Below are 288,358 nucleotides of genomic sequence, written 5' to 3'. Positions count from 1 at the left end.
GAACCTGTTGTTAAGATTTTGGCAGCTCACCACTGGCTATCGCCACTCGCTTGTGAACTGTGAGGGTTGCTCTCAACTTGGTATTCTTGCGCTTCAGGGCAGGGGAAAGCAAGTCACAAAGTTCCATGAAAGTGCCCTTATGCATGTGAAAGTTTCGCAGCCACTGGGATTCGTCCCAGACCTGCAACACTATGCGGTCCCACCAGTCTGTGCTTGTTTCCCGGGCCCAGAATCGGCATTCCACAGCATGAGCTTGCCCCATTGCCACCAGGATGTCCAAATTGTGGGGGACTGTACTTTGAGAGAAGTCTGTGTCCACGTCCTCATTACTGTTGTCACCGCACTGCCGTTGCCTCCTCATCTGCTTTTGCAGGTTCTGGTTCTGCACATACTGCAGGATAATGCATGTGGTATTTACAATGCTCATAACTGCCGTGATGATCTGAGTGGGCTCCATGCTTGCTGTGGTATGGCGTCTGCAGGACAGCAGAGTTGCAGCGGAAGCGGTGGCTAACGACTGATGCCATGAGAATAGATATTTATAGAGACTGATGAGAGGACCTGTGAAGTGGATTCATGAGAGCAGGAGAGCAGAATTGCAGTGGAAGTGGTGGATGACGACGGTTAGCACCGTGCACATTTCCCGAGGAAGAACACACATACCCAGGAGCCCATGACAGACAACATGGAGAAATTCGCTATTGAGACAATAGCAGCAGAGCAGAATTGCAGCGGAAGCAGTGGATAACTATGGTTAGCAGTCCTACTGCACCATCTGCTGAAAGCAGCGTGGCGTCCGCACAGAAAAAAGGCGCAAAACAATTGTCTACAATTGCTTTCATGGAAGGAGGTGATGACATGTACCCAAAATCACCCGCAACCGTATTTTTGCCCCATCAGGCACTGGGAGCTTAACCCAGAACTCCAATGGGCGGCAGAGACTGCAGGAACGGTGGGATAGCTACCCACAGTGCACCGCTCTGTAAGTCGATGCTAGCCACAGTAGTGAGGACTGACTCCGCCGACTTAATGTGCTTAGTGTGGACATACACAATCAACTGTATAAAATCAATTTCTAAAAATCGACTTCTATAATATCAATCTAATTTCGTAGTGTAGACATACCCTTAGGCTCCTAAATCTCACTGAATTTTCAATGGGACACAGGCCCCTAAGTCATTCTTTAAAATGGACTTGGCACTTTTGCAAATTTCACCTGTTTCTAAGTTTTCCAAAATGTGTCTTTTTCACTGATGCCAAAACAGGTGCGAGTCTAATACCATTGCTTATTCTGAATAAAATTACCAAAGACAATCAATCACTACTTCTAAAGTCGCTTGTTGTAGAATCAGTATCTTGGGCCTGATCCAAAGCACACTGCTGTCAATAGAAAGACACACTGGAATTGAGTGACCTTTGGATCAGACTTCACTGACTGCAAACTCCTTTATAGCTGGAATTTTGAATGCATGGGACCCTAAAAGGCAAAGATCTGTGTGTAACTTTTACAGCAGTATTCGTGCACACACACACAAAGTCTGGAAACAATGACTCTGAAACTCAGTATTAGGTTCAGCTGAAAAACTTCACCCAGCTCTTTCTTCCTTGTTCCAGAAAAGCCAATCTGAGTCAACACAAACATTTTGTGAATTTGTGTCGATCTTGGCTAATCGCTTCAGTTGAAATTTAAAAAAGGAAAGGAAAAGAAAAAAATCATTTCAACATCATCAAAACAAAATATTTCATTTTTTAGGCTAGATTCACGAGGGGATTTAGGTGCCATTCACTGAACCAAGGAAGTGGCAGTGGCCACTGCACTTTTTACCAAACAGTCCTGTGGTTAGGGCACTGGCACATTGAACAAAGCTCTCCCTCTCCCAGGAGAGGGCCCTAACCACCAGACTATAGGCTATTCTGGGGTATGTCTCTCTCAATCTCTCCTGTTGAAGCTGTTCCACTTTGTAGGATAATTACTGAGCCAGACAGAGGGAATGGGAATAACTTGCTAGCCTGGTGATTAGGGCATTAGCCCGCAAGGGAGGACACCTCAGTTCCAGTCCCTTTCCCATTAATATTTATTTACATGAAGTGGAACATCTTAAACAGGAGAGACTGACACTTGCCCTGGAATCACTTATTCACACAGCTCTATTCAAGTACTGCCAATTAGTGGTTAATTACCTCATCAGAAAAAAATATTAATTCATTATTCCTCCCTTTTAAAGAGAAGACTGCATTTTTAGCTTTCTGACTCACACGTACTGACTTGCGTCCCTTTGGCCAATAGACATAGCATGGTGTTTTCTTTTGGGTACTTACAGGTGTCATAAATATAAAGGGAAGGGTAAACACCTTTAAATCCCTCCTGGCCAGAGGAAAAACCCTTTCACCTGTAAAGAGTTAAGAAGCTAAGATAACCTCGCTGGCACCTGACCAAAATGACCAACGAGGAGACAAGATACTTTCAAAGCTGGGGGGGGAGGGGGGGACAAAGGGTTCTCTCTGTCTGTGTGATGCTTTTGCTGGGACCAGAGCAGGAATTCAGGTCAGAACTCCCGTAAAGAGTTAGTAAGCAATCTAGTTAGATATGTGTTAGATTCTGTTTTGTTTAAATGGCTGATAAAATAAGTTGTGCTGAAAGGAATATATATTCCTGTTTTTGGGTCTTTTTGTAACTTAAGGTTTTGCCTAGAGGGATTCTCTATGTTTTGAATCTGATTACCCTGTAAAGGTATTTACTATCCTGATTTTACAGAGGTGATTCTTTTACTTTTTCTTTAATTAAAATTCTTCTTTTAAAAACCTGATTGTTTTTCGTTGTTCTTAAGATCAAAGGGTTTGGGTCTGTGTTCACCTATGCAAATTGGTGAGGATTTTTATCAAGCCTTCCCCAGGAAAGGGGGTGTAGTGCTTGGGGGGATATTTTTTGGGGGGAGAAGTTTCCAAGTGGGCACTTCCCCTGTTCTTTGTGTAACACTTTGGTGGTGGCAGCTTTTAACATAAGCTGGTAAGAATAAGCTTAGGGGGTCTTTCATGCAGGTCCCCACATCTGTACCCTAGAGTTCAGAGTGGGGAAGAAACCTTGACACAGGTCCTAAAAAGCCAGATACTGTAAATGGCCTTCCCAGTTTCAACAATATATGCTATCTTTGCATCCGAAGGTATGGGGTTTCCATTCAGTGTCATGTTAAAGAATAGCATAAATTTAGAAACAGTAAGCCTGATTTTCTAACTATGTCACTATTTTTGCAAGCATAGTTTTGTACCTGCAATGAACTGCACCCACATTTCATTCATGCCTTCAGTGAGCAATTCATTACTCAACACTCTTAAGGGTGTAAATAATATCTTCAAAAATAAAAGCAGTTTTAATACCAGGCTTTTATTATTTTACTGTTAAAATAATGAACTATGACAGACTATTACAACAGCTATTACAGTTGAGTTCTCTGTATTGAAGAGATTGTATTTACAGAACTTGCTTTAAATATAGTTCAAATATTTCATTAACTATTTTGTTAACTATACACAGGTTCCACTGCATGTTTTAAACTATGGTGCTAACTGTGCATTCTCAATCCTATACTAAATGATTAAACCAAGTCTTTTCTCTCAATGAATTTTTTTCACGATTATTAGCTTCCTGATATCAGTCATGTTACGAATCAAAGAATATTTTTGGCATTAGGCAAACAGAAAGCCTACGAGACAGGGCTGTTAATAGTATTTTCATGGGCCCCTAAGCACAAATTCAAAGCGTTTTCCCCAAGCGTAGACAGCTTTGAAATTAATTTTCTCCAGCAAAATGGTTATTTTATATGGATGGATTCCTGCAACATCTGGGAAATCATATTTGTTGATTAACAATGTCATGATCTGTGTAACCAAAAGCGACCACAAGATATCCCAAGGGTTCAGAAAGCTGTTCCGTTTGGTTGGTCTGATAAACCCTACGTGTACACACACACACACACACACACACACACACACAAAGATAGTCATTTTGCAATTTAAAACTGCTCCTCCATTCTGTGATTTATTTTAATGCAAGGCCTGCTACAATGCAATTAATTTCACTGAGACGAAATACTGGCTTTAAGTCACTGGACTAGGCCTAAGAATACCTGGATTCAGTCCTGTCTCTTTCACTGTTTTTCTGTGAGACCTTGAGGAAGTCATTTCATCCCCTCTGTGCCTTGGTTTCTCATCTGTTAGATGGGGTAACGCCTGCTTCCCCCCACCTTTTGGCTGTCTAGTCTATTGAGATTGTCAGGACCTTGAAATAGGTTTTTACATTACTGACAAGGCATTGTATAATGGGGCCTTGATTATGGGTGGGGCCTCTGCTTCAGCAAGAGGGAATAGGATACTACACATTTTGGTTTTTTAAATCTGGGAATGCATCCTAATATGGACAGGGCACAGAGACAAGAAAGCACACACATACCAGGAGTCACAGATTTCATAGATACCAAGGCCAGAGGGACCACTGTGATCATCCTATAGAATACAGGCCACAGAAATTCCCTGGATTAATTCCTGTTCAAGCTAGAATCAGAACTTCACCTGATACAGTAAGCACAGCAAATCCATTAATGAAACCAATGAGCTGTATCTGTGGTGGCCACCATCTTAGCCAGCACATTGGGGAATGAACTAGAGACCTCCAGAGTTGAAAGCATATGCTACTACAGTTTGTGCTAGAGAGCCAGGCTCTATAGCAGAGGTGAGCAAACTACGGCCCGCAGGACCATCCTGCCCGGCCCTTGAGCTCCCCACCGGGGAGGCTAGCCCCCAGCCCCTCCCCCACAGCCTCAGCTCACCATGCCTCCAGCGCAGGAGGGGGCTGCACTGTGGGGGCATGGGAGAGCAGGGAGGGAGGATCACCTGCAGCCTCAAGGGAGCAGGCGGGTGGTGCAGGAGCATGGCGAGCGCGGATGGAGGACTCAGGAGGAGCAGCGGGCGGCCGCCCAGCCGCCCGGAGAGAAGCGGAGCTTTGAAGGGGAAACCGCCACTCCTCTCTGGCTGCGCAGCTGCCCCTGCTCCTTCTGACTCCTCTGCCCATGTTCACAGGGCCACATTCCAAAAGGGGCTTTAGAGGGGGGTTGAATAGGGGGTGAGGTCCTGGGGGGGCCTGTCAGGGGGTGGGGGTGTGGATAGGGGTCGGGGCAGTCAGGGGATAGGGAGCAGGGGGGGTTGGATAGGGGGTGGAGTTCCGGGAGGGGGCGGTCAGGGGACAAGGAGCAAGGGGGGTTGGATGGGTCAGGGGTTCCGAGAGGGGCAGTCAGGGGGCAGGAAGTGGGAGGGCGCAGAGGCCAGGCTGTTTGGGGAGGCACAGCCTTCCCTATCCGGTCCTCCATACAGTTTTGGAACCCCGATGTGGCCCTCAGGCTAAAAAGTTTGTCCACCCCTGCTCTATAGCTAGGAACTAGAACAGACTCTCATGATCAGGCAAAAAGGAGACCTGTAACACACACTGACTAGTGGGTTACATCGGCTGGTGGTCTGACCCTTGCTGTCTAGTCCAACAGTGGGCATTTGAGTTAACCGTGATTAGATTAACGTAACTAAGTCAAAAAAGCAGCAAAAGTTCTTGCGCTTTAGTGTGACCTAAAAAGCACTGAGAAAGCACTATACTTATTTGAAAAGGCCAATTTCTATTTTTACCATGTTTTACTTGGCATATAACTCCTATCAGTGTCAGCTGACCAGCTAATCCTTCTCTCTCGTTAGGTGAAAACTTTTTCACATGTCTAGCAGACAAGATGGGCTCCCTATTATGAGACACTGGATTATCTATTAATGCCTCCTACAGTTTTGAAAGATCTCAGGCCTGGTCTACACACACTAATTTTTACCAGTATATTCATTTCTTTTCAGGGCGTGATTGACCAAAATCGTTTTGCTGGTAGAGTACTTAAATGTGCTTGTCCCAGTATTGTTTATTCCCCTTGTTCTAAGGGACTAGCTATACTGGAACAACACATTGTACAGGCATAACTATCCTAACTGTGTGGAGGCAGGGAGGGATGGGTGTCATACCACTAAATACAGTGGCATTGTTAAAGTGGTACCACGTGTGTGTAGAAATACCCATAGTGAAAAGAGCATAGGTTTTCCCCTCTCTCACGAGGAAGTAACATGAATGAGCACTAGTGGACATGTCCATCTAAGGAAAGAATATATTAACATTGCCCAATGCCAGACATGACCACCACAGGTCAAACCCATATCTCAGTTTCCTGCTTAAACTCCCTCCTCTCCCCCATAAAATTAGTTTCTTCTTTGGGGGAAGGATCCTGGTTTGGGTGTGGTTTGGTTTTTAATATAACCTTCATGGATTCTGGACAGAGATGCTCACTTTAATTCTTGCACCACACCAGAGTACTTCAGCATCGCATTTAGTACTTTTCAGTCGTCCTTCCCCTGCCCCCGCGCCAACTTCAAGCTGCTACTTCTTTATGAGAGACACATTCTTCCCACCAATAAATGATCATCCATCTTAAACAAAACCTTAGGTACCAGGCTTTGAAAAGCTGCTGGGAGCATCACAGGAAATTTAGTATTATTTATTTCTATTTATGTGACAGGACTGCGCGCACTGTGCTAGGTGCTGTAAAAAACACACAGGAATGCAGGGAGCCAGCCATAACAGAACTCAAATGCAGAATTATCTGGGGCAAGTAGCCTCCTGTGAAGATCAGTTGTTAAGTGACTAACAACCACTAACCTGACCAGAACTGTAACCATGCTAGACATGGGATGTCCGTCAGACACAGCAGTATTCCATATATGATGCAGGCAGACCAGGTGCAGTCTCCTGCCGAAGCCCTGCGCCAATTCACTTGTGCATCAGTTCAGGTCATAATGATTGTTAGTGTATAAGAATGTATTTGATGTTTAAACTTCATGAAAACTAATGGTACGTCACTTGCATTGTCTTCAATTACCTGCATTCTGTTATAATGTAACAGCAAAGATTTACATTGTGTATACTTCTGTAAATAAATAACCCATCAAATGAGAAAGAAGCCTTTTGGAATGCAAATGAAGATCTAACAGAAAAGACCTAATTTCAAAGCAAGTGCTCATTGTGTGTGATGACTGGACGTTAAAGACTCAAAATGCATTCCTCACTCTGTCATCAAAAGGAAAAGCCCATGTGGGTAGTTACACTGTCGGCTTGTTTTCTGTGAGAAGCAGCTATAAGAATGGATTCAAAAAGGATCCTGCATCTGTGGGCTGTTTGGACTCTTACAGGAAGTGTACCAGATGCAAAGCAGAGATCCCCAGAGACAATTTGGGAACCCTGAAAAGACTTTGGGGAAACAGTTTGTTATATCACTGCCACTATTTGGAATTATGAACTCTAACTCACCTGTACATATATTTCACCTGCTTTGACCTCTCAATTACTCTCACATCCTTTTGTTAGCAAAATTACTCATGGGGGAATTCTGCACCACTGCACATGCATAGAAATTATGTCCCCTGCAGATGTCTTTGCTTCCCTGCAGAAAAATGGCTTTCTAAAGGGGAAGCAAAGGGAAGCCACAGGAGCGGTCAGGTGACTCTCCCAGCAATGTGTTTTGGATGGCCAGGGCAGCCAGCAGATAGGTAAATCACTCTGGGGTAGGAGGCGGGACTAAGGAAGACCTGGCTGGTGGATCCTACCCTGCTCCGGGCTCAGCTGGTCCTCCCAGCTGGGCTGGGGAGGACAGGACTTCCTCTTCCCCTGAACGGCATCTGGGGCCAGGTCAGTGCCACCCCCAGATTTCTACCCCAGCTGCAGAAAGCTCTGCAAACTCCCCCCTCCCGCTTCCTGCGCCCATTGCTCCTCAGCTGCAGAGGGAGGGATCTCTATTCAGAGAGCTACTCCCCCATCCACCAAACCCACATGCATCCAGACCCCCTCATACCTAGTTCACATTTCTCACTGATTAAGTGCAATCTAATTAACACACCTCCAGCTTGGGGGTGTGTGTGTGTGTTTGTGTTTTCTGACAGTCTGCCCTGAGGTAGGCACTCGCAGTCATGAACCATTCCAGACAGCGTGATACCAAAAGGAACACACACACACACACACACACACACACGAACGACAGAATTTCTAGATAATTCCTCATTCCAACTCATTTTACAACCATTGCATTCTTCGTACTTTTTGCAACTAATCTGGGGTTGGGCTGGGTCAGGGGAGCTCTAGACCCAGCCTCCTCCTACAATTAAATCAAGTAATTCTAGTCTACCCAAGATCTCAGCATCAGGCAACAACTCTTTCCTGAAATGAGCCCTTTATGCAGATTTCAGCTGCTTGGAGCCAGACGCATACAGACAAACTACATGCATAAGGGTCACCTTTCTGCTCTTTTCAAGCAGATTCACTGTCCCTTCCATCTAATTCCACCGCACAGCAGTAGAACATAGCTGATTGTGTCCAATTCTTGTTGGACAGCTCCAGGACAATTTATCTTGTTCACATGTCTGATCACGCAAGAGGATCTTCCCAACCTGCCTGAATCTTATTCTATCTGATGGGAATGAGCACCTTCATGTGTGTTTCTGATCCCACATGAGACAGCATGAGCACTATGACCAGAATAATGTGTGTCTGACTGACACAATAGGATTGTTTTGAATTTTTCATATTAATACCATGATTTTTTCTTCAGGATTTCAAACTACACTTAACAAACAGTATCCTTTTGTAGCAATTATGCCTTCCTATAGTTCAAGTCCCCTGTCTGTTGTTTTTAAAAGATATGCAACAGTACATTTGTATATCAAAGCAAAGTATGAGGTGATTATACTGTATGGATAAAAATCTAAGAAAAAATATTGTATCTGAATTATTCAAACAGCTAATTCAGTTATCCAAAGATAAACTGCCATGCCAGCAAGAAATGATGGTTATAGCATACAAAAATCTGTTAAATATTTTTCACTGATAAGACCTAATTTGGTGTTTAGAGCTCCTTGACAGTAATGGAACATCAGAACTAAATAGAATGGTAACAGAATAGAAGTGGTGAGTTCAGACATGGAGAGAGATATTAATAAGCAATTTCCTACCACTAATAAATAAATAAAGGCTTGACCCTTAATGGATACAAATAATCCTTACTCTCACAAGTAAGGACTGTGGGATTGGGCATTTTGAGTAAGATTCAGATTCCAGTTTTAAGTTGATTTTTGATAAAGGAATAGGTGGCAGATATTAGAATGCACGTACAAGAAAGCTATCAGTGTGTGACAAATGACAACATTAGGTATGAAAATTATGTCAAGTTTATTTAGGATTCAGTGTATTCAAACATATCAGATAAGGGATCTTAGCAGTTAAGAAGAGAAATACTAATTAATCATAATCATTTATAGGAAGAGGTTGGGCATCCACACTATCTCGAAAATAAAAATTCCTTTACCCTTTCGAGAGGTGCAAGCCCATTTAAACAAAAATATGCACATATAATTAGGGTAGAAATTTCAAGCAAACTTACATTGTCCTTGCACAAAGTACAGTGCTAATGATCTCTTTAAGAACACTGGCTTCATCAATAGCCTCCCTTTGTGCATTACACACCCTGTCTCAGAAGAAAGAATTGTTTGCATTAAATTGCTTTCTTTGTAAGCAGGCTTTATTCTTGAAAGCGCATGACAATGTGTCAGCTTGATGGCCTTCCCCAGGCTTGAGGTATCCCCTTTTAGTTTGGAGAGTTCTAACTATACTCCTAAAGTGTCTAAGATACGAAGAAACCAAAATGATTCCCATGTGTGGTGGTTGTTGTTTTAAATAATTATTGTTAGCTTAATTGAATAAAGGTGAATCCATACTATGGAATCTCTGAGAAGGGTTTCAATTACCAAAAACAAACCACCCCTCACCATACTACACCTACCATTGACAAATTTGTAGTTCTCCCATCACCATAGTTTCTAGGCTCCAAATCATTTCTTCATTCGTTTCTAGCTGATCAAGTAGAACATGATACATTTACACTCATGCACGCACATATACATACACGTGCACAATTTGTTTCTCTGTAAGCTACTGGTCTCCTTTCACTGAGGACTGGGAGTGGTAACACCCTTTTACTGACTAAATAAAAAGGAAAGTAAAATCATTAACAGACGTTAAAAATTTATTTGGCTACTTCTGAGAGGTGAAGTCAGATATTTTATTTTTAAAAATGATACTTTTGGCTTTTTCAGTCAATAAATTGATTTAATGAGGTAAGGACTGATAAGGGAGTTTTATATATTATAAACAACAACACATGGCCCTAGAGTGAATACTCTTGTGACTGATCACGTCAGCAGAGTGCCTTGAGTGGCTTATAGCATATTCAACCTGGAACCATCTATTGTATTATTCCACATGTTAACTAGATAACTATATAAGCTTTCCCACAGTGGGAAGTTAAGACTAACAAAACCAGTTATGTAAGTTACATAATCTCTGCAGTGAGAAATAAATGTAAAAGTGCAGCAATATTGTATGCCTTGCATTGGGGAAACCGCTACAAAGTTTGAAAGCTCCAATCCTCTAAATGTAGAGGATAGTTCTGATTTCACTCAGAAAGGAATCTGCACAAATAAAATAGTACCTACAAGTCACTCATTCTTTGCCTGCACCTGTCACTTCACAGTTATTACAGCACATGACTTCCAATGTGAAGTACTGACTTAAACATCAGAATGAAGGGACCCAATAATTAACACCAGATAGTGAAGATTCAGAGACTTTGAACTATACTGATAGGCACTACAGGAATTACCATTTCAGTAGCCCCAAACACACGTGTAATTTAAGTAGAGATTCAAAAACACAACTCCAGATCCCTAATGGAAATCTCAAAGATTAGCTTGCAAGCCCTTCCCAATTAACACAGACGCTATTTGCAGGTAAACCAGTTCCAAGAGCAACCTGGGTTCTAACTCCCAGTGGCTAAATCAGCACTTTGTTTTCACTTTTCAATAGCAAGTTTATGGAACTTGACTCTACTGATGTGTTCTACAGAGAAAAAGGAAACCGGTCCATAAAATTCCCAATGGCTAAAAAGCAAAACCAGAAAGGTTTGCTGGAATTAAGAGCAGATTGCAGGGTGAGTTCCACAGCAGGGAATTCTGTAGTTGATCAGCCCCGTCCTTACCAAGTATCACTTGATGGATTATTTCCAAGCAGTTCTCTGGGTAACTGGGCCTGCAGAAAAAGGAAAAGAGCTGCAGCTTGATAGCCCACTACAAGAACAACCGGAACGTCCATTTGTTAACCCTCTTCAGGGTGAAAAATGAGACAGTTCCCCTCCTTGTTACCACCTGTAATAGGAATCTGTAAAGGATTAGGCCTATTTTATAGTGACTTTCTCCTCTTGGACCAAGTTCTGTTCTGCCAGTTCTACTCACTCCTTAGGCTAATTCACCTGAGATACCTCAAGGAATCCAAAAGCCACTTTCAGCAAGGGTATTTCCTTTTAATTAAGCTTTAACAATATAATTAAAGCCTTACAGACTCTTTCCTCAAAGTCTATGTAAGCATAGTATTCCCTCCCGCAAATCTCTCTCTCTCTTCAACTTTAACTTCACTATCAAGATTTCCTGGCTCGTACCTGAGAATCTCAGCAAAGAGCTCCCAAACAATCTCTCCCTCTTATCTGTTTGGTTCTCTGGAGCAGTTCCTCTCAGCAGTAACTCCAGTAACAGTCCATCAGGTTGACTAACTCAGGTCCCTCAACTTCCCGGAAGGTGCTACAGCTTTTTTCTTCTGCTTCCTCATTTCCTGCTGCCCCCCACCACTTTTTTAAATAAATAAGTAAATAAAGAAACAAAGAACTAGATAATAAAGTTCCACCTCTTTTTTTTCAAATGCAGTGGGCAGGGCTACTCAGATAGGTAGGCCAGCTCAAGTCCTCTGACCCCAGAGATACAGTATCATTTGCTCTTTCACAGAATCATTACATTGTAGATGGTCAGAGTCCTCCATCTATACCCTGCCTGTAAACTTACTGTTATTTATGCAACTAACCACCCTTTATCCACCTACATTACAGTGAACTAAGCTATTCTCTGGGCTACTCCACCAATTCTCTCCCTTTACACATCCATTTTTTCATATTTTAGCACATTGTTTACTTTTATAATCTCTGCCAACTGTGCTGATGTTAAATATATTCTTAGGTAATGTTTGCACCCAGATAACAGTCTTTAAATCCAGTCATCTGTCAAGGGAAAAGTCAAACACTGGTACTGCTTTCACACCTGGTGCTTGAACAAATCCACTGTACTGTACTTTTACAATGCCACACTATGAGTAACAGTTATCGTTTGCTCGCACAGGAACAGTGATGGGAGAGATCTCACTGAAAAGTCCTCCATTCATCTTTGTCAAGAGACACCTCTGCACAGAGTTTAAGATGTGAAAATGGCTATAACCCACCATTCCTAGCTAAACTGAAAGCATTTCTCATCAGGCTGTGTCATAGTTCGTTTCCATCCCACCCTCAACAAATACTTGGAAGGAATTTACACCAGCATTTACTTACAGATCTACTGACACCATCTACCTGTCCCACCCCTCTTCACATATATTTTTATGGATATCTATTAGCTGTTCTCCCACAGTTTCTCTCACTAATTTCCCCACTCCATCAGTTCCAACTGCAAGTCCTCCATCTACTCCTACCAGCCCAATGATTCCCTCTGTTGACTCTCACCTACCATAGCAAGAAACTACAACAAGAGCAACCAGTTCAACAAGTCAGGATCAATAAGAGCCCTTTAAGCACTGCAAAAGGGCCAATCTAGCACTAATTGGTGTATCAAAAATAAATAAATAAAAATAAAGGCAGCATTACTAGGCTCCTCCTTTACTACTTTAATAACTTCTCAATATCCTCAGCATACTCCTGAAAAGTATCAACTCCTCACTCTCAGAGAGGAAAAAAAATAAGATGGTCACACGTACTTAATACTAAGTTGAAAAAGATAAGACCCCTGTTAATAAGGTAGAGCATTCAAAGAAACCAATATTTATTTAGATTGCAAATTCTCCTCAAAACTGATACTTTGCTACTTCAACACTGAACAGCAAAGATCAGTAGAATACTACAGCAGCCTGGATAGACTCTACTCAGCTGAAATAAGAATTTGGTTTAGTTTTGATTTCTTTTAAATAGACAAGTAAAATAAGATTAGCTTTTTTCATTTTGATCATCATGGCACAGCCTGACAAGAAATGTTCCGGGGCCAGGCAAATAGATCATGTCCTGGGATGGGTTGCAAGCACTTTGGTGGACAGGATTAGAATTCAAAACTATGTTGACAAATTGGAGAACTGGTTCTGAAATCAACAAGACAAAATTCAGTGAACACAAGTGAAAAGTACTAGACTTAAGAAAAAAAAAGCAAATGCACAAAGACAAAATGGAGAAGAACTGGACGGCAGCAGTGCTGCTGAAAAAGATCTGGGAACAATAATGAATCACAAATTGAATATGAGTCAACAGTGTGATGCAATTGTGAAAAAGGCTAATGTTCTAGTGTGTATTAACAGGAGTGTCATATGTAAAACACAGGATGCAACTGTCTCACTCTACCTAGCACCAGTGAGGCCCAAGCTGGAGTACTGCGTGCACTTCTAGGTGCCACATTTAATAAAGATGTTAACAAATTGGAAGAATCTAGAGGACAGCAACAAAAATGATAAGCTGTTTAGAAAACTTAAAATCTGGCCATGTTTAGTCTTGAGAAAAGATGACTATGGGGGGACCTGGTAACAGTCTTCAAATATGTTAAGAGTTATAAAGAGGATGATGTTTGTTTGTGCTCCATGTTCACTATAGGTAGGGCAAGTAGCAATCAGCTTAATCTGCAGCAAGGGAGATTTAAGTTGAGGCATTAGGAAAAAACATTATATAAAAATAACATTAAATATAACATTAAATTTTGTAATACTCTTCCAAGGGAGGTTGTGGAATCTCTGTCACTGAAGGTTTTTAAGAACAAATTAGACAAACACCTTTCAGGGATGATCTAGGTATACTTGGTCCTGCCTTAGCGCAGGAAGCTGGACTAGATGACCGCCTGAGCTCCCTTCCAGCCATAGATCTATGATTTTATGCATCATATCAAACAAGTAATCTGAAGACTCATCATTTCTCCATCTGATTTTGTGCCTATATGTTCCTTTGAAGTGTGCTTTCTTAGAAAAATTATTTATCAGAAAAGTTGGATGATTGGAGATTCTTTTGGTTGCTTGGTTGTTTCACACCCTTCCTCTCCCCCCCCCCCCCCACACACTTTCTTTCTTTCTTTAAAAGGAGCCTCCAATGAATTCTGAACAAGTCAGGCCACAGACCATACAGTACACATTAATCAGGAAAAGAACATTGCATAGTATACCATACACGTGGATTTTGGCATCTTGGTTCTAGCAAGGACGAGAAAAGCAAAGCCTAATTGTTGCTGCTCTTAACTCACACATCTTTCTGATACATGGACAGTAGTCCCACTAACATAGTCAGAGCCCTTTTCAAAAGAGTGTATACACTTATTTTCTAGTAGTAGCTACTTTCACTACATCTTTAAACTTACTGCTAATGCAGCTATTCAATGCCTACTTTCTATAAAGCCTCACTATAGCTACAGATAGTCTCAAAATCCTGCACTATTGAAATCAAAGGGAGTTTTGCCATTGACTTCAGTAACACCAGGATTTCACTTCAGACAGCTATACTCTTGACTTAGTTTCCACTTATTCCCTATGCATTCTCAGATGATTCCCAAGCAGAAGCAACATTAAGAAAGTTGTTTTTCTGACTACTTAAAATACCTTACCGTAGTGCTCAAAATATCACGCAGCTACTGGAATGCGTGCTTCGTTAGCTCCATCACCTCCATCCTGTTGTGGTAAGATCTCTCTCTTGGTGCTACAGTCTGCCATGGGAATGGCTTTACAGAATCCCTAAGACCTTTGGACATCCAAAATCATTGTAATGGGTTCCTCCCAGGGGTTACAGTGCAACACAAGCCATCCCTCACACCAAGTGGCAATGCTAGGTCTTGCTGTACTCCATTTATGCATTTATTTTGAACTACAGGTGCCGTTCTTTTTTAACTATTCTTTAGGCAGTGTTGTCATACAGACATACTGCTCATCTAAACTCAAAATTCCACAAGTTATTGCTCTAGATGCAGAGATCACTAGGTGAAATTCAGCCTATGTTAAGCACAAGATCAAATTTCAATGGTCAAAATAATTTTTTCTGGCCTTAAAAAAAAAAAAAAAAAAAAATCTGTAGACCTAATAAAACAGTCAAAATTCCTGACAAGTAGGCACATACTCCCAGCACTTAGGCACCCTACACCCCTTTCTGAAAGCAGTGGTACTTATGGAGGCCAGAAATACAAGTCAGGAAGGTCCAAATCGTTAACATTTTAAGGGCACACACCCGTTGTTTAAAGCAGTGGTTCTCAACCTATTTACCATTGTGGGCCACATATGCAGCTCTCTCTGTGTTGTGGGCCATGTCTACACAATATATATATACTACCTGTATGGCCTAGAGGATATCACATTGGGCCACAGCTGCGTGCTGATTGGGTCGCTGGTTCCACTTCCTAGTACCCAGATTTCCAGGTCTTTGCACTGAAAAGCCTGGACACCTAAAAAAGCAGCTGGAAACAAGGATGACACCATAAAACCAGGAAGCTCTCTGCAGATCACACTTTGGGAAGGGCTGATCTATACTGTCTTTTTAATATATACAAATGGGGCAAGGGGGTTGGGAAGGGAAATATGGGATGATTATACATAGAGTTTTTTGTTCCACAGAACCTCTGAATAATTTTGTCAAAATGCCGGTAGAACTCCTACCCGCATAAGGGACCAAATTAATCCATGATTTAACTCCTTCAAACCCAATGATGTCATATCAGGGATGAATTTGGCTCAACTTGTTGCATATTCTGGTGGTTCTAGCATAGCAAGAGAATGTTTAGATACAGAATTAAGCCTTCAGATAGCTGTCTGGCAGTTCCTGATTAACAGGGCAAAAAAACTATTTTAAACCACAAGCCCACACATTAGGGATAATAAAGAATTTGTTCCTGTCAGATGAGGAGATAAATGTGTCTTTTACAAGCTGAAAGACTAATTCCTGACTAGGAAAATTCTGACCTGATGCCCAAACTACATTTGGTATATTGTGTCTAAAAGCTTTCTATTGGTCAAAATGCAATGCACTGGAAACAGAGCTCTGATTATACAACCAAATAAAAGGGAAAGATGGACAGTTCTCTGAGCCTCAGGTCTGAACTGCCATTAACCCAATCAATCAAACAGAGCTGGGCACCTGGCCACCAACCGCTGCTCTCCAGCCACCCAGCTCTGAAGGCAGCACAGAAGTAAAGGAGGCAATACTGCAGCCACCCTAAGATAACCTTGTGCCCCCCTGCAACTCCCTTTTGGGTCAAGACCCCCAATTTGAGAAATGCTGTTCTCCCCCGTGAAATCTGTATAGTATAGGGTAAAAGCACATACACACACAAAAACAAACAGATTTCACGGTGAGAGATTAGATTTCATGGTCTGTGATGCATTTTTCATGACCATGAATTTGGTAGAGCCCTATGTATTAACTAGTACATAGTTTAGTGAACCCAAAGACATCTGTAGGTGGAAATCTGTCCAATCCATTCACAAAAAAATAAAATTGAGTGTTTTCTTCAAAGGAAAAGTTAAATTGTAAGGTGATGGTCCAAAGTGGGGGTAAGCTATTTGTTTGGTCTCTCATCTGGCAGACTAGCAGCGTTATTCTGGGAAGCAGAAGAGTGAGTGGAGCTGGAAAACTGACTCAAGGTGGGTGGCAGGGAGAGGAAGGGAGATGTAGGGGCTAGAGAAGCTGTGGGAAGACAACTAGGGCCCTTCAGCTTGACTTGAGGACCCATTCTCTTTTTGGGGATAAACTGACAGCCACAGAAGCCCAAGTAAAGTGAGACTTTCACGGTGGAGGGGGGAAGGAGGAGAAAATAAATAAATCAAGATTTTGGCAGAGCTCTGTTCAGAAAGATTTGACCAAAAAAGATAAGGAGCAAGAGGAGGAAATAATGACTTATAACAAAGTTCTATTCCGCTTCTAAAGCAAGTGTTTCTGGGTCTATATATTCCTCCCAAGCCACCGTTCCATTCAGAATGCAACATATTGTTTCATATTATTACTCAAAATGCCTCCCATGAGATCAGAGATTCTTTTGCCTGCTTGTTAATGTTCCAAAAGGGCTTGATTAACTGAAAATACAGCTCATGGTCTATTTCATTTTCACAATTAACTCTAAGACTTGTATTTTGGCCTGCTAGCAAGGATGTTACATACCACTAATCTGTGGATAACCACAGCAGATCCCCAGGTTTACAAAATATTTGTAACTGGCGGGTATATAACAAGTAATTATATATAATTAGGGCCCTACCAAATTCACGGCCATGAAAAAAAACATCACGGATCGTGAAATCTGATTTCTCCCCATGAAATCTGGTCTTTTGTATGCTTTTACCCTCTACTGTACAGATTTCATGGAGCCAGACCAAGGTTTCTCAAATTTGGGGTCCTTCCCCAAAAGGAAGTTGCAGGGGGGTTGCAACGTTATTTTAGGGGGTCGTGGTATTGCCACCTTTACTTCTGTGCTGCCTTCAGAAGTGGGCAGCCAGAAAGCGACGGCTGTTGGCCGCCACCCTTACTTCTGCGCTGCTGCCTTTGGAGCTGGATGGCTAGAGTGGCAGCGGCTGACCAAGGGCCCAGCTCTGCAGGCAGCAGCGCAGAAGTAAGGGTGCCAATACCATACCATGCCATCCTTACTTCTGCACAGCTTCTGGTGGTGGCTCTGCCTTCAGAGCTGGGATCCCGGCCAGCAGCTGCCCAGCTCTGAAGGTAGCAGAAGTAAGGGTAACAGTACCACAACCCTTCCTACAATAACCTGTGACCCCCCACAACTCCTTTTTGGGTCAGGACCCCCCTACAATTACAACACTGTGAAATTTCTGATTTAAATAGCTGAAATAATGACATTTATTATTTTTAAAATCCTATGACCATGAAATTTACCAAAATGGCCTGTGAATTTGGTAGGGCCCTCTATATAATGATATAATGTATTAAGGATGCCTCATTTAGGGAGTTTCTATTTTGAAACGGTATTGTATGTATCCATTTCAATCACTGTGTTACACACAGCTCTGTTCTAAATGCCATTTCTTCTCTTATAATGCTCAAACACACACTTTGGTGGAATTGTGGTTTTAGCTAAATAAACCGAACTAGATTGTGATTGTAGTTAATCAAAAATTATACAAATTGGCTATATTCATTTATTCAGTTCACATGAATTATTTACACAAACTGACATGCTTTCCAATGACCTTGAAACTAGACAGTTTTATACTTACTACCTTTAAATAATGATAAATATGTTTTAAAACTTTTTACATACTGTGGTCATGGGGGAAACAATGTCGAATTAACCTACATGACCTATAATTGCTTCACAAGTTTGCCAGCTTGTTACTCCCAAAGCTTCACATCCATAAACTCATTAAGGAGTCAACTTATTCCGATTTTCTTCAGGTATACCTCAAAGAATATAGTTTTATTATCTCTCAAAACTGGATTGTCAATTTCCCCATTAAGCTGATGCTGAACAAGAATTCGCATTCCAAATGTTCATATTCCTTTCCACTGTATAAAAGCACTTTTCCCTTTAATTTGTGTTAATATACAGTCACTTGTTGGAGCCCTTCCGCCCCTCTGACATGGCTTCTTTAGCAGTGGCCCCATACTGACTTACCACTTTCTAGATTTTATGGAAAGGTGAAGATACACCTACTTTAGAAGGCACTATGTTCAATCCCACAACTGTTAATTTGAAGTTATCTAATCAATGAGAGCATTCAAGGATGCTTTCTAGGTATTGATGACCTCAGTAAGGCCAAACTTGTGACTGCCTGATCCCACTCCTAAAAACTAGCAAAAGAACCTGCCAGAACTATGTCTGTCTAGAGAATTGAAGGACTGCTCCATTCTTTATGGTCTCACTTCAGTTTCAAAGACAAACCTAGACATGAGTTATTCTCTTGCTTCACCTTCCAGTACCATTGAACCCAGAAACAGACTGCACCTACAACCCAGGTGCGCTCTCTCTCTCTCTTCTCTCCCAATCTTTCAGATCATTCCCTCAAACCATGGATTTTCCAAACCTCACTAAACTCTGACTTCAGAGGAACCAAGTTAAACCATGGAAAAGGAGAGATCGCAAAGGCAACGACAGAGAAAGTCACCTTCATACCTTCCATAGGAAATAGGAGGCTCTAGTTGTGCCCTTCAACTCTACTTCTCTAGTTCCTTCAGGAGACTCAACAGCATTGACCACTGTAGAGCAATGGCTGAGGTAAGAAGCTCTTGGTTACTGACTTACAAGCCAGCCAGTTTAAAACATCACCGTTCTTTTAGAATAGCCCTTCTAAAGTAAGAGGTATGGAACCTTCCCTTGTCAATGACAGGCATTCTGAAGGTTTATATTCAAGTCTAGGAATGGTTGTATCACCTTCCAGCCATTCTAAAGTGGGTTTCAGAGGGGCTAAAAATAGACTTTTCTTTTTAATCCAGTACAAGGTGTTCATTCTTCACAACATTAAACACACATCTCAGGTTCTATAGGACACACTTCAAGAGGGTCAAATAAGTTTGTGATAAAATGGTCTTCATCTCCCCTGGAGCTTTTACAATGGCAATCCCTTAAGCCTTTTTATGAATTCAGCCTTTCACAAGGACATTCTGAAAGACTTTTGTGAACAGAAGGGATAGTCTTACAAATAATACAACTAAATGCTTCTGTAGTACAAGGGAAAGACAATGGAGCAAATAATCAATTTGTAAGCAACTAGAAGACAAGACAATAGGTAAGTCAGCATGGATTTGTCAAGAACAAAACATGTCAAACCAACCTAATATCTTTCATTGACAGGGTAACAAGCCTTGTAGACGGGGCAGGGGGAGGGGGTGAAGAGGGAAAGCAGTAGACATGATATATCTCAACTTTAGATATGGTCTCACATGACCTTCTTGTAAGCAAACTAGGAAAATATAGCCTACAGGACCCTATGATAAGGTGGGTGCACAACTGGCTGGAAAACCATATTTAGAGAGTAGTTCTCAATGGTTCACAATCAATCTGGAAAGATAGCTATTGGCATAGCTATTGGGATCCCACAGGGATCTGTCTGGGGTCCAGTTCTAGTCAATATTTTCAAAACTGATTTGGATAATGTCAGAGAGTACGTGTATAAAGTCTATGGATGATGCCAAGCCAGGAGGAGTTGCAGGGGCTTTGGAGGCCATGATTAGAATTCAAAATGATCTTGACAAACTGGAAAAATGCCCTGAGATAAATAGAATGAAAACTCCTTAAATGACAAACGCTAAGTACTACTTAGGAATGAATAATCAATTGCACAAATACAAAATGGAAAAGAACTGCCTATGAAGAAATACTTCAGAAAAAGATTTAGGAGCTAATTGATCACAGACTAAATATGAGTCAACAATGTAATACTGTTGCAAAAAAAAAAAAAAAAAAAAACACGCCATCACTTCCCCCCACATCATTCTGGGATGTATTGGCAAGACAGGAATTAATTCTTCCAATGTAAGCAAGACACAGGAATTAATTCTTCCACTCTACTCAGAGCTCATAAGGCCTCAACTGGACAATTGTGCCCAGTTCTGGGCATCACACTTTGGGGAAAATGTGGACAAATTGGAGAAAGTCTAGTGGAGACCAACAAAAACTAAATATGAAAGGTCTAGAAAACATGATATATGAGGAAAGATTGAAAAAAAACAGGTTTGTTTAGTTTGGAGAAGAAAAGACTGAGGAGGGACATAAGTCTTTTAGTATGTAAAAGGCCGTTATAAAGAGGAGGGTGATAAATGTATCTCCTTATCCATTGAGGACAGGACAAGAAATAATGGACTTACATTTCAGCAAAGGAGGTTTACGTTGGACATTAGGAAAAAATTTCTAACTGTAAGGGTAGTTAAAAACACTGGAACAAGTTACCTAGGGAAGTTATGAAATCTCCATCACTGGAAGTTTTTAAGAATAGGTTCTACAAACACCTGTCAAGGATGGTCTAGATACTACTTAGTCCTGCCTCAGTGCAGTGGACTGGACTAGATGACCTGTGAGGTCCCTTCCAGTCCTACATTTCTATGATTCCTATATATCCAAGTTACAAACAAACCCTAACATTCTTCTGGAAAGGGGTATTGTAATAGTGGATGACTGTTGGTATGTGCACTGTTCCCAGGATATTTACCAGAATTGTGAGGCCAATTGTTTGTTTCCAGGCATCTCAGACTAAAGATGCTAATTCATGTGAATGACACTTTCATTGTTCCACAGAAATATTTCACAGAGCAGGGACTTTAACCTGGGTTTTCCATATCCCAGGTACGCGCTTTAACCACAGACTTATTGGCTATTCTGAGGCAGGTGGATCTCTCTTGATTTTTTTGTGAAAAAATAATAAAGGTCTCCATTTTGTCCTATGCAGAACAGGAAACATTTTGAAATCTCATTTCCGTGGGATGGGGAAACAGTTTACTGCCCAGCCCTAGTCAAGAGTTCATGTTAGAGGAATTGAGCAAGGTGGTTACAGTCCGATAAGCCTTTGCATCCACTTCTCTTAGTTCAATCTTTCTGTATTATAGGAATAGACAGAGGTGTCTATTGCATACAGGAGGGAAAAACCCTCATATTTGCTTCTGATTTATGTATTTATCTTTTCAGTTTGCCTTCCCAAACCTCATATTGGTGCAGGGAGAACCTCAGTGTTATTAGACCCCACTCCTTTCTAAATTTTCACACTATACAAATCCCAGGCAGATGTCTGAAAAACAGGCTAGGGCTTATTTGATTACCAAAAAGCAGACAGGCTGTGGGACCACTAAAGGTACTTGTTACACTTAAACAAGATAGATGTGCATTGAATTTTGAAAGCTGTCAGCGGGTTATGGATTCCTCAGGGCATTACTATGTCAGACAACAGTGCTGTAGTGTCTTACCTTACAAAGCTAGGGGGAAGCAGTTCAGAGAGTGAATAACCAATCTGACAATGTAACTCTTCAAGTTATGCCAAAATAGGAAGTACAGTCTGTAGAACACAAAACCTTCCTGGGACAAAGCCTGCAGAAGCCAGTGCCTTGTCCAGATGCAATGGCCTGTGGAGAAAAGCCTCTGTAACACCAAGTTATTCTTCAAGTTGAGTCAGCTCCAGAGCTGGATATGCTTGCCAGCCTTCAGACTCACAACAGTGAAATTCTTCATGAGGTTTAAGTCTACAGCAGGAGGGAATATGCCTTGTTTCTGTTCCTCTCTCTTTCATTCCAACTATGTCAGAAGGTGTTGGCAAAAGCAATAAAGCACTGGCAAGGAAAGTGCCCCTTGACTCTACCCCATAGGCTTTTTCCCAGATCATTGTTTGAGTCAATCTTACAAAGACGACCATCAGAAATTGTAGTCTTGGAGAAACTGGATATAGTGACAAGTCAGATAAGAGTGAAGTAAAAACTCTGGAGTGAAGAATTTTCTGATCGTAACATGATTGTTAGGGATTCTTTGCAAAATGCAGAAGTTTGGGACACATTAAATCTTGATCTTGTAAAAATGCAAATCAACAGATCCTACAACAGTGAGATTTGGAATGGTCTTATCGGCAAAAATCTAAATCCAGAAAAATCATTCTTAGTAGTTAAATGTGTCATCCTAGAATAGTTGGCCAGCAAGGAGGCAGATTGCAAATATACTGCCATTAACACCTATGCTTCTACTTGCTTATTACAGTTCTTTTGATTACAGTGTAATCTAGAGGCTGCTGCCAAGATAGAGGTTTTCATTGGGCTGGGAACTACATAAATAGATTAAAAGACGGGAGAAAAGATACACTACTATCCTCATTTTACTGGGGTTAACAAGAAGAAAGAAGTTCTGAATGGGAGCCAAAGCTGCCTTCATGACTTAATTTCTGGGTCTGAAGGCTAAAGCAGGAATACATCCCACTTCTAGAAGGCCTTTGACTGTGCACGACTTCTGGGACTTCCAGAGACACAGCACAGGACTTGCAGCCCAACGGCAGGGGACTAAAGCGCAGCCACACTGAACCCACCCTTCCCACTCTGTACCCCACTCTCAACACATGCTATACCAGGACTTGCAGAGGGGTCCTTAGAGAACTGTCTTCTGCTGATGGAATTTTCCCCAACCAGATACAAGGATTTTAAGTTCCCTTCACATTGCTCTGGTCTTTTTACCTGCTGTAAAGGACAAGAATCTCAACCATTGTATCTACACTTCAGTGTATGAGGAACAAAGCATCTTTCCTCTCTACTCCTTAACATATGTTAGGAAAGGGATTAAGCATATGAAACTACCATATTAGTGACACCTTTTCTGTATTGGGGCTATTAAACTTTCTCCTTTCCTCCATTACTTTAAACTTGTTTTCGTGCATGCATCATTTTCTAAACAGTTTCTTCCGTAGGTGGGAGGAATTTGCACTTAGATCCCAAAGTAACTTTTCTCCCTAACCCATCATCTTAAAAGCAATAGGTAATAGCATTTTTCTACAACTTAGTTTCTCCCTCTCTCCAACAGAATTATCTGTTCTAAAACAAAAACAAAAAAAAAGATCTGTTTAAACACATCCCAACTAATTGAGGTCCTTCCCCAAAATTCTGCCATTCCCCACTATGGCACTACAAACAATTTCATGCCCTTTTCCACCCTCTGCATTGGATATAGATACATGCTAGTTATTGAAACTTGGTCCTTTGATATCCTCTCAACCTTCTACAGTTCTTGCTTCTTTACTAGAAAAAAAGACACAAGCTTTCCTTTGGTTGGAAAGCTAAGGATTTATCTGTTTCTGGCAGATTAGATAATGCAACTGTGTGGGAGTGGGGGGGAGGAGGAGAATTTTCTATCCCTCAGCTCTGGCTTGTCTAAATTTGATCCCTGACCATTTCTATTATGGGCAGCCACTACTGTGTATTCATATCTATTACTAAATCAAAATACTTCAGGTTTAGTATAGCAGCTTTACTAGTAGATATAGTTATAGACTTAGCATGACCAATGTTTCTGTGTTGATTACATTGTTTAGATTACATTACACTGGCACACCTCAGGCGATGTTGAATTTCTGCATCAAATAGTGCCAGTGTAGCTTTTTCTTGTTTATGGCACAGGGTTTTTGAAGATCACAACATTTGGACAGACACCAAGCTTCTTGTTTATCAAGCTGTTATTCTCCCAACACTGTTGTAGGGGTCCGAAACTTGGACAACCTATAGACACCACTTGAAAGTCCTTGAGAGGCACCATCAACGCTGCCTTTGTAAGATTCTGAAGATCAAATGGGAAGACAGGCACACCAATATTAGTAAAAAGAAAAGGAGTACTTGTGGCACCCTAGAGACTAAAATTTATTTGAGCACAAGCTTTCGTGAGCTACAGCTCACTTCACTGGATGCATTGAGCTGTAGCTCATGAAAGCTTGTGCTCAAACAAATTTGTTAGTCTCTAAGGTGCCACAAGTACTCCTTTTCTTTTTTGCAAATATAGACTAACACGGTTGCTACTCTGAAACCAATATTAGTGTTCTGGAAGAGGCAAAGACCATCAATATCGAGGCAAATGATCATCCATCAGCAATTCCACTGGACTGGTCATGTTGTCCCCAGATGCCAGACCATTGCCTCCCAAAACAGGTCCTGTTCTCTCAGCTGAAGGAAGGGTACTGTAACATGGGTGGACAATGGAAACGTTATAAGGACTTGCTGAGGAACAACCTAAAAAACTGTAATATTGACATTGACGCTTCAGAGACAATTGCCCAGGATCACTTATAATGGAGTGAAGTCCTATGCGATTGTCCCCTGCATTTTGAACTTACTCGACGACAAGCTGAAGACGACAAGAGGCGCAGAAGGAAGGATAGACTGGCTTCCAGTCATGGTCAACAGCCTCCTGCTGAGCCTGAAAACATCTGCCCTCATCGTAATAGAGCTTCTGGTTCAAGGATTGGCCTTATTAGCCACCTGAGGACCCATAACTTCCATGGAATATGATCATTCTCGGTAATGAGTGATCGCCCATCTTCATCATCAGATTACATTAACAAGTTTTTTCTCTTTGTTGGCATACTGAACATCCAGGGTAAGCACCTGCATAGGTTTGGTTGATGTTTTTATGTTATGTTAATTTTTTATTAGAGGAAATATTTATTTTGTTTAAACAATAAGCAATGCAATATTTGACAAAGAAAGCAGAATCAAACACCTACACAGAATTCTCTTTGAAACACTGGCAATGAGTCAAATAGTCCATCCTAAGAATACTTTTTTAACCATCATACTCCATCAGTGGCTGATTTCTAACTAACAGCGATACTTTTTGTGATGAAATATCCTCTCAAAACCTGGTGTAAATTCAAGAAGTGACTGAACTAGTCTATTATTTCTTCTAATAGAAAATACTTTAATGTGTATTTAGTGCAATACATCTTCTGAGTGCTTTACAAAGTCTATTACTTCCCACAATACCCTCTTACTTTAAGTAGGCACAATACCAGCATTTCACATATGGACAATCCAAAGAAGAAGTTTAAAATGATTTACTGAAGGCCACAAAGGGGGACAGTGAAAGCTGGCATGAAATTCAATTCCTGTGCTCAGATCATTAGTCCATTGTCCCACATATTTCTCCATTTCAATTCTTGGATTGCATTTAGAAGATGTATTACAAAAATAAATTTAATTTAATTACTATATTTTCTTTATGGAAAAATGGTCTTATTGTATTTACCTATTGTTATAATAACGCAGATCCTCAGCTGATGTAAATCTCACAAGGTTGGATCTATGCAAATTAAAAACAGCTGAAGATCTGCCCCCCATGAGACAGATGTTTGTAGACGGGGTAGATAGCCTTTAAAATGGAGTGATAACCTATCACCTACAATGTACTTTAGATGGACATCTCTTGATTGTGCTGAAATTGGAATCTACAAATCCATTTCCAGTCAATAAATATATCTATTATTTAACATAGTTGCAGTGAATAATAGAAGTTATAATCAATAGCTATACTGTCTAGTTAATCTTACACTTTGGGTACAGCTCACTGAGGTTCCAGTGAGTGAATGAGAATCCTTTAGAAATATATTCCCAAATATCCCTTGAATAGACTTCACGGTAGGGAGTACTGGATATCAAGTTTTCTTCCTAATTAAAACACATCACTACTTTCCTTATTGATCTAGACAATTACAGTTTAGTACAATTCTAGCATACAACATGCCTTTACAGTTATACTTGGAAACGTGTAAGTGGACTATTAGCCAATTGTGTTCCAATTTACCTATCATACCTGATTTAATATCATACCTGAATGGCTATGGACAGTCTCTCTCATTCATGAAACAATGTTTTTGTAAGGTGTCATTTAATATAATTATGAGGATGTTTAAGAATGTATAAAGAGAGGAAGATCTCCTTCAGATTTAATATAAGAGATGAAATGGCACATGTCAAATCATTACTGCTTGATCCAATAATTCAAAAATCTATTCAGTTATTTACCAGTCCTCTGTTTAAAAACAAACATAAAACACTCATACTCCTCTTTGTGGAAGGATTATAATAATTAGGGGTTGGCTAGATTAACCCCATTTCCTCAAACCCGTCCTACCGCAGAGGATGTAGCACTTATAACAATTTACAGAAATGTGTCGTCAGAACTGATGTGCATCATCTGATTGCAGCAAAACGTGCCAGAAGCAGCACAAACTGTTTATAGTTGTCTCCCACTTGAGTCCCAAGTGTACTGCTGCTGCTCGATGATCCTGCTACTATTTGCCAATTTACATTAACTTGAGCTAACTTTAGCCTTATTTAAATATAAACCACTTCGGGGAGATCATCATGTACAAAAGGATAAAAACTATTTAGATTTATTCTGAAACACAATTTAAATAAATGTGCATTGTTGGTAATCTGGAGGAATATAATTTGTAACCCTCAGTTTTGTCCACTCTACTTGAGGCATCTCAGTTTGAATCTCCTTTAAAAGTATGTTTGCTACACACACAGTAAAGAAAATCCTGTACTGCAAGTCTGCCCAAAATGTGTCTCATGCCAAGTGTGTCCTGAAGAATCCTAAAATCCAGCCCACAATCCACCTCATTCTGAGCAAATCTTTAATAAAGAATTGCAGCTAGCTGATTCTACATGATTCAACATATACTGCTTCCTTCCTAGCAATTTTCCACCCCATTAGCATACCAATTCATCACAGGATGTCTTGGTCAACAGATGATTATATATATTTGGATCCAAAAATCAGGCCTCCAGAGCTGACTCAGTAAGTGCAAATAAATACATCTTTGGGGCTTCTTGGATGACTTTAATAAAAATGTTCCCATCCACATGTGAGATTTTTAATTCCTGCCTATGACTGAACTATTTTAAGGTCATCATTTCATCCCATCAAGGGGGAGCGCCTGCTGCTTAGAGACAATATCTTACAATACTTTGCATTTCTCTAGTGCCTTCAGAGCTTCAAGTTCTTCGCAATATTAATTTCTACTCATAACAATGTTGGGCCACAGGACCTTGTATGCCAATGTAGGCCACAAGACCTACATTGATGACATCTTCATCATCTGGACCCATCGGAAGAAAACCCTGGAAGAATTCCACCATGATTTCAACAACTTCCACCCCACCATCAACCTCAGCCTGGACCAATCTACACGGGAGGTCCCCTTCCTAGACACCATGGTGCAAATAAGCAATGGTCACGTTAACACCACCATATACTGAAAACCCACCGACCGCTATGCTTACCTTCATGCCTCTAGCTTCCATCCCGGACACACCACACGAACCATTGTCTACAGCCAAGCGCTGAGGTAAAACCACATTTGCTCCAACCACTCAGACAGAGATCAACACCTACAAGCTCTTCACCAAGCATTCTCAAAACTATGACACCCACATGAGGAAATAAGGAAACAGATCAAAAGAGCCAGACGTGTACCCAGAAGCCTCCTCCTGCGAGACAAGCCCAAGAAAGAAACCAACAGAACTCCACTGGCCATCACATACAGTCCTCAGCTAAAACCTCTCCAACTCATCAGTGATCTACAACCCATCCTGGACAACGATCCCCCACTTTCACAGGCCCTGGGAGGCAGGCCGGTCCTCGCCCACAGACAACCCGCCAATCTAAAGCATATTCTGACCAGCAAAGACACACTGCACCATAGTCATCTAACTCAGGAACCAATCCATGCAACAAACCTCGATGCCAACTCTGCCCACATATCTACCCCAGCGACACCACCACAGGAGTTTAACCAGATCAGCCACACCATCACCGGTTCATTCACCTGCACATCCACCAATGTAATACATGCCATCATGTGTCAGCACTGCCCCTGCTATGTACGTCAGCCAAACTGGACAGTCCCTACGTAAAAGGATAAACGGACACAAATCAAATATTAGGAATGTCAATATACAAAAACCTGTAGGAAAACACTTCAGCCTCCCTGGACACACAATAGCAGATTTAAAGGTAGCCATCTTGCAGCAAAACACACCTCAGGACCAGACTTCAAAGAGAAACTGCTGAGCTTCAGTTCATTCGCAAATCTGACACCATCAGCTCAGGATTAAACAAAGACTGTGAATGGCTAGCCAACTACAAAAGCAGTTTCTCCTCCCTTGGTGTTCACACATCAACTGCTAGAGGAGGGCCTCATCCCCCCGATTGAGCTAACCTCATTATCCCTAGCCTGATTCTTGCTTGCATATTTATACCTGCCTCTGGAAATTTCCACTACATGCATCCAAACAAAGTGGGTATTCACCCATGAAAGCTTATGCTCAAATATGTCTGTTAGTCTATAAGGTGCCACAGGGCTCTTTGCCACTTTTACAGATCCAGACTAACACGTCTACTCCTCTGGTACTTGAAATACCTTGACAACCTGAGCCTAAGTGACTTGCTCAAAGATGCACACAGGAAGCCCAGAGCAAAATTACAGATAAAGTCCAAGTTTTATTACCCAGAGTCCTTTATCTCAACCACCAAGCCATGCGACAGAAGTTAACTACTACTAATGTGAAGACTGTTGGGGACAGTATTATTGTGCTGAATTCTAAAGCAAAACTTAAAACAGTGCTTAAACTCTTTGATGGCGTTGATGATCTTAGAGTGTTTAATTGTTGGCATTTTAGGATTCTACTAGTAAAACTTCCAGGGTGAAAGTTTCAAAAGTAGCCTCTAAAACAGCATCTGTGACTATACAAGTCTTACTTTTGTACCTGTATTTGAATGCCCAATCATCTGCTTGTTTCATGTGCAAGTTAATTTGCATGCACAGCTCAGTTAGTCAAAAGTTTATCCCTATAAATATTGTGCAAGCAAAAACTTAAAACATGAGACATTCCAGACACAATTTTAAAGGCCAAGATGAGGCACCTTCGACAATTTAGCCTCAGTATTATCATCATCATGTTCCCATTATGCCTCTGGAGTTTAGGGCAGTGACAAAGCTCCTCCACTCCTGTCTGTTTCTGGCAAGTCTTTCAGTGGTTCCCCCCCACCCCAAGTATTGTATTCATTGCTTTAAAAAAAACCAAACACACACTTTGCTCAAAGTTTTTAATTGACTAAAAATGACTCCAATTTAGTTAGCGAATAAGCATTTAAACAAGTTTTCACACACACTTTTATGGCAATACAAAAGTGCACAACTATGAATAGAATGAAGGTATCACATCACTCCTTTAATATTACCAAAATCTGCCTTTTCCTATCATCCCTGTCACTAATGCCCTTACCCATACAGTGAAACTCTTGCCTTTACGGCACTGATTTTGCCTAAGTCTTACCTGAGCTGCCTCCAGTTTATCTAAAATACTGCTGGTTCCTTCCTGCCATTCTTTTCACTGACCTCCTTACCTTTAGTGTATTAATGCAAGCTCCTGATCCCCTCTTCCAAGACCTATTCAAAGTCTTTCATTCATGTATATCTTTGTTCTCATATCCCTCATACCCTTCCCAGTCCTTTTAACATGGACCTCTTTCTCCCATTTTCAGCTTTTCTGTCATGCCAATCCCTTTGCCTCCAGCAGTTTCTCCTGTACTTCTCTGCCAAGTGTCCTCCCTTCAGCACACTCTTTAGCAATCTTTCCTACCTTTTTATCAAGTATTCTGACAGACTGTCTTTCTAGAACACTTCAGTGTAGGTTTTTCTTAACTCATTCAAGGACTATTCATGAAGGCAGGAAACATGTCTTCCTATTTATTTGAGCAAAGCTTTCGTGAGCTACAGAAGTGAGCTGTAGCTCACGAAAGCTTATGCTCAAATAAATTGGTTAGTCTCTAAGGTGCCACAAGTACTCTTTTTCTTTTTGCGAATACAGACTAACACGGCTGTTACTCTGAAACCTAAAACATGTCTTCCTATATATTTGTAAAGCACCACTGTACAAGCAATTCTTAATAATGAACAGGAGTAATGTAGGTTTCAGAGTAGCAGCTGTTAGTCTGTATCCGCAAAAAGAAAAAGGAGTACTTGTGGCACCTTAGAGACTAACAAATTTATGCAGTTCAGTAGTAAATAATATTTCCACAAACCTTTTTTAAATTTAGCCCCCACTGTATGACAGTATGGCTATCAAAATGACAGCATTACTTGGACCAGTGGTTTTGCTGGTTGTGGAAGATTTTACTTACTTTTTAACTATCATAGCTTTAGTCTACCTTTTAAAAAAGAAATGCTAAAATGCTAAGGATCGGTGCTAAATATAGAATAGAAATTAAATTAAAAATCAAGACACCACTTTAACACAGCCCGTAAAACATTACAACATAATTCCCTTGGTAGGTCATATACTCTCAGACTGCTATCCAACGTTACATATCATCTGTACTCCGCTATGGGCAAAGGATATCACAGCAACGTTTACCTGGCATTTCTTCATTTAACCTTAGTGAATGAATACTTTAACAAAGGTGTCTGTTTAACTGCTTTTTACTGTCCAACAGTTGTATCTTTCTGGAATTAATGGTAATTAAGCTGCAGCACATTGTCCACCACATGCACACATGGTTTTATGTAAAAACGAATAATACTGAGAGGCCGTAAAGAAATACATATAGTGCAAACAATATGCCACTATCTTTAATCAATATCCTGAATGCACTTAGTCTAAGCATATTCCTGCATATATTTCACCAATTTACCATGGTCCATGGCTTGTTTGTTTTTTACACATTCAAGCCTAAAGACAATTATTTCCTTTAAACATTTATTTCTAGGCAGAATTTCCTTTTTATTCTGAACTGCAGCTTTGGTTTCCTTTGTGAATTTGTTCAAAAGTACTGGGGGTGGAGAAGCTATAGCTGAGAACAATCCTCTTACATCATAAAATATGCATAAAGGGTCAAGATAGATTTGATATGATGCAATATGAGGTTATAAAATACCCCAGAAAGCAAAAACAAGTATCAACAGCTAAAACAACAAGATCTAATCGATCACCTTTTTTTAAGACCACACACTCCTCAATTTCTAAGATTTTACACTTTAACCAAATATTTTAATGGCCAAGTGCAGATCTGAATACAAATGCCTACAGTAAGGCAGTGGGAGGAGAAGGGAATTGACATTTGCCCAAGACTGCAAGTTTCATATCTTTGGCGATTAGGAAAGGAAGTTTCAGAAGATGGGAGGAAGTGGAGTAGGAAATTCAGCTCATCGCCAGACACCTACAGATGGGTGAACTGCAAAGACTTAAAAAGAACAGGAGTACTTGTGGCACCTTAGAAACTAACATATTTATTAGAGCATAAGCTTTTGTGGGCTACAGCCCACTTCACTGGATGCACAGAATGGAACATATAGTAAGAAGATATATACGTGTCTATATATGTATATACACAGAGATAAGTTGGAAGTTGCCATACAAACTGTGAGAGGCTAATTAGTTAAGATGAGCTATAATCAGCAGGAGAAAAAAACTTTTGTAGTGATAATCAAGATGGCCCATTTAGACAGTTGAAAACAAGATGTGAGGATACCTAACTTAGGGAAATAGATTCAATATGTGTAATGACCCAGCCACTCCCTATTCAAACCCAAGTTAATGGTATCTAGTTTGACCTAATAGCAATATCAACAGCTGGGAAGGATACCAGAGCTGCAGAGTGAGCTGGGAGCCTGGGAGAGTGTCACAGCTAGAGATCCCAGGAAAAACTAAATATAGATAACAATGATAGGAGGCAGTGGGGAACAGGGGTAGTGAGATGGCAGAGACTAGCTAAGAACAAGGGAGTATAGCTCACAGACAGCAGGTGCCCATATGGAAAGAGAAAGATAGCTGTGTACAAGGTTTCACATCGTTAGGGCTCTAGAGAAAAAGTTAGAGGGAACAGTCTTCTACTGCCATCTTAAAGGAGCAGAATCCCCCAAAAGGCTGCTTCAGGCAAATGCAAACAAGGTATCACAAATTTAGCCTTAGGGAGAGCAGACATGGATAAACTTCATGGGAGACCCATTCGAGAAAGTTTGAAGGGGTTGTGTGTTTAAGAGGGCAGCAGGTGCACAGACCTTAGGAAGACATTAAACTGCTGACTAGGGGGACTCCTGTTTGGGGCAGTTCTTAATACAAGTAAAGAGAAAATGTACACTAAAAGCTTGTGAATTGAGCCATTTGGCACCCTGGCCAAAGAAAGCTACATGGCACCATATCAGATGTGGAATTTCCATGGTGAAAGTTGGGAGATGCTCCTAACCCATTGGGCATGTCATAAATATAAAGGGAAGGGTAAACCCCTTTGAAATCCCTCCTGGCCAGGGGAAAGCTCCTCTCACCTGTAAAGGGTTAAGAAGCTAAAGGTAACCTCGCTGGCACCTGACCAAAATGACCAATGAGGAGACAAGATACTTTCAAAAGCTGGGAGGAGGGAGAGAAACAAAGGGTCTGTGTCTGTCAGTAGTCGTCTTGGCCAGGGACAGAACAGGAATGGAGTCTTAGAACTTTTAGTAAGTAATCTAGCTAGGTATGTGTTAGATTATGATTTCTTTAAATGGCTGAGAAAAGAATTGTGCTGAATAGAATAACTATTTCTGTCTGTGTATCTTTTTTGTAACTTAAGGTTTTGCCTAGAGGGGTTCTCTATGTTTTTGAATCTAATTACCCTGTAAGGTATCTACCATCCTGATTTTACAGGGGGGATTTCTTTATTTCTATTTACTTCTATTTTTTATTAAAAGTCTTCTTGTAAAACACTGAAAGCTTTTTCATTGTTCTCAGATCCAAGGGTCTGGGTCTGTAGTCACCTAGGCAAATTGGTGAGGCTTTTTACCAAACCTTGTCCAGGAAGTGGGGTGCAAGGTTTTGGGAAGTATTTTAGGGGGAAGGACGCGTCCAAACAGTTCTTCCCCAGTAACCAGTATTAGTTTGGTGGTGGTAGCGGCCAGTCCAAGGATAACGGGGGTAATATTTTGTACCTTGGGGAAGTTTTGACCTAAGCTGGTAAGGATAAGCTTAGGAGGTTTTTCATGCAGGTCCCCACATCTGTACCCTAGAGTTCAGAGTGGGGGAGGAACCGTGACATGGTGGCACAGTGGTGGGATTAACCTGAAATCATTTTGAGATCCAGTTGAGATTTTTTGAACTAGAAATACAGATTTTAAAAAGGAATTTTTAGGAAGTCCAGAAAGCAGCTTTGAAACTGAAAGCAGCTTGGTTTCTCTCTGCTTTGTGGCCAAGCAGAGACAAAAGGGGATTATCTTGTGAATTGCAGGTTTTCTTTGCCTGGAGGCAGGGTACTTAACTCCTGCAGGGAAATTCACAGTCTTCCAACCCAGAGGTTTTTTTTTTCTTTTCTTCCTAAAAGTAAATAGGGGGTGTGTGCTCTACCCATTTGCCTGGAGACAAAAGTGGCAGGGTTTTTTTTAGGATTTTGATTTTTTTGTTTGTTTGTTTTACAAGGAGCACAGGTTTGAAAAGAAATTTTTTTTTTCTTTGGGCTGGGGTAAGCAGGTTTCCAAGTAGTTGGAGGTTTTTTGCTTTAATTTGGGCCCAGAGCAGAGACAAGGGAATTGTCTTTTTCTGTAGGCTGACAATCACTATCAGAGAATAGGTATTCTATTCCAGCACAGCAAAATTTTACAGCCAAGTTTTGTTTGTTTATTTCTAAACCTCGGGTGTAAAGTTAGTTAAAAACAGAGAGGTTAGAATGGCCAAATCCTCGGCTCGACTACAGCTGGAATTAGCCAAATTTCAGGCTGAGGAAAAACAAAGGGAACATGAAAGACAGATAGAACTCATGCGGCTGGAGAAGGAGGTACAGGAGGCTGCCCACAAGAGGGAAATGGAGGCAAGGAAGCATGTGGAGGAGATGGAGAGGATAAAGGCCCAGCAGAATATACCAACAAACCCTGGCAATCCTTCTCCAGGTACCACTTCCCATCCCAGAAAGTTCCCCACCTACAAGGCAGGTGATGATACTGAGGCCTTCTTAGAAAACTTCGAAAGGGCCTGCCTTGGGTACAACATCTCTACTGACCAATACATGGTAGAGCTGAGGCCGCAGCTCAGTGGACCCTTAGCTGAAGTGGCAGCTGAAATGCCTAAAGAACATATGAACAAGTATGAACTGTTTAAATCCAAGGCGAGAGTCAGAATGGGGATAACACCCGAGCAGTCTCGTCGGAGGTTCCGAGCCCTAAGGTGGAAACCAGACATGTCATTTACCCGACATGCCTACCACATTGTGAAACATTGGGATGCCTGGATATCAGGAGCAAGTGTTGAATCTCCAGTAAATTTGCCCTTCCTAATGCAAATGGAACAATTCTTAGAGGGTGTTCCTGAGGAAATAGAAAGATACATCCTAGATGGGAAACCCAAAACTGTAATCGAGGCAGGAGAGATTGGAGCCAGATGGGTGGAGGTGGCAGAGAAGAAGAAAACTGGTCGCAGTTGGAGCGGAGACCAGAAGGGACCACCCCAGACCACACCCTATTACCGGGGGCCGCCCAAAGCCCCACCTACCTCCCAAAGAACCCTCCAGACCCCTTATCGTCCCACCACCCCGTTCTCCAGCAACCCACCTCGCCCCGGTGACCCGTCAGCTGGACGATGTTTTAAATGTAACGAGCTGGGGCATGTAAAGGCCAACTGCCCCAAGAACCCCAACAGATTACAGTTCATTGCACCGGAATCACACCAGAGGTCCACAGGCCCAGATACCTCCCAGATACCCTTGGAGCGGAGGGAAGCTGTGAGTGTGGGCGGGAAGAAGGTCACCGCATGGAGGGACACCGGAGCACAAGTGTCAGCTATCCATGCTTCCTTAGTGGACCCCAATTTAATCAACCCAGAGATCCAAGTGACGATTCAACCCTTCAAGTCCAACTCTTTCAATTTGCCTACAGCCAAGTTGCCTATCCAGTACAAGGGCTGGTCAGGAATGTGGACTTTTGCAGTCTATGATGATTATCCCATCCCCATGCTGTTGGGGGAAGACTTGGCCAATCATGTGAAGCAGGCCAAGAGGGTGGGAATGGTCACCCGCAGCCAGGCTAAACAAGCCGTGAGGCCTCGCTCTGTTCCGGAAACTTCTATCAGGACCCAGTCAGAGGTGATGGACCTGGACCCCAGGCCAATGTCTGCAACAGCAGTAGTGGATCCAGTCCCAGAGACCCAGACGGAACCAGTCCCAGAACCGGAACCAGCCGAACAACCAACACCAGACCCCGTGTCAGCACTGAACCCAGTACTTGCAACCTCAACACCAGAGGGCCCCACCGAACCTGAACTGGCAGCAGCCGATAACCCTACACAAGAGGCTCAGCTGGAGCCTGAATCCCAACATAGTGCACCAGCGGAGAGCGGTTCACAGTCAACAGAAACAGCTCCATCCCCTATATCGCTTCCAGAGGGACCAAGCCTAGGTCCACAATCCAATGAGGAACTGATGTCTCCAGCATCAAGGGAACAGTTCCAGACCGAATAGGAAGCAGATGAAAGCCTCCAGAGAGCTTGGACGGCGGCACGGAGCAACCCACCGCCTCTCAGCTCTTCTAATCGATCCAGGTTTGTTGTAGAAAGAGGACTTTTATACAAGGAAACTCTTTCGGGTGGACACCAGGAAGACTGGCATCCTCAGAGACAGTTGGTAGTTCCAACTAAATACCGGGCCAAGCTCTTGAGCTTAGCCCATGATCACCCTAGTGGCCATGCTGGGGTGAACAGGACCAAAGACCGTTTGGGGGGATCATTCCACTGGGAGGGAATGGGCAAGGATGTTTCTACCTATGTCCAGTCTTGTGAGGTGTGCCAAAGAGTAGGAAAACCCCAAGACCACGTCAAAGCCCCTCTCCAGCCACTCCCCATCATTGAAGTTCCATTTCAGCGAGTAGCTGTGGATATTCTGGGTCCTTTTCCGAAAAAGACACCCAGAGGAAAGCAGTACATACTGACTTTCATGGATTTTGCCACCCGATGGCCGGAAGCAGTAGCTCTAAGCAACACCAGGGCTAAAAGTGTGTGCCAGGCACTAGCAGACATTTTTGCCAGGGTAGGTTGGCCCTCCGACATCCTCACAGATGCAGGGACTAATTTCCTGGCAGGAACTATGAAAAACCTCTGGGAAGCTCATGGGGTAAATCACTTGGTTGCCACTCCTTACCACCATCAAACAAATGGCATGGTGGAGAAGTTTAATGGAACTTTGGGGGCCATGATACGTAAATTCGTAAATGAGCACTCCAATGATTGGGACCTAGTATTGCAGCAGTTGCTCTTTGCCTACAGAGCTGTACCACATCCCAGTTTAGGGTTTTCCCCATTTGAACTTGTATATGGCCGTGAGGTTAAGGGGCCATTGCAGTTGGTGAAGCAGCAATGGGAGGGATTTACACCTTCTCCAGGAACTAACATTCTGGACTTTGTAACCAACCTACAAAACACCCTCCGAACCTCTTTAGCCCTTGCTAGAGAAAACTTACAGGATGCTCAAAAAGAGCAAAAAGCCTGGTATGATAAACATGCCAGAGAGCGTTCCTTCAAAGTAGGAGACCAGGTCATGGTCTTAAAGGCGCTCCAGGCCCATAAAATGGAAGCATCGTGGGAAGGGCCATTCGTGGTCCAGGAGCGCCTGGGAGCTGTTAATTATCTCATAGCATTCCCCACCTCCAACCGAAAGCCTAAGGTGTATCATATTAATTCTCTAAAGCCCTTTTATTCCAGAGAATTAAAGGTTTGTCAGTTTACAGCCCAGGGAGGAGACGACGCTGAGTGGCCTGAAGGTGTCTATTACGAAGGGAAATGTGCTGGTGGTGTGGAAGAGGTGAACCTCTCCATGACCCTTGGGCGTATGCAGCGACAGCAGATCCAGGAGCTGTGCACTAGCTACGCGCCAACGTTCTCAGCCACCCCAGGACTGACTGAACGGGCATACCACTCCATTGACGCAGGTAATGCTCACCCAATTAGGGTCCACCCTTACCGGGTGTCTCCTCAAGCTAAAACTGCTATAGAACGGGAGATCCAGGATATGTTACAGATGGGTGTAATCCGCCCCTCTGAAAGTGCATGGGCATCTCCAGTGGTTCTAGTTCCCAAACCAGATGGGGAAATACGTTTTTGCGTGGACTACCGTAAGCTAAATGCTGTAACTCGCCCAGACAACTATCCAATGCCACGAACTGATGAACTATTAGAGAAACTGGGACGGGCCCAGTTCATCTCTACCTTGGACTTAACCAAGGGGTACTGGCAGGTACCGCTAGATGAATCTGCCAAGGAAAGGTCAGCCTTCATCACACATCTCGGGCTGTATGAATTTAATGTACTCCCTTTCGGGCTGCGAAATGCACCCGCCACTTTCCAAAGACTTGTAGATGGTCTCCTAGCGGGATTAGGAGAATATGCAGTCGCCTACCTTGACGATGTGGCCATATTTTCGGATTCCTGGGCAGACCACCTGGAACATCTACAAAAAGTCCTTGAGCGCATAAGGGAGGCAGGACTAACTGTTAAGGCTAAGAAGTGTCAAATAGGCCTAAACAGAGTGACTTACCTTGGACACCAGGTGGGTCAAGGAACTATCAACCCCCTATAGGCCAAAGTGGATGCTATCCAAAAGTGGCCTGTCCCAAAGTCAAAGAAACAGGTTCAATCCTTCTTAGGCTTGGCCGGTTATTACAGACGATTTGTACCGCACTACAGCCAAATCGCTGCCCCACTGACAGACCTAACCAAAAAGAAACAGCCAAATGCTGTTCAGTGGACCGGAAAGTGTCAGAAGGCCTTTAACAAGCTTAAAGCGACACTCATGTCTGACCCTGTACTAAGGGCCCCAGACTTTGACAAACCGTTCCTAGTAACCACAGATGCATCCGAGTGTGGTGTGGGAGCAGTTTTAATGCAGAAAGGACCTGATCAAGAATTCCACCCTGTAGTGTTTCTCAGCAAAAAACTGTCTGAGAGGGAAAGCAACTGGTCAGTCACTGAAAAAGAAGGTTATGCCATTGTCTACGCTCTGGAAAAGCTACGCCCATATGTTTGGGGACGGCGTTTCCACCTGCAAACCGACCATGCTGCACTAAAGTGGCTTCACACCGTCAAGGAAACTAACAAAAAACTTCTTCGGTGGAGTTTAGCTCTCCAAGATTTTGATTTCGACATCCAACACATCTCAGGAGCTTCTAACAAAGTGGCTGATGCACTCTCCCGTGAAAGTTTCCCAGAATCAACTGGTTAAAATCGTCCTTGAGATGTGGAAAATATTGTTAGTCTTTATGTACTTGGTAGTATATTTAGAGATGCATGTGTCTTAACTCTGTTTTTCCTAGAGCTCCAGGAAGAAATCCCAGCCAGTGTTTCACCCTAGCTGAGATTTGGGTGGCGTGTCATAAATATAAAGGGAAGGGTAAACCCCTTTGAAATCCCTCCTGGCCAGGGGAAAGCTCCTCTCACCTGTAAAGGGTTAAGAAGCTAAAGGTAACCTCGCTGGCACCTGACCAAAATGACCAATGAGGAGACAAGATACTTTCAAAAGCTGGGAGGAGGGAGAGAAACAAAGGGTCTGTGTCTGTCAGTAGTCGTCTTGGCCAGGGACAGAACAGGAATGGAGTCTTAGAACTTTTAGTAAGTAATCTAGCTAGGTATGTGTTAGATTATGATTTCTTTAAATGGCTGAGAAAAGAATTGTGCTGAATAGAATAACTATTTCTGTCTGTGTATCTTTTTTGTAACTTAAGGTTTTGCCTAGAGGGGTTCTCTATGTTTTTGAATCTAATTACCCTGTAAGGTATCTACCATCCTGATTTTACAGGGGGGATTTCTTTATTTCTATTTACTTCTATTTTTTATTAAAAGTCTTCTTGTAAAACACTGAATGCTTTTTCATTGTTCTCAGATCCAAGGGTTTGGGTCTGTGGTCACCTATGCAAATTGGTGAGGCTTTTTATCCAACATTTCCCAGGAAAGGGGGAGTGCAAGTGTTGGGAGGATTGTTCATTGTTCTTAAGATCCAAGGGTCTGGGTCTGTAGTCACCTAGGCAAATTGGTGAGGCTTTTTACCAAACCTTGTCCAGGAAGTGGGGTGCAAGGTTTTGGGAAGTATTTTGGGGGGAAGGACGCGTCCAAACAGCTCTTCCCCAGTAACCAGTATTAGTTTGGTGGTGGTAGCGGCCAGTCCAAGGATAACGGGGGTAATATTTTGTACCTTGGGGAAGTTTTGACCTAAGCTGGTAAGGATAAGCTTAGGAGGTTTTTCATGCAGGTCCCCACATCTGTACCCTAGAGTTCAGAGTGGGGGAGGAACCGTGACAGGGCATAATCTCAAAGAGAAGATGGGAGGCTATTCCCTACGCTATATTATAACGGAAGAACAAAGAGAGGTGCTGAGGAAAACAAGTGGAGGACACCCAGACAACAGACTCTGGGTTTAGCTACAGGCACGTAAAACCTAAGGACCAAAGACTTTATTGGTCTCTCGACCATGATCCAGCAAAGCACCCAGGGATGAGTGCAACTTCAAGAATGTCGTTCGTGCCAGTGTCATCCATTAAAGTTACGCACATGTTTAAGTGCTTTGCTGGATCAAAGCCCACCAATGGGATGGGCTTGAAGTATTTCAAGTACTAGACCTGATAATACTTGTGGGGCAAAGTTATCCTTGCACCTGCCCCTTTTGAACTGCCAGGTCTTAATCTGTGACTAACCTTTTCTACAACTATAAATGGAAGAAACACTTCTGCAGGTGTTTTAAAAAACATTTTAGATATTTCTAAAATTTATAATATGAGTGAAATTTGAGTCAAGAATTTATAGACATTTGAAAAAACATGTAATACACATATATAAATTTATTATGTCAGATTTTACATTAGTATGTACTTTATCAAATACATCAGATTTTTCATATATCCTATGTATTTTAAATATTTCAAAAGGGAAAAAAGCAACTGTGTAATATTAAAATACTATTTAAAGGTTGAAAATATCTTTAATATATTTTTTAAAATACATTTTTTCCATATGGGTAAGAGTTGTATTCAGAAAGTGAATGCACCTGGTCCTCTCTACTAACCAGAGGTTAAATAGGAGGGATTGTAGCTCCCCTACCCTGCTAAATACTAAGAAGCAACCCCCACTCCTTTTTCTTGCTTGACAGAGCAGGACTCCCTCTCCTTTCTGGAAGGTGAGGTAACTGCACACCAGGGAATAGAAACTAAGATGGGAACTGCTGGTGTCTGGTTCAAGAACTTTTTGGGGCTCCCAACCTTTCCCACCAGTAGATGGAGCTGCAACAGTGCCCGATGGGGGAAATTAGACAGATCACTTAGAGAAGAGGAGATGAATAGAGAATAACCAGGGAAAGAGTGAGAATGTCATGTGGCCTCAGACTCTACCTTCCAAGAAAGACTTTACTCAAAATCAGTGGATATCTCGTGTGTGTAAAGGGTGGCAGATCAGTATACAAGGAGAAGTATCTGGTGCACTACCATCACTTACAATACACAATATTCCTGTGAAGGAATCATTTAGCCTTTCCCATTACAGTTTGAGGTTTGTCCTGTGATTCAGTGCTGCATGATGGACTTTATTTTATTCTCAGTCAATGTGAGTAGGTTAGAGGGAAGGAAAGTGCTAATTTTTTTTAAGATGGGGTGACCAGAACTGCACACAGTAGTCAAGGTGTGGGAACACTATGATTTATTCAGTGGCAGGTCTTAATTAACCCTTGGGAGGTATGATAATCTTATCTGCATTTTAGAAATGAGTATATTCAGCACAAAATGGTTAAGAGCTCAGTCTTTCACACATATGAGTGCTATCACACATTTCTATGACTGCAGGATCCAACACACAGCAAATCAGTGGGAAACCCAGGAACAAAACACAGGAATTCCAACTCCCAACCTCGTCATCTTATTTTTAGAAACACATTCAGTATTCCACCATAAAACAGAAATTCCTGAAATGATTCTTCTGCAGATTTACTTGTATTGGTATTCAATTTCTAATTGTTTCAATGGGACAGAAAAAATAAACAAAACTCCTGAACAGCTCTCAGATAAAACATTAGCAAAACAATTAATTGTCTCACAGCGGGAACACATGCATCTCTTTCATGCTTATAAGTGCAATTTGTTCATTACATGATTTAATTACTATCTCAGGAAAACAAACAGTTCCTAATCAAATTGTTTGCAGAGGGTACAAGAACGTTTTTCCCCTTTACTCTCCTGGGAGACATTTTACCAAAAGCTAGTAGTCATCTAAGCTGCTTCATTGCACTTGTATCAATCACCTAGGTTAGATAGCGGCAAAGAGTCCTGTGGCACCTTATAGACTAAGACATATTGGAGCATAAGCTTTCGTGGGTGAATACCCACTTCGTCAGATGCATCGACGTTGCATCCGATGAAGTGGGTATTCACCCACGAAAGCTCATGCTCCAATACGTCTGTTAGGTGCCGCAGGACTCTTTGCCGCTTTTACAGATCCAGACTAACACGGCTACCCCTCTGAAGCAAGGTTAGATAATCAAACTGCAGCAACCTCCAACAGCAATTACATCATGAAATATTTTTTGGTCCTATGAAGGCTTGATTAACCACCCACTAAACCATTTTGCCAAGGATCTTGGCAAACAGTTTTACCTTGTACTACTATGTGTCCAGGTTAACTCTGTGATCTATCCATTATATATAGCTATGGTTTCTGATGCAAAGACAATAAGACATATTTGGATTAGTTACACATGATACAGAATCCTGACGAGGGTTTAAATAAACTTTTTTATACAGCTTTATATTTTACCTTTGTTCTATGTCCCCTCCTTACTTTCTATTATCTTTGGCTGCTAAGATTGTCTAACAAACCTAAGAAGATCTCAGCCTTTAGCTTTTACAAAAGTACCAACATCAAAATTAGATCTTGTTCCACACAATCAAAGAGAAATCAGCTGTGATTTAGGCATTGTGTGGCAATAGAAGTCACTCAGTATACCAAGTTCTGTATTGAAATAGGCTGCTTTCTTCTATTAGGCTGTGTCCACGCTGGGAAAAAGGTGTGTTTTTGAAAACATGTTAACTAATATGTTAATCTTATTATAGATGGGAGTTGACCCCCTACCAACTAAAATATTAGAATACAAATGGCCTTGTTAGGGTTTTGACATGTTTTTAAAACACATATCTGTTTTCCTTGTGTTCACCCTGGAGCTGAGCAAATAACTCATTTTTCAGTTTGCTGGCAGTTCCAACAAAATAAAAAACAAGGTTTCTGATCAAGGTAAATAGAAACTGAAAAGTTTTGCAATTTTCAGCACATTGAAGAAGTTTTTAAAAAATTGTTTCATTTCTCGGCATTTTTAACTTTTAGTTTAATAGAAGCAAAGGAAATTAAGGGCTAGATTCACAAAACCAATGATGATGATTGTGGTGGCTGCCCTCTGATCACACTCTCTGGTTGAAGAACTTGAACCCCTCACAGGTGAAGGTGAGTGCCCTGACCACCAGACGCTTGGTTATTCTGGGGCAGGTCTCTCAATTTCTTCTGCTGAAATTGATTAATCTTTGGAGCAGGAACTTGAACTTGGCACTCCCTCATCCCAGACAAATACCCTAGCCAATGGGCTATTGGGTATAAGGCCAGCACAACCACCAGCAGTTTTGTTAATGGAATCTAAGTTCTTTAGGGGATAAATGCCATCCAAAAAAGGCATCTGAAACTATGTGGCAAATTTACCTAAATATGCAAACAGTTTGTTGATCTAAAACTGCTTGTTTCAGCAAATAAACTTTTCATGCAAAATATTTTGCCCAGCTCTATTGGACACAGTTTTAGTGTAGTCTCAAATTCCACTGTGTCCAGAACAGAGCTGGGAGTAAGAGGAAATCTTTCTTACCCACCCTTGACTGCACATTTTCTTGCTTTCATGACTCTAATTCAAACCCTTCAAGTTATTTTAACAAACTCGTAGGTTTTCCTTTTTATGTTTTTGTCTAGATATAGGCCCAATGTCCCGGAAATGGTATGGCTTATAGATGGAATATACTTTGCAGTAGTAAAACTGCTTGAAAAGGGATGCAGTAAATATTCATGTTAACAGGGTTCCAGCATAGAGAAGTATTTAGAAGTCATTTGTGTAAACACATTTGCAGTGTTATTGTAGCCACGTTGCTCCCAGATATTAGCGAGACGGTAATATCTTTTTTTTGGACCAATTTTTTTCTGTGAAAGAGAGAAACTTTCAAGCTACACCAAGCTGTTTGTCAGGTCTAGGAAAGGTACTCAGAGTGTTTAACCATGAAAACATGTCAGTCCATAGTCTAGAAATCCAAGGGAAAGGCTGTGCCACACCCCACAGTGTTTTAAGGATTGTGTTAAAATATCAGATCTCATTCTGTCCAGTGAGCTATTTCATAGGAAAAAGTGCCAGTGCTAAAGGTGTGACAATACAGAATAGCTGTAGCTGCTCCATAATAAAAGTTGAAGGTTGTTTCTCGCTTTAATCCTGAGGTCCAGCTTCACCAAAAGAGAGAAATCCCACTGGAATATCATTCCCCGTATGTTATGCCAAGGTAGAATTTTTCCTGAAAGTTTGGGGGAAGTTCAAGAAAACAAATATGAAAGTGGTAGTGTTTAAAAGTTTTTGACACTTATCTTAAACTGAAACAAATTATGAGCTTAACCTTTGTATCCTCCCACTTCTTGCATGCAATACATTCTAGATCATCTACTCGAGTTCTACAAGGACCATTCAATCTCATGGACAAGTTATTTGATCTCACAAAGTACACTGGTCAGTTACCCTTTAGAGTTTCTGGTGGGAGGGATTTCACAAACTCCGGGATTTTGTAACACTATGATGGATCTGCTCCAGAGCACATTAAGATGTTCAAGCAGCACACAAGAGAATTCAAGAGAGACTCATCTTCACTGGAACTAGATAAAGTGTGGGGAACAAGCCACTTAGTCTAATCTTCTACAGAAAGCAAGCCACCATAGTAGTCTTGGAGAAAGCCAAATATGAAAGCATGGGAACAGGACACCCTCTTGAGGGGCGACTCAGTCACTGGAAAGAAAAAGTAAGATAGCTGCCAACTTTCTTCCTTTAAAAGCAAAGAGATGGTCAGTGGCTCACTAAACTTCACCATAAAGATGAGAGATTTATGAGGAGGGGCCACAAAAATTAAGTAAGCAAACATTAGTAAACCATCACCATTACAGGTATAGCCTCCAGGTAAGGGCCGAGGCTGCCCTAGCAGGCCACTGTAGAGAATCCTACATCGCTGTGGTCCCTGCTGTACAGGTTAGGAACATAAGAACCGCTATCTTGGATCAAACTGATGTTCCACTTAGTCCAGTATCCTGTCTCCGACAGCGGCCAGCACCAGATGTTTCAGGGGAAGGTGCAAGAAACCTCACAGTGAGAGCATGTGGGATAATCTGTCCCCCATGCAAGTCTCAATCTAATCCCTAATAGTTAAAGATTATTTTAAGACCTGGAACATGATGTTTTAGAGCCTTTCCAAAACTTTCGTTTTAACATTAACTATAACAACAACAACTCTGGACATTTTTGCTTACCATATAGGTGCCCAGTACCTCTTTAAATCTTGCTAAATTCTCTGCTTCAATGACATAATATAGACAGGAGTACCACAGTCCACAAGTATTGTAAGTAGTATTTTGTTTTATCAGTTATGGACAGAGGCCTTCACTCTCCATGGTCTTGTCTACCTTAGGAAAATCAGCACCCATTATCCACCCCACTGCCCTTCACAGATGGTAGCAATACTGGGGCTACAGCCTGGGCAGGGTGCAGTCATTTTTCTCATGTCACCTCATCCTAATCCTAAACACACACCTAATGCACATGCCTCAGAGAAGCTAGCAAAATGCCAACTACAAGCTCATCTAACTGAAGCTAACATTCTAGACTCAGCACAATTTGGATTCAGGCTAGGACACAGAAACAAAACTGCCCTTGTGGCACTCATAGATAAATGTCCTCCTATCAGTGGATGGAGGATGGACACCCTTTCATATCCTTCTGGACCTCTCTGCAGCTTACGAAACTACTGACCATGAGATTCTGCTTTCTCACGTGACATAGAGGTCCATGGTAATGTTCTAAAATGGTTTGAATCCTTCCTGGAGGGATGCACCAATAAGATGTAGTGGGAAATTGTGCCTTCACCACTAGACCCCTCATTAGTAGAGCTCAACAATGATAAATTCTCTCTCCAGTTTTGTTAAAAAAAATCATCTACATGCAATCATTAGGTGAACTGGTCAGACAACATGGACTCAAGTGCCCATAATATGCAGCTGTACCTACCCTTCACCACATGACCACACCACTATCACCAAGGTGGTCCAAGATGAGATCAGCTCATGGATGAAGAATGACTGACTGAAGGTGAACCTGAACAAGACAGAGGTGATGCTGGTGGGCACAGAAAAGTTGTTCAAAGAGTTTGCAGCCACAGTGCAGTCTTCATTGGACAAAAATACACACCCAGAATTGGTCAGATCAGTCCATATTCTAGAAATACTCTTAGATTCCTTGCTGATGCTGAGCTCTAACATAGCAGCATCAGCAAGTAACGCTTTCTATCCTCTCTTCTTGGCTAGGAAACACCCTCCCATCCTAGCAAATGAATACCGGCACCAGTTATTCATGCCTTCATCACATCTCAGCTAGATTACAGCAATGCAACAAACGTGGACATAAAGCCTTCAGCACTTCGGAAACCCCAACCAGTACAAAATGCCGCAGCGTTGTCTCCTCAGTGATACACGTCACAGTGAACATATCAAACCTGTCCTCCACTCTCTACATTGGCTTCCCGTAGAATCTTAAATCAAGTTCAAGGTCTCAGTTCTTATCTTTAAACCTAAATTAAAGTATATCTTTTTTGAGATGAGAAGACCACATCTGTATGCAGTATTCAAGATGTGGGAGTACCATGGATTTATATAAGGGCAATAAAATATTCTCAGTCTTATTCTCTATCCCTTTTTTAATGATTCCTAACATCCCGTTTGCTTTTTTGACTGCTGCTGCACACTGCACGGACATCTTCAGAGAACTATCCATGATGACTCCAAGACCTTTCGGTGCAAAAAAATAACCCCAACTATACATACAATATGATGGGAGCTAATTTAGCTACAACTAATCAGGAGAAAGATCTTGGAGTCATCATGGATAGTTCTCGGAAGACATCCAAGCAGTGTGCAGCAGCAGTCAAAAAAGCAAACGGGATGGTAGGAATCATTAAAAAAGGGATAGAGAATAAGACGGAGAATATCTTATTGCCCTTATATAAATCCATGGTACGCCCACATCTTGAATACTGCGTACAGATGTGGTCCCCTCATCTCAAAAAAGATATACTGGCATTAGATAAGGTTCAGAAAAGGGCAACTAAAATCATTAGGGGTTTGGAACGGGTCCCATATGAGGAGAGATTAAAGAGGCTAGGACTTTTCAGCTTGGAAAAGAGGAGACTAAGGGGGAATATGATAGAGGTATATAAAATCATGAGTGGCGTAGAGAAAGTGAATAAGGAAAAGTTATTTACTTGTTACCATAATATAAGAATGAGGGGCCACCAAACGAAATGAATGGGTAGCAGGTTTAAAACAAATAAAAGGAAGTTCTTCACTCAGCGCATAGTCAACCTGTGGAACTCCTTGTCTGAGGAGGCTGTGAAGGCTAGGACTATAACAGGGTTTAAAAGAGAACTGGATAAATTCATGGAGGTTAAGTCCATTAATGGCTATTAGCCAGGATGCGTAAGGAATGCTGTCCCTAGCCTCCGTTTGTCAGAGGGTGGGACGGATGGCAGGAGAGAGATCACTAGATCATTATCTGTTCGGTTCACTCCCTCTCGGGCACCTGGCATTGGCCACTGTCAGTAGACAGGATACTGGGCTAGATGGACCTTTCGTCTGACCCAGTATAGCCATTCTTATGTCCAACCACTCCATGGCCTGGACCCAGATTAGCTGAAAAAAGGTGTCTAAAACTTCAGGATGAAGACCATGGTTGACAACTATGCTCCTGTGGAACTCTCAGTAATAAGAGTTTGAAACTCATCTGTGCAGGAGACACAAACTTCTCCAGGTGTGATCCCTGACTGTGGAATGAACTCGCCCAAGAACAAAGGACCAGCACAAACCTCACTATCTTCTGCTTCAAATTAAAGGCACATTTCTTTGCTGTTGACTTCTCTAATACAAACAGAGCAATGGGTATGTTTATTTTTAAAAACAATACACACACACACACAACCTACACAAGACACTTCATTGTGCATACTTGTCTCTTTAGGGATAGGATGAGAGAATAGACAACATGTGACGGACGTTTTGTCAGGTTGCTTAGTACACTGGAAGGCACTCAGATACTAGTGATGAGCACATTATAAAAACCTACATAGAATAAAACAGAAGATATCTAATTTCAGATCTGAAAATTGATGCCCTTCATGACTGGCTCTCATTTTGCTGCCTGACATTGGTTATGCAAGGAGCAAGCTGAGATTTCTGCTTCTCTGCTCAACTCCGTTCACTTCATTACCACCTCTTCCTCCCAACACCCTGTCACCCCATTTGTCTGTTTCATCTACCTCACATCTCCTATCTTTGTTACTTGTCCATTCAACTCCTAGCAGGATGGCATCCTGACCCTCGACTTAGGCCCTAAGCACTTGTGTAATAAACAGACCTTAGATTTTCAAAGGGGCCTAAGGGCAGGTCTATACTTAAAACACTGCATCAGCGGAGCTGCATTGATGTAGCACTTTAATGAAGGCCCGCTAAGCTGATGGGCGAGAGCTTCTCCCGCTGACATAGCACTGTCTACACCAGCGCTTAGGCTGGTATGACTAGGTCACTCAGGGATATGGATTATTCAGACCCCTGAGCAACAGTTATGCTAAAGTAATTTTGCAGCGCAGACCAGGGCTAAGAAAACTAGGCAGCCAAATGATTTTCAACAGGAGTTGGGCACATAGTCCCTCCGACCCCTTTAAATATCCACTGAATTACTAATTAAACCCTTTCTACACTGTAGCCACCACCATTGCTAGCGGTGGAGGAGTTGCAACAATAGGGAGCTACAGATTCTAAGTTCACCAGCGGAGATTCAGCCCAGTTGGATCAACCCAGCACCTGCCACAAGTACTGATTTCACTTTAGAAAAAATAATTCCCACCTTGATATCTCTTCCTTGGCACAGAGAGAAATGTTCACAATTCAAAATGCCATGCTCTGTTTTACAAGCAGCACAAATTAGAAGCCAAAGCAAGAGGACATCCTAATATGGGATTCAACTAGGCAGAGGCCCTATGTCTCAGAAAGCAAAACATAATAATGACCTTTTTCCATAGTGCCAACATACACTACTGTCAAAAGGATGTGCATTGGCATGGTTCCAGCTTTGGTGTGGTTCCAGGGGAAACCTCACTAGAGGTGCTTTCCCCTGGAACACTGTAGCCTTTGTACCTTGAAACAAACTGAACAAGCGTGCATACACATACATACATACACACACGCACAGCATAGAGAGTGGGTATTGATGCTAAGAGCACCTGAGAACAAACACAGGATGGAGAGAGGGCATGAACAGTCTCATAATAAAAACGTAGATACAGCATCAGCACCTGGATAAAAAGAAAAAGTACTCTCCTGCATGCATGACACCTGTCAGGTGACACTTTCAAACCTATTGCTTTAAAACACACACACACACACTAACTGTATGTCATTTCTATTTGTACATAGCTCATCTCAGCACAGTGGTCTGCTATCATAAGGCATTCACTACCTCCTCAGTTCTCAGTCTATAAAATGGGGTAATAGCACTTCTCTGCTTCACAGGGGTGTTGCAAGGATAAATATATTAATGATTGTGAGGCTCATTCAGATACAATGATAATGGGGGGCATGTAAGCTCTAAGACAGAGAGATAAATTCCACCTTATTGCACTTGCAGTGTGGCTGCACTTTTTTCTGGCTGCAGCTCTGAATGTCAGGTTTCATGTTAATAGTTGTCACATTCCACTCTGAATGTATATATACATTCAGAGTGGAATGTGACAACTATTAACAGACATTTTAAGAAACCATTTAGTGAGAAAATTTTGGTTACAAATTTAAAAAACAGAAAAGCTAAGTGTATATAAAACTATGCAACACAAAAATGGTAAAATTAAGTTAAAACAAATATTTCACCATTTAATTATCTGAGCTGAACTACGGTATCAACCTCTGAATCTGTAGAAGTGTGCCAGTTTCATACAAAGGGCAGCATTCTCCAAGATGATAAGTTTTCAACACCTTGAAGTATTCCTCTCAAACTTCTTCATTGTAGGTACTCGGCCCCTCTCGGCACTTGGCCATATATGGGGCAGATGTAATCCATTTATGTAAATGGGTTGATAAGTATAAAGCTGCCTGGAACCTGAAGAGGATCTCAGAGAAACGGTATGAATCGAAGTCTGAAAAGCACTTTCCCTCAGAGCAAACACTGCCTTCAATTAATCATTCCAGCATGGTATAGAAACTCCGTAGATAATTTACTAGTTTACTTTAAGTAGCTTACCTCTTAGCAGCCATCTGCCACTAAACAGAATCGATAAATGCACTGTACAATTCACAGGTGAAGCATTGTCCTAACAATCAGGTGCCTCACAATAAGCCAAGCAATACCCAGTGCCATTACCTAGAAGCTAAAGGTTAGAAGTAAAGAGGCATTAGAGTGAGCATACCAAACATGGGACTTTTCTTCCAATATTTAGGACTGTGCAGACTTCATGCTCAATGCTGCAAACATGTAAGCCTGTGTTTAACTGTACTGATACGATTGGTTTCATCGACTTTGCTAGGATCGTTCAGGACTGATGTTACACTCACACACTTCATCATTTGCAAGATCAGAACCATAGTGATTTGGGGGCAAGGAGAAGGAAGGCGGGTTTAAGAGAAGTTAAGCCTGGAATTAAATTCCAGGCTTTTTAGTGGCCCCATCTTTTTCTTTGTGTGATGTCATAGATCACACCTGCTGCAGAGCACCCCTTCGTGTTCTCCACATGCAATGCATGCAGAAGGACCAGGGCCCTCCAGGCAGGCTCTCTGTAATGTCTGGCTCTTTAGGTGTTACAGAGTCTTTAAATGTCTTTCAGCTCATCTGCTCAACAGTATCCCAGGGGCCAATCTTTCAGTGACTGGGTTCTTTTTAGTTCTGACCCTTCTTTCATGGTCCAATTTCCTTCAGTCCAGACCTCCTTCCAAGGCCCAGTTTCAGTGCAGTTTTTCCCAGTGGGGGCTCACTGCCCAGAGATGTTCCTCTCCTCTACATCCTACCTTTCTCTTCCAAGCTTCCTCTCCTCACTCACTACCATGTCTCCTAACCCCTTTTAATTCCAGCACTTCCTCTTCTTGAGTGCTCTCTCTTCCTGAGCCACACCCACCCTTGGTGATGGTCAGTTACCTTAACCCTTTTAGATAATCCCCATGTCTTAATTACCAATCATTAATCCTTTATTAGCCCCATTCCAGGCTAACTTCTCCCCATCTCTGGGAGACAGAACAAGGCCCTGTAAAGGGGCCACACCCACCCCATGACAGAGACATTTTGCAAAATTTGGATTTCACATGGAAACATGCAAAAAAAAAAAAAGAAAAAGAAAAACCCCAACCTTTCCTAATGTCAGATGCTTCCAATTTCAAAAAAAAAAAAAAAAGAGAACGCTATCAAAAGTGTCACATGAGGAGGCTAACTTGCGCCACTCAAAGTTGTCATAGTTGCCACTCACATCCTTCTTGTTGAGCAAGGAGCCATGACATTTGAGGTATTTCATGAAACTGGACCCGTTTTCACAAAACTTAGAAGAAACATGAAAAAGCGTAGTCATTTTATAAACATGCTGTCCATTTTCCCACCAGTAATTCCCCAGAATGAATGTGTATTCATTTACACATGCAGGACTGTCTTCTGCTCTGTGTTCCACTCACCAACCAATCACAAAACATTAAAGCTATAAACACCAATTTTTTACAAATCTAAAAAAAGCATGTTGTCATCCATCCATCCAAAGAGTCTTCTGCCTAACTCCCCACCCCAGGATGTAAGGCCAGATATTTATATGGAAAAAAGGGAGGGGTACTTTTCACATTTATGTAGCATAACCCAGATGTTGGCCAGGCATTTCTTTGGAAGTTAATACAGCTTATAGCTAGACTGATTCCCCCACCTTTCTCTAAAAAATTAACGATGGAAATAAAAAGAAAATGTGTACAGCCATGGAGGGCCAATTTTCACTATTGGAGCCACACAGACGTAGTGAAATTCATTTAAATGAAGTCTGTCTTCTGTGTCAGCTCTCCACAGAAAGACACCTGTGCAATCTAAAGAAAGGATTCTGCAGGCCGTGTGTTTTAGACACAATGGAGACATTATAATCACATCAAAAGCCACAAACAGGAAATTCAGTTCATTCACATCACAAAATAAATGCAAAGCTAAGTGAAATAATTATTGGCACTTTGCATAAAGCCATTCTCCCACTATTAAATGCCTCATTAAAAGATCTCACATTTATGTGGTTAGTTTTAAAAGAGTATTTGTATGGAAATTCTGGAAACATTTTGTCAAATCAAAAGCAACGGTATCAAGCTAGATTCCATGACCCATATCTAAGACTGATGTAATGCAGTCATTATTTATAGTACGCAGCCACATAGGACTGAACAAGCTGAAGCATGGATGCAAGAACAGGATTTGTTTTCCAATATCCATCAGAGAAATTAGAGAGGAGAAAGGCCTATCACATCCAGTCTATCCCCCTGCCATTCTAGAATTCTTCCATACAGCCTAAATACTACTGCTTTATCCAGTGTATATTCTAATAGATTTAAAGCAATCGGTTTTCCACTACTTCCTTTAGAAGGGCTACTCCACAGCGTAATAGAGCTCAGTGTTTGAATCCAACCTATATCTATCTTTGTTGTCTTAATTCCAAATGACACAAAAAACTTTCTAGTTTTAGAGAACCTCATCATGAGTGCGATGATTTGGGGGATCGGTCTGTACAAATTATGAATCCTGGCTGATTCTATGAAATTACTACTATGAAAATTTCTGTATCATAAATGCACCTCTGTACATGTATCCACCATGAGTGGGCAGGGCTGTCTCACTTCTCTGCCAGATCAGAGACCATGGTGGTCATTAGAACTCAACAGCCATCTATTCAAGGTAAAGTACCTTGGAATGATGGGTCTGCTACAGCATGGGAAAAGACACTTTCTCTTCCTGTCTGAAAGGAAGAGGAGGGAAGTGGAGACCAGTTGAAAGTTACCAGAACAGGACAAAGGCAGGTGACCAAAGCAAAAGGTTATAAAAGGACCCACTGGACATTTGGGCAAGAGAAGGGGAGAGGACGGACTGGCCAAGGTTAGAGAAAGCAAGCTGACCTAGGAGAATGGCTCCATGTTTCAGAAGAGAAGTCATGTGGCTCCAGAGGAGGGATTGTGAATCTCACAGAAGGTCCTATCCTCAGCCTAAAAAATGCTCTGGTGTGGTGAGGAAACCGAAGCAAGGAAACGCAGGTAAGGTTTATTATTTTTTGTATAGATCTGTGAATTTCTCACGTGATAAGCAAAGTGCAGCGAAGTGTTGAACTTCTATGCAAACGTTCTGTACCTTGTGGCCCCTTGAAGAGGTAACTCAGAAGGCTCCACACTTTGGGTGGAGTTCAGGGAAAAGGTATGCTTCAGCCAGATGCCACTCAAGACAATCTGCTGCTGTAAGCAAAACTCCAGTGTGCTACCCCCATGGGTGAACCCAAATATAGTGGGCTAGGTTGTGTGGTACAGTGTCCAGAGCCCTACAGTTCACTAGGCAGGGGGGTCAGATACAATGTGTGGAGCTCTATACAGGGTGAGAAGGGAGCTCTGTGCAGGGGGCATGGCACTGGTGCTGTGGCTGTTGAAGTGAGTGTGTGCGCTGGTGATGGGGATAGCTCAGAGCAGGCAGTGCTGGTGGTGGCAAGAGAAGGCTGGGCCACAAGCATTCAAAAATAAATAAATACAGATTTTTTTTCAAGTTGTTTCTCCCAGCAATCTGCCACCCTAGGCATCTGCCTAGTTTGCCTACAGCTAGAGCAGACCCTGGCTTAACCTATGGGAGAGTCTGAGGGTCAAGCACTGGTTCCAGGGGATGGGCAGGGAACTACATGGTCTCTGTACCCCAAAAGTGCTTAGGGATCCCAAGATAGAGAAAGTTCCTGGGCTCTGTTCAGACTCCAGAAGCTTCAAACTCATGGGATCCAGCAATGGGTCCCCTTGGCAATCTGGTGAGCTGTCAGCAGGGGGAACCCAACCAGATCTGTGATGGTGTCTCAAATCCAAATATGAAGCTATTTTCCAAAGCAATTTAAGATCCCCAGAGCAGACCTTCCTGGTATATTTCCTAAAGATTCTATTTTGTCTCTTCCCCACCTCCATCCCCTTCAAAACATCTCCCTGAGTATACATGTAGGACAGTTATATTGACTGCACAATATCCCCCCCTCAAAGGGCACACAAAATACATAAACACAAAAGTCTGGGCTGACTTTAAAGAATGATTCTTTTGATAGGGTCAGATTTCACTTAAATAAGATATTCTTCACTGGCTGTTGTGAACTAATGTTGTATCATTGCTATGTGCTGTTAAAGGCATGTCATGTTTCACCCCAAAGGTGGCTGCATTTCAGATATGCAAAATGCTTCAAGAAACATGATGAAAGAAGCTATATATAAAGTGTAAGATAATAAATGAATATTTAAAATACCTGTATGTTTTATTTCCTTTTTTGAACATATAAGGCAAAGCTGCATGAATAATGTATATTTTATGCTATTTTGCTGAGGAGCTGCAGCCTTAAATTATGGACCTACTTTGGAAAGTCACTGAAAAATGGCATTCCACATTTATTAGGTCTCCATATTAATTTTCTACCTGCCAGAGCTACAGCCACTACCTCAATCTGATCCAACAACCAAGCTGAATTTGGTCTTCCTCAAGCATCAGCAATGGTAATAAATATCCCTCAGAACAAACTATGTCTTCAGTTGTACCTGTGCAGCCGCATTAGACTTCACAGGGCATGTAGAGATTGGCCATTTTAAAAAAGAGACTTTTTCGCCAGAGTAGAACTGCAGTTTAATACAAAGAATCTGTTTATATTCATGAGAGAGAATTTGGGTGGACGAGAAATTGGGTGGAACAGGGCAGCTGGCCCATCACATGAAACCGGGCTTAGCTCTCCTGTTCCACACTAGGTGCTCCCAGCTTGGTCAATTAAGAGGATGGAGCAGAATGTAGGCTATACAAGATTAGTTGGGAGTCACAGCAGACTGAGTCAATCAAGAGAAGGGCAGGAGAGGAGAGCTTCCTGAGACAGACAGTGATTCATGGGAGAAGACTGAAGGCAGGAGAGCAGAAAGAAGGGGTTGCTGGATGGCTCCAGGCCAGAGAGGGCAGAAGGAAGTGGGGAAGCAGTAGAGGGACTTACCCACTGATGACTCCATGCTGGAGAGCTGGACCCTGAGGAACAGTGATCGGGCCAGGGGAAGCAAGGGGTGCTCCCAGCAGATAGGCTGTGGGAGTTCCCAGTGGGAAGAGCAGGGTTGCACCTCAGAAGGAAGGGCTGGAGTGGATTTCCTGGCAGAGTGATGGAAGAGACTGGATAAGGAATCTAGTTGTGACAGAAGACACTGGGGGTATGGTGAGCACAAGGATTAGGTGCACTGGGGTAATATGGAGTATATTTTGGGACTGTTATGGATTCTTTGCACTATGTTTTGTTAATAAGCTGTGTAGATGGACTAGAAGTCAAACTTGAATGGAACTACTGGAGACCCAAGAAAGAAACTGAGGCAAGGGTCCACCTGCATGGCTGCCATGAGTGGGAGCCTGGGAAGAGGTCACAAGCTTACCCTGGGCAATAAGACTAACCAAACCTAGATTACCAAAATTGATGCGGTCACTTTTGACTCCTGAAGAGCATGGTCTTCACAATCAATGCTCCAGTTAACACTGAGGGAGATAAGGTATGTGCGGATTCAGAGTGCTCTATCTGCGTGACAATATTGTTAACCCAGCTACTGATAGAAATAGAGAAGAGCAACACCACATACTATACCCTTTGCTCTATGGCACTGACGTCTTGAAATAGGAATCCTGAAGATACTAGTGCAGAACCAAATCCGGTACACACATACAATCTGCTCCTATGCCAAGGAAATTAGACAAATATGATAATATCCTTGCAACAGCCACAATTCACTTGTCTGAAAAAAACTAGAGACCGAAGACCAGGTTATGATGTATGAAAAGTGTCTGAATTTAGTTTTTGCATACTTTCTCTGCTGTACAAAAATGTGATCCTTGTAATTCTGTATAAATCATGCACGGTCTATGGATCAGATGTGCGTGTTGACCATAAAAATTTGATATTAAATTTACACAAATATTTCCCGGACTGTATCTATATACGGTCTCTCTCTCTCTCTCTGTCAAATTTGGGTGGATTTTCACAGAAATGGCAAGAGGCACATCCCTGACACACAGTCACCATGTTGCCAAATTTCAAGGCCTTGCTCCAAAGCATGGGAGCTTCTCAAAGAAGAGTCATCCGAATTTTTTTAAGTGACAAGACAATTTATTTCTTCTTAACCTCATTCTCTGAAATAGTTCCATTGTTTTGGCTGAAACTTTCAAAAAAATCAGCCTGAGGCAGACACCCCTTATGGAAAACTTCAGCTCAGTTTAAGTTTAGCAAAATTATAAGCAACTAAAAACAGTCTCATAGTTGAAATCGTCAGGCAACCTTAACAGGAAGTGCTACTAGCACCACATACATTAATGGATGTTGCTGTAAAGAAAATATTCTCCCACATGGCTCACACCTTCATCACATAGTATAACAAGATCTGAAACTACTATGCAGTAAAGCTCAAAAAGAGAGGTCACCTATTAAAGAAGACAAACATCTAATTAGCTTGTTTCCAGGGCAAGAAGCATCTTTTTATGCATTTGTAAAACACCTTCGTAACAGAACCTTGATCCAGGCCGCAAGATACTATCATAATTCACATAATACACGTACATCAGATTAGGCAGATAGATACTAATGATTTCCGAGGCTATGCTGTTCTGTAATAAAGATTTTAAAAAAAATCAAAAGGGACATTTTGATATTTGACTAGATAATTTAAGTTTGCTATCCTCATAGGATTCTGTCTCCAAGTCATTTTTGGAGATAAAAATGGTCTTTACATCCTATATGTTTTAAGGCTGAAGTTGTTTGATCTTTCAACCCAACTAACTTCCTAATTGTAATGTGAACCTAGTCTTCAAAATGTATGGATCGCAAAAGCATCTCTATTGACAGTGAGTTACCCTACTGAAAATTGGACGTAGTTTTTAATTACGTCATTCTTCTGTGTAGTGGAATACAAATCAACGTGTCCTTGGAGTAGACTAGCATGAAGTAAATATAGCATGGAAAAGAAGGCAAAGCTAGATGTAATCTTCTGTGGCTTTCAATGGGTAATGTTACTACACTACAAACATGTTTAGCAAAAGGATGTCCTTCACTCCCAAGAATAGCTTCCTATGCCACTTGTTAATATTTTATTATAGTGCCTAGAGGCCCCAGTAGGGATCAGTGTATTGTGTACATTTAGCACCTAGCACAAAAGCGAGATGTAGTCCCTGCAAAGAGCTTACGATTTAAATGCACAACCCAGAGAGGGGAAACAGGAAGTATAATGACAACATCAAAGAGATTAAGCGGCTTTCCCAAAATCACATAGGAAGCCTGTAGCAGAGCCAGGAATTGAATCCAGATCTTGAGTCCAGCACCATCAGCGTAATACTTTGATGAAGTTAAAGAGTCAGTTTAGCTTCTTGCTCCCAAAAATCCAGGAGTCAGAAATCTGCTTTATTTTCTGTTATCTGACACTTCCAGCCTTCATAATTCCCGGGGGAATCTTATTAAACCCAAGAAACAGTTCAATTTTATTTTCATATCAATGTGGGGAGAGAGAGGGCTTTACATGTTAACTTTTACTAAAACATGATATTTTAATGCCATTTAAACACTTGGTTCATGGTCAAGATAGCATTTAATGCAGAAAAACCCAAATATTAATATGTACATTATTTATGCAATGCCAAGAAATTGTAAACTCTTCAAGGCAGGGGCCATCTTTTAATTGCGTGTGTGTTCTGTGCCTAGCACAATGGGGCTCTGATCCTCACCTGGGGACTCTTGCTAGCACTTTACCAAAAAAACAGCAACAGTGTGCTGGGGTGGCCCCAAGAAAAGTTTTTCACCAATGCAAACCATCTAAATGTAAAAATTGAAGGCAGCCATACAGTGAAGAGGCAATGCCAAATTCCACTACTTCAATTGTTACATTGAGTATCTAAATGAATTTCAATTTAGAGTTAAATATTCAACATAAGAGCCAAAGAAAACTTCACTGCATTTCTACTGCAGCTCTAACCCAGCCCCTCTGTGCCCTGTAGAACTACTCCATGGACTCTGAGACATGATTGGAATAATCTGAAAAAAAAATCCTTATACAAAAAGCAAGGGGTTACTTTGATCCCCTCAAAGAAAAGTTGTTTTGGAAGCAGAGGAAAGCTGAGACCCAGATAAACAGAGAGAGAGAGCAGGTGTGCAGAAGCAGGATAAGTAGGGATAGAACCCAGTATCACAAGGCAGATCTGATTGGTGTAGGGGCAGGGCTGAGGGGGGTGATAAGGGAGGGGTAGGCAGGAGTTCCACCAGGGAATCCAAGCTAATGTGGCTTTAATAACCTGTAGAATAAGGTGCAGGGCTTACTCGGTCTCTAAAAACAAGTCTCCTCCAGCATCAGTTTCCATATCATGGTGCAATCTGAAGACATTTACCGAAGCAGCCTAATATGTAAGCGCAGCAATACTATAATAGTAGTATTTTGCCCAAGGGTACTTTGGTAATGCACTTATGAGTAAGTCCAGAGAAGATCATACCTCTACATCTACACTTCCATTATTTTGTCTGTAACTACGATTTTCTTCACAGACCTCCCAGTGTTATTTCTCAAGCCTGGGAAATTAACTGATACCTTAAAAACACAATGATCAAAGATTCACACACACAGCTGAAAGTGACTTCAAAAACTGTTTGTCCCAAGAGCACTGAATGAGGATCCCCTAACTACACTCCCTGAAGTAAAATCTCTGCAACAGTGAATTCATGACTAAGCAAAGTAAATTACTTTGAAGAGCATGCAAGTGAGTGTAAATTATACTCATGAGAAACCCGTTGACACAGCCCACTTCAGCACACTGCTCTCAGAAAATGAAATACTCATTTGAAAACACAGACAGGATACGACCAAAGTTATTCTATTTCTTGGAAACATTTCTTCCCCATAAGAGGATAAAAACCTGCACTCCTGACATTCAGCAAAGCTTAATAGTATGCAACTTTTATTATAAAGACCCTCCCATCCTCCCTTCCTGAGAGTTATAAAACTAACCTCAATTTTAGTTTCAAAGACCTTTGCTAGGAAAGCATGACTGTAATACAGGACCATTTATAAAAGTGACTGCACAAAAATCAGCCATCGCTGATGTTCATGTTAGTGCGTCTGGCTATAGATCAGGAAGGGAGGGGATAAGACTGCAGAAGGTAGTGGTCTGTTTTGGACACACAAGTTTGTAAGAACTGACTATTATTTCTTCTCTGTAGTTTGATGAAGGCCCTTTTGAGAACTGGGGAACCAATAGTGGCACCATACCTAGAACTTAAGATATTTCGTACAGGGACCCTGTCTATCTAAGCTCTGTCCTATACAGGTTCTTGTATCACTTTCATCCAAGCAGTATCCACCACCTTTCAGTAGGTGCATTAAGCAACCTTACTACCATTGGCCACAGGTGGCTCATTAGCGCTCCCCATTGGGAGACCTGTGTTTACAATCTAGAGTTAGTTTTGATGGTGTTTCTTGAACAAGACATGCAACATATCAGCAAAATGTTACCTATACAAATACAAAACTAGTTAGCTGCATGCTCACCTTTTGTTAACCCAGAGTCCTTTCTGCGTGCCTGCCTCCCCACAACAACAGCTCCCCTCTTTTACAGGATGAGCCAAGACCTGATGACATCCCACCCGCCAGTGTGCAAGTTTCCAGCCCCACAGTGGCACTTCTAAAGAAAGCCTCTGTAGGTGCCCCCACTTACCCGCTGCTACAGGTGTTTCTAGCAACTGCCAGGAAGCGTGTCTACTCCCACACCCCAGGTGAGGCAGGGGCTTCTGCCCTGCATGGTACATTTGAAGAGGATGGGCCACTTGGCGTGTGGGCTGGAGGCAGGGTGTGAAAGGGGTGCTGCTACTGTTGTCCTGCCTCGGGAGGAGGGCACCTGCCCCAGATGGTGCCTGGAGGATAGCATAGGCCTCCCAGACCTTAGTCAAAGCTGAGGGGCATAGCCTGACCCGGATTTGCATGCAGAGGTTGTGACCCTGTCCCCAGGAGATGTGCGGGGCCCCCAGAAGTAAAGAGTCCCCGCTGGGGCCAGGTGTGAGGAGAGCGGGAACCCCCAAACCCGGCTGCTCCTCCCCCCATCCCAGCTGCTCCCGCGGCAGCTGCCAAGAGGTGCCGGCTGCCCAGCCCACAAACCTGCCCAGAAGGCAGCCGCTCGGGGCACACGCGGGACTCGCCGGCCGCGCCGGGGGGAGGAGGAGGAGGAGCCGCCCCCCGGCCGGCGCCAAGCGCGCGCGGTGCGCGGGGGCGGAGCGCCCGCGGGCGCCGGACTCGGCTCCAGCCACCCCCGCAGCCGGCAAGGGCCGCCCCGCGCCCGCCCCGGCGGGGAACCTGCTGCGGGCGGCGCGATGCCCGGGCCGCCCTGCGGGGAGAGGCGCGGAACAGCCGGGCGCTGCGGCGGCCGCCCCTCGGTAACGGGGGCGGCTGGAGAGAACCGTGCCCGGCCTCCCACGGGGGCTGCGGAGCGCAGCGCAGCGCAGCGCGCGAGAGGCTAGCCGAGAAAAGGGGAAGCAACTTCTCTTACCTGCGTAGCGGCGCACAGGAGCCACAAGGTGGCTGAGAGGATGGGGGTCATAGTAGCCCAGCTGCGCTGCCCCCCTGGCGCTGACATCCTCTCCCCGGGGCGGGGGTGGGGGGTGGAAAGCTGCCAGGAAACCCCCCCTCACCTCGGACCTCCTGCCTTAGTCCGTCCAGAGGCGACTGCAGCTGCTCCGGCTCACGCTTCCCTTCTGGTGGCGCAGCTCAAGCTCCAAGTGGCTCTCCCTTGGTGGCAAGGCACTCTGTCCATGGGGCATAGGCAGGTTTGTGTAAATGGGGGGGGGGGGTCGGGGGTGCTGCTTGTCCTGGCTCAGGAGGGCAGGATAACGTGTTGAAACGCTTCCCCCTGCTCCTCCCCTCCTCGTGTCAGGGCTGCTAGAAGGCGGAGAGTAACAGACACCGATCCGCCCGGAGCTGCTGCAGCGGTGTTAATTTCAGGATCCAAGCGCCTAAAACACATTGTTACTAAATTTATAAGTTTGCTGAGCGGGCGGCTGGCTGGGGAGGGACTGGCCCCACCTTGCCCGCCTTAAAGAGACACCGCTGCTTTCCCTGGAGGGCTGAGGTTTTCATCTCACCCACTGTCACTCTCCTCCACTTCAGCTCTGGAGGCTTCCCCCGCTCCCCATCTCTCTCTCCTACAGCTGAGCTATTCATCCTATTGCCTTTCAACTGAAAAAATCTGAGATTCCAACTGGATCCCACAGCATTCCTAACCAGACACCGTAACTAGGATTAACCCCAGATCCAGTAGGATTTCGGGTGGTAAGTAAGCAGATTCCAAATGAGGAAATTCACCAGTCCTGTGGTATTTGAAATGAGAAACTGCAACTGGAATTTCAAAAGGAAAATCGTGTGATATTGCTGTAAATAGTCTAATTAGGGGTTCCTGTTTAACACAAACAAATAATCCTTAGTTTGAGATGAATCCCCTAGACCAGTGTTCAACTGGTGTGGTTGGGTGGGAGGAAAAGCTAGGAGTTTAAAGTCATGCAGGGAATCATAGCCCAGGAAATTATTTTAAATTAGCTAATGCTTGGTGCAAAGCAAAGGCCAAATATTTCCTATTAAGTCTTTTTATGAATCCCAGAGAACGATGTCTTGTAAGGAACATTTAGCAGCATGCAAAGAGAGGTGGTGAATTCCCATGGGAGGCAGGGAAATCCCCTGGCTGCCCTGCCTGCAGTCTGGTAATGGAATTTTAACAAGGGTCTGGCAGGAGCCTCTGAGAGCCAGGATCTTATAGTATTTCAGCAGAGAAACTTGTAATTGGGGAATCCACTGACCCTGTAGTATTGTTTCTATGAGCAAGGACAATGCATATTAAGATAGAGAACAGTTTATCATTGCTGCACTAATTCACACCTGCTAGTTGTCCCTATGAATAGAGGCAAAGGCCCTATTGTTGTACAGTAACTGTCATCAGTATTTTGTTTTGCTCTCCAAACAAAACTCACATTTTCTCTTCATCATTACAGCAGACCAGGAGAATCTCTCTTTCTCTCCTAAAATGTCTCCTCTTGTAGATTTTTTTTTTCTGGTATATTTTCTGTGGTGGTGGTGGCGTTGAAAGCTCTCTACCACAGAGTACATTTTTACCCAGTAAGTTTTCTAGAGGATTACAACATTTGTCTTCCCATTTCTTGGCAGGATGGATATAATAGGAATCTATCATTCAACAAAATCTCTCCTTTAGCTAGTATACAGTCTCATTAATTCCAATGAGTTCTTGAGCTAATTTGGTCAGACAAATATTTTAAAAAAGAGTAGCAGTCAGTTAAAGATGACTGTGATCCTGCAAACACTTACACAAGTGCTTAGCTTTAAGCATGATGTGAGTAGTCCAATTGAATTCATATGGGACAGATAATAAGCACAAGGCTAGGATAGGCTTTGGAATAAGATTCTCCTGGTCTGTTCTCATTGGTGATACTTTCATAAGAAGCACTCCGGTCCCCAATCATCACTGCCTGCTCCCTGTGGAGTCTTTTGCACCTGTTCAATATGGTTACTAGCTCAGAATGGTAGTTTTGCATGCTCACTTTACACTGGTGTAAATAACTACACAGCATGCAAGACAATGGAGAATCTGATTCCCAGATGGCAGTCTAAAGTCCCAGGCCTGCAACCACTTATGCTCATGCTTAGCTACAATTATGTGAGCGGCCCTGTTGTCTTCAAAGTGCTTATAAATATACATATTTAGGCTCTTAATTAGACCTGGTCCGATTTGTAGAAGTGCTAATTAGCCTCAAATCCCACTGAAGTCAGCACAGCAGTTGCTCAGCATCTCTGAAAGTCAAGCCATTTCTAGTCAGGTGCCTACCTATGGATTTATTAGCCTAACTTTAGGCACTCAGATTTGAAAATGTTGGCTTGAATGTACAGCCACACATCTGCCAACGGAAAAGTCACAAAACAAACTAGCAATCAGACAGGAATATCAACCTGGATGAATTTGTGTTGGCAGCTTGTGAAAGGTTCAGTGTATCTCCCATAAGTCTCTTCCAAAACCACAAGAAACTGTATTATTATTATTGTGCACATTTCTAAAGCTGCCACCATGTGTTTATGTGAATGCTCCCATAGCATCTGGGCATATAGTATTTACATACTTGGATTATCCCTGGAAAATGCACACCTCATCGAGGAGCCAAATAAATCATATGGGAATCCTAACTAAAACTATATGTTGATGAAGCAACATGTGGATGTGGATTAAAGACTGCCTCATCTTTCTTCATCTTTTACATATTATGTCAGCCATTGTTGAGACATATTTTTGCCCCATGAAGAGAAAGCAAAATGGTTTTCATGTTTAGATTTAAATGTGTATTCCTAGCAACTATTTTCTGTTGGGATTCATACCTTTGTTTCATTTAATAATTTTCTACAATCTGTTGTTCATATGATAAACACCCCCCAAAAATACAGTAGCTAAAATTAAAAATAGCAAGTGCTTATTCAAATACACCCACATAAAATCCACTAAGTGTGTGTATGGTGAATAAACTGCTAGCTTCCCTTGTTTACTTAAAAAAATACTGTTGAGTGAATATGTAAACTTTGTTTACTTTGCCGTTCTTATTTTTATTCGCACATAATTCTTGAGGTTGAAACTCCTACGGCTTTGGAATAATGTGGATGGAAATATGCCATAGAAAATACATGGTCCAAGAAAAGTGATTTGGCTGAACAGAACATGACACCCAGTTTGTTAGGAATGAGCTGTTTACCTCACTAGCAGATTTCATATTGCCAGATAAGCTTATCTGCTTAAAGAAATAATGACCAACAGAGAGGGCATTACCTGGCATTTAAATTACTGGTTGAAACAGGGACTGAGGCTTCAAGGCAAAACCAAGGTGGACATTAAATACCAGGAAACTCCTTCTTTGTTGACAGTTACTGATGTTATAAATAATGTGATAATAGCATGGCACTGGCGCTGTTACCAACTCTCACGTGTTACCTTTTGGGGAAGGTGACTGAGATTGCAGTGGCTATTCAGGTGCACTTAGACTACTTTGGCTTTCATCTGGAGCTGAGACCACCCTGATTAGGGTCATGAGTACATTTCCTGTGGATAGTAGAGCTATAGCTACCGGTTATAGTGGCCATGCTGGATCTCTCTGCAGCTTCTGATACAAAGGACGCTGGGCTCTTGCTTTGGTGACAAAGATACATTGCTGCTGTGCCTAGAACCACCCTCCATTTTTTCCAGTGATACATAGAAGAAAAGGTCACTGTCTTGCCTTCTGTTTTTAAATCGCACATGAGGCCACTTGGCAAGATGATTTCTAATAATGAGGTAGAGTAGGAAGATGCTCATTGTTCATATTTGTGAAGTCTGATCTCTGGGAATGTTTGAACAATATTGACAACTGAATGTATCAACGCTCCTTCAGCAGCAGCCCTTGAATCTGGGAAACAGAAGGTTTGGAATTAAGTTTGAGAACCCCCGATTCAGGGTGGAATGAAGTTTGAGAACCCCGGATTTAGATAAAGAGGCTCATGCCTATGTGACTCCTCTTGTTCAGGGGAACTGAGTCAGGTTAAGAACTATGGTGTCAATTTCAGCCAGACCTTTAGCTTGACAAGCCATGTGGTTTGGCATGGTATTAAAGTGCTTTTTTTCCCCCACCAAGTGTGCCATTTGTGCAGGCTGCACTCTTATTTAGAACACAATAACCCTGAGCCCTCATGATGACTGTGGTAATTATAGGACTGTCAGTCTGACATTGATCCAGGATATGATAATGGAACAACTCATATGGGACTCAAATAATAAGGAATTAAACAAGGATAATATAATTAATGCCAATCAACATGGGTTTATGGAAAATAGATCCTGACAGACTAACTTGATATCTTTATGAGATTATGAATTTGATAGATAAAGATAATAGTGTTGATGTTATATACTTGGACTTTTGTAGGGGTTTAACTTGGTACTGCATGATATTTTGATTAAAAAACTAGCATGGCACACCATGACACTAAGCATCCTTGTATTCACACCCTTCATACCATTGTAATAATCATTGAATAAAAAGTGCCTTGTGAGGTATCATTTGAAAACTAATAACTCACTGACCGTTAATATTCTTGTGATGCATGTACTCAATGGGTATGAAGGGTTATGGAATTATAACTATCAAGTATGTCAGGGAGTTGTTAAACAGGTCTGTCCTAAACAAAACAATGTGTGTTTACCTCAGTTTTCATATAAAGCAGTAAACAGACCCATCCAGGTAACAAGGTGTGGAGGCCAACCTCCCATTAACAAGAGGGGGAGAAGACAGCATGGTATCTACATTCAGCAGGACAGAGAAGCTTGGTCTGGGTTTTACTTTTCAGAAAAATCCATTTAAAAGGTTTGCTGGTCTATAAAGATGGGGTTGAACCTCAAGTGACAAGTAATTGAATCCAGTGGTTGTATACAATATTATTGTATTATAAGAGTGCATAGTGTGGTCATTTCTGAAAGCTAATGATACAGTGGTGATTAATATCACTGTGACATGTTTGTATCACCACCATATATTGGAATTATGGATACTCATAGATATTAAGTTGTACAGTTTGCCAACTGGAGAAAATGTCACAGCTATCTACCTGTCTCCTATGTAAATTAAGCATGATGTGACCAGATACACCGGAAGCTTCATTTACATAGAAATCAGCAGGGGGATAGGAAGCCCCAAGGAAGTGAAAAACACCCCTGCCTCCTGAAACAAGTTTCTTGGGCTTTGGAAAATATAAGCAAGGACAGAAACCATCTTTGTCATCCATCGTAGACAGACAGGGAACAGAGCCTTTACAAGCTGAGAAAGATGGGACTTTCAACCAAGGGGGTGTGAGAGGGTGATGAAGTGTCTGGAACTGAATATAGATGAGAAACCTGCGTAAACAAAGATCTTTCACCTAAGATGACAAGGGAAACCAACAGCTTGTATTTGTAGAAGGTCCTGACTGAGGGAAAGTCAACTGTGGCTGGGAAGAAAAATGACTGATGAGAGAAACCATCTTGAAAAAAAACCTGTGTTTTGCTAAATTAAGTTGTAGACTTTTAGATGCATGTTTTCACTTTTATTTGCTTATAACCCTTTAACTTTATTCCTTTTACTTAGCATAACTTAACATATGTCCTATGATTAATAATTTTGTTAGAAAGCAACTCAGTGTGGTATTTAAAAGGAAGGGTGTATTCACCCCAGTTAAGTTAATAAACTGTGGTGTGGTTTTGTTTCTTTACAGGAGCAATGAACCATATGATTTCTCTGAATTGTCCAGGAGAGAGCTGGACATTGCAGAGCACATAGTTTTGGGAATATGCAGGACTGGGAGTGTATTAGGGTCACCCTGCAAATAGTAACCAAGGCTGGTGGAAGCCAGAAAGGTAGCCAGGCTATTGGGGTCACTGCTGATGAATCAGGGCTGTCTAGCACACAGACACTCAGGGTGTGACCTGCAAGCTGGTAGGCTGCTTGAGTGGCCCGTGTGGGAGCTGCAGCAGCAAAGCATTGTGAGATTCCCAAGGTTACAGGGCATGTGGTCACAACCCTGCATTGTTCTGAATTTGCACCACAAAATATATTTAGACTTCTATAGGTGTTTGACTTGGCATTGCATGACATTTTGATTAAAAACTGGAATGATATAAAATTAACATGATACACATTAAATAGATTAAAAGCTGACTATCTGATAGCTTTCAAAATGTAATTGTGAACAGGGAATCAACATTGTACAGGCATCTTTCTAGGGGGGTCCTGCAGGGATTGGTTCTTGGTCCCATGCTATTTAACATTTTTATTAACGACCTGGAAGAATACATATCATCATGACAGATAAAGTTTGCAGATGTCACAAAAATTGGGGGAATACTAAATAATAAAGAAGACAGGTCACCGATACAGAGTGAGCTGGATCGCTTGGCAAACTGAGTGAAAGCAAACAACATATATTTTAATATGGCTAAATGTAAAGGCATATATCTAGGAACAGAGAACATACGCCATATTTACAGCGTTGGAGACTCAGTCCTGGGAAGTATGATTCTCAAAAAGATTTGGGGCTCATGGTGGATAATTAGCTCTACATATGCTCCCTGTACAACTCTGTGGCCAAAAGGGCTAATGCAATTTTTGGATGCTTAAACAAGGGAAGTAGAGAGGTTATTTTACCTCTGTATTGGTGCAACTACTTCTGGAATACTGTGTCCACTGTTCAAGGAGGATGTTGATAAATTGGAGAGGATTCAGAGAAGAACCACAAGAATGACTAAAGAATGAGAAAACTTGCCTTATAGTGACTGAGCTCCTGGAGTCTATCTATTTAGCTTAACAAAGAGAAGGTTAAAGGGTGATTTGATTACAGTCTATAAGTACCCACCTGGGAACAAATATTTGATATGGGGCTCTTCAATCTATCAGACAAAGATATAGCATTATCCAATGGTTGGAAGTTGAAGCTAGACAAATTCAGATTGGAAATAAGGGGTACATTTTTAATTGTGAGGATAACTAACTATTGGAAGTGGTGAATGGGTGAATTCTCCATCAATGGCAATTTTAAAAGGAAGGCTGGATATTTTTCTAACAAATATGTTCTAGGAATTATTTTGGGAAAGTTCTATGTTCTGTGTTATACAGAGGTCAGACTAAATGATCACACTGGTCCCTTCTGGCTTTGGAATCTATGAAACAAAATAAGCTCATGATCATAAGACATGATTACTGTAATTCCCTCTTTCTCAAGCTGTGAGCAGACCTTTTCCATCACTGTTGTTTCTGCAGAATGCTGCAGCATGTTTCCTCACACATTTGCCTCTGTAAATTTATTATGCATACCCTACATTCTTTACAGAGGCTGTCTGTAAAATGGTAGATTGATTTTAAGTTGAATTGCTGGGACACACAGCTCTTTGTGGTATAGGCCACAGCAACACCATGGCACAACTGTCCAAGTGCCCCTTAATACCATAATGTCAATGGGAGTTGATATTCCTGAACACTACGCCTGAGGTTCTCAGAACTTTGCAAGATCAGATTTTTACAACCAGATTTTTCAATTGTTCAAAAGAGTGCAGCTTCCATTTAGCATTTAAATAAGGGACCAGAATTCAAGAGATAATCACCCAGCAGCATCCATTGTGGACACTGAAATCTTTTAAAAATCTGGTCTCTTAGCATGATGCCTAAAATGGGAGCTGAGCTCTTTTGCTTTTGCTTGTGTGCTCTGAGCATTCTGAAAATCTGACCGTTAATGTCTCACCCAAGGTTAAACAGAATGAAGCCCTGCTTTCCTATATTTCAGATGACTACTCACCATGGACATTGAAGATTGCATGGCACTTTTTGTAAGAACAAAGTTTGCCCTGCAGACTTGTCCAAATTTTCCCTTTCCCTTATGGTTGATAGCTAAAGGGCTGTTTGCAGGTTGATTGCAACCCTCTTCCCCAAAAGCAGTGGCATTTCAGATGTGCATTGGGTTAGTTTGAGATGAACGGCACTTAGTAAATGTAAGTTATTATTGGTTAATGCCACTTCCTCTAAGTCCTTGAAAAAGGCAAACCACACTGGTTTCTTTACAGTAAGATGTTCAACTTTGAACTAATTAATTTAAAAATCATATTCATAAATGTTCTTCAAATTTCTATATTCCATGTTTATTAATTTCCCATTATTTAACATAATTAATGACCAGCAAAAAAGGCATTTCTTGGCAGTTAACATCTGCTTGGTTTTGGCCTCAACCTTCTGTCAGATGTTAAATAATCAAACAGAGAAGGCATTTCAGTAAACAACCAGAACTTACAGTATGAAATTTTTCAGTGAGTTAAAGATCTCAATCCTGACAAACTGGATATCATTTTCTATTCTGCCAAGTCATCTTTCCTGTATTAGGCTGTCTCTGTGGTATATTCCCGTCCACATTACTCCACAGCTGTAGGATTTTCAACCCCTAGAATTATGTGCTAATAAAAAGAAGAATGTTTACATCTTCACCCAACCATTTAACGTAAACAAAGGAAGCAAGTTGTTGGCTAAACACACATCTCCTGGATTTAATGTGGCCGTATTTGAATCCGCACTTGCCTTTTAATTTTAGCTACTATATATATTTTTTCACCTGTCCATTGTAGCCCTGATCCAACACCCAATGAATTCAGTCATAGTCTTCCCCTTGACTTCAGCAGATTTTGGAGTGTGTCCTATATGAACAACAGAATGTGGAATAGGAATCCCAGCAGAAAATAGCTGCTAGGAATTCACATTCAAAATTTAAACATTAAAACTAAGTCTTTTTCACAGGGGCAAAAAAAAGTCTCAATGTTATCTGTAACTTATCAATAGGTTATCTTTTCATTTTGCAATCTACAGTTTACTTGAAGAGGTCTAGAGAGCAAGCCAGAGAGAAGGGGGCTAAAATGAACTACTAGCACTCACTAATTGGATAAAATATTAGTATGTTTGGAACATGTACACTTAATCTCTTTAAGTTGGCTTGGCTAAATCTCAAACTCAAAGTGTGACATTTGTTTTTCTTAAAACATTAAAAAATGACATTGCAAACTGTTAAAAGGTTAAACAATATAGTGCAGCTTCAGTATTATTTTTTTTTTAAATCCTTGCTTGCATCATGGAAGAAAACCTGTTCTTTATATAAAAGCTCCCAAAAGGGACTGCATCTAAAACACTTAACATTCCAAAGTATAACAACATATATAAACTGTGCTGGGTGAGGCTTTCTGGGTGAGGCTTAACCAGCCACATAAAATCTAGGATTAATAACAATCAAAAATTGTTGAAATTGTCACTCACTGTGTTTAAAGATCTCTCCAAATCATAGTCTTGGACACAAATGGTAAGTGTTGGAGGTATGCAAAGTATTAAGGTATGAAGTGCTTCAGTTGCAGGTACAGTATTGCAAGGTTTTCTTCTAAGATTCTATACTGACATATCTGGGTAACTAGGATCCAGTTTTAGAAAACAGATATAACGTACTGACCGATAATTATTAAAAAGCTTGCACTTTATCACTGGGGACCACATGACTACCACAGAAATCAGATGGCAAAAGGGACAATAAGTGTCAAAAGCTACATACTTAACATAGAAGCAGAGTGTGTCATCAAAGTATCTAAGAAAGAATTGTCCTAAGCCGTGATGACTACAAAGCAGGTGCACAGGAAGGGACACCTTAGAAATACCAGTGGAGATCCCGTATGTTGCTGGCCAATGGTAAAAACACCAACAAGTTCCCTAAGTATCAGGTGGGATTTCCAAAGACAACTAAGGGAATTAGCTATCCAGCTCCCATTAAAAATTACTGGAATTTGGGCACCTAACTCCATTAGGTTCTTTTTAAAATCTCAGCCCAGATGCATTTTAGCTCTTCATACGTGCACAAAAAAGCGCTATTACAGATAGGAAACTCAAGACCCCCTCATTTCAGGTCAACCGTACGAGACAGCATGATCCAGCGGATAGGACACTGGACATCAAGTCTGGACAACTGAGTTCTAATCATGGCTCTGCAAATGACCTGCTATGTGACCTTGAGCAAGTCTCTTCACCTCTGTGTCTGTGGTTCTCAGTCTGTCTTCTCTGTTTAGATTGTAAGCTCTTTGATGTAGGGTTTGCCTCAGTCCATATGCCTGCACAGCACCTAGCACAATGGGGCCTCAATCTTGATGGAAGACGCCAAGTGCTAGAGAATTACAAATAATATCAGCACCACCATTGCTATGAGAAACTCTGGTGTGAAACTCTGGTGTGGCTTATTAATGTTTCTTTAGCTCATTTAGAAACTTCTGCCTGTAATATCCATGAGCAGTTTGAATCATCCCTGAGTATAGTAGGATGCAGGGACCCCAGTAACAGAAAGCCTGCTTGGATGGGAATTGTGGTGGCCCAAGGTACCCCCAATATTTACTTCACTGAAGTCCTACATCTAGCCAGGGCAACCCCAAAAGTCAGTGGTGGGGCAAGGGAGTGAGTGACCAGCCAGGAGATATGTTGATTATGGGCATTTCGTGAGCAGCCTCTGGGAGCAGAGCTTCACTGTCCTTAAAGCAGAGGGAGGACAGGGATGCAGGAATTGCCTGCCCCCACACAGGTGGATTCCTTTTGGTACTGGGATATGAAATCAACCTCCTTAATCAAATGGATGAACTCAAACAAGCAAAACACTATTGATCCGCTTGTTAAGAGCCCTCTGCAAGGGGGCAGAGCAGAGACACCCCAGGGGGAGCATTAACACACATCGTACCCCAAGTAATACAAACTCTCTCAGGGATGCTCCATGCACACAGAGTATACACATGCTGTGCCATCCATTAGGGAGTGTGACTTGATCTTCTCCCTCCTTCCCTAGTACACTGGCCTTCCACATGCTGGTGTGGGAACCTCTCCTGACGCTCTTTCAAATGACTTTCTCACCCAGTGGAGGACAACGCAAGCAGGACTTCTATTGTGAACAACCCTGTTCAGGCCAAGCAAGGGGCAGCAGTGAATAGCCTTCCCTCTCTCCTACTTGCTTGCACAAGGCCACTTGCAATATAGCCCTAAGTGTTTTAACACAATGCATGATATATCCAATACAGGAAGTTTAAATGGCATGGGAAACATTCTAGTGATACAGTAGTTCTCAGACAGTTATACATTCCAGCACAAAAGGCAGTTTTCTTCTATATTAGAATGGCATTCTGACATGAGCCAAATATTTTTGCATATTTTGGTATGTTTTCCTTCATTACAACATCATCCAGGCATAGGAGTAACTGGTGTGTGTGTGCGCGCTTACAGGCATACCTGGAAAACTCATAGTTGAACTACAGTACTTAATCCAAAACAAACAGCTGCAACTCCTACACTCTGTGTCAGAGTATCTGGAATATGCCCCTTGGAGCTTGTTTTGAATGTTTCTTAATAGTCTTATGTCTCACAATAGAAGCAGGCAGTCCAATTTGCCTTCTAAGAAACTTTTCAATATTATGAGCTTTTACTTATTCTCACCCATACTTTCTATCTGGTTGCAGTCAAAAGCAAAATAGGCTTCCTTACTTTGAAGTAACTTATCTGCAGTTTCCTCTTGCAGCACCAAAAGATGCCAATGACTTCTTTTAACCTGCTGTTTCAGCTCCTTTTAGAATACTATCTAATAATCTGTTGCATGTAATCTAGATCTATTTGTTTTAAGTCAGTAAACAGACATTGATTAAAGACAGACAAATGATGAGGACATATTTATAAATTAAACACACCAGTATGTCCTCTTCATTATTTGTCACTCACCCAGTCTTTGTGTCCTCAGCAAACTTTATTAGTAATGATTTTATGTTTTCTTACAGGACATTGATAAAATGTTAAATAGCACAGGGCTGAGCACTGATCCTTGCAGGACACACCTGCTCAATGATGTTTCCCCATTTACAATCACATTTTCAGTCCTATCAATCAGCCAGTTTTAATCCATTTAATGTGTCCCATTTTGATTGGGTCACTCTAGTTTCTTAATTAAAATATTGTGCAGTTCTAAGTTAGATGTCTTACAGTGGTCTATTATATAGCACTATTACCTTTATCAACCAAACTTGTAATCTCATCAAGAAAGATAAAATTAGGTTGACAAGATTTGTTTCCATAAACCCATACTGACTGTCTTTAATGCTGATGGCAATAGATTTCTTCTTATGTCCCTTTGCTTCCCTTATCAATTTTCTACAATAACTAGTTTCTTTTCCCATTTGTTCTAATATATATATCACGCTGCTCTCTCATCCCATCTGAGCCGGTGGGGTGGGGTGGGGTTTCTTTAAGCATGAGAAGCCTGTAGTATTGAGGCTTTTAGGGCATCTAGGAAAAATGTTCTTGAACAGTTCTCAATCATCATTCAGATTTTTCTGTTTAAATTCCTTCTTCCATCTAATCTGGCTTATTATTGTTTCAGCTTTGTGAAATTGCCCCTTTTGAAAAACCAAGTACATATAAATATTACTGGTTTGGACTTTATTCTGTTGGCACATAAGAAGCATAATCAAGTAGAGATCATTTGAATCTAAGGAACCACTAATTTTAGTTGAGTACCAGCAGTTCATTTAGAGAATCTTTTGCCTTGTGTCTTCTTTTGTCCATGGGACAGGAAGGACCTCCAAGAAGACCATTTGGACATTCTTCTCCTTTAATACCTTTCAGAGTTCTCTGAAGTCATCTATAATCTGTGAGATATTCTGCAATCATACTGACCTCCTGATATTCAATGTACCAGGCCTGATCTATGAGAGGTGCTGATCACCCACTGCTCCAAATGAAGTTAATGGTAGCTGTGAATACGCAGTATCTCTGAAAATCAGGCCCATCAGTGCTGTTCATTGGCCTGATTCTCCTCTCACACCCGAGTAATTTAAATAACTTCAGTGGAGTTACTCCTGATTTGCAGTGGTGCAAGATCAAAAAGTCAGGCCCAGCACATGTACCTTTACCAGATTATGTCATTTGAAGGAATGTAGAGATTCTATGGAAAATTTGTCTGCATGGAATCTCTTTTAAGATGTGTTTCTTTACCTAGCATATACAGTGCATGCATAGTGAAAACATTTACCTTCATCAATGGCATGAAGAAATAACTGAAATGTTTTTCTTTTTGCCAGTAATAATAGAACAGGGGCTTATTTTAGTCTGAAAAACCAAAGCAATCTGAACAGTTTAGACAATCTTAAGTAACCTTCCTTTGGAACTGAGAAGCACTTCACAATTCTGTGTTAAAATACAAAAGTAAAATAAAGCAGAAATCCTGTTATCTGTACTAATTCTTGTGAAAACGGAAGCAGTAGCCAACAATAATGCATGTTATATCTTGATAGTTTGAAGCAGGACATTATGAAATTCTACAGGTGCATTCGACTTTCTGGAACAGTGCTTGGAAAAACTTGATCTCTTCCCTGTTAGAGCAACAATAATAATTCTGCATTAGTGATCATGAGCTAATTCACTGAGGAGTGAGCTGCAGATTGGAAACACAGCTTATACTACTAGTGATAGAGCGCTGTGAAAAAGAAATCTATTTCCCTAATTAATTTACTGCTTGTAGATCCCTGTTAATTTGCAGAATAAACAGACATTTCAATGAGAAAGTACTTTTAGAACTGGTTGCAAGTGCTTTGGACAATAGGATTAAAATTCAAAATGATCTGGACAAACTGGAGAAATAGTCTGAAGTAAATAGGATGAAAGTCAATAAGGAGAAATGCAAAGTACACCACTTAGGAAGGAACAATCAGTTGCACACATACAAAATGGGAAACAAGTATCTAGGAAGGAGTACTGCAGACAGGGATCTGGGAGTCACAGTGAATCACAAGCAAAATAGGAGTCAAAAGTGCAACATGGTTGCAAAAAAAGCAAACATCATTCTGGGATGTGTTAGCAGCAGTGTTCTAAGCAAGACACGAGAAGTAATTCTTCTGCTCTAGTCCATGCTGATTAGGTCTCAACTGGAGTAGTGTGTCCAGTTCTGGGTGCCACATTTGAGGAAAGATGTGGACAACAATATATTAATGAGGCCAAGAGCATACTAATGGCTTATCTCCAAGGAGAGTCACTGCATGGGAAGCCAGAGTGTGAATTTACAGTGCACCAGCTTGCACAGTAACTCGCCACATTCTGGGATTGTCACTGTGCTGTAGCAGTGTCCACACAATGAGTTACTGCAAGGCAAGTGGATGTGCTGTAGCTTCAGATCCTGTCTTGCTGTGCAGTAAATTGCCTCATAGACATACTCTTAGGGCTTGTCTACACTACATGCTGGATCGGCGGGCAGCGATTGATCCAGCAGGGTCAAGTTATCGCGTCTAGTATAGACGCAATAAATCAATGCTGAGCGCTCTCCCGTCGACTCCACTACTCCACCAGCATGAGGAGCACAAGTGCAGTCAACAGGAGAGTGTCAGCTGTCGACTTACTACAGTGAACACACCACGGTAAGTAGATCTAAGTACGTTGACTTCAGCTACACTATTCATGTAGCTGAAGTTGCGTATCTTAGATCGACCCCGTGTGGTAGTGTAGACAAGCCCTTAGAATCAGAAAAGGACTAGACATTTTATACGGAAAATGAGAATATCTATAGTCCTGTAAGAATAGGATACAAAAAATTATAAGGGATGTGTGTCTTCATGCTTTAGGGCATAAACAAAAAGCAGAGGAAAAATGAAAGGGTGAGACATGAGGAATAAGGTATCCACATTGCAAATGCTACCTCTACCACTGGTATTAACACCCTTCTTGATAGTCTCAGCAGAGAGGCAAAGGAATAGTTATAGATACTGAACTACCCTCTCACCCCCTCCATGGTCAAGGCAGAGATATATGAATAGAGCTGTGTGTGGTAGCTGGTGCTACTGTCTGTCCAGTGAAAGCATTTTTCACGAGAACATTTGAACAATGTTTTAAAATCACTTGCATCTGATAAGAGCACAGTTTTGATTTATGCTAATTATTTCACCTACTACAATAAAATAAGTATAGCTTCTGTTTGTCAGGGTTTATTAATTTCATGGGGGGTGTTATTTTAAAGAATTTTTAATTTTTTATGTGTATGTCCAAAGAAATCAGGGTTTTTCAAAGCTTTCTTTTACTGTAATGAGTAACGTGTATTACACTAAATACCACTGTAAAGAGTAATGTATTGAGTAATCTCTTCCCTAGTGTGCTTTCACGTAGTATAGTTTCAAATAGAACTATGTTAAAGTACCCTAGGGAGCCTTTAGTGCACATCAGCAGGGTCCACATGAACCAATTAATGTGTAACACTTTAGTGCACTTTAGAAATCGTACACTTGTAGTCCACAAGACTGTTCCAAGTACACAAGCCCTTAGAAACAAATAACCATTTCTGATGTCCTTCCAATATTTACTGGATAAATACCTTTTTTTTAAAATCTGGGTGTTTTATCAGAAGACCGCCTTCCCCCCACACTCCACCCCAATAAAAGCACAAACAGCTCTATTTTCAAGAATAGTCAAGCCATAAAAATCACACCAGCTTTTGATGAACTGTACATGAACATTTGCACGTTCAAAGCTCTGACATGTTAAAAAACAATTAATCATAGGTTCCAAATAATACAAAATAGTTCTATTTATGTAAGAACTTTACGTAGGAATTTGTACGTGTATTTTGATTGATGGTTTGCTACAGAAATTGCATGTGCACATTCTTAGCATTTTCTCAGTAACTTTTCTCTTTGTGCTCTAAGTACATCAAACATACAGAATGGACTTTAACAAAACTCCAGACATTAATGGCCATGCACTGCCCTCCATCTGCACACCCAACTCCGATCAAAATTATTATATGTACTATGGTAGCACCCAAACTGGAGATCCCAATCTGGATTGTGGGCCCATTGTGCTGGGGACTGTACAAACATACAGTAGAAGACAATTCCTGCTTCAGGAAACTTACATTTAGTCCATGGGACTCTTGCATCAGGAATGAGAAAAATTGCATTGACCTTGGCTTGTAGGGGACATTGACGCACTCACACCTGGAAAGAAACACAAAATATTGATCTCAAACATTTAGAAGCAATTAAAGCCTACAATGATGAAGAACATTTTTTGTGCAAGGTGTGTGAGTGTGTGTGTGTGTGTCTGATCACACTGAAAACATCCACATAACAAGTAAAGCATGAATAATGGTGGTGCTGCCTTCCCCACCACTATGCCTAGAGAAACCTCTCCTGGAGTGAGAAGGTAGTTCAAGCTCCAGGGCTCATTCAGCCTTTGGTCTGTTGGCTGAGAGTGCCTACAAATAGTGTCAACTTCATTCTGGACACTCGCTTATTTGAAACAGGAGTCCCAGACTAGTGCCATAAACTCACTGCAACAACAGGTCAATAAAGAGTAATCATACAGCAACAAGAATAGTCCAGGGTGCGTAGGAAATTTTGGAAAAATGAACCACGTTATAAACTATTTCCCTCTTCTTTAAAAGAGAAAAAGCCAGAATTTGGACCCCTGTGGAAAGCTGGAGTAAAATGGGCCTTGCACAGGAAAACTATAAATCTAGGAACAGACTTCTCCACCATGGAGTACCAGTGCAGGTGCTGCACAACCCATACATGGGTCCTTTGATCAGTGGAGCCACATGGCTGTGGATCCTTTGGCCACATCTTACTTTTCTCCCAGGCCTCGCTTAGCTGCATCAACTCCCTACTGCTGCTGCATAAACAGGTTGCGGACATGTAACAATCACATGCAGTAGGAGAGGTCAATGGGAGGTGCAGGTGAAAAGCAAGTGCTTTGTACTTCTGGGGATGTGGCTATACATTTGCAGTTGCCTATTCACAAATACGTAACATTCAACACTGTAATTTCACATACAAATATTCATCTATGCCACCCTTCACCCACTTTGCAAACGGCAATTTTTGCATGTACAATGAAAAGTGCACTCTAACTCAGATTAATTAAAAATCTCCTGCATGCAAACATTGCAGCTAACAGGAATTGGCACATCCAATAACATTTGCTAAACTCTGTGTTAGCCTTGCAAGCTAAATGTGTTTTTTGGAAAATTTGCTCCTGAGATCACACTTTGAAATGTCTCCAAAAGCTGAAATACCCTTATCAAAGGCTTCACTACAATGGGACTACCATCCCACTTAAATGAATTCTATATTTCATTGGGGGTGAGGGGGAGGACGGGTGTGGGAGGGAAAGCTCAGAGTTCACTTGGAGTGTTAATCTTAAGAGTTAGAGGGTCTTTGTGAATTTACTTGTTTGTGCAGCATTCCACACTTTCCTAAGAAAGCCTATTGTGGAAGATGCCTAACTCCGACATGAACTGAGCCCTTCAGGGCTAAATCAAAATCAATACTCAGACTGAGTGAATCACGAAAGACATGTTTCATTATATTGCCAAGAGATATTAATTTCAAAATATATTAAAAGGCTACATCTACATCTAAAGAGACAATTTTAAAGACTCAGTTTTCCCTTTCTTTTTTGACTTAACCAATTATGCGTAACTTGCTTGCCAGAAGCGATTACATTTTTAGATGTAATGGAACAAAAAGTTAAAGGACCTTAAATGGTTAGGAATATATTGAGTATTACAGATAGTGTTCACATATTTTCCATAGAAGTCTCCTCCTTTTATCTGTACCCATTTTTATCAAAAGAAAATGAGCATTGCCAAATAATTTCTTATAAGATCTTTACTACAACGAAAAACAACAATTTAGAAAAAGAGATGGCAAAGGACAGATGGATAAACCAATCTTTTTTAAAAAAAGAATTCAAGATTTTACATCCGGAAGACTACAGGAATATTTTAGCACTGATATTCTGCCAAACAATTACATGATCCACTGAACTACTCTGACTTTAGATTCCACTTCTTCCTAATCACTATGAGAGTGTGTTAAAATCTGTCCCAGACAAAAATTTATTACCCACTTACACTTATTCAGCAGGCTTTGAAATATACTAGTGGACTGTTTTTGGAGAGCAGGGGTCTAACATCAAAAATAAAAACCAAAAAAACCTCCACAGCCATTGATTGAGAGATACAGCAGAGGGACGGAATGAAATGAAGGCTGAACTGTACTTATAGTAGGCTGACAGGTCCATAAAGATCAGGGTTGACGCACATTGGCAGAGTAATGTATGTGTGCTGCTGCTGCCTGTGCTGTACTTCTTCTATGGGCCGCACTTTCCAATGCCGTGGAAATGGTGCCTGTCGTGAACATTGGTCACAATTCTCCTTCTGATTATACTGGTGTAAATCTGGAATAACTCCTCTGACTACTGAGGAAACTGGTGTAACCAAGAAAAGAATTTGAGCCATTAAATGAAAAATTAAAATAACTAGAGAAAGAGCATGTATTAAGATGAACTGGTTAAAAATTTAGTAACCTAAGGTGTTATGTTTATGCATCTTTTGTACATGTTTTATCATTTTTCTTTTAATACCTAGCTCTTATCAATCAATTGATCTCGAAGCACTTTATAAAAGGAGGTATGTATCATTATCCCCATTTTACATATGGGAAAACTGAAGCACTGAGACGTGATGCGATTTGCCCAAGGTGTAATAAACCACTGAAAATATGGGATTAGAATGGATATGCTGGCAAATGTTTAACCATAGATGGCAGCATTGCTATATACAGGACCAGATCCTAGCTGGTGTAAATCAGTGTAGCTTCACTGACTTCAGTGGAGCCACGTAAAATTTATGCCAGCTGAAGATCTGGCCCTATACTTTTACAGTTTTAAACCATGTTTTTAGAATTAAATCTAGTTTTGGAGCTGTCAGGCCTCATTTCAAGAAAGTACTTTAGTGATTGCTTAATAGAGCTGGTTGGAAAATAGGAAAAAAATTATACTTTATCAGGAATTCAAATTTTGATTTATTTTTATCAGCTATAAGCTGGCTGAAAAAAAGGGGTGATTGCTTGTGAAAATGTTTGAAAAAAGGTCATTATTTTCTTGCTCAAAAACTTTACATTTGGATATTTTTGGCCAGCTCTCATCTTTAATGTTAATTGCACAGTTAAATCCCATTGACTTCAATAGGATTTAAACACATGCATAGCTTTAACCATGTGCTTAAGTGCTTTACTGAACAGAGATACTTTCCTGAATCAGGACCTCAGTGTGGGGGTAAAAAAATGCTTTTTAAATCTCATGTGCTCTCCCCTGATCCTGGGCCATCCTTGTTCTTGATGTCATCTAGAGCAGCCTTCAGGCCCTTCTAAATGGTGCTGACTGCCAAAGACCTAAAGAACCATTGCAGGAGCAAGTGATCAGCCAGGCATAAAGGAGCTGTGGTTACACCCTTTATCCCAGCCATAGAGGCATCTCAGAGGAGGCTGCTTTAGTGCTCTGCTGCAGGGGAATCCTTCAATGACTGTGTAAGCAGCTTGACACTGGCAGGGTGGTGTAAAGCTGTCCCCAAAGACTAGAGCATCAGACCCCGTTGGCTTTTGGGTCAAGGTGTTTTTAAAATTATGTAAGCTCTAGAAAGGGGCATCTGAAATCCCTTGGGCAAAACAAACTACACGTCCCAAGGGAGAGTAAATTTCAGGTAATGAACAAGACAGGAGTGATCAAGAGAGAAACTTGTTGGATTGAAAACAACAGCTTTAAGAGCACAGCCTGTGATTAGTGCACAGAAGTGCCCACATACCTTACTTGTGTATGTGATTTCAGAGAAATGCTGAAAGTAAAAAAAATGACCATCTGCCAGTAAAAATGACTCTGAAGTGGTTGGCAACCTCAGCTGTAGCCATTTCCCATTTACTTAACATTATAAACATTTCAAAAGATTTAAACTATTTCCTGTGCTTCATGGTATGGCCTCCCACACCCGAACTACTTTACATCATCATGCTAGAATGTACTACAGGGAATATTCACTATTCAGCAAGGATCAGTTTTATTTAAGCACAACTGCATGGTTTTTAAGAAGCTTCTTTGTACATTAATTTTACATTCAGACACTCCTTAAATCGCTGTTCTTCAGTTCGATAGGATATTTATGGCCTGATTTTCAAAGGCGCAGGGACACCAGCTGCTGCTGTTGATTACAATGGGAGCTGGAGTTGTCCAGAATCTTTGAATAATCAGGCCATTTAGCATATTTTATTACTGTAATTTTGTTACAGCCCACTTATTCTTTGATATAAAGGACACTTTCAGGCAGTATTGTACTGTATACCATTTGCAATATACAATTATGTACATTTGTTTATAGTATGGTAGCATCTAAAGGGCCTCAAATCAAGATTGGGGCCCCGTTGTGCTGGATTGCTGTATGAAGTTGTCCCGATTGGAAAATGGGTTTTCTTTCCTGTGAAAAAAGTTAAGTTTTTGGTGAAAAGTTTAAAACCAAAATATTGCAGCCCTTATTTCAATTCTGAAATGCTGCTGCAATGCCTCATGGGAATTGTAGGTTGGGTGCTTCATGCTGCCATTCTCATCTATAGGCTGGGCTCCCTTGCTGAGCTAGATCTTCCATGATGCACCAGAGTTTCCCCTCTTGGTGAGGGCAGGCCATGAATCATGACAATACCGTCATGGCTGCAATGTTTTATGGGAGATGTAGTTTGCCTCGGGTTCCCAGAATCAAAATATTTCTGGTTTTGGCTGAAAACTCCCTTCTCCTCCTCCCCCCATCCCCGAGCATGCAGAGGTTTTGTTTTGTTGTTTTGTTTTTGTTTTAAAACAGAAACTCAAAATTTTTCTCAGAAAACTTACGTTTAACAAAGCTGCGTCCAAAAGCTGCGTCCAAAAGCTTTTGACCAGAGAATTACAGCTCACAAAGCAGATATTTTGCACCCAATTTCTGTTACTCAAAAACCTAATTTTTCATTGAAAAATAGTTGACATAAAGTTTGCTACCAACCCTTGTATAAACTTAGAAGAGACAGCCTCTGCCTGAGAGATGGTTCTAAAGGTCTAATTTTTTCTCCTTTTTTCCTTTAGTTCCAAAGGCCTAGTACATCCCACAAATCATCGTATAACCTGCTTTGAATAAAAGTATCCTGTTTGTGAAGAACATTGAACTGTCATCTATTTCAAGTAATTTCACCTGAAGATAAACAATGCAGTCCAAAGATATATGCTGAAATAGATGCTACAGGCGCTATATAAAATAAAATAGCTAGTCTAGTAAATAAATATGGCATGAACCAACACCCCAGATCAAAGCACTTCTGAACTTCAGATCCAGATCCAAACTTCACAGCTTAACCTCTCTGCTTATCTCTACTAATGAAACACAACAACACTTGTATGGTACTGATGAAAATGAGAATAGTAGGTTTAAGTAATTAGCTGTCACATTCTCATAAGATACTGCAATTCACTCATGTAAACCCTAGTGTAACAATAATGGGAATTATCCACATTAGTCACACTACAAAAAACAAAAACACCACTCTATGTACCAATAACCAAGGCTGTCAACCAGTGTGAACCAAGCAGTATAAATCACCTCACAGAGGTGCTTGAGGCTTCAGTAATCAATGTTTGTAAACACACCAAGTTTCTCAAATGAAAGGCTCTATAAAAACAAGAGTTAATATTATGAATTTCCAAGATTACATAGAAAAAAGTAGTTCCATAACTTACTAGATCTGCACTCTGTCGGAATGTTCTCCATGTAGAGAACCCACACACATCCTTTAAACAGCCAGGTCTTAGCAGCCCTACAGGTGATGTTTTGCCCACTGGATGTTGAACATGCTTGCATGTACAGTAATAGGAAGTTAGTGCACGGACACATGTCAATATGTCCAAATGGGGTCCATGTTATTATATAGCAGAATCTGTACCTTACACAGCACTCTGGCACAAAGAGGTGTCTCTCTGCCAGTGAGTAACGTTCAGTGTTATAAGAGTGCTCTACAAAAGATATACAAATAAATAATACGGAGAGATGCACCAAACTGTTGGTACTCTAAGAATATGCAGCATTGTTAATGAATGTTCAAGTCCTCAAGAGTTACTCACATTTATAGGAAATACATGGCAGATCAGCCTCAGCACAATACTCAGTCCTAATTCTGTCATTTCTATGTTCTGCATTCACATCCCAAGCTGTGGTGGTCGGTTGTGCCCATGTCCACGCTGAAGAGATGGAGCAAAAGGCATGCCAGAATCTTAGGCAGAGATGAGGCTCACTATCTCTCTGCCTCTGAGTTTCATAGCTAATGATAGGAAAGAATCATACATTTCTTATTAGCATTGAAACATTAATGAGAATCTCTCCAAAAAGATGTGAGAGCGAAACAGGATCACACAGTGTTTCAGACCAGAGAGACAATGTAAAAAGCACATATGTAGACAATGGGATTTTCCGTGTAGGTGCTGAAGTCTTCAGGCTCCTTAACCTTTCACTACTTGCTGTGTCTTTACTAGGATCAGTCAACCTTTTGGTAATACCTACAGGTTTAGTAGCTTTTGCTTCCTTCTCCCTGTGGTCAAAAACAGATTTGTCTTTTGAGAACAAAAGACAGTGAATTATCCTGAAGACTTCTTAATATCTTAAATAAATCAAAGTTTATTAGAAAATGGAGAGAAATCAGATGAAATATAAACAAGATGAAACATGCTTAGGTCTAAACCTACCCTCAGACTTACTCAGGTAGGCCAAAACTTTTGGGAACAGAAAAAAATCTTGGGCTATATCCTCAGCTTCAGTAAAATGACATAGCTCCCATTAGGGACGCGTTTATCTAGAGTTCCTGTCTTTGTGTCAGCCTTTTATGGTGGGTCAAAGTCTTTCACTAGTTCTTAGTCTTTGGGATGCTGTGATGCTATTTCAAAATCAATGACCAACCTCTATATCATTCCGTTCCTATACTCCTGATAATCTTTCAAATCAAAGCATGAATCTGAATTTCCATATTAACCCTGAAGTCCTATGTTGGATTCATAAAATGTTTGCTCATGTCCAATACTTTTGGAAAGCAAAATAATCCTTGATTCCTTCCCCATACAATAGCCATGACATAACATTTATTGAAAGCTCTTCTCTCTGTAGTTATTGTTCCAATTTCCTCTCGGCATTTCAGAAGGCCCTTTATTATATTAAGATGCTCGGATACTGTGGTGAATGGAGCTATATAAGTACTTAAAATAGATAGAAAGAAGAATAGTCAATATTGCATAGCCCTCCGTTGCACAATTCATTTGCATATTATCCCCTCATGTGCCTATGGCACCCATGGATGTATTTTCTTGAATGGTCAGACAGCCATTCCCTTTCAGCCCCACTCTTAATGGCAACTCATAAGCCACTCGTCTGCATTGGGAGAAGTGTGGTGCCGCAGTGCACCAGCTGGAGCTAAGGGCAGCATTTTGTCTCCCTGATATCCCTGGTTTGGAGTAGGAATACTCCCATGAGCTACTATGCTGACAGGAATACAACGTGCACTCTGCCAGCTGGTCCAGGATGAGGTGTGCTACAAGGGCATGATTCTGTCTCTTCTCCACCCCTTTTAAAGGTTCTAACAGTTTATACTGGTGCTGTCCTTGCTTCATGGACTGCAGTTGTGGCTGGACCCTGTATACAGGGTGTAAAGGGAGGAGGAATTTCCTTGTACTTTCCTCTCTTGTATACTTGTGCTGGCAGAGTCAGGTCCAAAGTGACTATCTTTCTTTTCAATTCCTTATTCTTAATAGCACCATGTTATCTCAAATACAGTTTCTGGTTGGATGGTATCCACTCCACTAGAGCAGTCACAATAACTTATGTTTGTTGTTGTGGGAGGGAGGAAAGAAAGTAAGGGGGAGAGAAAGAGAAACACCAGCATGCTTGATGCAAGAGGAAAGCCTGTTTGTGTTTAATACATGGGAGAAATTGTTCAAGAACAGCCCATCCATGTGAAAAATATTACCCTTATATTGCTGCCAAATTCAGTAAGGCCTAGTCTGATCGGCTGTGTAAGTGCCAATCCAATGAATTAAAACTGCCGGGATGTGGTTTCAACTTATACACCCAATTTTTCCAAGACTATAGAACATTTGGGAGAGAATTAAAACTTGCTTATTTAAATCAGCTCCTTTACTCTTGTCTATTTGCTCCAACCAAATTTTTTTAAGGACATTGTTATTTGGCAAGTTCTACAAAATCAGCACCTAATTCCAGAAGCTGGAATACTGACATCACATAATCAAAAGGGACCTAACAGTACTTTAAAAATTACATGAGAATTATGTATTTTCATTCATATTAAACTCTTCTTCCCAAGAACCACTGCTCTCTATGCCCTCACCTCCCCAAAAATATGTTTTCTAATAGGAGGGTTACAGCAGAATTAAAATACTCTACTGAGCAACCACCACCCCCTCCCGCCCCAGGCTGAATAGCAACTCTAAGTAGGGGGGGAACCATTAGGGACCTGGGTATTTTTGTAATGTGGTGACATGTATGACATGATATATGAGCTGATGTATGCATGTAGGTGACAGGTATGCATGTCGTGCCATGGTGCTTCTTGTTTAAAAGCAGACAAGATTGAGAAATACATGAGAGGCATAGAGGGAAAATTTTTAGTTTACTGCCCTGCTCATCAGAATGGAACCAGACAGAAGACTGGAAGCACAGTACAACGTGAACACACCTGTGTAGCAAAACCCAACTGGTACAGGTATCCATTAGGCTACACGTCATGGCAGCACCCTTTAAACAAGAGTGCTGCATAAAGTATTTTTTTCCATTTGAATTGGACTAAATCCCAAGCTATATAAAATGTTGACGTGAAATCAAAAAGGAAACTTTTGTCTAGTAAGCTGGGCACATTCTGGACAGGTTGAGTGCATGCAAGTGCTTTGTAAGGAAGTGTTCTTTTACTATAAAACCTTAAAATGTATATTCCATAAATGTAAATAGAAAGGGATATTCACTTACAACATGCCTTCCCCCTCTCTAAAAATAGAAGTATTAAAAATAAACTGATGAAAGCAGCAGCAAGGAAGCACTTTTTCTTTTAAAGCGAATCCACATCCGTGCCATTCTGTCATAAAAGAATAACGCTTGTCCAAAACTGACCAACTGGGACACTAATATACATGGAGCTTGCTCCTACTCCCAATGGCAACATTCCTCTTGACTGCAATAGGAGCAGGAGCAGTCCCAGGGTGAAGAGGAATAGGAAGATTCAAGCCTCTTCAGATCCCCAGCCTAGAATTAAACATATTCTAATTAGCTTATAAAAGTTCTCAACTGCTGAACTGAATCAATGCACACGTACCTCTTTTCCTTTGGGGTTTTGGGCAAAGTTCCACTGAGGTCTACTCCAGGAAACTACTACTGCGATTGAGGGTAGACTAGGGTCATAAGTCCTGCAGGTTTATACTGGCGTGGTTTTGATTTCTGACTACATCACCTACGATTTTACATACCTAATGTCAACTCTCATTTCTGGCTGAAAAGTTCTCCATTGCAATTGGTAGCAAGTCTTGATAATTCCCCAAAACCTTGCAAAAACACTAGCAATAAGTTCAAACAAATTTTGAATTGCCACTAAACCTAGAGAAGCTGGTGGTCTGAAAGTGTTAGATTAAATAATCTCCCTAGATACATATCAAACCAATGTTTGAGCATATATTATTTGGAATGAACTTGTATATTTTTGTGAGGTATTTAGCCATTCGAACTACGTAATCATTACTAATGGGGAAGTTCACAAAATGACAAAAAAAGGGCAGGGTAAAGGTTTTTGTTATAAGAATGCTTGTTCCTTGTTTAGATATTCACTTAGTCATATCAATTATACTCTCATTAAAAAATAAAAATGGGAATAACATTCCATTTTTGGAACTAAAACTTACTCAGAAAGCAATCATATAGCACACAGAAGACCTAATCAGGGTGAGGCTGTTGGTTTGGCCAACAGATGCAGCATTTCAGAAGAAACAAGAGTAACATGCTTCATTTGTCTACTGTCATCCAGGTTCTCATCACACTGGTGAAACCAGATGCCAAGCCAAGAACTCACATAGGCCTCTGCCACAAGAGGACTAATGAATTCCCATCCAAGGCAATGTTATGTTCAGAGAAGTAGGTAGGGCCATATCCTCTTCTCGTGTAAATGGGCACATCTTCTTTGAATTAAATGGAGTTTTTACACTGAGAAGAATTAGACTCTGAAACTACCTATTCCATTATCTAGTCCATCCCCCAGCCAATGCATTGTCGTTTCCTAATCCAATACATTTTGCAGTACTTGATTCAGCCTAATGTTAAAAGTTTCACACTATTGGGCTTTCACTATGTCCCTTGCCCTTGGGAGTTTCTTCCCCAGTTGGTCAATCTATTTTTCCCTTTTTTCATTTAATCTCATTACTTTGAGATATATTGCATGGCGTCACTCAACACAATTAACTCTCCTGACTTACAGTTTATTTTCAACAATTTCAGGGAATTTCCTTCTCAAAATTTCAGGGAAAAGCAGGTTCCTCTTTTCACTGTGTTAACCTGTACATACATTATTGTTCTGTAAGATGTCTCACACTTTTTTCTAGAAGGGCAGAATTAGGCAAACAGGTGTCTTTGAAGTACCTCATGTAACATTTGATATGGGATGGTGTACCATTCATGGTGTAGCCCTCTGGTGCATTGTGCGCTAGATGGAGAGGGCAGAATTTCATCTCGACTGCCCCTTTTTATGCCTCTCTGTTACAGCTGTGTGGAGGGTGTGAGTTCTATTTTGCCAAAAAGATTCTGAGATTTCATAATCTGACTTTGTCATGAATTGAAACAAAAGCCAAAGATATCAAAATTCTCCATAAAAGGAAAATTTAAAAAAAAGGTTGATCTAAATATTTTGTTTTGACTATATTATATTATACATATAATAATATAATAAAATTAAAAACAAAAAAAGTCATTTCAAAATGAAAATTGAAATGTTTCATACTGAAAATGTTGAAATGGGACTTTTTGACACTGTTGGAACTTTTTGTCTCTCGTTTTGTTTCAAAATGGAATTGCAGTGAAGTCCTCTGATCAAGTCAATTTCACAAAGCATTTCAGTTTCAATGGATCTGCAGATTCTGATAGAATAGGGTTCTGTCAAAATTTCTCCAACCACAGATATACTATTTGTGCTATGGGATGTATTGTTTCATGCTCTAAAGAGGTTTTCAAGTTTTCCTATGTGGCCAGAGAGCGAGTTGTTTCTTGTTTGAATTCTCACACATGCACATTGTGGGCAAAGTTCTCTGCATCAAGCTGGGCAAATTTACATCAGCAGAGAATCTGGCCTTATTTAATATCCTGCTAAATCTTAGTTTCTCCAGATAAATATTTTCAACCTTCTCACCATCATTAGCATTAAGACCTTTCTTCTTCACAAATACTAATAAATGTATCTCAACAACACTCCTGTGAGGTAGTTAAGTATTATTAGCCCCATTTTACAGATCAGAGGACAAAGGCATGGAGGAGTTAGAAATTTGCCCAAGTCACAGTGGAAGTCAGGTGTCAGAACTTGTATTATAGAATTAAGGACTTCCTGCCTGCCAGCTTGATACTTTCATTGCTAGCTGACACCTCTGCCACACCATCTGTGATCATTTAAAGTCACATTTATTTTTTGTGAGTGTAAGAGTATCAGCTTTGATGTTCAGGTCAAATTCAAATGTGGCCAATGCTTTTTGCCTGCTTCAATTCTCTGAAGTTCCAACTGGGTACAACAGCCAAAATTTTGCTGTCTTACACACTCCAAGTCAAATACATGCATTTCTTATAAGTCAGGACACTGCCAGCGGGGAATCACACAGGCTCTTCTACTGCTGCTAACCTGGCTGGCCAGGAATCTTTGAATGTTCCTTCAAAACTTTACTGATAGATACAGGGTTTTAACTCATTTTGTTTTTCTCCTTTTCACTCTGCCCCTCTCCCAGCATCTAGAAGATTTAAAGGGCTAGTCCTACCATGTTGGCTACCCCCTCCTGCTACTGTCACCTAGCCCTCTCATCTGCATGTCTTCCCCACAACAGTAGCACCCTTCACAGAAATGCAAAGTGCCTCTTGCCGATGACAAAGACAAGAGTAAAAGGAGAAGGGAAGACATGCATCCTTCCTCCACACCAGAAATCACTACTCCAGCAGCAACCTCCTTCATCAACTAGTTCTGCTAAAGGACCATCCTGCAAATCTTCTGACCTATAGCAGAGCACTGCCAGACCCCCAGGATCTGGAGAAGGAGAACACCAACCCCTTCAGAAGGATTTCAAACCACATTACCCCAGCCCTTGCCAAACCCCAGCTATCACTGGGTTGAGGAGACTTTTCCCATGAACCAGGATAAATTCTAAAACACCACACTCTAGCGTAAATCCTAAAACCAGGCATTCAAAGCCAATTGTTCAATTAACAACAATGTGAAACAGCAGAGTACAAGAAAACAACAGCTGGAAGTTGCTGAATGCAAGGTCAGTCATCAAACCAGCAGTGTCATTTTGGACAAAGCACCTGACCTTCCTTATATTGCTGAGATATGCCACCTCCAATTGCACCCTCATACAGCTAGTCCACATGGGATACCCTATGTCACAAGTCAAGACAGATTCCAGAATCCAGCAGAAAAAAAAAGAAAAGAGGAGGTGGAGAAGTAGTTCCACTCCAGCCTCAGCTACAGAAGACATTCCATCTCAGGGGAAAATATTAGAGTATATCCATATGATTTGTGAGGTGGAGGACAAGAGACACCTATAACTGCTAATGATGTACAGACCACCAGATGGAAACCCTGTCCCCCAGATTCCTTGTCCTCAGTGACCTCACCTTTCACATAGACAATCTCAAGATCACAGTGGTACTTGATCTCATGGCCTACAAGGAAATCATGGGATTCTCCCAGGCAGCCACTGGATCTACACATGCAGCTGGATATATGTTGGATCCTAACTTTAACCTAGGTCTGGATATTGTCGAAGTCATCAGCATACTAGTCTCCTTGCCTGATCACCACCTCATCCAGGCAAAGATCAAAATCTTTCCCACTTCTTATGAGGGGGGTGAGCAACCAAAGCTGGTTTGCCCTGGCCACATCAAAGACTGAATTTTGATTGATGAATCACCATAACAGCTGAGCTTCTCTGGGACAGTGGGGATCATAAAGCCCAGGATGAAGGACATGGGAGCTTAGGACAAAACAGTCTCAGTCAAGGGAAGCCGTCACCTTCAGCCCCCAACTAAAACCCCTCCAACGCATTATTAAGGATCTACAACCTATCCTAAAGGATGACCCAACACTCTCACAAATCTTGGGAGACAGGCCAGTCCTTGCCTACAGACAGCCCCGCAACCTGAAGCAAATACTCACCAACAACCACATACCACACAACAGAACCACTAACCCAGGAACTTATCCTAGCAACAAAGCCCGTTGCCAATTGTGCTCACATATCTATTCAGGGGACACCATCACAGGGCCTAATAACATCAGCCACACTATCAGAGGCTCGTATACCTGCACATCCACCAATGTGATATATGCCATCATGTGCCAGCAATGCCCCTCTGCCATGTACATTGGTTAAACTGGACAGTCTCTACGTAAAAGAATAAATGGACACAAATCAGATGTCAAGAATTATAACATTCATAAACCAGTCGAAGAACACTTCAATCTCTCTGGTCACTCAATCACAGACATGAAGGTCGCTATCTTAAAACAAAAAAACTTCAAATCCAGACTCCAGCGAGAAACTGCTGAATTGGAATTCATTTGCAAATTGGATACTATTAATTTAGGCTTAAATAGAGACTGGGAGTGGCTAAGTCATTATGCAAGGTAGCCTATTTCCTCTTGTTTTTTCCTACCCCCCCCCCCCAGATGTTCTGGTTTAACTTGGATTTAAACTTGGAGAGTGGTCAGTTTGGATGAGCTATTACCAGCAGGAGAGTGAGTTTGTGTGTGTATGGGGGTGGGGGGGATGTGAGAAAACCTAGATTTGTGCTGGAAATGGCCCACCTTAATTATGCACATTGTAGGGAGAATGGTCACTTTGGATGAGCTATTACCAGCAGGATAGTGAGTTTGTGTGTGTGGTTTTTGGGAGGGGGGTGAGAGAACCTGGATTTGTGCAGGAAATGGCCCAACTTTATTATCATGCACATTGTGTAAAGAGTTGTCACTTTGGATGGGCTATCACCAGCAGGAGAGTGAATTTGTGTGGGGGGGTGGAGGGTGAGAAAACCTGGATTTGTGCTGGAAATGGCCCACCTGATGATCACTTTAGATAAGCTATTACCAGCTGGACAGTGGGGTGGGAGGAGGTATTTTTTCATATTCTCTGTGTATATATAAAGTCTGCTACAGTTTCCACAGCATGCATCTGATGAAGTGAGCTGTAGCTCACGAAAGCTCATGCTCAAATAAATTGGTTAGTCTCTAAGGTGCCACAAGTACTCCTTTTCTTTTAGTCAAGGGAATCTTTCAGAGAAGATTAAGTGAATCCCGAGGCTGACCATCTTTAGAAAACAATGCAAAACCTTCCTCTTAGAGAAGATCTTTCCATCACAGAGAATGTCTTTCCATCATAAGTGACTGTAACATGGCACATAGTCTCCACACTCTGATGTCCAGAAACCTCTTAGGCTCACTAGGGAGTGGCTTCTCCATGTTATTTATTTATATTCCCACCACCACCAATACAACCTTCTGCAGCCAAATATTTACAGTGGTTTCTTGCACTTTTTCACAGGGCCAGAGAAGAACAGAGATCTCCCTCCCTTAGGACCTCAGAGCATGCTGAGATTAACTAACCCAATCCTCTCTCTGCCACTTCCTTCCTATCTTCTTTTATAGCCCTCAGCTGATGGCTAATTGGTTCATCAGCCCCCAGATTGATCAGCTAATTAGCCACATATTCCCCAATCAGCCTTCTCCAGGGAAACTAATTGGTGCCTAACTGATTAGAAGGCTGGCTCACTTGTTAACCTCCAGCACTCCATCACAAGGATGCTCACAATATGGATGGATACCCCTTCTATTGCCTAACTCCTACCATCTCTCTCCCGCACCCAGTAATAAACAAACTATCCCAAATATAGCTTTGACCCTGAAAAGAGGGAAGAACGGGACAGACTCCATAAAGTCCACTAGGGACTTCACTGTTGCTATTGTCTGTATGTGGAAGACACTCTGACGCTCCCATACAAAACCATTGGATTAGATTCTGTCCTAAACTGTTGTGAAGCATTATTGTGCACTGTTAAATTGCATGCTGAGTTGTGCCCCAGAGGAGGCCACCTGTTTAGTGCTGTGCAAAGCTGATTCCTGCAAGCAGTATATACAGTTAACACCATCCACTGGAAAAGTTTGTAAATCATTTGAATATGTTTTCAGACACAAAATGTTTTAAAATGGAAAATCATTGCTGTAGCATGCTGGAACTTATGTTGTGTGAGGAATGTCCAGTATGATGGTGGACAATGCTTATAAAGTACAAGATCTAGGGATAGTTAAAAACTGACTTAGTACAACAAGTGAATAATGAATGGCCTTTAATACAGGACTAGCCTTAAGCACAAGTCCCAGAACTGCAGCCCCTGTGCAGAGGGGAGTACAGAGACTATTACTGGGATGTTACCATGATCACCTTGCCTGAAGTGGGAGTGGAGTAGGCGGCGGCATGGCTCTTCCTTCTACGTGCTGACAAATGTTGAGGGCCAGCTACACTAGGAGCACACCTTAAAGGGGTGGTACAGGTTACACTCCTCCCAGTCCAATTGAGAAGCCTCCTGCTTCTCTTCAGTGGCCAGTACAGCTCCATGCTTCCCCCAACGGAGCAGTGTGGCCAAATGCCACAGATTGAGCTTGCATATATAGATTAGAATGGTGGAACTATAGAAGAAGACAAACAAGTCCCAGTTCCCACACAGGACCATTTACCTAATCCACATTCTTACTTGGAGTCCCCACAAATTGTAAGGCTGGCCCTCCTTTACAGCCCGGTTCTGCTAACCTTACATACTTTGAATAGGTTTCAGAGTAGCAGCCATGTTAGTCTGTATCCACAAAAAGAAAAGGAGTACTTGTGGCACCTTAGAGACTAACAAATTTATTTGGGCATAAGCTTTCATGAGCTACAGCTCACTTCATCGGAGTAACTCATCATGCCAGTATCCCCACTGAGTTCAATGTGACAATTTGTGAAGGAAGGCACTGCTCAGAATGAACATGGTGGCTGGATCCAGCCCTATCAAAGAGAACTGTGTGATCCTGAACCAGTTTTATTAAATGTGTGCACAGTGCAAAGAGTGCAGTAGGATTTTAACTACCACACTCCCATTGCAAGTAAGTTTTCAAATTACTATACTAAAACAAAAAGACAAGTACTGCTCTTTCTCTCCCTCATTAAATATCTGCTTTACAGACATACGTATTCCTGCTTAAACAATACAGGACATTGCAAGTAGATGCTTAATACAAAACTGGGCTCTATAAAGCAAGAAGTCAGAATGTTGTGGTTTTGGCTGTGGAGCCTCACCGGACTTCAGCAGTTCAATTTCTGGAGCCCAAGTGTGATTCTGGCGCCAAACATTTGTCTGCACACAGTTCCCGTTCACCTCAGACTCAGTTTTGTCTACATCCCTGTGACTTAGAGGAAAGCACCCGTCCTCCTAGCCCCACATGTGGAAAGTGTCCCTTGTGAATGAAATCATACTGACTGGATTTAACATGCTCCAAGTGAACACAGATCCTCGGACACGGGAGACACAGAAAGAATGAAAAAAAGCAACCCACCATGCTACAGCTAATGATTTTCTAATGGGAAAGCAAAGTTACAAGTGTCATGGCTTCCGGTATTCTGCTCACAGGTGTTTCCAAATCTGGCTCTTGATTATTACCACCTGCTGTTTGTATTTGCAGGGGATGAGTATGTTTAGAGATTAGATAATACATCTTCTCCATTTGTTTATGTCCCACATGATGAGGAGTGTTTTTCATCTAGACCCTCTTCCTAGATGAAAATCCCCACACTACATAGCCTCAATCAAAAGAACAATTATTTACACATTTATTAGCTATTGTAGCATACCGTATTTATTGTTCAAATTCAATATGTTGACACAAAAACACACACCCACATTTTTGGCTTTCAAGCCCTCATCAGGGGGATAGTTTTATTAAAAAACAAAAAAAAAAACCAACCAAAAAAGCCTGGGTTTTTTTGGTACAGCTGAGACAGGTGGTGATGTCATCAAGTTATCCCATAAGGATTATTTTTCCCAGGCTCATTTTCATAAAATGTTCAAACTAGGTATCTGTCAATCAAAGATAACAGCACATGCAACTCAGGTGCAATTATTAATGTTTACAAAACAAGCAATAAATCAGCCACAAATGATAGTTCAACAACTCTAGTTCCTTGCCCCCCTAGATACCATGTCCCATTCTTGTCCCAGTCTACTCTCTGGTCCCCTCAGCTCCACATCCCAATTCCTTTCCCATTATGCTCCTTATTCCCTATATCCTCCCTATCCCCCCTCAGCTTTTCATTCTAGATTCCCCCCCTGCCGCCCAGTTCCTTTTTCCAGTCTCCCCTGTTGTCACTCTCAAGGCCTGGCTCCTTACCCCTATGCATTCCATTCAGGCTGCTCCTCTTCCACACCTGACCACCATCATCAGCAGCATTGTGAGCACAGGAGAGAATCTCCCTGCCCTTAATTCCTGTGCCCAGAGCCACATCAGTCTCCAGAAGCTAGGAAAAGCAATTGCAGGGAAAGTCCTGCAGCCCTGGGCTGAAGCATGTTCAGTGCACATGGAATCTTTGGAGAATTTAACTTCCAAATTCCAACAAGTCCCTGTTGAACACGTGGAAGATGAGATTATCAGAGGCTCATAATTTAGCCAAATTTGGGCAGATGTTCACAATGATGGCAAAAGGCACACCCCTGACACCAGAACAATTGTCCTGCCAAATTTCCAGTCCTTGCTCCAAAGCATGGAGGCTCTAGAGCTTCTCAACAAAACACATGAGAATTTTTAACATGAGCAGAACAATACATATTTCCCCTATCCTTGTTCTGAGTACCTGCACTGCCTATACCATCCATGGAAGTTTGCACTTGTGAGCAGAAGACTGAAGTCAAGAGTTGCCCTGTGGATCTGAGAGGAAAATACAGCCTATAAAAAGTATTGCATGCACAAGTGAAAACAAATCCAGATCTGGAGGCAGTGTACAACTGCATATTCAACACAATTCAGTGCTGTATTTGGCACCTGAGTTTAATGAACATATTTGTTTATTTCAGTACTGAGGGCTTTTTTAGACAGCGTGACAATGTGCACTCTACAGGGGTGTTGCGCACTAACTGGCCCATGAAGACCCTGCTAGCATGCACTAAAAGTTCCCTAGTGTATGTTAACATACAACTATGTGCATGCCAGCAGGCCATGTGCAATGCACAACAGTTGGTACACTTTAGAATTCGAAGGGTTCATGTAGCGTTCATGCACCTGGAAACAGTCAGGGCACACCCTGACTGTTGTGTAGGAGCAATGCACACATTGCTCTGCTCTGTCCAAGGACATGGACCATGGAAACATGGACCATCTGGGAAGTCAAAATAAGGACATCAACCGTGGGAAGCTTCCTCGGCCTAAGCTCAAGGCCTGAGAACAAAGATTGTAGTAGATAGAGGCTAGTAAATAGGAATATTAATCAAAGTCATATTATTTCCTTTGTTGATGCCTTTTGCGGTCGGTTGGGGTATGTGATGCTCAGGGGGGAGAGAAATAAAAGAGAGGTGGAAAAGCTGACAGGGGCAATCTCGTCAGCAGACCAGCCTGCTTGCTTGCCTAAAGCCGTGTCCTGTCTTGTATCGAACCGCCACAAGAATTCACCACCCTCTAGTGTGTACTGCTTCATCATCCAGAGCAGTGGTTCTTAACCTGGGGTGCACGCACCCCCTGGGGGTGCGAGATGCCCTTTCTGGGGGTGCAAGACATGCAAGATTTTTTTAGAAGGTAAATCATCAAAAACACAAATTAAGCACAGACACGTAAGTACAACTACTTTGTTTTATCAAACCTATATATTTATTAACATTATACATTTTGTAATGATCACTGTAATATACAAACAAAAAATATATCTAGGTTTAAAGAACTGACCTACTTCAATGATTTTTGATAAGGGATGCAAGAACATATTTTGAGAACCAAAGGGGTGCAGGCTGCAGTAGAGGTTAAGAACTACTGATCTAGAGAGACAAGCCATAAGATGATGATTTACTTGGAAAGAACAGCTGATAAATTATTGCAAATTGAATTACCCTGGAATACATTTAAATTTCAAGTCAGAATGAATGAAAATGAGAGATTTTCAAACTAATAAAATATTTTTTTAAAACCTGTAAAGATGGGCAAAACACCCCTCATGTCTCAAAAAACTCATATATAGGTGAAATAAACAAAACCAAAGTATAAGATAACATAAAAAGTAAAGCGAAGAATTCTAATTAAACATAGGCCCAAACAAAAATCCAACATCTGGACACTCCAAACCCTGAGGAAGTTACAGTATCAAAATCCAGACTTTGCAGCTGCCTTGTAAGAAGTTGAAGCAAAATCCTGGATCTGAAAACATCTGAATTTTAAAGACATTTGGATCTGAATTCAAACTTAACAGCTCTGGCCCATCTATAGCTATAATAAACATGTTTCAGAGTAGCAGCCATGTTAGTCTGTATTTGCAAAAAGAAAAGGAGTACTTGTGGCACCTTAGAGACTAACAAATTTATTTGAGCATAAGCTTTCATAAGCTACAACTCACTTCATCGGATGCATCCGATGAAGTGAGTTGTAGCTTATGAAAGCTTATGCTCAAATAAATTTGTTAGTCTCTAAGGTGCCACAAGTACTCCTTTTCTTTTTATAATAAACATGTTTTTTACATGTCTGATCCACTAACACATACTTAAGCTTTGTGGGGCACAAAAGAAAGGTGTTACCACACCATTCTCCTCATACCGGTAAGGAACTCCAGAAAATTAGCCCACGTTGTTTCTGCTTAAGTCGCAATCATGCACGCACTTACATATATTTGTAACTTTTCACACTGTGAGTAGTCCATTGAAACTAAGCTACATAAAGTAAATCACATGTGCAAGTGTTTGCAGGATCTGTTCTAGGTTACAGGTCTGTATATGCATAAGAGTAGAGCTGTCTGAATAAAGGCTTTTTTGGTTAGCTAGCAACTCTGGGGTAGGAAAAATGGGGCAAAATTGTGTTGGTCAAACAAACTAAATATTTTGTTCTGACAAAAATAAAAAAAATCATTTTGATTTTGACCAATTGTTTGATTTTTAAAAAAACATTAAAGCAAATTTTTAAACAAACTCATTTTGATCCAAAAACTCAAAATGTTTTATTTTGAAAGAGTAAAAATGAAATATTACAATTTTTAAAGTTTTTTTTTCTGCCAAAACAATTTGCCAAAACCAAAACAAATTCATGAAACATCTGTCTCACCGAAACTGCATTTTTTGCCTAGCTCTTAGTCTCCTGTATTTCTGAAGTAACCTAGTGCTTCTCTCACTCTGGTATGCGTATAGCAGGATGCATTTGTGCTAGGCACAATGGAAACATTGAATGTCACCTATTGAATTAAGCGTCTCTTTATAGTGTGTGTTTTCTCACACAAGAGTCAGAATTCTCAACACTCTTTCTAAGCTTTTTCAAAAAATATTGAAGATATATGGTATTCACCAAAATATTTTCCAATTGTAAGATAAGAACCTTTTCTGTTTGAACAGAAATATGAGCAAAGAACACTTCCTTATTTCCTTGTTTACTGTCATACAGATCCATTCATCCTGTCATGCTGGAGATGAAAACAAAGCTTGTTCAAGTCTGGTTGGATTCTTTTTAAAGCCAATTATTTCACAGAGTGGGTGAACTACAATCGTGCCATAAAAAATACTTCACAAAACACAAGAGACTGACCACAGAGCTCAGAGACTAACAAATTCTGGCCAAAAATTAAATCCATAAGACCTGAACCCCACTGTAATATGTGTGGGACACACAGGTACACTGCTGAGAGAGCCTGACCTTTATTATCTGCCCCAATCTCTTCAGAAGGATGACCCTAGTTTCAAAGGGGTGATACAACTGTCACACAATGGGGGTTCGTATCCACCAAATCCAGTGGTTGCTCTTCCCCTGCCTCCACCCCCACACCCATTCCTGAGTATACAGAAAGGTATGCCTGGGATTCTCTTTGCAATGCTTTGATCTCTCGTATGGAGAAAACATGCCAGTCAAAACCATGGAGACCTGCCAAGTATTTTTGGTATTTGGAGGATGCTTGGTGTTCGTCTCTGACTTTAAAGTGAAATTCAGTCCCTGTTGCAGATGGCTAACATACGGCCTCATGATGCTCACGTTGGCCCAAAGGGTAAAATTCATGCTGGTGTGGAGAGACTGCATTTAAGCTTGTGGGGGCCAAATCCTGCTCTTGTTGAGGCAAATCTCCCATTGACTTCAATGGGAGCAAAACAGGATTCTTAATGTGGGGGATTAAGTAGTATGCAGACAGTATAAGGACTATACATCATTGATGCCCTCATGCCCAGCTCAAGTGGGACTTAAATTGTGCGTGGGCCTTGCTCTGGCATTCTCCACAGGAATGAATTTCACCTTAAATGCAGAGATGGGCTTTGAAGACTATCCCAAATGCTAAGAACACTCTGAGGGTCCTTGCTTAGATTGATTAGTGTAGAGAAAACAAAGAGCAAATAAGAAGGAAACCAATTTTCTACAGCCCAAAAAACATTCACCCCCCCCATTGAAGCATATGAGAAAAGGCTTTAAAACACACACACACGCACACACACCTGTAGAACTTGCTTTAAGGGGTTTTTTTTTAATGCCTGTTGAGAAAGATATGCATCAAGCAGCAATGCCAATCACTCAAAAATCATGAACTGGGCCTCAAAAAGAAATCTCATGATTTTGGCTTTTACAATTGTGGGATTCTTCTATTTTTTGAGGATGCACATTTTTGGGTCACATTTTCTAGCTTTTCTCTGAGGCTGAGAGTTGGCGGCACTAATTAAGTTAGCCAAAACACCAGCAGAGAAATGATCTAATTCCTGTAGTCTCACCATATAGCACTGAAATCATGTCAGAAGTATCGGCATGGAGAACCTCTTCTCGAATGTTGATTCAAAATGGGATTAGCACTGAACATAATATCCCCCTCCCCACCATCCTTCGGTTTATATAATAAGAGCTGGCAGCAGGTGCAGCACCAAAATAGACTTCAGATCATTTAGGCTGAAGTTCATGTCAAGGCACAGGTGTGTAAGTAATTTAAGTTTTGAGGTTTAGAGGAGGGCAAGGAACTAGCTATTGAGTGTTAGTCCCAAGGGTCCTTTTACATTGGCACCAGTATGTTCAACCAAGTCAGCACAAAAGGATTGGATTATTTCAGAACTGAGGAGAAGGAGCCAGGACATTACTTGATTGCACGAGGCGAGACTCTTTTCACTGAAGATCAGGTAAGACGAGTGAAATTTAGATCCTCAGTAATCATGATTAAGGTAATAGGATAACGTGCATCTGCTCCCACTGGAGGCTGCTACTGTAGCCCTTAACTATCCTTTGCCCATTGAAACATGAAGCAAAACATAGGGTTACTGTTCTATGTATTAGTAGTTAAATTGCCTACTTTTCAAACTAGCAATGCTTCATGAGTGATGTGGAAATTGGGGGGGGGGGAAATGCCTCCTTTCAAATGTATCACTCACCCCTCGTATCTGCAGCCATTTCATTTACAAGATGAATAGATGCAATTAAAGTGGATAGCAGATCTAAAGTTTAAGACAGTGACAGCAGAATGGATACCAATTCATGTCATATAATGAGTGGTATCTCAGAAGACTGGTAATGAGATATGGTGCTTTTTACGTTTAGCTCAGTCATCTCAGCCCAATTCCAAATGGACAGATTCCCTAGCATAAAAGCTATTATAACTGGCAATACTAACTGACATCCTTGTTAGCAGTTTCAGCAGAGAAACCTAGAACTTAATGATCCTAGAAACTGAGCTACCCTCTTACCCTTAGAAGTGATCCTACAGTTTAGGATTGAGAATAATTGATACGGCAGTAAGGGGAAGTTTGCTCTGCCATTGGATCTGCATTTCCACTACTGGTACCGCTCATGAGCACTCAAAGAAAATACATAATAGTGCATTATAGATGTCTTCACATTTTTTTAAAAATCAGTATTGGAGCTTGGAAAGTGACAGAAAGGCCAACATGAAACCACAACAAATAGAACAATACAGACAAACAAAATGTAATACACTCAGGCATTTTAACCATGGTGGGCTAGTGACTAGAGCACTGGGGACTCAGGAGACATAGGTCCTATTCACAGTTTTGCCACTGGCCCTGGCTAAGTCACTTCTCCTCTCTGTGTTTCTGTTTCCCCATCTGTAAAATAGCAATGATATTTACCTTCTTAGTAAAGCAATTTGAGGTCTGTTGCTTATCTAGCTGTTCAAAGCTAAGTATTACTAATTGTTTACTAGAATATGGTAGCTGACTCTTATTCCAGACGTTGTGCCAAATTTCACATTGTGTAATTAAGGTACAAAAAAATCTAATAATTCAGTGTATCCAGATATGCAGGACTGGCTGAGCAATGCTCAGTGCAGAGCTGGCTTGAAGAAGTGCAAATCTGGCATTATGCCATTATTGTGGATCTCTGGTTGTGGGGGCATTCTGGCCACCTTTGTAAGTTAGTGCAGCTTCATAGCTACTCTAAACTAAAAGCCTGGTTGCTTATGGTCCTAAGGGTTGGTTCCAGTAGCTGGGAAAACTTGGAGCACAGATTTCAGAGGCTGTAACCATGTTAGTCTGTAGCAGTAAAAACAATGAGGATCCAACCACATCAGCCACACCATCAAGGGCTTGTTAACCTGCACATCTACCAATGTGATATATGCCATCATGTGCCAGCAATGCCCCACTGCCATGTACATTGGCCAAACTGAACAGTCTCTACGTGAAAGAATAAATGGACACAAATCAGACACCAAGAACTGTAACATTCAAAAACCAGTAGGAGAGCACTTCAATCTCCCTGGACACTCAATAACAGACTTAAAAGTCGCCATTCTTCAACAAAAAAAAAACTTCAAAAACAGACTTCAGTGAGAAACTGCAGAACTGGAATTAATTTGCAAACTTGACACCATCAAATTAGGCCTGAATAAAGATTGGGAGTAGCTAGGTCACTACAAAAAATAATTTTCCCTCTGTTGATACTCAAACCTTCTTGGCAACTGCTGGGAATTGGCCACATTCACCTTGATTGAATTGGCTTCATTAGCACTGACCCCCTCTCCCCCCCCTCCACTTGGTAAGGCAACTCCCATCTTTTCATGTGCTGTATATTTATACCTGCTTACTGTATTTTCCACTCCATGCACCTGATGAAGTGGCTTATATCCCACAAAAGCTTACGCCCAAATAAATCTGTTAGTCTCTTAGGTGCCACAAGGACTCCTCATTTTTTCTGGAGCACAGAGATGCTCCAGCCATGGCCCCTATGCTGGACACTGTGAGGAGGGGTTAGCTCACACCAACTGGAGATTCCACTTAGGGGGTATGATCCTGCCCACTGTAGTCAGTGGTAGTTTTGCTATTCATCTGAGCAGAATCAGGATTGAGGCCATGCTGGGGGAATTCCCAGATAGCTAATTAAACTGGATTTATGATGCCTTTGCTCTGTCAGTTCAGCACAGAGGGAATTTAGCAGACCCAATAATTGTCCCAGAGTTGTTCTGCATGTTAAAATATTTATCTTATTTCATACGTGGCAAGCTGACAACAAAGTAAAAAACACTTATTAAAATAAATACAGGAGCAAAGTCTGAGTAATTTGTCAGATTTCTAATTGTAATCACACAAACCAAACGGGATTTATTACTTCTTTCAGGCTCAGATTTTGGCTGCAGTGTTTACTACTCAAAAGGTGCAGAAAAGTAAGAAAAGGAACAGTACTGCAATGAGGTTAGTGCTGCCTTGCTAAATAACCCTCTTCTAGGGAAACGCTCATGGATTCTGTACAAAGGACACCTGGTCACAAAGATCCCAAATCCACACCTGAAAGATTCCTTACAGGATTGTGTTGTGAACAATTTCATAGCATTCCTCAAGGTCAGTGAGAGTTAAATTTAGTAAGAGAAATTAGTCTGGATTAAAAAAAATTCCCCTTCAAAGTTCTTCTGTTAAAGTGTGATTTTCATACTGGAGTCCCTCAATAGGAGACTATCCTGCCACTTGTCTCAAGGATCCAACCCCCAGAAAGAAGCCTCCTACCTTAAGTGACCACTTTAAAAAGTATTCCTCAGCTTTCTAGTGCAGTTTTGTTTGACTGGCGATTAAAGGCATCCACTGCTAGGAGACCAATCTTTGTTGATCTCTTGGGTGGTCACTTCAGACCGGTTTCTCTATATTTATATGCAAAATAATTTAGCTGGCCCATCATTTTCTATATTTCATTTGTAATTTATTATCTGACGTGTTTGTGCTTAGATAAGAACTTATTCCCTGACAACCATAATCCTACATTTGTGACATTGCATTGTGTTGCCATAGAAATTAACATAGTGTTACAAATAAAGGTTATTACAACTTGATCCAATGATCTAGTCGGAAGACGCTATGGACTGGAAAGGAGCAAAGGTCTATTAAACACAGATATCAGTAACTAATAAACAGGGCAAGAACAGTTTTGAGAAAGATGTGACTGCATTGTAAGTGGATTTGGGTGATAAATTTGACACAATTATAATGTTTCCTCTATTATAAGTCGTATTTTATCGCTTGATCCTATTCTGGCAAAAATCCATAATGCAGGATCAGGCCTTTAAAGAAAAAAAGGTCATATTTCAAGTTGAAAGAGGATTTGGAGAGATTGTGAGCAGTGGAATACGCATTAATGGTCCTTTAGATAGCCTACATCTCCTAGAAAACTGTCACTGTCTTATGTGTATGCATATTGTTGAAAAGCACCCAGATACAGTTGATACATCCATAATGATCCATCAACTCAGACATGAGTTCTTGGAAGGGGAGACAAAAGACAGTAATGGGTGGAGGGAAGAGATTAACAAGAAGTAGGGTTGCCAACTTTCTAATAGCACAAAACCGAACACCCCTGCCCCACCCCATACCTCGCCCCTTCTCTGAGGCTCTGCCCCCACTCACTCCATTCCCCCCTCCTTCCGTCGCTTGCTCTCCCCCACCCTTACTCACTTTCATCGGGCTGGGGTAGGGGGTTGCGGTGTGGGAGGGTGAGGTGAGGGCTCTGGCTGGGGGTGTGGGCTCTGGCATGGGGCCAGGAATGAGAGACTTGGGGTGCAGGAGGATCTGGGCTGGGGCAGGGGCTTGGGGTGCGGGGGAGGTGAGGGCTCTGGGAGGGAGTTTGGGTGTGGGAGGGGCCTCTTGGCTGGGGCAGGAGGTTGGAGTGCTGGAGGGGGTGTGGGGTCTTAGCAGCCCTTACCATGGCTCCCAGGAAGCAGTTGCCAGGTCCCTGTGGCCCCTAGATGCATGGGAGGCACCGCAGCACCGCATGGTGCCCTCGCACCCTCGGGCACTGCTCTGCAGCTCCCATTGGTCACGGTTCCCAGCCAATAGGAGCTGCAGACCCGGCACTTGGGTGGGGGTAGCATGTGGAGCCTCCCTGCACCTACAGGCCCCAGGGATCTGGTGGCCACTTCTGGGAGCTGCGCAGACCCAAGGCAGGTAGGAAGCCTGTGTTAGCCTCAGGCCCCCGCTGTGCTGCTGACCAGACTTTTAACGGCCCAGTCAGCAGTGCCGACCGGAGCCGCCGGGGTCCATTTTTCACTGGCATTGGGCATTCTGGTCAAAAAATGGACACCTGGCAACCCCAGCAAGAAGCCCTGAATATGGTTGAAGTCATTTCAAAATGGAACTGATGGGTGGGGAGAAGGCATCCCAGGAAATATTATTTTGCAGTGAAACTTCAACTTCTAACCTATTGTGGGCTAAACCAGACTGCTGTGCAGTGTAGTATCCCTGTCATCGAGCGAAGCAATAGAACACTAGAGTTAGAATGTTCTAGAAGATTCTGAAAATTTCCATTGAAGTTAGGATTTGACAGTTGGACTTCAAATGTTGGTTCTTAGAATGTAGGGCCCCTGAAACCCTGCCAATTAGGGCAGAATGTATCCAACATGGCCTTGAGGAAGGAAAGTTCTGAGCTAAGAGAGAGGAGTTTTGAGGGTTAGTTGACTAGGTCTGAAATAACACATGGGTTGTTCTCAGGTGGGGAAGGAAAGGCAGACCAAAAGAAATGGGAAGGATAGGACAGAAAGTAAATAGGCAAAGAGAAGACTAAAAAGGCAGAATGGAGAAAAAGAGTTTAAAATGTATTTATTTGCCTGAGGGAAGAGACTACACACTGAGAAAATGTAGGGATGGAACCAAACAGGCTTTTACCTGCAGAACACTTGAAAGAAAAACTAATGGAGACAATAATTTATTAAGTCCTGAAATCTGTTGTCATTAAAAAGGAGCTCAGAGCAGGCACATCGCCTTATAGATATGCAGTTTTGACACTAGCTAAAGTTATATCAGACATTAGATGTGGCCCTCCCTCTGGCACAGAAACATAAGCTCCTGCAGACTCCTCAAGTCCAACACATCAGGTGAATTTACAAAACACTATGCCAGCTAGGATTGGCTGCAGAGCTGAACTGTATTGTCACATGGCTTTGAGACCTTAAGATGAAATGGAACTAGATGAATGAATGGCTATTCGGGAGCTCAATAACCCGGTCACACAGTGCGATACAATGTAAAACAACAAGAACAAGGATGTGCTGTACGCCTGTTAGATTAAACGTGGTCAGTAAAAACGGTTCTCCACTATGTTACAGGGGATGTTCTCAGAGTGGCATGCTATTTCATGTTCTCTTGTCATGCCCAGCCAGGAGGAATGCGTATAAGCAGACTAAACAGGGTTTAGACTTTAATATTCTGTCAGACTCCCTTGCAGGTAGTGCTCGGTGTGCCAGTCAAGTATTTCGCTAATAACAGGCATAATTGGAAAAGATCTATTAGAACACTGAGCCTAGGATGCTAAATACAGGCTTTAGGAACAGACCCAAAGACCACTGAGGTCAGCTGAAAGATGTCCATTGAGTTTAATAGGCTTTGGAGGACATATCAAATCCACACTTTGTCTTAGGGCTAGTCTACACTACGGTGCTACATTGGTGCTCTCCTTTAAGGATAATTACTCCCCCTCAACGAGACATGAAAGCTATGTTGGTGGGAGAGCATCTCCCGCTGATGTAGTGTGATGTAGACACCACTTTCAGTAGATGTTACTGACGTTGCTCAGAAGGGTGGCTTTTCACCCAAGATGAAGAAAATAAATAAATGGAAGGATTATTCTTTACAGGTACAACAGCTGTGTTATTGTTCAGCCATTGAGGATTCAGATGCCCATTCATACATAATGGTCAGAGTTGGAGCAAATTGGCATTTAGAACTAAGGGAAAGAAATGATAAAGTAATTAGCATGCATATATAGCAGCATTCCTTAGTAGCTCTCAAAGTGCTTAACAAAGGCGGGTGGCATAGGGAAACCAAGGCACAGAGAGGATAAATGAGTCAATGCCAGAACGAGGAATAGATCCTAGGTCTCTTGGTGCATAGTTATTGAAACATTTGGCGAATTATGTAAGCCATTTGTTGACCAAAAGGAGATGCAGAGAAAGTAGATAATAATTTAAGGTGAAGAATATAGATCAGTCACTGAGGTAGGTCTGTTGTATGCAGGTGGATTACATATTTTGTAATATTTCTTTTTTTCTGCAATGAAGTATTTTGTCCCTGATCTAGAGAATCCCAGGGTACAGGGCCTATTTACAGTAATCACTTACCATACTGGTATAATGTGGAAAAAATTGGAATAAGCAAATTCAGGAGAGATGGAAACTGTGTCATGAATGCCTAATGGACAGTATCAGAATCTATTGGCCAGATTTTGAAAGATCTCAGTTATATAAGTGTAAATTTGAAGAAACACAAGTGAAACTAATTGTTATTCTGGATTTACTTTGGTGTTACAGAGATGAGAATCTGACCCAGTGTAAATGAATGATCCCTCTGAATGATACAGAAAGTGTTTTTAATTAAAGAGAAACCAAAACTGGAACAAACCACTTGTCTGGAGACCACCTCCCCTACTGGAACTGTAAGGGCGTGGATGAAATACAACATGGTTTGAAACCACGTGTGGTTCTGGTTTTGCAAAATCAAAACCCAAATAAGGAGATTTTGCAAAACAAAAAGCACGCCTGGTATTAGCACAGAATACATATGATTGACTTACCTCTCTAAAGGTATGATGCCTAGGGATACAAATTATTGCAGATTTCTTCTTGCATATTTTTTAAGAGTAGGCAATCCACGAATGAAACATTTTAGGGAAGAAAAATGAGAGTTAACTACAGGACTATTAGAACGTTTAAATTCTTATTACCACCTGGTATCCAGTAAGATAAATTTGTAGTAAATGGAACTGTGAGTATAATATGGAGTTTTGATTTTACCTAAACTAATGTCTGTGTAACGTTTGGGAAATGTAAAAGCTCTATTTTAGTGCCATTCATAAAATGAACAATTAAAGATAAGCTGAATGTCTAGATATTAGATAATACATTACAGTACCTGGTATATAGTGTGGTGTAGCAGTTAGACTAAACAAAGGACTTGAGACAAGGGTTCACTTCTCAACTCTGCCAATGGCACAATGTGTGACATGGAGCTCTGACTTCTGCCTCAGCTCTATCCTCTGACGGGTTACTTTGAAAATCTTGCGGGGGAAAGCATAATGAGTGCAAAGTATTAAGGCTAAAGTATTACAGCCACTCATGAAAAGTGAATACAACTTAGATTTTTCAATAGTTAATAGGTGCTTTCATTGGAACAAAGCAAAAATGAAACAACATATTAAACACTTCTTAGTGCAAACAATATTTCCCTCTTCATCTCTGAGAATCTTGCAAGGCAGTTTGACTGGATGGCACGTAAGCCTTTCCACTGCACTACAGGTATGTGCAGATATCTATTCCTCTCTGCCTTGGCCTAGTGCCAATGGCTTAAAATTGTTCAGTAGCAAGGAGGAAGGCAAAACCTACCTAGTTTTACATGAGAATGGGCGTGATATCATTTGTTAAAAGATCCCTTTTTCTTCCTTTTGGCCTTCTTGTCATCCCTCAATTGTCATCGCCCCAGCCAAAAGCCTGTCTGATCTTTTACATTATATTGTTTTCTCATTTACACGTACTTAAAAAATGGTATGCAATACTCTACTTCAATGGTTCCCCACACTTTTGTCTCTTTTTTTATACTGGGTAGACGAGAGAACACATTTTTCTTTCCCTTGCTACATCAAAAAGAACTAGGACAATGGAGCTTCTTTTATAAACCGAAAATATGTAGAGAATTCAGAAGGTGTGCTAATGTTGCTTGGACTAGGAATGTTTCTTATAACAGAAAAATGAGAGCGCTTACACATGAGCAAGCCAGAGATCCTAAATATGATAACGTTATGAGTTATTCCACTGTGCAGGTAGAATGTAAGGTTACAAGGTTTCCAAATATTGTGGATGAATTTAGTGCAGTCCCAGTTAATGTGCTGTAGCATTCATTAAATGATTTTAAAGGTATGTTCTGTGTGGGGAATAGATTTCCTGGTTCCTCAGTTACAACAGAAACTTTTATGTCAGAAACTGAAACAGATTGAGCCAGATACATTTTCAGTTAAGAATATGTGGGGAGAATACGATGCTGAAAATGTTTGCATCCATCATGCCAAATGGCCTTTTTCCATGTTGTAACCTCTGCTAGAAATGTATATTTTAAAAAAGAAGAAAATATAGCAAATTGACATGTGAGAATCTGAGGCTCACAAAGCACTGACTAAGGCTAAGTATTTTAGAGGGAAATTCAGTGCAAGCTTTATCAACAATGTATCTCAGTCCTGCCCCACATCACCTTTGTTTTCCAAGCTCTTGAGCAAAGGTTGCCAGTCACAGTCAGTCATACTGTAGCGGGGTAGACACCTGTTCGGGCCCAGAGGGATTTAAAACAGCCCTGAGAGAGGGCTGTTGCAGAAGAAAGGCAGCAGGGCTGATTGGGGAAGCAGCCTCAGCTGGGGGTCATGCCCCAGTCAGGGCGCAGCTGGCTCTATAAAGGCTGTAAACCAGGAGCAGTAGAGTACTCTCTCTACCTCTGAGAGGGAGAGACTTGGCTGCAGAGACCTGAATAGAGGACCCAGTTTGGAGCAGGGCTGAGGAAAAGCCAAGAGAGCTGGAGAGCTCTGGCCTAGGAAAGCCCCAAGTTGCAGGCCTATTAGGCACGGGAGTTGCAGGGGTAGGCAGAGGCAGCAGGTCCAAACCCAACCTTGCTGGTGATGAGTGGCTCATACTGCAGTCTGCCCCAGGGCATGGGGGCTAGCTGGTGACTGAGATGAGCCTGTGACTGAGATGAGGTAGGGATAGTAGGTGGGGGGTTCCCCTGGGAGGGGGAGACCCAGAACTGTGGGGTACTGCCAGGGGGCAGCACCCAGTGAAAGGGGTACCAGGGTCCTGGGAGGGACATGGGCGCCAGCAGCAAGGTGAGACACTGGCTTGAAGAGGGTGCTCTGGAGGCTGGTGTGCTAATTCTCTGAAATGACCAGCAGGAGGTGCTGCCAGTGAGTCTGTGTCCGGTTACACATACCATATTAAATTATGTAGGCAAATGTGTAGTTAAATGCTAATTAGGGGGCATGGTAAGGCATATACTTGGCATTGTTTGTGTCTGAGTAAATGCAATTTTTTTATTAGAGGACACTTGTCAAGTAGTGGGACAGATGGTGCATAACAGGACTTAACAGGAGTTAATGGTGACATAGTTTGCACCAATACAGTGAATGTGTAATATGAAAACCTAGACAGAACTTTACCTGCACAAGTCTCCTACTGCACAGACCGCTTCTACTCACTCCCCTCTTCCCCTGCCATCTATTCAGCCATGCCACAGAGCTCAACCAGGTGATGTTCACATGAACTGACTATTGCAGGCTTAAACAGAATGGGAGACCCATTTGTTTTCCTCCTATCCTTCTGAGATATTGGGATCTCACTACTCTCATTCCTTTGTGCCACTGAGCAGAGGAGGTCTGACCTGATCCTGGATCTACATACCCACATGAAATGATTCCAAGAGCACACCTATTCAGGGGGAAAAAAAACAACTCATCTTAATTAGCTTAGCTATTTCATGAAAAGAAAAGGAGTACTTGTGGCACCTTAGAGACTAACCAATTTATTTGAGCATAAGCTTTCGTGAGCTACAGCTCACTTCATTGGATGCCACAAAACTCCTTTTCTTTTTGCGAATACAGAGTAACACGGCTGTTACTCTGAAACCTGTCGTTAGCTATTTCATGAGTTCTGTTCACACTGAAAGATCAACCCCCTGTGCATATTTGCAGACAGAAAAACAATCTGGCAATTTTTGAAAAACTAGTTAAACCATATCCAGGGTGATTTAAATTGCAAGTTAAAACAACTTAAAAATCGGTATTCATTCTGGATTGAAGATATACCTCTTCTTTATCACTAAGAAGTTCTGCCTTAGAAATGTTCATCTGTAGCTTTTTAAACATTCCTCCTATAGCTATCTATTTAGTTTGCCTACCACTCTCAGAAGTTAAACTCTAATATTATCACTGCAAATTGGTATAAAGGCACTATGCCTATGATACGTTTTCTCTGTGACATTCAGTAGATTGTTATGACTGCTACTATGAAAGGCAAGTTTGGGGGAATCTCACTTGACATGCTTCATAATATATTGCTCCCAGTGTGGAATTACAACAGCACTTTATGTTGGCTTTCCTACTACTGCAGAAAATGTCAGTATGACAACTTCAGAGAACATAAGGGAAAAAGATGGAGAAATTAAGAATTGAACAAAGGATCCTAAAGTTGGAATTATCAGGGCAGAATTATCCATCTTCTCTAGTATCCAGCCTTACTGTGGCCAGATACTTCTAAGAAATCCCATAAAAAGACATTCTGGAATAACCTCTAGTCCTTATTACTATTATTTGTGTTACAATAGCACCTAAAATATGTGGGAAGGGAGTGAAGATTGTCAAGTAATTCAAATTCAGGTCCTCGTTAATATGTGCGTATATATAATAGGAAATATGCTTTAAAGTGCATGAGATACACTTAGTGAGATGGCCTCTTTCTAGCATGGTGGGAAACTATTTCCCCTATTTTCCTGAGCATATAATTTAAAAAAAAGGGGAGGGGGGCGGTGTCTCTAGACTTGCTCAGAATCATTGAATTGATAATATAATTAATGGACCTGGAAAATTCCATTACAGTTAAAAGAACAAAAAATAAATTTTACCTTTCATAGGATCATGTTTGCCCCTTAAATCCTACTGGCATTACCAACCCTTCCAAGCAGAACAGTGTGCCTGTGGGAAAAAAAAACCAACCCACTACAGCACCAGTGAACACTCAGACTCAACAGTGACTGACCAGCCCATTCACCAGCACTCAGACTTCTCAGGCAAAAAGAATTACTCCAAAAAAGTTAACTTAATACGACAGGAAACTCAGTGGCTGAGGAATTGGCCAGTCCCTAAACCTAGGGAGACAACAGCATGTAGAGCAGGGGATTTCCTTAGCCAACCTGGTAGTGTGGGAGCAATGCTATTTATTCCCAGGCAAAAAGAAAGCTCCAAAGGGCCACATCATGACTAGTAGGCTGCAGATGCCAGAAAGAATGTGAGCCACAGAAATTTGCCCACGGGTTGCTGGGTGGCTGCTCTATTGCAGCCTTTTGAGAGCACGACCATATGATTTCTATGCACAAATAGAGGCAATCTTCTCCTGTAAGCCTGCTGGGTTTACTGAGTTCACAGCTAGGGAATGTTCATTCTGAGGCAGATAAATCCTATCCCTGTTTAGTTTCTGCTACTTCCATGTCATCCAATCTTATTTACTTTCTTGGAGTTTACCAGGAAGGCTATATCTAGTTACGTATATTTTATTGTTGTTTTACAAAAACACATGAGGAGGTGACTACATACCTGTGGTGTTTAACGTGCCCTACAAGTTCTTATTCCTGAGTATTCCAAACTCTACCCCAGCACACAGGTTGAATCAAATTGATAGAAAACAACTTGGTGTCCTCTAAGGGACTGAAAGATGTTAATCTGCTAGGGACCGTATAACAATTATGTTATGTCAGACACTTTATAACTATACCAATTACCCTGGGTGGTAGGATGGATAAAATAAGAAGTAGTTCTTAAATGAAGGTTCCTAGAAGACATGAGAAGAATGCAATCCAATTGCAGGAAATTCTGGGGCTCACACAAAAACAACTTCAGTCCCTGTCTGTCATAATAAAACCATGCTACTTGTTAAATAAATAAATAGTTTTGGCAAGGATATTAATGCAATTGACTTTGGCAAGAACCACCCAAACAGAAGAAATGTGGTTTGAACATGAGGGGGAGAATGGCTCTCCTATGATTGTCTAAGATTTCTATCCCATCAAATGAAAACTCATTAAATACAATTTATTGAGGGATCAACTTTAGTGGTTACTTCAGGGGACCAAGAGTGAAGAATCCTGAGTTCTATTCTTGATTTCACATCTAGCTTTCATCTGACTTTTGAAAATGTCACTGATGGCCTCATCTTCAGAGGTGTTGAGCAGTCAGCTGTGGTTGTGGATGCTTACCACCTCTGAAAAAAATTAGGCCATTAGAGGGGAATTTTCTAAGGCCCTTTGGATGCTCTGCAGAGAAGTAGTTGGTCAGCTTTGGGTCCTCAGTATGCAAAGGGAAGTTTCAGAGCAGAACACAGTTACTGCTTGTTCACTGAAAACATGCTCACTTTGCAGTCAGGTCTTTAACACCCAGTAAAACTTCATGGGCTCTTTTGAAAATTCTGGGAGCTCAGCCAACATGGGTACAGCCAATTGGTTATTTAACTGGCTGCCCACTCCTGGGATTCTCAGATATCACTACTCTAGGACATTGCTGTCTCACTAATTCAAGAAGCCTCAGTCTTCCCCCTCCCTTTCTAAGGTCCTCAAGACACGTCAGCACCTCTCTGATATGGCATCTGCACACCTGGAACAGGAACAGTGCAATGACCTCAGCAGGTCTTGAACTGGTGGAGAAGGCTCAGATGGGGCAAAGGGAACAGGAATTGGTCATTGTTTTTGTTAAAAAGTAATAATAAGGCAAGTTCTCTCATTCTGTAGTTGAGTGTGACAGAAATAGGATTAAACCACATAATGGGCAGATGGAAATACGCCCTGTGATGCCCATCTAGGAGCTCAGGTGGGAGCTGCACACCCAAAGGATTTTCAGAGCTAGTGATTGGCTTTACCCAAGTTGGCTGAGCAACCTGGATTGTCAAAAAAGCTGATGAAGTTTTACTGGGTGCTGAGGGCATGATGGCAATGCATATGAGGTGCACATTATAGAATCATAGAAATGTAGGACTGGAAGGGACCTTGAGAAGTCATCTAGTCCAGTCCCCTTCACCGAGGCAGGACCATGTAAACCTAGACAGGTGTTTGTTCAACCTGTTTTTAAAATCCTCCAATGACAGGGATTCCACAACCTCCCTTGGAAGCCTATTCCAGCCCTTACCTGCCCTTATAGTTGGAAATTTTTTCCTAATATCTAATCTCAAACTCCCTTCTGCAGATTACTTCTTATCCTACCATTAATGGACATAGAGAAAACAATTGATCATCATCCTCTTATAACAGTCTTCAAATATGTTAAGGGCTGTTATCAGGTGTCTCCTCCCCCCCCCCCATTTTTCTTTTCTCAAGCCTAAATGTGCCTGTTTTTTTTAACCTTTCCTCATAGATCAGGTTTTCTAAACCTTTTGTCATTTTTAGTAAAGTACATATGTAAATGGGGCAACGGTAGGTAAGAGGTGTAAAAAGGACTATTTTCAGACTTCATTAGAGAGTCAGGATTTGGGGCAGCCATGGGTGATGACAGAAGATGAGAGGCCAAGAGCTAGCCTAATTGCGTAGAGCCAGAACTTGATATCATAATTACAGAATTGATCTTCCTGTAGGAAAAGCTACTGGGCAAACGCTCCAGGCCCATATAAAGCAAAAGACGTGGCGTTAATGTGTAAACTGGATAAGTGCTGTGGTAGCAATGGCATAACAGAAGAGTTGTGGCATGATCGTGGACTCTACACTGTGCTATTTGTGTGCAGTCATTAACAGAAGAGTATATTTTTGTTGACTTCCTTCCCCACACTTGCCATCTCTTTGTTTTTCTTGTCTATCCTAGTTAGGATAGACAAGGCATGGCTCCTGCAGCACAGCCTCTCATTTCCCCTTCAGATACATTGCAAAGGGGCATGATAGACTCTAGGGACTGAGTCTATCGGTAGCTCTGTATGATATGTGTATCTGTAATGTTGGGGAAAGTCCCCTGAGGCTCCTAGCCCATGTTGAGAGAGTAAGGACTCCACTTCCTTCCCGTGTCACTTCATGATGCATGCAGTTTACTCTTTTCTGCCTTCCCTAATCTAATCCTGTAAATCCACAGTAAATCCACTCACCCCCACACTTTCTCTCAAAAGTATGTGTGGGGTGGATCCTAGTCCTGGGAGTTGTCAGTTTTAAGGGTGCCCAACAATGAGGAGCTGCTGTTTCAGCAACTTAACTTGTGCCTCCTGGTGTAGATATGCCACGGACATGACTATTTTAGAGTACTCCTTGAAGCTCCTTGTGCATTTATCCCCAAGACCAAACCCCCACCATTTGGAAAGCGTAAGGCAGTGGGTGCTCAGATAACTTGGGCACAGCCAAAAAACAGCATAAAAAAACTCTGGGTGCCCAATGCCTTCTTGAGCCTTTCGATAGCTACCTGAATGAATATTTGAGCTTATCCCCAAGCTTTTGAAAATGTTGATCTCAATTGCTCTACGCCTCAGGGGCCCCACTCGTAAAGTGGATATAACAGAAATTCTTCCCTCCACAACTGTTTTAATTAATATTTGCAATTAAGTGTGAGGCTTAATTAATGCTTGTTATATAAGGTGTTATATACATGCAAAGTACTAATGTTATAATACCTTCTGGGCAACAGTGACTGGAACACGCACAACTTTCCTTGTAAATGAAGGCTGATGAATGCATTTCATGATGAATATTTTGCACTTGACCAAATAGTTGCAGAAGTGATTCCTATTATTTATCTCTTCTGACAGTGAGCATCTGCAATTCTGTTATCGTAGCAGGGGAGGAAGACAAAAAATCCACCAAGCATGCGTGCGCCTGACTAAAATTATAAAGCTTCGAGCTGGAAGGGACTGTGCTGTAGCAGCTACAGATAACTAAATGTAATTTTATTACAGCAGATGGATGGTCTTAATAGTACGGTGCTAGTCAGCTGCCCCATTTCCTGTCTTTTTCAGCTGTTAAATGGATTGCATTAGCTAATGCTCAAAATATATATGTAAAATGCTTCCATTCTGACACTGAGTACAACTATAGTAAGTGTTAGCCATTTTCATGAGTTGTTTATTTAAATATCCAAGTTTCATTCAGCAAATGCAAGAGCAGTCTTTGTTGCCTTCCTACATTTGACTTTGCACAGTAGCCCTTGGAAAAATTAGTGAGACCCCCTGCTTTTGTTAATAAAAATCTATTTAAAACTTTAAGCTAAAAGAAAATATAAACCTTCAAGTTAAATCATATTCAAATAAAATGCCAGAGTGCCCTCTACTGGCTGTTAACAAACACCAAGCAACAGGAAAATGAAGATTTTGTAACCAATGTAGAATCGTGGGCTGAATGTTAAAAACTAAATCGCAGGTGCTTTTATGGTGAAACAGTCTGTAACAGTTACACAGATTTGGTTCCCTCTCATTTGTGCTGAAGGAGTGGAGAAGGGAAAGGCAGCATGCAGCTTGAAGAGGTGACTGACTGTTCTCCAAAGATTGCTGATAGGGTCTGTACATGAATCATATGGATCTTGCAGCAATCAGAGTTTAATCATTATGCAGCAACAACTGGAAATATCCTTTGTAGGGTATGAAAATGGAAATCAAGTATGTCCCATTACACTTTATAAAGCTTGTGGGACTTTATCCCCAAAAATTCATTGTGACCTTCTCCCCCTCCCCGCTCTAAAGCAATCCCACCCCAATCCCATTCCCTGGGGATCAATGATAATTATGGGCACTAGCCTATGGTTAATTTGGTAAACAGGTTTATAATTTGAACACAGAAAGAAATCTCAGACACCAGGCTGAGGTCCCTGACATAGCGTGTAATTTGCTGAAAATGGCAAGTGTGCTGTTTCTCAGCACTGCACATTTGCAACATGGCATAAATTTATAACAGTGAGTAATTAACCATTGGAACAATTTACGAAGAAGTGTCATGATGGATTCACCATCACTGACAATTTTTACAAAATTGTATTTAAAAAATAAAAAAAAATACTCTAGAAATTTGGGGGAAGATCTATGGGCTGCATCATACAGGAGGTCAGACTAGATAACCACACTGGTCCCTTATCACCTTGAAATCTATGACTGGAGAGTGTTTTAGAAATAGACTGCAGACAAGGCAGTCACTGTGCTGCCAATTTGACCTACAAGCAGTCTTTTACTGAGAGAATGACAACTTGCTTACAATGCTACAAGTTAGGTTCTCTGCAGGTATAGGTGGAACCTGTTTATAGTAAAGTTGAAACTAGCAGTAACCACCCCAGAATTTATGGAACCCTTCACTTGTAGGGAGGGAGGGACACTATTATCTTTCAACTTAGCTTTCCCTCAGTAACATCTTTATCCACTCTTTCAAACCAGAAATCTACAAACAAATGAAATCTATTTCTATTTTTTACATGCTGGGAAGAAGGAAAAAAAGACATTGTTGCTATTATTTATATTTTTAAACACTTGCTAAGTATTCAGATATTGACGGGTGTGAGGGCTACATTTGTACCTAAAGACAAACAATCCTATGAAGTTCATTCTCTCTCACACACACACGCTAAAGCAATGGCTTTGAATCCAAGTCTTCTAGAAACCTACCAGATACATTCTTAATTTGCAGGGCGTTAGTACCACCTGCTGCTCAGCGGTCTCTAAGACTACAATACAGGAAAACCTGCAGCTTGATTTCATTTGGGGCCCTCTAACCTTTTATTACACCCTTGCTGCCTAATATTTCTATAACCTTGGTGAAAGAGCTGAGGTAGAACTTGAGCCAGGTTTCTTGCCTAGGGCAACTACAATAGTTTTTATTTATCTACATAAATAATATTTGCACAGAGAAAATGGTCTTCAGAGCCTACCAGGGTTACTCCCTGTAGGTGTTTATCTGGCTCCCCCCATTATTTGAGTGGGGTAGAAATATTATTTCTCACTGTCTCTGCGAGGCAGGGAATTAGTAATTCCATTTTACACCTGGTGAACTGAGGCACAGAGAGATTAAGTGACTTGCCTCCCACGGTCACACAAACATTTCTCTGTTACCTCAGGGACTTGAAACTATGTTGCCTAAGTTACATGCCAAGTGCCTGGGCTACAAGACCATCCTTCTGCTACATAGTATCAGTTTGTATAAGGGCAGTTTGAGGCTGAGTGACCTGAGGTACATCCTCTGCACCAAGAGACTCGCAGGGCAGCCCGCATATTAACGTTTAAATGCTCAGAGATAAAAGCAAATGGCAGCAACTGAAAGGAAGAATTTCAGTTAGATCATGAGCCCATAGCTTTCTGCAGCTCTCAAAGGCTTCTCCTTCAGCAGTATTCCCAGGATCCAAACTCTTCTCAGCCTTTCTGCAATCTCATCAGGTTACCATCAATGTTATCTCTTACAGAGAGATGTCTGGTCCTGCTTTTATCACTTCTCCTCTTGTGTCCTAGACACCTCAGACAAACAAGAGGGTGTTAAAATGCTGTCAGGCACAGTCAGACTCTCTCCTATTTCCTCAATGTCCATTACTTGTTCTCTGTGGGCACTGGGTCTGACTACAATCTGCAGACTAAGTGAGCTGATGAGCCTTCTTGTCATCATCTTTACTTTCCCAGTGCTCATCACTCAGAAGCTGAACTCAATAGAAGGCCAGAAGGTCACTCTGATATGTGAATATGCTGCACTTACAGACTCATTTAATTCAGGCCTCATTGTAACAGAAGAAAGAGAGTGATATGCTGCAGTCCAAGTCGATCATTCTCACTCAGATAGTTTCACTCAATAGTTCAAGTTTGCATTATTTCGAAAAATAACCCAGGAAACATCCCAGTCACAAGCTGTTTGTATGCACTGGAATGCAAGTACCATTCTAGTGCCTAAACCACAAGACTGTCCTTCCTTTAGGTGCTGAGAAAAGGGAAAGGGGTTGTATTGCAACTTGTGTTTTACTCTACTGTGGAAGTGCTGAGATAAACAGAGTGCCTGATTCTGATTTCACTTTGTTTAGGGGTTAAGACAAAAGAAAGTACAAGAGAAGAACAACTCTGGGCCCATTGTTAAAATGAGATAAGACAAGTAAGAGCTTTCCTCCTAGGCATCCCCTTGGTCTTCAGCTGGTGAGGCAGGGGCATCCAAAGAGAATGTAGTAGAAAAAGATGGAACCTAGTTTGGGGAGTTTCTGGGTCTTGAAACTTTCCCCATCAGCCAATGGAGCAGCAGAGGGATCTGATGAAGTGTCCTAGGTGGGAGTCCTTTATCCACCTCCTTCTCCCAGATGATCTGTCCCCCTAGGTGCCTGTCTTCACCTTTTAGGTGCCTAAACATATTTTAAAACCTGGCCCTCAAGAGTACAGTGATCAGTGTTGTATAAAGCCATAATTAGTCCCCAGATTGTTCCCCTTGCTGCAGGCTGCTGTCAGAAGGTAAAAATGACACCTCATTCCCATATGATTTCAAGACCGCTGACAGCCACTATAAATTTAAGTTCTCCTTGTATGTTGATGTACTTTAATCACTAATTTTACAGCATAGGAATGCCATTGATCAATAAAAGAGCTCAGGTTGTTTAGGACCGCTGAGAATTTTTATTTCACAAACTAATTAGGGCATTAGGAGCCCAACTTTACCTAACCAAATTTGAAAATTTTGGCCAAAGATACTTAGCCACCTTTGTAAACCACGTCAGTTCTATGGAAGAAAAGGTCTGAATAAATGTTTGATTATTATGGGTATCTGGGCTTTCCTCTGAAGTATCCTATGTAGACCATTCTCAGACAGGTTACCAGACTATATGGATCATTGTTCTGTCCTGGTAAAGCAAATCCAATAGTCCTGATTATAGGAAGTTCATGCATGAACAGCTAGTGTGTTAGTTAACAGGATTTTTGAGCACGGAAAAGTTCAATCATGAAATAAAGGAAGCATTAAACATACAAGAGGTTATTTACACACAAACAATTTACATTCCTTTTGGGCTAATTTTCACATTTTGCTTTAAATTACATGGTGCATACTGTGAACTTGAAAGAGAGTTTAATAAAATGGCATTTATTTGTGTCCTGTTGTAGAACTGAAATCAGAATTATACATGGATTTATCAAATCAACAAAACAATATACTCAGTCAACACCAATAGTTTGTTGTACAGAATTAAAAAATAAATTTAAAAAAATCCATCTATACCGGATGGAGAAACAGTTAAGCTAATAGCTGACTCAAACCAGTAAGGAAAAGATTTTCAGTGCACTAAAACCTGTGGGCCAGTTCCTTAGCTTGTGTCAAGTGGCATACCTCAATCGACCCTGATGATGCTATGCCGATTTCCACCCAGTTGAGAATATGACCCAATGTGGTTAAAGCTTTGTAACTAGGACAGACACTTCAGTCTTCATTCTGCAGCATGAGAAAACCATCAGTTAGAACAAAGAATATTTTTATGTAGACAGTTTTGCCACTAGAGGGCAATCAAGTTTCCACAGTGTGAAGTATATACTCCAGGATTAATTCATGCCAGATGCAAGCCCTTTAAAGTCAATGCGGGCTGTATTTCACTGTATTTGTCACATAAAGGACTCTGCCAGCCTTACTCACAAGGAGTGGCATTTACATGCTCCAGTGGTCCCATTGACTTCAAAGGGGACTCCTGGAATAAGAATGTGCTACTCAGTGCAGGGTTAAAGTAAATTGGAGCTCCCCCAATCTCATCCCAACACACAATTTGTGCTTAAAACAAAGAGTGCACTCCCTCTTCTCCCTGCCTTGGGATAGCAGCTCTCCCCGACAGCACCCATTCTTTTGTGGCTCCTGCTAAGAGAGCTACCACCCTATTTCAGTTTGCATTAACCACTGACTCAGTAGCTTCAGCATAGTGCCCAAAACATTGGTAACAAACTACCTTGGGTCTGCAGAGATTCTCAACCCCCCATCTTTGGGGAGATAAATTGTAGAATTAGCCCCAGGGGGACTGCTGCAGCATTTTTTAGTTTGCTCCCCTCAGTGTGTCTGATCAGGAGCCAGTATGAGGGAAGGCAGGGGCACAGCCCTATCTCCTCCCTAACCCTTTGGGACAGGTGCACTGTCAGGGACATCACTTGTGACTGGTTGTGTATGAGACGGAGATGCACTCAATCTGGCCCATTGCAGGGATGTGTGAGAACTATTTAGAGTTCAAAACAAAATACTAAGCAGGAGTAGTATGTAATGAATACAATATAGCTGGAAAAGGGCAAACATGGGAAGGAGGGTGCCAGTTCACACCCCAACAGCCATGGCTAAAATAGTCACTAATTTCATATTATAAGGGCCTGGCTCCCAACCTTTTCCTGAGAAGGTCCCCTGTGAGGCGGCCACTTGTTTCCAGTGAGGGCCTCCTGTCGGGTGCGTCTGCACCTGTACTCTCTGCTCACAGGGTCCCCTGTTGGCAATTAAGCTCTCAAGCAGGTTTCCGCTGACTCAGCCCTCTGACCAAGGCGCACACACTCTGTAGGTGTATAACAAAACAGAGTCCTTCCATGGTATACAGTGTCTCTCACAGTGCCCTTAGCTATGTCTCTATTGCTAACCCTGTACCTGGGCTCAGTCCTCAGCCAGTCCAACAGGGGCCTATCCCAATACACTCAGTTAGCATCTTCAGCCCTCTCAGTTCAGTCTCCTTGTGGGTGGCATTAAAGTGCATAAATGCTGACCCTATTTAGGGTCTTCAGCCTGCTCCATGGGCCTGTTTAGATCCCCCTTTTTCAGGACTTTGGCCACTCTACCAGTGGGTGGGTAGACCCAGACCCACCCACTACTCTGGGTCCTGATCCAGTGACCCTATAAATAGCAGCAACATGCTGCATCTCTCTTAATCTGCAGCTACTGTTTTATGGGCCACTTCCCCACAACCCCTGTTTTACCTTCACCCTTAAGCTAAGGCTGAAGAAGCCGACCAAGAATGCCCTCTTTGCTCCAACCAGCAACTGCTCTGTCTAGGTACTGTAGCCAGCCAGGAGCACCATCCTTACTTTTTATAGGAGCCTGCTGGGCTCTGATTGGCTGCTCCCTGCAGCCTCTCTAGACAGGCTGGAGGACCAACTCTACTGCTGTCTTTTTGGGGTAAGGTGTGGTAGGACCAGGATTCCTCCAGCACGGGTTCAAAGGGCCTAATACACCCTGTCACAACTCCCCATGGGGTGGACTGGTCAATGGGCATCTCCTATCTTCCCATCACCCTTCTCACCATGTCCTGATACAGTGGCTGCCATCTCTGCTTCTTTCTATGCCATTTCTCTCGTTTCTCCTTTTCTGTCGTCCTCCCCTCATCTTTTTCTTTTTACTAGTCTTTTCCATGTGGTTTTTATTTTCTTTACTCTTCTCTTCCCAGTTTGCCTCTGGTTGCTCCAGTTCCATCCTAGTCCTCATTCAACAAAAGACTACTTTTGGCCACCCTGGGATGATCTGACTGTCTGTCAGAGTAGTGCTTATTCACTAATATTTCTAGTTCTTCTTGTTTATTCCCCATTCTTCTTGCATTAGTATACAGACATCTGAGATACGGATTTGATTTCCCCTCTATGTTCCCTCTTGCCTCTGCTATTGATTGCCTGTGCTCCCCTCTCTCAGCCCCAGATTCCAACCATTCTCCCAGGTCTCCATGGTTTTTTTTATTTACCTGTGGGCTTTTGTCCCTTGTCTCCACCTAACCTAATTTAAAGCCTTCCTGACTAGGGTAGCCAGTCTGTATCCAAAGATATTCTTACCTTTCCTTGATTGGTGCACTCCTGCCTTGAGTGCAGGGGCCTGGACTAGATGATCTATTGAGCTCCCTGTCAGTCCTGCACTTATATGGCTCTATGAATACTGTGGAAGCAGAAAGGAGAAGAGTGGGCCAGCAGGTTCTTTTCTAGGCCTCCAGCCCTGTACATGGCAGCTGTTGCTACCACTAGCTACACTGGGGGGTCAAAATAGGAGCAGGAAGGAAAGGACTTCCAACTCCCTCACCCAATCACACAGCAGCAGGTTTGAACTGTGTGCGTGGGTGGGATGGTATATGGTGTCTTGCAGTCTCCTGCCCCAGTTTTCTTTGCCTCTCCCCAGCACCACCCCCCTTTTATTCATCTGGCATCCCCCAGCTTGGGAAATACTGATTTAATACACCCAAGAGAGAATTGCAGCCATTTGGACAAGGCTAGCAGGGAACTTGTCATTTAAAAGTCTCAAGGTTAAAGCTTGAGGCAAATGTAACCCATAGATTAATCAATCACTAATGGATGGCAGAAGCATCTCTGATTTTGAAAGTGTCTTTCCTATTTGAACCTCTTCCCCAGAATGAACACATTTCCCATAACAGGCTGGAAATCAAAGCTGAAAATAAAATAGAACTAGCAAAACATAAAGTTGGAGGCTAAAGCCAAAGAAGACCAAAGCCAAGAAAAGTCCCGCCAGCACTCCAATGATCCACGTAAGCAGGGGAAGATACAGAATATTAAAATTAGAAACATTTATATAAGTTTCTGCAAAAGCAATGTATGGGGGGGGCAGAAGGTGGGGTCATATGCTCTCCCCTCCCCGATTGCTCAGTCACGTGATGTAGACAGGCCCCCTCCCTGCACGGGAGCAGAGCCTGCGAGCTGTGCTGAGCAGGGAGAGGCAGAGGCAGGAGGAGCCAATGCTTTTCAAAAAGGGGTGGGGGGGTTGCTTTCTGAGGGGGAGGGGAGCTGCCTTGGGTGGCATGAGTCAAGCTGTTTGAGGGTTGTGCTCCCCCTCCCCACTGCCAGGAAATATTATTAAAATACTCTCATTGATTTGCCCTAAATTCATGCACCGCTAGCCAAGCTACTGTCAGCCATTCCACCCTAGCCTAGCTTCTGCAGTAACTGCCTGGCCCACCTTTCCAAACTAGCACTAACAGCTTGAAGTGCCATTAATCACAAATGATTTTCCAAGTTACACCTATTCACAAACTAGTCAGATACATGAAAAGAAAAGGAGTACTTGTGGCACCTTAGAGACTAACCAATTTATTAGAGCATAAGCTTTCGTGAGCTACAGCTCACTTCCTCAGATGCATATCATGGAAACTGCAGCAGGCTTTATATATACACAGAGAATATGAAACAATACCTACTCCCACCCCACTGTCCTGCTGGTAATAGCTTATCTAAAGTGATCATCAGGTGGGCCATTTCCAGCACAAATCCAGGTTTTCTCACCCTCCACCCCCCCACACAAATTCACTCTCCTGCTGGTGATAGCCCATCCAAAGTGACAACTCTTTACACAATGTGCATGACAATCAAGTTGGGCTATTTCCTGCACAAATCCAGGTTTTCTCACATCCCCCCCACCCCCATACACACACAAACTCACTCTCCTGCTGGTAATAGCTCATCCAAACTGACCACTCTTCAAGTTTAAATCCAAGTTAAACCAGAACATCTGGGGGGGGGGGGTAGGAAAAAACAAGAGGAAACAGGCTACCTTGCATAATGACTTAGCCACTCCCAGTCTCTATTTAAGCCTAAATTAATAGTATCCAATTTGCAAATGAATTCCAATTCAGCAGTTTCTCGCTGGAGTCTGGATTTGAAGTTTTTTGTTTTAAGATAGCGACCTTCATGTCTGTGATTGCGTGACCAGAGAGATTGAAGTGTTCTCCGACTGGTTTATGAATGTTATAATTCTTGACATCTGATTTGTGTCCATTTATTCTTTTACGTAGAGACTGTCCAGTTTGACCAATGTATATGGCAGAGGGGCATTGCTGGCACATGATGGCATATATCACATTGGTGGATGTGCAGGTGAACGAGCCTCTGATAGTGTGGCTGATGTTATTAGGCCCTGTGATGGTGTCCCCTGAATAGATATGTGGGCACAATTGGCAACGGGCTTTGTTGCAAGGATAAGTTCCTGGGTTAGTGGTTCTGTTGTGTGGTATGTGGTTGTTGGTGAGTATTTGCTTCAGGTTGCGGGGCTGTCTGTAGGCAAGGACTGGCCTGTCTCCCAAGATTTGTGAGAGTGTTGGGTCATCCTTTAGGATAGGTTGTAGATCCTTAATAATGCGTTGGAGGGGTTTTAGTTGGGGGCTGAAGGTGACGGCTAGCGGCGTTCTGTTATTTTCTTTGTTAGGCCTGTCCTGTAGTAGGTAACTTCTGGGAACTCTTCTGGCTCTATCAATCTGTTTCTTTACTTCTGCAGGTGGGTATTGTAGTTGTAAGAAAGCTTGACAGAGATCTTGTAGGTGTTTGTCTCTGTCTGAGGGGTTGGAGCAAATGCGGTTGTATCGCAGAGCTTGGTTGTAGACGATGGATCGTGTGGTGTGGTCAGGGTGAAAGCTGGAGGCATGCAGGTAGGAATAGCGGTCAGTAGGTTTCCGGTATAGGGTGGTGTTTATGTGACCATTGTTTATTAGCACTGTAGTGTCCAGGAAGTGGATCTCTTGTGTGGACTGGACCAGGCTGAGGTTGGTGGTGGGATGGAAATCGTTGAAATCATGGTGGAATTCCTCAAGGGCTTCTTTTCCATGGGTCCAGATGATGAAGATGTCATCAATATAGCGCAAGTAGAGTAGGGGCTTTAGGGGACGAGAGCTGAGGAAGCGTTGTTCTAAATCAGCCATAAAAATGTTGGCATACTGTGGGGCCATGCGGGTACCCATAGCAGTGCCGCTGATCTGAAAGTATACATTGTCCCCAAATGTGAAGTAGTTATGGGTAAGGACAAAGTCACAAAGTTCAGCTACCAGGTTAGCCATGACAGTATCGGGGATAGTGTTCTTGATGGCTTGTAGTCCATCTTTGTGTGGAATGTTGGTGTAGAGGGCTTCTACATCCATAGTGGCCAGGATGGTGTTATCAGGAAGATCACCGATGGATTGAAGTTTCCTCAGGAAGTCAGTGGTGTCTCGAAGGTAGCTGGGAGTGCTGGTAGCGTAGGGCCTGAGGAGGGAGTCTACATAGCCAGACAATCCTGCTGTCAGGGTGCCAATGCCTGAGATGATGGGGCGCCCAGGATTTCCAGGTTTATGGATCTTGGGTAGTAGATAGAATATCCCAGGTCGGGGTTCCAGGGGTGTGTCTGTGCGGATTTGATCTTGTGCTTTTTCAGGAAGTTTCTTGAGCAAATGCTGTAGTTGCTCTTGGTAACTCTCAGTGGGATCAGAGGGTAATGGCTTGTAGAAACTCGTGTTGGAGAGCTGCCGAGCAGCCTCTTGTTCATTGCCTCTTGGCAGCTCTCAACAATGGTCACATAAACACCACCCTATACCGGAAACCTACTGACCGCTATTCCTACCTGCATGCCTCCAGCTTTCACCCTGACCACACCACACGATCCATCGTCTACAACCAAGCTCTGCGATACAACCGCATTTGCTCCAACCCCTCAGACAGAGACAAACACCTACAAGATCTCTGTCAAGCTTTCTTACAACTACAATACCCACCTGCAGAAGTAAAGAAACAGATTGATAGAGCCAGAAGAGTTCCCAGAAGTTACCTACTACAGGACAGGCCTAACAAAGAAAATAACAGAACGCCGCTAGCCGTCACCTTCAGCCCCCAACTAAAACCCCTCCAACGCATTATTAAGGATCTACAACCTATCCTAAAGGATGACCCAACACTCTCACAAATCTTGGGAGACAGGCCAGTCCTTGCCTACAGACAGCCCCGCAACCTGAAGCAAATACTCACCAACAACCACATACCACACAACAGAACCACTAACCCAGGAACTTATCCTTGCAACAAAGCCCGTTGCCAATTGTGCCCACATATCTATTCAGGGGACACCATCACAGGGCCTAATAACATCAGCCACACTATCAGAGGCTCGTTCACCTGCACATCCACCAATGTGATATATGCCATCATGTGCCAGCAATGCCCCTCTGCCATATACATTGGTCAAACTGGACAGTCTCTACGTAAAAGAATAAATGGACACAAATCAGATGTCAAGAATTATAACATTCATAAACCAGTCGGAGAACACTTCAATCTCTCTGGTCACGCAATCACAGACATGAAGGTCGCTATCTTAAAACAAAAAACTTCAAATCCAGACTCCAGCGAAAAACTGCTGAATTGGAATTCATTTGCAAATTGGATACTATTAATTTAGGCTTAAATAGAGACTGGGAGTGGCTAAGTCATTATGCAAGGTAGCCTGTTTCCTCTTGTTTTTTCCTACCCCCCCCCCCCAGATGTTCTGGTTTAACTTGGATTTAAACTTGAAGAGTGGTCAGTTTGGATGAGCTATTACCAGCAGGAGAGTGAGTTTGTGTGTGTATGGGGGTGGGGGGGATGTGAGAAAACCTGGATTTGTGCAGGAAATAGCCCAACTTGATTGTCATGCACATTGTGTAAAGAGTTGTCACTTTGGATGGGCTATCACCAGCAGGAGAGTGAATTTGTGTGGGGGCGTGGAGGGTGAGAAAAATCTGGATTTGTGCTGGAAATGGCCCACCTGATGATCACTTTAGATAAGCTATTACCAGCAGGACAGTGGGGTGGGAGTAGGTATTGTTTCATATTCTCTGTGTATATATAAAGCCTGCTGCAGTTTCCATGATATGCATCTGAGGAAGTGAGCTGTAGCTCACGAAAGCTTATGCTCTAATAAATTGGTTAGTCTCTAAGGTGCCACAAGTACTCCTTTTCTTTTTGCGAATACAGACTAACACGGCTGTTACTCTGAAACCTATCAGATACATGAGTAACTTTCACACTGAAATTCACTGGTACTCTTACTTTCAATAGACTCTGTGTCTGTTTGTCTCTCTAAGGTATCTCTAAGGCACGCATCACCTTCTGTACAGCAACCACAGTGTAAAAAACAATGTAGAATTATTTCATTCTTCCTTGATGTCATTTTGTTCTCGCTTGCTGTCATTCACTAGCTGATGTGTTAGCACATTGGATTCAAATATAGATCACTTGAGAAATTAATTAGAGGGATGTCAAGACAATTATTAACTTTGGATGAATTTTCAACCAGATACTCCAGGATTAAAAACAGAATGAAGACATGTAGCAAATATGATTATGTAACTGAGCAAGACTCTGCTGTGTAATTCTAGCTAGGGTTTCATTATTAAGATTGTCAGAAGCCCCCTAGTGTGATGTCTTTACAGTTCCAAGTAAGCTATTCATTAATTTGGGGGTCTGTTAGTACTGGACACTTAGAGGTAAACAACATGGAGAACACACCACAGTGTACAGCCATAGTAAATCGTAACAAGGCTATTTACGTGTTCCATTTGCATCCAAACTCCCCAGGCTTACATCAAGAATACACTTGGCCTTTGGAGGGCAAGTGTTTGTTTTATTTGAATCCTACTCTTAAAACTGTTTTGGGAACTGATAAGTTTGTGAGGTTTTTAATAACGAGGAATAGAAGGGAAAGGTGAAAGCCCCATTGTGACCCTATGAGCCCCTTTATGCCAACTAGCAAAGGGCACCCCCAACATACTCTTGTCAGACTATTTAGCCAAACAGTGTCTTCTAAGGTATCAGATAAAAACTGGGGACACACTGGTCATTAATATTATTGAGTGATGTATATACGGTTAACATGTAAAGGATTATGTACATTTCTAAAATATGTTCAGACCAAGCAACCTCAGTAGAGCAGATAAACATGTTTGTCATACAAAGGAATGTTGTTTTGCTTCTTTGCCTGCATCTCTAATTTAAATTAAGTTAGGTGAGGCCAGAGCCAATGGAAGTATCTTTACATCTAAGGTAAACAACTGATTAAGCCTATCGAAAAAGCACATTGATCAGAGGATAGGGAAGACAGCTACACGCCAGCAGTGCAGAGGAACTTTGTTTGGGTTTACTTTTCCAAGAATATATTTCAAAGGTTTACTGAACTATAAAAAAGGGCGGGAGAGAACCCCTTTGTTGTCCATCACTTACAGAACAAAGGCAACAGCACCCTCTGATTCTGATCCTCTGGGCTGAAGGTTTTGGTATGCTAGTAATTTGATGTGAGAACTGCTTAGGCAAAGATTTTAACTTGCTAAAATTGAGTTTTAGTCACTAGAGAGCATGGGTTGTTTTGGTTTTGTTTGTAACTATATATAATACTTGTGGCACCTTAGAGACTAACCAATTTATTTGAGCATGAGCTTTCGTGAGCTACAGCTCACTTCATCAGATGTTTACCGTGGAAACTGCAGGAAAGCTCATGCTCAAATAAATTGGTTAGTCTCTAAGGTGCCACAAGTACTCCTTTTCTTTTTGCGAATACAGACTAACACGGCTGTTCCTCTGAAACCTATATATAATAGGGTCTACAAATCCCATACTGAACACAGACAGAGAGGGAAGGAGAGTCTCTTCTGTTTACAAGCAAGCCGCTGCCAGAGCGGCCAATCGTGGAGGCAGGCCCCCATAGCTGCAACTATTAGAGTAAATAGAGCCTGCTATAAAGGGAAGAGGAGGCAGAAAGTCCTGGGAGTAACAAGGTGGTGACAGCCCTGCATCAGGCTGCCTCCAAGAAAAAAAGCCAGGTGACTGGCAGAGACGACAAACGTAGAACACGACAGGCTAATCTGCTAAGGAGGGTAATGGTCCCATCACTGACAGCATACTAAGGGGGGCTAATCTAGTGAAGCTGAGAGGCCCAAGAGGCTGCGACACCATACCTGTGCCTTTTCCTCTTGCTTAGTATCAGTTAAATCTGTGTTCTTTGTTAATAAACTTTGTTTTACTATAAACCATCTAACTGCAGTTATACTGAAATAAAGACGGACTCCTCTGCTAATCTAACAGGCTGGTTTGTATACTGTCTCTTTGGAGGCAGCAAACGTAATTTCTGTGAGTGGCCAGTGAGACGGATGGGCCACTGCAGAGAGATGTCTCTGGAGAATGTGGGCACTGGGATTCATTCATTGTTACCTGTGAGACAAGGTTAAGACCAGCAATGTCTTGAGGAGTTTGCTGGTTTGGCAGATAGACTGGCATGTCAGATCTGACACAGTTTAAATTCCAGCAAATCCCCCACCCCCTTGTTAAGGCAGAGGGGTAACACTGGCTTATGGTTCTGCATGTGCTGAACAGAGCCTGACACCCACATAACCTCAGTGTATAACTTAATATGTAAGGACATTTTTGATACATTCTGCTGCTAATTTCAGTTTCAGGATTTTCTATTTCCCTCTTTGAGGCAATGCATTCATTGAAGTGCCAGGTCCGGCAATGAGGTATTATGAAATGTTCCTTAAGGCTACATGTACCCTGCAAAGAAAGGTGACAACAGAAGTCAAAGTCTACCAGTTACTGCAGAAGCCTTTCTCCAGCAGTAGAGGATCAGGCATGCTTCTGGAAGCTGACAGCCATGTGGTTCCACACCTAAAGCTTTGAAGTACCTGAAGCAATAATGAAAGAGGAGCAAGCAGCTTCTTGATTTAAGTGTCTCTTCATCCTGCCCATGAGCCTCTGGAAGACATGTGATCACTTATTTCATCCAGGAAAGGTACTGGAAGGACTTTGTAACTCTTCACGACCCATGATAATCTTTGAAGCCTAGAACCCTGAAATCTGCCTAAACCTCTTAATAAAGGCCTTGATTTTGCCACCTTTATTCATGGTCTAAGGTGCTTCTTAGTGTGAGTAAGGGTAGCAGTGTGGGGCCTACAATGGCTGGCAGTGCTGAGTACTAGTTAGCCTTCTGCTTGAATCAGATGCAAACTTAAGTCTTTCAGAATATCGCCTTACCATTGCACCATCTGGAGCAAACATTGCAGCACAAATAAAAAAAGGTTTCACTGGCTGAGATCCCAACATTGAGTAACACCTGACTTCAAATGGGATCACTTGTGAAGTAAGATACTATTTCCCTTGAGTAAGGGTATCAGCATCTGGCTCTTTGTTTTGGGTTAGGGAGCTCAGCATTTGCACTTTTCTTTTGCCAATAACCACCAGCTTAAACACACCATGTTACTGATGTATGTTCACCTGTTATCAAAGATACTTTGTTAAACTGCACATCTGCAATCTCCAGCCTCACAGCACTGCACCATAGTCAAACCCTCTGCAGTAGACTCTTCTCATGCTCTCTATCATAAATGAAACAGAGCATTAAAGAGGTTTCACTTTGTTACGGGTAAATGTAATCTACTTCTGCCCTGGCATGCAAATAATGTATACTATGTATTGATTGCTGATTGCTTGGCAAAAAAATTATACAAAAAAAAATTGAGTCGTCTTATAAGCCAATCCTCAGGAGTTAAACAAAAGCTGACCGATTCTCCAACCCTTACTCACTTTCAGTAGCATTTTACTTCATGAGTCATCCCAGGTTTTAGGAAGGGATGAGAAGCTGAGGATGTGTATGGGAAGAAACCACCCTGGCTTAACCAGGAGATCTTCACTGATCTAAAAATCAACGAGTCCTACAAAAAGTGGAAACTGGGACAAATTACAAAGGATGAATATAAACAAACACCACAAGTATGTAGGGACAAAATTAGAAAGGCCAAGGTACAAAATGAGATCAATCTAGCTAGAGACAAAGGGTAACAAGAAACCATTCTACAAATACATTAGAAGCAAGAGGAAAACCAAGGACAGGATAGGCCCGTTACTCAATGAGATGGGAAAAACAATAACAGAAAACTTGGAAATGGCAAAAGTGATTAATGACTTCTTTGTTTCAGTTTTCACCAAGATGGTTGGTGGTGATTGGACATCTAACACAGTGAATGCCAGTGAAAATTCGGTAGGATGAGAGGTTAAAATAGGAAAAGAACAAGTTAAAAATTACTTAGACAAGTTAGATGTCTTCAAGGCACCAGGGCCTGATGAAATGCATCCTAGAATACTCAAGGAGCTGACTGAGGAGATATCTGAGCCATTAGCTATTATCTTTGAAAAGTCATAGAAAACAGGAGAAATTCCAGAGTCTGGAGAAGTGGCAAATATAGTGCCCATCTATAAAATAAGGGAATAAAATAAGGGAATTACAGACCAGTCAGCTTAACTTCTGTACCAGGAAAGATAATAGAGCAAATAATTAAGCAATCAATTTGCAAAACATCTAGAACATAATAAGGTGATAAGAAACAATCAGCATGGATTTGTCAAGAACAATATAGTGTCAAACCAACCTGATAGCTTTCTTTGACAGGGTAGCAAGCCTTGTGGATGGGGGGAAGTGGTAAACATGGTATACCTTGACTTTCGAGTAAAGCTTTTGATACTATCTCGCATGACCTTCTCATAAACAAACGAGGGAAATGCATCCGATGGAGCTACTATAAGGTGGGTGCATACCTGGCAGGAAAATTGTTCCCAGAGAGTAGTCATCAGTTGTTCACAGTCATGCTGGAAGGGCATAATGAGTGGAGTTCTGTAGGGATCAGTTCTGGGTCTGGTTCCGTTCAGTATCTTCAATGATTTAGAACAGGGGTCGGCAACCTATGGCACGTGTGCCAAACATAGCAGGCGAGCCGATTTTTAATGGCACGCTGCTGCCTGCTGGGTCCTAGCCACCAGCCCAGCTCAGCCGGTACCATATCCAGGCCGGGACCCCGGCAGGCAGCAGCGTGCCATTAAAACTCCTGCCCGCCCCGGCCCACTCTCCTCTGCCCCACTCCTCCCCCAGGAAGGGGCAGGGTGAAGAAGCTTGGTCCTGCCAGCTGCTGCTGCAGGGCAGGCAAGCTCCCCCGTCCCCTGCCTCTTCCCCCAGCGTGCTGCATTCCTGCCCCATCTCCTCTCCCTGCCGCAGATCAGCTGATGGCCCTTGTGAGGGAGGGTGAGTGAGAAGCAGAGCCGCGGCACATTTGCTGCTTCTGGGAGGAGGTGGGGACGGGGCCTTGGGGGAAGGGGGTGGAATCAGGGCATATCTCCTCCAGCCACCTGCCGTGAGCCACTCTGGACAGGGGGCTGGGAGCACCCCCATGACCCCAGCCCACAGCCCCAGCCCTCTGCCCTGACCCCTGCACCTCCCACACACCCAGTCCCCTACCCTGACCCCTGCATCTCCCACAACCCCAGCCCTGACTCCAGCCCCTCCCCACATGCCCCCAGCCCTCTTTCCTGACTCTTGCACCCCGTACACCCCATGCCCTGACTTTTGCACCCCCCACATTCCCACCCCCACCCTGAGCACCAAACAGGAGCTCCTGCACACACACACACACATTCCCACCTGCACTCCTTGCACCAAATGGGAGCTGCCCAGGTAAGCGCTCCACACCCAAACCTCCTGCCCCAACCCTGAGCCCCCACCCTCATTCTAGCTCTTGGCCAGGCCCTTCACCCCCAGCCCTGTGCTCAGTGCACTCCCACCCTGAGCTCAGTGCAGAGAGAGAGGAAGAGAATGGGCTAGAACCAGGGAGAAGGTATGTGGGCAGTGCCGGGATCCCAGACTGGCAGCGGGCTGAGTCTGGGGTCCCGGCCGCTGGACCTGCTCATCCCGCTTCTAGTCTGGGGTTCTGGTTGCCGGGGTCCCAGTTGCCAGGGTCCCGGCTGCAGGCCCTGCTCAGCCCGCTGCCGGCCTAGGTGAACAGAACCCCAGGCTGGCAGCGGGCTGAGCGGGCCAGCGGCATAAGATCAGCATTTTAATTTAATTTTAAATGAAGCTTCTTAAACATTTTGAAAACCTTGTTTACTTTACATATGACAATAGTTTAGTTATATAATATATAGACTTATAGAGCGAGACCCTCTAAAAAAACATTAAAATGTATTAGTGGCGCGCAAAACCTTAAAATTAAAGTGAATACATGAAGACTTGGCACACCACTTCTGAAAGGTTGCCGACCTCTGATTTAGAAAATGGCATAGAGAGTACACTTATAAAGTTTGTGGATGATACCAAGCTGGGAGGGGTTGCATGTGCTTTGGAGGATAAGACTAAAATTCAAAATGATCTGGACAAACTGGAGAAATGATCTGAAGTAAATAGGATGAAATTCAATTCTGACAAACGCAAAGTACTCCACTTAGGAAAGAACAATCAGTTGCACACATACAAAATGGGAAATGGCTGCCTAGGAAGGAGTACTGCAGACAGGGATCTGGGGATCATAGTGGATCACAAGCTAAATATGAGTCAACAGTGTAACACTGTTGCAAAAAAAGCCAATATCATTCTGGGATGTATTAGCAGGAGTGTTGTAAGCACGACAAGTGAAGTAATTCTTCTGCTCTACTCCATGCTGATTAGACCTCAACTTATGGCCAGTTCTGGGTGCCACATTTCAGGAAAGATGTGGACAAATTGGAGAAAGTCAAGAGAAGAGCAACAAAAATTATTTAAGGTCTAGAAAACATGACCTATGAGGAAAGATTGAAAAAATTAGGTTTGTTAAGTCTGGAAAAGAGAAGACTGAGAGGGGACATTTCAAGTACATAAAAGGTTGTTACAAGGAGGAGGGTGAAAAATTGTTGCTCTTAACCTCTGAGGACAGGACAAGAAGCAATGAGCTTAAAATTGCAGCAAGGAAGATTTATGTTGGACATTAGGAAAAACTTGCTGTCAGGGTGGTTAAGCACTGGAATAAATTGCCTAGGGAGGTTGTGGAATCTCCATCACTGGAGATTTTTAAGAGCAGGTTAGACAAACACCTGTCAGTGTTTTGCAAAGCTTCCTTATTTTTTCAGTGGGGAGTCGGTGGGTGTAGGAAGATGGGTGAGGGATTTGTATGATGTACATTTGTTTTTATTTAATTTAAAAATGTCCATCATAAATGCAACGCCTGAGATGAGTTATACTAACTTGACACCAATTTGGTCTGCATCATTCTGCTTGTGGGCAGCTGATCTGGTAGCACAGATGATGTAGAAGCTGTGAAACGGAGGGTACAATTATGAATGGGAACATATTTAGAGATAAATTTTGCCCTTATTTACTCCTAATCTATTCCTAGGAAAATTAATGAGAGCTGCATCTGAGAGGAGGAGTGAGCCGCTAGCCTGTAAGATTCTTGTTAGCGTGCATACAGATATATATATACACAGCAAGCAACTGAATAAAAATAAAGACTATTAAAAATAAGACTCTGAAACACAATATTGAAATAAAAGAAAGAAATCAGAACTCACCTGGTCTTTAAGCCTTAGTAGGTGAGTTGCAATCCGCAGCCTTTAATGATAGGTATTGTGTCTCCAGAAGATTGCAGGCTGATGCATCACACTGAGCATGACATTCTATTAATAGGCTGAATGCTTGTCTTATCCTGTTTACTTGGATCACTCTAGTTATGGCTCTGACCCTGCTCTGACCACGCTCCCATTGACTTTGATAGAAGCAGTGTTGGGGTCTGATAATACTAAAATAAAGGGAATTTTATGCTTTAGGATTGCCGCTCACTTTTAATGAATACGCTTTCTGAAATAAGACACTGAATGAACCGGCACTTAGCACAACCATTGTTCTTATACAAAGAGAAAATTAATTCACAGCATCAATCTGGTTATTCTGTCAGCATTATTTATTTGAAATATCAATACTTTCCACAATATAGTTTATACATCAAGCAGTAGGATTGCCTTCATTTCGTGGGATCCAGTACTGAAGTGGCACATCCAAAGCAGCACATTCAACCTCTGAAAGTGTCTGTACAATTTAGATAAATAGAACTCTGGATAACTAAACTAATAGAACTTTTACGACTGTTACAAAAAGAATGCTGATAAGCTAGGCACAGCACTGTCCACACAAAATGCTGGAAGGGTGGGGAAGATTAAAGAACGAACTAAACATACGGGAAACATTTTTGCGTATACGGCCACAAGTCTTTAATTGCTCAGCACAAAAATTAATTTTATTTAGTCCTCATTGAGGGCAGAATATGCACAAATGATGTTCAAAAAACACAAAGTAGACAAAAATAAAAAAGGACTGTTGGTTGTTGGTTTTTTCCCCGTGTATGAGTGTACTGAAGGCTCCCAGTGCTTGAAGGGTGTGATTTTGTGCCAAAACTTTACATGAAATACATAACAGTTATGACAGTTTTATTCCCCAACCTGCCCTCTTGCTGGCATTTTGTTTATTGTGTTCAAAGTTTCTGAACAGCAGACACATTTGGCTTGTAACCCAAGCTCTTTATTACTGGCCTTTTCCTTTTTATAGTTTGTAATTTACCTGAAGATTGAACAGGCTTGTTATTAACAATCCAGAATATAAAACCAGTTGCAGGTAGGCAGCACACACAGTACAATAGTAGCTCACTTTCAGAGGAACTGTAGGGTCAACATTATACTGGCTCGCTGAGAACAGTAACTGATTCTAAATCATTTTGATCAGAAGACACAATGCTGGTGAGTCAATATTAGACCTGCGTGAGCCGTATCCTTGTGAAGGGAAAGATGAAATGTAAAGAACTTTTCCCCTCTTTTTTATCAAGAACTAAGACTTAAAAGTAATACAGTGGTGATAGGCATTATCTTCCCAACAACACACTGGATTTCCTCTACTTCACTGAGTCATCACTTTTGCTTGCCATTGTTTCCCCAATACTATACAAACAATGGCTCTGGTTACCGCGGGCTGGCACACCATAGCATACAAATCCGCATGCCACGTTGTGCTGCCTCAGAAGATACCACGCATCACCACTATGCCGCATAACAACACGTAAACCCGAGATGCTCAGTGGGGCTTGATGACTTCAACCACTGCAGTTTGTACTTGTGAGGTGTAGTAAGCAGCAGTTTGAAAGCAGTGGTATCAACATGACTATCTGGGTCAAGAGGTGGTGAGTCAGCCATCCTAATGGGGCAAAGGTACCAGAATATCCACATAATTGATAGGGAAGAAGCCCGACTGGCCATGAAGCATCCCTTCATACCAGTTCTCATCAATCTGGTTAGTGAGGGTAATGACATCACCCTCTTTAAAGCCCAATTCCCCTTCATTTTCAGGGTCAAAGTCATACAGAGCTCGGCAGCATGGCTGATCCATTGGAATACCTAAAAAGAAGGGACACAATGAAACAGTGCTTAGAAATCTTGGTAACTACAGACTCTCCTGGTTATCATCATTAGCATGTTTCACCATTTCTATTACAATTCCCATTGCATTTACGGCTCCTTGACATCATCCAAAACTAGAACTAATAAAATGCCCTCAACACAGAGATCAATTTATGGTACAGGTACTTCTCAAACTCCCATATCTGAAGCTTTGCTAACTGGGTGTTCTAGAACTCCAAAAATAACAAGCTAAGCCAGGTCTACATTTAAGTGTTGCCAACATAACTCTGTCAGTTTGGGGTGTGATTTTTTTCATGACAAAGAAAAAGTCCTAATGTAGATGCAGTTATACTGACATAAAAGTACTCTTCTTGGTATAGCTCAGACCATGTCTACACTACAGACTTCTGACAACACAGCTATGTTCGTCAGGAGTGTGAAGAGGTGTGATCCCCAGGCAACATAGTTATTGCAGCAGAAGCCCCTAGTGTAGACACAGTTATACTCGCAAAACTTCACTTTTAATAGCTTCTTTCACTCAGGCAAAACTTCACTTTTAATAGCTTCTTTCACTGGGGAAGCTAATGATCCAACCAGCAGACCAAATTCAGTGATGAGTCCTGGTCATGTGCCACCTGAAGCACGTTGCACATATGCCAAGAAGAACTGGGATTCCTATACCAGTAGAGCATTTTCTACTGTAGACATGTCACTGAGGGAACTAGCATAAACAATACAAGCAAGAGCACTTGTTTTTTTGCTGGTACAACTGTATCTACACTAGGAGGGATGGCAGTATAGATACACCTGTACAGCTATATTGGCAAAACTTTTAAATGTAACAAGGCCTAAGTGCTTGAGACTCTTTTTTTCCAATTCTCTCCCATTCTCATTTTTGTGGTAAGTGGGTTCTGAAGAGCCTCTTATTCTACAACTTTCAAAGCATTAAACTCTCTGGAGGTGCTCAGCAATTCACATGATGGGGCTCCTACTGAGGAACCGTGGCAACCTATTCTTAGCAAAGTGTCCGAATGAAATGCCAGTATCTACCCTGAGAGAAAAATCTAGTTTGTGGAAGATACAGCATCATCTGCATTTAACTCTTTTTGAATTTCTGTTTCTGTAGCAGAAAAAAGGGAAACTTACATCACATCAGTCCTAGTCCCAGCACAAAAAAAAAAAAGTGAAGAAAAAATAGCTAGTGTTGTGACTGGAAGAGCATTAGTAAGTCACAGGCTGCACTCACGCACTAGGAATCTGTATCTCATCCCCTCTGGCACTGTGAGGGTGAGGAGGGGTGTTTGAAATTACAGGGCAGCTTCTAGCTGCTGTTACAGAATACAAAATGGAGGTGGTGTTGTGCATCCACATTGAGGATGTCAAACATGCACATCAAGATCTGACGGGGAGGAAGGAAATCCTGATTACAGAACTAGCGGGAGAAAACATCCAATCCTGCAAGGTGGTGTGTGCTTGCAATTCCCACTGGTGTCAATGGGAGTAGAGGGTACTCAGGGCCTTGCAAGATTGGGTTCAGGGAGAGAGAACACCCCTTATCATAATGACATGTGATGACAAAGTATTCCTGTAAGGAGCAAAGTGATGTCATCTTAACATGTGAACATTTTAAACAAAGCAATTACTTAAGTTACTAATAAGACATTTGTCACAGTTTATGCACTTTGTTTAATTTGCATTTCTCTCATCTGAACCATGAACATCAGTTCCACTTTTGTTCATAGTCATTTTCACTTTCAAGATCAGCTAAAATATCTGAGTTACAAAGACTGCATAGGAGTGCTTTTTGGGTGGGGGAAAAAGGGGGGAGCAGCGCGATACATGTTCATGGAAATCTTTCAATTGACCTCTAGGTTTTCTAAGTATCCATTTTTACAAAATCTAAATTTTAAGGAAAATTTTATGTGACCATCCCTTTAGGATGCTGTGATTGATGGAATCACTGGCCACTAAGCCACATATTTAATAAAATGGATCATCCTCCTCTCTAGGTGCTTGTACTATACCTAACAACATAGTATCTGAGCCCTTTATAAAGAGAACAGTGCCAGAGTTGGCCATTGGAGTAATTCCTTTAGTGTAATTGATAGTTTAGTTTCAATAGCTTTGCCCTCTTCTCCCTTATACCTTTACCCCTCCACCCTTCACTATGGCTGGTTGTATTCTGGTTGTGGGAAAGCTAAGTTGAAAAAGTGAACTTCATGCTTTTGCATCATAGCAAAAGATTCAGACAGACAAGACTACATTCTCCTTCCTCATTCCTTTTACCTGTTGGTTTTGGGGTGCTGGTCTGGGATATCCCTCCATTGTACTGGGTATTCTCACCACTGGAAAAATCAAGACTCATACGGGGTTTTGGCTGGTATTCTCTTCTGGGCTGAGTTGATGCTTCTTTTATTCTGAAAAATGTGAAGAAAGTTAAATATACAAAGGTAGTTTCTTGTCAACAGACCACACACTGAGATTAGTAAAAGATGGAGGTTTTTCTTCCTTTACTGCAAGGCTGAAGTTCAGGCTCAGTATTGGGCCACACTAAACAGAGTTTGGTATATGGAGTGGCCTCCAGCTGCTAGGTTAGTCTGCACTACAAAAAGCACATCATTTGACATCACTGTGTGGGGCTGCTAATTTTCTCTCCCATTATGAATTAGCATATTAGACTGGTTTGCCTTTGACTCATAGGCCTTGTCTTCAATGGCTACAAAAGGTGCATTTTTTAGCTCCAGATAACTAACACAGGTGACCTATCCTGAGGTAAAAACACAGCGAAGACCAGGTACTTTCATTTTTGCTGTGAGGCAAGCTCACCAAGGTCAACCCCTGCAAGCGGTATAAGGCTGTTTATTTCACTGTAAAACTGAAGTGCCTATTCTTCACTGTGTTTTCACTTCAGGATAGCTCATGCATGTTAGATACTTCCAGGTTAAACACACATTTTTTTTTTTTTTTTAGCAGTTAGGACAAGAGCATAGTGAACGGAGGCTCTCATGAAAGGAAAGGACAAACAACATAGCCTCAGGGACATATAGTGAGGGCAGGTGCTGCACAAGCATCTCTGAGCCAGCTCTTCAGCTTGATTCTGACCCACAAGATCTTTGCTGTTCCACTTCTGGGCCTCACCTGAACAAAGGTGCTGCTTTTTGAGAGGAGAACAAGGGTGGATAAGGGTGAGATTACCACACTGATTTTCAAGACCAAAGTAATTTCATTTGTAAATGGGGACAATTATCTCACAGAAGGGGTCACAACTGCAATAGATACCCATTCTCCCAATGGCAATGTTATGCATTGTTCAACTCAATTAATGATTCTTTTCATTATAAGGTGATAAGTAAACAGTCTACATGGATTTGTCAAGAGCAAATCATGTCAAAACCTTATATCCTTTTTCGACAGGGTAACAAGCCTTGTGGATAGGGGGAAAGCAGTAGATGTGATATATCTTGACTTCAGTACAGCTTTGAATACTGTCTCATGACCTTCTCATAAACAAACTAGGGAAATATAGCCTAGTCAAACCTGCTATAAGGTGGGTGCCCAACTGGTTGGAAAATTGTCCTCAGAGAATACTTATCAATGGTTCACTGTCAAGCTGGAAGGGCATGTTAAGTGGGGTCCTGCAGGGATCTGTCCTGAGTTCGGTTCTATTCAATATCTTCATAAATGATTTGGATAAAGGCATAGGGAGTATGCATATAAAGTATGTGGATGATACCAAGCTGGGAGGGGTTGCAAGCACTTTGGAGGACAGGATTAGAATTCAAAATGATCTTGACAAACTGGAGAAATGATCTGAAATAAATAGGATGAAATTCATTAAGGACAAATGCAAAGTATTACACTTAGGAAGGACTAATCAATTGCACAAACACAAAGTAGGAAATGAATGCCTGGGAAGGGGTATTGCAGACAAAGATCTGGGGTTTATAGTGAATCACAAACGAAACGAGAGTCCAAAATGTAATACTATTGCAAAAGGCAGCAAACATCATTCTGGGATGTATTAGAAGGAGCATCACAAGCCAGATACATGAAGTAATTTTTCCACTCAGCACTGTGTCGTTAGAAGTTTTTAACAACAAGTTCGACAAACAAGTTCGACAAACTATACCAGAGTAAAAACCTTTGGATAGGACTCAGTAAGAGTTTTGTTTCAGTAATGTTGCTCAAACTTTGGTTTGAGCCAGGTTTGCTGCCATTAGTGCTAATGGTACAAAGCACATATATTAATATGTCTGCTATATGGCTTTTGTTGAAAATTCCTCTCTCACTTATGGCAGTTCTGATTCTTATATCCAGGGTCTGATCACCCTTTAAAATATTAATACTACTCAGCCCCAGATAGGTCTTTTCCTTTTCAGAGTGCTATAAAAGCATTAACTAAATAATAGAGCTGGTCAAAAATTTGATGAAAATATATGAAAAAAGTCATTAAAAAGTTTTGATCTTTTTTGACCAGTTTATAGAGAGGAGTTAATATTTTGCAAAAATTCAAAGTTCTGATGAAAAATTCTCAATCAGCTCTACTAATTAATCTTCACAAAGCTCATGTGAGGGAGGCAAGTATCATTTCCTCTCAAATTGTGAAACCAAGGCAGACAGGTTTAGTGACATGTCAAAAACCACACAGAGAGCCAGCATCGGAGCTAGGACAAGAACTCACAAGCACTGGCTCCCAGAGTGATGGCCAAACAACTCTACCATGCTAGTGTCTTCAAAAGTGTGATCTAAGCCTGTTTTTAATTTTTTCATTAAGATTAAAATGAAAAGACCAGTCCAGTATTGTAAACTCTCATGATTTTATTGCAAGTATCATGAAGTTCAGTATTTTTCTTACAACCCCAGCTCCTGGAATGATGTCATTTCATGGAAATCTGAGCTTTCATTTAAAAAACAAAACAAAACAAAACCACATTTCTAGCCCACATGGTTGCAGCAGAAAGCTTGGAAATGTGACCTGTGTGTACCCCAAAAGCTCAGAAAACCGGGAAAATAAAAAGAATGCGACATTAAAATCTCATGATTGTTTAAGCCAGTATCATGACTGCTGGGGACTTGACTCATAGATTTTGAACTCTTGGGGCTAGCAATACTGGAAGACCTGGGCTGGACTCTCAGTTCTTGTTTCAGGCTGAAAGAGGCTGGGAGTAGAAAGTGCACCTTGCCCCTAGAGGTAGGAAGGGCCCGCTTTGCATTCTTCAGTGCCAATACCTCAGGTTGATTAAGAGGTGGTAGCGATGGGATCTTTAGGAGCCAGAAGGTTTGTGGCCATGAAAAATGAGTGACCTAGGGGAGGCAGATAGGTGTCATTCCCAAATGAAACCCTTTTCAATGGGAAGTGCTGCTATATCTTGAAAAGTGACTGTAAAATTGGCATTGAGAGATTACATGTTTGTCTCTCAGTGACTGGGTATCAAATCAGCTCCATTTACAAGTAAAAAGCTTTCCCCCCATCGTGGTTGCTTTGCAGTGTACAGGAAATTCATTTCAGTTCTTTGCTACTTGCATAACACCATCAGTAAAAAAATCACGTAGGTCCAACTCTGCCATTAATGACACCTGGACAAGCCTATGGGTGTGAAGGTTGCGCGAACCCAGGTGTAATCGAGGCATAACTGCTAGAAAATGTGGCTGGAAAGGTGTAATCAAGGCATAATTTGTTCTTCAGAATCTTTATTGCTGGTGATGATGAACAGTAACATATTTAAGCCATTGCTGCTGACCAGACTGGTGCAAGGAGCTCGAGATGCTGAAAGCATCCTGACCAGTTCTATAAACAAGGTAAAAAATCTAGACATTTACCAGATATGTGAAGAGAGCAGAGGGGGATCTGCACTGGGCTAGAGGCTGGCTGGCTTTGGGTCTTAAAGGGAGAGGAGGCATGTCCACTTTGGCATGTGCTTGTAACATAACATCTGGACTGTGACCCAACATGTCTGATCATTTTAATGCTTCTACACAATGCGTGAATTACGGTATTCATTCAGAATGGCTTGGAAATCCTTCTTTGCTGGCTGCTTACACTGTTCTGCAAACTGCAGCCAAAACCACCCTGCCAAGCAGTCTAACTGCCATAACAAGTTCTGTACATTATGCTCAAGCTGCAACTGAGCTAAGACAAATGTAGGAGTCAGGACAGTATAGGATGTGTGTGCTAGCAAACGTGTGCATTAGCAAATAATGAAATGGCAAGGCCTAGTGTTACTAGAAACTAGACTTATAGCATTGACAGCAGAAAATAAAAAACATGAAGACTTTGCTTTGTATTAAGTTTACTGAATGTGCGAGAACACTATATTAACATTAGCAGCTGTTCAGATTTATGGTCACTTCCTTCCATGTCCAAGATTTTAGGAGAAGAGTCATTCAGGATTAAATGGAACCAGAGAAGGCAAATAAATCCCTTGCGTTATCATCTGAGTTTCTCTCAGATCTGTTTTCCAAAGTGTGTGTGGGGGGGAGGGGGGACCGGGGGGTGGATGAGAGATTTTCTTTTTAAACAGCAATTGTCCTCTTTTCAAATGGAACCAATCTGTTTAATCTAGTTGCAAAGAACTGCATAAGTAACAACAGGTTTGTAACAGTAAAAAGACACGGTCAGTTCTGAGAGGATATGCACAGCCACAGGGGAGTAGTGGAACGGGGCAAACTCAATGCGACAACCCTTGTACAAATGGTGGCAGATCATGGGGATCCTCAAGACCCCTTTTGGGTCATGGAGTTCACTGTGTGTGCAGGGTGATGGGGAACAGGATAAAAAGATATTGTCCTTCAATTAGGATAATTTACAACTCATTTGCTTTTTAGAAAGCCAATGCAAAACTGATACATGCCAAGGCTCTGATTCCTGAAAGCAGATTAAGTCCATCCATCCAGCAAAGCACTTAAACATATGCTTAACTCCCATCACTTCAACTGGACAGAAGCACATGCTTTCAGTTAAGCACATGCTTTACTGAATAGGAGAGTTTTTTCTCTGAATTGGGGCCTAAGTCAGGAGCACTTGAATAAAAGTGCATGATTTTACTTACTAATGTCTCCAGCCAACATGAACATAGACTTGCAACGGTCTTAAATGACAGCACTATTATGACTGTAAAATGGAAAAGATCTTTTAAATGTCTTACAACCAGCACATATTTTGCCTTTGTAAGAAGAGTAAATTCCAGAGTCTGATGAGAAGTGAATGTTACCTCTCTTCCAACTTGGCAGTAACTTGCTGTAGGATCTGTGTTGCCTGTCTGTGGTACTTCAGCTGGGCTTCTACAAGAGCAGAAAGCTGACTCACTTGTTCAATCTGAGGATCAACATGAAAAATCAAGTCTTAGTTCAATACTGTTGAGCAGCATTATTCAAACAGCTTCCACGGAACATTACCGCGCTGACACTGCAAAGGTACCTTTCCTTTCTCTCCGTAATCTCGGCTCCTCTTTATAAGTCAGATAATAACTAGGGACCAGTTAAGCTTGGCTTATCTATTTGTTACTGCATATGGTTAGGCCACTAGGCCACATATATGGGGCCTGCAGCTACAGCTCTTTCTCAGCTGATCACCTCCATGGGCTTAGTCACATGTGCAAGGGGCCTCAAGACCTACCTCGTTCTGAGAATTCTGCGTACAGAAGAACGAGAAAAGGGCAATAAGGAAGGACGGCAGAAGGAACCTGCCCTCACATTGTGCAACCTGAGTTTGAGGCATGCAGAATGACGAGGGCCATAGCTCTGTTTTCCTTACACACAGGACAGTAGAGCTGGCTGGCCACATAGGGAAAGAGTAAAGTGCCCCTCAAAATGAGGTATAAGTAGTGGAAGTGCAGTCACTGTCTCTTCCTTAGGGAGAATGCCTCCCAGTGCTCCCTCTGGGGCAATGTGACTCCCCACAGAACTTCTTGACAGTGTCAGAATGATACAATCTAGGTCAAGACAAACTAGCCAAGTGGGGCTAGATAGAAAAATTAGTGAAATAAAAAAAAATATCCAGACTGTATTGAGCAGTTAACCTTTTCACTTGTATGCACTCCAAGACAGCTATATTTATTTTTATGTACATAGTTTCAGTTATATTAAAGCCCCTTTCCACTGCTCTGGCAGTATACAGGGGCCTTAAAGTGGGTATGAATTTAAATCTAAATAAGTCCACTCATTTATCTATTTCACTTGAAACACTGAATCTGTAGATTCAAGTGCATAGAAAATAAATAGAATATATTTCAGTTTAGAGGAATTCTTTCCTCCAAAAGAAGGAGTAACATTGACTTCTTTCGATTTTGCAGTTTTCAACCTTATTTATGAAGGGAAAAAAGACTCCAGTCTCTTTGGTTTCAGTTAATGCTACTCATTTTTCCAGCATAACGCTCAAGTCTCACCTATTCTATAAGCAGAAGTTACATTGCCAAGCCATGTTTGAGTAGTCATGTACCAGAGTTTATGGGAAATCATGACTTGTGGACAAGCATTTATATAATTCTGATCATGGAAATACTCTTTCTTTTGCCATAAATAACCTTAAACTGTTAGTGAGAATGAAATATTAACAGTGGAATAATTTTTCTCTCTCAGGTATTTATATGGCCCCCTTTAGCATAATATCTGAGTCTCTCACAATCCCCTGTGAGGTAGGAAAGTGCTATTATTCTCATTTTCCAGATGAGGAACTGATCAACAGAAAGGCTGAAAGATCGAAGTCACACATGAAGTCTGTGGTGGAGCAGGGACTTAAAGTCAGTCTAGTGCCCTCACTGCTGGACCATTCTTCCTCTCATTTCAAAACTTGGTTCAGAACATAAATAAGAGATTTCCTCACATCCATCTCCAGAAGGTTATACATGCTTGACTCGGCTATTTCTTTGGACTCATCAAATTTCTCCAGAGCTTGGCGTAGCTCCTCATCAGGAAGCCTGCCTTGTCTTTTCTTTTTGTAATCAAAGTCCAGGCGTCGACCTTCCATTTTCTTCAGGTGGTGCTGAAAAATATGAAAGGGAAATAGTGTATATATGATGGAAACTGTTTCCCAACTCCTCTTTCTTTGCTTTAAGTCCACTACATTCAGTCAGTCAACAGAGGTTGAAAATATATGCTGCCAATCTACTATACATAACACTTTTACCGGAGTAAAGGAGTATAGAAAAGCAAGGTAGGTTTACACTTCAAAGGGAGCACCATGGCATTTCATGTCAAAACATCAAAGCAGCTCCATCACAAAGTAATTTATAGAAAGAGTACACAATGGCAAATTGCAGTGACACCTAGAAACATGAGAGCTGATAGTAATTTATAGTTCTATTTATAATCTAGAATTATCTGCATATTGTGCATATCCCCCAGGAGTTTAGGAACAATTTTTTCTTTACATTCTAGTTTTCTTTCCCTGTGCAGATGAGGGGATAGTTTTTGCAGTTCTCACAAGATCAGCAGTGCATCTTAATTTCCGAGTGATTTATTAACTTACCAGACATCACTGCTGTCACTATACGTAGTTAGCAAATTCCATATTAGGTTCACTAAAGCATTTTTTAAAAGAGCAGGATAGAGAAACACCTGTCAGGAGTGGTCTAGATAATACTTAGTCTTGCCATAAGTGCAGGGGACTGGACAAGGTGACCTTTTGAGGTCCCTTCCATTCCTATGATTACCAATGCCACTGCTGGCCCAGGGGCTGAGAAAGTAAAGAACTAAAGCATGAGTATTTTAGTTTTCATTACCAAAATACAAGAAATAACTTGTGATCTGACATGATTCACTCAGCAAACATTAAGCAAACTTTTAAAACGTCAAGGTACCCTTCTGAGGCCCCAATTCTACACTTACACATATGCTTAACTTTATCCCGGGGGGGTGTCATTGAATGCACATGTGTGAAGTTACACACATGTAAGGGTTTGCAGAATTGGGACCCAAATTTATACCGACAATTGTGTGCGTGATATCACTTGCACCAGCAAAAAACAAATGTGTGTGTATATACAGCATTTGCACCTGCAAATAAAGTAACTGGCTGACTACCTAATTTGCACATGCAAATGAAGATTGTGTTTCAAATTCTGGGGAGTTTGTGGGTGCAAATCGCCAAGCATATAAAACTACAAGTGCAAATTCAGAGGCAGCTATTCAAAATCTGGATCTTAGGTAAGCCATCATTAACACTGGCCTAAATTATTTAAATGCACACTAGAAAATCACTTATAATTCGTAAGTGAATGTTTTATGCTAGAATTAGAATACAGCAGCAAGGCCTGCACAATAATGGATTTTTCAGGACAGACAATGTAGTTTGTCACTAAAAATAATGTTGGCATTTTGCTCCTGAACATTTTAGAAAGCCACTGAACGGAAGAAAATTGATTTGACTTTTATTATTCAAAGAGAAAAAATGAGGCCTTTTAGAGATTTACAAAGACCTTGAGCCTCACAGCTGAAGTAAGAGTCTTGAAAATATACAGGGTATTTATCTGGCTTTCCAAAATCATGCAACTCCATCTCTGGCAATACCTGTATTTCTCTCAGATCTTTATCATGGAGATTCTGCAGGGGATCTATGAAGTTCTGCTTCACTTCAATGTCCAAAGAATCTTTGACTTCAGAAAGCTCTCTCATAGCTTCCCCAACATCACCAAGGGCTGGGCCTGGAATAGAAGAGTATGTCTAGTTTACCTTAAATACAAACAGTGGGATGTGGTGCTGCATTAATACAGAACAGAGCCAAAACACAGAACTCAATTAAGAATAAAATTTAATCTTCAGTTTTAAATACATGGCAGAAAAATGAGGCATTGTGGGAAGGCCACAACTGATGTTAGAGTTTTGCAGCCACAGAAATTGAACTGTACTTCAGAATCCAAGCTCCTTTTAAAAAAATAAATAAATAAATCAAAGGCCCACATGGTGGTAAAAGAAAACCTGCCAGAGATAAACCATCTACACCTGATGCAGTGTTGTCTTCTGTAGGCTGCAGATTCTGTGAAACAGTCATTCTACAAGAGGTCTGACCAGCCCTATTAATTTTAAATGGGGTGTGTTGACTCTGACCATTTATATGTCAAAATCATTAGCAATGTCACTGCTGAGCATTTTATCAGAATCATCATACTGACAATCTGACAAACTGACTACTTATCCTGTAATTTACGATATCCTAGTGACAAAACCTCCAGAAACAACTTCTAAAATGCAATTACTCACAGCCCAGTAAAGAATTATTCAGTGCTCTGAAAATTCAGATTTTAAGGACAGTGCAAAATAAAATTAATATTAAAAGCAGAGGGTATCCCCTGTACTGGCTATATTATTGATTTTTATATTTAATTCAATAAAATCCTCAGTTTCAAAATGTAATATAGAGTTGACCTTCATAAACAGAATACACTAGAAGTCAGTTGGAAGGGTGAGCCTCTGAAGATCAGAATCTAGATGTTTCAAGTTAAGCACCCAAAAATGGAGGCAAAATCCATCAACACTTTTGAAAATGTTAGCCTAAGTGACTTGCCCAGTGTCGTGCAGGAAGTCCAAGACAGAACTAGAAAAAGAACACAGGAGTCTGAACTCCCATTCCTATACCCTAACCACAGTACAAGCCTTCCTCTTTTCAGGGGATCAGGATTCTGTGCTTCTCCTCTCGAGTGGATAACATCCCAACTGCGAAGTTAGGGAGCTGCATTCCTTAGGGGGTCACATCTGGTATTAGATGTGTCATCATCTAATTTGGTTTGGTCTCAGCGCAGGCAGCTGGACTAGATGACCTACTGCAGTCCCTTCCAGCCCTACTTTTCTATCATTCTTTCTCTCACAAGGGGAAGACAGGACTCTGAACTCAGGTCTGGGCAGGTAAAGAATTTATTTTACTTTCACAATGTATTTATTTGTGGTATTAGGGCTATCAGTGCATTTTCTTAATGTTTACAGGCTTAAACAGTTCTGGTTAATAGTAGATGTATTTTTTTGTAAAATATCTTCCAATTCACCTTTAAAATTTTTTACTCATGTCCTCAAAGCAGTAAGGAAACAAAACTTGGCCAGTTTAAACAACTGTCACATCAAGAAAATCAAAAAGTCAAATTCAGTAAAGAGTCAGCTTTTAAGTTTTGCCCTCCCAAAGGGATATTTGAAGCAATAGTGAGAAAAATCGTATTTTAAGCAAAAAATATTTTGATCATTTCCTTTTAAAATGAAACTGCAGCACCATCACTACGCTATTCCCAAGGTAAGGCTAAATTTTTTTTAAATTCCTCCTAACATTAAATGCAGGTGTTGAGGCTCAAAGAAATTGGTTGTGCAAAACTAGGACCTGCAGAGCAAAGCAGCTGAAACCTTAATAAGGGACACTAGCTATATGAGCACTAAAGAATGAAACTTGTCCTTACTAATAGAAACTGTGTCTGGGGCAGTGTTAGCCACATATATGTTCCCAGAGCTTTCTTACTATGCTGGACATGGCTGGGGAAATTGTAGGGTGCACACTGCTGCTCTTCTAAAGCCCAGTCCTACAAAGATTCTGAGGGCCTCCTGGAAGGTGCTGAATACCCTCAACTCTCATTGACTTCAGTAAGATATGAGGGAGCTTAATACCCTGCAGGACTGGTTCCTTAGAGAGAATCCGCATGCTACATGCAACAGCACAAGTTCTAGGGGGTTAATGTCCTCACTTTGATCCTAGATAAGCAAGCCAGGCTTCCTTGGGGCAGTGATGCATCAGCAGGTCAAGGAGTTTAGCCCACCTCCCAATACCTTCAGTTGTTATGAAAGAGTCCAGCCCTATTGCTGGGAGAGATGATGGTCATTGCACACCCAGTGTAGCCACCAAACACCAGTGGTTTTGAACCTCCCCCACAACTGTGGTCCACAAAAACTACTCTTCTGATCTGTCCCATGAAGCAGTAGCAGAGAATCCAAACCTGGTTTGATACTTGGAATGGAGGAAGAGAGTCTAATTTTAAATAAATTGTTTATGAAACTAGGACCTGCACACCAAGAAAAGTAAGCCTGCCGAACAACAAATCCCAGTCATTAGCTTTGTCTTCCAAACAGAGGACCTCACCAACATATCATATAACCAGAGAGCCTGCTCTAGGCATCCAGAGGAATGATGACTAATACCTAGAAGCAGCATTAGTAGGTAGGAACCTATGGTATAGCGAGGCTGCCTTTTGCCTACACAGCAATTTGTTCAGATTACACTTTATTTAGCCAATCTGTTAAAAATATGGTTTGAAATTTAGCATGAGAGAGGGAGAGAGAGAACTGATTTTTAAAAAAGCCAGCACTGTTCAGCAGAATCAGTCCATGGCTGCTAAATTAATTAGTAGGTAATTTGGGTCTAGGAGGTTTAAACCAAACCAGAAGACACCTTTCTTCTGCAGATGTCTTCATGTCCAGGAATAGAATTTTATTAAAGCTTAGAATAGAAGAGAATTTTCAAGCTATTGTTCAAGCAACCTACCTGTTGCTAGTGTATAACTGACTGCACAGAGCTACACACAAATGGGCTATGGAGATACAACAAGAACCTGTTGTGGATGTAAGCTCACTGATTAGGCTGAAGATGACCTCCACTGATGAAAAGTATCTTCAGTATTCCTTACCCAGCAAAACTCCCAGTGACTTCAATGGGAGTTTTGATGGATAATGAATGAGAAAAGTGTGTGGACTAGTACCCTAAAATGTAGCAGCAAAAAGACCAGGTAGAGTGAGAGGAATTAACATTTTCAACTCATTATTGTACATTGGATTTTTATTTGTTGTTAGCCTTTATTCCATATCTGCAGTGAAGGTAGGGACATCCTCCTGTAAGGAGTCTGAGGACAGGTGAGCTTTTAGCATGACTGTAGGAGGACATGAACTCCCTATAATAGTATAGCTTCTGACCATTCAACTCTTTTGGTCACAATGCATCATCACAATGTACACAGTAAGGCAGTATAAAGCCGATCTAGATATCACCCCAAATGAAAATGGCTTGGCTTTCACCAGTAAGAAAACAATCTCCACTTCCCATCCTGGGAAGATATTGGATCTACGTCATCTTGATTGACATAGACCTGCTCGGAATTGAACAGTCTGACAGTATCTGGGCTTTGCATTTATTGCAGGCTGTTCTTCAAAGCTCTTACTCTACACAAGCACTAATATACTTGCATAATTTAAAGGGAAGAAACCACATTACCAAAGTTGCATTCATCTCCGAGTTCTCTTCCAAACTTCAGCATAGCTTCTGCCAATAAGGCCTCAGCCTGAGGGTAGCCTGGTCCTTTTTCCTGCCCTCGAATTTTTGACATTGTGTTGATCATGTTGAGTTTAGCTCTGGAAGCTGCAAGCAGACCAATAACAGAGTTATCAAAGGGTAGTAAGTGGGGTATAGACTGTATAAGTACTGCATCTTAAACTGCAATATGTAGAGTATGGGAGAGCTCCCTTGTGTTCTCAAAAAAAAAGAGGAAGAATTACTAAGCTACTTGTAACATGTTCAAAGTACAATAGAAGTTGCTACTGAACATGTATGTTCGATAAATTGAAGATTCACTCTCAATGTTCAGCAAATTTTTGGAGAGAAGGGGTGAAATCTTGTCCCCACTGATATCAACAGGAAGTTTGCCATTGACATCAGAGGTGACTTAATTTGACCTGGGATGTTCACTGGATTTCAAGAGAACAAAAAAAGCCCCAGGAACAGTCTAGAGACTAGTCCCTGTTACCTATTGCATCTCAGGGTAGGGGAAAATGAAGGAAGCTCTAAACCATTTACATTCTCCCAGTCTTCAGGTCAGTGGGCAACAGTCCAGTCTCATGGTGCAATCTAGACTCATTTACCAAAAGGCTGTTACAGCAGCTGGGGACCAGCAGGGTATGCTAAATCCCCTGTCACACTCCCATATGCCCAGTCATATGCCCTATACTGCAGCTGTGGTGGTGAAGAGGGGGCATAGAAACCACTATGCTGGCCCTACTACTCTTGGGAAATCCTTAGATAGCCAGTTAAGCGATCACTGCAGCAGCTTTGCACCAGTGGATAGCCAAAGATGATGCAGTAGGGGCCAGAATCTGGTCCTCCATATTTCCTAGATGTAATATGTTTTTCTCTCTTTATTGAATATAACATATATCAAATATTATTTCAGAAAATATGGGCATATAAAAGCCTGCAATCCCCTTGTTATTTTTACTAAGATTTTGGGAAGACACCTGGGTTGATATGAAAAAGAAATTGTGTTACAGCTCATATTTCCCTCCAATACACCATTGCAAAAAACTTACCTCCCTTCCCCCCCGGCCCAAACAGTGATTGTTTAAAAAGACACCTGGATTATCAGAATTGATAAAAACAAAAATAAAGATGAAGAAATTAACTAATTCAATAGCCCATATTGTGTGGTGAATGCTGCCACCTCAGAAAGAGTTTAAGAATGGCATATACAGTGTGCTTTCATAGAATCATAGACGATTAGGGTTGGAAGAGACCTCAGGAGGTCATCTAGTCCAACCCCCTCCATCCCTCTGAGGATGGAGATTCCACCACCTCCCTAGGGAACTCATTCCAGTGCTTCACCACCCTCTGAGTGAAATACTGTTTCCTAATATCCAATCTAGACCTCCCCCATTGCAACTTGAGACCTTTGCTCCTTGTTCCGTCATCTGCCACCACTGAGAACAGCCTCGCTCCAGCCTCTTCGGAACCCCCCTTCAGGTAATTGAAGGCTGTTATCAGATCCCCCCCTCAATCTTCTCTTCTGCAGACTAAACAACCCAGTTCCCTCTTCATAAGTCATGTGCCCTAGCCCTGTGATCATTTTCATTGCCCGCCGCTGGACTCTCTCCAATTTGTCCACATCCTTTCTGTAGTGGGGGCCCAAAACTGAACACAATACTCCCGATGTGGCCTCACCCAGTGCTGAATAAAGGGGAATAATTACTTCCCACGATCTGCTGGCAAGCTCCTACTAATGCAGCCCAGTATGCCGTTAGCCTTCTTGGCAACAAGGGCACACTGCTGACTCATATATAGCTTCTCATCCACTGTAATCCCCCAGGTCCTTTTCTGCAGAACTGCAGTTTAGCCAGTCGGTCCCCAGCCTGTAGCGGTGCATGGGATTCTTCTGTCCTAAGTGCAGGACTCTGCACTTGTCCTTGTTGAACTTCATCAGATTTCTTTTGGCCCAATCCTAAAATTTGTCTGGGTCACTCTGGACCCTATCCCTACCCTCCAGCGTATCTACCTCTCCCCCCAGCTTAGTGTCATCTGCAAACTTACTGAGGGTACATTGTATTATATTTCTAATATTGTATTATATTTCTAATTTTGTCAGCTACAATAGATAAGCAACTGTACCATTGTAAACCATTGCACAATAGGGAAAAAAATTTAAACCACAAAACAAACATACATTTGAATATTTCTATGCGTCTGATCTGATTTAAATTCAGAAGAGCAAAAGCAATTCAAAATTAAGGAGGACATGCCATCTGTAATCCTCCCTGTTGTGCATCAGTATTGTGGCACAGATGCCAGATTATTCAGTATTTGGACACCACAGCAGTACATAAGCACAATGGATCCAAGAAGTATTTTACTCTTCGCTTAATTCACTCTTAGTGGAAATACTATGAATGAAGATCTGGAGACTGCTGCTTTTCACATTGTGCCATTTATGTGCTAAAACCAGGAAATTGCCTGTCTACATATTTTGCCTGTGAAGAACATTATGAAAGAGTAGTGTATTTTTAGCATAGTGTATGTTTTTGCAGAGTCCTCTCACTACCCAAAAGTGCCACTGTACCATGCTACTCTGAATTTTTGATGCTTTCTGGTCCCAAACTGTACAGAACTACAGGCAGAAGACTGACAATCCAATGAAAGAGACTCAATTTTAATGAGGTGTCCACAGCACACTCCACCTCTATGCCGCAAAAGGGAGCATTCTTCTGCTATTGCTGGGTTGGAAGATGTCTGACACTTTATTCTCTTAGGACCTGATCCAAAGTTCATTGAAGTCAATGAAAAGATTCCCATTGTCTTCAAAGGGCTTTGAATCAGGTCCTTAAGATGCCAGGGTACCAAAAAAAAAAAAAAGAGTAGTCTGCTAGCCCTCATGTTACCCCCGGCTAATGATCCTGAGATGGGCGAGGAGAAGAAAAGAAGCTGGGGAACTATGGGAAAGAAAAGACGAGGGCTCTGACAACTGAACATAATGGAGAAAACAGAAGAAGGGGGGAAAGATAAGAGAGAAAATATTGGAACATGAGGAAATAAAAAGTACAGATAGCCGAGAAAGGGAATGGTGAAGAGAAAGACAAAGAGGAGGCAGTAAGGTGTATTTAAATGGGAAACAAGGGGAATATTTTTAAGAAAGAAAAGGAGAAAGGAGACACGAAAAAGGGAAAAAACACGAGAATAAATAAAAGGAGGGGGCACACTCTGGCCAGATAGGAAGGTAGGGGGAGGGGGATCAAAAGCAGAGAAGAGAATTGTCAAGGCTGATTCCTGACTCTGTTACTTCGAGTGCAGAAGCTGGGGGCCTGCCAGGGTTCTAAAAATTAATACTGGCCACTCCAGGTTTGTATTAAACTCCCAAGGTCACAGTTTCTCTCTGACCTTGGATGGGCAGATGCTGCCACCACTCAAGTGCAAAAAACCCCTTTGGACCCAGGAAGGAGCACTTGGGAACTCCTCCCTGTGGGATACCCTCAAGCCCTTTCATTTTCTGATCTACTTACAAACCTAAAAGTTTCCAATGAGTAGTCTCTAGGTATGATCTGATGGGTTTTCATACCTGGCTTAAAGCTGCTTATAGCATTGCTGCCATGTGTCCCCTCTTTCTGGAGAACAACCACAGACAGACAAAAGGAAAGTTTTTTTCCCAATTTTAAAAAGTTCTAGCCCTCCCATTGGCTCTTTTGGTCAAGTGCCCACTCCCTTCCTTTTACCTATGGGCTTTTTTAACACTTTACAAGTAAAGCAAGTAGAAAACTAACAGGGATTTTACAGTTAACTGGCTGGCTAGGTGTTCACAAAAGGGAGATACACCCCTTCCTTTATCACAAGAATGATGAAATGTGGAGATGAAAAGGAGAGTAGGGGAAAGGGACAAATAGATGAACAACAGAGGAAATCAAGCATGACAAATATGTTAATGAATTCATACAATGATAAAGCCAGAAAGGACCATTGTGATCAAAAACATGTCACCTGTAAAGGAATTTGAACCCTGGATCTGCAGATTAAGAAATTGATTCTCTACCAAGAGAGGGATCCATATTAATCCATGTTCCTACATTTCACAATCTGCTGACATGATACTAAACACAAACACAGTCTGTGTCTGCACAGTGTTTAACACTGTATTCTAACACAATGTAATTTTCCAGTGTGTATAGACCAGTTCTTCACATCTCATTCACTTTGGCAGAGAACTCACAACACTGAAATATATAAAAAAGAACAACAATCAGTTTAAAAAGCTGCCATAATAGAGTTTAAAACAAACATTGCCAGCGGCTTCAATTTCTCACTGTTTAAATCTAATGTCACATTCCTTCTGCATTACTGTTTTTTTAAGTTAGCCAATTCAACCCTGACCTTTAATTATATTAATTTTTTGTCCCCTTCAATCTCCCATGAGGTTATTTTCATGGTTAGGCAGTTCTGTAATTATTTTTTTCATTTGTGATATCTTCAAACCCAACTTCCCTTTCAGTAAATTCATTGCTCTTCTGTTAACAATATGCTCTCTTTTCCCTGAAGTGAGAGTTTGTTAGCTTTCGAGTGCAAAATCAAGCTTATCACACTGTGGTGGGGCAGTGCCCCACCCCCCAGGCAAGACTGGGCTACAACAGGCCAGAGTGTCTGCGCAGAATGGCAGCCAATCGGAGAGGGCCTGTGGGGGAGCCAATCAGTGCTGAGCCGAGGGAACCCAGGAGAGAAGCCATCAGTTTCTCCCAGATCTTCAGAGGGGAATGTCTGTCTCCTGAGCTAAGGAGAACAGCACCTTGGACAGCGCAGTGTTGGGCAGGCTTGGGGGAGCAGAGGAGAGCTCCAGCCCGATACCTGTCAGATTGTGGGCCCTGACCGGAAGGGCCTAGAGGGTGCGAGGGGAGAGAAGGAGGGCAGAGAGGCTGCCACCAGAGTAGTGGGTGGGCCTGGGTCCCCCCCACCTTGTACAGCACCTGACCGTGGAAGAGTTGCCGTGATAGACTGCAGCCAGCCCTTGAGCAAAGAACTAGACCTTTGTGGGTTGTGGTTGGCCACTGTGGCAGGAGCGAACTGGAAAGACTGCTGTTAACAACCCCCCCTCCCTGTGGAAGGGGGCAAGGATGGACTGGGGGCACTGCCGGAGGGCAGTGTCCTGAAGTGGACATCGCTGAGTGGGGAGCAACGCGAGTCCAGATACCAGCACAGCAGATGATGGATGGGACACCCCTGGCAGAGGGCACTCCGCAACATACAGAGTTAATTCCCAGATGTGCCAGTAGGAGGAGTTGCGGTGGTGAGTCCCAACCCCGTCACACACAGCATCACGAAAAGCTTGTCCTATTTCCCATTTCTTCATTCCAAGTATATACCAATGTCAGGTAAAAGATTTTTTTAAAATTTGAAATTAGAAACTAACAGTGTCAAACTAAAGTTTTGCTAAACTCTCACATCCCAGCCTGCAGAATCAGATCTCCTCAGGGTGCATCATATTAATCAGTAGAGCTCTATTTCATCTCAACCTTCCCCCTTGCCCCCAACAAAAGATATTTTATTGAAGAAAATAAGTTTGTGCAGAAAATGTTTGTCTCCTTAGAAATTTTCTGAATTTTCAATCAAAATCAAAATCCAAACCAAACAGGAAATGTTTCTGTTTACAAAAGCCAATAAACCTGTGTTTTGTTTTCTGAAAACTGGCACTTTTGTGGTATCTCATCAAAAAACAAAAACAACAAAAAAAATAATTGTAAGAAGAAATTTGGGGAATTTTAAAAAAAATTCTGGGAGAAAAAATAGTGTTTCTCAACCAGTTCTATTTACTAAGCAGACTTCCAATGAAGCCATGGCCAGATTCATTGTTAGCTCCAGTTGCTTTATGCCTCTCTTGCTTTGCAAAGCAACTGTAACCAAGCAGTTAAGTTAGGTGTATGGCTACCTTTGCACTGCCAGATAGCTGCAGAGCAGCTGGAGCTTGTGGCTGAATCTGGATAACACTGTTGAATGCCTCAGGCTTGAAAGGGGAGCTAACAATTTTACTACTATGTCCGTAACATGTATCAAGCTTATTGCTTTCTCTGCAGAGTGCTTGTTGATGATGATGAGCAATGAAGCTTTGGACCCTATAATAAACAGTGCTCCATCTGTTGACATAAAAGCCACTTTAATTACCATTTAAAGCTTTCTGTTTAGTGCTTCTTAAACTCATAAATATCCTTCTCTCCTGTTTTCATCATCAGCAGCAGTGTCATCAAATTATCTTCCCTACTGCTGTGGTCTTACACACAAATATCTCCAATTAAGCTGTGCCAGTCACATTCTTTGATTCATCAAATTGGAGGGAATCTGTATCATGCCAATTCAAGTAATTTTCCAGTAGTTAGAAGACCGTCAGTGATGCAGCATTCCTGGTCACTGTATTTGCACACAATTGTATGTCATTAACTGAAAACACAGGGCCTAATTTTCCTCTTGTGCTAGTTTTACACCGGCATAACTCCATTGACTTCAGTGGAGTTGTCACTGATATGCACTGGTGTAAGTGAAAGGAGAATCAAGCCCTTAATTTCATGGGTTATTTTGGAAATCTTTGAACTGGGTTTGAATTGTTTAAGCTACTGCCTCATTTATGACTGCACCATCACTGACTACTTTCTCATGTTTGGCAAGTATGTTCTGAAAGGCCTTTCAATGGTAGCCTTCTATTCTTTTAATAGTTTTGAAATAATGTCTGCTGAGTGATCAAAGATAATTTATGGCCTAGCTTTGCAGACTCCTATTTTTAGGATACTCCACTTCCAATATCTGCTGCACTATGGCGAAGTTATGCCCAGATCACTGCCTCTGGTAAAAGTGGTGTTGGTTTAGCATGAAAGAGGGACACGCTCCTCCATGAGTCTTGTCAGCAATCCTTCCTGTTCTCCACTCTTCACAAAAACCAACTGTTTGGGTTCTATTTGGAAGGTCGAGCTCAGTCACTCATGATCCCATTTCTCTTGCTTATCTTTGAACAAGAAGTTACTGCAAGCCTCTGTTCCCTTCCCCAATTCATTGCCAGGGTCTCTTCCCTCCTCCCCCACTGATGGCAGTGACTGTAGTAAGGAAGAGCAGCTACCTAACACTACAGGACAGCTTCATTACACTGTTTCCTCTCCACATAAGCTCATTGTAGGGCAAAAAGAGCTGCTGTAGCCCCTTGTCCCTTCTCCCAGTCCTCTGCAGGCTAGGCTGGCCAGCCCTGCATCTTCCTTTTTGTACTCAGAGCAGGAAGACCTGAGGAGAGGGAAGAGGCAGGGGAACAGATAATTTGCCCCATTCACAGGCCAGGGATCTTCCTTCAGCTTCTTCCTTCAGCCCTCTTCCTTCAGCCTGGAGGGCCTGCAATTCTGCTCTGTTGTATTCCCCTCACCTGGCTGCACTAGCTGGTCTCTCTGTCAGATACTGCCTCCAATTCCCAACTGTTCAAATGTGCTGACTGCAGCCTCTGAGACTGTGGTGGCTCACATGGAAACAGCTCCCAGCCCCACAGAGAGGCAACACTTCATAAAGAAAATAACTTTCCTATTCTCCTCACAGCACAATTTGAGTCAATACTTGAACGTGAGTAGAATAGAGGCATCTACTTTGTTAACTGCAGGTTTTTTGTTTGAACCAAAAATAGTGTCAGCCGGAGTCATAGCTCCTCACCTCTCAGCAGCGGGCAGCATGGTGAAGTAAAAACGGACAGTACTGACTGCAGCACAGATTGGACTTTCTAGGAGCTAGGGATGTTATTTATTCAGGCTATGACTATAACCATAGGAGTTGTGTTTGCTAGCAGTAGGGAGAGCTGCTGAGAACTACCAGAAATGCAGCTGCTAGAAGGATAGGGTCCTCCCTGGCATAACTCCTCACCTTTGCTGTAACCACCAGCTATGCCTTTCCCATACAGTGTTACGGTGGGAGGCAGGCTCCTGCAAGATTCCTGCCTGTGTCACGATGTGAGGCAGAGGAAAGGAACCACTGAAACACAAACACACGCCTGTGTCATAGTATGAGAACATCTGCACACCAACCCGCTGCTGACTGCTTCTGTGTCATGGTGCACAACAGGAAGGAGGAAAGGTGGTAGCAGGGAGACCACTCCAAACCCCTCTGCCCCCTCCTGTGCATTTCTATGGGGAAGAGACTTCTGTGACTATATAAAGTTGAAATAAAAATTTGTGTGGGGAGCTGCCTAAAGTGGGAATTGAGCACAGAAATGAAGACTGCACTGCATAGGAGCACCCAAGAGATCTAACTGCTTTTGTCAGTAGATTTGCTAGCTTTCTCCAGCAAGCCTCATGGCAGGGTAGGGGCAGTCAGAAGTAATGACAATATGTTAGCTGTCTATTAATTATACATGTTTACATCACTGTTAGATTACTGATCTGTTTCACACAGCATATGGAATTCTTACAGGATTCATATATAGTGTTGATACATTACATATGACTCAAATGTTCCAGCTCTAGAATATTTAAAATAGATTTTTATGATTTTGCCTTGGTTCCTCTTGGTTAAGCTGCCTAACTGTTGCAAGTGCTGTCTGTTGTTTCTGTCTGATCTCTGCAAGCCAATCATTGCAACGCTCATAAATCGACCATTGTATCACACTAGTCCAGTGTTTCTCAACGACCAGTCCCTGGACCAGCACCGAGGTTCCTGAGATCTCCCTGACACAGTGTAGGAAGGCAACAAGCTGGTCCCTGATAGCAAAAAGATTGAGAAACAGTGCACTAGTCTATCCTTCCACCAAACCTGAGTCTTCTGCGTGCCTGTAGCTCCAATCCAACAATGAGCTCCATGCTGGCAGATCCTGTATGAGCATGGAACCTCACTAAAGCACTGTGCAGCACCATGGCCCGAGGAAGGAATCCTGTAAGGTGCGGAGGCCATGTGTGTATTTTTAAACACTGAGCTAAGATTTTCAGAAGTGACTTGGGGTTCTTCAGATTTTGGGTGCTCAACTCAAGAGATCTTTAAAGGGACTGATTTTTCAGAAAGTGCTGGGCATCTCACCTCAGCAAATTGGCCCCTTTTAGATGACTCAGGTTGGACCCCCAAGAGACTAAGGCACCCCAAATCATTCGCACTGCTGAGAATCTTGGCCAGAATCCAGAATATAACCAATGTAGGCTCCCATTCAGCAACTATTTCCAGAACTATGTTTTAGAATCACATTTGTAAGATCTGATTTTGTTTCTCTTTTCTGTTTATACATGTTACCGGTCACATTTGCATGCTGCAGAGGTAAGACCCACAATAGAGGAAGATACGATACCTTAATACTTACTCACTCAAGGAGAATGAAAATTGGCCAATTACTCTGATAAGAAATTTGTCTGGTTAATGGCCTTTTATTTTATTTTATGCTATGGCAGATGTCTACACACTTCTGCAGACACACAAACCCATTCAGCTGTTAGCTAATTACTGCACAGTATGCCTCAAAGAATATTATTTATTCAAATGAAAGCAACAAGACCCAGGGACTGAGTCTTATGTCACACAAACTGGTTTTATACTACTGCAACTGACTTCATAGTTACTCCATGGTGATTTCAGTGGAGTTACAACTGATGTATACAAGATCAGAATCAGCCTCTAGGTTCTTCCACAATGCAATCTTTTTAGCAGGGTAATAAGAGAGTGGAAGGGTAGTCTGATGGCTAGGGCACTCTAGGACTTGAACCCAGGTCCCCCAAGTCCCTGCTCCACCACAGACTTTCTCCATGACTTTGGGCAAGTCACTTAGGCACTCTGGGTCTCAATGCCATGCTTATCAAATGGGGCTTATAGCACTTCCATACCTTACAGGATGTTGTAGAAAGATGCATACATTAACGATGATGAGGTGCTCAGATAAGATGGCAATGGGGGCACATAAGGATCTAAGATAGAACGAACAGGTCTTGGCGCACTAGTTAGGGAACAGAGGTGCAAAGACTACATCTACACTGGAATAAAAGACCTGTGCTACAGCTGTGGGTGGACCAGGTGAGCTCGCTCAGACTTGTGGGGCTAAAAATTGCTGTGTGGTCATTCAGGCTTGGGCTGGAGCCTGAGCTCTGGGACCCACCCCCCTCACAGGGCTCCAGCCTGAGCCTGAATGTCTATACAGCAATTTTACAGCCCCGGTCCAATGACCCTGAGTCAGCTGACCTGGGGCAGCCACAGGTGTTTAAGTCTGTGTATACATACCCAGAAAGGCTAAATGACTTGCCCAGGATCACACAGGAAGTCTGTGGCAAAGCAGTGGTTGGTACCCAAGTGTCCCAAGTACCAGGCTACGGCTTTAACCGGTGGACCACCTTTTCTCTCAAGGCTTCCTTCCGATTTTATTCCTGTCTGGTATTTATATATCCTTTAAGACAACCCACTGAAAGCTAAGCAACAGCTTTCCAGACTAAATTGAACTTGGATAAGTGTAAGGTAACTCACGTTGACAAAAAACAGCCAAACTTTTCACATGTACTGGCTTGGCCAAGTTCTTCTCATAGTAAGTCATTGGTGTTACTGAGAGACTGCTGTAGCTGTGTATGATCTGATGGGAGCCTCTAATGTAAAATGTTTAAGAGTTATGAAGCCTAATGGAAATACTTTGACTATCCCCGTGAACAGTTTGGCTTATCCCAGGTAGCTCAATAGAGATATCTGCTCAGAGTGCAGTGGCAGTTAGAAAAGGAAACTGGATGTGTGAGGTCTGTTAAAAAATGCAATTTGTTTGAAGGCATTATAGCAGCAATGGAACACTTTTTTGACACTGCTATGTTCACCTGAATTTAAGAAACATCTTGGCTGGAATTTTCAAAGAAGCCTCGGTGAATTAGGTATGTGTGGATGAGATGCCTGCCCCCATGTCCCATCTTGTGTCTGGGTGTCTCTGTTCTGCCTTTATTCTCCCTCTTCCATGCCCTTTTACAGAGACCCTACACACTTGCTTGTCCAATTACCACCCTTATAGGGGCTTAGGTTTATTCAGATAACAACTCAAAAGTAGAATTCAGAGGCCAAGGCATAGCTCTTACCGCAGAGCCTGGTGAGTGAAAGGGTTCCTTCATCTAGCCTTTTCCCTTTTTTCAATGAGTTTTAAGGGGGTGATTCACCTGGGTTTCAGCTTGCCACTAACTCCCCTGTAGACTTACAGAGTCAGCTCCCTCAAGCAACTGCTTCAGCTCTCTTATAAGGAACCAGCTGCTTGTGGTTCCCTCCCCTTGCCAGATGTCTCTGGTTAGCTTGTCTGGCAAGCCTACCCCACCTTCAAGTCTCCTGCAGGTATCTCCCTCTCCCAGTGCTCAGAACCCCATCAAATTTCAATGGGAATAGGGTGCTGAAGTCCCTTTGGTTCCTTTGCAAATCTGAGCCATAACAGATGGAAAACAGTCAGATAAGAGCAACAAAGATGGTTTATGTGAAGTACAGTAGGGTTTACATATGATGGGAGAGGCAAAAATTAGGATTATTCAGTCTTGAAAGAAAAGGAAGAGTTAGATGGATTGATTTAATGGTAAAGTTCAAAGGGTTTGGCTTTTCAAATTTGTTTTAAATCTCCAAGATTCCAAATGTTGATAAAACAATATGTAGCCATTGCTCACAAATGTATTGAGTGCTGAAGATGAACAAAAAATTACCCTAAAATATTTGCTGCCTTGCTAAGGGCCCAAGATAAAACCCTTTGATCTCAATGGAAGTCTTTCTACGGACCTCAGTGGGCTCTGGATCAGGCTGTAATGGTACCTTTTCACAGGAACAAAAGACCTGTGGCATGGCCACAACTGGCCCAGGCCAGCTAACTCAGGTTCTGGGGCTAAAAATTGCCGCATAGATATTGGATGGAGCCCAAGCTCTGGGACCCTCCATCCTCGTAGTGTCCCAGAACTTGGGCTCCAGTCCAAGCCCAAATATCTACACAGTAGTTTTTCAGCCCTGGAGTCTGAGCCCCATGAGCCTGAGTCCGCAGACCTAGGCCAGAACGGGGTTTGTTTAATCCATGTGTAGACATCCCCTAGACAATGAAAAATTTAGAACTGTATCATTCCAGGTTTCTCTGTCAACCCAGGCTTGAAATAACTTTCCCATTCTAAAGCCCTATCTTGATTTCCCTCACATATAGTATTTCTGATGCCACTCACAAGGTAGGAGTCTCAGGTTCTTTTTGGAAAGGGTAATTTTATTAAAATACAGTGACAGTTATACTTTAAAGTAACACTCACTCAGTGGGTAGCACTAGACTATAACTCAGGTTACATGGGTTCTAGTCCCAGCTTTATCATCATTGTAGGACTCTCAGCAATCACTTTCTAAGCCTACGTTCCTATCTATAAAATGGAGATAATGATAGTGAGTCCTTGATAAAGCACTTTGAGATTTACAGATGAAACATCTTATGCAAGAGGTAGGCATGATTAGCATCTCCTTTTTTGCATTCTTAAAATCAAGTTTTTAAACTTTCAGCAAAACCTTTTCAGTTCACTTTTAAGATCCTGATGCAAATATTCATCCGTTTCTACTTTCTAGATTGTTCCATAATATGAGAGTGGAGGATCAGTGAATTTAATTATAATCAAATCTCATGCTCAGACACTGCAGTAGTCAGCAGAAAGCATCTGAAATGAAACCAATACAACAGATTAAAAAAGGAGGTTGCCCAGGAAGGTTAAACAACTATGCAAACCATCCTGAAATGTATTGAGTGCAACTCTATTTTACCTATTTTAGGAAATTACCTCAATTAAGCAAGTAATTTTTGTGAAGTCTTCGAATGGTCACATGAGAGAGACTTCACCAAGCTCGGCTGAAAATTCAGGAGAACCCCACACCACTTATTCACCCACATTTTAACTCCCAGCGTAGCCTACATTGATTAATTGCTGGCTACTGGGAAGGACAGAAAACTATACTTTCTAATTTGAAACGGGCGGCTGTAATTCTGAATAATCTGATGCTACTATTGGCACAACTGGCCTTGGTACTAGAGAAACCATCACCACCACCTGATCTCATTTAATGTAGTTCACTCCAGTGTAACTCCATTAACTTTGTGTTAATCCTAATTTACACCAGCATAACTGAGATCAGAATCAACACATGTATGTGCAAGGGACACATACACACAATACACTGAAACATACTCCACTGGAATATACCAGAAAGAACTAGTTCCCAAGAGAAGCGTAGTGACGCGGTGTGGTGCCCCACCACCCCACCGAGGGAAGAACCTCCCCAGACACAAAAGCGGGTGGAGCCAGTGGATCCTGCACCCGCCCCCCTCCCCCCAAGAGGTCAAGGTGCAAGACAGGAAGTAGAAAAGCCCAACCCCAGAGCTCAGTTGGGCGAGAGCAGCTGGAGAGGCCAGATACCCGTGGCCTGGCTCCGGCTTGGGAGACCCGGTAAGCCGCGGCTGACCCGAGGACTGGCCGGACCGGCCAATGCCGGATGCTGACCGACGCCCAGAGGAGCGGCCAAGTCTACCCCTCGCCTGTAGGCCCAGGTACCCTCTAGAGGGAGTCCGGAAGTAGCCCGGGGGCAGCCGACCCCAGTCTGGCTGCAGCACAGCCAGAGCCCATGTCAGTGTGTTGCGGCCAGGATCCCCACTGGCACAGCAGCGAGTCTTCGACCACTGCTAGGACCTCGGGCTGGGATGCAGTGGAGTGGGTGGGCCTGCGTCCCCCCTGCCACCCACCTCACGGGTGGCAGTCTCCCCCTGGTTGCTAAAGCTAGGAGCCTGGTCTTATATTGACTATTTGCTCAGCCTCTGCCTGAGGGTCTGAGCCCTTGACTGTTTCTTTGCTGCCCTGCCCTGTCCCAGGGCCTGGGCTTATATCAAACTGCTTGCAGGACCCAGCCTGAGGGCCTGGGCCATAGACTGGGTATTCCCCAATCCAGTAGAGAGCGTAGTGAGGCGATGTGTTGCCCCACCAAGCGACAAGTCCCAGCTGAGTCCCCTTACAAGAAGGGTGGTTAAGCAGTACAGTGGCAAAGGCTACTGACAAAGTATTCTCTAAACTAGAACAAGCAAGAAACGGTTAACATCTTTAAAGCATACTGCGACTCAGTTAGAAGTTTCATTACCTGGGTTGGGCTGAAGATATTCTACTGTCTTGGTCATTATTTCCATCACAGCCCTGCTGGTGACGTCTACTTTCTGAAATTATAATGGGAAAAATATAAAAAGGAGAGACACAAGACAGACAAAAGTGAAATTTTGAAGAAAACTCATTTTTCTTCTTCTTAGATTTATTCCCCTGAGGATTCTTGTTGGAGAAGGTGAGTGATAAGTGTAGCAGTGGTGCTGGGCGGGGTGATTATAAGATAACATACCTGGTGAACGGTTATACTGCATAAACAAGCCATCTCCTGAGTTGGAGCAGAACCACATGTTTGTAGGCCCAGCTCCCAAGGAGATTCCAAACCCTAAGCAGCAACAAGAGCGAAGCAGTGGTACAAGGAAAAAAGAGATCTTTTTCTTCAAGGGAGAGCTAGCCATTGTAATCCATACCTTACTGCTGGACTACTAGTTTCTCTACGTCTGACCATGTAACTCCCTGCAGTTGGTCTCCTGAGAGGGCCTGACTGGTGAGCTGCTATCACACCAGTACATCATACCCTGCACAGGCTTCCCAGAATCAAATACCCCTCCTCATTTTACAGTCAGCTGAATAATCTGCCTCTGGAGATGAACTGAGGCCATATTACAGAAATCCAGAAAAACATGCTGCCCTTCTTTAGAATCAGACGACATGTTCTCACTTGTATGATGGCAGAAGTTTGTTACTGTGCAAAGGTCCTGAAGCGTCAATATAACCTCAACATATTGGCTGCTGTAAGAAGTCTGCCATGCACCTGGGGTTTTGTGGCTCTTTGAGGTTCTCTTTGGATAAGAACAGTAAGTTATCCTGAGTAATCTCACCTTCTTTTCACAACAGCAGCAATTCACAAATTACCAACATATTTATTTTGACTTTATAAATACACCTATAACACAGCAAACAACAAACAATAGGTCATGCTCAAAATCATCTCAAAAATACCTCTCCCAAGCACGCTTTCACCGTCAGTTATGTTGGGACTCTGGCTTTGTTTCCAAGAGTATAGATTTGAATTGAGTTCATAGTAAACTTCTCTGTTATAATTGCTCATATTGTTGGAGTCAGTGAGTTCTCATGTACCTTTTTGATATCTGTTCTTGCACCCATTTTCTTTTTAAAAACTTAAATGTTTTTAATGTTATGGGAGCATTTTTTAAATTGTAAGTTCTCCATTAGCTTTTCAATAAAGTTATATTGGGAAAATATGTGTAACGATAGTTTATGTTTAAAGAAATACTTATTTTATAATTTATTTCTTTAACAAGAAGAAAAGAATGGTTGAGATCCCAGATCCATAAAGGCCAGATGTATTTGACTCTGAGCATCCTCAAAACCCACTGATTTCCTTAGGTGTTCCAGGTAGTCAGCACTTGCCAGGGGCTATGCAGCACCTCTCAGGATCAGGCCCAAACAGAAATATGTTAGAATCATAGAATCATAGAATCAGGGTTGGAAGGGACCCCAGAAGGTCATCTAGTCCAACCCCCTGCTCGAAGCAGGACCAATTCCCAGTTAAATCATCCCAGCCAGGGCTTTGTCAAGCCTGACCTTAAAAACCTCTAATGTTGCTCTGAGTCTGCTTCCGTAGATCTGTGGTTCTCTATTACATATTGTGCATGCATGCTGCACTTACGCAAATACATTGTTGTACTTCTCTACAGTACATCTTCTGTCCTGCAGAGTAAATTTCTCCAAACACTACATTTTTATTTAATTTTTTTTTTAAAAAAATCACCTGAGATGAGCTAGTCACAGCTTCCTCTGCCTGCCCTCCCTCCCATAGTATCTTGTCTTTATCATCTGTCAGCTCTGGCTCCTTCCCAATAGCGAAGGGCAGCAGGGAGTAGCAGACCTTCCTGGTACCAAGCCCAGAAGTGGCTCTGTGTTGAAGAGCTGGGTAGCAGAGCATGTAAAACAGGCAGGGACTATGCATCAGGGGAGAGAACATTTCCAGTGTTTACTGAAGGGCTGGAAGCGAGCATCTTGGATAATGAAGACAGAGAGGAGAGGAGTTTTCTCTGCTCCAATCCCTCACTTTAGCATTCTCAAGAAGAGTAATCTCATCCTTACATTTCTAAGCCTCACAACACTTCTGTGGAAGGTAAAGTTGGTGAACAATTTTGTTTTAAAATGTACTTATTTGTAATGTTTAATTCCACCATGCTTGTATGGAGCCTTCACAGCTGAGAAGGCTGATCAGGGAGTACAGAATCTCACCTGTTGACCATGTGTTGCAATCCAGATAGATCATAACACGTTAGTTACTGTGGCATATCATGGTAGCTCAGTGACCTATGGAATACGCACTGATGATCCTTTCCTAGCAGAGTGCTGTCCATATGAACAAACACCTCTAGATTTGGCTCTAATTGGCAACCATATCAGCAATCTTTGCAGAGAGCATTGAATGAATGGCCATGGGGACTGAGCTGGTCACTTCTAGAGCTGGTCCCTCTATGTCAGAGTTGAAGAACTATGGTGTGGGTTGGTGCATATGACTTTGCTGTTCTGTGGATAAACAATAGATTTCATTCTCTGGGGGTGCCAATCTCACACTGTTCACAAGCATAAAATGGAACTCACCCTTAACTAAAGCATTGTCCTAGTTTTCATTATAAATCTCAACTGCTGAGAACCTTCTAAAAAAATTGTTTTTGATGATAATTTTTATGTTTTGCCTCAGTGCAAAGCAGGAGCAAAATAAATTCTACAGATGTTTAGTAATGTGAGCAAGGAAAGGCCCCCACTTATGCTTTTCCTCTATGTTCAGGATGACATTTTTGCAGAGAGAGGGAGAGCTAAGCATACAGGTGTGGAGTGTTCACCCCTCTAGATGAAAGATTGTGTGTATACACTGTCATGGGATGCATCACTCACCACTGGTCTGGAGCCTCCTCCTGGTCACTCAGGGGATTAGCTCTTGAGGCAGACTCCTCCTTCCGCAGTTTGTACACCGTCGCTCTGACTCACTCTGTGGTCTGCTGACCCTTTCTCATTCCAGAAACTGCAGTGTGCTCTTCACAGCTTAGCCCTCTGGCTAGGTCACTCAGCATTTCCCTCCTTCTGGGGTACAGTCCTTCAATCCTCTGTCACTCCCACGGTGACCCAGGCAGTATTCCAGTTCACTGCCCCACTGGTCTATGCCACACCCTCAGTGCCTTGTAGAGGAACCTGGGCCTACCCCCTATTCTGGGTTCCGGTCCAGGGACCCTCAACTCAGCAGTTCTGGGCTTTCCATTCTCACTGCTTCCTCCCTTGACTGCTTCCTATCCCCCGTCTCCCCTCCTGTCCCTGGGTGTATCAACTCCAACCCCTGCTTCCACTTCCAAGGAAGTGACTGCAGGCTGCATGCCTCTGAAGCCTCCAAATACTCCTCTCTTTTCCCAGGGAGTGACTGGCCTTTCCCAGCAGCAGCCCCTGTCTGTTGCCAGCTACCTGGCTTTATAGCCCCCCCCTCCCACCCCCATTCCTGCCCAGCTAAGCCTGCTTTCAGTTAGCTTCCTGCTCTCCTCCAGGTGCAGTCTGTAGAGGTAATTGGCCTACCTGGCCATCTTAATTCCTGTCAGTCCTGTGTTGGGTGGACACCCCATTACATACACCCACACAGTATTGTAATCCCTTTTCTTCCAAGAGGGATTCACAGCCATGGGAAGGCAGGTGCTGTTGTCACTTTCAGCATCCATGGAGTTTCTGATGGGGGAAGGCATATCTTAACTGCAGCTCTAGATCCAAAGGAGCTCTGCCCAGTGAAGGCTGCTTGGGGGGATGCTCTGAAACTGCAAATATCCTGAGCATCTTGGATACAGTCTTTCCTCAGCCAGCTCTGCCCTTCTTGACTGACCTCAATGAGCTGAGGATTGTGGGATCTTTGTGCCATAAGAATATTCATCCATCCAGGCAAACTTTCTGCTTTCAGGGATCCACTACAGTGGATTAACTCAGGGCTAAATTGAGGCAGATATCACTGATCTCTGCATGTAATATTTGTTATTTATATTTCTTTATTAGAAAATAAAAGGGGGTAACAGACCATAAGTGCAACTCAGCTGTACAATGATTTAGGAATATAAGTCAGGAGACTCATGCTGCTAAATCACTTATCTTTTTATGGTGGATTTAAAAACAAAACACAAAAAACTAATACTTATGTTCAGACTTACCCTCTCCATTTCTTTGAAGTCATCATCTAACTTAGTTCCTTCTGCACCTCCAACCTTCTCACTGACTTTCTGTGGATTAAAAACAAAAGGTAAGATCAGAGATGACTGAAGATCTACCCAGAATTCTCATATATACATTGGTTTCCAGTGCAAAGGTATTTTCCTATAAGAAACTAGCTGGTATAGTGTGACCAGATGCATCAGCCAATCACCTCTGCAGAACTGAGTTTAAATATATGACCTATGTCAGGCGTGAAAAATAGCTTTGTGGTCTATTCTCTTAGGCCTCAATCCTACATTACTGTCAATGGGATTACACATGGTGCGTGAAAGAAGTCTTTGCAGGATTGGGGCTCTACTCGTTTACATCTTGGGGGGATGAACCCAGGATCTCAAAGAACAAGTCTTTACTGCTTGAACTAAAAGGACCATATCCATCACCTCTGAGCAGAATCAGCCTCACAATCCCCTATAAGCACTCTAGCTACTTGAAGGGGCAAACAGCCACACAGCTTGTTAGGATGAGTTGCACACTCCCCCTGGACAGGGATGCTCCCTCCTGACCTTCAGATGCATACATGGCTCAAGCCAGAACTCAGCCTCATATCATTAGAAATCAAATTTACATCCCAATTTTTCCCTACATAAAAGAAACATCCATAGAAAATCATTCTCATACCATGCATGGGCTTGTAGTAATTACATGAACAAACAATTATATCAGAAAGCAGTGGTGGTCATATGAGATATGTATAAAAATATTAAACTTGATGAAATTTCAGTTGAAATAAGGAATAAAGTGAACTCCGGTGACATAGCTTTGACAAGTCTTCATTTCTCACAAAATGCTCAGTGTGGAGATGATTTGGAAATGATTTTGTGATATCCTTTCATTTTCCTGATTCATGTTGGAACACATTAAATGGAGTTTCCCTTTCTCGTCAACAATACGAATGATAATGGATTGTACTGGTGACTGTTATACAGCACCAGTCACCAATGAATCTGTAGGAAACTCACTGTAATAGCACTGTTTGTAACAACGGGCTAAATTTATGACTGGTGTCACAGAAGTCAATTAGATGGATTTGGCCCACTGCCTGTTCTCATCATACACTGTGTCTGCATTTGTCACACTAAATTACACACTATTTTCAGTTTTTACTGTAATTTGCGATTCATTATACTGTACATCATTTAATTGTACATATTCTTCTATGCGTCTGATTCTGATCTCTCTTATACTGGTAAGAAACAAGTGTAACTACTGAATTCAATAATGTTACTCCTGTTACACAGGTGTAAATGAAGTCAGAATAACACGTGTGTTTCCACTTGGTTTCAACCACTCTGTTTACTTTTTGGCTAGCTTGGCACAAAGCAGAGGGAGACCTCAGGGGAGGTGCAGTCTGGCATTTTACTGTTTCATTAGAGGGGGGAACAAGTCCCCCTTTCTATACTTGCCTATGGTGAACAAGATACAGAAATGTGATTAATCTCATCAAGTTCATTCATTCTTGTAAATCAGCAGTGCTGCAAGGTACCCACACTTGAGTACTTACTAATGCAGAGCCATTGCACACACAACATTACCTACCAAATAGGAAACAGTTGTAGCTTCTCTTTGTTTATTGTCGTCAGCTCCTCATTGAGTAGTAGCCAAAACCTGACTAGTACAGATTCATTCAGTTGTGTTAATCATGCACAATACTAGGTGGTTTCCACCAAAAAAAAAAAAAAAAAAAAAAAAAAAAAGAAAGAAAGAGAGAGGAAGCACTTTACTTATCTCATTTCCCCAATAAAGACTGGATGGGCAGAGCTGAAAAGCTTCCATTCAGACACACTCCTGCTGCTACTCTGAATGCAGATGAATCTGTGTGGTCTGCACTATTGAATCGACATGAACAAGCACTCAAATAAGAAAAAACGGTTACCTACCTTTTCGTAACTGTTGTTCGAGATGTATTTCTCATGTCCATTCCATTCTAGGTGTGTGCGTGTCCACGTGCACGGTTGTCTGAGACTTCTGCCTTAGCAGTATCCTTAGGGCCGGCTGTGACTCACTCTGGAGTGCCGTGCTCATGCCTTGGTATATCAGGCACACCGACCCTATACCCTCTCAATTCCTTCTTGCCGACAACTCTGACAGAGGGGCGGGAGGGCAGGTAATGGAACGGACACGAGCAACACATCTTGAAGAACAGTTACGAAAAAGTAGGTAACCGTTTTTTCTTCGAGTGCTTGCTCATGTCGATTCCATTCAAGGTGACTCACAAGCAGTAGCTACAGAGGTGGGCTCGGAGTTCATCGTTTGGTGGCTTGCAGTGATTGGGACCTGCTGGGTCAGTGCATAGTGGGATGTAAAGGTGTGGACCGACGACCAGGTGGCCACCCTACATATGTCCTGGATAGGCACTTGGGCCAAAAAGGCTGCCAAAGATGCCTGCACCCTGATAAAGTGGGTGGTGACGATCACTGGGGAGCGGCACCTTTGCTTGATCATGGCAAAAATGAATGCAGGCAGTGATCCAGGAGGAAATTCTCTGAGTGGAAACAGGGTGACCTTTCATCCTGTCGGCCACAGCAATGAATAATTGCATCAACTTATGGAATGGCTTGGTCCTTTCAATGTACAAGGCCAGAGCCCTCCTGATGTTCAGGGCATGTAGCCTGCGCTCCTCCTCTGATTAATGAAGCTTTGGAAAGAAGACCAGTAAGTAAATGTCTTGGCTCAAATGAAACTGAGAGACCACCTTAGGAAGGAAGGCCAGATGAGGTCTTAGCTGGACCTGTCCTTGTAGAAAATCATGTAAGGTGGCTTTGAGGTGAGCATCTGAATCTTGGCTATCCAGAAGGTCGATGTTACCGCAAGCAGGAATGCGACCTTCCAGGAGAGGAGAAGGAGACAGCAGGAAGCCAAAAGCTCAAAGGAGGGACCCATGAGCCGTGATAGCACCAGATTCAAGTCCCACGGAGGAACAGGATCCCTGACGTGCAGGTAGAGGTGCTCCAGACCCTTGAGGAATCTGGCTGTGGTATCCTGAGAGAAAACTGATCTGCCTTCAAGTGGTAGATAGAAGGCCAAGATGGCCACTAGATGGACCTTGATGGATGAGAGCAACAAGCCCTGAAGCTTGAGGTGCATACGGTAGTCTAGAATCACCTGCAATGGGGCTTGCTTGGGACAGACCCCCTTATTCACCATCCAGCAGGTGAATTCCTTCCATTTGGTTAGGTAGGTGCCCCTGGTGGAGGACTTTTTACTGCCCAACAGGACTTGCCGTTCTTGCGCATTTAGTCGTGCAGCAGCCAAGCCGTCAGATGAAGAGGTGCAGAAGACTGCCATGGTTCTGGGACAACAGGTCTGCCCTGAGCACCATCTGTGATAGGGTTTTGCCACAAAGAGTTCCAGCAGCATGCTGAACCAGTCTTGGTGCGGCCACACTAGCGCTATGAGGATGACCTTTGTCCTGTCCTGCTTGATCTTCAGGAGGACCCTGGGCAGCATGGCACTGGAGGGAAGGTGTACATCAGAGCCCCCAACCACAGAAGCAGGAAAGCATCTGACAGGGATCTCCTGTCACTGCCCTGGAACGAACAGAAGACGTGGCATTTTCTGTTCTGCCTAGATGCAAATAGGTCCTCCTGGGGAGTTCCCCACCTGCGGAAGATAGAACTGACCACCTCCGGGTGAAGGGACCACTCATGAGGAGAATGTCCTGCTGAGGCTTTCCGCCCAAGCTTTCCTGGCCCCCGGGAGGTGAGCGGCCATGAGATGGATGTCGTGCTGCAGGCAGAAATCCCAGAGCCGGAGCACTTCCTGACGTAGGACGGATGACCTGGCTTCCCCCGCTTGTTGATATAGAAGACCGTGGCTGTGTTGTCCATTAGATGTTGAACCACCTTGCCTTGTATATGAGGCCAAAAGGCTTGGCAGGCTAGGTGAATCACCCTGAGTTCCCTGATGTTGAGGTGCAGGGATTGATGACCATGAGTACTGAGATCGCCTGAGTGTGCTTCCCAACCCAGGTCTGAAGCATCAGAGACAAGAGTCACCAACAAGACTGGGGGAGTGAATGGGACTCCCTCCAGTGCCAGTGTAGGATCTTTTTCCACCAGGTAAAAGACAGTACGCTATCTGGAATCCTGATCACCTGGTCCATATTGTGCTGGTTGGGGACTGTGCTGGATGATGCCAGCCACACCTGTAGGGGCCTGAGGCGGAGTCACACATGCCGGATCATGTAAGTGCATGCTGCCATGTGACCCAACAGTCTCAGGCAGGTGTGGGCAGTGGTGAGTGGTTGGGCACGCAGAGACAAGATGAGGTCCACCATGGCCTGGAACAGAGTCTTGGGGAGGAAGGCTTTGGCTCGAGTGGTGTCAAGTACAGCCCAAATGAATTCTCTACATTGCACTGGGGTGAGGGTCAACTTTTTGTTGTTTATTATTATTATTGTCACAGGTGGAACAGTCCAGATTGAGATGCCTCTGCACCTGATCTGAGGACCGGCCCCTTAGGGGGAAGAGTCAATGGAGACGACACCAAATATGAGTCCCAGGAGGATACAGGATAGGTTGAAGAGGATTATAAGGGAGAATAGGAATGGAAAGAATTTGCAGCCAGAGGGAACAGGGGCTAGACTGGAGAATAGCACAGTCACCAGGAAAAGGCAGGTCTACGTGATCGGGGACTCTTTACTGAGAAGAATAGACAGGCCTGTAACCAGAGCTGATCCAGAGAATAGAAGGGTGTGCTGTCTTCCAGGTGCTAAGATACAGGATGTAGACCTGAGGTTGAAAAGGATCCTAAAGGGAGCGGGAAAGAATCCCCTACTTATCCTTCATGTGGGAACAAATGATATGGCTAGATTCTCGCTGGAACGTATAAAGGGGGACTATGCTAGACTGGGCAAGATGCTTAAGGAAATCGAGGCTCAGGTGATCTTTAGTGGGATTCTGCCTGTTCCTAGAGAAGGGCAACAAAGTTGTGACAAGATTATGACAATACAGATGGCTTAGGCAGTGGTGCTATAAGGAGGGCTTTGGGATGTATGGCCACAGGGAGGCGTTCATGGACAGAGGACAGTTCTCTCAGGATGGACTTCATCTGAGTAAGGAAGGAAATAGACTTCTAGGATGGAGGCTGTCACAACTGATTAAGAGAGCTTTAAACTAGGAATTTGGGGGGGGGGGGGTGGTTGGGAGATGTCCAGGTAATCTCCATGCCAGATTTTAGCATTTAGAGGAAAGAAAACAAAGTAAGAAAGGATACAGCTGTGGGTAGGAGAATGGACATAAGGAGGAAGGGCAGTGTGGATACCAGTCTAATTGGTCATACTGGCTGTAGAATGACCATGTCTAATCAGGTACAGAATGTGAGCGAGGCCAAACAGCAAAAATTAAGATTTTGTACACCAATGCGAGGAACCTAGGTAATAAAATGGAGGAATTAGAGCTACTGGTGCAGGAAGTGAAAACGGATAGTATAGGGATAACAGAAACATGGTGGAATAGTAGTCATGACTGGACTACAGGTATTGAAGGGCATATACTGTTTAGGAAAGACAGAAATAAAGGTACAGGTGGTGGAGTAGCATTGTAGATCAATGATGAGGTAGAATGTAAAGAAATAAGAAGCGATGGAATGGATAAAACAGAGTCCATCTAGGCAAAAATCACATTGAGGAAGAAAACTACTCGAGCCTCCCCTGTGATAGTGCTTGGGGTGTGCTATAGACCGCTGGAATCTAATTTTGATATGGATAGAGCCCTCTTTAATGAAGTAAATACTAATGGAAACTGCGTGATCATAGGAGACTTTAAACTTCCCAGATATAGACTGGAGGACGAGTGCTAGTAATAATAATAGGGCTCAGATTTTCCTAGATGCGATAGCTGATGGAGTCCTTCATCAAGTAGCTGCTGAACCGACTAGAGGGGATGCCATTTTAGATTTAGTTTTGGTGTGTAGTGAGGACCTCATAGAAGAAATGGTTGTAGGGGACAATCTTGGTTCAAGTGATCATGAGCTAATTCAGTGCAAACTGAATGGAAGGATAAACAAAAATAAATCTGACTAGGGTTTTTGATTTCAAAAGGGCTGACTTTCAAAAATTAAGGAAATTAGTTAGGGAAGTGGATTGGACTGAAGAATTTATGGATCTAAAGGCAGAGGAGGCCTGGGATTACTTTAAGTCAAAACTGCAGAAGCTATCGGAAGCCTGCATCCCAAGAAAGGGGAAAAATTCATAGGCAGGAAATGTAGACCAAGCTGGATGAGCAAGCATCTCAGAGAGGTGATTAAGAAAAAGCAGAAAGCATACAGGGAGTGGAAGATGGGAGGGATCAGAAAGGAAAGCTACCTTATTGAGGCCAGAATATGTAGGGATAAAGTGAGACAAGCTAAAAGTCAAGTAGAGTTGGACCTTGCAAAGGGAATTAAAACCAATAGTAAAAGGTTCTATAGCCATATAAATAAGAAGAAAACAAAGAAAGAAGTGGGACCGCTAAACAGTGAGGATGGAGTGGAGGTTAAGATAATCTAGGCGTGGCCCAATATCTAAACAAATACTTTGCCTCAGTCTTTAATAAGGCTAATGAGGGTCTTAGGGATAATGGTAGCATGACAAATGGGAATGAGAATATGGAGGTAGATGTTACTATATCTAAGGTAGAAGCGAAACTCGAACCACTTAATGGGACTAAATCGGGGGGCTCAGATAATCTTCATCCAAGAATATTAAAGGAATTGGCACACGAAATGGCAAGCCCATTAGCAAGAATTTTTAATGAATCTGTAAACTCAGGGGTTGTGCTGAATGAGTGGAGAATTACTGACATAGTTCCTATTTTTAAGAAAGGAAAAAAAAAGGTAATCCAGGTAACTACAGGCCTGTTAGTTTGACATCTGTAAAACGTATGCAAGTCTTGGAAAAAATTTTGAAGGAGAAAGTAATTAAGGACATTGAGGTCAATGGTAAATGGGACAAAATACAACATGGTTTTACAAAAGGTAGATTGTGCCAAACCAACCTGATCTCCTTCTTTGAGAAAGTAACAGATTTTTTAGACAAAGGAAACGCAATGGATCTAATTTACCTAGATTTCAGTAAGGCGTTTGATACTGTGCCACATGGGGAATTATTAGTTAAATTGGAAAAGATGGGGATCAATATGAAAATTGAAAGATGGATAAGGAATTGGTTAACAGGGAGACTACAGTGGGTCATACTGAAAAGTGAACTGTCAGGCTGGAGGGAGGTTACCAGTGGAATTCCTCAGAGATCGGTTTTGGGACCAATCTTTTTATTACTGATCTTGGCACAAAAAGTGGGAGTGTGCTCATAAAGTTTGCGGATGATACAAAGCTGGGAGGTATTGCCAATTTAGAGACAGACAGGGATGTCATACAGGAAGATCTGGATGACCTTGTAAACTGGAGTAATAGTAATAGGATGAAATTTAATAGTGAGAAGTGTGAGGTCATGCATTTAGGGATTAATAAGAATTTTAGTTATAAGCTGGGGACATATCAATTAGAAGTAACGGAGGAGGAGAAGGACCTTGGAGTATTGGTTGACCATAGGATGACTATGAGCCGCCAGTGTGATTTGACTGTGAAAAAAGCTAATGTGGTCTTGGGATGCATTAGGCGAGGTATTTCCAGTAGAGATAAGGAGGTTTGAGTACCATTATACAAGGCACTGGTGAGACCTCACCTGGAATACTGTGCGCAGTTCTAGTCTCCCATGTTTAAGAAGGATGAATTCAAACTGGAACAGGTACAGAGAAGGGCTACTTGGATGATCTGAGAAATGGAAAACCTGTCTTATGAAAGGAGACTCAAGGAGCTTGGCTTGTTTAGCCTAACCAAAAGAAGGCTGAGGGGAGATATGATTGCTCTCTATAAATATATCTAACTACTAAACTACAACTAACTAAATCACTGACTGAACAACAAAGGAGAATGATCTGAACAGTGACAAACTGCTAATGCTCTTGCTAAGCAAGATCAGGAGTTCCAACTAACCGTCACAGGTGGTAAGAAAGAACTGAGAGGGCATAGGGCTGGCAGTGCCTGATACACTGCGGCATGAGCGTGGCCCTCCAGTGTGGATACCGCTAAGGCAAAAGTCTCTGACCACAGTGCACGTGGGCACGCACACACCTAAAATGGAATTGACATGAGTAAGCACTCAAAGAAGAACTACTGCAACAAAAGGGTGTCCCAAGGCCCAATTCGGATCTGAACATAAACATAAATCAACAGTAACCCCACTGAAGTCAGTGGAACTACGCACCAGATCATAGTTGTAGTGAGATCGGATTTGGGCCCTATACTTTTAACTTGCAACTGTGTTTTTGATAACCTGCTCTGATACTTGTTTGCCAACTGCAATGGGTGCTATGGATGAAGGATAGTGACAGCACATTTTCTCCACAAGCAGAGCCCATACTATAGCCATTATCATTTCACAAAGTAATTCAAAACTGTTCTGTACAACTATGCTACACAGAATTCGCAAAGACTATAACATCACATACTGTCAGCATCCCTGACTGTAGGCGTTGCATATGTGAGACTGATTCCATAGGAACGCTGGCTTGCTGAAGGGAAATGAAAACGTCTTATTTACAATGTGTTTTTTTTTTTATTAGCAGGACGCATCACGAAGAGTTAGAATATATAAAAAATTAAATATGGGATGCTTGCCTATATTAGCCTTTCTTACAATTCACTTGAATGCACAAATCTAGATGAGTTTTTTTTAATAAAAAAAAGAGAACAATGAGGCTGCTATAAGGACACAGATCCAGTTTTCAAAAATCTAATTGGAGGGATTTGCATCTGTTGATGTAAATGAGCCCTTTTACAACAACTGAGGATCTCAACCACTAGGAGTGAATTACACACCTATCTTAGGGCACTCAAGAAAAAAAGAGGGAAAGCGGTTTCTTTGCAAGTGTAAATTCACTAACTGCCCTTTTCCTGGTTATATTCTCCATATTGTTTTACCAGCGTATAAGAATACAACATCACCATAAGTTGGTTCTCTTTTATACAGCCTTATAAATCCATTTGATTCGGTTAGCCAAAGCCAGTTAATGTCCTTTGAAAATATGCCAATTAAATCAACTGGCTTCGCAGGCTCATGTACAATCTTTCCACTTTCATCTTAAATTGTGCCAGTACCCTGTAGTTGAAAAAAGGGCCAGTACAAAAACATGCAGGTAAGACATGGAAGGGATGGTATTCATGGTTTTTTTTTTTTTACTCAAACTAAAAAATGACATGGACAATGAAAGTACACTCCACCCCCGGCTGAGTGCATGAGAAAGCTATTCTACAGAGCCTGGCCTGATCTCACTTCCATGGATTATAACCTTTAAATCCCCACTATCTTCAATGGAATTACTCCAGAATTACACTGGTGCAAGCAAAAACAGAAGCAGAGTTAGAAAATGGATCCTCATCTTTTTTATGTTTGTCATACCCAAACAATGCAAAATGTATTTGCTTCCAGTCCAGAGGGATGATTTCAGATCAAAATGAAAGAACAAAAGAAGAAGAAATGCAAAATTTCCATGAAAGAAAAAGCGAAGTCTCTCTCCCACTCAAAAAAACTTCTCATGAATCCTCTCACAGCCCTGTCCCCATCAGTCAGACATTTTACTTTTAAAGTAGTAGTATACAAAAAACAGAATCACAGCTGCATGCTGGGAGTAATAGTCACAGCTCAGGAAGGTATGCATGAGAATATAGTTACAGTAGAACCTCAGAGTTACAAATACCAGAGTTACAAACTGACCAATCACACACCACATTTGGAACCGGAAGTATGCAATCAGGCAGCAGCAGAGCCAATGAAAAAAAAAGCAAATACAGTATTGCTAAACGTAAATGAATAAAAAATAACGGAAAACCAGCATTTTTCTTCTGCATAGTAAAGTTTCAAAGTTGTATTAAGTCAATGTTCAGTTGTAAACTTTTAAAAGGTCAACCATAATGTTTTGTTCAGAGCTACAAACATTTTGGAGTTACGAACAACCTCCATTCCTGAAGTGTTCATAACGCTGAGGTTCTACTGTATTAGTATTAAATCATCATCTGACGTGGATAGCAACCTCACACATAAAAGCTCATCTTCAGTCAGCCTGATCAGAAATGTACCTTTGTATTCATCAATATACAATTATCAAGATATATAGTTTTTAATTGAAGTACTGTGTGGAATTTTTCTTGCATTTGAGAAAAAAATCTATTGAAAAAGCCTTGTCAAAATAACAGGCCCTAATTGCAGGAGGAAATAATTCTCCCCCAAGCAAATCTTACAAATAGTTAGTCCCACATTTTGGAATGTAAATATCCTGCACTCTGCAGGAATGTATATTCACCGGGGATTTTAAACTACACAGATTCCTTTGTGGGAGTTGGCCAAAGAAGTCTGAGACCTAGAAAGTCAATGCCAATTTCCCTAAGAATTCCATAAAAACTGAGAAAATGTTCTGAGTAAGAAAATAACCAGAACACTTGATGGGACAATGGGAGAGAGAGTTACAAATTTACAAGTTCCAATACCAAATTTAGGAAGAAAAAAAAAAAGGGGGGGGGGCTTTGCAGGCTCACAAGGCTAGCTACATCCATACCTGTCCATGTGTGCAGACAGTTACTCAATGAAACATTAAGCACCTGCATTTGTGCCTTTGAAAATCAGGCTCAATATTCCTCCCTAGGTTTCAGAACCGTGATTTGTCATAAGAACAAACTCTTAGTTTCCAGAGAAGAAACATATGGATGAAGGAGTATTAAATATTATATTCCATCTGCATGAGAAGCTGTTTTGTGATTTTGGAGGTTGGGATTGTTTCCCCTGCATAATTAGGTTAGACTGCTAGTCTTGATTCTGTCTCTTATATGGTTACTTGTTTTAGAACACTGTTTGACTTAGTTTCTGAAGGCAATTAAGCTGAGCCAGAGAGGAATAAGAGTCATACAAGAATGCGATCAGTTTAAAATGTATGGAAGATTCTTTGCCAGAACTGAGCTGTCCTAGTGAAGTTCAAATCTAGAGAAGATCTCAGATTATCTGGGACTGAAAGGTCACCAAAAGGCAGAAAGCCCTAGCATCCGTCACAACGCTGACTGCAGGCTGCTGATGTACCAAGGAACACAGAGGTTTCACTGCTGGCAGCTTATCAAGGTGGTTGGCATTTGATTAAACATTTAAAATGAATTTCTCTTCACAGCATTATAGAAAACCACAGAATGCATTTATTGCCTGTCTAGAATTCCTACACAGAAAACTCATTTTTAAGACAATACTAAAAAGGAACAGTGTACTACATCAAGTGGTCAAATCAAGGCATCGGCGGTCCTCAAACTCAGGTCCCAGTTTTGCCACTGAGTTTTGTACTTTGTGCTGTGGCTCTGTATAGCTTTTGTCAAATCACGATAAAATTAAATAGACCTAACTTACAATGGCATACAGCCACCAAAGTAATTACAGCACTTGTGAATATCTATACTTCGTTCCATGTGTCGGCGGTGCACATCCTCACCAGGAACGCTTGCACAGATTGAATGGTCAGTGTGGAACATGGTAGGCTGGCTTCTGAAAGCCTGCAACTGTTGATGTAAGCAACACAGTGTCTACACTGACGCTATGTCAACCTAACTACATTGACATTGACTCTACGCCACTTGTGGGGAGAGGGAGGTTATTAAGTCAGTGTAGTGGTCAAGTTACGTTGGTGGGAGTGAAATTTTAGCATAGATACTTACAGAGTTGGGTCGAAGCAAGGCTGCTTACATTGATCTCTCTTTGTAGTGTAGACCACTTACTCCGTTTGACTTGTATCTGAGGCCAGGTCTACACTACAGACCTATATCAGTATAACTATGCTGCTCCGCGGTGTGAAAAATCCACAGCCCAGAGCAATGTATTTATACCGATCTAACCCTCAGTGTAGACAGCACTATGTCAATGGGAGAGCTTCTCCCGTCAACATAGCTACTGCCTCTCAGGGAGGTGGATTAACTACGCCAATGGGAGAAGCTCTCCCATCTGCATAGAAGAGTCTTCACATGCAGAGCTACAGCTGTGCCGCTGTAGCACTTAAGTTCACCAGAGTAACAAGGCAGCTTAGTTATCCAGAGCCAAATTCTGCTACGGTTACTCATTTATTCCAACTGGAGTATTTACAGAGTACAGTTCTACTTAATAGAAAGGTAGCAAAATTGGGCCCTTACTCTTTGTAAAGTGACTTCATATTCTCAGAAGAAAGGTGCTATGGGCCTGATCCTGTCCCATAAAAGTCAATGGCAAAACTTTCATTGACTTCTCTGGTGCAGGATCAGGGCCTATTTACCGTATGTGCAAAGCAGTATTACTAACATTTTCTTAAATGAAATCTGAGAGCCTCATACGCTGTACAAGCTGGAACAAACCAACTAGCCAAGACTTACCACAAAATCATGGGAGCTGGCGACATTGCACTAGTTTCGGACTTGACAAAAGGTGACAGAGAGAGGGAATTAATTAGGATATAGACATTGTATTAATTTATACAATTTTGCATGTGGACATTAAGATATTTGAAATGTCAGTATGTCAGAAATTATTTATGCCAATTCCAGTGATAATGATAGGATCTGAAGATCTGCTCCTTAGTGACTTGCCTACCTTCTCTCCAGTTTCCCCAACTCTAAGCTAGGCAAACGTAGGTTTCAGGGGGTTGGACTAGATGACCTCCTGAGGTCCCTTCCAACCCTGATATTCTATGATTCTATGATAGGTGAAATTTGAATTATATTGCACAGGCAGATATTATTTACTCCTCATACTAGTCCTTAGAATTTAGCGCAAAGGGTTGATGGCACTATGGAATCCGAAAATGCAAGCAGCTCCCCATTGTTAACAGAAGTGATTATTTGCCTACCTGGCCAATCTCCATTATTACCTCTGTTAATAATAGGGAGCCACTTCCACTTTTGTATTCTGTATTGCCAAAATAACATGTTGCTAAATTCTGTGCATGATGCACTAGGCTCCTAATATAGTCACTGAAATCTGTATCAATAACAGCAAAAATAAAAACTATACAGGATTTAAGATGTACACAGCCAAATGTAAATATATAAGTATGTATATAGCTTTTCAAAACAGAGTGCAGGAAATGGGGCTCAGATGTTGACATAAATAATATCTAACCTGTGCAATATAATTCATATTTCACCCATGTTAAACACCATTGTGCCCACTATAGAGTTGGGGAAACAGGAGGAAGGTAGGTAAGTCTTAAGGCACAGAGCTGGTAATCATTTGGAGCTCTGGGTTCCGATCCTGGTTTGCCACAGGCTTCTGGTATGACCTTCTGCAAGTCACTGACTGTCTCTGTGCCTCCCATTATAAAAAGCGAAAAATAATACTTTTTTCTCTGTCTTCTCTATTCAGACTGTACACTCTTTGGGACAGAGGTTTTTACTGTGCGTATGCACAGTACCTGCCACATTCTTTAAACATCAGAGTCCTCTTGTTGGTAAAGACCAGAAATGTGATTTCTGTCTATTAAAACAGGCCCCCAAACTCTGAGGAACTGATATTTTCATGCTACTTCTTCTGTGTGAAGCATGGGGCACACTAGTTCCCTTTCATGAGAGGGAGTGGGCATGAGCTGGGAAGAGAACGAGAAGTCAATTGTGCTCTGCCTTTTGACTATGGTCGTCTGGTCTCAGACATCTGAAAATAAAGTCTGCCACCTATCCATTCAGACTTGCCCTGCTATCCAATTAACAGGAGTCATGAAAGGCCAAGAGACTCATCATTTAAATTAGGGAACACCTTTAAAAAAAACCAAAACACACACACACACACACACCACCAGAGGTAAAGAGAATAATGCTGCTTATATGAACTCTCAGGCAACCAGACAGTCAATAAACACTTGTTATGGGTAGGTTTACTGGTGCTTCTCTGCCTAGGCTTATCAGCCTCTCGTGCTTCAGGGGTGACCTGTTCTTGCCACTCCTGGTTGATATGTGGTGTGAGATAAGGCTCTGACTACTTGTACGCTGGATGTGCTGGGGCTGCTACACGAGCGATGAGGAAGCAGGCAGCAGTTTACTTCCTTTCCCCTACTCCTTCTCTGGCTTGACCATTACAATGAAAGTCCTTCTAGGCAGTAATTGTCTTTTACCGTGTGTATGCACAACACCTAGCACAATTGAGCAGGGGTTTGGACCAGATGACCTCCTGAGGTCTCTTCCAAATCTAATCCTCTATGATTAGGCTTCAGTCTACGTCAAGGCCTGTAGGCACTACTATAGGCATGAAGACTAATGAAAACCATATGTATAGGGGTTAGTGGACACCATTTAACTAAAAATTTCATTTTACTAGGTAAAATGCACCAAAACCAGATTCTCATTTCCAAAGGCAAACTGGCAAGATAATTGATAAACTCCAACATGTTAATAAAAATAGCCCTACAGAAATTGTTTGTATAGGACTATCCAACATTCTGTATTGTATATCGGTTATGAGACCTACAAATGTAAAACAAAACAGATCACAACACTACATGTCATGAACAATCATCAGGAAATGACAACTCCAATCTATGATTAAATAGATCAAATGATACTAAAGGTCGATAGCTTCAAATCCTTTTTTGTAGTCATTTCTTGCTAATAGCTCCTGAAAATTCAAATGCCCCTCTTCTCAAAGGGAGTCAGCCTTTTAAAGAGCCAACTGTTTAATAACGCATCAGATTGTCAATGATGCACTGATGAGGAAAATGTAAGTAGATGCTGATGAGAAGAAGTTGGAACTCAGCCAAGCAATATGCTATAGCTAAATATGTACCTCCACTAGTGCTCCAGACATTGTGTTTAACAGCCCATTCAACAGAATATACATCCCAATGATGAGCATGAAAACTGCTCACTCATCTACATGTCAACTCCATATCATAAGATATTGACAATACTTAGAAATACGATGTTAGTGCTATTTAGTAACCCGAGGTAGGTAGATTGCATCATAAATGCAGAGTGCTAAGGTCAGCACACACTCTCATCAATACCACCACCTGGGCCTGTGAGACACAGTGGCTGATTGGTGGTTCACTACTCTGTCATTAATATTCTTGTGGGATACACATACAGGGTGTGTACAAAGAGTTATGGATATGTGCTAGAATTATGTTCTTAAAATATGTTTGGCAGGCAGTGCATAAACCCAGTTTGCCCTAGAAAAGGAATATGTATTTGTATGTCACCAGGCAGACTACAATGAAGGCACATTTATATAAAATGGGAAACAAAGCCATCAACCCAGTGAGTGAGGGAGATAGCCTCTTGCCGGGGTCTGAACCTCAAATGATAACCAACTGACTGTATACAATATTACTGTATTATAAAAGTGTATCAGGTACAGTCTTTTATGAAAGCTAATGACATGATGGTGGGTCATATCGTGAAATGTATGTATTAACACTCTAGGAGGAAATATTGTTACTTAAAGATATTATGCTTTAAAGTCCACACCAGAGAGAAGACAGATATCTATCTGTCGTCAATTAAATTAAGCAAGATGTGTCCAAAAACCATGGAAGCATCATTTACATTTGAATCAGCAGAGAGATGGGAAGTCCACAGGAATGGAACACCACCATGAGGTCATCCTAAATCTGGAGACAAAATAGTGAGTTGGGGAAGATATAATGAAAGAAAAACCATCCTGATTTCCATTACTGGACAGACTTAAGGAGCCAGAGATCTTGCAAGCTGAGAAATATAGGACCTTCAGCCAAGAGGGTTGAAATCTCTAGGAACTGAATTTATGTGAGACTTGCTTAGGCAAAGATCTTTCACCTATAAAGACAAGGGAAACCAGTATCTTGTACTTCTATGCCTTGTCTTGACTGAGAGAGGGTCAGCCATGGTTGGAAAGCAATGATAAGAAACCTACCTTGAACCAAGGCTGTAGTTTGTCGAGTTAAATCCTCTCCCTTAGAAAATGTATTTTACCTTTTTTTTTTTTTTGCTTGTGACAGTTTAATCTTTATCCTTTGTATTTGAACTCACTTAAAACCCCTCTTTTTTTGATGGAATGAACTTGTTTTAATTTTACCCTAAAAGAACTCAGTGCTATGTTTGAATTAATGTAATTGTTAACGCAAATTAAAGTCATAAGCCATGCTTCTGTCTCTGTAAAGGAGCAATGAACCTTATTAATTCTCTGAGTGTTCCAGGGGAGGGCAGCACACAACAGGGCAGATGGTTTGGGAAAAGTCTGCAAGTGGGGGTGTGGTGGGGTCACCTTGCAAGTAGTAACCAAGACTGATGGAGACCTGGGTGGAGCTGCTGTGTTATAGACAGGCTGCTGGAATTAGAGTTGCTGAATGAGGACTGCTTAACACACCCTCAGTGTGCTTGCATGCTTGTATACTGGCTGGGAGCATCTACACAGGGAGCTACAGCAGCAGAGCATTTTAAGGCACTCAGGGTTACAGGACAATCTCTCACTAGTCTGGGTTGCACCTGAAAAACATCACAGCCTGAGTCACCTCTCATTTACACCAATGGAACTTCAATAGCGTTATTTCTGTTTTATAAATGTACCAAGGAGAGGTGTAAGGACTTTGTGGTTGTACGTGAGAGATTTTACATGGCAAAAATTTTTTAAAAAACCCTTCCAATTAGGGAACTACCCTACCAAACATAGTGAGAGGACCAAAAAAGTGTCACCGAGGCTAAACAAAGTAAAAGAAGCAGTTAGAGGCAAAAAGGCATCCTTTAAAAACTGGAAGTTAAATCCTAGTGAGGAAAATGGAAAGAAGCAAAAACTCTGGTAAGTGAAGTGTAAAAATATAATTAGGAAGGCCAAAAAAGAATTTGAAGAACAGCTAGCCAAAAACTCAAAGTAACAGCAAAAATTTTTTTAAGTACATCAGAAGCAGGAAGCCTGCTAAACAACCAGTGGGGCCACTGGATGATTGAGATGCTACAGGAGCACTCAAGGGCGATAAGGCCATTGGAGAGAAACTAAATTAATTCTTTGCATCAGTCTTCATGGATGAGGATGTGAGGGAAATTCCCAAAACTGAGCCATTCATTTTAGGTGACAATCTGAGGAACTGTCCCAGATTGAGGTGTCATTAGAGGTGGTTTTGGAACAAATTGATAAATTAAACAGTAATAAGTCACCAGGAGTATTCACCCAAGAGTTCTGACAGGGCTCAAATGTGAAATTGCAGAACTACTAACTGTGATATGTAACCTATCAATTAAATCAGCTTCTGTACCAGATGACTGGAGGATAGCTACTGTGATGCCAATTTTTAAAAAGGGCTCCAGAGATGACCCCAGCCATTTCAGGCCGGTAAGCCTGACTTCAGTACTGGGCAAATTGGTTGAAACTATAATAAAGAACAGGTTTATCAGACATATAGATGAATATGATTTGTTGGGGAAAAGTTAACATGGTTTTTATAAAGGGAAATCATGCCTTACCAATCTACTAGAATTATTTGAGGGGTCAACAAGTATGATCCAGTGGATGTAGTGTACTTAGATTTTCAGAAAGCCTTTGACAAGGTCCCTCACTAAAGGCTCTTAAGCAAAGTAAGCTGTCATGGGGTAAGAGAGGTGGTCCTCTCATGGATCAGTGACTGGTTAAAAAGAGATAGGAAACAAAGCATAGGAATAAATGGTCAATTTTCAGAATAGATAAAGGTAAATAGTGGTGTCCCCCCCCCAGGGGTCTGTACTGGGACCAGTACTGTTCAACATATTCATAAATGTTCTGGAAAAGGGGATAAGCAGTGAGGTGGCAAAATTTGCAGGTGATACAAAACTACTCAGGATAGTTTAGTCCAAAGCAGACTGTGAAGAGTTACAAAGTGATCTCATAAAACTGGGTGACTGAGCAACAAAATGGCAGATGAAATTCAGTGTTGATAAATGCAAAGCAATGCACAGTGGAAAACAATCCAACTATACAGATAAAATGATGGGGTCTAAATTAGGCTAGTTCTCTGAAAACATCCACTCAATGTACAGCGGCTGTCAAAAAGGCTGACAATGTTGGGAATCAAGGAAAGAGAGAGATAAGACAGAAAATATCATATTGCCTCCATATAAATCCATGGTATGCCCACATCTTGAATACCGTGTGCAGATCTGGTTGCCTCATCTCAAAAAAAGATATTTTGGAATTGGAAAAGGTATAGAAAAGGGCAACAAAAATGATTAGGGGTATATAACAGCTTTCATATGAGGAGAGATTCATAAGACTGGGACTTTTCAGCTTGAAAAGAGACAACTAAGGGAGGATATGATAGAGTTCTATAAAACCATGACTGGTGTGGAGAAGATAAATAAGGAAGAGTTATTTATTCCTCAAACATGAGAGCTAGGGGTCACCAAATGAAACGAATAGAAAACAGGTCTGAAGCAAATAAAAGGAAGTATTTCTTCATACAACGCACAACCTGTGGAACTCTTTTCCGGAGGACGTTGTGAAGGCCAAGACTATAACAGGGTTAAAAAAAGAACTAGATAAGTTTGTGGAGGATAGCTCTGTAGCCAGTGATTTTAGTTTATAATCCATTTATTGTGTGATGTTATGATTAATCTATGTTACATTACATAGGTTCATTGTATGTTAGAGTTAATTTGTAAGATTATAAAAGTATAAGATTGATCAGTATTTAAAGGAACCTAGTATTAGACTTGAGTAAAACAAGCTGAAGTGCAAGAAACCATAGGCTGACACCTGCAAGACTTTAGCTTAGCTATTTTAGGCCTTGAAGACAAGAAATGATTACTTAAACCAATGACCAAGAAATAACCCAATGCTCTAAGATTATGGGAAAAGAGGTACCAAGTGGTAATATTGCACAAAATTACCCAGAAGATTACTATTAGATGATAAAAATACTGTAAAAGTGCATCTTGTCTCAAATGTGTCTTAACTACAGGATACAGGTTGTGCTAATGAGAACAAAGAGAACTTATACAGCCTATAGAAAATTGGGGTCCCTTAAGTTTTCAGATGACAAAGACCAAGAAGAGAAAAGAGGCTTGACACTTTTATGGACATGAGTCAAATGTAGACAGAATCACTTCATAAAAAGAGGGTGCTCAGAATAGGAAAATTGAGCTCCCTATGGGAGACTCCAGCAGGAGCCATCTCTCTGCTGATGATCAAGCCATGAGAGACCCATCAGACCCCAACACTGTTGTTAAGGATGTGAGTATAACTATATTTGTAACTGTACAGAATTTCTATATGCTTCGGTAATCATAACTTTAAGTGTAACTTTAATAAAACTTGTAAAATAGACTAGACTTTGTACTGGTGAATGTGCATGTGGTCATGACCCTTGGTCTTTATGTGTTCCCAGAGACTAACTCTGAAGCAAGTAGCGGAAGTGACTTTCACTCTGTTAAGCTTGAAACAGTAGCTGCCAGAGCCGAACCCACAGTGGTATAATACCACATTACAAAATTCACTTTAAAAGGCAACAGGTCCATCAGTGGCTATTAGCCAGGATGGACAGGAAATCAAAACCATGCTTTGAAGTGTCCCTAGCCTCTGTTTGCCAGAAGCTGGGAATGGGTGACAGGGAATGAATCATTTGATGATTACCTGTCCTGTTCAATCCCTCTGAAGCACCTGGCATTGGCCACTGTCAGAAGACAGGACAGATGGACCATTGGTCTGACCCAGTATGGCCATTCTTAAGTTCTACACTGCCAATTAAATAAATGAGCCATTAATCTATACGTAACTTTTGTGAGGCCAGATAATCAATTCTGCTTAGCCATTCAAGGACATTGTGATGTTCAGTTTAAATGTTTCATTGTATAATTAACTGTTAAGACTTAATAAGCTTCCCTCTCTGTTACAGGCAACCAGGAGTTGTAAACTAAGTTATTTGATTGCACTGTAATGAGATGTTTGAACTATTCCACAGCAGCCTGCTGCACCTAATAAAGGGTTTTTACTGTAGCAACTTTTCCAAATAAGGTAAGTAAGTGCCAGTTACTCACTGTGCCCTTTCAGAAGGAATGCTGATTTTTCAATTACCCATGTCCATCTTCTCAGTAGTGAAAGTGGTCAGAGATTTTCAAATAGGCCTCCGTAGCTTTTGGAGAAATATTCTGATGCAGTACCTGGCGTTGCTATTATCTCTGCTCAGTAGGTTCCATGATTTAAGGTGAAAAGGACTTATTTTGTTATTTAAAAGCCATTTGTTTTCTATGTTTTCTGGCGCTAACTGATCATTGCTGGGGCCAAAAAGGACCCAGAGTCAGATTTTAAAGGTATTTAGGCGCTTAACAATGACAACAGGCGCCTGGTGATATTTCTGACAGCACTTAGGACCCTAGGCACTTTTGAAAATCCCACAAGGTGCCTATATCCCTCTTTGGGCGTCTAAATGCTTTTTAAAATCTGACCCTAAGTAAAAGCCTTTGGTGATTTGAGAGGAAGAATGGTTCTGTAGTTAAGGTACTGAACTGTATCAAGAGATCTGGGTTCAAATTCCACTATTAGTGCATGCTTCCTTTATGACCATAGACAAGTCACTATGGCTCAGAAGCTATTTAGGTTTTGCTTCACTCAGAATTGCAAGGTCTCAACGGTTTAGGAACCTAAGTCTCATTTTCAAAAGTGATTTAGGCCCTAGGCTCCCAAATCCCATTGACTTTCATCTGGGCCTAAATCTCTCTATACCTCAGTAGTCATGATACTTTCCTTGTTAGTTTACACTGAGAGCTCTTCAAGGCAGGGAGTGGCTGTCTCTCCAGCTGGGCACTGAATGTCTAAGTGCTATTGTAATATAAATAATTAATAATAACCCAGTTCTTAGCTTATGCAGTCCACATATAATATGTAGTATTTTTAAAACAATTTCCATCTTCTAATTTTTTTCTAAATTACCAGTTTGTTTACAACATTACATTTATCTTAACATTTCTGGCTTAGGACAAAGTCTTCGCTTTGGCTCTAACAAGAATGAGCTGGTTGGTTTTAGATGTCAGAAAAAGAACTTATGCTTAAGAATCCATTTGTAAAGAAAGCAAATCTTAAAAAAAAAAAAAAGAGTTTGAGTGATTACTGGTGCAAATTAAAAAATAAAACTACAGAGCATCTCAGCATATGTGAAACTGTTGGCATGACTAATCAACCAACAGCTTAGGAAGATTTTCCTGTATGGTTTGCAATTTATCTGCAAAAAACTGGGAAACAGACCTTATAATTTTAGGGAGAAAAAACTGAGTTTTATGATCAGTTTCACATGCATCATAACTTATGCTCACAGATCTTATTGTAGCATATGCAAAGTCAGAATCTTTTAACTTAAGTATTCATAAACAGTGCACCTGGATCTCTAAAATCAATTGTGTTATATCAGAAGTAGGAAACAGAAGAAATCTTATAACTGCAGAAACAAAATTATGTGGATCAATGCAATTAACTTGCAAGCTATGAAGGAAATAACAGGCTGATGACCTGTGGCAAAATATTTCAGCACAGATGGACACCCCACTGATGACATAAAAGTGCTGCATGTATCCATGCTGTGGAAGACAGAGCATGAATTTTTCATTAGGGGTGAATACTTGAACCTCTCAGGTTTTATACTCTCCATAAGGAATCCAATTAAACAGTATGTGTAAGTAATGCAGTATATTATACGGTACAATATTCAATACAATTTTAACAATCCCTCACAACTGTGTTTTGGCTTATATTCTGGTCCAAGTCAGTCCTTACATTCGTGACCTGAATTCATATTACACGTATAATTGTGCCCGTGGAGCTCTATGTATTTACTACTGAGTTACATTTGTACATTTAAAAAAAAAATCTTTCCTTAAAGATGATGAACATAAGCCTCCTTTTTGGTGTAGGGCATTGTCAAACTGACTTTTACTTGTTATTTGCCACGACAGTACTGATACACGTCACATGGATTTTAAACATGCTGGTAGCGCTCTTGACATGTGAGCTGCAGAGCCTGCTGTTACAAGTAAGCAATGGGAAGACAGACCTATTTGCTGCCTTCAGTCTCCTTAATCTGACTTTTGTATTACGCCAATTCCAAGCTGGAATTTCAATGGTACGTGGCTCCTAAATTAGCCCAGAAATAAATATTCAGAGAAGAGAGGGTTTTAAGGGAGCAGGGCATAGCTTTGCAATGCAGAGCCATAAAAGTGCCATCTTAAAATATGTGCACAAGTATATATGTTGACTTCACATCTGATAATTTTCAAGCACAATGCTTCATACACTACTGATTTTTAAAATCCTTTTAAAAACTGTGTTTATGTATCAAAAAAGCAAATCTTAGGACCCTCAATTAGGTCCTCAATTAGGCACAATTAAAAATGCAACCTTTGCTACTACATAGTGCTTGTGGTAATTACCGAAAGCACGGGAAGATAGCAGCAGCAGCACAGTTCAACCAACGATGAATATCAACTTTTTACAGCACCTGTTGCACCTATTACTTCAGGCACATAGTGCCTAATTCATCTCAATTAAGACCTTGATTCTCAAAAGAATCACTGTTCTTGAGCACATGCAGAGCTTTAAGCACATACTTCAGTTCAATTGATTTCACATGCTTAAATGGTCTCCTATATTGTCAGAGTTATACAGCAATGAGTTTTGTGTTCTCCATACCTAGATCTCAGACAAGCTATGGGACAGAAATCACGGTAGGTGGAGGATTATAGGAATAATTCTGAAGACATATGTAAAGCATACGGTCTTTTGTAGGAGATTAATTTTTTTTAAAGATCCATTATGCTATTGTACAATTTTAGGCATGACAAGAATCTCTCTCTGTGTCATAGAAAACTACTATACAGAAATAGCAACAGAATCCACCCCTCACCCCAACACTGCAACCTATACCATTAATTAGAAAACAATTCTTTTCTGCAAGCATTCTCTTTGGCAGGTAATTTAAAATGTGATAAAACACATGGATGGCTGTCAAATTTATTTCTCAAACATGAATGTTTGTCAAAATCTATTATTTATTATTATTACATAAGACACTCTACAACACATTGAAAACTGGTAAATATGCTAGCTTTTCTTCCATCAGTGTTAAAGAAACGTTCTTTTCAGTTAAGGTCATATCACGTAGTTTGTTTTGGTTAATTGTCTCCGACTCTGTGATTTGTGCTCTAAATTCTGAACAATATTTTATGCCCAGAAATGAATCTTCCAATTAAGCTCCACATTTCGTGTTTCAAGTTCTGAATGCTTAATGAGCAGTACTGTATAATATTCCTTGTGTGAAGAACTCCTGCAGTATTACAGAGGAAGAAAATTAGCAAAATCAACTGGTCAGTCCCCAGGACAGGAATACATTTAAGGAAGAGAACAGACTTCCACATCTCACCGGCTTTCACTATTGTTCAGTCTTTTTCCTTCAGCTTACACAAATGTGTAAATGTGCACACCATAACAGATAGCCCAGGGGAGTGAACTCAGGTTTACAATTCACACAGGGAGCATTGCTGAAGTCACAGACCCACAAGAGCACAACTCGAAGGGTTATGAACAACAGCAGGGTTTCAAAAATGAATTTGGCCATGTATTCATATTAATACAGTCATCTAGAGTCCTGACCCGTCCCCACTATTCACCCTTCTGAAAAACCATCTCAGATAGCTTGCACTCACTCTCCAACCCCCAACACTCCCAAATACTGCATCACACAAACAGGGTTGCAATCCTAGCAGTTTCATTACTGGTTCAGCCAACATGATGGTTTTATTTTTGATCATAGGAAAGTCAGATGGACCGAGTCAGAAACCATACATGAACAAAAACAATACCAGACTTGAAGGAGAGAAAAACAGAGGCCCTGTCTCTCTAGATCTTTTTAAAGTATCCCAGAATAGTCCTAGGTCTGAGACAAAATTAAAGCAACCACATTAAAGCATTTGCACAGAGATGTTTTCACCAGTTAGCATTAAGGTAACTGCTGCCCAGGCCAGGAGACAACAGGGGTGAGCTTGTCCCCACCAGGAGACAACAGGGGTGAGTTTATTTTGTAGGGTGTCAAATGTAACTGGAAGGGTTTGGGAGTGGGAGAGAGTTAGGCACTACAGTAATAGGATTACTTGGTGGTGCATTTTGTTTTATTTCTAAATATGGGGAAGGAACCCAGCCCTAACCCTAGAATTTTTGCACCCATAGGCAATCACCTTTTCTGCCTGTATTGTACAGCCAGCTCCGCTGGAGCATAGTCAGAGGTCCAAGTCCTGTTTCCCTATTCTTCACCCATAGTTTTACAGGAAAGATGCTTACCACAGCTCCCTCCCTTTTCACAAACTCCCCACATCTCAGTTAGAATCATAGAAGATTAGGGTTGGAAGAGACCCCAGGAGGTCATCTAGTCCAACCCCCTGCTCAAAGCAGGACCAACCCCAACTAAATCATCCCAGCCAGGGCTTTGTCAAGCTGGGCCTTAATAACCTCTAAGGATGGAGATTCTACCACCTCCCTAGGTAACCCATTCCAGTGCTTCAGCCTCCCAATGAAATAGTTTTTCCTAATATCCAAGGTAGACCTCTCCCATTGTAACTTGAGACCCTTGCTTCTTGTTCTGCCACCACTGAGGACAGCCTAGCTCCATCCTCTTTGGAACCCCCCTTTAAGGTAGTTGAAGGCTGCTATCAAATCCCCCTCACACTTCTCTTCTGCATACTAAATAAGTCCAGTTCCCTCAGCCTCTCCTCATGTCATGTGCCCCAGCTCCCTAATCATTTTTGTTGCCCTCTGCCTACCATATTTGCTATTCTTTCTGCACATCAGGATGGTTTGTTTTGCACCCTCAATAAGGCTCTTTAAAATACAGTTATACTCTTGTATCCCTTCCCTTCTCACAAGCACCCTATGGGCATCTAACTACCTCTCCAAAACCCAGCATGCTGGTGTCTCCATTCCTCCTCAGGACAAGCTCCCTACTCCTGTCTCCCTCATAGGCCTCCCTCCCATCACAGGGCTGTTGCAGTGTCCAGCTACAACTCAGAGACATCCCAGGTGCTGTGTTTGTAAAATCTTGCACTAGTTGGTGAACAGGTACATGGGGGAGACAGAATAGCACTGAGGAAGCAGTAGGGTGCTACAGAAACTACACCACTCAACCAAGTGCTACAAAGTTTATGAGGTTTGACAGGAGAGGTATTAAGATGCCTCACAATGAATTCTCAAAAGGTTAGCTTACTATGGGGAGATAGGAGATAGCCATGAGGGGCCATGCTAGATGTATCAGGAAAGGCAGGCATGAGAAGCCTCCAGTTCTTTGGTAGCTTATGACTGAACCTGCAAACTGATCACTAGTTCTGATTTCCTATGTGTGGTGTCAATTTTTATACATTCAATGTAGGAAACATGCAGTGCAGTGACAGGCAAAGATTGGCGTTTACTGACTTGTGCATTTCCAATCTCAACCATAATGTTGCTCCCATATAATTTTTCTGCAATTAATTGCTTGATTTCTTAAAATGGAAAAACAACAAAAAAATATGAAGCATATGGCTGCAACATATTTATTTGCCCGTGCTATGGTTCGGCTGCACATTTAAAAGTGTGCCTGTTAGTACAAATTCAAACAACTGTACATATCTGACCTGACGATTCAAAGGCATACATCAGTACTTGCAGGTGTGCTGGTGCTTCCATTCATTTCCTCCTCGATTCAGAATTTAGATGCAGTTTGGGGCAGGAAGGGGTATTTCCATTTACATCCAGAATGTGACCTTGTATGGTTATTTTAAGTGTTTAATTTATAAAATACTAATAATGGACATGGCTTCTCAGTAAGAAATCACTTCCTTGGGGCACGGGGACAGATAATGAACCAATGATCTGTTATAAGAGATTATACAGTTTAATCCCTGCAGGAAAAATAGTCCCTTCAATATGATGGTACCATTACTACTAAGCTTCAGTGGAGCCAGTTCCTTAAAATATCTCCAGTGTTGACTAAACTTTAATCACACATAACGGAGGGGTTTTAGACTGTTATTGCTGTTGTCAGTCAATCCACGTACTCTCTGCATTAAGTAGATCTCTCAGTTCTTAGGTGAAATGCTTAATATGCAAGACTTAATCATTTATTCTGAGAACCCTGCCCGTGTGTTGTCTAAGTTCCACCAACATTTTTTCCCTGTTGTTTTGTACCATGCTGAGCTGTCCCGGGCTGCAGCTATTAGCTTTTTTCCAGATGCAGGAAGGAGCATTGTCTACATTCAGGTCAGAGTAAAATGCAGGATTAGAAAAGTGATAACAGTTTAACATTGCATCCTGGCAGCTTCTCATCCTACAACAGGGTTATCCAAGTCATGAGCAAATGGGGCTAAGCTGATGGGACTTTCAGACCAACAAATAAACGCTAAACAAAACAACTGTCAAGGCAAAATGACTCATGAAAGCATCTGTGTATTATTTCTATGCATGTGTCTTTTCATAGCTACATGATCCAAATTTGTTTTTTGCAGGAGGATTTCTAATTCCTAGAAATTGCTAAACCTCTTGGACAGGCCCTCTGCATCTGTAGTCTTGATTACTGAACCCGCTTCTTCTCTGTCCTCCCCCTCCCACACATTGCCTCCTTCTTCAGTCCACATGAAAAGACACCACTAAGATTATCTTCCTTGCCCATCATCACTTTGAACACTTCAAAAATAATTGGTACTGAACAAAACTCACAAAAGCATTTAAACTCCATGGGACAGGGATGATCTTTTTGTTGTGTGTTTACACAGCACGCAGCACAATGGAGGTGCTGACCCAGGATTAGTACTCTTAAGTACTACGGATTACATATGACACTAAATAATAATTTGGCTTTTCTACTGGGGTGAAACAAGCTGTTAATCTAGAAAGAATGGTTTATTTAGTTATACACTGGCTAATATTTTGGCTCCATCAAAGGGAGAAGTTTTCAAGTCAGTTCACAAGACAGCTCTGGCTAAACCATTCTCTCATATGGTTTTGCCAGATAATGTATCTGTAGCTGAGAAATGCTAGAACTTCATTCAGAAACCTATCAGACATATTTCTGAACACAGTCTAGCTCCAGCTACATCGTGTGGCCAAACTGTGGTAGACTATGGTTCAGTAAGTGCTATGTTTGACTACATTTTAAATCTAGGACATAATTTCCTCCTCATGCTGACAGGGGCTTCAGAAACTTAGCTCCTGGACATACCATGAAGCAATTGTAACTGCATCTACTCTTTGATGTCAAATGCTACCAAACTGAGGGCTAAGTTATTAGGATTTTATTAAGCTTTTTTCAAATAGTAGCTATAAACAAAGATGGAAAAGGGTGATATTTATACCTTGCTGTGCAATGGACAATAATGAAGAGTCCATAGTCTTTGTGTGTTAAAAGAATCTTCTTTGGGTTTAGTTTATGCAATGAGCTAGTGTGCGTGCTTTCACCTCTCAACATCTGGTTTCAAATCCTGCTTAAGTCGACTAGTGAGAATGTGTTTGATGTCAGTCTTGTCCCTAGAGACCACCTGTCTATATCATCAAACCACCACCGAGTTCAGAAAGGGCAGCAATCTCCATCTGAGAAAAGTTCCTAGAAGGGGCTGAAGTGCACAAGCAGAACTGGAATTTACACAGGGCCTGTTGCTTTATGCTTATCATAATCCTATTAATCATTGACTGTCATGACTACAAAATGCAGCAGGCTGATTAGGACTCTCATTCGTCCAGAGGGTAGAAGAGGTGATGTGGCCTAAAATCCAACAGACTTAGAGCTTTTCAAGTAACTGTAACCAATCACTAAATTGCCAGATGTTATGATGCTTTTCCTACCTCGAAGCTCTTAAAGAGACAGAAAAAAAAAAGTCATCTTCTAGGTACAAAAGGCAGAGAGCACACAGTTACCTGAAATGGATCAGGACAAGGTTCAGTCAGGCTCTTGGAAGTCAATGAAATAGAGAATTTATGGCTACATTCAGTATTGATTCCCACTTACATCCTCTTTCCCCCCACCCGCCACCCAAGGAACACAATTGCTGGAAGGGATTACTTACTGAGACAGCAAAACCTCTACAAAAGACTGCCCTTAATGGGTCTCCTTCCCTCTTGAAAAAATCTTTATTAGAAGTCTCCTTCTGTTAAGCAGCTGGTTTTTGTCAGCTGAGCAGTTTCTTGAGCCAGCTTTTACTGTATATGAATAGGTCTAAGTTATTCTGATTTTTGTGTGTGCATATAAACATCTGATTTCACAGATCTAGAATTTTAGCCAAAGTTACTGATAAACATACATGTCAGAGACAGAAATTAAGATTTGACATTTCCAGTCTTCTTATAGACTGTCAAAACATTTCCATTATGTTTTTGTTCAGTACATATATTTTAAAGTATTAACTATCTTTTACGTTACAGCCAACAATGTATGGGTATAACAGGCACTTGGAATTTTAAAAATCAGACAGGATTAAGTCCTAAATATGTACTGCAGGAAACATCTTTGTTGGGAAGAGGATGGGCTAGTTGTGTCTTTTCCATCCATAATTTCCACAATGCTACAAAATGTAATATTGATTCACCCTATTCCACGCTAACATTTGTAGATGTAGAGTTACAGTGGGAGTACAACCCCTTAATAGAAGTGGTAGAAGACGAATATTCCTTGAACAGCATGAAAGAGTTGCAAGCAGCAGCAGAGACATCCAGTGAGAAAGACAAGGTTCAAAAAGGGAAGCGGAAAGACAAAGAGCTGAAGAAATGGTGGCACCCATAGGAAAAAACAAATGAAAAGATCCAGAAGCAGAAACAGAGGAAAGACAAAAACAAGAAAAATGGAGGAAAGAAAATAATGCAGAAATAGAAAACGGAAGAGGAAGTCGTAGAAAGAACCATGAGTAGCAAAGTAATTATAAGGAGAGAGCATGAGAGAGAGAGATAAATACCCAGTCAAAGGGAGCGGTTCTGAATCCCACAAAACCCAGGATAAGAAGGAAGTCTGGGACAGTGCAATAAGGACAGCTCATATTCACCAACATGTCAAATCTGAGCCAGATGAGCGATACAGTAGGAGGAAGAGAGCCACCAGACCATGAGAAATGACAGTGAAATGACAGATGGAGTCTTTCAAGTGTGGAGGGAATACAAGTGAGGTCCCTGTGAAAGAGAGAGGGTACAAGAGATTTTCTTTAGGCTGGTGGCTTAAATTTCTGCAAAACTGCATAGGGGAAGGTTTATAACCCTCTTGAAGGAGTCTGGGCCAAGTTCTTCTCTCTTAGGGTGAAATGTACCCCTATATAGAGGGGCACAAGTTCTGTGCACCACCTAAGACCTACAACAGTACTGAATTCATCCCTGCACCAGGAAGCGTCTCTTAGAGGCAACGGACAGAAGGAGCTGAAATGTCATATTGTTCAACATCTTCATTAATGAGCTGGATGATGGGATGGATTGCACCCTCAGCAAGTTTGCAGAGGACACTAAGCTGTGGGGAGAGGTAGATACTCTGGACCCTATCCCTACCCTCCAGCGTAACCTAGACAAATTGGAGGATTGGACCGAAAGAAATCTGATGAGGTTCAGCAAGGACAAGTGAAGAGTCCTACACTTAGGATGGAAGAATCCCATGCACCGCTACAGGCTGGGGACTGACTGGCTAAGCAGCAGTCCTGCAGAAAAGGACTTGGGGATTACAGTGGATGAGAAGTTGGATATGAGTCAGCAGTGTGCCCTTGTTGCCAAGAAGGCTAACGGCATATTGGGCTGCCTTAGTAGCAGTGTTGCCAGCAGATTGAGGGAAGGGATTATTCCCCTCTATTCAGCACGGATGAGGCCACATCTGGAGTATTGCGTCCAGTTTTGGGCCTCCCACTACAGAAAGGATGTGGACAAATTGGGGAGAGTCCAGTGGAGGGCAATGAAAATGATCAGGGGGCTGGGGCACATGACTTCTGAGGAGAGGCTGAGGGAACTGGGTTTATTTAGTCTGCAGAAGAGAAGAGTGAGGGGGGATTTGATAGCAGCCTTCAATTACCTGAAGGGGGGTTCCGCAGAGGATGGAGCTAGGCTGTTCTCAGTGGTGGCACATGACAGAACTATCAACATGAAGAGAGGGGGAAAAAAGCTGTGTTTGGACAGGAAGACAGTCCAAAAAAAGCAATCTGGTAGCAACAAAAGTATCTCTCCATATTATGAAATATGTACTGGTATTTGTAGTAACATGTGGAATCATAAAATCATCAAATGCATAGGCTACATTTAGTTCTCCTCTACTAGTTACAACATTTACTGTATCTCTCTGGTAGTACGTCTTGCTGAATCACAGAGAAATCTAAACTCTTGTAGAGTCTTGAACCTCAAAAGCTCTTGACTCATTTGCAGTCTTGTATTCAGTTACACACCCTGTAATGTTCTCACATTCTAACTTGTTTTGTTTTACCGATTCCATAGCAAAAATTGTTTCCTCATAACTAAAACACTTAACAAGCAGAGAAATATCCCTATTCTTCAAGGAGGAAAGAATTCAATATTGCACTAATCTAAAGTGTACAGTGGTTGCCACTAAAGTGTCAACTTTACCCTCCATTGCCACACAAAGTAGCGTGCTAGAAACATTTTCCTCTATTAACACTGTGTGGTAATGGATTTCAATGGGAGTTAGACACCTTGCTACTTTCAAAAATCCCATTAGGAACCTATCCGCATCTATACATGCCTCAGTGCCTTTAAAAATCTGGCCCCAAGTAGCTAATCCCACAGCCTTTACTCACCCAAGTAGGCTCATTGGAGACTACTTACTTGAGTGACCAGTGCAGAATTGGTCTCTAAATCCAAGAGTACATATCATAAGGACAGTACACCAGAACAGATACAATAAAAAGGACATTTGAGTAATTATACTGTTTGATCAGAATATGGAAACTACGTAGAATACTTTATACTTCCATATGTTTCTCACAGTAAATTTGACAACTGCTGGTTTACAGACCAGTTAATCCAGACAGAGTCTGTTCTAACCTTTGGCAAAGAAAATCAGAAGATCTATATGGACAATGTACAGGAAAGCAATTTGTTCTGAACACTAATGTTTTTATCTGAAAACTAATTTATTTTAATACCTAACAGATCTGTTATGTACAGGGATAGAACTGTAAAAAAAGTTTCAGTGTAACAATTTAGAAAGCTAGTAAATTGGGTGAGTAACCTGAAAAAAAATATTACTCCTATCCAAGAAACACTGAACTAGAGGAATGAGAGAATTGTATGCTTGATGGGAGAAGTCCATTACACTAGCAAATCAGTGTCACAGCCAGCACAATGATGTGTTGGTCTCAAACATGCCACAGAAATCAAATAATAAGCTATTTCAATTTGCTATATTTCTAACACAATACAAACAAAAACCTTAGAGCGTTCACTCCATCAAAACATATTGCTGCCTGACTACATCACCTCAATTCCCTACAAGAAGAACAGAACTATTACAGTGGACTCCTTATTGTTATTACAGTGGAAGAGCTCAGTATTATCCTAATTCAAAATATGAAAGGTGCCCAGTACAAAGAGAGAACATTTTCTTTTCTTTTAATTAAGGACTCATGAAATGTAGGACTCTCATAAATTGTCAGGTTGACAGCCCTGGTAAAAAAAACAAAACAACCCTCTATACATAGAATGACAGTAAAACCTTCCCTAAAAGTTGCCATCACACCTGTTTCTGGCAGCAACAACCCTAGAAGTGAAAGATGAATTAGATCTCCTTACAATTCTTGTTTTCCAACAAGTCTGCCAATTAGCACCAAGTATGCTGGGAGATTAGGAACTGGACTGAAATAATTAATTCCTGGTAACAATTTTTAGTTCTTCTTACCGACCTGATCACGATATGAACTGGTGACTCAGTTCGAAGACTCTGCGTCCCATTACCAACCCATGAACTATAACTACCTTCAATCAGTGCAATTTTATGGTCACAAGATTCCATGTGAGAATGTGTCCACAGCCCTTACTTTGTCTACATGGATAGTTTCATGTTAGCAGTCTATTGCAGATCTGTTCAGAAAATGGGTGGGAGGCATATTGTGAAAAATATATTCCTGTTTTTCATCAACATTTTCCAGCAGTCTTGAAATAGTTGCTTTTCCTTCTCTTGCCTAAATATTCTGTCGCCCACTTCCTCAGATAATTCAATGTGGTGTAGTAGCTCCTAGGATTCCCTAAACACATCTCTTTCTCCTGAGGAAGAAAGTGGGCAGATTTTTCTTTCACTAATATCAGAGGAGGACCTATAGCTAGCAATCTGAAAAGTGCACCCAGACTGGCCAGTGAACTATTCCCACTCCTCAACTGTCAGCAGCCTCTCAAAAGAGGATATGTTGTTTTGCACAAGGGGCCGAATTAATTCTTGGTGTAACTTTGCAGAAGTCAGTGGATGTACTGAATGCAGTTAAGTCAGCGATTCTCAACCTATGGCCCAATTAGCACACAGCTGTGGACCAGCTCAGCTGTGCGCTAAAGGCCACGGAGTCCAGACTGCCAGCTGCCACGTGGCCCCACACAGCAGGGTGCGGGATTGTGTCAGGGTCTGGAGCTGGGGTCCTGAATTCTCCCCTGGCCCCGCACGGCAGTGTTCAGGGTTGGGGGTTCCCACGCAGCAGGGTTCAGGGTCCCTGCCCTGTGCTCAGCTCTCTGCGGAGGGGTCTCTGGGTGGAGGTTGCTGGGCATAATGGTTGGGTGAGGGGCTAGGTAGGGGGCACTGTGGTTCTCAACCTGCGGCCAAAGTAACACTTTGTGGGCTGCATACGCGGCCCACAATGATAAATAGGTTGAGAACCACTGAGTTAAGTCAGTGGAAGTTGAAGGCACTCAGGACCTTGCAGGCCTGGGCTCATGATTTCTAAAACAGAAGATGCGGCTACATATACTGTAGACATCTAGAATGGGTGAAGAGAAGAATTAGATAAAGAACAGAAATAAACCCTGCCAAGTAATAACATAAGAAATGATACCCTAGAAAAACTGTAAGCCCTGTCTTGCAGGCTAAATAGCTGCCTATACCCAAGAGAGGCGAGAACATGGATCCAGAGCATTCTAGATTTTCTTGTTGTTGTTGCAACCTCTAACGACTTTCAGGTAGCCCTCAACCTAAAAGGTAAGCACACGTGCCTGCGGTGTAAATACAAGGGATGTCCTAGAATGTATGTAGTAGGTCATTGCTTGAAAAAGTAGTAGAAGCAGAGCAGTGACTATTTATATTAATAGCCAATCCAGAAATGCTACACACTAGTGTTCTGTCAAGCAAAGAGGGAGATGAAACATAGCATGAGCCTGTTTTAATGAACTGAAGCCCCAGGGGTGTACAACAACCAAAATCAGCCTATAAAAATAGATCAGAGTGTTGGTGAGAACACCCATCACATAATACCTGCTGCACATCAGGATTTCTCCTTCACATCCAAGAAATAAATTTAATAAAATCTCAAAGTAATTATTTTCATCACCCTTGGAGGCCTCATTGCAAACTGCTCAGCAAGTCAAAACTCAGATATTCATTGATAAGATTTTCTGTGTCCCCCTCTAAGTGGGCAGTACCTAAGGCCTGGTCTACAGTACACAGGTCAAAGTAAGGCAGCTTACATCAACCTAATTATGTCAGTGTACACACTACAGCCCTCCTCCCACTGATTTAAGTGCCCTACTACACCAACATAACTCCACCTCCACAAGAGGCGTAGGACTTATGTCGATGTAGATAGGGTGACACAGTGTCTATGGGACGGGGAGCTGAGAGTCTGGGGGCCAGCCGGGCTCTCAGCGGGGAGCTGCCCTGGGTCTCAGCCCCCACACTGCCCCTCCTGGAGGGGATGTGCACCACTGACAGAAGGAGGATATTGTGGACATTAACCACCTCAGTAATTACTGTGGCGGCTGTAAGTTGACCTAACATAGGTCAACTTACGTCTGTAGTGTTGACATGTCCTAAGTCTTCCAGTCATAATAGGTCTTATACTGATGTTCTAACCTCCTGCAAGATACAAATCCACTTGCCACAGACCATGGAAGCAAAGATTTGTACTACAAGAGATTTATTTATTCTCTTGTTAACATGTGTCATAAACATAAAGGGAAGGGTGAAATCTTTGAAATTCCCTTTGAAATCTCTCCTGGCCAGAGAAAAAAATCCTCTCACCTGTAAAGGGTTAAGAAGCTAAAGGTAACCTCACTGCACCTGACCAAAATGACCAATGAGGAGACAAGATACTTTCAAAAGCTGGGAGGAGGGAGAGAAACAAAGGGTCTGTGTGTCTGTCTATATGCTGTTTCTGCTGGGGATAGACCAGGAATGGAGTCTTAGAACTTTTAGTAAGTAATCTAGCTAGGTATGTGTTAGATTATGATTTCTTTAAATGGCTGAGAAAAGAATTGTGCTGAATAGAATAACTATTTCTGTCTGTGTATCTTTTTTGTAACTTAAGGTTTTGCCTAGAGGGGTTCTCTATGTTTTTGAAGCTAATTACCCTGTAAGATATCTACCATCCTGATTTTACAGGGGGGATTTCTTTATTTCTATTTATTAAAAGTCTTCTTGTAAGAAAACTGAATGCTTTTTCATTGTTGTTGGATCCAAAGGTTTGGGTCTGTGGTCACCTATGCAAATTGGTGAGGCTTTTTATCCAACATTTCCCAGAAAAGGGGGGGTGCAAGTGTTTGGAGGATTGTTCATTGTTCTTAAGATCCAAGGGTCTGGATCTGTAGTCACCTAGGCAAATTGGTGAGGCTTTTTACCAAACCTTGTCCAGAAAGTGGGGTGCAAGGTTTTGGGAAGTATTTTGAAGGGAAAGATGTGTCCAAACAGCTCTTCCCCAGTAACCAGTATTTGTTTGGTGGTGGTAGCAGCCAATCCAAGGACAACGGGTGGAATATTTTGTACCTTGGGGAAGTTTTGACCTAAGCTGGTAAAGAGAAGCTTAGGAGGTTTTTCATGCAGGTCCCCACATCTGTACCCTAGCGTTCAGAGTGGGGAAGGAACCTTGACAACATGCTTTGCAGCTCCATAGCACCTTCCATCAAAGGACCATTAATGACCTAAATCTCAGAACACTCCTGGGGATATTTGTCATTGTTATCCTTATTTTATAAAAGGGGTGTTTGAAGCACAGAGAGGGTGGCTTTCAAAGGCACAAAGGGCAGCTAGGCACACAACTCTCATTGAAAGTCAAGGATGGCTAGGTGCCTAACGCTCATCTGAAACATTAAAAATCTCCCCTGGAGGGTTTAAGAGACATGGCTGAGACCACATGAGGAATCCACGGTAGAGACAGGGAGATCTACTGATCCTCAGTTCTGTTCAAGTCCATTTTCCTCCCTATTTCTTGTGTGTGTGTGTGTGTATTAATTACATACACATAATCTATCTTTAAGCTAGATTCTGCAACCTATATTTGCATTGACTTCTACCCTACCCCTTGAGCAGTCCTACTGATTATTGACATGACATCAGAACACATGTACCATATCACCTATCTATGCTTGTGTGTTAGAAGTCATTTTTCTATATAGATTGTCAGGGAACACTTGCCCACTTTAGGATATGGGACCAATTACTGTGGCAGCTATAATGGGCCAGATCCTCAAATGGTGTACATTGGCACAGCTTTGTCGAAGTCAATGGAGCTACACTAATTTGAACCAGTTGACTCACTAGATATATCATCTGTTTACTTGTTGCCTTGCAGAATGCAAACCCCATCTCTTTAACATAGCTTTTCCACAGCAACTCTCTCAAACGTAACAGTATCCTTGCCCTTTGTCTCCTACTCTGTGCATAGTAATTTACCCCAAGGCTACATGAGTAAAATACTAGCAAACCCAAATGATAGTGTTTTACACTCACTTTCCAATGGTGAGTAGGAATCAGGATATACATATGTCCCAACTATAATCTCAAGGCTATTTATGCTGGCAAGGATGATAGGAAAGTATTGTTGTACTTATTCTGTGGAAGGCTACTCTGATACCACAGTGACCTTATAAAAGCCTAGTTAGACAACTCAATATGGCCTTGGCTTTCAGTCTTAAAGCAGGTCTACTCAGTTCTTTCTGCACATCAAACAGTCTTGGGTCCATTGAATGATCTTGGAGACCCTCACTCTTGGGTGTTGTGCCTCTTTCTAAAACGTAACTCTAGGCAACAAGAAGTGCTATTGATAGGAAAATTGGAGCTGGTTCATGGGGTGCGAAGGGCGGGGGGAATTGTTCTCTTTCTAGCAATCCTTTTGATAATGATAATATAAAAACTTTCAAACCTGAGAATGGTAGGTGTCATTTTGGAACTGGAGCTATTTTTCACAGCTCCTTTAATGAGCCTTGAACAAATGATTTTAATCACTTATGGAATATGGTCAGGCTGAGGTGCCTCCTTGACAGGGAAGTCCTGGAGATGCTTATTTAATGACTTTGCTATTCTTAGCTTAGAATTACTGTAATTCATTATTTGCAGGGCATACAGAGGGTGACCTCCACAAACTCCAATTAATACAGAATGCAGCTGATCAGCTTCTCACTGGGACCAGCAAGTCACCCTTAATTCTTATCTGTCATCACTGGCCCCCACAGAAGTTCTGAATCAGCTGTATGATTTTGTTACATTTTAAAAATATCAGCACTGCAGATCCATGCTGTCCTTTGGAACTTTCAAGATTAATAGGGGTCAGACATAGATCAAAGGAACATTATAACACTAAAACATATTACATGAAGAAAAGGAGTACTTGTGGCACCTTAGAGACTAACCAATTTATTTGAGCCACAAGTACTCCTTTTCTTTCTGCGAAGACAGACTAACACGGCTGTTACTCTGAAACATATTACATGCTTGCTCACTCATGCAAGCTACTTCTCCACAGTCCTATGCAACTGCAAAATAAACTTGCATCCATGAGGAAACTGAGGGGGAGGGTATATTTTCACCAGATTCATGACAAGAACAAGTAGGTTCTATTGAGTGACAGGAAATTCTGAAAAATAAAAATGGCTTCTTGTCCCAGCAAAGCTTGAATCTAAAGAAAAGATAAGGAGATCACTTCCGGTCTCCATAAGCCTATTTCATTATTGCGGAGGTAGTTTTCTCATATGCCGGCGAGAACAGGAAAGTAGAAATGTTGAATGCACTAGATTCATTGAACTAAAACAGTGTAGATCCCTACATTGCCAGCATTATCATCAGCGCTTACTCATCTAGTACCTTTCCCAACTCCCTAAAATCTGTCACTGTCCACCCCTTGACTCTGGCACTCTAACTCTCCTTCTCAGCAAGAGGGAAGGGCTTCTCTTCAACTACAGGAATATTCTCAAAGACAGTTTCATCACCTGTAGTCCCCTTCTTAGCTCAGACTGCTCATTTCCTTCCATCATCCATAAACAAAATCCTGACAATCATCCTGGGCCCAGAATTTTCCTTCTCCTCCCACATCTTCTATGTCTAAAAATCTGCCTATCACCACTACCACAAAACTTCCTGTGCCCCTTGCTGACTTGACTCCACCTCTGCTGAAATCTTCACCTCACCTCAGATAGACTGTCCCTGCAGCCTCCCTAAGTTCCATCTCGCCAGTTGAGAGCATGTCCAGAACACTGCTGCTGGCCTTTTCACACCTACAAAGAAATATGACCACAATTCTCCATCCTCAAACATCTTCAAAACCCTCCCCCTCTGCATTAAGTTTCAGGATCCAATTCAACACAGAGATCCTTAGACAAGACTCTGTTCTGCCTCTCTCAGGTGGTGCACCATAGACGACAGCACAGAAAAGGGCAGGTCAAGGTGGCTTTAAGCCCCCTTTATGCATCTTAGAAGCAAGTATGCTCTGGGAGCTAGTGTTACCCACTTCATATGCTAGAGGAAGCATGGGGAATTGCAGTCAGTTCCCAACTTTCATTATCCTACCTTCTCATTAATTCTTAATGGTTTAAATTGCACATTTTCTGGAATTTTTAGCTCAGGCAAGACAATTTCGTACAGAACAAGTGGCACCAGAAGCTCTAAAAAGATTCGTGTTCTGTTGCTTGGAAACAATTTTGCCACAACTCCCTTCCAATCCATCCTCCAACGGCAAGTTAATCTAGCTGTAATTCTTACTGTTCAACTAAAAAATGGATACAGCCTAAATCACAATCCCATAGAATCTCCAGATAACTAGTCACACAACTACCTTAGAGTAAGAGTCATATGTTAAAAGAACATTAAGGTTGTAAAGTCAGGCACTCAAAAGTTAGGGAATGCCAGAATTACAGTTGCCCATGCAACCTTAATTCAGCCCCCTTTGTGCATATGCATTACTATACAGTCTTTTATTACATGATCATGTGTGATTTTTTTCTGCTTCATTCAGTGCATAGGATGGATGCTCACTTAATGAGCAGCTAGTCAATATTTTGTTTTATCCTCACTGTTTGATGTGTGGCCCCAGGCCTTATTTACTTTGCACTATTCAACCCGTGTTCTGATTAAGTTCTTCGTGGGCATGTCTGTGGCACTCTTCACTATAGCAACTGCATATTTCACAAACATTTATTTTTACAGCACTCCTGTGAGGTACAGGCAACCTTAATTCTGCCATTTCCTCTCTCAAGTACTAGACTTTACAACCTTAATGTTCTTTTAATGTATTTTTGTGTGTGTTTTATATATCTACACGCACAAAGAATAACTAAAGTGTCCTAGACAGAGTCCTTCATTGAGCATGTCCTCATTTTGAAATATTAAGAGGTACACGCTGTCAGACATTTGGATGACTCCAACCAAATTTAATTGTAGCTATGCAGCTAAAGGTCTATGCAAATGTAAGACAATCAGGGCAAAAGATACAAAATTGAAAAAGCACTTTGGCCTCCCAAGTAAATTTAAATAGGTATTTTTTTACCTTGATTTCTGCTCTGAAGTCACAGGTCTTGTTGAAAGGTCTGCTTGATGGATGGCTGGTCTTTCTGTGACTCCCAGATGTAATTAAAACTGTATCAAGTTGTTGTAAGGCTTAAACTACAAGACCTGCCAACAGTCATTGGCACAACCTTACCAGGTCAGCTGAAAATTTCATTTCTTTACTATAAAACATGTGCAGTAATTACATGGAGAGATACTAGAACATTGTGGTTCCAGCAAATTTATCAATTTCTGATCCTCCAAGAGTGAATGGAGTGGCCAAATCTGTGGTCCTTATAATAATTAAACTCTTAATGCAGTCCATTATATTCATATTTTATTAAATATGGATGCACACCAAACTGAGTGTTTTTATAGATTAATTCTTTTAAAGTTATACTAAAAGGGATCTTCTTTAAAATATCTACATTTGCAAATACATGAGAGTTTTACAGAATGAAGAGAGAGTCTGGCCCAGTGAAACTAATCTAAAAAGACAATAATATAAACAACTCAGATTATTTTTCTACAATTGTGTTTCATTTTTCCTTAAGGAAGGGACAATTTCCTTATAGTTTGGGCATAAGGCAAAGTTCACTCATGCATGGATAATCTCATAAATCCCTCCCTGCTGAATTTTTCATAAGCCTTAATTTCATTGTAATGAAATATCTAAAAGCTCTCTCCTCACTAGAGCAAATGGGATATGCGACTCCACCCTAGAACTTGACCTGATTTTTCCCTCCAACTCTTTGTTCAATTCACATGTATTTCAGTTAATGACAGTGACTGGGCAAGTACAGGTAGATGAAAAGTGTGTTTAGATGCAGAGAGCTAGATTTTCAGCTGGTGTAAATAGATGTAGCTCCAGTGAAATCAATGGAGCTATGCCAAATGTACACCCGCTGGGAATCTGTCCCTCAATCAGCAACCAAACCCACTTTTTGGCCTAAAGGTTAATATACACCAGCCAGGCTTGTTCTTGCTGAAGCTATGATGATTTATAGCAGCTGAGGATCTGGCATCCAGTGCAGTGAGGCTCCTGTGTGGACACATTCCTGTATTTACTTTTTGGGCATAAGGTATGTTTTTACCTCATTAAGATCTTCCCTCTCCCTTGCCCTGCCGGCAAAGAGAGGCCACTTGAACTTTTCCAAGTCCTAGCGAGATATTTTCCACACTAAATCATCATTAAGCTGAAAGCTTGTCTACCCCAAAGAGTTGAGTTGGTGTAACTTAAGGTGTGATTTTAAACAAGTTTACTTAAAGTGACTTAGGCTAAGCTGAAATAAGCCTGGTTTAAACAAAAATAAGAGTGTCCACACAGACTTTTGAACCAGTTCAACTATGGAATCCAGGCATGCCCCAGTGAAATGGATTATCTGTGAAAGGAGAAGCACAGATATCTCCTAGTTGACATAGATGCTTAGGGAGGCAAGGAGTGAGCAGCAACAGCTGCCATCATTTTGGCGAGGGTTGGTGCCACCAGGAGCTAGTCATCCAGGTAAGAGAACACAGAGTGTCCCAGGTAGCGCAGGTGGGCTGCGATAACTGCAAAGACCTTGGTGAAGACCCCTGGGGACATGGCAATGCTGAAAGGGAGGATTCTGAACTGATAGTGATCATCACCCATGTGGAAGCAGAGGAATTTGAGGTGGTCTGGGTGGATATTGATATGGAAGTAAGCATCTTTCATGCCAGAGCTGCAAACCATGCCCCCTGGGAAGGGAGGGAATGATTGATGCTAGCGTCACCATATGGAACTTGGTCTTCCTGATGAAGATGTTGAGTAAGTGGAGACTGAGGGTAGGGCGGAGGCCCCTGCCCTTCTTTGGGATGAGAAAGCGCGGAGAGTAGAAGGCCTTGGCAACGAAGAGGGTGGGCATGAGAGCGGAAGGTGAGGAACTCTATAGAGTAGGCATGTTGCATGATTTCCAGGATCCAGCAATCTGTGGTGATCTTGCCCCAGTGGGCTGAATAGGGCAAGATGGCCCCTGAAGTTGGGGAGCAGGGTGGAAGTGCTGATGCAGAGGTTCACAGAGCTCAAACAGATGCATCAAAATTGGGCCTTCAGTTGGTGCCGTGGCGTGATGGGGGAGATTATGGTGGCCAACGGGTGTGGATGCGGGGGCTAAGGCACTGTGGGGCATGCTCGTCATACTGGGTGTAGGCAGGGTGGTATGGGGGAGGGGTAGGAGTAGGAGTGTGGGCGGAAAGGTGGCTTATGTTGCTGGCGATGGGAGGGGTGGGTGAGGGTTGTAAATCCTCAGACTGCAGAGTAGCCCCAGAGTCCTTCAGGGAGTGGAGGGCCTCATCCATCTTAGTGAAGAACAGTTTGTCCTCATTGACATGAAGGTCCTGGATGGTGGATTGGACCTCCCTCGGACAGCCCGAGGATTGCAGTCAGGCCTCTTGGCGCATACCACCACCCATGGCCAGGGAGCAGGAGGATGTGTCTGCTGCATCCACTGCTGCCTGGAGGTAGATCTTGGCCATCAAGTGGCCTTCTTCCACCAAAGGCTTGGAACTTGTGATGATGGTCTTGCAGAATATCCTCCAAGAACTCTGCCAGCTTGGCCTAATTATTAAAATTATACTTTGCCAGCAGAACCAGGTAGTTCAAAATGCAGACTTGCAGGGCTGTGGAGAAGTAAAGTGCGTGTCGGAGCTGGGTCCAGGCACTCTGCTGTCTTTCCCAGTGGGGTGGAGGTGGGGGAGTGCTGTCTTGCCCATTCTGTTGCCAGGTGTACCACCAGCAAGGCCAGGGCAGCTCCCTTGGACAGCACAAAGTAGTGACATTCTGCCCCGAGGCATCAGGGCGCAGGATGCTGGTGTGTGCCAGACTTCTCATGCAGGGTGGAGCATGGCCTTGTTAATGGGCAGAGCCACATGTGCTAGTCCACAAGGCTGAAGAGTGTCCAGCAGCTGATGGGATTGGTCCTGGACCTCCTCCAAGGGATACCCAAATCAAGGCCCACCTCCTGCAGCAACTCCTGGTACTGGTGGTGATCACTGGGAGGTGAGAGGGTTGGTAGAATCAGGACTCCATCCAGATAGGAGGATGCTGCCTGCGGGACTTGGTGGCACTGGATCATGCTCTGGTTCTGCTTCTAGGTCTGAGATGGTTCTGGTGGAGAGGCCCAGATGGAAAGGTGTAAGACCTGTGAAAGTGGGTACAGGTGGTGGTGCAGATCTTATGCGGGCCATTTCTGCCATGGAGCTGGGACCGGTGGGTACTGTGGGCCATAAGGATACCACCCTGGTGGGACCAGGGGGATAGCCTGTCTAGTGCAGTGGACATGCCCAGGAGTCTAATCTGTGCCAGGACAACAAAGAGAACAACATCACTTCTGCTGAAAAGCCCTCTGAGACCAAAGAGGCCTCCAGTAGTGGCAGGGCCATTAATGCAGGTGGTCCCACGACCGTTGGGTGTGGATCCCAGCCCGAAAGCAGTGGTGCATCCATCAATGTAGGTTGCCACCAAGCCGAGATGAGTGTGAGGGTGGGTACAACACATCGAGTTGTGCCATGAGGAGCAGCAGTTCAACTCATCTGAGCATCCAGGGCACATCCTGGTGACTGCTGAAGTGGGGGAGAGTGTGGGGCCTCCTGTTGAGATGGAGGAACACGCCTTGGAGGGTTATCAAAGTGCATGGCCAGCATGTGAGACAATGGTACCAGTGCGGCCTCCTTCCCTCTTGGCCTTCCCCCTCCATGCGTAGTATCAAAGGAGGCGGGGCATCGGGTTCTGCATGCGACGTCTTGCCCATCCAGGCCTGGCTCAAAGAGGTAATGCTCTGCCCATGATGGGGACCTGCTGTGAGATGTCCATGGGAGCACATGCAGCTCTCCTTGGCCTTGTCATGCTTTGGCAGTGTCGCCGGATCCGAGTGGGAAGTAAAGGGTGGGATGCTCACTGCCAGTGAAGGGCGGTGCACTGCCAGCTCTGCCAGTCTGGGGTTGGACACCACACAGGGCCCCAAGTGCTTCCCCCATGAGGCATCTGTGGAGACAAAGGAGATGAGCCTTGCGGGCAGAAAGGACCTGCAGACATCGCAGCATGCTGCAAGATGTGCTTCCCCCAGACAATAGAGGCAACAGCTGTGCTCATTGCTCACCGAGAAAGAGTGAGGGCATGAGGCACAGTTCTTAAATCCCAGGACATGGGCATAGTCCCCTAACAAAGTCGGGGTGGGCCAATCTCCACTAACTACAAGCTATGTACACAACTAAGAACATAACTGAACTAACAATATACAGTGGACAATCGTTCTTGTAAAGGCTATGAGCAGTAAAAGGGAACTGAGGGAACGTTGTTCTGCACGGCCCCTTATTAGCTCACCTTGAGCACGAGGGAATGTAAGACACACATGCGAGGCAATGGACACTACTGCTGAAAACTTCCAGCTCCGGCACATGGCACACACATGCCGCCACATTTGAAATATATATATAGGAACTATCACTTGAAGTGGCATTAGCATCGGCAAGAAAGCATTCTCATTGAGAAAAACACTTCAGCACATGCTTAAGCACTTTCCCTGTTATAGCCTTAAATCACTTGAGGCCATAGTCGTTGTCTAACTGATCGACTCTACCTGAACCATATGAATTCAGAGTGGAAAGGATTCAAAGATATACTTCTGAATATGGAATGTTGCAAGCTGATGAGCTGAAATGGTTTTTAGATTATTTGACCAGTTGCATTGTTAAGCAAGAAGTGCTGAAGGCTGTTTTGTACTACTCAAGTGTCAACACGCTTCCTTTCTCATTGGGGGAAATATGTTATCCTGCGATTTCAGTTTTAGAGAAAGCTTCCCTTAAGCACAGATGATATATGGGTCCATAAATTAATAGTTTTAGCATTTAGATTGCTTAACTGGAAGGCTGGGTGATTTCTTTTTTTCAGTACACACCTCTATGAGTTATGATTTTATATGAACGGTTTTATTTTTGAAAAGGGCTAGACAGTTATTGAGACTGTCATAAGAGCAAAATGTCAGTGATGTCTAGTCACTCATTGATTAGTATTAATGTGAGCTGCCCTTGTAAATGTTCCTCCCTTTGACAGGAGAGGAAGCTCCACAGGGCTAAATTCTACCCTGATTTACAACCTGTGGCTTTAGTGTAGTGGCAAATGTCACAAAGAGGCACATTTTGACCGCTAGTACCTCTGTAAGGTCTCAAACACACCCAGGACATACTATGTTTTTAGAGATGTAGGGGGAAAAAGTTCTCACTCCTCAAGAAATTTGGCCTGAAAAAGAGGAAGAAAAACAACTCACTTATATTTTACTGTTGCACTGAAAGCCTTGAGCTGAATAGCAACACTGGGAAGGGCATATTTGTGAGACCACTTGAACCTCAATATATAATTAAAGATATTTTTCCTTAATTTATGTCCCAAGGTATCCTAGAAATTGGTGTTTTTTCTCTGGAGGGGGAAAAAAAGAAAGTGGTGCACAATAGATAACATGAAGAGAAACTAGGTGGTTTCTAAGGAGATTAATATAGCTGCAGTGAGAGCACTAAGTCTTTCTGTGAGTTGGAAAGTTTAAAGTTGTCTCTGGTAATACCTCCCCTAGTATTTGCCTTTTACATTGTCTCATTCTGAAATTAAGACAGGAAAATGACATTCAAAGGAGACACCTGATGGGCTAAGCCTGTGACCAACTGATAACACAATGAATATTGACTCAGAGTTGGTGGGCTTCTTTTTAGGAAATACACATTACCTCTCCAAAGTGGCAGAGATTGGGATAGAGTACTTCATGCCTCACTCCAGCGACCCACAGGCAGATAAAGGAGCAAACACGCAAGGTATACAAATATGTATCTCATTAGCATGTTACCAAGAATCAATGTTGGCCCACCAAAGAGGAGGGGTTTGCGGAGGTGACCATGCTAAAATTTGTTAAGTGGGAATCTCACCTTAAGTGCAGTACACCAATGCTCTGAGATGTCTGCACCTAGTGGCTTCCAGGTGAGTTTAAAGTGTTAGCTGTGACCTATATAGACCTAAATGATTTGGAACTTGCTTACTTGAAAGACCACCACCCTTCGTCAACCCCATACTTGTTTTTAAAGGGAGGGAATTAGTGCCGGGGGATTCTCTGTGAGGGCTCCTCAACTTTGGAATTTGTTCCCCCACCTTAGTTCAAAACAGAGTGCAAAAACAGTAGAGAAACAAGCCCCAGAAGTCTCATTGTAATTCATGGACGATGGCTCCAACCTTTTACCCTTAGGATATATCTTCACTGCCAAATTAACAGGGGTGAACAGCACATGTATGTGAGCACTTCAATTGGTTTAGCCCAGGCAACAGCCGCCACTTGCAAAGTCACATTTGACACTAGTGCTATAGTTAATCATGTGAGGCGCGAGCCTTCTGGGGCCATATCCCACAGTATTCCTTGCAAGGCACCGATCTGAGCCACTCTATGAAGGTGGCTAGAAAATACAGCTCAGGGTAATTGTGGGAAGGCATTGGTCTTTCAGCACTTGTGTGACTTGGGCCTGCATCCTCACAGCAGAGTTGTCCGGTTATCAGTTAAAGCGTCAACAGCATTCATGCTTTTAACCTATACCCCTGGAAGAACCAGCTAGGTTAGGTACAGAGCATTCCCACACTCAAGATTGAGATGTCTGTGTGTGTGTGAGAATAAGACTCAGGTTAAGAGCAACACCCAAGTAAGAACTTGAGTTAACTTTGCAGCAAAAAGAAACCTAGCCCACATTATGTTGTGCCTCATGAGTAAAGATGGCAGAATTGGAGCCAGTATTTGTGATGTAACCAAATGGCATACCCTGGGATAATCAAAGTGAACCAGGGAGTCAAGAGAGGAATGTCTTAACAGAGGGGAGTTTCTAGGTGCTACAATACAAATAATATACATTAAGAAGGTTAAAAGCCATCAGTTAAAATTTAACTCTATGCGGCTTCGGTCTGGTTCACGGTGATAGTGAGAACAGAAATTGATACTTGATTCAATTTGCTTTTGGCTTTTCAGTTCAGTTCTTTTCTTTAATTCTAGCTCATAGCAGAGAGATGCATCTTATCTTAGCCAATTGCTTTAGACAGTGAAAAAACTTAAGTGTTTCTGTAATTCCAGGTATTCACTACAGTGAGTATAGAAACCTACAAGAGCAAGAAACCGAAATAACCTTATTTAAGGTAAAAATCAATATTTTTAAGGTGTAACATTACATGGTGACGTTGCATTGTAAGTGATGTGTATTGTATACATATTACACTGATTTCACCAGAATCCCCACTCCTAGTCCCAAACAGATGAATATTACATAACTTAGGCTACAAAAGGGTTACCCACTCCAGTATCGCATCCTATCACAAGTTTTAAAATAATTCATCAAAAAATGCAAAGAGTAGAGAGCAGAGATGTTAATTAGCCAGGAAGACTCTGAAGAGAAAATACTAGCATTTTTTTTTAAAATTATTCAGTAACGTGCAGGGCTCAATTCTTCCCTGCTGTACCCCAGTGACATTGCATCCGATCAGAATTGGGCCCCTAATCTTCTTAGGAACATGTGTTTTGTGTATAAGCAGCATGTATGCACTCTATACATGATAGTACTTTGCATTAAGGATGCAACTTACACAGTCAGAAAAAATGGTTTTTCAGGCCCTGGTCATTTTCCTCATTAAAAAAACCCACAGACACAGAGGCAGGTGGTATTCAAGGTTGCCTAGCAACTAACGGAGTGGGGAAAAGGGCAGAGGAGGGTGGCTTAAAAATTAACTATATAGAGTTAGTTAAAGGAGGCCAGCTACTGTTTGGCTTTGCCCAGCTTGGTTTTCACTTAGTCAGCCATCTGAAATATTTCTTAAAAACAGGTTTCAGAGTAACAGCCATGTTAGTCTGTATTCGCAAGAAGAAAAGGAGCACTTGTGGCACCTTAGAGACTAACCAATTTATTAGAGCATAAGCTTTCGTGAACTACAGCTCACTTCAACGGATGAAGTGAGCCGTAGCTCACGAAAGCTTATGCTCTAATAAATTGGTTAGTCTCTAAGGTGCCACAAGTATTTCTGAACGAGGTGCACGACAATCCATTTAAGCCATCTGCACCTTCCTGAAAGTGTCCGGGATATTCATTCTGCATCCTGCTGGAAAGGTTTGTTTCCCTTGGCTGATGGGCTGGATTTGTTAGATCAGCCCTGACTCCCTCACTGCACAGGGCAATTGACTGTCAAGAGACTGGATGTCTGCTATCACTGCTGTGAATGGGAGGAAAGGGGAAAGCGGTCAGAACCATTTACAAAACACAACCCAGTAGGAAAAGGATGACTGTTAAAAGGAATAGAGAAAACAACTCAGATCTGTATTGCTCTTCCTCCTTTCCATAGCTAGAGAGAAGAATTTTTTAAATAGGGAACTGCATGAAAATGTTACCCGAGGGGGCATGCCCTGGCTTTTCTCCCCCTCACATTCTGAATTTATATCTATCTATACAATGTACTAACCTCATGCATGTCTGTATGCAAATATGACTGTATTAACAGCACCAATGAAGTAATTTTTACTCCAAATATAACCTGTCTGAAAAGTTATACAACAGGAAATATGCGCCTTACTCCAATTTGGCATATATGGGGGTGACAAAATTAGGCACAATAAAAAAACCCAACACTTAATCTCTGTCCTAAACACAAACAAAGCTGTGTGTATAACATAATGGCAGATGTTCTTTCTGTACCTGTTTACTCACTCCGCAAGCACTGACATTTAAATTTAAAGGGCGTGGGGGAAAGTACACCTTGCTCCCATTCAAATGGAGTATCATAACATGCTGCACTAAAGGAAGAACAAGCATCTCCAGGGATGCATATCAAAGTGGGAGGTGGTGAGAAAAGAACACCAGCTAGTTTCTTCTGATTTGTTTCAAAAGATGCATTTTTATTTTATTCCTGAACTAAAATGGATGCCAATTATCTTTCAAAGACACTGCCAAAAGGAATTACAAGATATTGCTCAAGTTCCCCTGACATTACATTTGATCAACTTACTAACTTTTGGGAAGTTCAGTCTGTTTCAGCATTTAAAAATCAGATTAAAGAAATACACTTATTGCTGCTCATGTTAACTGGATACCTAACTCCCTTTGGCTCCTTTGAATACTCCCAGGCACAGTGTTTAATTTCACACCACCAGGAGACTCTGGGGAAGCATACTGTAGGATTGGGATATGTTTCTGCTGTGTATAACTCACAAGATGAAGTACTATGGGAGGAAAAACAATCATTTCTGGTTTACAAGAGGCTGCTTTCTTAGTCTGAACAGGACTAAGGTGACAACAGCTGATTCCAAATTAACCTCTACAGTAGACAGATCATGGGAAGGAATAAGTAAGACACACACACAAAAAAAAGACAGAGGCCCAGTTTCCCAAAGATATTTAGACACCTAAATACCACTGAGAATCTGGGCCAGAATGTCCCCATGTTACTTATTGAATGATTATTCTTAGAAAGTTTCAGGATATGAAACTGCCCTATTAAGAGGCTATAAAGGTTGTTAAGGACTGTCACTGATTTATTGCTTCCTTTTGTACTGGATGACATATGGATAATTAAGGCTAAGGCTAAGTACCTGTAGATTATTAATAACCCCAACACGAGCTAGGTAATGTCAATAGTGATTTACTGTTGCTAGAGAGACAAGGTGGGTGAGGTAATATCTTTTATTGGACCTACTTCTGTTGGTGAGAGAGAGAGACAAGCTTTCAAGTCACACAGAGCTCTTGTTCAGGTCTGGGAAAAGCTACTGACAGCATCACAGCAAAATGTGGAGTGGAACAGATTACTTAGCATAGGTAGTGAGTCCATATTGTAAGACAGTTGTTTTCACAGTTTGCTTCGCGACTTGGTACTGGGTTGTAACATGTAAAGCACTGAGTCGCCTTGCTCAGCGACCCAGCAGCTCTGGTCAGCACTGCCATCCGGGACATCAAAAGTCCCATTGGCAGTGCTGCCTGGCTAAGGCAGGCTAGTGCCTACCTGCTCTGACACTGCACTGTGCCCCAGAAGTGGCCAGCAGCAGATCCGGCTTCTAGGCAGGGGGGCCACAGGGCTCCGCACTCCCATTGGCTAGGAACCAGGGGGCCCGGCGCCTGCAGGTGAGAGCCACGTGTAGCTGCTTGTGCACCTCGGTCTAGGAGCCAGACCTGCTGCTGGTCACTTCCGGGGTGCAGTGTGGTCTGAGGTGCCAGGACAGGCAGGAAGCCTGCCTCTGCACCCCAGCTGCGCTGCTGACTGGCAGCCCCTGGAGGTAAGGCCACACCCCAATCCCCTGCCCCAGCCCTGAGTCCCCCCAAACCCAGAACCCCTTCTTCTACTCCAAACCCTGCATCCCCAGCCCCACCCCAGAGCCTGCATCCCAGCCCAGAGCCCTGACCCCCTTCCCACACCCCAACCCCCAGCCCTGAGACCCCCCCAAACCCAGAGCCCCCTCCTGCACCCAAACCCCTCATCCCTGGCCCCACCCCAGAGCCTGCACCCCCCAGCGCAGGGTTCTGACCCCCTCCTGCACCCCAACCCCCTGCATCAGCTCAGAGCCCCCTCCCATACCCTAAACCCCTCATTCCTGGCCCCACCCTGCAGCCCTCATCCTCACACCCCAACCCTCTGCCCCTGCCCCTCACACATCCCAAACCCCTCATCCCCAGCTCCACTGGGTCATGGGAATGAACAATTTGTTCAACTGGGTCCCCAGAAAAAAAGTTTGAAAACCACTGTTGTAAGGGACCATTCAAGGTAGAGTGACCTGTTAACAACTCTGCAATCATAGGACAAAAAGAGGGGATTAGTGGTTACAGATGGTTGCAATAAGCCATAAATCCCATGTTTCTGTTCGGTCCATGATTTTTAGTGTTTATCAGAGTAATGAATTTAAACTCCCTCACCAACAAAAGTCAGTCCAATAAAAAATATTACCTCACCCACCTTGTGTCTCTAATATCCTGGAACCGAAATAACTACAACTACATTGCGTTTACTGTTACTGACAGTCATTGGTTTGTGTGTTTATAAAACACATATACATTGTCTTGCAAAGTACTGATGAGGGATTATACTGCTCCACTGATTAAAAGAAATAAAAGTGAAAAGAAAAGGAATGCAGCTTTCAATTAGCAGCATGATGTTCTTTTCTTAAGCTCACAGTCTGTTTGGAAGAGGAACAGTCTTATTTGGGTAGTTTACAGAGGATTTTTGACTAACACAGATATTAATAGTTGTAAGATCATTACACCTCTGCCTTTATAGTCACCTCTCTTCCCCATTCCTCTACAAATAGCGGTCAACACCAGTCTTTAAATAAAAATGTTGCAAGAATGATCCTGCCTATTGTTAAATACTGGAAAGTACAAGAAATGAACAAGTAACAGACATGTATGTAGGAAATATCAATGTGTTTGAAGGGATAGTATCCAGGCTGACTAGCTCAACATTTGAACAAGCTCAGTAGTTAACAGTTTTTTCCTCCAAAATATGTTTTTTGGTTCTGGAAAAGTAAGGAATGAAACATTATTAAAATGTGGGTTTCTCTGCTGGACAGCCTACTGTACTAGGACAAGTTCAGGGTGCTGAATTTTATCCGATATTAACTTGTAGGACATTCCCTGTCATTACTGTGCTTGGTGGCTCCATTATTGTGAGGAGTCAGGGTTTTGAAATTTATAAAAGTCCTTTTCTCTGCCTGCAAACCAAAAAGAAGCAGGGGAACATCTATGTTTGGGCCTAGCAGACCTGATAGTGCCTTATTTTGGTCTATGATTATGTCTCCCTGGGGGTGCAACTAACATGTGTAAAGCTGGGTTCAAATCTTGGAAGAGCTCTGAAGTCAATGGCAAAACTCTGTGACTTTAGCTGAAGCAGATGCAGGTACCAAAAAAGAGTGAGATTTGCAAGGGAGTGTGGTCTTGTTATGCGAGTTTGGGCAAGTTACTTCATCCCTGCCTCAATTTTCCTATCTGTAAAATACGGATAGGGTATCCATTACTGTAAAGCACATTGAGATTATCCAGTGAAAGGCACTGTAAGTAAAGGGTTATTACTGTGTAAGTGAGGATTTAGCTAGGTGAACACCAAAGAATTTCTTGAGGCCTCTGTCCCCTGCATATTTTAGCACAAGATACTACATATCTAATATGGCCAACAGGTCAGATTTCAATTGCTGAACACCCACAATTCCAGCTGAAGCCAAATGGAAGCAGCAGGTTCTCAGCACCTCTGGAAAAATCAGGTGGCCTGTGGGTGAGAATAAAAGATTCAGAACAACAGATGCTATGCCACCAGCCTCCTTCATCATAAACGATGAAACAATTGCTAAGTTCAGCTTTGTGGAACGTGGCTGGTGGAAACTGGGGGATAAGATTGTGATGCTGGCAGGCCAGATGCCAGTTCCTGCCCAAGCTGCAGGCATTAGCTAAGAACTGAAACTCATAGCTGGAGACCAGACCAGTTCACCTTTATGCTAGTTTTGCTCAAAATAGGTATTAGCCATGTAAGAATGTATTTAGTGTTTAGACTACGAAATGCTTGTAAATTGCTGCACACATTAATCTCACGTGTAATGTTTGTATTTTGTGCTATAAGAAAATGTGTGTTTTGCTTTATAACTTTGAAAATGTTTGCTCCGAATTTGTGAGCCTATGCATAGGACTTGCCCCTCCCCCCCCAAATCCAGGAGGGCTATCAAAATTTCAGTGGGCCAAAGGAAAAAAAGCTTTGTTAATTGCCCCATCTGACCATGGAGAAGTACGTGCAGACGGCCTTGTCCCATCACGGTGAGTGCTGGAGGAGGGGGAAAAAGTAGTTGATGAGAAGATTTTTCATCTCCTTGCTGTCTGAACTCTCACAGGCCCAGAGACACCAAACTGAAGCCAGAGATCACCAGGAGCTGCTTCCTGGGTCCTCACTGAAAAACACTTTGAATTGACAGATCACTACAACTCTGTCACTCAGGATTTAGATTACAACTCATTTGTGCATATGTTTGCTTGCTTTAACCTGTAAATAACTCGTATTCCTCTTTCCTAGTTAATAAGCCTTTAGATAGTTCATTACTAGACAATGTCTGTAGCCAAAGATCTTGGGCACCAATTAATCTGGGGTAAATTACTGGTGTCAGGACTGGAAGAAATCTAACTAACTGTGTGATTTTTGGTATAAGTGACCAATTATCACTTAGTCTAGTTTGCCTGGGTGGCAAGATTGACTGGAGAGTCTAAGGAGACTGCCCATGACTCTGTGGTAAGACTGTTAGAGTGATTCAAGAGTTCACATTTGTTACTGGCTTGGTAAAATCTAACTAGAGAACATATCCCCAGTTTGAAGTGTTGGCTCTGAGGTAGGCACTCACGGTCTTGAGCCTCTCCAAACAGTGTAACAAAGACACACAGGTTTTGCTTCAGGACTATCTAAGAAAAACAGTCAGGATCTCTCATTGGTAGCAGTATCTGGATACAGTAAATCAAATTTTGCTACAAACCTGTCATAATTTAAAACTGATCTCCCTCCTCCAACTCCCTCTGTGCTGCAACAGATGTCTGCTAAATCTGTTTGAACGGATTTATTTGCTCTAAACTCTCAGGACCACATCCAACCCAATTTACACCAGCTGAGGATCTGGCACAGCACACTGTAGTCATTTGGGTAGCTGCAAGGAAACCAAAACATTATACTTTAAATTCTTCACTCCAGTCCTTGCTAAAAATATGTTTTGTTCCTAGGGCTGCCAGCAGGTTCCATTGTCCTGTGGACTGAACATTAATGATTCTTTCATAAAGAGGTAAATGCACCAGGTCCCCTCATATGGGGACAATTTACTCTAATAGCATCTAAGTTCCATTAACCCACATGTACCAGAGTGAGCTCAAATTTTCAGCCTTATTTATTTTTTCTTCACATATTTCACTTTCCATTTACAGCCAGAGTTCTGCTCCATAGCAATGCTGCAGCCCTCAGAGAGAGGGAAGAGAGAAGTAGTTTTGATACATTGCACTTTTCTGGATATTCATTTAGCTCTTCATAAGGACCATAACTTTAAAGAATTCTAGAAGGCCTTAGTGTGTGTTAAATTAGGCTGGGTTACAACCGCAAAATGACGTGATGCAGCTCACTGCTGTTATCCAGGGAAAGATTTTTTTTTTTTAATTTAAAAAAAGAGGGGGTTTATGAGGCAAAGAGATTGGAATACCCCATTGAATGCTGGGGACTAGATGACTCAGGCTCAGTGGAACTACAGGTACTCACACTCATAAAGTTAAGCACTTGTGATTAGGATTCAGGTTGGTGTCAGCTACCATCTGCTAGCTCTTTGGTGACCTCTGTTTAAACAAGCTGCTGATTTCAGTCCTGTTCCTGTTGTCTAATTTATAAAACCAGCCACCACTATGATAGCCTTTTGTAGGGCAGCCAATGACTTGAATGAATATGGAGACTGCACTACTCTGCTTTTCCTGTACATATTCTTTGGACAGGGGTCTTCAAACCCCCAGTTATAGAATGATGGAACTGGAAGGATCTCAAGAGGTCCTCTAGTCCAGTCCCCAGCACTCAAGGCAAGACTAAGTATTATCTAGACCATCCCTGACAGGTGTTTGTCCAACCTGCTCTTAAAAATTCCCAATGATGGAGATTATCAATCCAGCCCCTTTCAGAAGTACTAAGTAAATGTACCTAAAAAAGGCTCTTCTTCTGTTTCTGGGAAGGACTGTGGAGCTGGGTTTCACCATATTTAGTAGGGATAATTAGTTAACCAAAATGACAACCAAATGTGTACTTTTTACTGCCTCTACGTAATGGTTTAACAGCATCATGTTACAGTTGTATCACATTATCCAGTAAGAAATGTCATAAAACATGTCCTTTGGGTAGGGGTATAACAACAGAGGTTGGCAGCAGCCCTGTTTCTACAGCATAAAGTAGCAGCCAAGGCATGAGGGGAAGATTCAGAGATCACAAAGCATAGCACAAAAAGCAGACTTCATACAACACCCCAGTAAAATAAATAAGCTGCATTAGACTTATTGTGCAGATAGGGAAACGGAGGAACAAAAAAGGGTAAATGAATTGCCCTGGGCCATATAATAAATCAGTCGAACAGCCAGTAATAAATTCTCATTTCCCTGCACTAAGCATTAGACAAAACTCTCTTCCTTATCTGCACTTTTTTTGTGGCATACAGCTTGTGAAGTGATGATATCTATTGTGTGTGAAGTGTACCATATCAGTGGGATTTAAACCACTGGAATTCTAATATATACACAATTTTGAAAACTAGCATTGCACTCTCAGAATATCCTGGCTTCAGTAAAGTGAATTTGCAAGCAATGGGATATAGTCCCATCTCAGTGTGCTGGGAGTTAGTTACATAAATACCAATTGACATACATTCCTCCACGTTAAGAAGAATATCTTGTACCCCTCAACAGTTAAATCAAAACTATAGTGTAACTGGGTGACACTGAAATTGCACTCAGCATATTTTCATAAAAATCATAAATGACTGAATATAACGTAACTGGAATATGCTTCATGCAAAAGATCTCTTGTAAGGTATTACAAAGCTTATAATATACTGAGTGTGGTCATCCTATTTGTATAAATGTATCACTCCTATATATGAAACTAGAAATATGAAATATAACTCTGAGGTCCTATTGTAATTATGCAAAGTGTGGGCCATTGACGGTGGCTTGGAATTTTGATGGCTCCCATTAATCAGGGCAATTGACTGTACTTGGCTCTGTTTACTTGTAAGTGTTCCTGTATACCTGTGTGCTGGCAAGTGGGTAATGAAGTCTTACAGTGACATGTGATCATGTCACCTGAACTGGAAACCATCTTTAACCTGGTGCTTTTCCATTTAGAAGGAGAGGTGGGAACCTAGAGAGGGACAAAGGATTCCCACCTTGTGCAAAAGATATATAAGGAGGTGGAACAGAACAAAGGAGGCTGCAGTCATAAGAAATCCCCTAGCTACCACCTAAGCTGGAACAAGGACTATATCATGGGAAAGGATTGTGCCCAGACTAGGAAGGCATCCAGTCTGAAAAAAAGCCTATTAAAACATCTGAGGGTAAGATTTACCTGTATTCAGTTTTCTTACTGTATTAGGCTTAGACTTGTGTGTTTTATTTTATTTTGCTTGGTAATTCACTTGTTCTGTCTGTTATTACTTGGAACCACTTAAATCCTATTTTTGAATTTAATAAAATCACCTTTTACTTATTAATGAACCCAAAGTATGTATTAATGCCTAGTGGGGTAGGCAAACAGCTGTGCATCCTCTATCAGTGTTATAGAGAGTGAACAGTTTATGAATTTACCCTGTATAAGCTTTTTACAGGGTAAAACCAATTTATTTGGGGTTTGGACCCCATTGGGAGTTGGGTATCTGAGTGCTGGAGACAGGAGCACTTCTTAAGCGGTTTTCAGTTAAGCCAGCAGCTTTCGGGGGACGTGGTTCAGACCTGGATCTGTGTTTATAGCAGGCTAGCCTGTCTGGTACAACCAGGCAGGGCACTGGAGTCCCAAGCTGGCAGGGAAAACAGGCTCAGAGCACGTCAGGTGGCAGTCCCAAAGGAGGTTTCTGTGACCCAATGCGTCACAGTGACCTATTGGGTCTTTCAATTTCTATTTCCGATGAGTATAAAAGAGCTTGCTGTGTCAAGACTAAGGACAGAAATGACAGTTGCTCTAATTACACCTCAGATTGTGATGTAGATATACCCTGCATAAACACTACAGCATTCAGCCCACACTACAGCATTCAAATACTTCATGTGTACCTTAAACCACAGAACAGCTCACGAAAGCTTATGCTCAAATAAATTTGTTAGTCTCTAAGGTGCCACAAGTACTCCTTTTCTTTTATGTAAGTCTGAAATTTCTTAAATTTTTCATGGGAACTTTTGCTTCCATACCCTTTGAACTTTGCAAAACCTACCTAGTTTTACTAAATAAAGTAAAATAGTAAAATACCTAAAGATAGGTATAATTAGCAAAACTAGATTATTATTAGATTACAAAGGAGAAATGTCCTCTCCCATGATACTAGCCATGATCTCTTGCAAGTTGTCCACATCTTCCGATTCCCCTGCAACCTGTGTTCACATATGGAGGAAAGATCAGTAGGTAACTTAGTAACAAGGGGCCCAATCCTGCAAATGCTATTTAAGTATACTGCTTACTATTAGAGCTGGTCAGAAATTCTCTCTCTTTTTTTTTCCCCCCTTTTCTCCCTATGGAAAATTTTAACTTTTAGAGAAAAAAGTTTACAGATTAAAAAACCAACAATTTTGACCCAGAAATGCCACTGAGCTGTAGTTCTAATGCCTTATGCCCTCATTCTCTTCTATGGCCAGGGCAACCTAGCCTAACCATCTCCCATGATACACCAGGATCTCCCCTTCTTGCTGAGCCCCTGTGGTGCATCATGAGTGCTATGGCTGCAGTGTGTGGACCCCAGCCTATAAAGGAGAATAGAGGAATTTTTGTGGTGGCATTTCTTATAAAACACTGAGGTGGCATTTCCTATTCAGAAATTTGGGTTTTGGAGGGGTTGGGTTTTTTTTGATGAAAAGTTAAATTTTTCCACAGAAAGCAGAGAGTTTCCATGAAAAAAAAATTTAGAAGAAAACCCAATTTTCAGTCAAAAAAGTTTAATCTGAAAGTTTCTGACCAGTCCTACTTACTGTCATAATCAGCCTCACTGAAGGCATTAGTAAATAGTCATGAAGCCCTAAAATTCCATCTTCCCTTTAAAATTAGGTTCCAGTGACTAAACACTGATTTACCATAAAGGTAGTCCCTACCTACAGGGCAACAGGGCTGCATTTATGGGATTCTTCTTATAGCTTGTCATAAATATAAAGGGAAGGGTAAACCCCTTTGAAATCCCTCCTGGCCAGGGGAAAGCTCCTCTCACCTGTAAAGGGTTAAGAAGCTAAAGGTAACCTCGCTGGCACCTGACCAAAATGACCAATGAGGAGACAAGATACTTTCAAAAGCTGGGAGGAGGGAGAGAAACAAAGGGGTCTGTGTGTCTGTCTATATGCTGGTCTTTGTCGGGGATAGACCAGGAATGGAGTCTTAGAACTTTTAGTAAGTAATCTAGCTAGGTATGTGTTAGATTAGGATTTCTTTAAATGGCTGATAAAAGAATTGTGCTGAATAGAATAACTATTTCTGTCTGTGTATCTTTTTTGTAACTTAAGGTTTTGCCTAGAGGGGTTCTCTATGTTTTTGAAGCTAATTACCCTGTAAGATATCTACCATCCTGATTTTACAGGGGGGATTTCTTTACTTCTATTTACTCCTATTTTTATTAAAAGTCTTCCTGTAAGAAAACTGAATGCTTTTTCATTGTTCTCAGATCCAAGGGTTTGGGTCTGTGGTCACCTATGCAAACTGGTGAGGCTTTTTATCCAACATTTCCCAGGAAAGGGGGGGTGCAAGTGTTGGGAGGATTGTTCATTGTTCTTAAGATCCAAGGGTCTGGGTCTGTAGTCACCTAGGCAAATTGGTGAGGCTTTTTACCAAACCTTGTCCAGGAAGTGGGGTGCAAGGTTTTGGGAAGTATTTTGGGGGGAAGGACGCGTCCAAACAGCTCTTCCCCAGTAACCAGTATTAGTTTGGTGGTGGTAGCGGCCAGTCCAAGGACAACGGGTGGAATATTTTGTACCTTGGGGAAGTTTTGACCTAAGCTGGTAAAGAGAAGCTTAGGAGGTTTTTCATGCAGGTCCCCACATCTGTACCCTAGAGTTCAGAGTGGGAGAGGAATCTTGACATAGCTAAATACTGATGGCAAAAGACCTAATTAATTACTGTATTACAGTTTTATGTGGGCATAACTCCCATTGGTTGTAGTGAAATTACACCAGGATAAAAAAAAAGGGATAATAGTGGTGAATTGGGCCAAAAGGTTTTATTTACAGAGGAGTAATACATCATCCTCGCTGAACTCTAAGCACTTTCTGACTGAGTCAAGGATGCCAATTAACGTCTTAACATGAAGCCCCAAACTTTATTAGTATGAATTGGCACCTCTCAAATGTCCAGGACCTTATCAGTTATATTGGTACAAGTGCGATTAGAACCAGACTCAGGGTCAAAGACAGTGCGAAGGGGAAACAGCATCTTAGGGCCCTGACTGACCTGCCAGTTGCAATCTGTAGTACAAAAAAATTAAATAAAAAATAGGAGGTGGTCAGAGAGATTTTTGTTAAGGAATCGTCACTAAATTAAATGGATATGGGGCTTAAGGCCATGGTAATAATGTGCTTCCTGTCACAGAACAAAAGAAATTCTTGAACTAAAGAAAGAACACATCTAAAGATCAACAGAACAATTTGACCAACAAGAATAACGTGTAGAAATCTCTTGAGTAAATTAATGCACAGGGCCTTAGGGATGACTCAGAAAAACCATTAGAGAAAAAAAAAGAATGTAAAAGAAATATTGCTTTCATTTGCCTGTCTCCACATCTGGGCAGTTAATCCTGTGAGGAACTTTTTAGAGACACGTACTATATGTTCACAATAATGTTACACCAGTTGGGCTAGTTTTGGATATGCTTACTCACAGTGAATAGTGCCTTGCTCCATGCATTGTCACAGTGACTTCAGTGAACTAAGGTGCTACTCAGCACGAATAGAGATGTCAGAACCGGTTCCATAAAACCTTAGTTAGAATCCCACAGTGTCTGCATTGTACAATATGGGCCAAGATATTCAGAAAGGACTAAATTATTTTGGGTGCCTATCTTGAGAGACATTGGGCAAATGCTCAGGCCATTTGAAAATCAGGCCCTTTGAAGGCATCTCAAGTTGGACACCTCTAGACTATCATCTCTGGAATCTAAATTTTCATTTAAAGTCAGTTTATAGCCAATGCACATTACTTTGGTCTTACCAAGTCTATATCCTCCCTGCCTGAAAACACAGAACTGCCCAGAAGTTCCCCAATTCATCTCCACAAGACAACCATTTTGATAAGTCATTCTTCAGGGAAATTAGTTCTCAGTCCAGTCACCTAGACTTCAGCATTTAGATTATAATTTTCAAAAATGGCCACAGATTTTAGGTGCTTAAATTGATACATGCTGGACTGGCTTTTCCAAAATATTGAGCCATACCATTTTCATCTACTTGGCTGAGAGCTGTAGGTGCTCAGCCCCTCTGAAAATCTGACCTGTGGTATATCGAGTCAGGCATCCAACAACTGAGATACCCAAAATTAGTGATCACTTCAGAAAACTTTGACCTTATTACTTGTAAGGGCTATATTTTCAAAGCATGGTTTCAAATGAACATGCCAATGATACTATGCATAGAACTGCTGACCCAAAGTTAGAACCACAGTTCTTGCAAATGCACATGTCCAGCATCTCGGGGCATATGTTACATATTTTTAACTGTACTATTCATTCCTGAGGAAGTTGTTGCCAGAACACATGCCCATTCAAGCAATGAGACAGTTAAATAAGCTAAGACAGCTTGATTTTATTTAGGTTTTGATGCAGGGCACTATGCAACAAATAAAGGAATAAAACACAACGCGCGAGCACTGTTACCCATATTTATGAACTGAACATTTCTAACCTTGTTTCTAGTTAGGTTTAATGATATTAAGGCAACTGTAAAACAAAGTCACACTTCTCTGAAGCCTACTATTATTAAAAGTTACACCTAAGATAGTATAAATGAAAGAATAAAGGGGGGAAATTTTAACTTGTGCATTTGACAGCATTTTGTGTACAAATCAGTTTGTGTTTTCTCTGCAGAGTTTGTTTCCCTTGAGTGTGAGAGGTCTTTCAAAAGGGAATGTTAAAAAAAAATTAAAATAGGAACCTGTTTTTGTAAAGATCATAAACCTGGTAGGGTGACTTAAGGGCAGGTGTAGTAACTGAAGAAACATTTAACTCTTTTTTTAAAAAGCTGAATAGATTTCAAATTGATTGTGTCTATTTAAATTGCTGTAAATGCTATTAACTGGATGCACATTATTTAACTGCATAAGTGGGGGAATTTGTTTAATCAACAGAAAGGGGAAAAAAATACAGATTCTTGCATATTTTCTATGTGATGATATTTCTTGAGCAACTGAGATCAAAAGTAGAGAGCGGCATATACACAAAATTCAAATCCAGATCTAGATTTTGAACACCCTGAAATCCAGGTCCAGGGTTTTGGTTTAGCTGTCTCTTGTCCCAAAACTGAAATACTGAAGCTCTAAAAACTAGAGGTGGTAAGAGTGATGAAATATTGTTAATCTACTATACAATATTAATAATATGCTTGTTTTGCCATCTGAATTTCTCTTAGGTAGTTTAATACTGGGTTTTGCTGGAGCGACTGCAGCCAGCTCCTGGCACATCATGTCTTTTGCTTACATGTTTACTCTTAGTAGTTTGGTTCAGAGTGTCCTTAATAATAATTGAATCTCACATCTATAAAAGGTAACTGTTTTTAAAAGCTCTCCGCAAGAAGTAGCACACTGTTTTATTGTCGGGTTTGTTTTCTTTTTAGAATAAATTAAGAACTAATTATTTTTAATGACTGAGTTCGCCTGCTTGGCTAAGCTCTAATTCTGCAACCACATGTATGAAGGCTGACTGCTGCTTCACAGAATCTCTTTGCAGGACCAGGGCTAACATTGAATCCCCAACTGCATGAAGAGAACTTTGGGACAAATAGTGCGGTCACATCCCTGAACCTGTATCTTGGGAACTTACATCTCTGTGATTGTTAATAACTCAGTCTACCTCATCTTTATTTCCCCAGATTAGCACTTTTGTAATTTTGGGATAACTCAAGTGTAAAATGCCCTGACTCACCTGCAAAAAAAAAATAAATCCCAAAAAACACAAACAACAACCCTTTTCATACCCACACGCTGGTTTGAAATAAAGGCTACCCCAGGGGTGAAAGTAACTGAGGACACTTACCGGTACGGGGCAGGGCCTTCGTCAGAAGGGGCGGAGCTGGGGGGGGTCAGCATCCACCAGCCAGCCCTTCCAGGCCGCCTTTCCTGTGCTGCCCGGGGCTCCCGTGTTGATTTAAAGAGCCCCGGGTGCCTCTGCTGCAGCGGTAGTGGCATCCGGAGTCCTGGGCCCTTTTAAATCACCAGCCCCAGGGAAGCTGCTCCCTTTGCCCCCACATCGGTGGCCGGGGGAGGGGGCACACGCAAAAGGGCAGGGACATTAAAGCACCGCAGGGTCAGCGCTTTAACGTTGCTGCCCTTTTTACCTCCCCTGTCGGCGGCCCTGCTGGTACGGACCCTACTGGCAGGGCCACTGACAGGGGAGGCAAAAGGGGCAGGGGCATTTAAGTGCGGCTGTGCCAGCTCTCTAATGTGGGCTGGGTATGGGCCGGTGCTGGTTCTTACTGGTATGCAGTACCGCCCCGTACCAGCTCACTTTCACCCCGGGCTACCCTCTTTGTGATCAATTTCTCTTGCGTACTGGGGTTCCACAAATCTCTACAAGCTGTTACAAAGTTCCTCCTCTGCCTTGGTGGGTCCTGTGTTTTTTGGTGGATTTGCTCGCCTCAGAGGTTCATGGCAGCCCTCAGTTTGGCCGCTTCTACTAGAGGCTCAAACCTGCCATTCACTCAGCTAACATCACTGGCCAGCATGGGGGAAAACGGCGAACAATCCCCGCAGTCTTTGTGTCCCACCTAGTGGGTCAGGGACAGGCCAGATCCCTTTCCAAATTATACCTTTCCTTCTGGTGTTTCTCACAGACCAGGTCAGTGCCTCCTGTGCCCAATCAGAAGTTGGGGGGGGGATGGGGGAAACCCAGGCCCACCCTCTACACCAGGTTCCAGCCCAGGGCCCTGTGGACAGCAGCTATCTACAATGTCCCCTGTATCAGCTGAATGACAACTACAACTCCCTGGGCTACTTCCCCATGGCCTTCCCCAGCACCTTCTTTATCTTCACAGCAGGATCTTCCTCCTGAAGCCTGATCATGCTTGTACTCTTCAGTCCTCCAGCAGCACGCCTTCTCACTCCCTGCTTCTTGCGCACCCCCCACACTAATTGATGGGAGGTCCTTTTTAAACCAGGTGTCCTGATGAGCCTGCCAAAATTGATTCCAGTAAGTTCTTAGTTGGCTCCAAGTGTCTTAATTAGCTTGACTGTCTTAATTGGTTCTAGCAGGTTCCTGATTGCTCAAGGGCAACCCCTGCTCTGGTCACTCAGGGAACAGAAAACTATTCATCCAGTGGCCAGTATATTTGCCTTCGACCAGACTCCTGTACCCCACTGGTCTGGATCTGTCTCAAAGCCATATTAAACTATCCCTGCACTGTTTATGTCATAAAGTTGCAGAGTCTAATAATTGCATCTATTCAGGATTTAACTACAACAACAACAACAAAAGATGCCTTTGCCAATAATCACAAGTTTTGAGGTCTGATCCTGAGAAGCAATTAAGTTTGAGTCAGCCTATGAATCTCAGTCTGTCCTTGTGATAAATTTTTCATCCTCCTCTCTTTCCATCATGAAGTCAGAGAGGCTTCCCCCAGTAGTAAGCACTCTGCCCAGTAGTATTTGCATGCTCAGGCCCTAAAACTGTAAGCTCTTCAAGGCAGGGATATTTTCTTTTATTTGTCTGTACAGCACCAGACATGTTTCATGGTGACATATGTAAATAAAAAATAATTTAAATGATAGTAAATGTGGAGGCAAGTCCTTGAAGAAGAGGAATTAGCCCTGATACTGTTTAAGCATCTTCCTTTCCTGGTGTATACTAGTGCTACTGCAATCAAAATTTCACTTGTCAAAATGTAATTCAAAGTGTTTCTAATAAATCTGAAAGCCTTTGAGATCTTTTAATGTTTATGGAGGGGTGACAGCTCTCAATCTTATTTATAAACTAAATGGGAATGGCCTTGTAGAAAGTCTATGGTGGATATAATATTTGTCACTTTGTAATTGGTTATACTGCTGCATATCATATCTCCAGGTTTCTTTGTACAGCATTTCAAAGCGTTCACCACAGCATTCTAATCAATCTTTGAAGCACCTGTTGCTTTAGATTAGGAACAGGCCACGGATTTAAAGGGACAATCTCAAGACTGATGAAATTAAAATTGAACCTCTCTGCAAAGTCCATGTTTATTTACTGTATGTAGAGTTTTGTCATAACAGATGCTTTAATGCTGTTTGTAGGGTAACTACACCTTTGAAAGTCACTTTTGAAAATTGTCATAAACCAGTGCACATAAAGTATGGAGAGAAAAATAAGAAATAAAAAAAAGATTTCAATTACAAGCTTCCTAGAGGGGGGGAATTCTGGTGACTGTCCTTTCAAGTGCCATCACTCATTCGTTTCACTGAAAGGTAAGGTTTTTATATGTCGTTTTTTGGGGAAAAATCCACTTTTAAATAGAAGAATTGGTGCTTTCTGAAAAATGATGATACATAAAAGGAAAGTGGGCAGCATGGTTCCTAAAGACCTGCACAGCGCATCAGTACCTACAAAATTAAGTGATTTTGCTTCTGTATCTTTAAAAGAATTAAACAAAAACCCCACAACCATTACCACACAAGCATTTCCATAAACCCTATTAAAAACAAACTGTTCCTTTGTAGGGTAACATTTTAAAAGAATGAAGTAAAACATCTAAGAATGCCAAGCAAGTGTTGCATGCTAGATAAATTTAAGTTAGCCTCTGGACACCTCTGATCTCAGTTTACACTTTGATTACAGTAGAAGCCATTAAACATTTGGCAAATGTAACCAGAGGCATCTCAAGTGAAATCCTGGCCCAGTGAAGGGAATTGACTTCAATGGAGTCAGGATTTCCCTCTTATAAGTATGGAAGCACAAAGGAGACAAACTTTTGGCAAATGGTGAGCTTTTTTATCATCATTGTAAAGCCACTGAAGTCAATGGAGAGACAATCCATGTCTGCACTGGTACAAATGATAAAGGAATCTGGCCCCTAAGTCCTTTCTCATCACATGAAGAGTTGTGCCTGACAACCCTGAGGAAAGGTCACAAGAACTGGAATGTCTAGCTTCTAGTAAATGGGAAATTGTGAGTCATGACAGTGACGCTACAGAAAATGCTTCTAGTATATTTGCCAGAAAAAGAGCCCAAGAAACACTGAGCTCCCAGCAAATGTTTCTGAGGCTGAGTGTCTGTAGATATTATATAACATATATGTAAGTCATATACAGTTTATCCAAGACCTTGAGTAAACAAAGCCTTCCTTCACATAAACCAAAAGAAGAGAATCCAAAAACAAAATTGTGCCACCTCATCTGGTAATAAATCAGTTTAAAGGGAAAAAGACTGTCCCACAGTTGCTAATTAAGCTGTAATTTCTCTATCAGTTGATCTCAGGTTTGCATCTGTCTCTTGGGAGACTGCAGTAATGGGTGTTATATAAGTACTGTAATGCTCTTAAATCAACTGGAAGAGGCCAGGCTGAGGGTAATATAGTTACCTTTATTCTTCCCTTCCCTCAGCTTTATAAGTAGCTATAACTGGACTGTGTCAGCAAGGGTCTGATCCCAATCCCATTGAAGCCAGTGGGAGACTTCTCACTGGTTTCACTGGGCCTTGAATCAGACCCCAAATGCTTTCACACTACGTGCTTTCCAGAAAGGGAAATCAACACTTAGTCTATTGTTGCATTAGTGTGATCGAAACGTATTGATTCTCTTCTGGCATTTGCAGTGGCTCAATATGAGCAGTCAAACACATGCAGGGAGAGCATGTGCTCAGATTTACAAACCACAATGGAAAATATAGGATGCAGTCATAGGACACTATGCCAGCATTTAAATCAGGTATTCATTACTTTTCTAACAATTAACTGCAGGAACTGAACCTTTATTCATATTATTCAACACTCTGAAAAAGACAAAGTAACGCAGAGTATTCCGTGGTAAATGAGTTTAAATGGCAAAGATCAACAAAGTGCTTTCAATGGTGATGAGGGAGAATTTGATAATTAATATTATTGATACAAGTCCAACAGGGTATTAGACAATTTGGAGACAACCATGACGACTAGACAAGAACAAATGGATATAAACTGGCCATGAACAAATTCAGGCTGAAAACTGAAAGGTTTCTAAAGATCAGAGGAGTGAAGCTCTGAAACAACCTCCCACAGGAGTTGTGGGGGAAAACAACTTAATTGGTTTTAAAACAGACTGCTGGAGGAGGAGTTTATGAGTGCGGTTGTATGACAGGGTTGCTTGTGATGTGGGGGGAGCCCCACTGGCAGCAGCCTTCGGGATAGTCTATTACTAAAATTGATGCTTCAGGGCTTCAGCTGGTCACTAGCAGGGGTCCATAATGAATGTTTTCCCTTCAAGTACAGTGGCTTATTTTTGGTCTCCTTCCTGTGAAGCATCAGAGATGGCCACAGTTGGAGATGAGACACTGGATGAGGTGGGCCAGTGCTCTGAGGTGACAATGGAGCATTCTTCCACATTTTTAGTTGGATGGTTCTTGATCACATGCTTGGGGTCTAACTGATCACCATATGTCTGGTTGGGAAGAAATTTCCCCCCACATCAGATTGGCAGTGATGCTGGGGTTGGGCTGGGTTGTTTTTTGGGGTTCCCCCACCCTTCCTCTGCAGCATAGGTCACTTGCCTGGATTATCTGGGTATATCTCATTTAACTCGTTGGCACTGGAGTGGCCTTTGGCATGGGTGTATCTTGGTCCCTCCTCTTCTCTACCTCTGGCACATAATAGTTCAGTTTCCTGGGGGCTGTAATGGTTTGGTCTAATTTTGACTGTGGGGTTTCATGTAAGAGTGCTGGGTGGTGTTAGCAGCCTGCAATGTACAGGACAGACTGATGATGATCTGGTTGTCACGTCTAGTCTTATACTCCGAGCTTTCTACCCCAAAGGACCTAACGCTCAAAATGCAATGTAATAGAAGCAAAAAGCCACGACTCTGGTTTAAGGAACTTGTGCCTTCTCTCATTGTTCTAGGGATTGCACCCAGTTGAGCTCTTCCTCCTCCCTTCTCTCCCTCGGGCCCCCCAAAAAAAGAGTGAGGTCTTTTACAGGTTGATAGAATTAGACATCTATCACTTACTGGTGTGTAGGGCACCTTCTCTGCCCAATCCTCAGAGGATATGAATCTATTATCCCCTCAATTTTGAGAATTTTAGCTCAAGCTATAGCAGTTTATGCCTACTGGGCCTGGAGGTCCTCCATTCAATGATTGGCGTGTTGGCCCTGACAGTGGCTATATGGTTGCCAACCCTCCAGGATTGTCCTGGAGTCTCTCCAGGAATTAAAGATTGTGTCTGTCATGAAGTCTCTAGGAATTCATCCAACCAAAGCTGGCAAGTCTAAATGGCTTTCATATACATAAAGGCCAGAGTCCAGGCTCTCTAGCAGAGACTGTAACATGTAACATTCAAATCCACTATGGATCAGCACAGAAGGGGGCATGTAACTCACATTCTACACTACACCGTGAGAACTGAAGTGACTGAGCGATCAGAGTTCAGCAACCATCTTGTTCACTCTGATTTTTGTTCAGGATTTCAATTTTTCTCTGTTATAAACAAAATTATGAAATCACCTACATTATGCAAAAGGGGGCCATCAATTTTGTGATGTTATCTTGACTGTGCAGGTCATTTACTTACAGATAGACTATGACTGGTCCTGCTTTGGTGCAATGAGAGTCAGAGTGAGTAGAGAGCCCCTTTCCACCTGGGACATGCTTGCAGGAGGCAGTCATTATCTGGCTGCAAACTGCTGGCAAGCACAAAAGCAGAACAGACAACAAGCTCCCACTTGGGTGTGGAGGAGGGAGTGCAAAAGACATTAAGTGCACCTTCCGACATTCAAGAAATATTATATCATACATAGGGAAAGGACTAGAGTAAATATTTTCATTCCTCTGTTCAGGTATGAGAGGCAAGTAGAAAGTAATGTTAGAAGATAGAGTTAGTTGGCTGCAGTTCACTGGGGAATCTCCACTCATGTCACTATTTATTCAGCAGAGAGGATACAGAATAATGAGAACTCTCTTGGTTAAAAGCAATAAAGCTCCAATTCAAAATGATTGTTTGTCACAAAACAATTTTCAGACCACAACAGATGCTTGGGAAAGCCCCAACTGTATAGGAGGCCTGATTTACCCTGTCATACATGATTACACTGTAAACAACAACAGGGTCCATATGGCTGTAGAAGAAAGCTAGGCAGTGACATATATATATATATACACACACACACACACACACAGTATTTATTCTGTAGATAGAGGACTTGAACCACCTATGAGCAAGAAATTCACTTTGTTACTTCCTACCACTCCCACCTCCACCTGGCATAAGATCCATTTCAGCAGCATAAGATTTGCTCTGCAGAAATACTGTACAAGATCCAGTGATAAGTCACCTTGGTCTGAGAGGCTTTAGCAGTATCCAGAAGGACAGTGGCTCACCCATCAGGGGGCTCGAGCGCACCCCAATCTTCCCTTAAAGCTGATGGCAGATTTTCAGACAAGGGATTCCTAGGACAACCCTGCAGCACATTGTAACTTAGGTACACATTAGATATACAATCTCTCCATCAGAGGTAGAAAACAAAGCTTTGCAACATCTTTATCAAGTTTAAAAGGCCGCAACTCAACTCACTTCTAGTAAATGCCTTTTTCTAGGTACACCTCTACCCAGTTACAACACTGATTCGGATACAACATGGTAAAGCAGTGCTCTGGGGGGATGGGGCTGAGTGCTCCAGTGGATCAAAGCAAGTTCAATAGAACACGGTTTCACCTGTAACACGGTAAGATTTTTTGGCTCCTCAGGACAGCGTTATATCGGGGTAGAGGTGTATATGCTAAAACCACTACTGCATTGTTACTATTGCTGTTGACATAATTTCTTTACTATTAGGGTCCAACTACTACAATGCTATTTTCATTATCAAGGTCTCCTAGCGTATCATCTAGCACAGTGGTTTTCCAGTGGGGGTCCGCAGCCTATGTTTAAGATTTCCAAACAGATCTGCATCGTCATCTGAAAAATTTTTAAGGGTTCACAAATGGAAAAAAAAAGGTTGAAAACCAGTGGTCTAGAACAAGAAGAAAACATATGCAACAAATATGGTATCAAATTTCTGCTTCAACATTTTCCTCTTTTTATTTAATATAAATAAACCAAACCATAATCAATTAGTTGAAGCTCTGCATTGGATTTCCTTTCTGAAACGAGCCTCTGTCATCTTTGAGGAAAATGGGTCAACAGATTACACAGTATCACTTTGTTTTATTGATATCCTTCAGTGGTTTGGTTTTATTTTTAATTATTTATATGGGGACATGCAGGAAGCGTAACATGCTGTCCAATATGTCCCCATCTCATCAAGCAACATGATTTGTTATCATTTTCAGTATAAAAGGCTGACTATCTTTTGGTACAACGTTATCAGTGAATTGAATCACTCTCTTTTGTTGCTAAAAATGAGCATTTCCTCTGTTTACTTAAAGAATTTAGCCACCATTATGGAAGAACCTTACAAAATTTAAACCAACCGGGTTCCACAGAAATGACTCTAAACACCTATATAATTGAATGAGGAATAATGCCCTTTCCATAGTTTTTTTTTTTTTTTTAAGATTCATTCCATAGAAAGGGTCTCATACTTCGTTAAATTCTGTAGGATTTTTCCCTAAGGTCAAGAATTATTTTTAAATATTCACGTTATTCTACAAGAACTTGTTTCACTGCAACAGTTGCTAGACTTTTCAGGGACAAGGAAAAAAGCAAATGGGTGTGTTGTGTAGCCATTTCCCTAAACCTATTTCTCCATGCCTCTCACATTAGACACCTGCCTCCTGTTGCGATGCTACACAAAACCAAGTACATGAACAGAACCATATTTTTACTCTGGCACCTTACTGCAACATGGTCAAACCCAATTGATTTCCCCAATAAAATTTAATTAAATTATTTTTTCTCCCCTAACTGCTGTTGATGCTTTGTTAATTTTTTTCCTTTTGAAATGCAGACGATTTCTGCATCTGAAAGAGAGCCGCATAAAGCAAAGGAGAGAGAGCGAGCACAGGATGGGAGAATGGTGTTTTTCTTCATTGCAAGAATCATCTATTTTAGTCCAAGTATAATTCTGACTAGAAAAGGGATCGAACCTAAAGAAAGACTTGCTGGAAGAAATATACATGTAAACCATGAAGATAAGTTAACATTTCCCTCATAGGGCCCTTCCTTAGATAGTGAAGGAAAATCCCCAGAACACAGGTGGATTTCCTTTAGGAACAGAATTTGTTACAGTGGTGCAATATGCTTTGGAAAGCCACTGTGTTACATGAGTTCTGTCTTCAAAACCATGATAGCACTCCCAACCCAACGAGACATCACTACTTCAGTGTCACCAATCTTTATTTGGACAAGCAGGGGAGGGCAGGAAAGTGGGCGAGTTATTTTTCCGATTGCCAGCATTTTTGGGAAACCTAGAGGAAATATTTCAGAGTGACCTTGCAGCACAGCAGTGACTAACGCATTGCAGTGAATTTAAGGTCCGTGCTAGGATCTCTCATGAGCTGATCATCCGCTCCTCTCCTTTTGTGCTTCTTGAACTGCCAAAGTTTTAGACATAAAAAGGTATTTATTTTAACCAGCCATAAAAAAAAAAAAAAAACACAACAACACTGGGTTTTTAGCTATAGAAAGTTTCCTAGGGTGATAGATGCCCCCCAAAAGGTTTTGCAGCTACCGACTGGTATAAAACAGGGTGTTATTTGCTTAATAAATGGTAGTGACCTCGGGAGGGGGGGGGACCCACAACAAAAAACAAACAAACACGACAGCTTTTCCTCAGGGAGAAATTTCTGGATCCGTAGAGCCAAGGAACAGAGCATTTAGATAGGAATGGCTTCCCACCCTTCCGAAATGGAGTCACTGTTTATTCAAACACTCTCTTCAGCAACTTCAACCATGAACATGGCTGCTGTGTTTTTGTTGTTGCAAGCAAGGCAAGTGTTATAGGACACAAGGAAGCTGCTAACTGACATGGTCTTCTGGGGCAGATCGCTCCAGGTGCTGTGCTGAGCTCCCACTCTGCCCTCTTCCCATTGGCCATCCCACCCCACCCCAGCAGGGCAGTTTCAGTCATGGAAGGGACTCCAAGTAATACAGATTTTAGTGGTTTTAACTCCTGTTTGTTTGCATTTCAGCACTGATACCTGCTGGAGAGTAGACTGCAGAAAGCTGCTGCTCCACACCAACTGGTAGACCCTGAATTCAAGCACAATTCAAACCTTATGGACTGCTTAAATTTGGAAAAGCTGCTCTAGGAGGTAAAAAACATGAGTGCTTTCATTCAATGTTCATGTTGTCTGTTCCTTTGGGCCCAAACCTACCCTTATTTAGCCCCATGCAACTCAATATCTCTTCTGTGCAGGCTAAACATTCGTATGTCCCTTCATGCTTCAGCCAACATTCCAGAGGACATGCTTCCATGCTGATGATGCTTGTTTAATGCATTTTTAAAAAAATTGTGACTGAACTCCTTGGCGGAGAATTGTATGTCTGTGGCTCTGTTTTACCCACATTCTGCCATATATTTCATTTTATAGTAGTCCTGGATGACCCAGCACATGTTGTTCATTTTAAGAACACTGTCACTGCAGATTTGACAAAAAGCAAAAATGTACAAATATGAGATTTCTAAAGATAGCTACAGCCCTTGACCCAAGGTTTAAAAATCTGAATTGCCTTGCAAACTCTGAGAGGAATGAGGTGTGGAGCATGCTTTCACAAGTCTTAAATGAGCAACACGGATGCAGAAACTACAGAACCCAAAACACCAAAAAAGAAAATCAATCTGATGCAGCTGATGAAAATGAACATGAATCATTCTGCACTGCTTTGGAATTTTATCGAGCAGAACCCTTATTAGCATGGACACATGTCCTCTGGAATGGTGGTTGAAGCATGAAGGGATATATGAACATTTAGTGCATCTGGCATGTAAATATCTTGCCACGCCAGTTACAACAGTGCCATGTGGATGCCTGTTCTCACTTTCAGGTGACATTGTGAACAATAAGCAGACAGCAGTATCTCCCATAAATGTAAAACTTGTTTGTTTGAGCAATTGGCTAAAGAAGTAGGACTAAGTGGACTTGTAAGCGCTAAAGTTTTGCATTGTTTTGGTTTTGAGAGCAGTTATGTAAAAAAAACCCTACATTTGTAAGTTGCGCTTTTTGATAAAGAGATTGCACTACAGTACTTGAGTATTTTTCAGTTCACCTAATATCTTCTTTTTTAGAATGCAAAATTGTAATCAAAAATATGAAGTGAGCACTGTACACTTTGATTTCAATTACAACACAGAATATTATATTTGAAAATGTGGAAAACATCCAAAATATTTAAATAATTGGTATTCTAGTATTGTTTAACAGCACGATTGTTTTAATTTAGTTGCATGATTAATCGCAATTATTTTTAATTGCTTGACAGCCCTAAGGAACCAAACCTGGGAAAACTGTTTGTACCAACATTCCTTTCTGAATGGAAAGTTCTCATTTAAGATTCCCAAAACAGAAAATCGAAGTCAAAATTTTATATCCTTGCACAAAGCCAGAGTGAGCCAGCCTTTCACAGGAGACCACCATGACTGTACTGAATCCTCTCTATGGGCCAGTGGGTCTCAACTGTGGTCCACCATTTGTTGAGGGGAAGCCCCTGGTGCGCCGGGCCGGTTTGTTTATCTGCGGCATCCACGAGTTCGGCTGATCGTGGCTCCCACTGGCCATGGTTCGCCGCTCCAGGTCAATGGGGGTGTAGGAAGGGCAGCCAGCACCCTTGGCCCGTGCCACTTCCTGCACCCCCCCATTGGCTTGGAGTGGGGGACCGCGGCCAGTGGGAGCCACGGTTGGCCAAACCCATGGATGCCACAGGTAAACAAACCAGCCTGGCACGCCAGGGGCTTCCCCTGAACAAACGGTGGGCCACAGTTGAGAAACACTGCTATAGGCACAGAGTACCACTTGACCTGTAGTTGCAGCTCTGTGTGACTCGTCACACAGCCATAGGGTTTTGTTCAGTGTATCTATGCCATTGCAGATCGACTGCCACACTGCCATCCTATGCACGTGCTACAGTTTCACAGCAGGTGTTCGAGGCTCCCAGTGCAGCCTTCCAAACGCCTCTCTGTTCTGCACAGCAGAACTACCATGGCATCTTGCACACTCAGGATCCAATCCTACCCAATTAAAATCAATAGGTCACTGACTTCACGGGGGCAGGCTCAGGGCCTCAAAGCAGGGGTAAGGGATAGACTGTGGTCCTTAATGCTGACAAAGAGGAGGCTAGTCTTTGGGCACATACTGCATTTGATAGCAGCTCCCTCTGTCTTACAGTATCACACCGCACTGGCCCACAGTCAAGTTTTGGGGGTGGCTTGCATTGCCACATGCTCACCGACAGCGAGTACACTGGGGCTTTGTTTCTAGCTGTCAGAGCCCTGTATTTCTAAATGATCTTTTCCACTCCAGGTACTTAAAGCTGCTTCAACAGCAACAGTTGCCCATCAATGCAATTCCTCAGACAGCTTCGGCTTTTTCTTTTATCCTGCTGGACCCCAGACCACAAGTCTGCCACAAGGTTGAATAGCTCTGCCACAGCAGCATGCGATGTGGACTGGTCAGTGTGTGGGGAAGTAGGGGGAGGATGTTCTGTTCCCCCCCCCACCCCTGCAGAAAAAACAAAACAAAATTATTCATCCCTTCCTATGAAAGGACCTACATTTTTACCCCACACAGATTTCATGCCCCCTACCTGACACTCTGAAGAGCCACCTCAGGCAAAATGCGCCAGTGACTGAAGTCATAGCTAATAAAGACAGCTGCAGCAGTCATGCTCCCAGGCCGAACTAATGCTAGCGAATGGGGCAAGTTTCTCCCCACTGGAAGACTGAATGCATCACCACCATCATGAAGCTAGCCTCTATTGGGCTGTTAAATAAAGAATCCTAGAACAGTTCCCAAATTGGGATTTTCCTCTGTGGACATGCTTAACTTTGGCCTCCTGGTCAATGGCTTTGCTTTCATTTATGCTTTTAACAAAGATTGTATGGGTCACTTTTTTCTCAAGTACATCCCAGATTCTTCTCCTCAATGTTGTTATATTGCAAAGGCCTAGAACTGCCTGTTCTAGGGATGAAACTAAGGAGATGGAATTACTGTTTTAATTTATTTTAAGCTTGTCTGGGGGCACTCATCATTGTAGCATGCAAGTGCCTCACAAACATTAATGAATGTATCTTCATACCAGTCCTGTGCGCTAGGTAGGCATAATTTCCATTTTACAGATGAGGGAACATGAGAGAGAGACAGACAGACACCCAAGAGTATACTTACAGGGAGTCTGAGGTATAGCTGGGAATGGAGCCCAGATCTCCTGCACCCCAAGCCAGTACCTCAACCATGAGGCCAGATTTCCTTTCTATATCATCCTGCCCCAGGGTGGATTTTACTGCTGGCTATCAGCCATTAATGATTTTGTGGCAATTTTCTGGTTTCTTGGAGAAGCATACCACAGAATAGTTGCACCTAGAGTCTGACCCCCATTAGACTATGTCCCTGCTTCATGCAGAGGAGCTGCCAGCAGGAAGCAATCCTACAATCTGATCACCTTTTCAATTGGCAAAGCCTGCACAGACCCCATTTCCACATGACTCAAGCTGTTGCTCCCCTACACACAAGAGAGGGACCAAAACAAAGGAATATGTGAACCCCCTCTGGAATTTGAACCATCTAGGCAAAGAGGCCTTGCAGCTGGATATTATTCTGGCTAAGGGAGGGTGGAGGTGTATGAGAAAGACAGACAGTACAAGAGGAGAGACACACAGAGATGGAGGGAGACAGAAGGAATTGAAAGTGAGACACAGCCTGAACAAGCTCGAAGGAAAGCCTAGAGAGAGTTTTTGGGCAATGCTGGATGAAAGAGGTTTGAGGCATGGAACAGTCTGCTGTTGTGTGGTTCCTCCTTTGTTCAGGGAAATAGGACTTTATAAATAAACAGGATTGCATCAAAAAGGTACCAGACTCCATCCATTTCTTCTCCCAGTTGGAACAACCTACATGACCCCAAATTGTAGCAAGCTGCTTGGGTCAAAAAAAGGGAGGGTAATAGTGTTGAAAGATAAGGAAATCTACACATTTGCTTTACGTATATTGAGCACACCAGGTAAAAATTAATTTTCATGCAAAGATCAACAGCAGATTTAAATATACTGTATACCTCAAACTGAACCTATTAACCTTTTGGAAAGCTGTAGGCATTTGCTTCCAGTGATGCAGAAAAATTGGATCACACTGCTGCTGTCTTTCATTTCATAACTTCATTGATAAAGCAATGAGACTGCTGTCACCTCTTAACTTAGATCTCCTTGTGTCCTAAAGCTAGAAATAGACTATCCTGCTATCACTTCACCATGCAGTGTAATCACTTGGTATATTTTTCTAAAACTGGTAGGTGTTAGTTTTTGCTACACTTTCCTCCCCCCCATATAGTTCATATCATTACTAGGTCAAATGAGAAAATATATTTGAGAATTCAATTATATAAAAAAAGTTCAAAGAAAATCACTGTAAAGAATGTAAAGTAGAAAAATAATCTCCCATTTTCCTTCCAAAAATGGGCATATTACTTCCATGATGGAGCACAATAGATTACATTAGTAATAATTAAGATTAAGAGCTCAAACTCAAAGACCTTTTAAGAAAAATCAAGACTCCTGTAGTTGCAATGAAATACAGTAAGGAACTCTAAAAATTACCTACACAGATTCATTAGATGTCTGTGCTAGCTTAACACACTACTCAACAACTCCTGTTAACTTCCAGAATATCTAATTCCTCTCTCCCTCTCTATATTTATTTATATAAATAAAAGAGCAAATGGAACATAAATTGTGCGGGAAGGATGAACTTCTCATTACCTGCACAAGGCCCCATTAGCATGTTTTCCATATGTGATCTGTGCAGTGTGGGGCAAATCATGATACACCGGTGCAGTCACTCTACAGCTGCTGCTTGTATCCCCCCAGGCTGTACTAACTGCCTGAGCCCGCAATGCTGTTTTGTTTTTGTTTTTTTAAAAATAGTCATGAATCATGCAGATCCAAAGTATCTGCTTTGCCTTTGCCTCTACCCACATATCACTATCCCTCACTGCCATGCAACAGCTCTTTACAAGGGGCTTGGCATGTGTAGCCTGCTGCCTCTGCCCAGTGCAGCAGAGCTCCTGCAATGCTGCTGTGTTTCTGGCCTTGTGGTCCCAAGAGGGGCCCTGATTTTCCACATTGTATACAACTGCAGAGACCTGTTTATCACTATATGTGGGACAGCATGGAGGATTATAGGGAGGAGGATTTTAAAAAACAAAAAACCACACACACCACACACTTTGCAGGAGATTTGAGAAGAATATTCTTGGTGGCATATTGTACCTTGTTAATCTCAAGAACATTCAAAGGAGTTTTCCCCTCTGCTGGTTTAAAAAAAAAAGTGGGGAAACCCTGTTATTATAAAATAAAGGAATGTACAATAATTGATTAAAGCCTGCACTTATCAAATGAATCTGCCTGGAAGAGTATTGGATAGAGTGCTATCCCTGACAGAGAAAAGGAAATGAATGAGACATTGCCCCTGATGAATGATAGGACACAGTTAATCCTGGGGGTGGGGAGGGGAATCTAAAAACTTCCAATGCAGCCAATTCTTTTGATTTTATCATAACTCATGATATTTGGTCTTTTCTTAAAACTCAAAGATCCTTGAACCCTGTAATTGGGGAGAATCTCAGCTTTCATATTTTTAAAGAAGTGAGTTTCTAGCCCTCATAATGGTGGAGAAAGTCTTGAAAACATGAACCCTAAAAATCTCAAAAAACAAGGCGGCAAATAAACATAATCCACATGTATTTTTTTTAAAAAAAAATCTTTTAATTTTTAACCCAGTCTCATGATGTGTAGGGGGACTGGCTCATCATGATTATTAAATATTTATGGTTGGCAATACTGTTCAGTGACTGAAAACTAGTATTTCTTGTACTGCAAAACAAGCATACTTTACAGTGAGAGAGATGAAAGATCACTCAATACTTCAAAAGCCACTTACATCTCTTAATACATAGCAGGGGTTCTCCCTTGTCAAGTTCTGTTAAACTAGCATCCACTATCTTTCCCCTCCCCACTCCAAAGTAATCACCATATTCAAGAGTGATAGAATAATTTGTATTCAAACTTTATTCTGTTAAAATATCCAAATGACATGCATAGTACACAATCTTACTGTACTTTACTACAACAGGCAACCTGGACACATACCACCATGGAACTTCCACTCTTAAAAATAAGATGAGTTGAAAGAAATTGCATAAGATTACAAGCCCAGTGGTACAAGCTGAATGGCATTTAGACAAGTGACTAGTCCATCTCAAGCTTTGGTAGGTAGATTACTCAAATACCATTCATTTGACCATGTGTAGGTCTTCCAGATAAGATCCTGCAGACCACCAAAAAATGTTAGGAGGATCGGTTTCCTCAAAAATCTCCTCTTCAATGTTGTGTAATATGCCAGGTGCTGGCAAACGACATTTCAATGGATCCGTGTATATAGCACAATTTTCTGCATGCTTTGGGATCCTTCAGGATGGAAGGTGTCATACATGTAGAATGTTAAGGGCCAATAGATAAAAATGTGTATAAACATCTAGTGAAGATTCAGAGACAAGTTGGCTCGAAAAGATCCTCTGAAATCCATCATAGTGAGATAATAGCAGCAGGTCCTTTAAAATATAGGCATACAGTAGAACCTCAGAGTTATGAGCACTAGAGTTACAAACTGATCAGTCAACTGCACGTCATTTAGATCCAGAAGTACACCATCAGGCAACAGCAGAGACAAAAAACCCACAAATACAGTTCAATACTGTGTTAAATGTAAACTACTAGAAAAAGGAAAAGCATTTTTCTTCTGCATAGTAAAGCTTCAAAGCTGTATTAAGTCAATGTTCAGTTGTAAACTTTTGAGAGAACCACCATAACATTTTGTTCAGAGTTAAGAACAACCCCCCTTCCCAAGGTGTTTGTAACTGAGGTTCTAGTATATTACTCTTTTGACAATGCCTAAATGTTGAAGGCCAGCTGCACCAACATGCACTAGCTGTTTTGTGCCAACCAGGCATACAGTTGCTTTGTGTCACTGAAACAGCATAAAGCAGTTAGAGTTTACTAGCAAATCTGGCCCTAGAACCAGAAACATTTCAATTAGTTTGTATTGGCCAGAGATTAACTTGACATTTCCCCCCACACACACACACACAACCTCGCTCTAACTTTTCCCCCAAAAGATGTTAGAGTCCCAGAACTGTGGTGGGGATTCCTGCAAGTCTGCCATCCTGGCATTTGAAAAATGAGACACAATAAAAATACACAATTGCATTGTCTGAGTATAATATGCTCACATTGCTTGCTATGCGTGCTTACTAAATAATCATATACCGAGCTGTGGCAACACGATTCCATTCCTTGTAACATGTGGGGCAAGAGAGGACTGTCTCCCCAAAGGGACTCTTATTAGATTCCAGAATTTAAATTCTTGCTCCAAATGCATGGGGAAAGGAAGTATGTGGTGATGGAAATCAAAGCCGTGAGATTAGCCATGGAAACGTTTCAAAGAGTTGTGGGTGGAGTGGTGGAAATAACCACTGCCTATAAGCAACCAGATATGTAATGCAAAAAACCAAATAAGAGTAGTGGAATAACTGCACAATTTACAAGCCAGAAGAGGAATTATGGGCAAGTAATTACCACACATTCCTTCACCTTGAGAGGAGCACACTGCTGACGCATCTAAAAAATATCCTCTAAGCATCAAGCTTCTCCAGCTTAGCCACTTTATGCCACATCACAAGTGGAACCTGGCTGTGTAGCCATTTTAACCAGCCCAGTGAGGATCTTCCCACTGCATCGATGACCACTGGAGAGTGGCTCTCATACCATTCCCTTTCCTCCACCAGTAGGAGGGTGAATGGGGCATGGCTGCAGGAAGCAAGGTGTGGTTGGGATGTCCCTGGGTTACACTAATCTTTGCAGTCATTTGTAGCCTGCTCTAATTCAGCCCGGCACAAGGCTGCATCAACATCAGGTGGGTGCCAAGATGTGATACATTACCTTTGAGCACACATCTCTGACCTATGCTCTGTGCAGATCAACTGCCCCTCAGTATCTAGCCCCCAAATGTTAAGCACAGCATTCACGTTCCATTCTGCCAATTCTGCAAGTGACCAGTTGAAACTAAAGAACAAAAGATGGCTTGCATCCCTACTTGAGCGGCCAAGAACCCTTCAGATTTAGGTAATATAGGGTACAGAAAACCGACATGAACCCTTAGCACAGCTGCTGTGTTGCATGACCACCAAAAAAAAGACAGTACAGAGTCCAAGAAACAACAAACCTGTTACAGAGTTTAAAAAACTGCCCAGTTTAGTAGCATCATGAGAAAGTACTGTATGAATATACCTGTAAAGCCTTGGAGTTTAGATTCAGGGACAATTATGTCTGTCTACAGATCATGGCAGAGTAGATAGCAAGGGCTTCCTATGCCTTCCTACAGGTGCAAATAGTTAAAGACTTAATTTTCTGGGGTGTAACTGCTGCAATTGGCAGCACCAGACCCCTCTGTTGTCTATAGAGATACAAATGTCCTGAAACAGGTTACACTAAACAGAAGGGAAAAGACACCATAACATTACAACTTCCCTTCTTTACAGCTTGTTAACCATTTTTTCACTTCCTTTATCAGTGTACCACAGTAATATTGGTGCTCCAAACAGTGGTTGAGTTCTGGGAGTCAGTACCACCCACAATAATTACAGGCTAAAAACAAACAATGAGACATCTAGTTGTTCTAGGATGAAAATATTCACTTGTAATGCATCTTGTTGGCACCATTGTACTGTTCCATTCCTGCCTACAGTGAGCAGGAAAGCTACATGATTAATATTTAAAGGAGTGTCTGAAGAATGTAACTGCAAAAGAAAATGCATCAAGACCAGCTGTGTTGTTCTGACATTATCCAGGGGTTAATTGTTTGTGAGTAGGGTTTGTTTCCTTTTATAAATCTTTTAATTGTATTTCTTACTTTGATTTGGCCTTTTTCGTCAAGCCTCTCTGGCATGGTTGAAAACTGAACTCTTACAAAAGACAGTACTTAAAAGCATTTCTAATTCTGACGGGTTCATAAACACACATCCACACAGAAAACTGTCTCCAGTATGCATGAAACTGGAATAGTTCAGAAGAAGCTATCTCTACAGTCCAGCTGTGGCCTTTTGATATCTCCCAGAATCCACTGCTTCAGATCAGGGAGTTGTGCTGGGAACTGTGGGGCAGATGCATAGAGAGCATTGCAACTGAAACTGTATAATGCTAGTCTGGATTTGGGGCAATGCTGAAACTACTCAAAACATGAACACCACAACCAGCGAGGACACAGAGAACCATGTGTACTTAAAAACCATTGCAGCTGTACTGGTTCAGTAAGGAGGTGCTCTGTTTTCCAGTACAGACATGGCTTTAGGGCTTCATGAAAAAGCCTAATGAAGCCAATGGACTGCTTTCCATCAATTTATGTAAACATTGGATCAAGTCTTTAGACCTGACTCTGCCTTTTCACATAGTTAGAAACATTATATAAATTGCACTTACAATGATTTCTACCTGCAAAAGGGTGACCATTTTTTAAAATCTGGGTTTTAATTACACAGATTAGAATTGCATGTAATTCTAAATCTGCCAACTTTCAAGTCCATGACTTTTACTTCTGCCAAACCTTAAGGACTGGATTTTGATGTGAAACTCAGACAGCAATGTCATTTTGTTATAAACATGACAGAACACCAGTCCCCTCTCTAACTGTTCCATTTTCTATTTGTAACCATGCCGACAGTCACACTCCTGGGATTTTGAACAATCCCTGCCCTCTCTCAGTCCACAGCCAGCTTCCCTGAAACATGTCTTCTCAAAAGGTTTTGCTGTGACTCTGCCTAGCCCAGCACACCCTTCCTATTCTCACTTGTCTCTCTCGAGGGGTTCCTGACAACAGTTATCCCTTATTGGACAAACTTGTTGGTGAGAGAGACAAGTTTCAAGCCACACAGCGCTCTTCTTCTGTCTCTCGCCAACTGAAGTAGGTCCAAATAGAAGATATTACCTCACCCACCTTGTCTCTAATATCCTGGGACCAAAACAGCTACAACTACACTGAATGCAACAATTATCCCATCAGGTAATAGCCACTATTTCCAAATTCACAGTGGTTTTTTTTTTTTTTTATTAAAAGTGTTTCTCACCCAAACAAGACAGGTATAATCAATAATCCATCTCCCTGATTGCAGTCTGTCCTCGAGGAATAGAATGAAAAATGACACATTTCAAAGTCTGTGTAGGTTCTTATACCCATTGGCTTAACATATGGCCACTTTGGAGCTCTTGCCAACTGGCCTTAGCTGTCCTCAGACTGGAGTAAGCAGAGAATGTTGATCTTCTAGGCACTCACACTTCCAAGCCACGAATGTACAGAGATGTTGTACTCTCAATCTGTAACTCACACAGCAGATACACATGCTGCTCAATCCACGAGGTTCTTTTAGATACACATGTATTGCAGTGGGGGTAAGAAAGGCTAAAAGGCACTGTGAAAGGTGGAGTAGTAATGGAGCCAATGAGAGGGCTAAATCCTGCTTTTCTCCACTGATGCTGCAGGAGAGGCTGAGTGAAGAAAGAAATGGTAGTGCCTCTGTGATGATTACTAGAATCTTCGTGATGGTACAAGGCAAGATGTCCCAGGCTAGGTGAAACATGGAGCACAAAGTATTTTCTCTTTTTGTCTAGCACATGACAGCAAGAGTGCTGGGGGCTTCCCTATGCCCCATTCAAGGCAGGCCACACCCGGAAGGGTTGGTGGAGCATCAACAGGTACAATAACTGAGACCTGCTTTGGAGTGCTAGGTAAAGAAGGTATACTGTGTTATTGTTACATGGGTATGCTGAAAGTGCTCTATAATATCTCTTTTTTCCATCCCTCCAGCCACATCCATGCAGCCAAGGACAGGATTTACCCCCAAAATTGTGTAACAACCCACCCACCTCCCCAAAAAAGGAAGGTAAAACACGTACACAAGTCAGGGTGATTGTCAGTGTGGAAAAGGCATAGAACCCTCTCTCCCCCTCCAGATACACAGACACAGCTAAAGCAAAATCAGAGGTGGAAAAGCCAGCCTGCTTTACCTCTGTACAGCAATCAGTCTGTTACTGTCCTCTCTAAACAGGGAACTGTTTTCAAAATATATATTGAAAGAGTAACAAATTCTGTGGCAGATTAAAACCTTATTTAGGAGAAGTAGAGTTTATTACAAGCTACCAGTCTTGGATGAGGTCCCTGGTAAAGTGCAGCCAGGAATTTTAAAAGTTGGTGAATTAAGATCAGCTGGGTGTCAATGCAGGGGATTTTTCATCTCCAAATAATCTCTTTTCATCCAAATCCCCATCTCTTTTGAGGGATTAAACGCAAGTCCCATAAACAGAGATGTATGGTAGCGGATGTCCTTGTCACTCTTGCACATACAGCTAAATAGCTGAAGGGCCATATTGAGGCTAAAAATTAAGTGGGAGTGTCACGCTGGGGTAGCAAGTGAGCATGCAGTGCCAGAGCAGCAGCATTGAAATATATTCTGCTTGAGGAGGCCAGGAGAAGAATTATGCCCGAGGAGGCCAGGAACAGGCATCCTGGTGCACAGATCACTAATTCACAGCAGCTCTTTTGATATCTTTTTAAAAGATGGAGTTTTTGGGCCTCACACCCCCATTGTCAGGAGTAAGGCCCTCAGTGCACCTGCTCTGTACTCTGGACACCCTAACAAGCCAGCTATACCAAGCCTGATTGTCTGAGGAAGCCAGCAGGCTGGTTCTCAAGCCCAGCAGCAGCTTGCTAGCTGCTCAATCTCCCTATGCTGCTCTCTCACCAAGCCCTGCACCTGCTCTGCTCCTCCACAGTTCCAGCCCAGATCCTGCCCTGCACCCAGCCTTGTTCCCATCCTGTCCCAGCCTTGCTCCCGCCTTGGAACTAAGCCCGCTCCTGCCTTCTCCGACTCCTGGTAATCCAGTTCTTACTCTCAGCTCAGATTTCTGTCTTTATCTTGACCCTCAGCTTTGCCATTTGCCCTCTGACTATTTCTGACTCTCGGCCCTGCTTCATGGTTCTGGACTTCTCAACCCCTGGCTCTGGCATTTGCACTCCAAACACCAGGCCTGACTCCCATTCTAACCACTAGGCCTGACCACCTATGACCTGGTCTCCTGACACCCATCCCACTGGCCTCCAGGTACTCTCCTGTGCTCCTATCCCTATAAGGCACCCTACACGATTCCACAAGGATTTAGTTAGTCAAGGCTTCTAATAGAACATTGGCCTTGATGACTAAGGCAAAACTTCCACTGACATCATGGGGAGCAGGGCTGGGCCCACAGTCTACTGGAAAGAATACTTTTAAATAATTGTACACGTCAATCACGGACCAGAGAAATTTTTCACAAAAAGTAGCTCCAGCCAATGACATTGTAATCACCTGAACGTACAATGTCCTGTGTCAGGGGGAACCTCCTACAAAACCTGAAATTGGGAAGCAAAATTCTTCAGCAGGAGAGCCAAGCCTAAGATCAGAGAAGTTGGTGCAGCATGTGTTCTGATGGCATATAAGTTCCGAATCCCATCAAGAATGAATAGAGACACACTATCAAAAATGCAACACTGACCAAACATTAATCATAGTAGCCTGGCAGCCACATCTCAAAGACCACCAGTGCAAGTGCTGCTAAACACGCAGAGAGACTCCCTCTCACAACCTTACAGATGGTCTTTCCAGGCCAGGGCGCTGCACATTGGTGAGACAGTGGGGGCATTAAGTCCATCAATGGCTATTAGCCAGGATGGGTAAGGAATGGTGTCCCTAGCCTCTGTTTGTCAGAGAGTGGAGATGGATGGCAGGAGAGAGGTCACTTGATCATTACCTGTTAGGTTCACTCCCCTTTCAGGCACCTGGCATTGGCCACTGTCAGTAGACAGGATACTGGGTCAGACCAAAGGTCCATCCAGCTCAGTATGGCCATTTTTATGTTCTTATGGAGAGAAGCTACCACTGCCAGTTTCCACATAGTAGATGAACAGAATATTTTAGCCACCAGGGCTATCCATCTGGCACCTTTCATAAGCACTATCATCACTTAGTGTATGTCTACAAAGCAGCTAGACAACCTGCAGCTAGCCCGTGCCAGCCACCTCAGACCTGCAGGGCTTGGGCCGTGTGTCTGTTTCATTACTGTGACTTCTGAACGTGGGCTGGAGCCTGAACTCTGGGATCCTCCCACCTTGCAGGGTCCCACAGCTCCTACCCAGAAGTCTACACAGCAATGAAATAGTTCTGCAACCCAAGTCCTGTGAGTAGAGTCAGCTAGTACAGGCCAACCACAGGTTTTTCTTTGCTGTGTAGAAATACCCTTAGGGACAAATACTGCCCAGCTCTTACTTGGATGTACAGTGAGGGGGAGCAAAAAAAGGAGACATTCCTCCACCTTCCCTGGGCCAGAGAAGACCCAGGCAGAACTACAATCCCCCAACAAAGGAGAGCATGGAAATTGCTCCCCAACTAGTCCCCAACAGTGTTTAGTGCCCCAAAGGCTGCAAGGAGGGGTGGAGAGGCAGGAGAGCCCTGGCCCTGCCCTCCGTATTTTGATGAGTTGGGCTGACTAACCCCACTGAAGAGAAAATATTCCTCACCCCTTAGTGGAAACGTAGCAATGCACATGTTTCATTCTGAGCACTGGGGAGCCCAAGGTGAGATGCTACCTCCATGAGGCAGAGTGCCTCTGTACCATCCCCAATTCAGTACGGTGCCTAAATGGCACCATCTAAAGTGTAGATAGAAGAAATAAAGGAACTTGTTTCATAGACTTCCAGCTGTTCACCACTCCTTCCCCTTTGTTCATTTATAGTCTACTCCTGCCTTATTCCTAAAATACAGGATCTTTCCCCTTCCCCCACCAATTCATGTGATTTCTGAGTTATGTCAGCTTCTCTTCGTTTAGTTATCTGCATTCCTCTGCACCAAGGGAGTTAGTGGCAGTCACGAGATTTGCTATATTTAAATATTAGTCAACACTTCAACAGAACAGACCATTTTTCAGAGCTTTGTAAGAATTAGGCCACAAATATTCACCTCACAAAGAAAATCCCTCCTAGGCTCAGATCATTTTATGCAAATTTTACAAAGTAATTGGCGTCACCATTTCCAGGTAATGGAAATAAATTAGAGAGGGGCTTATGGGTTTCAAGTTCCATTTTTTGGAAGACATACAGATCAAAAATTGCTTTAGAGTAAGAAATTCCATTCGCAAGACACTTAGCCCATTACATGACCAGAAGCATTTCAGTAACTGGAGGGAGGTGCGGTGGGGAAGGGAATGTACATCCACCAATCAAAGACTTGTCATGTATTTGCAAACAGACATAGCTGCCAATGGAAATTTAGAAAGACTGTTAAGACAAAATTTTACCAACTTTCTGTGATATTATCAGGAATCTCATGATATATGGTGTTTTTCTTAAAACTCCAACTCCCAGTGTTGAGATTATAAGAGAAAAATCAGCTGTCATGTTTTTAAAAAATATTGAAAACATGAACCCTAAAGGCTCAAAAATCAGAAGGCAAATAAAAAGAACCAAAATTTCATGATCTGAGGGCCCAACTTATGATTTCTGAATGCCTAGGTTTGGCAATACTGCAAAAGCACATAGTTCAAACAATACAAAAGGTCTGACTCAAGATGACAAATTCAAAAAAAAAAAAAGCAGCAAAATCTGCAGAATTTAGGCTAACACACTGTTCTCCCACTGTCATGCTGTTGTAGCACATATGGCAGGCAAAGTCTCCCATCAGCTGGGGCACCTGCTTTATCTGTGCACAGAAGTCTCAAGAAAAAGCAAAATTCTGGCAACAGCTTTGAATGGCTTGGCTTTTGATAGCTTACTCACAGTCCCTTCACAATTATAAGACCTTTCATCATTATATTAATGTCACTTTCTGGTTTTAAATCAGGTTGCTTTACAATTAAGATCTATGTGTTGTTGTTATATAATCCAGGGAAGTTATGTTTACACGGGGTATATTTTTTACTGACCACTTGCCATTTAACACATTCTTGTTTACTGTACTGCAGTTTAACCTAGAAGCCAAACATTATTTCAGGAAAGTCAAGGGACTGCACTCATTTCTATTCAACTCATTCCACCCAATCCCAGGGATTCAGATGGTGCAAAGGGAGTGAAAACCAGCCCCAAGTCCCCTTCTGGTCTGTGGGAATCCCCAGTGGCCCTAAAGCCAGCATCGCTATGACCTATGTCTTTATCCCCTTGCAGCATCTGGCACAGAGGTAGGTCAGTGCAGGGAGGGGTAGTAGCTGGAGGATGGCGTACTCCAGCTATCCACCATTGGTAGATGGTCCCAAAGGAGCTGTAGCCTGATGGCACAAGAATAGCTGTCAGGCTGGGGTAGAGAATCAGAAGCTGGTTGTTGATTCTCAGCTTCTCCACTTTCCCCTTTCCTGGGCTGCCAAGTCATGGAGAGGAGCCATCCTTTGTGATGTGCTCCCCTGAAAGCAGGAGGGACCAGATGAGCTTCTATCCTGCTTTCCCTGAGACTCACAAGGAACATAAGAACAGCCCTACTGGGTCAGACCAAAGGTCCATCTAGCCCAGTATCCTGTCTTCTGACAGTGGCCAATGCCAGGTGCCCCAGAGAGACAGAACAGGTAATCAAGTGATCTATCCCCAGTTGCCCACTCCCAGCTTCTGGCAAACAGAGGCTAAGGACACCATCCCTGCCCATCCTGGCTAATAGCTTATGAACTTATCTAGTTCTTTCTTGCAGGGGGCAAGGTGGCTGCCAGAGATACTGTCCTCCCTCCCCTGCAGTGCAGCAGGCAGCCAAAAGGGAAGCTGCTGAACCTACTAGAATAAAGTGACCCCAGCTCACTTCCTAGAGCTGCAGGGGAAGTGGCAAGGGTAGCTCCTACCTTCTCCCTTTAATGAAGGGGATGGATTCCAACACTTCACTATAAAAATTGCAGACATGGCTCAGGAAGCAGATTTTCAATTCAGAATCAAATACACATTTTCTTCTTAATACAGTCACCTTCGAGGATCACACTTCTGAGCCTTGATAGCCCCAGAATGGCCACCCCTGCTGAAGTGTTCTTTGCTTCCTTAATACAGAGATGCTTCTATAGTTTTCTACCCTGCTATGGCTATGTCCACATGGTGGCACAACAGGGAGAGAAGAGAAAGCACAATGAAGGAGCCTTCCTCGTGTGCTCAGGAGTGGAGTCACTGGTCCATTGTAGTGGTGAGAACCACCTCAAAAGGGGTTGGTGGAAGGCAAGGCCCATAGTCCCACCCCAGCCAGAGCTGCTGATTCAGTACATACTCCCAGAAGCTCCAGGACTCAGATAGGATTTGTCCTGTAGCTTCCCTGGTAGTGCAACCCTCTTTTCCCACACTCCCTCTCCACCACAGGGCTGTGCCTTGAAAGCACACTCTAGCCTTCATCATCTAATGAAGATGTGTTACTCCTCTCCTAGCTGCCAATGTATATTCCCATGTTTAATTTAACTGAGGAAGTGAATAAATAATTCCCCAGAAATACTATTTCCAGTGACAATTTGTGATAAAGATTTGAAGAACTATTTGGAGGACTCTGCAGAAAATGGATCTATGCAAGTTTGTAAAATACATGAGAAATTTCATTTGACACCAGTGCAATAAATCACCAAAAAGCAAATGAGAAAAAGATATAGAATTAAAATAGTCCACTTTATTGCAGCCTCATTAAATTTTCAAGCCTGTCTTGCTCTGATACTCTCAGCAAGAAAGAAACCTCCACAGAATGAGAATGAAAGACATACTAGCACAACTCACCATGTTTCAAGAACCTTCTAAGTCTGCTTTGGAAACAGTTTTCTTTTTATATAAGTTGCTGCCAATCTCACTTACCACTTGATTTAAATGTACAACTACGGGGCTGCTTCTGATCTCAAGAATACGAGCACAAATCAGCTACAACTCCACTGAAGCCCATAGAGTTACATCAGTGTAAATGAAAGGAGACCGTGTCCTTTGTTTGGTTATTTTCTCCCTTGACCATCTTGTCGAATTCTCTCTGCTGCACCCTGGCAAATATTTTCAGAATAGAAAGCCATTCTAAATTCTCATGTATTGTTAAGTAAGTCATTTATTCAGTATTTGTATTTCAGTAGTGCACAGGGACCGCAATCATAGACCAGACCCCATTGTGCTAAGGGATCTACAAACACAGAAATTACTGCCCCATCCTAAAAAGAGTTCACAAGTGCTTTAAACCAAGGTAGTTAAAAGTGTTACCGGTGCACGAATATGCAAAAATCAAAGTGTCTTCACCATGTGCAGCATGTGACCAAGTCTGAAAGATGAAGCTTCAACCATCCCTTCAACATGCAGAGGAGCACAGCTGGATAGCTGGTAAACCAATTACTATGTTCCGTGTATGCATAAGAAATGCATGGAGATATATGCCTGAGATTCTGTGGCTACCACTGAACCCTGAGATTCACCAAGGTACGCTTTTAATAATGGGAAGCTAGAGTTCAAGGAAATATGCTAATACGGGAGCTCAGCATTTACCCAGTACCCTTATGTGCTCAGTTGCTAGTTATTAGAGTTGGTCAAATATTTCAACTGCTTTTTTTTCCCCTCCTTCCTAAAAAATGAAATAATGTCCGTCCCCCCCCCCCCCCCCCACAGTCTTCAGTCAGGGGAAGAATGAGATGACAATCAAAGAGTGTGGCATTAAAAAGGTTCCCCTCAGTACTGGGTGGCTGAAGACTGAATTGTTCAGATACAAAGTTGAATGGCAAGTTCCACTATGGGCAGAGGGCTAGCACAAGGTTGTTTCCTAAATCCCATTTGAAATCTGTGTTGGGGTGATGATTAAGTGTTTTTTTCTTAAAATAGTTACACAATAGTCTCTAAAGAAGTAAAATAAATCAATTCCTTCCTCTGTCTCTGCTTTTCATGGTGATTCCGAGAGATGGGTCTTGTTTCCATGAGACAAGATCTGGAACAGATAGGGTCGGAGACTGAGAAGACAACAAAATCTCCCCTTCCCCATCATTTTAGACTCATCTGTTCCCTACAACTATCCCCTCTTGCCTTCACTACAAGGCATTTTTAACCCAGAAAGGCTGAAACTTCCATGCTGATGCCGGAAACCATGTGTTGGGTGTTTAGACTGTAAGCAATTTGGCACAAGAATCATTGTTTTGTTCTGTGTTTCTACAACCCTTAGCCTAGCACAACGGAGTCCTGGTCCATGAGCAGGGCTCCCAGATATTACAGTAGTACAAATAACCAATGATAAAAGGCAGGAAATGCTACATGGTGGCTTCCTATTGGTGCATGTAATTCCCATGAACAGTAATAGGAGCTCTTCACACTCAGAGGGTGATTTTATTCTAGGCTTCACCTGATGAGGCCATGTCTAGTCATTTTCATGCCAAGCAATTTAATATATCAGGTGCCCACTCTACAGTTAAATTAGAAAAGAGAATGAGCACTAGGAACTCTGATTTATAGCCATGCAGCCCAATTCCATTTCAAATTCCAATTTTCACAGGTTATCACTAGGCCAAAAAAAAAATACATCCATTTTGACACTTGACATGCCATATCTTCGTGAAGGCATTTTTCTGTTAAAAATACAAATTAAGAAAAAAGTCTGTTCATCCCTTTTAAATTAAAACAGTAAAACAAAGCATTTACTATCAGGTCCAGAAATTTGGGGGTTTAAAAAAACCAAAAACAAAAAAACCTACTAATGCCCATGTAAAATTTACATGGAAACTAGCATCTAGCTCTGAGTGATGAGGATGGGCTTTTAGTCTGCAGTGTGTAGTCTACAGTGGGGATGGAGGAAGATGACCTCTCTGCAGGAAAAAAAGTTAGACGGAAAATTCTCTACTGCACAAGTGCCTATGCTTGCACATTCCCTCAGCATTTAAGCTATCTATGACCTTAACAGCATCCCAATGCAAGATGTTCACTGAGATCTAGTAGTAAGTTTCAGCTGGCCTGAACAATTCAGTGTACCCCAACTCACTAATGTCATAACATATATCTGGAACACAAAAGAATGGCCATATTGGATCAGACCAATGGTCCATTATCCTGTCTTGTGACAGTGGCCTGTGCAAGTTGCTTCAGGATGAGTGAACAGAATGGTCTATCCCTGGTCATCCACTCCCAGCTTTTGGCAGAGGTTTTAGGGACACCCAGAGCACAAGGTTGCATACCTGACCATCTTGGCTAATAAGCTCATCAATGGCTATCTAATTCCATTTTGAACCCAATTATAATTTTGGCCGTCACTATATCCTTGGGCAACAAGGTCCACAGGTCGATTGCACATTGTGTGGAAACACACCTCTTATTGATTTCATCTGGTGACCCTGGGTTCATAGAATCATAGAATATCAGGGTTGGAAGGGACCCCAGAAGGTCATCTAGTCCAACCCCCTGCTTGAAGCAGGACCAATTCCCAGTTAAATCATCCCAGCCAGGGCTTTGTCAAGCCTGACCTTAAAAACCTCTAAGGAAGGAGATTCTACCACCTCCCTAGGTAACGCATTCCAGTGTTTCACCACCAAAGTTTTTCCTAATATCCAATCTAAACCTCCCCCACTGCAACTTGAGACCATTACTCCTCATTCTGTCATCTGCTACCATTGAGAACAGTCTAGAGCCATCCTCTTTGGAACCCCCTTTCAGGTAGTTGAAAGCAGCTATCAAATCCCCCCTCATTCTTCTCTTCTGCAGGCTAAACAATCCCAGCTCCCTCAGCCTCTCCTCATAACTCATGTGTTCCAGTCCCCTAATCATTTTTGTTGCCCTTCGCTGGACTCTCTCCAATTTATCCACATCCTTCTTGAAGTGTGGGGCCCAAAACTGGACACAGTACTCCAGATGAGGCCTCACCAATGTCGAATAGAGGGGAACGATCACGTCCCTCGATCTGCTCGCTATGCCCCTACTTATACATCCCAAAATGCCATTGGCCTTCTTGGCAACAAGGGCACACTGCTGACTCATATCCAGCTTCTCGTCCACTGTCACCCCTAGGTCCTTTTCCGCAGAACTGCTGCCTAGCCATTCGGTCCCTAGTCTGTAGCTGTGCATTGGGTTCTTCCGTCCTAAGTGCAGGACCCTGCACTTATCCTTATTGAACCTCATCAGATTCCTTTTGGCCCAATCTTCCAATTGGTCTAGGTCCTTCTGTATCCTATCCCTCCCCTCCAGCGTATCTACCACTCCTCCCAGTTTAGTATCATCCGCAAATTTGCTGAGAGTGCAATCCACACCATCCTCCAGATCATTTATGAAGATATTGAATAAAACCGGCCCCAGGACCGACCCTTGGGGCACTCCACTTGATACCGGCTGCCAACTAGACATGGAGCCATTGATCACTACCCGTTGAGCCCGACAATTTAGCCAGCTTTCTACCCACCTTATAGTGCATTCATCCAGCCCATACTTCCTTAACTTGCTGACAAGAATACTATGGGAGACCGTGTCAAAAGCTTTGCTAAAGTCAAGAAACAATACATCCACTGCTTTCCCTTCATCCACAGAACCAGTAATCTCATCATAAAAGGCGATTAGATTAGTCAGGCATGACTTTCCCTTGGTGAATCCATGCTGGCTATTCCTGATCACTTTCCTCTCATGCAAGTGCATCAGGATTGAGTCTTTGAGGACCTGCTCCATGATTTTTCCAGGGACTGAGGTGAGGCTGACTGGCCTGTAGTTCCCAGGATCCTCCTTCTTCCCTTTTTTAAAGATTGGCACTACATTAGCCTTTTTCCAGTCATCCGGGACTTCCCCGATTCGCCACGAGTTTTCAAAGATAATGGCCAATGGCTCTGCAATCACAGCCGCCAATTTCTTCAGCACTCTCAGATGCAACTCGTCCGGCCCCATGGACTTGTGCACGTCCAGCTTTTCTAAATAGTCCCTAACCACCTCTTTCTCCACAGAGGGCTGGCCATCTCCTCCCCATTTTGTGATGCCCAGTGCAGCAGTCTGGGAGCTGACCTTGTTCGTGAAGACAGAGGCAAAAAAAGCATTGAGTACATTAGCTTTTTCCACATCCTCCATCACTAGGTTGCCTCCCTCATTCATTAAGGTGCCCACACTTTCCTTGGCTTTCTTCTTGTTGCCAACATACCTGAAGAAACCCTTCTTGTTACTTCATGTGCTACTTAATGTGCTTCATGTGCTACTTCATGTGTTTCATGTGCTATATGAAAGGGTAAACAACACTTATTCACTTTCTCCACACCATGCATGATTTTATAGACTGCTATTATATTCCTCCCCACCCCTCAGCTCTTTTTGAATATGAACAGTCAGTCTTTTTAATCTCTTCTTATGGAAGCATCTCCATAATCCTAATAATGGGTGTTGCCTATCTCTCTTTTTTGAGATGGGGTGACCAGCACTGCATGCAGCATTCAAGGTGGGGGCATATCATCAATTTATAGTGGCATTATGATGTTTTCTGTTTTATTTATCTATCCCTTTCGTAACAATTTCTACCATCTGTTCGCTTTTTTGACTGCTGCAGCATGTTGAGCAGATGTTTTCAGAAAACTATCCACAATGACTCCAATATCTATTTCTTGAGTGGTAACAGCTAATTTAGATCTCATCATTTTGTATGTAAGATATCAATAAAAGCTAATATACTGGTCATTAATATTATTGTGCGGTGTATGTACAGAAAAGTTCAAAATTACCGGTGTATTGAGAATTATGTTCTCAAAGGGTATCTGCCAGGCAGGGCTAAAATTACACCACCCTAGATGAAGGAATGTGGGTCTGCCACCTAAAATGTATTTCCAAGGTATATTGAGAAACAGTAGGAATGCAATCTACATAGAAGGTAAACATCAAGCCAACAAGAGGAGGAGATAACCACTCAGCATCATGGCAAAGGGAGGAGATTGCCGGAAACAGATCAATTTGCATTTTAGCAAACACCAGCAGGGGAAGAAACCTCCTTTCACAATCAAAGCTTCCTCACAGCTTGAATGAGCTTTACTTTGAGGAGTAACCTTCAGAAAAATATATTTCCAAGATTCACTGGCCTATAAAAAGAAAGGGGCAAAGAACCCCAAGCTACCTTTCACCTAAGACCACAAAGGAACCAAGCACTTTAGACTTTGTGAGAGATCTTGACCAGATGGGGGTGGAGGTTAGGGGGAGGGACAGTCAGCTTGCTGAAAGGTAGACTGGTAAGGACACTACCTTGAACAAACCCTGTAGCTTGTTTTGTAAAGCTTTAGCCTCTAACCAGTGTTTTTCCACTGAATTTGCTTGTTACCATTTCTATCTCTATTCTTTGTATTTGAACTAATTTAAAAATCTTATTTCCTTTTATTAAATACTTTTGTTTTACTTGTAATCTAAACCAATCCAGGGTGATGTCTGATTTAAATGAATGTTAACTCTAGTTAATGTAGCAAGCTACTGGATATAGTATCTTTAAAGACAGAGAAGAGGACTCTCTCAGTGCTCCAGGAGAGGGCTGGACATTGAAGAGCATGCAGTTGGGGGAATTGTGGGACTGGAGCACCTTGGTGTTATCTTGCCAGGGGTAACCAAGACAGGTGGAGGCTTAACACAGAGAGGCTCATTGCTTGTTCGTCTGCTGGCTGGAAGCATCCCACCAAGAAAGCTCCAGCAGCAAAGTATTTTGAGGCACCCAAGATGACAGGCCAAGCAAATGATGGAATTTCTCACTGGTCTGGATTGCACCCTAGAATGTGACACCATCCTCCCCCCTACCTTGTCTAGTTACAATGATGAAACCAGATCCTCTGCTGGCAAAAGTGGGTGCAAGCCCATTGCCTGCAATAGCGTCACACCCATTTGTGGCAGCAATGGATTTGACTTACATGTGGTCATATGGTTCTCAGTACTTTCATAGAAAGCAGAGCAAATCCCCTGTGGAGCCGCAGAACACCACAGTAACCGGTTTTGAAACACATACTAATTTTTAGAAAGTCAAGAACACTAGAGATAGTGAACTCCCATTCACTTCAATAGGCACAAGACCAGGCCTTAAAACACCATTTGCATGACAGCTACAGCATAGCTAAAGGAATGCATGTTCAGCTTGGGAAAGGGCTTTAAGAAAACAAACCAGAGGTCACCACTAACACATTGTCAGCATGGGAAAGTTTTACCAGTTATACATGGATTCTCTTTTTTCAACCCTGAGAGTGGCTTCCCAAGCAACATCATTTTTTGTTTTTTTTAAAAAAAGCCTCTCTTACACCAGAATAAGCATCAACCTGGAGATAATAAGGCTATAGCAGTATAACTGTAGTGGTTTAACAGCAGACCTTAGGTTATGATGGTGTAACTTTTCCATATAGACAAGCCCTAAGTCACTGACCTGAAGAATCAAAGCTATTGTTGACACCTATGTTTCATGAATTGCTTCTTGGTGTTCGGGGCCTCCAGACTGGTTGAGGAAGCAAGAGAATTTTGGCTGTAAAGGGTGGGGTTCTACTCACCACAGATGCACCTCCTTAGGGGTGAGTCTGGGAATTAGCTCTCACCCCATCTAGCATCTTCTTCTGTTGGTTGCCCATGCGGTAGCCCTTCTCTTTCCAGGACTCACAGTGCTTCTTCTTCATGACTCAGCCCACTAGCCAGGTCACTGTGTAGTCCCCACCACTTCAGAGGCAACAATCCCACCAGACGAGCTCTCTGGACATTGTCTCAAACAGTCTCCCATTCCAAGTTTAGGTTCAATACCACTTTCCCAGTACTTGATAGGAGAACCTGAGCCCACCTGCTACTCTGGGTCCTAGCCCAGGAACCCTAAGACTACATCTGTTCAGCCTCAGACCCTGCTTCTGTTTCCCCGGAGCTCCTTCCTACACCCACTCTCTAGGTCCTTGCCTGACTCTGGAAGTGGTGATTCTTCTGCTCCCCATGGCTACTTCACTTCTCTAGGCATCTTGTAAAAATATCTAGCCCAGGGAAAGAACCTAGGATTTATTCTCCTGCTTGACCACCTCCTAGTCCCTGGCAACTCCCTTTCCCTCTAGGATGCAACTACAGACCTCCTCCCTCTTACAGCCTCTTTCTGCTCACACTTTCTGTTTTATAATCCTAACCCTATGTCAAGATTCCTCCCCCACTCTGAACTCTAGGGCACAGATGTGGGGACCTGCATGAAAACCTCCTAAGCTTACTTTTACCAGCTTAGGTTAAAACTTCCCCAAGGTACAAATTAATTTTATCCTTTGTCCTTGGAATAACCACTGCCACCACCAAACTCTAACTGTGTTTACTGGGAAACGTAGTTTGGACACATCTTTCCCCCCCCAAAATCCTCCCAACCCTTACACCCCACTTTCTGGGAAAGGTTTCGTAAAAATCCTCACCAATTTGCATAGGTGAGCACAGACCCAAACCCTTGGATCCAACAACAATGAAAAAGCATTCAGTTTTCTTACAAGAAGAGTTTTAATAGAAATAGAAGTAAATAGGAGTAAAGGAATCACCCCTGTAAAATCAGGATGGTAGGTACCTTACAGGGTAATTAGATTCAAAACATTAGAGAATCCCTCTAGGCAAAACCTTAAGTTACAAAAAAGACACAGACAGACAGAAATAGTCATTCTATTCAGCACAGTTCTTTTCTCAGCCATTTAAAGAAATCATAATCTAACACATACCTAGCTAGATTACTTACTAAAGTTCTAAGACTCCATTCCTGGTCTATCCCCAGCAAAAGCAGCATATATACAGACACACAGACCCTTTGTTTCTCTCCCTCCTCCCAGCTTTTGAAAGTATCTTGTCTCCTCATTGGTCATTTTGGTCAGGTGCCAGCGAGGTTACCTTTAGCTTCTTAACCCTTTACAGGTGAGAGGATTTTTCCTCTGGCCAGGAGGGATTTTAAAGGGGTTTACCCTTCCCTTTATATTTATGACACCCTACACCTCCCCCAGCTGGGCTTCAGAAGCATTAGGCTTTATCACACCTGGCTTCCCTCCAGGTGCAGCATGTAAGGTTAATTGTACCCCTTCCGGCCTACATTAACCTGCTCAGGGCTTATGCAGGGTGGATATTCTGTCACATTAGCCAACATCCAGACAGATATGAACTATATTACAAGGGCTAGAAAGGCAATACTTTCGTAACATTGTCATAAGTCTGGATGTATCAGCTAATCAAAAAGATCAGATCCTGTTCAGTAAAGGCCATAAAAGAAGAGCATGTGAAGGACAATTCCTGGGGAGAAAAATTCTTTTCAGGGAAAAGTCCCTTGGAGGAATATTTTATTTTACCTCTGTTGGCATGTGTGTTTGCTTTCATGTGTTAAATATATTTTTTTTCAGGAGTAGGAGCAAGCAAGTCATGTCTGGCCCCTGAGCCTTTTTTAATATAGTGATTAGCTGGGGTGTGTCCTGGTTCCTATAACATACACATAGTAGCCTCAATACTGTACAAAAGTAAGGCAAAGCATTACTGGAATGCGGTATAGCAAAGTGCTAAGCTTAAGCATTTTTGCATTTAAAACTGGTAACAACAACTGGAATTTAAACAATCCTATTAAAGATTAAAATAAAAAAGGGGCAGAAGAGGATGAAAACATTTTAACAGTTTCTGGTGTAAATAGCTTTTCTGACATCAGAGAAGAAAAGGGAATAAAGGAAACAATTCACTCTATTTTAAAACATCTGCTCATAAAGCACTCAGCATAATAGCTTAATTCCAGAGTGCTTACAAATTCAAGAAAATTATGAAAGAGAAAATAAAAACCCAATGGAAATTACCTCCATCAAATGATGGCTGTTCAGTGGCCAGTGAAACCAACTGGTAGTCTCTGTCCATTTCCTAGTGGGTAGAAATTCACATTGCAAACCCACCAACTAATTATTACACGTTGGCAGCATTGTTAGCAGTATCAGCAGATAAGCCTTTCACACTTATGAGTGGTTGCTCCAGGACAGGAAGAAGTCACCTAGACAAGCCAGTGACAGAAAGGCTACATGGGCTACTTCCTCAGCTGTACCTTTTCCAGGGCCAAATAATGCCTGACCCTCATATGGATGCACTGGAGGGGGAAGTTGGGGAAGACAGTGAAACCCTAACCTCCCTGCCAACTGTGACACCCATATAAAGCCAGGCACAAATGCAGGCCAGAAGCATGGGAGGCTCAGCGGCAGCGCCTTTCAAACAGCACAGAGACAAACTGCACCCTCACAGATGTGAGGAAGAGGCAGGGACATGGCCTTTATATCCCTCTGCACTGGCCAGCCCAGTGGGATCAGCACATGTTGGGGAGACTATGCTGCACCCTATAAAAGCATGTAGCAGCGGGTGCATTGCCCATGTCCCACAGAGCTCCAGGTGGCTCTTTCTGGGTGGGCCAGTTCTGCACTACACCAAAAGCTGTGCTGTGCTTTAAAGACACAACTGAGGCCTCAGTGAAGAACACAAGAACAGCCATGCTGCATCAGACCAATCATCCATTTAGCCTCGTATCCTGTCTTCCAATAGTGGCCGTTGCCAGATGCTTGAGAGGGAATGAACAGAACAGGGAAATTATCAAGTGATCCATCCTCTTGTCGTCCATTCCCAGCTTCTGGCAGGATTCAGTTGCCTGAATGGTTGCCATACCACCTTCTTTTGAGTGCTAAAGCCATTCCCTTTTGTTTTAAGGAATAGTAATCATACACATGAATATACAGCCCTTCCGGCCCCAACATTCATAGCTTTACTCTAATAAGCCATAGCATGTTGATCTTAGCTCTGTGTGAATGCTGGTATCCACTGGAGATAGAAATCCTTTGATGTGAACCAATTAGTGCATAGTGGTAATACTGTGCTGATATCCTTAGCTTCAGAGGACAGAGTACAAGGAGCTTGTCAGCCTGGTTAGACTAGCGACTTGTAAAAACGACCACCATTGGCCATCTATCTATTTATCCAACTACTTATATGTCCCTCATCATGGGAGTATCAAACCACCATCCTAGCTGAAACCTAGAGAGTTTGCTGAAAATAGTGCAGGTAACTGGTATGTGCCTCACCAAATCTTCATCACCAGCAAATATCTTCTGATATGACTCATCTCGGGGAAGAAATTACATAAAATCCTGTTGCTGCTCGAATAAGGGTGAGTTCTCTTTAAAGTATATAACCTGATGGAAACGGATGGGGAAAATACAGTCAATGAGAATTTCATCCTTTGGTTCAGAGTAATTCATTTTGCAGAGAAAATATATCGAAATGCTTTCAGTTTTGTGGCATGCTGGATAGCTTTCTGAGACATCTGCCACAACATCAGGTTTTTAAAAAAAGCTACTATTTCTGTTCCAAGATTAAGTACAGGATTAGGTAAGCAATGTGAGGTTAAGTAATTCTGCTTGTGACAAAAAGAATGATGAAAATACTTTATACTAGTGCAGTTTTTCTTCCTATGCTGGTCTCTGCACATTTAAGATGGGCCCAGCACCACCATTCTCCAATAGGCGGTGCAAGGTAAAGAGAAAATGCTGAGCCATATTCACAGAAGATAGCACAGAGAGGTGTAAATTAAAGGCCTTTTGCTCTAGAAAAATTCAGTAGGGGAAGGCAGCTTTTATTCCTGTTGAGGGTTCCACAGGAGCTGCGCTAGGAGAGGCTAGCTAGGGCTGTGATGACCTAGTCATTCTGGTCCTATCCCCTTTCCAGTCAACTGCAGCTACTTCAGGAGTCTACTGGACCCCTATGTCCTGTCAAGCTGTTTTCCACTGCAACCACCTCCTTCCCTGGTGGACTTTCCATGCTTGGGACCTCCATCAGTAGGCTGTTGGGTTGTTGTTATTGATCATCAAGATCCTTTCGCCTTCTTCCCCATAGTAAAGGAGAAAGACCACTCCAGCACCTCTGTCATATTTCCATTTGGGAGCCCTGACAAGCTACAGTACCTTCCACAGGGTAACCTCTGCAAAGTCTCTGGATTCATTAATGGTGCTTCAGCACTTTTTATGAATACTATTAACATATAAGTCTCAGGGATGGGAGGTGAGTTAAATCTCTCAAAGACACACTTGTGCACTACTGATCAGCAGCAGGCAGAGCTTTATTTCATCTTGTTATGCAGTACTCTGGAAGGACCTGATGACAGATGAGATATAAAATAAGACTCTGATACAGGCTATGTTTTGAACATTGCATCCCCATCTACTATCCCATCCCTGGCTGTTGGGGATATCTGCTTGTAGCAGTCACAGATGGTCCATATGACATTGTAGGGAATCTCATCGTACCATCCCCTCCATGAATTTATCAAACTCGGTTTTCAAAAAAGTTAGGTTTTTTGCCCCTGCTGCTCCCTGTGGAGGGCTGTTCCAGAACTTCACTCCTCTGATGGTTAGAAATTTTTGCCTAAGTTCAATCCTAAATGTATTGATAGCAGGTTATTATCCATTTGTTCTTGTGCCAACATTGGCCCTTAACTTAAATAACTCTTCTTTCTCCTTGGTGTTCATCCCTCTGATGTATTTATAGAGAGCAATCGTATCTCCCCTCTGCCTTCATTTTGTTATGATAAACAAGTCAAGCTCTTCTAGTTTCCTCTCGTAAGTTTCCATTCTCCATTCCTCTGATCATCCAGGTGAGATCTCACCTTATGTGACGGTAATAACACATTCCTGTCTCTCCTGGAAATACTTTGCCTGATGCATTTTCGGATCGCATTAGCCTTTTTCACTGTTTCAGGACTCTGTTGGCTCTTAACCATCCTGTGATCAACCAATACAGCCAAACTAATACATCCCCAGTTTATAGCAAAAATTCTTGTTATGAGTCCATGAGTGCATGACCATACTATTAAATTTCATCCCATTTTTATTAGTCCAGTTTTCAAGGTCATCCAAATCATCTTGTTATTAGGACTGTCAATTAATCGCAGTTAACTCATGAGATTAACTCAAAAAAATTGATCACAATTTAAAAAATAAATCACGATTAATCACACTTATAACAATAGAATACCAATTGAAATTTATTAAATATTTTGGATGTTTTTCTACATTTTCAATATTGATTTCAATTACAACACAGAATAAAAAGTGCACAATGCTCACTTTATATTATTATTTTTATTACAAATATTTGCACTCAAAAATGATAAACAAAAGAAATAGTATTTTTTTAATTCTCCTCATACAAGTACTGAAGTGCAATCTCTTTATTGTGAAAATGCAACTTACAAATGCAGATTTGTTTGGGTTATATAACTGCACTCAAAAACAAAACAGTGTAAAACTTTAGAGCCTATAAGTCCAGTCAGTCCCACTTCTCATTCAGCCAATTGATAAGACAAACAAGTTTGTTTACATTGATGGGAGATACTACTGCCTACTTCTTATTTACAATGTCACCTGCAAGTGAGAACAGGCGTTCACATGGTATTTTTGTAGCCAGTGTTGCAAGATCTGTTAAACATTCATGTGCCCTTCCATGCTTTGGCCACTATTCCAGAGGACATGCTTCCATGCTGATGATGCTCGTTAAAAATAATGTGTCAATTAAATTTGTGGCTGTACTCCTTGTGGGGAGAATTGTATGTCTCCTGCTCTGTTTTACCTGCATTCTGCATAGATTTCATGTTATAGCACTTTTGAATGACAACCCAGCACATGTTCATTTTAAGAACACTTTCAAAGCAGATTTGACAAAATGTAAAGAAAATACCAATGTGAGATTTCTAAAAATAGCTATAGCACTTGACCCAAGGTTTAAGAATCTGAAGTGCCATCCAAAATCTGAGGGGATGAGGTGTGGAGCATGCTTTCAGAAGTCTTAGAAGAGCAACACTCTGATGCAGAAACTACAGAACCTAAACCACCAAAAAAGAAAATCAACCTTCTGCTGGTGGCATCTGACTCAGATGAGGAAAATGAACATGCGTCAGTATGCACTGCTTTGGAGTGTTATCAAGCAGAACCCATCAACAGCATGGACGCATGTCCTCTGGAATGGTGGTTGAAGCATGAAGGGACATATGAATCTTTAGAGCAACTGGCATGTAAATATCTTGCAACGCCAGCTACAACAGTGCCCTGTGAATGCCCATTCTCACTTTCAGGTGACATTGTAAACAAGAAATGGGTAGTATTATCTCCTGCAAATTGTAACCAACCTTGTTTGTCTGAGTGATTGGCTGAACAAGAAGTAGGACTGAGTGGACTTGTAGGCTCTAAAGTTTTACATTGTTTTATTTTTGAATGCGTTTTGTACATAATTCTACATTTGTACGTTCAACTTTCATGATAAAAAGATTGCACTACTGTACTTGTATGAGGTGAATTGAAATAAACAATTTTTTTGATTTTTAAAGTCAAATATTTGTAATGAAAAATAAATATAAAGTGAACACTGTACACTTTGTATTCTGTGTTGTAACTGAAATTAATATATTTGAAAATGTAGTGAACATCCAAAAATATTTAAATAAATGGTATTCTATTGTTGTTTAACAGTGCAATTAATCGTGATTAATTTTTTTAGTCGCTTGACAGCCCTACTTGTTATGATATTCTAGTCCTCCTCTGTATTGGCAATACCTCCCAACTTTGTATCATCCACAAATTTTATGAGTACACTTGCACTTTTTGTGCCAAGATAAGTAATGAAACTGTTAAATGAGATTGGTCCAAAGACACATCCTTGAGGAACTCCACTAGTAACCTCCCTCCAGCCTGACAGTTCGTCTTTCAGACCCGTTGTAGTCTCCCCTTTAGCCATTTCTTTACCCAACTTTTGATTCTCAAATAAATCCTCATCTCCTCCAATTTAACTAATAATGTTCCGTAGGGAACTGCATCAAATGCTTTACTGAAAGCCAGGTAGATTAGATCTACTACATTTTCTTTATCTAGAAAATCGGTTATCTTCTCATAGAAAGAAATGAGATTGGTCTGACATTATCTACCTTTTTAAAAACCTTGTTTTCATTTGCTTATCTTTTTATTTTAAATATTAAGCAGGAAAAAACTCCTTCTAACTTCTGTAGACTAAGCATATTTCACCATATCTTCTCTAGCTTCAGTGATTTACCATATTCCTGTCTTTTATCTACTGTGCTTGACTGTAGCTGTCCACAGTAGGTTCCAGTAGGTACATCTTATCCACTAGCTTCCCATTACAATGCCTTACAAAAGCTTACAGCTAGGTATGTGCCTGATATCACTATGCTTCTGTCCCTCTTAAGGAACAATCATGTTTCAGCAGAAGCAGATCTAGACTAATACCCTCTGGAGGTTTGCAGCACAGTTTGTGTGTGGACTGAGCTTCATTCTATGACTACATATCAAGTTAGAGTGATAAGGATGGAGTTTTACTATATGAAAAATATGGATTCATATAGGAGTAACTGGAATTTAAAAATTCAGTTTTTCTAGAACACATTTGCTAGAAATTCAAGAATACATTTCAATGATTTAAAAAGACTCCCAGCTTTTATAAATAAAGCAAAAGTTTCTGGTTCTCATTAGGAATACAAGTAATAATTACTGGTGTATATAAAATACTGAGAACAGTGGTGAGAGCACAAGCTTAACCAGGTATGCAGTGCTGTGGGGAAAACCTTGTTTACATCAGTTTACCTAGTGTGCAGGCATATTTATCTTGTCAGTTATGCTACGGTTTAATTATGTTCAATATTATTTGAAATATATCCAGTCAATTAGAAATTTTAGGTATTCTATGTAAGCTGTCACTTATATAATATATACTCAATATATTTAATAGACCTTTCCCCCTCACACATGGATATATTTAAGGGGGACAATATATATTTTCATAATGATTTGGGATACCCAATTTGAGACACCAATAAAGGGGCCTGATATTCACAGGGCAGCTGTTTAGCACTTTCTGAAAATCAGATCCTTTTAATATGTCTCATGCTGGGTATCCCAAAACTGAGGTACCCAAAATCACTTGTCATTTTTGAAAATGTAAGCCCTAGCTTTTAAGCCAATGCACATTAACAAACAGAGCTGTTCAATTATTTTCTGCCCAAAGAATTTGTGGCTAAATCTTGACTTCCTTAACAAGGCACATTCCCACTTCTGTCAACAGGATGTTCCTGAATAAGAACTAAATCAGAACTGATGAAGGATTTCAGCATGTGGCCCTTTGATATGACCTGTCAGTTCCTTTACAGGTATTCCAGCTTTTACTCAGTATCTTCCTATTACAAAATACTTGGCCCCAGTAAATGTAGCTCAAATTTTTCCACTTTATCCCATACAACAGATCACAGACAGAAAAGACCTATTAGGTCACCTAATCCATATGCAGTCAATGTGAGATTGTTTCCAATTTTGTATATTTACTAGAGCTCTGTCCAGTCTAATTTTAGATGTCCTAAGAGATAGTGCTTCTGGCACTTGCCTTAGGAGGATAGTAGAACATCCCACTGCAGTATGATGTGAAGCATCACATTGCAAATGCCTTAACAGACCAAGATCAGAATTTTAGCATGTCAGGTATCATCAAGAAGTTTTTATTCAAGATGGCATGATTTGTTATAAGCAAAACAAAGTAACAGCCATATTGGGAAGAATACTACATTATGTAGCTTCCAATACAGGCGCACACAGGTTGTGGAAATACAAAAACTCTCTTGTAATTTTTTGGGGTGGAGGGGTACACAAGGAAAGAGGACAAGATACATGCTTGTTTTGGGCAAGATGCAGCTCCTGTTGATTTCACTGAGAGTTGGATCAGGCCCTTTCCCCTTTATATCTCATATTATGTAATACTCAGGAGTCACTGTGAGTTACAGAGAGGTTAGCAGAGGAATAGAATCAAGAGAACCAAGTTCTAGTCCTGGCTTTGCTATCGAGTCCCAGGGTGGCCTCAGACAAGTCATGGAGCCAACATTTTTAAACCTGGTTGCCCAAAATTAGGCTCCTAAATAAAAGCAGCTTGATTTTTTGCAGTGCTAAGCATTCGCAGCTCCCCTTGGAGTCAATGGGATATTTGGTTGCTAGAATCTCATATAATCAGGCCACTTTTATCGAGGACCCTGAATATGGATTTAGGCACCCAGGTTAGGAAATGTTGGTATCTAACTCTGACTCAGATCCCTGATCTGTAAAAGAGGACTAACAATATAGTAAATTCCTTACCTACCCCACAGTGGTGTTTTGAGAATTAATTATGTGTGCAGAACACTTTGAATATGTGACGGGTACAGCTTCAGTCCTTGGATTTCCTTTCCCCATCAGAACAAACAATATTACACTGTGACCTTGGCATCTCTTTTTTTATTTGATCAGATGGACCATGATCTAGCAAAGCCTTGAAGTATGAGCTTAACTTTAATCACAGTTCAATGGAACTACTCATGTGCTTAAGATTCAGCATATACTTAAGTGTTTTGCTGGATCAATGCCATGGAGCAGACTCTCTTCCAGAGCACTCACTACATGCAAAACCTAACAGTCATTATTTCAGTCTTTACACCCACCACTCCTAAGGACCCAATCTTACAACTGGATCTGTGTAGACAGATCACTGAACCCAGGCAGAATCCCTGTGAAGTCAACAGGGCTTATGTGCCTCTTGAGTAGATGCAATTGAAGAATCAGAGCCTAATTTGTATGCCAATTGATTTTTGTTATACACCCAGTGTTATTTAGGTTAGACTGTTACTAAGCATTTTAACAGACTGTTTTGTTAAAGAGAAACATTGTACTTACCATCCAAAAGGTCTGCTTCATAACAAGTTACTGAGAGCTATAGGCAAAGTGGCAACATGTATGACACAGTCAAAGTGGAAGTATTTTTCTTCATACGTTTTTTCAGTAATAACCATATTTTTTTACAAGAATACATACCCAAGTCTGTGTCAATCTCTACATTAAAAACAAACAAACACATTTCTCTCTTAAAGGGACATTGCCAAGTTTAAAACAATAGGCCAAATCCCGGGCCTTATAGGGTAACGTGACTCCCTTCACTCTGTCCATTTAAATGTCACTCATTTTCATTGACTCCCTTCAACCTCATCACTAGTGCCCAGGTGGGATGGAATGATGCACTTAGCTGCCAGTGTTTTGTTAATTTTTTTCACTATGGAATTATTACTTTTCTAAAAACTCAGTCTTGATAGTGTGTTTGAGACACCAGATTTATTCCATACTATGCAGTACATGCTACCATGAAATTATAAGCTGTGGTTCCTTTGAAGCAACTCCGTTTTTTTACATGCTAGTAAGTCTACATCTAAATCAATGCTGGCCAAGAACCAAATTTTACTCTAGTACTTCTTAAACCAACACAAGTCTATTCTCTCCTTGATACGAACATAATTCCCAATAATGTTAATGAAGCTAGGCTTGTGCATCTAGGGGAGAACAGACCCTTTAGTGTGCACTGATGCAATGACATTTTATTTGCCCATTATATATTCCTGGGAAAATATCTGAAGTAGTCTGTATAATTGCAGATTGTATTCACAGCAGATACATGGTAGCTTCAGTTAACATTTTAATGGCGTTACGTTTGTTCCTCGGGTGCTGTGTGGGCACAATAGTAATGAATTCCATACTGAGCAGCCTAGATATTTTGTAATTCTGTATTAAACTCACTCAGAGGGCCTGACTCACCCTCATTTATATCATTGCTACTTTCACTAGAAGGTCGGTAACGCGATGTTCAGTGGCCAGTTGATAACATTGATACATTAGGGAACGTGCACAAAGCATGAAAAACACCAACACTTAAAGGAGCGCCACATGAAGGTTGTCGTCTTGCAACCACCAGGTTTTGATTTATGTCGGAAAGACTGATGCAGATTGAATTGCATCAGGACATCTCATGGGAGATGTGTACAAACCCTCTTTAAATGGAAAAAGAGGCAAACACCTGTATGCGACTGTGGTCATCAGGCACAAACGATGAAGAACATTATATCTGAATGTCCTCTTCACTCTTTTGCCAGGGATCTAAAGGACATTCATCAGCTCACTGCTGTGGCAATGTGCCGGCTATCAAATCTAGATATAAATTTGTAATTGTTGCTACCTACACAGGCCATACAAAAGAAGACCCTCATTTATCCAGGTATAAATCTTGAGTAACTCCTCTGAAGTCTACAGAGTTACACTGCAGTAAAACTGTTGTGAGAAGAGAAACTGTTCCACAGAATGGAAAAACAATTGCACTGCTCCTCACTAGCAAGTGCTACATTTGCCCCCACTTTTCATTGACTAACTACTGCTGCTTTTGATGCCAGGGCTTCAATATATAGGGAACTCCGCAAAATTTATGCCAATAAATACCTTATACACCGTGTGTAAAACTCTATAGATTGTTTTGTTTGTTTTCCATTTTATAAAGTAAAGTAGGAATGAAAAACAAAATGTTGAAATTGGATAAACAGAGAAATTTAATTCATGTGATTTTGAAATTATGGTCGGTACAATCAACTCCTTTGTATGGAAGAAAATGAAGTTAACATGATTTTTAGTAGTGCTGAAAAGCTTTATATTTTGTAACAGGGAAATATTAGTGTGCTTATAGTCAGAAATTGTGTATGTGTGTGTTTGAGAGAGAGAGTGAGACACACACACACATACACACACAAAGGGGAACAATGTTATGAATGAGTATAATAGCTTCAGAGGTGGAAGTGTACAAAAAGAATTAAATGCTGTAGAATGTTTCTCTGGAGTGAAGGACACAGTAAGCCTAGAAAATTACTTTACAACTTAATGGTATACAAAAAGAATTGGGGTCTATTAACAAATGAAATGTAATCTTGCTGGTAAATATCTCAAATATTTCATTTCTCAAGCAAAATTTGCATATTTGCTGTGGTAGAGGATATAACATTCAGACACCTGTATGTATTCCGCACTGCTTTCCACAATAGGACCTAGCTAAAATCTAGGCAATAAAATAATTTGGTCCATGCAACACCCTGACACATTTAGAAACCAATCTTGTGTTTTCAAGAGAAAACAAACTATTCAAGAAAAAGCAGTAGAAAGTACAGGTGTAAAAAAAAGAGTACTCTAGGACACAGCAAAAATCAAATGTTCCAAAGTTTTAAAACACTCCCTGTATGGTATGGGAGTACACTGCAACAAAACAGGTCACTTGTGAGTAGGTAGTCATAGATTCCAAGGCCAGAAGGGACCATTGTGATAATTTAGTCTGAGCTCTTGTATAGCAAAGGCTATAAAAATCCCCCAAAATAATTCCAGTTTGAACTAGAGCAAATCTTTTAGAAAACCAGCCAGCCTTGATTTACAAATGCCCAGTGATGAAGAATCTGCCATTAAGCTATCATTGGAAGTAATACCTGCCAGGTAAATTTCCTACAAACTGTGAAAACCACTGAAAAGGTGTTTGTTCTTAGTTGATAGACTTCATTCTATAGCAAATATAGGCCCATACCCTGCAAACCCTAATGAATGGGACTCTCATGTGAGTAGGGTTGGCAGGGATGGGCCCTTGATTTTTCAATCAGCAGCATAAGTAAATAAAGGGCCCGATCTTGTGACTCTTAATCATTAGTAATTTTCACTCATGCCAGCATTTCATGGCATGAGTATGAATTAATTGTATAAATCAGGGTTGGCCTCCAAAATCCCTAGGTTGTCTGCGGACAGGTTGCTAAATTTGGAATTGGACTGCTATTTTGGTTCCAGCTAGTTCAAACTCTTCCGACTTATAAATGGCAGTATCGCTGCTTAAAGGAATCCTCAGAATCAGCGATGTAGTATGAGAATGTCATCTTAAGGATAGCACAGTATAGGTGCACCCATGTAGCATGCTGCATCCAGGAATGCTTCTTATTTACTCCTACTGTTCATGAAAGGATTCTCTTTATTGTACTATGAAAAGGAGACTGCGTAAATTTTACCATTACAAAGTAGGCTTCAACACACCCTCTCCTTAGATTTGGCTAGTACAGCACTGGAATTTTTACGTTGGGTACTAGATTTCACTGCAGTGATATTGATTTTTTGGCTTCTAATATGCATTGGAGGAAATAGAGGGAAAATAAAAGTTGGTTGTCCCAGGGCCTTAATTGTAACTGCTGTGCATCTGTCATGACCATGACAGGTTGATGTGAAGGATATTTAACAAATGATGCAGCTCAGTATGATATGAATGACAAGATGCAATGTTTTGCTCTGTGCACAGTTGTCAATAAAGGTATACACCAATATACACCATTACATTCACAATCATAATGCCTTTTATTTATTTTTAGGTTGGAGGAAATCACAATTAGAACTAGAATTTGGGTGAGTCCTCTACTGGATGGAGTTAAGGAATTGTTGCATTAGATCAACAGGCACACAAAAATAGGCACACTTTTCCTAGAAACCTAAAAGAGATGAGAAAAGGAGAAGGCACAGGTTCTCAAAAGGTGTTATACCATATTGAATTTTGCAAGCCTACTTTTGGAGTCTATTTACAATGGCCTTATGCTGTTCCCTGAAGACACTTCACAATAAGGATTACTATGTAACATCTGATATTTTTACCCATTTTATATGTGAATGGAAGACAGAGTCAAATTTTAATGTCAGTCACAGCAGTGTAAAAGCAGAGTAACGCCACTGACTTCAATGAAGCTATACTGGATTTCCACCAGTGTAACTGAGATCAGAATATGACCACAGATTGCATTTTAAGTACTATTTTAAGTTATTTTTTAAAATAAATTTGAGTTTGGTGAAACTTCCATCCTGCTCTCTCTAAAATAATGTAGAGCACCTACAGGAGCTGTAGGCCGGAGACCTGGTCGATCCCCCACCCCCATATTAAACCAGCCATGGGTGAAACTCAGGAGTTCACCACTAAAATTGAAAAGAAAAAAAAGGAATGTTTTGCAGCTGATAAAGCAACCCCACCTCAGGAATGTCCCTAACGAGAGTTATAACCACCAAGGCTGTAAAGTGGAGACACCCGGGTGCTAGGAAATTGGGGAAGATACAGAAAGAGACTCAATAAATGGTAAAATACGCTCTAACCAGTGTTTTTATGCCGATCATCTGCATAAACAGAGAGGGTCACAACTAAGTTACAAGTTAGGCATGAAAGATAACATGTAAAAACTTGGCCAGGAAGGAGGACACATAGGTGCCAGTGTGTAATTGGTTAAAATTTCTGTTATTTAGGAGTATGGGATAATGTGATAAGTTTAGTAAATTTGAAGGACGTAGCTAGTTTTACCTGTATAATGTAAATGAAAAACAATGTTCTTTGGGAACCATTTCCGGACTGCAGTTTAACATCAAGCTACTGGAACTCTGACCCCTCTGCATGACCGTGATGTGCAAAGGCATCACCAGGAACCCCCAGATGAGTGGATCCTGACTGGCCATTGGGTGAAATTTGTCTGTATATTGGGAGTGGTGAGCATAAGAGATTTGCTGGGTATATGTATTCTGTGTTGCTAATGAATAGATGTTTAGAGCACAGCTGTTTAAGGCTCTTTCACTGGGAAAAGGTTCTGCAGACCTGAGGAGCCCTGATCCCGAGGGAAAGGGCGGGTATTTAAATTGACCAGGTTTCTTCCTGAGCCCCATGGGTAAGGATAGGTGCCTTACACCCTGAGCCTTTGGAAGGGAAAGGGTGGGGGATGCCTAAATTGATTGGATCACGCCTTGTGCCCTTGGGAGGGTATAGGCAGGGTGCCCTAGATTTTCACAGGTAACACAGCTGGTTCTCCTTACCATACATCACACCACCAGCCAACATATTGGCTGTAATCTGAATATTACAGTATATTGGTGATTTACAGAAACAATGAGAAGAAATCCAAATGAAACCCAGGCTTGTGGGACGTGCTGTGTAAAAAGTCCCTATTTTAAGGCCGGATTTCTAAACCAGCCGGTATGTAACATCTGAAATCCAACCAAATTAATTCTTAAATTAGTGCGAAGCCTACTTTGGGATTCAAAGAGCAAGCGTGTCCTGACATTAGTTTAACTGTAGATAAATCTGCCAGAGGTCTGAGTAGGGCTATGCAGTTACAGGACAAGTGAAACCAACACGGATGATCCTTTGGGAGGGTTAAGAGGGGAGAGAGAAAGCTAACCATAGCAGGTCAGAACACTGTACAACTGCTCCTAGGATGGAGATTTCAGAGAGTGCTCCCCAGTGCAAGGTCACAGGAGGAGGAGGAGGAGGACTTTACATAATCTCACAGGCGGCCACACAAGGAGGCGCAGTTTTCACCGATGAAATCATACCCCAAGCAGCCCAGGGAGCAGTTGTGGCAGATGCACCAAAGCGCATCCCGGGGGGAGAAGGGCGGCAGAGCGGGTCCTCCTGGAGTACAGTAATTCAATTGCTAAGCCGCTCTGCGGCGGCAGCGAGAAAGAGGAGCCTGCGGCGCAGGACCCGGCAGCAGAGGCGGCTGCCAGCCGAGCCTGGGCTCTACTTGTTCAATAATGCAGCTGCGGCTGCCAAGCGGGGCTGGAGTGAGGGACCCAGGGACCGCGCTGCGCGCGCCTCCTCCTTCCCCGGGGATGCGGTACCTCCTGCAGAGCCAGAGCCAGGGGCCCTGAGGGGAGCAACCGCCCAGCTCCCGCAGCCGCCCCACTCCCACGTACTCCCCGATTCCTCGCAGCGCGCTGGGTCCTGCAGATCAGCTGGGGGGCGCGCGGGGCTGGGGGGTGGGTGGGGTCTGACTCCTTCCCTCGGCAGCTGTCCGCTTTCAAAGCAGCGGCACCAGCCAGGATCCCCCCACAACTTCCCTGAGGCGAAGCAAGTCAAGGACCCCCCCCCAAAACACACACACACACACCCCAGTCCGCCGTGATCGCTGGGTCCGACCACCCCGGAGAGCTGCGCCCTCCAGGGATTGCCTCTGGGCATTGCATCACCCCATCCATCCATCCCTCCCTAGGGCTCCACACCAGAGCTCCAGCTTCCAGGGTCCGGCTGGTGCCCCCCAGTCGCGTGGCCCCCCGCAGAGCCCCCCACACACAGACACACACATTCGCCTCTTGCTCCAACTTCCTTCCCCGCGCTGGGGGAGCGGGCGCCGCAGGCAGCCTGAGCCCCGGGCAGACACCAGACATTCCCCCTCTTCTGACCCGGGCCCGCTCCTGTACCTGGGTGGCTTTGTGGAACTGCTTCTTCAGCCCGGCCACGGACATGGTAGGATGCTGCAGGGAAGCGCCCCGGCCCCGGGAATGCTGCTGCTGCTGCTGCTAAGAGGATGGGAGCGACTCGAGGACCAGATGGCTGATTGCTGCTGAAAGGGGGATTTCTCTCGCTCGCTCGCTGCTCTCAGATCCTCTTTAACCCAGCGAACAGGTTATCAGAGGCCAGTCTGTGGTGCAGAAACCCTGACGTCAAAGAGAGGGAATCCAGCCTCTTAAAGAGAAAGCTGTCCTCCCAGTCCTCCTTTCCTTCCCCAACCCTCAAGCCCTGGCCTCAGAGCAAGCGTCCCTGCTTCCCCGGCTTTGTTCCTCACAATATGACATACGCAGCCCCTGATTTCTCAGCTGTAGAATTGTTTAAATTAGAGCATGGAATTAAAAAGAAAAAAAAACAATCAGACTGAGATCTTTATTTATAATGCGTGTATAGGATGGATTTCCAAATCCTGAGCGCCCTGCTTTGAGCTCTGCCCCTATGGCTGTGGGCCAGGACTCAAGCCCTCATTGGGTCGGTTTCTTGCGGCACTTTTTCTACAATTGTTTATGTGCCGGAGGTTAGATGTGGTTAGAATGAGGCCCTGCTTTTCAGACCCCGAAATCCCTAAGATGACAAATGAAAGTGACCCAATCTTCCTAGGGGCTCAGCATCTTTGGCCTGCACTCAAGTGAAATTGGAGTACCTCTGGAAATCTGGCCACTTTAAGACACAATCCCTGAAACGCTTATGTGACTGCTTAACTTTCTGCCCATGTGCATAATATTAAGTAGGTGTGTAAGAGCTTGCAGGGTTGGGAAAGGCTGTAGGCCCTCTCTGGGAGGAAGATGGTTCGGGGGGGCTGCAGAGATGAGTTGACTGAAGTTCTCCAGGAGAGGAGGGAATGAGGAAAGTTGCAAATCCCCAGAGGAATGGGGAAGGCTAGGAGACATGGAAACAGCTCAGGAAACAGACCTTGACTGCTGCGTAGAGGGCCCTGAGCTGGAACCCAGAATAGATGGCGGGTTTCCCTGGCAGCCACTCCGGGAGTGGCACTGTGAGGCAGTGAAAGAGAAGCCTGCCTGAGACTTCTGGAGAGCAGGAACCTGGATGCACTCCCCCTGGAAGGGGAAACCACATTAGTGACCTGGCCGGAGGACTGAGACACGAAGAGCGTAGTTGCAGCTCCTGTGAGTGAGAGACTGCAGAAGAGAAACTGATGGGGTGTGATCACTGGAAGTGGCAGTGGCCTTGACTGAGCTAATTCCCAGAACTGTCCAGCAGTAAGCAGAGCAACCCATCACATATGGGCAATATTTAAGGAACAATGTATTTATATTGAAAGTAGGTTTTCTGGACTTGGGGTATGTCTACACAGGCAGAGTTACAGTGCCAACAGTTACAGTGCTGCTCAGAGAGCGCTGAAGGGAAACCGCTGTGGTGTGATCACACTGTCAGCTACCTGAGTAATTGCGTGTGGCACTTACAGTGGTATTTGGAGCAGTGCACTCTAGGCATCTCTTCCTCTTCTGCCATTAAGAGTTGTGGGAAGGAGGAGGGGGTCGGGGGGCATCCTGGGTCCTGTCCCACTGCCCCGTGATGCATTGCTTTGCATCCCAGCAGTCCCTGTGCTTCTGTCCACATCTTTCAACGATTTGTGTACTGTGCGCTGTGCCTCTTCGGTCTGCAGGAATGGATCCCGCACTGCTGACCAATATGCTGCTCGCTCTGACTAACACGTCACGAGTGGCAGTGAAGTTATTCCTTAAACTATAAAGGCAAGAGGAGTGCAACATTGATCTCACCACGTGTACTATCTACGACACGAGATTGCTTGTGGCATTCACGGAGGTGCCAACCACAGTGGAAAGCTGCTTTTGGGCTCAGGAAACAAGCAGAGTGGTGGGATCACATCATCATGCACGTCTGGGATGACGAGCAGTGGCTGCAGAACTTTCAGATGGGGAAAGCCATTTCATGGGACTGTGTGATGAGCTTGCCCCGCCCTGTGGCACAAAGATATGAGAATGAGAGCTGTCCTGTTGCTGGAGAAAAGCGTGACAACTGCACTATGGAGGCTGGCTACTCCAGACTGCTACCAATTGGTCACAAACCAGTTCGGAGTGACAAAGTTGACCACTGGACTCATGTTGATGGACGTGTGAAGGGCCATTAATTGAATCCTGCTCCAAAAGATCGTGACTCTGGGCAACATGCATGCCATTGTGGATGGCTTTGCACAAATGGGCTTCCCTAACTGTGGAGGAGTGATAGATGGGACGCATATTCCAGTTCTGACACCAGATCACCTAGCCACAGAGTACATTAATCAGAAGGGGTATTCCTCAATGGTTCTCTGGGTGCTTGTGGATCACCCCCGTGGGCATTTCACATACATTAATGCATGTTGGTCTGGAAAGGTGCATGACGCACACATCTTTTGGAACACTGGCCTGTTCAGAAAGCTGCAAGCAGGGACTTCCTTCCCGGAGAGAAGATCACCATAGGGGAAGTCAAAATGTCCATTGTGATCCTGGGAAACCCTGCCTACCCCTTAATACCGTGGCTTATAAAGCCATACACAGGGAACCTTGACAGCAGCAAGGAGCAGTTCAACAACAGGCTGAGCAAGTTCAGAATGACCTTTGAGTGTGCTTTTGGCCATTTAAAGGCCTGCTGGTGCTGCCTATATGGGAAGTTGGACCTGGCTGATGACAATATTCCTGTGCTTTTAGCTGCATGCTCCATATTTGTGAAGGGAAGGGTGAAAGCGTCACTCAGGGCTGGACCACTAAGGCTTAGTGCCTGAAGGCTGAATTTGAACAGGCAGAGACCAGGGCTATTAGAAGGACACATAATGGGGCCATAAGGATCAGAGATGCCTTGAGGCAGTAATTTGAAGCTGAAAGCCACTAATAGTTGTTGCTATACTTGGGAGTGCAGTGCTTGTAATGTTAGAAGGTGATTGTGATTGGTGCAGACAATGCGCTATGAAGGTTTAAGAAAATTGTCTGTTGCTTTGTAGGGCTGTAGGCTTTGTAGGCTTTCAATTAATGGAATAAAGATTGCTTTCAAACCAAAACAATTCTTTTATTAAAAAACATCAACTGGAGGAGAAAGACAAACAAAAAAACCACATCCGCACTGTGGGGAATGGGGGAAGGGAAGGTCCCAGGAAGAGGAGGGGTCCCAGGACGGTTAAAGATTTGTGTATGTCCAGGTATCATATGCAACCTTCTCCTCTGGAGTACAGTGCAGCTTGTACTGTACTTCAGCAGGACTAAACTGCAGAGGGAAGGGTGTTGAGTGCAGTGGGTACTGGGAATCCACAGGGCAAGATTGTGATGGGGCAGGAGTGGAATGCAGTGGGTACAGACTGGAGCAAGGAGGTTGATAAGAGTGTGTTGGCGGTGTCTTGGGGGGGGCACATGGGAAAGAGTTTTGCAACAGCAGCTGCAGGGGAGGGTGGGCGTAGAGCTGCTTGGTTTGCAATGCTAGTAGTGCCTGGAGCGGGTCCACTTGGCGCTCCATAACATTTAAGAGCTGCTCCGTGGCTTCATTCTAGTGTGCTGCATTCTCCCTCTTCTTGCTGTCTTGCCACTTCTTCAATTCTTGGGTTTTGGCCATGGAGTGCATCATGACATCAAGCAGAAAGTCCTCCTTAGTTCTTCGTGGCTGCTTTCTAATTCTGCACAGCCGTTCAGCTGGTGATAACAAAGAGGGAGGCTGGGCTCCCAAGGTCATCTCCGTGAAGCTAAAATGCAACATTTTTCAGAAGCAGTACTGTTTGCAACACAGACCACTGATTCAGTGATTTAAAACACAGCCACTATTCACGTACCCGTCACAAACTGGCTGACCCCGGGCAAGCCCACATGAGCCACAAGACCCCCAAAATTCTGAGTAACTGCAGAGGCGGGGGAAATCACTGTTCCAGGGCAGTACTGTACACTGGGCACATGGCTCTTGGGGAGAGCCAGCACTGTAGGGGCGACCTTATAATCATTCCTGTCCTCACATTTTCCACATGCTGTGTTCATTATGGAAGATATCTCACTGCTGAGGGTGAGCAGGGAATCAAGGGAGGGTCTTCTCCAAGACTGCGGCTTCCATTCTGGCCCTTATGCAGCTCACCTGTGTGCAGCAATGGTCCCCTCCCCAGTGATGGCAGAGTGGCGCGGGAAAGTTACCCTTAATGGGGCAAGAAACAAAGCAGCTCTGCCAAAGAACCTGTGGCAGTGGATTCCCAGTATCTCCATGAGAGTTTCCTGGAGATCTCTAAGACAGATTCTCATGAAGTGAGGGAGTCAATCAACACCCTGTTCCACCGCTCAGACTAGGCATATGGTGGTACACACATCATACAGACACAAGCCTGTTTTCTGCAACCCTGCACTGCAGTGTGTCCCAGTCATGGCCCCTTTCTATCATGCACTGTGAAATCTGTCCATAGGTATCATAATTCCTACGGCTGGAGTGCAGCTGGCACTGGATGGTCTCCTCTGCCCAAATGCTGATGAGGTCCAGCGGGGGCGGAGCAGGCCTGGCCACCTGGAAGATGCACTGAGACCACTGCCAGCATCACCGAGCAAACAGGAAGGGGACTTTCAAAATTCCCAAGGAATTTACAGGGTGAGGATGATGGTTGGTCTCCTGAAGGCAGGACAGTAGAGTTCAAACCAATGACCAGAGGGGCAAGAACAGGCACTGTGGAACACCTCCCGGAGGCCAATTGCAGCACTGTAATCAACCAGGGTGTCCACACGGGCACCGCAGCGCTGTCCCCCCCACGCAGAAAGCTGTACACCTCTCGTTGGGGTGATTCTTTTACAGCTCTGCTACGGCGCAGTTTCTGCGCACTAAGTGGCTTGGCAGTGTGTACTACACCTTGGGAGTTACAGCGCAGAAAGCTGCTTTACTGTGCAGAAACTTGCCCGTGTAGACAAGGCCTTGGAGTAGAAGTTAATCACCAAAGCCGTGTCTAAACTGCTACTTACAGCGCTGAAACTTTCTTGACTCAGGGATGTGAAAAAACACCTCCTGAGCGATGTAAATTTCAGCGCTGTAAAGTGGCAGTGTAGACAGAGCTACAGAGCTGGGAATCGCACTCCCAGCCTGGGAACTCTTCCCCTCACGCGGGTGGTTTTATTACAGCACCGGGAGAGCTCTCTGCCAGCGGTGGAGCCGCGACTACACAGCCACATTAAAGCACTGCCTCTGCAGAGCTTGAACGTCGGCTGCGTAGAGATATCCCAAGAGGTAATGGACCTCAGAGATGGCCCATCCGAGCAAGAGGGCGTTATCACTCCTCCCTAATCAGCTGGTGAGGTAATCCAAGGCTCAGTTGACCAGCTTTGCACCCTTCCAAAACTATCAATGGAAAAATCATCAGAGGAACGACCAATCAATCAAAACCACTTAGGAGTGAAAAAGGAACCTTAAGATAGAGAGTCACCCTGGCTGTGAATAGAAACAAAAGACACTCTGGATCCATTCACTGAGGAAAACCCTTTGCAGAAGGGGTACTTTCATGAAGGTTTGGATGATGTTTACTGAGAACCCAGTCAGCTCTGCAATAGACTAAACCTTTTTGTGGGGAGGAGGGCAAAATCTACTTTATTAGATAGGAAAGGTAACTATTAATAAGTGTAGACCCCAATTAATATTTATGGTTTTGTTTTGTATTGTAACCATTTGTGTCCATCACTCTCTCATCTCCAGTAAAATCTTTATTCTTTCTTAAATAAACCTATTTTTGTTTTAATAAAAGTGCTCACAAGTCCTGTGTGGCTTACAGGAGTAGTGGTTTATGGTACAGCTGGTAAATTGGGGTTCACTGCACCTTTGGATCTGGAAATTCTGTGAGTAGTCAGTCTCAGGGGCTGGATATCAGAGAAGTATAATTCAAAGGGCTTTAGGGTGCACCTATTCATAACCTTCAAGGTGAAGGATGGGCTGGTATAAGCCCTGAGGAGGGAGCTTGAGTGGCTGAAGGGCTGGTAGTGTTGAGGAGCTAACACCCAGGTACCACAAGAAAGATTCCCTCTCACTGGAGGCCGGGGTTAACAAGGTGACTCTCAGTTTTGGGTAAGCTGAGACGCATCATCATCCAAACACTTTCCCTATTTTTTTTTTCCTGTCTCATCATCAAGATATTTGATCAGAAGGTTTCAGAGTCAGTCTCTGGGGGAGGATGAAAGGTAAAAGGAGCTGCTTACAAAAAAAAAAAAGGTGGGAGGAACAATTTGAGCTCTCTTCAGATTAGAGCTTTGAATAGAAATTGCTTTCCATTTTTTAAACTAAATCTTTCTCAGTTAAATGGAAAGAAACATTGCTTCTGAACTTTAAAACTGCACTGGATAAAGCATGAGAGAACATATCCTCAGAAGCCATGCTGACCTGTCAGGGAAATGAATTGGATAACTTAACACATTTTTCACATTTTACCTCTATGATTAACTGGTTACCATATTCTGCCATTGTTTTTTTTAACATATGATTAAAAGACATCATATTTAATTTATTTTTAAATGAATACATATACAGATAACCAAACAAGCTAAAATATTAGAATCTGAAACTCCACTCCTTTCATATTCTTCTAAGAGGTGATGATAGATGGAGAAGAAACTTTTGCCCTGAGAGGAAGTTACCGGAACTTCCCATTGATCATAAGAGGTTTTGTTCCAGACTATACAAGAGTAGTAAAACAAATACTGTATGTTATCTATATTTCAGTTCAGTAAGCCCTCAGCAGAGATAACAGTACAATGTCAACCGTCAATGATTGATTCAGAATTGTAGTCAATCAGAAGTTCAAACACTGTTAAGTCATTATTATATACTATTACCCCCTCTCTTCCCGGCCTCCTGGGAGTGCTGGATCCCTTCTGTAGCTAGGGGCTATGCTGGGAAACTGTTTTAAGGCTATAGGTAACGCTAATTAGAAAAAGGATTTTATCTAATATGAAAGTATAAAGCCTGAGATTGTGTCTTTACGGTTATTTTCTGTGTCGCTTGTATATGTCTGCTTTCCCCCCTACTATTTTATCTTTAGATATGTGATTTTTCTAGTAAATAACTTTTTGTTTATTTTCATGCCAAACAGGTCTCTGGTGTACAAATTGTGTGGAGCACATATGCTAAAGTGAGCTGGTAACTGGGGGGCTGGTTTCATGACTTTGCGGGTGATGAACCAGAGGCAAACAGTCAGAGTGTCTGATAATTAAGAACTTGTGCAGGGTGGATTTGGGGAGACCCGGGATTTTGAACTGTTTCAGAAAGTGCATAAGAAGAACCCACCGTATCCCCGATATCTCCAGCACTTCTCTGTCCTTGTGGCCAAATCATTAAGCACTCAACAGCTTCCCCATTGTTTTCAAAGGGCTGTTCATAGGATCACAGAAGATTAGGGTTGGAAGAGACCTCAGGAGGTCATTTAGTCCACCCCTTTGCTCAAAGCAGGACTAACCCCCAATGAAATCATCCCACCAGGGCTTTGTCAAGCCAAGCTTAAAAACCTCTAAGGATGGAGGTTCCACCACCTCCCTAGGTAACTCATTCCAGTGCTTCACCACCCTCCTAGTGAAATAGTTTTTCTTAGTATCCAACCTTGACCCCGGCCCCTCAAATGCAACTTGAGGCCATTGCTCCTTGTTCTGTCATCTGCCACCACTGAGAACAGTCTAGATCCATCCTCTTTGAAACCCCACTTCAGGTAGTTGAAGGCTGCTATCAAATCCCCCCTCACTCTTCTCTTCTACAGACTGTTGGCATCACCCTACAAAGAGTAAGTAGACTGGTGAGAATCAGGGTGAGACCATATGCTTGTTGGTAGGCTACTGGCATCAGGGAATTGAGCCATAACTTCAACGCATAAAGGACACAAAGTTACAGGGCAGGCAGTGACAGAACCTGTTATTGATCTGTGTGGACTCCAAGAATATCAAACATGAGCACACATGCACCTATCTAGACACTTTAAAAAAGAACCTTCCATTTATAATATCTAGTTTATCAGTAGATCTCATCTTTTATCTCTTTCATCAATAGATCTCAAACCACTTTACAAAGGGGTCAATATTATTACCCCCAAACATCTCCCCAGAGCATCTTTGTGGACATTTCCCTCTTCTCTTTCCTTCTCCTAACCTGAGATTCCCTCCGCCCCTCTTTAGTGATGTCCTCTCACACTCTATTTGTTGTGGCGTCTCTCCATTTTTTCCCTCTATCCCTATACTGTATAGTATGCCTGTATGGTAGGTCCCTCCTTCCTTAACGTCTTTCTGGGATATCTCAGCCTCTGGCATGGATTTTCACCCCTCAAGTATCTTCCTTTTTCTTCTTTCCCCTACCATACGTATATTCACTCCCAGTGGCTCTTTCTGACAGTTGGATCCTAGCTTCATTCCCTTCCCCATGCTAGATACCCCCATAAAGAGTTCCCATTTCCTTCCCCTTCCGCCACTGCCACATGACCTATTCCCCATTGGTGGTCTCCCCATTCTCCAGTTCTTTCATTCTCTCCCAGTTCTCCCGGCATTGAGACACGCAGCGTGAATATGTGAAGTTGACTGAGGGAGCAGTGAAAAAATAGCATGAGAAGCACAAGAAAGCAGCTTCTGAATGTCCATGGCAACAGGAGCAATATTCTCTTGCCACATGAGTGGGGAACCGCAGGCACATTATTTATTTCAGGCCTGATTTGCTTTGGACAGTCAGGAAAACAGACCAGAAACCTGAGGTTAACCAAGGCCAGGTGGGATTTTTAGCGAGCATGCAACACTTCCTTCCACAATGTCAGCATGACAAGTAGAACAACAATTTAAGGCTGGTTTGCTGGGTACTGGCTTACAGCCACAATCCTTACCCCCCAAATAAAAATCTATATAATGTCATATTGCAGTCCCGGTCTAACGGTCTATAAACAAGAACAGCACACTAACTGAGGTGACTGTCACTGTGTTGGCTCTGCCAACCAGGCCCTAAACAATAGAGCCAATTTAACCACAAGGCTAAGTTCTCCATCTAATGGCTGAACCACTGGCTCTCTGCGCATCCTACAAATTTCCACAATCAAGATTTATATGGACACCTGCGGGGCCACTAGGCAGCAGCAGCTCTATCAGAGGAGCTAAAAACAAACTCCCCCTCCAGCCAAGCTAGTAGGAATAGTGCTAAGCTTATTTCTGCTGGAATTGCTATTTGCATAGACCCATGCAATTAAATTTCTATAAAAATGCACAGCAAGTTACTTGAGAATGGGTAAAATTATCAAGAGGGCCTAAATGATTCAGCAGCCTAAGCCCCATTTTCAAAAGTGAAATGTCAGAAGTGACTTTAATGGGATGAAAGAAGAAAAGGAGTACTTGTGGCGCCTTAGAGACTAACCAATTTATTTGAGCATAAGCTTTTGTGAGCTACAGCTCACTTCATCGGATGCATACTGTGGAAAGTGTAGAAGATCTTTTTATATACACACAAAGCATGAAAAAATACCTCCTCCCACCCCACTCTCCTGCTGGTAATAGCTTATCTAAAGTGACCACTCTCCTTACAATGTGTATGATAATCAAGGTGGGCCATTTCCAGCACAAATCCAGGGTTTAACAAGAACGTCGGGGGAGGGGGGTAGGAAAAAACAAGGGGAAATAGGTTCCCTTGCATAATGACTTAGCCACTCCCAGTCTCTATTCAAGCCTAAGTTAATTGTATCAAATTTGCAAATGAATTCCAATTCAACAGTTTCATGCTGGAGTCTGGATTTGAAGTTTTTTTGTTGTAATATCACAACTTTCATGTCTGTAATCGCGTGACCAGAGGGATTGAAGTGTTCTCCGACTGGTTTATGAATGTTATAATTCTTGACATCTGATTTGTGTCCATTTATTCTTTTATGTAGAGACTGTCCAGTTTGACCAATGCACATGGCAGAGGGGCATTGCTGGCACATGATGGCATATATCACATTGGTGGATGTGCAGGTGAACGAGCCTCTGATACTGTGGCTGATGTGATTAGGCCCTGTGATGGTGTCCCCTGAATAGATATGTGGGCACAGTTGGCAACGGGCTTTGTTGCAAGGATAGGTTCCTGGGTTAGTGGTTCTGTTGTGTGGTATGTGGTTGCTGGTGAGTATTTGCTTCAGGTTGGGGGGCTGTCTGTAGGCAAGAACTGGCCTGTCTCCCAAGATTTGTGAGAGTGTTGGGTCATCCTTTAGGATAGGTTGTAGATCCTTAATAA

At 42.2% G+C, this 288,358-nt stretch overlaps 1 protein-coding gene across 2 annotated transcripts; it reads right to left on the bottom strand.

Moving 5' to 3' along the window:
- Positions 1–133,806: 133,806 nt before the first annotated feature.
- Positions 133,807–278,372, bottom strand: SH3GL2 (SH3 domain containing GRB2 like 2, endophilin A1). 2 transcript variants are annotated; one of them, XM_073345468.1, is made up of 9 exons: positions 278,092–278,372; positions 167,764–167,832; positions 163,587–163,659; positions 149,481–149,624; positions 145,814–145,947; positions 144,129–144,287; positions 142,519–142,622; positions 137,594–137,724; positions 133,807–135,304 (listed from the first exon to the last, which is right to left on the bottom strand). In XM_073345468.1, the coding sequence occupies exons 1-9, from the start codon at positions 278,134–278,136 to the stop codon at positions 135,105–135,107; spliced, it is 1,059 nt and encodes a 352-aa protein (XP_073201569.1). In that variant the 5' UTR covers positions 278,137–278,372; the 3' UTR covers positions 133,807–135,104. The 2 variants fall into 2 exon arrangements, with proteins under 2 accessions (XP_073201569.1, XP_073201570.1); XM_073345469.1 differs by lacking the exon at positions 278,092–278,372 and adding an exon at positions 206,717–206,796.
- Positions 278,373–288,358: the final 9,986 nt, after the last annotated feature.

The sequence above is a fragment of the Lepidochelys kempii genome, chromosome 5 (genome assembly GCF_965140265.1).
Source record: "Lepidochelys kempii isolate rLepKem1 chromosome 5, rLepKem1.hap2, whole genome shotgun sequence".
In the NCBI taxonomy this organism is placed as follows: domain Eukaryota; kingdom Metazoa; phylum Chordata; order Testudines; family Cheloniidae; genus Lepidochelys; species Lepidochelys kempii.
The sequence above is the reverse complement of the archived record's forward strand: the minus strand, read 5'-3'. Positions and strand labels throughout refer to the sequence as shown.

What these genes read in the sequence shown, in the direction of transcription:
- SH3GL2 (XM_073345468.1), bottom strand. Translation starts at nt 278,136, where the DNA reads ATGTCCGTGGCCGGGCTGAAGAAGCAGTTCCACAAAGCCACCCAG. An exon ending in AGTTCCACAAAGCCACCCAG is followed by an intron (nt 167,833 to 278,091) that starts GTACAGGAGCGG and finishes TTTAATCCACAG; the next exon opens with AAAGTCAGTGAGAAGGTTGG. An exon ending in ACTTCAAAGAAATGGAGAGG is followed by an intron (nt 163,660 to 167,763) that starts GTAAGTCTGAAC and finishes TTATAATTTCAG; the next exon opens with AAAGTAGACGTCACCAGCAG.